The 268219-nt window shown below is 40.3% G+C and overlaps 4 protein-coding genes and 2 long non-coding RNA genes across 27 annotated transcripts; 4 read left to right on the top strand and 2 right to left on the bottom strand.

The window, feature by feature from the left end:
- Positions 1-8612: 8612 nt before the first annotated feature.
- Positions 8613-43897, top strand: CREM (cAMP responsive element modulator). 11 transcript variants are annotated; one of them, XM_063148387.1, is made up of 8 exons: positions 8613-8720; positions 14211-14328; positions 21837-21983; positions 26855-26946; positions 27089-27234; positions 32899-33042; positions 40935-41091; positions 42784-43400. In XM_063148387.1, exons 2-8 carry the CDS (start codon positions 14215-14217, stop codon positions 42926-42928), a joined length of 945 nt encoding a protein of 314 aa, XP_063004457.1. In that variant the 5' UTR covers positions 8613-8720; positions 14211-14214; the 3' UTR covers positions 42929-43400. The 11 variants fall into 11 exon arrangements, with proteins under 11 accessions (XP_063004457.1, XP_063004501.1, XP_063004472.1 ...); XM_063148402.1 differs by lacking the exons at positions 8613-8720; positions 42784-43400 and adding exons at positions 13565-13678; positions 42397-42776; XM_063148381.1 differs by lacking the exon at positions 8613-8720 and adding an exon at positions 13567-13678 and having other exon boundaries at positions 43185-43897.
- A 19156-nt stretch (positions 43898-63053) lies between these two features.
- On the bottom strand, positions 63054-69471 carry LOC134414155 (uncharacterized). Of its 4 annotated transcripts, none has more exons than XR_010026683.1 (5): positions 69373-69471; positions 68499-68597; positions 67024-67119; positions 65526-65681; positions 63054-64882 (listed from the first exon to the last, which is right to left on the bottom strand). It is a non-coding gene; the product is annotated as an uncharacterized LOC134414155 (long non-coding RNA). The 4 variants fall into 4 exon arrangements; XR_010026679.1 differs by lacking the exon at positions 69373-69471 and adding an exon at positions 69208-69294; XR_010026684.1 differs by lacking the exon at positions 69373-69471 and having other exon boundaries at positions 65522-65681; positions 68499-68993.
- Positions 69472-69931: 460 nt separating this feature from the next.
- On the top strand, positions 69932-191140 carry CCNY (cyclin Y). Of its 3 annotated transcripts, XM_063148321.1 has the most exons (10): positions 69932-70167; positions 144262-144336; positions 150007-150041; positions 160539-160639; positions 163649-163684; positions 167873-167930; positions 168035-168154; positions 178829-178995; positions 182239-182401; positions 188139-191140. In XM_063148321.1, exons 1-10 carry the CDS (start codon positions 70014-70016, stop codon positions 188253-188255), a joined length of 1026 nt encoding a protein of 341 aa, XP_063004391.1. In that variant the 5' UTR covers positions 69932-70013; the 3' UTR covers positions 188256-191140. The 3 variants fall into 3 exon arrangements, with proteins under 3 accessions (XP_063004391.1, XP_063004410.1, XP_063004400.1); XM_063148340.1 differs by lacking the exon at positions 150007-150041 and having other exon boundaries at positions 70123-70167; XM_063148330.1 differs by lacking the exons at positions 69932-70167; positions 144262-144336 and adding an exon at positions 144374-148860.
- A 12229-nt stretch (positions 191141-203369) lies between these two features.
- Positions 203370-207345, top strand: GJD4 (gap junction protein delta 4). Its single transcript, XM_063176443.1, has 2 exons — positions 203370-203433; positions 206165-207345. The coding sequence occupies exons 1-2, from the start codon at positions 203370-203372 to the stop codon at positions 207343-207345; spliced, it is 1245 nt and encodes a 414-aa protein (XP_063032513.1).
- Positions 207346-225194: 17849 nt separating this feature from the next.
- On the bottom strand, positions 225195-227858 carry FZD8 (frizzled class receptor 8). Its single transcript, XM_063148280.1, has one exon. The coding sequence runs from the start codon at positions 227841-227843 to the stop codon at positions 225834-225836; it is 2010 nt and encodes a 669-aa protein (XP_063004350.1). The 5' UTR covers positions 227844-227858; the 3' UTR covers positions 225195-225833.
- Positions 227859-229870: 2012 nt separating this feature from the next.
- On the top strand, positions 229871-250600 carry LOC134414127 (uncharacterized). 7 transcript variants are annotated; one of them, XR_010026671.1, is made up of 5 exons: positions 229871-236367; positions 237245-237320; positions 240196-240522; positions 242755-243140; positions 245054-245151. It is a non-coding gene; the product is annotated as an uncharacterized LOC134414127 (long non-coding RNA). The 7 variants fall into 7 exon arrangements; XR_010026677.1 differs by having other exon boundaries at positions 242755-243811; XR_010026676.1 differs by adding an exon at positions 236791-236869 and having other exon boundaries at positions 242755-245151.
- The last annotated feature ends 17619 nt before the right edge of the window (positions 250601-268219 follow it).

Here is a 268219-nt window from a genome sequence, read left to right as displayed (position 1 = left end):
CAGATGAGCAAGCTGAGAGCATTACTGTGTGTGTTGCTAAGGTCATCTCACCACTCCCACAGTGCTGCCTGTGCTTCCAAAAGAACAAAGGTTCTCATACAGTCTATTAAGAAATGATGATAATGTATCTGCCAAGAGCAAGGCTACAACTTGTGTGTAGTGCACCAATGTTTTTGTGAGTGGATACATGATTAATGACTCAGTGAGTTCAGTTCACTGCTAGCTCTGTGGTGGGGCTGTTCCTACCTGCTGAAGCCCAGATGTTGGTAATATGAATTAACCTGCTGTGCAGATGTGCCCAAAACAGCCAGCAATGAAAATTGCCATTTGGCAAAGCATGACCAATTAACGTGGCCCCCTCAGCTACCTCAGCCATGTCTTGATGCATTTCTAGATGACAGCAGATGCGCAGACTGCTTTAAATCCTGTTTGACCAAGGCTTAGTGTTGTCTTTCAGCAATTGTAGATAGAAAAAACACAGATAGGGGACAGATGGAAATTCTGGAAGTTTTTGCAGGATAGTCCTATGGAGAAGTCAACTTCTTCCCAGTAAATTCTTACCAGTTCTTTATATATTGTTGATAACAGTAGTGAGTGACATAAGTTATTTTCTACTACATGCATATGCCATCTTACATCTTTGCCACCAAATACACAAATTTATGTTTCTTTGATTACATCTGCTATCAAGTCTGCTCACTGTCCTAACCAGTGTTGCAGTATTTCCTGAGTTCCCCTGTTGTTTATATGCTGTTGTTTTCTCTTATCTGATACTTCTGTGTCTCTGTCTGTTTGCATTAACTTGTTTTCTTTTCTCTTATGTAATTAATTCCTTTGGAAGGAGCTGTCTATTTTGTTTATGTTGATGCTACATCTAACACTGTATTATTCTGGTACAGAACCAGGAATCCCACAGCCCTATGGTAATACAAACAGTGTATTACATGTGCCACTATAGCACCTACTGCTTTATTTAACAGCTGGTTTAGACTGCAGTCTGAACTGATACTGAGTATCCACATTCCCCACCACCACCATGTCATTTGCAAATGCCTTTCATGTTACTATCTGCTCTTCTTGTCTTTGATTTAAAATCCTACTTTTAGAGTAACATATTCATTAGCCTTTTTCAAGTAGCAAATGAGAATATTGACTGGATTATTTATGCTATATTCATGTAATATTCAATTTTTACTAGATAACTTACTCTGCATTATTGATGCAGATAATAATACCATTTTAAAAATAATATTTTGCTTCTGAAAACAAGATAAATGAAAGCAGGAATAGACCTTTATTTCATTATAGCTACTTTTAATCTAGACTTTCATTGCGGGTATTTCTCTTTCATGTGGTAACATGCAAAATATATGTATAAACGGAACAAATCTTTTGTGATTATAAAAATACGCAGTAATTAAGTATTATTCTTGTATATTTTTTTAAGTTTATGAAGAATTTAAAATGTATGATTATTTAATCTGCTTTAACCCCTGTAAATTTCATTAAGAAGCAGACGCTCACTGCACTCCTGGCCACAAGATGGCAGCACGGAATAGATACAAAATAGCAGTTCAAGACTTTCAACTTGCTCAACCTACAACAAAACTAACAAAACCCACACCTTTTTGTCCATGAAATAGGAAAAGTAACAAAAGTTGAACTCTCCCAAACAGAATTTATTAGTTTGCCATCAAGTGTTTAGTTAAATTCCCAGATTTATTCTATCCTTCCCCAGGATTCCTTGGGAAAAAAATTGCAAATGTAATTTTTTCTCCATCTGTTTTTTAAAAAAGGGCCACAATTTATTTTCATGTCATTGTAGCTAAGAAAGTAAATTATCTGTCTGAACAAATCTAGTTCGTTTTCTTTCCTTTTTTTTTTTCCAAAAAAATTGCTGAAAAAATATTCTGCAACATTATTGACAAGCAAAATTGTACATTTACAACTTGTGTTTAGAGATCAGTGAGCTGCCAAGACTTTATGATGCAGTAACTGAGCCTAAATGCTTCTACTTACAGGAATTTTCAGATATTAAACAGCTTTATATATGAAGTATCAAAAGAGTAAAAGATTTTGGAGTTTGTGTGTGTTCAGTTACAAGGTTGTAAATCCTTTTTGTTCAGTAAATGCATCCAATGCCAATGGCTCAGGTACTTGCTATGGGCTGGGTGAACCAAACAGAACAATTTCCCAACAAACAAGCAACCTGGCATATAAGAGGTTTCTGTTCATTTTTTTAATCTAAGCATTTGGGGAAAGAATGCAGAAAGCTTCTAAAGAAGCTGCTAGGTGGCTTTATTTTCTGAATTGTTAAAAATGAAGAAGTCCTGGCTGAGACACCATCTGACTGGGTTTGAGTTAATTATTGGGATTTTGCTTTCAGGTTTAATTTGAATATGAAACTACCCCTGAAATTTACTCTAGTAAATAAGTTGGTTTGTAGTTTTCATGCTTTAGCTTATATGCACAAAATCCCAAAGCTAGTACAAGTTAGGGAAGCGTGGTGACAGAGCTGAGGACATGGAACTGTTCAAACATCATCACTTACCCCTGCTGGTGGAAATGAGAGAGAGAGAGAGGGAGAGCCATGAGAGGGTGCTGCACACAAGGGAAGGGAAGCTGCAGTTCCAAGGAAGTTCTGTCACATCTACCAGGTCATGAGCCAGGAATATATTTGCTTATAGTACCAGCAGTGAACCAAGCAATTTTATTCTAAATGTCTCTCCTTCCCTTTTGATTCAGAAATTATGCAATCATTTTCAGAAAATGGTTCAAGTCCCTTTTTAGCAGTGGCTTTTTATAAAAGGCTCATAGATCATGTGCACCACTGTACAACCATTTTTAAGAATCACAGTGAAATAATCCTTTCACAGAGATGCAGCAACACAGTGCACAGACATTGCTCAATACCTCGAGTCCTGTGTCCAGTTCTGGGCCTGCCACTTCAAGGAAGACATTGAGGTGCTGGAGCTGTCTGGAGAAGGGGAATGAAGCTGGTGAAGTGCACAGAAAATGTCATATGAGGATGCAGCTGGGTGTTTAGCCTTGAGGAGTCTCAGGGGAGACCTTATTTCTCTCTACAACTCCTTGAAAGGAGGTTGTAGCCAGGTGGGGGTCAACCTCTTCTCCCAGGCAACCAGACAGGAGGAGGGGAAGTGGTCTCAGGCTGTGTTTGGAGATGTTCAGGCTGGACATCTGGAAGAATTTCTTCACTGAAAGGGTTGTCAGCCATGGGAATGGGCTGCCCACGGAGGTGGTGCAGTCACCATCCTGGGAGGTGCTCAAGAAACAATTGGATGTGGCACTTAGTGCTGTGGTTTATTCGACAAGGGGGTGCTCAGCCACAGGTTGGACTCCATCACCTTGGAGGTCTTTTCCAGCCTCAATGATTTTATAATCCTAGGATTTAATGAGCAGATACTGTGAGAGCAAGGCAGCTGCTGCTTTTTGTTTGCTAGGCACAATGTTTTGGAGAAAATAGTCGTGTAAATCTTGAGTGGTTGTACCACCAGACTAAAAATGGTAGCATACAGCTCTTTGGCATCTGTGTGCAGTACGTATAAATATACACAAAAAAGGAAGAAAACCACCTGAACTTGGTGACTGCAGAACCCCTAGTGATGATGACTCTTAGGCAACATAATGCTGAATTTGCAGAGCTGTTATTTCCAGAAAAAGAAAAAAGGGAAAAAGAGCAAATAGTATCTGTCTCTGCTAAAATGTGATAAATGGGACAAGTCTAGTGTCCATTTCTAACATGTCATTTTCCAAATTAAACTTGGCATTGTTCCATTTCCTTGGATTTTCTTGTGAAATTATTTTATAAAAGTATATCTATTTGTCTTTCAAATGATCCAGTAAAAAGCATATTTCATACTTAATGGAGATGGAAACCTCCTGTAATGTGCAAAAGTACTAGACTAATAGAATGACAAAAACCAGCTCATAAATAAACCAGCTGGCAAAATAGCATATCAAAGAGATAAATTAGTTGAGCTAGCATTTGATGAAAGATATACCCTTTTCAGAAAAATATGTTTCTTTAGCCATTTATCTGCATCACTGGTAGATTAAGAACTAACAATTCTTGACATGAAAGAAATACAGAAGCTCTCTCACATAAACACATTGCAAATAGCCTGACTATCTTCTGTTATACAGAATACTCTTCCATTTAGTTATTTTTCACTTGTACCTCTTCCCTTTATAGCTCCCAGACACCTTTACCTTGCTCCATTTATTCAGCAGCTTTTGCTTTTTATTTTATATTCTTCATTCTTGCTCTTCACTGTCATTTACAACCATTTACCACCACCAAAACAATCTGCTCCCCCATCAAAAACAACCTACAGTTGCTATAAAATCTAGTCTACAGCTACTGTGTTAACTAAATGCAAATTCTTTTTTTATATATATTTTCACTGAACATTTTTAACAATTATGAACTCCTTGTATGTGTTTGGCTTTTACTGCATTATCTGAATGTTCGATGTCATTCACCTTTGTGTGAGGTAGTTCCTTAATGTCCTGTTAGTGCTGGCCACATTCCTGCACTGCTTTACTCTTGATACCAACAGGTATTTTGGGATACCTGTTTTGTATTTATAAATTTAAATTTCTAAATTTCTATATTTATATATTTATATAAAAATATATTTATATTTTAAATTTCTAAATTTAAATTTTAAAAAGTTTTAAAAACGGCAAAATAAATGAACACAATCAAACCACATTAAAATGTTGTATTTCATCTTTGGAGTGTAAAATATCATAACATTACTGCAACTTATTATCCAAAATCAAATAATTTCAAACCCAAGAAAATCAGAGTAGTAATAATTTTAAAAATGGACCTAGAACAGTACTTGATACCCCCTTCACCAATAATAACATCCAACCCTTCCAAATAAAGAAAGCCTATTGTTTACATGACACAAGGCCATGCAGAGCTGGCTGAGGTACTGCAAAGCCTCACAGCTGTTAGGCCAGGCTTCTCCCTAAGCCAGACCTGGGCTCCTCAAGGCCATCCCTTCCTGTGCTTCTGCCTTATGCAACCCACAAAGTCAAGGCAGTGCCTTAGCACAGCACTAATTTAGACAGTATTGATTTTCAGAGGTTTCAGTGATGGCAGTAGCAAATAATAAGAATAAAAGGATCATCAATTTGCTCTTCTACTACTCGTACTACTCAGTTTTATTTCCAACTTGACACAGTTTAGAGGAGGGATTACAAAATATTTATAATTCCACAGATGTGTAACTATTAAAAAAAACTACATTAAAAATATTTACAAAGTTTTTACCTTTTACATTATCCTTCAATGTTTGCCTTTCTAAGGGTGTCCCATTTCTGTTTCAATTTGTGAGCAAATGGAAATTCATATTTTTCTTGCATTGCTAGGAATTTAGAAAAGAATAGGTAAAATAAATTATTAGTCTTATATTTTATATTCATTAAAGTGCACTTCTTGCCTGATCTGTTCTGGGTTTCAGACTGATCAGGACTCTGTTGCAGCGTGCAGATATTGGCTACTTTTGATTTTCATCACATTCACAAAATAAATTGTGAAAACAGTGGCTGTGTTGACTGCACTTTCCTGTGACATGCTGCAAGTTCTGCACTTGTCCCTCTATTTCCTTGCAGGCACTGAAAGAGTAGAGGTAGGAATATTCAACAATCAGCTGAAATTGGAGTGGTCCATGAGGAGACCTGTGGTGAAATTATTAATCAGTAAGTATCACTATTATTTCCAATAGGATACCAGTCTATTTTTCTGTCTGTTTTACCTGCATTATCTTCAGATGTCTGGATTCTAATTAAAGAGAAATAGACAACCAAGCTAGGTAGCATATCCATTTTGCTGTTGTTGTTTATGCCAAGACAAACCATGAACTTTTTTACAAGAAAACTAAATAGGTGTTTCATGAGACTAGAACTGAAATGCCCAAAATTCTTTCAATTCCCTTAAAAAATCTATTTAAAAGATAGCTGTGAGATCCATATGTAGAATCAGCTGTCTGAAAATTACAGAGACAGCACTCCTACTGATGTAGTGTGCACTGGTGAAATATTTCAGTTCTCTGCAAAGAGCACCATGTTTCTTTTTGGTTCCAAATGAAGTTGCTCCAACCCCCTGTTCATCTATTACCCTCCCTGGTTAAGGTCCTACTTCTCTCTGTGGCATGGTGCAGTGGATCAGACTTAAGAATTGATCCAGGCTGAAAGAAACTTAAAAAAACAACAATGGACATTTTGAGTTAGAGAGAAAAGGTGTCTCAGGCAGTCATTGTGACAGCAGCAAAGAGTCTGGATTTCAAGTTTATGTTCTTCCATAAATGATGAAAATCATAACAAATTCTTGTTATGAAAGACTTGTCAGGCTTTCTTATGGATTGCTTTTGGTCTCAGCATTTGAAATTAAATGGATTCACATCAGGCATTGATCCCAATTTAAGGAGAACTGTTTTTAGTCAAAGTGAGCACTTTTGTGGCACAGGTTGGTCTGGCCTCAGGTACCAAACACGGTACCCCAGCCCTGCTGCAGTAAGAGCACAACACAAGGCCCTTGTCATTCCCTTCCTCTTCCAGCCCCCCGGCATCAGAGAGCTGCATCAAGAGCCAAATCTGGTCAGTCATCTTTGTATCACCAAGGTCTAAGGCCCTCTGCCTCTTACATCTCTGATACACTTCATTATGAGAGAAGTGGTATAAATAGTAATAAATTCTTAGTTAAACATTTCAAAGCATTTATGGCTTACTTGAAAACTAATAAAAAATAACTGTTTGTCCAAATCCAGGCCCTAAGAGTTCATGGAAATTCTCAGTTTGTTTACAGGTAACACACTCCAGTGGTTTCCATTATTTAACACTCTCATTTGAAATTTCTTCCTGTTTGTACTAAGACTTCTACCTTCAAAAATATTTTTGAGGTGCTGCTAATACCCTAAGAACCATTTCTGGCTTTTTGAGTATACAAGGCAAAACTGGAATTTCTTCCAAAGGTTTCAGCAGAGTAATTCTCAGTAGTTTAACACTTGCCTGTTCATTTGATTATCTTACTATTCCAACAAATATTTTTAATTGACAAAAGAAAACATATCTTTAATGAATGAGCATAAGAATAGAGTATGTAATGGGTGAGATCTTAAAGCAGAATTAATTATGGGAAGAGAAACTCCTATTTAAAAACCCAGAACAGACACATAATATATATGCAACAAACAAAGGGAGGGAAACAGAACTCAAAACAGGAAGGGGGTGTTTGATATTTCAACAAAGGAAATGTAGAATGAAGACCGAAAACTTGCACAAGCAATAGTGATAATTGAAGATTCTGTATTTTTTCCACTAGATTGCAATTTAGATAGCTGTGTTAAGTCCTGTGAAGCAAATTAAAGAACTAAACGCTCAAAGGCAAAACCTTTGCAAATAAATATGAGTCATCTCTTATGAAGTCAGAGATAAGAGTTATTTGTTTTTTTAAAAAACACAGGAAATCAATACGCAGGTTCTCTCTATGCCATGAATAAGACTGAGCATTTGACCTGTGTGGACCTATCACCAATCCTGACACACACATCCTCCAATTCTTCAATCACAATGAGTTATGTGAAATTAACTTAGGTTTTTCATGTTTATTTAGCACACTGAGCAGATTCTCACAAGAAAAAAAAAAGGACCTAAACCATAAAAATGGGTAAATACATTACGTAACTTCAGAATACATGTGTAGCGATGTATACACATGCAATTTAAACTTTACTGCAGTATTATCCCTTGTAACACTACTTTGTAAAACACTGATCAGCAATAAGACATACGATGTTCAAACACCCATAGTAACAAAGTTTATGGCTTACGCGTTTATTGTATTTAACATTATTAACCCTGAGCCGGCGGGCCCTGCGCTTCCGGCAAAGGACGCGCTCACACCTAGAGCACAAACCCAGCATGACTCAGGGTATCTGCACGTAATCCCGTGGAAGCGAGCGGGGAAACAAGCACGTCGCTCCCGCTTGTTGCCCCCTGGCAATTTCTGATTTACTTAGCCAAATAAATGTAAAGTACTATGTCATACCATGAATGATTGATGTAAAGAACGTGCTTTTACTAAGCAGAATTACAAAACAACCTGCGGGCAGCACCTCGGCGGGGCGGCCTCCGGGCAGGTTCCGGTGTCCCTCAGGGCTCCGGCACCGCCCAGGGGACAACCGGGGGTTGTGCCGCGTCCCTTCCCTAGGTCAGTGCGGGGACAGCCGGGGCCAGACCCTGCGGGGGAGCCCAGCCAACCGCGCTTATCGGCGGGGCCCGGCCGGCACCGCCCCGCTATCGCACACCCGGAACGCGGCACAGGGAGCGCGGCGGGCCCGCGGCCGCCCCGGCTGTTACCGGCCGCCCCCGCCCCGGCAGCGCGGGGCCGCCCCGCCCGCACCGCGCCGCGTCCCGCCCCGGCCAATGGGCGGCGCCGGCGGGGGCCCCGCGGCGGCGGTTGGTCAGCGCCGCGGCCGTTGCGCCCCGCGGCCGCCCGGCACCGCCGCCCGCGCGCGGCTCCGCCTCCCGCCGCGGCCGCTGGCGCTGGGAGGCCCCACAGACGCCATTTCCTCGGCGCCCCCGCGGCGGCGCGGCTGCATCAGCGCTGACGTGAGGACGACGTGCGGCTCCGCCCGGCCCGGTCCCCCCCACCCCCTGTGACGGGGGCAGCACGTACAGGGCGGCGGGTGAGTGCGGGAGGGGGCGGGGACACGTGTGCGCGCAGCCCGACCCCCCGCGGGCCGGGAGCGGGGCAGCGCGGAGGGCAGCGGGCGGCGCGGCGGGCACGGCAGGCACGGGCAGGGACGGGCAGGGCAGGCGGGGGGCGCTGTGCCGCGCTTGGCTCAGCCCCGCCGCGGGAGCGCGCGGGAGGCGGCGGGGGCGCGTCCCCGTCGGCAGCCGGGAGCGCGCTGCGCTCGGGGACGGCCGCGCGGAGCCCGCTCGGCGCTGTGGGGCGGCCCCGAGGCGGCTGCGCATCCCGGGAATTCCGGAGGGGCTGCCGGAGCGCCGGCTTCGCTGCGGCCCGGGAGCTACGGCGTTCGCCGGGCTCCGGCAGGCGGTGGCTCCAGCGCTTGCTCGGGCCACCGGCTCGGCTTGCCCGGCGATGCGGCTCGGGCAGCGCCTGCCCGCTGCGGGCAGAGCACCCCGGACGGCCCCTCCTGGCGTCTCGCCCCGGCCGAGGGGAGCGGGGGTGCCCGGTGGCGTTTGCCCCTCAGTCCGTTACTCCCGGTTATAACCTTGCCCACAGAGCTTTCGGAGCTGGGTCAGAACAGGTGGGGAGGGATCACAGTGGGTTTTGTGAGTCCGAAGTCTTGCTTGAAACTTTTGTCTGCGTCCCCTACTGCTGTGATAGCATCAGTCTTAGGGCTGAGCGCAGCCGCATGTAGGTGATTCCACGGGGACTGATGCTGGAGTGATCTCTGGCCTGCCTGACGCTGGTTCGGCTCCTCTGGAGGGGGCCGTGTGTCCGCTCACATCAGGTTCAGTTCCTCTTCTTATCGGCTCTGCCCTGCGCTGTCAGCATGGATGGATTGGCAGGTGCCGAGGGGCCAGGTAGCATTGCCTGTGCTCACAGTAATGGCACGTTGGGGTTTGCAGAGTTTGGGGTTTCGGGTTTAGCTGAGGTGTTCAGGGAAGAAAATAGGGGAATAAGAATGTAGGAGACGCTGAAACCTTAGTGATGAAGCTTCTTGTGATGAACCTTAGTGATGATACTGAAAACTGAAAGTTTGCACTTCAAAATTGGGTCTGTTTACTGTTGCACATTTTACTTGACTGACTTCTGTGATCACCTTATCACTGGTGTCCTTCATGGCTCCAGGGTGGTAAACAGTTATAACAGTGCTGATACAAAACACAGTGTCTGAAACAAGTGTATTCTGAGAGTTTCCACACTCACTGTGGGGTCATCAATAAATGCAGAACAGGTGTTTGTAAATTCACATTCTTGCTTTCTAGTAACTCCCCTGTGAATAAAAGCCTTCAAAGAGATTTGGAACAAGGGCTGAAACATAATTTTTAGCCTCTTACGACTGATTTCCTTTGTATCAAACCACATTTGTAAGCAGTCCCTGATGTATAAAGGATGGTTGAAATAAAAAAGTTGTTTTTAAAAATGCCTCTGGGTATTTATTTAGACAGTCACACACTTCCAAAATACTTTAGCAATATGCAAATATTTTAGCAATCTGCTTTGCAGTATAATTTCACCAATAGACATTAAATATTATGTTGATATGCAGACAAACAGCAGTACTGGGAGGAGTCAAAGGATTCCTGTGCTCTTTATTGCAAAGGAATGTGTCTTGCTAGGGGTGCTATCCTTCATCTCTTACCTATGGGCAAAAATATAAAGAATTCACACCTTTAGCTGTAAATCGCTTTTAATTTTCTGGGAAAAACTTCCTGTTTTCCTCTAGCTGATTCCAGTTGTCAGATTTCTCCTGTCAGGAGTGGTTCATCTGATCACAGTTGAAGAAGCTTTTGATGTGCAATGCATGCATCACCTTAATCAGTGTTTATCTGATTAGTAATCAGTATTCTTAATCAGTATTTGTCAGTGCTACTGACCACTCACCTGCTGTCCATTAGTCTCAGTGACTACAGTAAACATGTACTTACATACATTGAAATGTTCCAAGTTTGGTGAGAGTTAAACTTCCTGCCAGATGCTGAAGATCTCTTTCCAATATTGTAGGAAGAAGCAGGTATCTTTGCTTCATTATGCAAAACCATTTTTGTCCCATTTTTATGTGTGTGCGGAGGTGTAACTTGTTGATTAATTTAAAAATCCAGACTAGTATTTAAAATTATTGTTCAGTCTTTGTAAGTAGCTAAGATAAAAAAATATAAGGAAAAATGTATTAATACTGAGTATAAGACTAAAAGGTGTATATAATGAGTCATACAATGAAGAAAAACATAATTTTACACAGGACCCAAGACCACTTACTTTAAACTATTTGCTAACTTTTCCTTTAAAAACAGAAGGAAGGTTATGTAAACTTTTAAGTGTGATATGTACTCCTACTATAGACTTTTATAAAGGATTTTAAGGGCTTGGCAGAAAATTCTGTTTTTCTTTCTTGGAAACTTAATAGCGATGAGTATGTTGGAATTTGCTTGCAATGCAGACTAGTTGAGTGTGATATGCATGGAAACTGTTTTCTGGATTGGATTAGTAACAGTTTGATGCCACAGTCTGTATTGCTGGTGTTTTAAAAAAAGCGTAGTTATAGTATTGCTCAGTATTTTTTCTTAGTATGTATTAAAAAGTTTGATGTATTCATGTTGACATGATATGTAGTACAGGAAATAAAACCCCTGTACAATTGAGGTTATAAAAGTGCTCTGAAGACAGTGACAGCCCAGTCTGAAATTCAGGAGTTCCAAGCCCACGGGCAGTGGCAGAGCTCAGAGTGGCTGTGCCACCGCTGACCCTGCAGGCTCAAATGACTGCAGCTGACCTGCTCCTGGCAGCTCAGGGATCCCATGGTTGTGTCTGTCACTCCTGATCTTGGAACACGTCTGCACTGGGATACTCATGTGCTGGTTTGTCTGAAGTCATGGTTCTCACTGAAGTGTTATGCTGAGATAGCTCGTGTATCTTTTAAAATTACTCATATACTTCATTATTTTTGTTTTGTTTTTTTTTTAGGCTGTGAGTGGATCTTTATATTTGGATGTTGTTTTAAGTCAAGTCACTATTTGGTCACAGAGGTTGTCAAAAAGAAGCAGGTTTGAGCTTATCTAGGAAAAGTATTTTACTGTGTTTCAGAGTAGTGATTGCATTTTATGGCAGTCAAATTTTCAGACTTTACTCCACCCTACTAAATATTTCAATTAAGCAATCATTTGTATTGAGAGTCAGAATATACACAATTATAGATGGAAAATCTATATAAATTCTGGAGTTTTCCAAGTATATCATAAATCTTAATTATATTTGTCACTCCACTGATATGTATCATTCTTGCTGTTGTTTTTCTAACTAAAGATAAATAATCAAAAAGTACACCCCTTTCTCTGAACTGCTTTTTGCAAAATATGAGGAATAACTTTGTTAGATTTCCTGCTGCACCGATGCTCTTTTTGTTACTTTTTGCTAACGTAGCACAGCACTGCAAATGAATGGTCTTGGGGAGAAAAATCCTGATAAAGTAGAAGTAAATACATTTTTATACTGTTCTGCAATCAGTGAGAAATTAAGCTAAAAACCAGGAACTAAATTTTTTCCAAGATGAAAACTGACACTTTCTGTGTAAAATTTCTATGAAATGCACTCAGTGGGAATAACAGTCCTTGGGTTTTTTGTTGTTTGTTTTTGGTTTTTTGTGGTTTTTTTCAGCAATAGGTTTTCTGTGACAGATGGCTCTGGATACAAAAATACTTCAGGGCCTTCATAAAGTGAATTAATTCTGGCTATATTCCCATCTTTAGGAAGAGATTACAATGAATATGTTGCCAGTACCTAGGCATTATTTATTCTTCCTTGGTGTCTGAGCTATTCTGAAGCTTATTCTTACATGAACCACATAAACCTTTCATATTTGAGACTTTATGGGTGGCCCTAGTTTACAAAGGAAGAACTTTTGTGCCCTGCTTTATTTTTGTTATTATATTGCACATGTATAAAACCAGAATATTATAATTAGGTAACATCTTATAGAAAATTATGGTGAAAAGTTTGATGAAAACATTTTCCCCAGAGCTGGTAGACTTTGGTAAATTTCAGTAGATATTTAATTAGATTGCATCTAAACAAAAAGGTAATTAGTGGTAACTAGCAAGAGAAAAATGTAGAAAAATTTTAGTTGTCAAATAGCTCCCTATGACTCTAATCTGAATTGGTACTGGCATAGGGTATGTAACTTCTCTGAGCAGAAATACTTATGTTAACCCATAAAATGTTAAATTGCTTTGCAGCTTCACTACCATTAGCTATAGTACTGTTAAATCTGGTCAGTAGAGTACCATTTGAGGCATATAAGCTAGAAATATGCTTCTCTACATCATTTGACTGGTTATCTTTTCATATTTTCATGCCTTTATTTTGGGCAAAATTTTGATTTTTATAAAACTAATAAAAATTGTTCTCTCCAAAGACTGTGGAATGTTCTATAAAATAGTGCCACAAAAGGAGTTTGGTTCACATTTAATTTGATTTAATGTAACAGAGCCTCAGAGTCAGGTGGGTAGCAGTCCTTGCCTGCCTCTTGCATCTCTCAGTCGAAGTCCTGAGAAGAAACCAGAGTAGCTATCAGAAATAATTGAACTTTGGCCTCAGGCTTGTCATCCCCTAGTTACAGAAACTGAACCTGGGGAACCAAGATTTGCTGCCTCTTAAATCTCTCACTAATATCATGTCTTCCTTTTGAGGCTGTCAGTGTTGTGTAAGTAGGGTGTAGGTGGGAGCGTGCCTGCAGGGCGCCCTGCCTGCCTCTGCCTGACCCTGTCCTGTCTCTGTTCTGTTTGTAAACTGACCTGTTGCCATGGCAATGTTTGACATCACCTGTTCAATGTTGCACCTTCAGTGCAGGGTTTGGTAGGAGAGAAAGGGAGCCGAAGAGATCCAAGCTCTTGTTTTAAAACTCACACCTTCCGTTATGACTAAGTGTGCCAAGAAATATCGAAAAGGAGCTGTCAGGTAATTGCATTTTTATATAGCAGATATGTAGCAGATTTGGAAGTTTTCTCTACAAAGTTTAAACTCTTACTTTAAAATGAGGGTCAGCAAGTTCTTAGTTTTCAATAAAATCTATCCTACTTTTAAACCTATAAAGTGAGAAGAATTGCTGTGGCTCCTGAGCCATGAGTAGTTTACAGACAATTCAAGTGTAGATGCCAGCAGGGAATAGGTTCAAGAGGGCTGTAGCAGCCCATGAGGCTCAAGGGACCTTCTGTGGGCAGCACTGCATGGGACCCTGGCACTCTGCTTGTCCCTCCCTGAGAGCCATCTCCAGAAATGCCTCTCCCTGCATCTTCCCAAAATACTTGTTTTAGAACTCCTGGGTATATGAGTGAATGTTTTAATACGGGGGAATGAAGAAAGGATTTCATTTTGACAGAAATATATTTATTTTCTGTCTGCTCCAAATATAGTTTGAAATTATTTTCCCTAGCTGCCTGATATACCTCCCTGTATTGAGTTATTTAAATATGTATGTACTTACTTTTAGACTGATGACCATGGAAATGGTTGAACAGGATGACAATGCAGTGGATTCTCTGACAGAGAGAAGTGCTGGTCACCTTCAGAATCAGCCAGGCCAGAATCAGATTTCCTCAGGATCTGAGGTAAGTTGAAGTGTAGAAAGATGAGAAGAATCAATGAAGTGATATTCAGAGCTGCTACGATTTTTAAACAATCAATTTTTATGGTATTCTCATGTTTTATAAGTCTTGGTATTAAATAGGAAAAATATAACAAAGGTATACTGGAAAATATGCCTTCAGTAGTTAACAAAGGACTAATATAACATCAGGTCTGTTAGAAAGTAACATTTTTAGGAGCCCTTTCAGACAAGAGTCATCAATAGACAAAGAGGGTTTTTTCTTTCACTTTCACAAGGCGATTGTTATAGAGATGGGATACAGTCTTAAGGAATTGAGGTGGCTACAAGATCAAACATATCTAAACCGTTTGTGTATCTTGAAGATGTGTTGTATAACAAAAATAGAAACATGAATAAAAATAGCCATGGTTCTTTCCTAGTTCCAGTTTTTGTACAGAATCTATTTAATCTAATTGCAAGTACATTTTTAATGTGTGCTTGTTTTGTTTCATCCCTGTGTATCCAATCTGGACTTCTAAAAGTATACATTACATGTTTCCTGTGGATTATTGTTTGGTTGTTAATGGATAGAAGATTATATAGTAACAATTCTCAAACATTAAAAATATGTACTGTAATACTCAACACTTGAGAGGAATAGTGTTCTGACAGTACTTAGATTTATAGCTTCAGAAAAGTGTATGGACCATTTAAAAGGATTTTCAAAAGCCCTTTGTTAAATAAAAGAAATTATTTTAAAAAACGTCTTACCAAATTGTTTTCATCATTAGAAGTTATTTACTAAAATTTGATGCCATGTATTTGTTATGTTAGATACTTGATTTACATTGTAGGTACATTTTTAAAACTGAAAGCAGCTGCTTTTTTGTCAGATCTTCTGGCACAAAGTAGACTGCAAAATGTTTATCAACCTTTTTTTGTTGGTTTTGATGCATGCAGCATTGGGAGTATTGCTTGTTCAGCTTTTTTTTTTTTTTTCTTTAAGAATTTTATTTGATTTGCTCTGTTGATGTCATCCTCTCATTTCTTCTTTAGTAGTTCTGTTCAGATTTTCATAGGATGGTTGATATGTAAAATTTATTGGCTTGTGCAGTAGTCTCTGGAGAAGACAGCTGTGAATTCTGTCACTTGGGATTTTTAGTGTTGGTCCAAAGGTGTCCCAAATGCTGCAGGAGAGTTTTTGCACTCCTATATTGTGCAGTGTATAACACTTCTATGTTTGTCTGCTTTTAATGCTTGAGTACTGTGTGTGAAGGTTCAGCTGTAGGGGGTATGGGTCTCATACCTTACAGTTAAAATGAGTAACTCTGAAATATTGATGAATCTCCTTCAATTAACATTGAACCAAAACTTGCACCTCAGTTTGAAGGCTGGGTGTAACAGTCTGGAAACAGACTGGTTTTGGTTAGATGGCTCAGAGAGCTGTCCTGGAGCTGGCAGAGCTGCTTAGCACGTGTGGCTGGAGCTGCTGTCCCTGTCAGGCTCCCAGACAGGCAGGGTTGGTGCTGCCATCCCTCTCTGAGGGTTTGGGCTCCCAGACAGGCAGGGTTGGTGCTGTTGTCCCTGTCAGGCTCCCAGACAAGCAGGGTTGGTGCTGCTGTCCCTGTCAGGCTCCCAGACAAGCAGGGTTGGTGCTGCTGTCCCTGTCAGGCTCCCAGACAAGCAGGGTTGGTGCTGCTGTCCCTGTCAGGCTCTCAGACAAGCGAGGTTGGTGCTGCTGTCCCTGTCAGACTCCCAGACAAGTGGGGTTGATGCTGCCATCCCTCTCTGAGGGTTTGGGCTCCCAGACAAGCAGGGTTGGTGCTGCCATCCCTCTCTTAAGGGTTTGGGCTCCCAGACAGGCAGGGTTGATGCTGCTGTCCCTCTGTGAGGGTTTGGGCTCCCAGACAAGCAGGGTTGGTGCTGCCATCCCTCTCTGAGGGTTTGGGCTCCCAGACAAGCAGGGTTGGTGCTGCCATCCCTCTCCTGGGCTCTGGGCCTGTGCCCATCTCCTCAGCCGCTGGCTCGCGGGGCCTGCAGCCCTCACACACCCTCAGTCCTTCAGGCTGCTGTGCCCCCAGCATTTGTTGTGGTGAAGCTGCCCAGACAGAGCACTTGCTGCTGCCAGGCCTTTTGAGACACTGCTTTGGGTTAAGATGAGTAGGATTTTCTTAGCCTGTGTTCCTACCTGGCTGGCTTGGAAGGTGAGGAGCTTTGTCATGGAGAGCTGGGCCTGGTGTTGAGGGATAAAGCCCACTGGAGGCCCCTGTATGGAACATCTGACTGGATTTGTGGTGGTCCACATGGGAAGTTTGTGTGTTTCTGAGGAATTCATGGCTGTGCCTGTGTATTTTGACTATTACAGAGGAGCAGAGAACTCTTATCCCTCTTTGTCCTGTGTAGGAGTGCAGTTAAGAGATGTCAGCTACTGCAGGTGACTGAAGCATCTTGTGCCAACTTCCAGTTTTCCCTCCTACTAATTTTGTTGCAAATATGCAGAAATAGTAGAAAAGAATGACTTGATTCTTACTGAGAGCAAAAATGCCTGGTCACTGAAACTGAGGGCTCCTTTTCAAATATCTCCAAGGGAGTGGGGAGATGGCAGCTTTGTTTGTGTTTTTCTAACAAAATATTTGCTCAACCTTGGTTTTGGTCAGTCAGAAGTAAACCATTTTAATACACTGTCTTTTAATTTGGGGTTTTCTGTGTATTATCAAAGAAATAATTGTAGAAGGGTCAAGCTTGGGAGGAACCTTTTAAGATTATCTAGTCTGACCTGCCTGTGCAAGCAGTGTCAGCCAGAACTGTGTCTGCCTGGGATGTAAATGTCTCCAAGGATGGAGTCTCTAGCACCTCTCTGGGCATCTGTCCCAGCAGGTGACTGCCCTTCCAGTAAAACAGGTGGAGTTTTTATGTCCAGATGGAATGTTGTAATGGTTTTTAATGTGCTTGATATTTAATTGAATTATGGCCTTGGCCAGGGAGTGACTAGTAAAATGCCGAGGGATACAACTACATAGGAGGTGGACATCCTTTTTTTTCTTCTTCTTGAGGGGCAGCTGACTTATTTTCCCCTCCTCTATAGGCTTTTTAAAGAAATACCTGCCATTTAGTTTTGAAAGGATGAACCAAATACTTCAGAAGATGATAATCTTTAGAGATTGTTTTGTGCTGAAGATTTTAATGTCTCCTCTGTTGGGAGAGAGAGGAGACGTTAAGAATGTGCGGGCTGGAGCACTATGGTGTGATGGGATGACCTCCAATGCTACAAAGGACCTACTGTACATTATTTGTAGATGAAAAAATAGTGTTTGGAATTTTTTTTCACTTGTGTCATAGTTACTGCTGTATTCTCCTGCGATTTTTTGCTGCTGAAAGTAGAGTTACTTTTTCTACTAAAGCAAAAATGAGTGAATTTGAAACTAGCAAAGATGAGATGCACTTTTTGTCCATTAAATGGTTGTTTTCAAAATGAAATGTTGTACTGTAGAATCAGTTTCTAGTTGCATTTCTTGCATCTGTCACTTTTAGCCAGTTGAATCATTGACATGGTAATATTTTTCTGATCCAGCTACCAGAATAAATAGGTAAGAAAGTAAAATTATTGGTGGCTGTCTTTAGAAGCTGTTGAAGATGTGCCCAACACCTGTACAAAGCTTGATGTCTTTGAGGCAAGAGCAGAGGTGTGAGATGGAAAATTTCTCAACCTGTTTTGAGATGAGCCCCATGGTTGTCTCACATGCCCAGATCATCTGTTGCTATATATAGAGGTGTACTTACAAGGAGGTAAAATTGTATTGGAATATTCTGATAGTGTTGATGGTAGTCAAACTTACATCTTGGAAGATGTAAATCTGCAATGGTATTCAGAGAGAAATTAGGTGTTCCTTTTTCAGGATTTCTAGAAGCCAGTCTGTGTTTCTGTGTGCTCAGCTACCCTAAATGTAACTATAACAATGTAAGATCAATGTACTTTAGCCCTTCTCAGGTTTGATAAAAACACTTTCAGTTGTGTTTTCTTTTTTCTTTAATCCTACATCTTGATGGGCTGCTCTTTGATTCACTTTTTGTTAACCTTGTCATGTTGTCTATCAGTAGGGCTGTCTGCTGACCTTGTCTGAGATACCATCTGTTGGCCCCTTGGTGCTGGCCCTGAATTAGACATATGTCAGGGTTTACAATGTGAGAACTGCTGTCAGTGAGCATTGGGAGAGTTTCAGGGAGGTTTTCAGAGCCTGGAGTGAGTACCTATTGCAAGCTGGGACCGTTCAAGTTTAGCACTTTGGGGGGTTGTCCTTGTGGGCTTTTGATATCAAACAGTGTTAAATTTTACTCCCTGGAGATTGAGACTATGGGGGTTTGCTAGGCTGTTGTAAGCAAGGCTCTAAACCAGCCTGCCAAATGCAAATGCTGGCCATTTAGCAAAGTTGATGTTAGAGGATTATAAACATGCAGATGTTTCATCATTTCGTGCTTCCTTGAAGCATATGGTGACCAAATGTCTGGAGTCAGCCTAACCTTATTTTCCTTGAAAGTAGGTGCTGCTGTTTTGGCTTTGGAATTGATCAAAACATCTGTCTCCAGCTTTTCCTCATAGATGGTACTCGGTGCCCAAATGTGGCAGATCCTTGGTTCTTTTGTTAAATCCAGCGTGGATTTGCCTTGGCTTTTCCTTTTCCAGAATTGCTTTTCACTTTACTTCTAGAGTCCTTGTAGTACTTGGAGTCTGCAGCAGGGGCAGAAATCAGATGGGCCTGTGTCCTGAGTTCTGCATTTGGCAGTGTTGAGGGTATGAGGGGTTGAATGTGAAGGTAACCTCTCCAGTACTTGGCAGGGGAAGGATATCTGACATTGACAGGATATCCAGGATAACTGTTCAGATGGACCATGTATCTTGAAGTGAGATGAATGGTGGGCAGCCTCTTTCTCTGCAAGAGTGTGTGCCTCAGTAGCAAGGTAGTACCTGGTCATTCTTGCTGGCTACTTTTCTCCCCCCACATAGAAGAGGGAGCACTTACATTTCCAAATACCTGAAATATGGGACCATACTGCTATTATGGTTGCATGGTTGATATTTATTGAAGCTATTGGATGTGAGTATTGCATGCCTAGGAGCACAGAACCCATAGAGGGTGTTAAGCTTCCCCTCAGCCTCTGTGTCCCTGACTTGCCTTTGTGGATTGTTTTCAGTTGCTGTGCCAGTCCTTGAAGTAACGATGTTAAAGGTAGCATTGCTCATCACTGATGTCAGAAACAAATTTCTTTGCCAGGTCTGTTTCAGTCAGGATTTATGCATGATAGCATGAAAATGTCCTAGTGTGTCAGTTCACGCAGGAAAATTCAGCTTGAAAAGTGTAAAGGGAAATCTGAATCAAAATTCTAATAATAATTTCTAATATTTATAAAAGAGATGCAGAATATGAGCCTTGAAAATTTTATAATACTACCATCTCCTCTTCCCTTAGGATTTAAACCCCTTTTTAATCTCTTATCTGAATTAATGGAAACAAAACAATTTCTCCTTTAAACTTTAGTCCAAAAGAGTATTAGCTGAATCAAGTTGTCTTTTTTTTCCCCCTGTGGGGTTGTACTGAATAAGGAGCTTTAAAATGAATGTAGTTTCTTAATCTCAAGTACTGGATTATTTCCTGATTATGTGTGACGGACCCATTGTGTACCAAAAAGAAACTTTGAAACTGTTCACCTTTTACTGTTTTATGGCTGTACTCAGAAAGTTCTTTCTGACCCGCTGAGTATTGTATCAAATGGCAATTCTCACAAAGAGAACACTAAATGGAAAGGTTTGGTGAAATTGCCTTTATAATGTTTTGGAAAGTTAGCATGCTATGTAAACATTTCCACTGCTCTGTGATCACTGCTTGAAGCTTGGCTTTAGGATGTAAGCTTTGGAAGCTTCATATCTTTGAGACTTTCTGGAGCTTAATCTCAAATATGTATTTCTGAGAAATTTCTCGTAATATTAATATTATTTGTTGAATAGATTGGGAAGAAGGTTTGTATGTCCTATTTCCCTGTTACTATTTCATGCCATTTAAGGAATAATTTAAGGAACTCATTTCAGGGTTAAAAATGCCCTCAATTGTTCTGTTTTCTGAAAAGTGGTTCAGTTTCCTACAACACTGAACAATTGCATAGTGAATGTTGACGAGATCCTGTCTTTGTTTCCGAGAAACATTATTTCTGCAAGGTAATTTGAACCAACATCATGACTTTTTGATAGCAGTGCCTCTTAATAGTAGTTAAAATTGTTTACTTTATTTAAGAAGGGAATTATTTCCTAGACAAGCAGTATCTTATGGATCAGGAATGAAAACTGCTTTTATATTTGGATTAAAAAAACCAGCTCAGTGTTAAATATGTAAAAATTACAAAAGTTTCTTTAACTTTTTTTTTTATATGCAGCATTCTTCATGTTTTTCTTCTTACTCTCATCTCATTTTATGTTTACTGCTCATAGCAGTTACCTTTGGAGCTGTGAACAAAGCTAGGAAGGGAGTAATAACAATTTTATATTTGAGTCTGATTTTATTGTTGAGTGTGCAGAATATAGAAATAAGACTTTTCAGTGCAGTTTAATTGAAAACCACAACATTTCTTTTTATTATATAGTTTATGTTTGCCATTGTTTTCCTTTTCCGAGTTTAGAGATATTTCATCACATAAATTGAGATCAATCACAGTGTTTTCCCTTTGCATCACTGCTTGTTTCTGTTAATAGATTTAACAGTAAAAGCACAAATATTGAACTATTTCTTAGCCCATAGGTGTTAAGCTGTTTCTCAGCCCATTAGTCCTCAGCACTGAGGGTTGAGAGTCACAGGCTGGGGAAAGCTGTTCTATGGCTGTGCTAGGCTTAGAGAAGATTCAGCTGTTCTTTATTTTTGTTGTTGTTTGAAGCACTGATACACTCCAGCTCTCCTTTTCTTGATACATAAAATTATATATATAACAGGAGTCCGTTAAACTAAATGAGTTTACAAATCCTTCTATGGCTTTATTTAACAGGATGGTTTTTCACTATCTGAAGAATTCTCATGTCTCTTGAGACATCCATCCAAAAAGCATAATTTCTTACCTAATAATTTTTTTCTTCCTAAGTCTGCCCTTTATGTTATTGCAGTGACATTCCACTCCAGTGAATATGTGTGGGTTTTGTTGCATTTCTGGAGGTTCTTCCTAACCTTCATGCTGGCAACAGCAGATCTGGTGTGTGATGTCTGAGGGTTGGGTTTTTTTGATTGAAAGGAAAATACAAAGTCTCTGGAGAGAAAAAACCAAATAATTGCAGTTTGTTAGGCTACAGTTTTAAGCTTTCCTGACCATTTGGAAAGATACAGGTCTTTAGTACTTTTACTAGTAAAAGAATTTATTTTTGTGTGTGATAATTATATACATCTGAGCTTTTTTAGATGTGGCAACAAAATCAGTCTGTTTTAGCTATCACTGCTAAAAGCATTTTCTGAAGTCTTAAGCCATCTTACTTAAACATGATGATTGTAATTTTTGCAGGTTTCTGTAGCTGCTTCCAGTGCTGGAAGAGGATCTCCAGCTGTAACTCTAGTGCAGTTGCCTTCTGGTCAAACTGTTCATGTCCAGGGTGTCATTCAAGCCACACAGCCCTCAGTCATTCAGTCACCACACATGCAAGCTGTTCAGGTTAGCTTTTTTATTGTTACATTTTCATGAATATTTGGTACCTCATAATTCTTTTCCCAGCCCATCTTCAGTTTCTCTTCATTCCCACCAGTGCTGCAAGATTTACTCAGATGGCACAGGAAACAGCAGGGGGAAAGGTGGCAAACATCCAACCAGGAGCAGCTCTACAAGCATTGTGTAGCAATTCCTTAATGCTTCCTGTTTATCTTATAAGAAATTGTCTTGGAACTTGGGTCTGAACTTACGCAATAGCAAATTTGTGTCATAACACGGCCTTACTTCAGTGTATCCTGCAGTTTTTAATTTCTATTAAATGCTATGAACCTAGTGTTTCTAATGAGACTCTGAACTCATAAATATTGAAGTATCTGCTATTTTATTTTTGGAAAGGGTCTGGGCCTAGTAGAAGTAAGCATATTGTATCAAGTGGTTCCTTGTTTGGAGCCCCTATCAGACCCTGTTAGAGCATCTCATATTGCTTTTTGTGGATGTGGATACCAAAAATACAGCCTCAAAACACACATTTATGTGGCAAATGTTCATGTGTTTAAAGCTACTGGAACTAGAAAACAGGGATTGGTGCAAAACATGTAAGACTTTTCAGAGTTTTTAAAAAGTAGAAAAGGCAAGAGAGAATGAATTCGCAGTGTTTTGGAAATTTCTTGGCCTCCCATTGGTGTTTTTTTTCTTTGTAGCTGGGAAGGCTTCTGCACTAGTTTTATTGAAATCTGTTTGAGAAATGTCAACTGAATTGCTTTTTGCAGATACAATAGCTATTTCTGATAAGAAAGGTGATACACCTCTCCCTGTTAGGAGAAAAGGGTTTTGCCTGTGGCCATTGCAACACATTAAGCAAAAGCCATGTGTTGTCAGTCTTGAGAAGCCATCTTTAATGGTAGAGGCTTCTTAATAAATTTCCACTATAATGACAAAAAGACATGTATAAGTAGGATTTATATTTTAGAAAAATAATAAAACTGTGATCAGATAATGAATATTTTATTGTTGAGTAGTAGGTGTAGATGATGGGACCTCAAGGTTTTGAAGTCCTAGATCACTATGGAAAGAGATGTAGTAGGTGCTAATATTTGATCAAACTTCAAGTCAGAACAGAGTATTCAAAGTAAATACTTTTTTTCATTGGAATTCTTTCTAACTGTAATTTTCCTGAGTAACCTTTTCTCAATAAGCACGTTAGCAATTCCCAGTTTCTCTTCCTTTAGTCAGTGTAGTCAGGACATACATGCAAAGATAGAGGACTTTTTTCAAAGCTCAGAAGGAGAAATTTCTCAGGGATCTCTTGCCAGCTGCTGCTGTGTTGTCTTAGGGGAGTGGAAGTCAACTGTTTGTTGTATTGAGTGAACTCTGGCCGTCCACCCTTACCCAAAGGGGTAGAAACAAGAAAGTTTTGTCCCAATTAATACTGACTAGTTAGTTCCAGGATTTTGCTTTGGTTTCATCTGGATAAGAAAGGGCCTTGAAGATGCTGTAGAAGAATCCATTACAGAGGGTGTTCCGCCCTTCTGTGATCCTTTTCAGTACACTATCCTGCCACCTGGAATTTGCTCCAGATCATTTGGCTTTAACTTCTGCCTTGTCTCTGCCAGACAGTGGGGAACTTGGGAGATTACATCAGTTTAAAAAAGAAATCAAGAAGTATGCTGAAGGTTGGTGTTGAAGCTTGCATGACCTCTCCCTCAAACATCTGCCATTTTCAACTGAAAGTGCTCAGAAGTTTTTCTCATAATGCTGTTGTTTTTTAGATGAAAAAATACGTTTATAGCATTCCTTATTGTTTTGTTAAATGTTGTTTTATTTGTAGGAAGATTTAAATTGTTGTTTGACTTATTGCTTGCTCCTCCCTGTAGTGTATCAGGTCTTGGAAAGACTTAACATGAGTTTGAAGTTAAATTTGTTCAAATGCAGATGAAGCTGAAATAGGTAAAGTCGAAATCTGAATGATGTCCAGGAAAAAGCTAAATGGTTTGTTTGTTAACAGTATGGACATGGTTGTTTGCTGTTAGAGTGATCTGAAGTGTTCATTTCTCTCTTTGTCATGATAAAAATTAAAGTTTTTGAAACTTCTTGTAGAAAATGTCCTCTTCCACATTGTAGTGGTTTGACACTGGCCAAAATTCCAGGCCCTCATTAAAGTTGTTCACACCCCCTCCCCTGCTACAGCTGGGCAGAGGAGGGAAAATTTAACAAAGGGTTTCATGAATTGAGGTAAGGACCAGGAGAGAACGCTTCGATGGCAAAACAGGCTCAACTTAAAGATACAAAGTGAATTTATAACTAAAAAATCAGAGCAGGATAATGAGAAGTAAAATAAGCCCTTGAAGACACCTTTCTTCGTCCAGCCCCCCCCTCCTTCCCACTGACAGTGCAGGGAGACAAAATGTGGGAGTTTTGGTCATTTTGTCACCCAAGGTTTTCCTCTGCTGCTCAGGGAGAGAAGTTCTTCCTCAGTGAGACTGTGGGGTCCCTCCCCTCCATGGAGACAGTTCTCCATTCATTTCTCCAGCATGGCTCCAATCTCTTGAGCAGCAGGCCTCCCAAAACTGCTGCAGTGTGAGTCCCTCCCATGGCAAACCATGCTCCCAAAACTGCTGTGGCATGGGTCACTCTTCCACGGGGTGCAGCCCTCCAAGGACAGGCTGTTCCAACTTGGGAGCAAGACCTGTCTCCTCATGCATTTCCCGCTGATCCATGGCCTCCTCCAGGCATCCACCCACTCTGGCATGGGCACCTCCCTCATGGGCTGTGGGGGATCTCCCCTGGATCCCCATGGGCTGTGGGGCACAGCTGCTTCACCGTGGTCTTACCATGGCCTGCAGAGGAATCGTGGCACCAGCATCTGGAGCACCTCCTCCTCTGCTGACCTTGGTGTCTCCATGTTGTTTCCCTCACATGTTCTCACTTCCTCCTCTTTTCTGGCTGGAATTGAAACTGTGTCCCCAACCTTTGTTTTGATTTCTTCCTAAATATGTTAACACAGAGGTGTTACCACCATCTCTAATTGGCCCGGGCTTGCCCAGTGGTGCATCATCTGCAGAGCCATTGGGATTGGCTCTACTGGACATCATGGAAGCTTCTAGCAGCTTCTCACAGAAGCCATCTCTGCATCCCCTCTGCTACCAAAAACTATGCCGTGCAAAACCAATACACACATTAAAATGCTTAAATAATCTTGTAATTATCCTTACCTTCTTCCTAAAGTATGACTGCTCTCAACTTCCTCAGCCATCTTCACAAACTGGGGGGACTGTTGGTAGCTGTTAGGGTAATGTGACAATTTAAAGACAATTGAGGTCTTGTTTTTCAACTATTTGTCCTGGGACAAATAGATAATTTATTAACCCCCAGGCCCCAGCAGAATGCAAATTCTGTTTTGAGTTAGGATGCCCAGGCTCTTTCCTGACTGTGCAATACGATCTTACTTCTGAAGGGTTATGCCGGAGGCTTGAAGACTGATCCATGAGGAGATTGCTGAAGGCACTTTGGGAGGGAAATGTCTTTCAGAATCTCTCTCTGCTGCTCAGCATTGGTCTCTCCTGCAAAGGGAGGAATACAAATTTCTTGAAGCACCTGACTCCCTACAGTCACCTGAGTTCTCTGATGTCTGGTTTGGAGCTGGGCATCTGTACACATTCAGAAGTAACTCTCACTGCCTAGGTGGCAGATGTAGAGTTGTAATGATGTTTGTTGTGTATTACCCAGCCAAATGAGACTACATTAAATATTTTTACACAGAAGTGTAATGTAGTAAAATTAACAAGTGAGGAGATAATTTTGTTCTGCAATAACCCGCAGTTCTTTCAAGGTGGAGTTCTAAAGGTTTGAGTTGAGCTGACCCAGACCTATAAATTTCCAGAACATTCCAGACAGTCATTTTCTACTGAAGTCAGGCAGATTTTGTTTCTGGTACCAAACACTGAGGATTGGCAGATGCATTAATTCCAGAGCTCTTCCTTGTATTCCCTGAGCTTCCACTGCAGCTGGTTCAAACACTTGAATTCTTCTTGTCTCTTACATCGTGTTTGTTGAGTGTTAGTTTAACAAAGTGCTTAATCTGAAACTGCAGTCTGGTCTGTCTTCATGTGAAAAGATTTTCACACTATTTCAATTTGAAAATCTCACCACAGCAATAGTTCTGAGTAGAATCCAAGAAAATAAAGTCTTTTCCTTGTTCAATAATGACTTTCAGTTCTGTGAAGTAAGATAGATGCTGGTCAAGAGTGTGATTCAGCCCAAGGCCTTAATATTGTCTGGAGTAATCTTAAAAGAAGAAGAACATATGAAAATACTAAAGGTCTGAGAAATTGAGATACTGTGCATTTCTTAGGCACTTCCAAAACTCATACAACATTGCTAAACAATGCCTTTGCATTTATGAATGTGTTAGTAAGTCTAATAAATGTGTATATTTAAATAAAGTTAATTTTTAAATAGCTTTGGTGTGGTATGAAGAAACTTTTATATTGTGTACTATCATTTAAGGCACATTAGTGCAGTATTCTGTATTTTAGATGTTTGACTTCACTTTTAAGACCTAATTAAATTGAATAATATTTTTATATTTAAAGAAATCTGTTTCCAGTGCTTTTTCTAAGTGTCATTCACAAAAAAGTAACCTGGATTTTATTGACTTACTCCTTTTTCAAATGGAAGATGTTATCTGAGTGGCTGTGTCTGGATAGCTTCAGAATTTGCAATTTGCATTGGAAAAAGTAGTCCAAAAATCACATGATTAGTGATAAATAAGTCAACAAACTTCCCATATGTAAACATGGAAGGAGTTTTAAAAAAAAAATTACTCTGCTGCTCTTTTTTTGATGAAGTTATGAATTTCAGGAACTTTGCTATTACAGGTAGCATCGATTGCAGATGAAGCTGCACAATCAGAAGTGATAATTGATTCTCAAAAACGTAGGGAAATACTTTCAAGAAGGCCTTCATACCGGTAAGGACTTTTAATTTTGGTTTTGCTGGTTTTAAAGGCAGCTTACTTATTACAGCAAAACTGTCTGATAAAAGTCAGTTCTTTGATTTTCTCAAGAGTATGGATCTTCAAGTACATAAAATTACTTACATTCTCTTTTTAGAAAAATTTTGAATGAGCTCTCCTCAGATGCACCTGCAGTAGCGAAGATTGAAGAAGAAGAGAAGTCAGAAGATGAAGGAACGCCTTCTGGTATTTCTGCAGTGGCCATGCCAACCAGCCTGTATCATACTAACACAGGGCAATACCGTATGTGTGCAATGTACTACGTGGTGATGCAGAGCATAGCATAGCTTTGTTTCTAGCACTTACTAATGCACTAGGGGTGTTTGATTTTCATGAAGAACAGTAAGAGATTCTGTATTTTTAAGTAATTATTATTAATTTTTTCTAACATGGGGATTATCGACTTTTAATCTTGTAGTATTTGTTGGCTGCTAAATTGAGTCGTCCTAGAGCTTCTATGCATTAAAATGTAGAGGTGAGGCTCAGCTGAAATGAAAAACGTTGACACCTTCATGTGAATGTTTAATGATACAAATGATTGCAGTTTCAAATTCTTGTGATTTGTTATGTATTAGCGCTATTCATTATATGAAATGGCAAGTAGAATTTTTTGAAATGTAAGGCTGGAGTATGAAATTACTTGTTAAGTTCCAATTTTCTTTCTTAAAAGAATTATGTCTTTTTGTCACCAGTTTTTAAGTATCTGCACTTTTATCACAGAACTAACCGAAATCATGGTTTCCAACATTTGATACATCATCCAAATGCAAGTTCAAAGTTATGCTCACTGTTCTGTTCTATAGATTTGCTTTTAGATATTTTTATTCCTGTATTTTTAGTAGAAGTGTTTTATAACTTGCACTCTGTGGCTTCTTTGGACATAATCAGTTATCAGTTTGGATAACTTTGTAATAACAGCTGTTCTTAAAATTCTGTATTTTATAAAGCTATACTCGTACAATTTGTAGGGGATTTTCATGTTTTTTCATAAGCAGACAGTGCAGGTGTTTTTCCTTTGAAATAATGACAGGAAGGTTGCATAAGAAATGTTGTGAAGTTTTTTTCCTGAAATGAGAAAACAGAGGAAGTCTATTAAAACACTGCAATGGCATAGAAAAGAGGATAGAATGGCTCTAGTTGTGTTCTACTCATCCTTAGAATTCTTCAGTTATTTTTAATTTATGCAACTAAACTAATCATTAATGATGCAAAGACAGAATTTCCCTATACTGCTTCTATCCGTTCAGCATAGAAAGTAATTTTGCTTGTGCCCCTAGGCTGCTTTTCTTACCCTTCATGTAAGCTCTAGACATAAATAAATGTTTGCTGTGTGATGTCCAGCATCTGAAGTATTCTTTTCTGTGGAAAAGAATACCATCATCCTAAATCACAACTATTCAGTACAGAGTCCAGCATGTATTAATGTATTCCTGTATTCTAAGAAAAATTAAATATTTTTCTTCAATTTTTGCATTGTATTTTTGATTTTGCTTAGATTTAATTAAGAATATATATATTTGCCATTTCAAGGCTTAAAAAAAAAGTGTTATAATGTCTGTGTATTACCTAGTGAGCCTGTAAACCTCTAGGATTTCTAAGAAATTTTAGAGCTTAGGTTTAATCATGGCTTCCCCTGGGAAGCCAAAGTTGTACTTTGACCATAATATCTTGCAGGAGGTGATTCTTAGGGGAATATATTTTCATTTGAACACACCATAAACAATAGTGATAGGGAGGTGTTTAAGTGAATTAAACACTTCAAGTGTTTATTCAACCTTAATTCAAAGGTTTTGGTTTCTTGTTCAATCAGACAATTATTTCTGAAAATGAAGCAACAGAGAGCATCACTGACAATGTGAGAACAGAATCCACAAAAAATTAATTAAATCTCATGTGTCTTAATTTAAATTAGGCTATAAGCCAAACTTGGGAGATTCTGTTCTTTGCTGCTTTTTCTTTGAGTAAGTTATAGTTGTAGCATAAAACATGTGCTGTATAATTAAGGTTCTCATCATAATGGGGCATTGCTTCAAAATGCAATGTCAGCCTTCATGGACTTTCTTGGTTTTGGCTCAAAAATTTTGTTTTGAGAGCTTTTTCTTTTTGGAAATAGTTTTTCTTGCTGAATTTATGAGTTCATTAATTGGATTTTTTTTTAAAGTTCAACTTTGTAAGTTAAAATACCTTTTGCCTTAGCAAATTCTGTGTATTTTAATTAGGCAGGTGGTAGCAAGGATGATCATTTCCTTTTAATAAAGAGGGTCTTAATTTGGAACTTGCTGAAGAGAGCTTGACTGTTGACCACTAGTCTTTACATATATGAAGCACAGATCTGAAGCATCTCTGAGCCTTCCTGTTGGTTCCCTGTAATCCCCAGGAACTGCTCTTAGCTAAAACCAGGAACATAGGGTGGGAATGTAGCAAATCCAGTGTTGATTTTAGACTGCATATGATGCAGAGGGTCACTCCATGTATCTCCTTCATCTTCACACCTCCTGTCAGTAGCTCTGTGCTTCTGCCTGTCATTCCTGTGCCTGAGGACTCCTCTGTCCCTGGCCAGCATGGGCTGCCCAGGTTCTGCTGTGCAGGCACCCAGTAGTTTGTGTGTTAAGCTTGTGCAGTGTCCGTGGCAATGAAGAGCTGGCCTTGTGGTGTCACCATCTGTACTGTGCCCTGGTTTAAAAGAGGTGTTTGGTTATTACATTTGCTGGTTCCTTTCTTTCTCTGCTGTTCTTTGTATTCCTGCAAAGGAAGGGCAATTTGAACAGATCATTTTGACTGTGTGTTTATGTCTGGATGTCTGGGATGACTCTTTTTGGAAGAACTTGATAAGTAAATAGTTTGGAAAACAAATGTATTTTTGTCTAATAACAGCATTGATGGCTGTTCTCTACTTAGTTTTCACCAGGCAAAATGGCATGTTGCCATGGTTTCCCAATACCTTTTTCCTTGGAGCTTCTTGGCTTGGCTTATGGAAGCAGACAGACTGACATGACCAGATAAAATGTCTTTGCCAGCTACCTCCATCAACACACATGTGACCTTTCTGCCAGACAAATGGGTAGTTTTGCACAAGATGCTCTCCGGTATAGGAGCCTTGTATTCTTATCTGACTACACACCTACTCTGTTGGCTGTAGTTCTGTCATGTTGGTTGTTTAATACTATAAAAAATTACTTCCCTCACCTGTGGTAGTGGTCTAATGTGTAAGAGTTGTTTGTTCAGTTGGAGTGTGTGAATCAGTCTCCCCATCCCCCTGCCTCCTTGTGCATATCATGATGATCTGCATGAAAAAGTGCAGGGGGAATGAAAATTATTAAATCTTTACCTATCTGTTTGAATTACTTGCTCTCTTAGAACAGACTTTTAACAATTGAAGAATTAGGAAATCTTTTGGGAAAAGATTTTAATTTTAGTTCAATTAATTTTAATTAATTTTAGTTCAATTTCCAGTTTTGGAAGGGAAAAAGATCTGGGCTTTTCCTCTGGATTAGAGCTGATGATCATACTCAGAGAGTGGTAGTAGTACTGTCCTCGCTCCTAGTTGGAAGAGAAGATGCTGCTTGCATCCATCCACCTGCATGACATTCAGCTACAGGGACTGTCCAGCAAAGTCCTGTACTCATCATAAAAGGCTCAGTTTTCAGTAGAGCTCCAGCACAACAAAGTGTCTGCAGTGGTTGAGATCAGGACAGTGAATGGGGGACAGGCAGTGTGTGTTCTGGGAATGTGGCAGGAATCAGTCCAGTAAGGGAGGCAGCTACTGGAGTAAATTCACTTTTGTGTATAAAGTACTGGGTTGGGATCTGAATGAATAATTGCTGGACAGCTGTGATATAATTGTTTACCCAGGTGCACTGTGGAGCTAAGAGCTTTTTATCAGTCTGTGCTGATGTTTTACTGCTTAGGAAGCCAAACTGACTGGGGTTTATGTGGTAGGGTTCTGTGATGGTGTAGATGTACCATTCCTGGTGCTAACTCTGAGAGGCAGAATTTGGCTCTTTTTAACTTGTCTGGGAGGTAGAGTTGACAAAAATCTTGTTGCTCTTGTCCTGGACTTTGTGAAGAGTAGGGGATACAATGCTTTACTTTTGTTGCTTCTCTCTGTTTTGTCTTGCCTTAAAATGGGGCACTTTCTGCTTTGGAGGCCAGACTGAAACATCTTGCACTCTACCCCCTGCCACACTCTTCCTCTTCTCCTCAATGCCTTCTGGAGCCTGTGTGCAGCACCCAGCCTACTGTTGCCAAAACAGAACATTTGAAATCAGCAATCTCTAAAATTCACATAGGTATCTAACAAATCCTGTATTGAGATAAGCAGTGCTGAACCTTCAGGAATGGCATCAAATACTGTAATCTGACAATGAATTCAGAGAAGTTGGCCAGCCTCAGTCTTTTTTTATGTATGACTTTTATAGCATAGTTTAAATATCTTTTGTGGGAGAAAAGATTTTTTACTCTTTGGGCATTGGGTTCTCAGCTGAAAGTTTCAGGATTGCTTTTAATTAACACAGGAGATGTGGATTTGGCTGGTGAATCACTTGGTAGATAAGGAGTTGGCTCAAAGAGCTCCAGTCAATAGCTTGATGTTCAGGTGGAGGCCAGTGATGAGTGGTGTCCTTCAGACATCTGGGACCAGTATTATTCTGTATCTTTGGTTGGAGATGTGGAATCTTTGTGGAGATGTACCTTCAGAAAGTTTGCAGGTGACACCAGGCTGAATGATGCAGTTGAGAGTCAAAGCTCAGTAGAGAGAAGGGATCCCATCCAAAGGGACTGTGACAGAGTAGAGAGGTGGACCCATGCAAACTCCATGATAAGGCCAATGCCAATCATCAATACACAACCCTGTGTATGGGTTGTGGCAATCCTAAATGTGGATATAGGCTGGGCAATGAGTGGATTGAGGACCTGGATGTGCTGGTGGCTGAAACACTGACTATGAGCTGGCAATGTGTGCTTGCAGCCTATAAAGCCAGCCAGATCTTGGGCTGCATCCAATGCAGGGTGGGCAGCAGATCAAGGGATGCAATTCTGCCCCTCCACTCTGGTGAGACCCCACCTGGAGTGCTGCATCCAGCTCTGAGTTTCCAGCACAAGGCAGACATGGACTTGCTTGAACAGATCCAGTGTTAGAATTAGATGATCTTGAAGGTCCTTTCCAACTCAAGCCATTCTGTGATTCAGTGATATTTCTGTGTTTAACAAAGGCAATGCTAATTTCAAAAGGAATATACAATTAATGATGTCTCTAGGGAATTGCATTTTTATAAATACTTGATTATGGCAAGAAGGCAGTATGATTTTTATTAATGGGGAAAGTATATTTGTTTTTTTTCATATTGCTATTTCATTGAGGGAAGAACCCTACTTTGTTCTGTTTCTTTTTTGACATGAGTATTGGGCTCCATCCAACTGTGTACAGCCTGGTTAAATGTTGTGCTAAACTTTTTCTTACACTAAGGAAAAGATTATTAGTGTTAGACATCTTTCTTTTCCTTTGTCTTGATGTCCTGGATTTTGTTTTCTGAGAGTCAATAAACAACTCTTTTAAGATTTTTTTTTAAATAACTCCTATGTTAGCATTTAAAACATCACTTTTATATGGCTAGGAGCTATGATTTTTCCCTACATATTTAAACTATTTTAGTAGAGTTAATATTTCTGGAAACATAGAGATAAAATGTGTTGAACATGGCTTTTTATCTGTTATATGTATAGCATATGCTACACAATAGACTTTATATTTGTGGAAATCAGTATTAATATTATCTAAATTTTATCATACAATTGGTCCTTAAGCAAGGAGAGGACCAGGAGTCCTGTAAGACAGTGTTTATTGCATGATTTTTAGCATGTGTTATGTCTTTCTGTTGCCTAACTTCTCTTTTTTTTTCCCCTGTTTAGTTACAATTTCTCAGGGTGGTACAATTCAGGCTGTGACAAATTCGGGAGCTCCTCAGCCAGGTGCTACCATTGTGCAATATGCAGCACAGTCATCTGATGGCACACAACAGTTTTTTGTTCCTGGAAGCCAAGTTGTTGTTCAAGGTATATTTTAATAGTCTACTTTGTTTTCATTTTTTCATATTAAACAATTTTTCTTAAAACGTTTCTTATTTCGTGTTGACATTATTGCACCGTTAAGTGAAATACTCATAGCAAGATGAAAGAGTCTTAGGAAGGGATTCAGTTTCTCTGCTTAGTAAGGCTGCTCCTGTGTTTGGTTAAAAAGGATGAAATAGCAGTATAACATCACTTTCTGCTTTGGATTGTCCTTTGCAGATTTTGAGACATGTTTAATTGGAATAAAGATACTCTTGCAGATTGAAGTGAGATGCTGAAGGTGCGCATCGTTTAATATATGAAACTAATTTGTTTTTTTCAGCAGTTAATGTTAATGAAACACAAATTTAGAAGATTCTGGGATATGTTTAGGGCAGAATTTCCTTTCAACTTATGGCTCTTGCAGTTACTAGAAAGCAGATCCTTTATTGAAGCTAGTTTTCTCACAAAGGAATGCTTTGAAGGTCCTAAAGAGTGCACACATGAAGAGATGAAAACCTTTGAAAATGGGAGATAGATAGATTTCTCTATGGAGACACTAAATTAATAGCTATGGAGAATATACAGATTTAAAAAAAAAATTTTATTGACAGAGAGAAGTAGGAGGGAGGGCTGTATGAATACTTTCTTGAGCCAAAACAGCTATCTGAAACAAGCCATGAGAAGAGCTAGGAAGTATTTAGATATGTATTCATGGAGTGGATGAGGATCATCAAATAAATGTCGAAATACATTGTTGTTCCAAGACTTTTCCAGAAGCATTTCAAGTGCTTTAAGACTATAAGATGAAAATACCTTAGTCAAATGTTAAGTTTTTATTGTTCAGAGAGTATTGTTACAACTTCCCAAAATGTTATTATGAATACATACTTAACAAAGCCTTAAGTCCCAAATTTGACTGTCCCCAAATCAATTTCCCACTCTAGTGCTGCATGTTTTTCTGAGTATGAGTCTAATATGTTTTCTGTGTGTGTGCCTACACATCCCTTAAATCAGAGGCCGCCTCCATCTCTCCAGGTTCACGGTAATATTTTATAGCTACTGCTTTGATTCTTCAGAGCTTTGGTGTCAGGGGCAGAAAGAATAACTCCTCAGCTGCTTCTTAAACTTCCCATCTGTGAAGAAGCACAGCATTTGAGGATTTTGTCTGGCAGCATTTCAGTCCTTGGGAATTCCATTTGACTGATTTTTCCTTTACAGACTCTCCATTACAGAGCTGTTCTCTGACAGGGCTGCTCAGTCTCAGCAAAGGGCTCCACAAGATGGAATATCCCTTTAAGTGTTTTGCCTGTGATGGAAACTTTCAAAATGGATTCAGAGACAGTAACTGAATGCCTTCTACATCCTATTTCTGGAAGCATCTAGATACTTTTAAGTAAATGGATTTGTTCTCTGTCTCTGCTCAGAGAAGTTTATTTCCTGGAATTCTCTGTTCCTTTGGTTTAAAGTCCAGTGCTTTAGTGAGCCTCATAGCTGTTAACATAGTCAAAAATGTGACATAACATACAGGGAAAAGTACAAAGCAAACAGTAAATGAGCATGAACTTGGAGATGATGAGAAGTTAAAGGGCTTCAACTTACTCTACATGCTATTGATATTAGAAAATCTTTAGGAAAAAACAAAACATCTACAGTGAAAAAAAAAATGTATAAAAACATTGTGAAAATGTTTACAGCAATACAATTGTATGAATGCAGCAAACTTGAGTTAATTATGATGGAGTGACACAATGGAATAAGTTGAATATACAAGTGTCTGAAATGTCCTTATTACAGCTCATCCTGCCTGTGCCAGAAAGTCTGTTGGCACACAGGTTATGAACATTTGTCATTGATGTACATTTTGTAGTTGACTGTTCACCTAATATTGTGATAACATAGATTATAATGGAAAAATTATTCTGCTTACTAATCCTACCACTTACATATGTATTTTTATAATGATTTTGGGTAGCAGCATATAATTTATTTCCTTTATCATAGAAGAAGAAAAGAATATAACAAATACCTGGAAACAGAAAAGATCTGTTTCAAAATCTTTCAGATAGCATATGTATTAATTTTTTTTCTAAAGTATTTGTTAATGAATCTCATGTAATAATGGATAAGATCACATATAAACCCTGTGTTTGGTATTTTCTGATAACCTGTGATGTGGGAAAATACTAGGATAAAAGTGCCAAATATATTGATCCAATTGAGTGACATTGTATTTGCTACAAGTTTACATTTGTAAGCAAAATAAGAGGCAGTTCTAGTGTCTGGGCAGTTTCCTAACACATTAAGGGTTAAGGATTTTTTGCTAGCTGAAGAAAGAAGTGTTTTGATGATTAGTGAAAGTGAGTGTAGAAAAGTTATATAAAAATCATTCTGTTGGGATCTATGTGTAGTTTCATTACATTGTTAGTGATATTTGAAATCTGTGGCTTGAACTTCTTGTGCTTTAGTTCTGATCTTCTGCACATCTGATCCTGAAGTGCTCCTGTAATCACAGAACACTCCTGTAAACACAGGATGTAAAACACAGAACATCAATGCAAACATTGATGCTTCCAGTGCTGCCATCCAGTACAGTTTCACAGTTGATAAATTGCCAGTCTGAATTTGTTTGGTACAAACACCTTAGAAGTTTGTTGTGCCCTACATACAAACCAGTGCTTGGACTCTTGGTCTGAAACTATTTCATTTGCATTGATGTAAATAAGGAGTAACTCTCTTAGAGCTGAGCTGTTGTTTTATTTTTTTTTTTAATTTATATTTTAAAACACAGTCAAACAGATCTCTTGGACATATTTTGAAAAAGGAGGGAAGAGGGAAGAGGTAGCCTTTACCCAGAGTTACTGTTCTGCTTGGTACAGCATCTGAAACTACTGGCTTTAGGTTGACTTACTTCGTTGGAGTGTTCCTTAATAATTTCTGAAGCTTTTAACTGAAATTAAATGAGTGGGTTGTGGGTTTTCCTGCAAAGCAAGGAGCTCTAGCCTTTCATTTACCCATTTGTTACAGCTTATTAAGCTTTCCTGTCTTGCATGTCTGTCCAACAGAGTTCTCTGCTTTTATTGGAACTCTTCCAATGAAAACAACTGCATGTCTGTTTTAAATTTCCTTATTTTCTATCCAATCATGTCTTTATCATTTGGATTCATTCATGAATGCTAGAGCCACATTTTCATTTCTGTCAGTCAGTGCTGTGAATTTTCAGGTCTTTCTTAACAGCCTGCTTTGTGGTGAGTGCTTTCTGTAGCTTTATGAATAATTCAGGGGGAAAGAACAAAGCTAGGATTTATAGCAATATGGAAGAGGAAAAAAAAACCAGGTTTACTGGAAAAGGAATTCTTTGGGCTGCAGTTTCAGGGAGCTGTTCCAGTGATGGAGCATGTTAATGACAGCGGTAAGCAAGTGAGGTCATTGTGATGTCAGTGCTCTTGCTTGTAATCCTGCACATGCTTGGTAGTTTGGAACAGTTCATGCTGAGCTCTGGTAGAGGAGCAGTAGAATCGTGTGTGCAGAAGTTGATCATGGCTGTGACAGGAGATGAAACAGGTAAAAATTTTGTTAGCCTTTGACATGGTATTTTTGTATGTCTGTGCAGTGTTTAGTTAATATTTGTGGCGTTTTCTTTTGAACCTGTTGCTGTAATTCTTTCATCTCTCTAAAGTCATGCAAATAGCTTCTAATTCTCTCTACTTAGTGTAGGATTCCAGGGCAATTTTAACAGTTTTGTTTGGGGGGGGGGGGGGGGGGAACTAAAAATCACTGTTAGTGCATGAGTTTTTGCACAGATTGATTCAGTAACTGTTCTTTATTATTTGATGGAGGATTTTGCTGAAAACAATCCACCACTCTACTTTTGCATTTTTCTTTATTGTGGTGATAGTCATATATGTTGCTGTGTTTATAATTGCTTTTTCTTTTGTAAAAATGACAACTGCCTTTTTTATTGAGCAATAGACGCTACAAATTTGATAGCCATGGGCTTCAGCATAGCGTGTAAATCAACCCTATGCTCCGAGCATTAAAACACACTGAATGGAAACAGATTGGAGGGCAATAATTGAAGTATTGTAGCGCCTGCTTGTTTTCTCCTCCACTGTTAAAATGGTCTGTTCCTCAGCTAATTGAGTTCAAAAGGCTGACGTCATTAGATTTCCTGGAATCGTGTTGCAGTAGGGAACTGGAAAAGTTAAACTCCAAACAAGATACACATTGACGTCAGCTCCAAGTCATGCTGCGATTTAGTCAGTTCCTTTCTGCCTCTCAATTGCCTCCGGCAGCTCGGTGCCATTAACTGCTTCCCTGCCGACTCCTACGTGCTGCTGCTCACTGCTGCCGCGCTTGTTTCATTAATCCAGAGATAAATATCTGCTCAGGGTCCATGTATTTAATGCTCAAAGGGATAATGATTCATGCCATTCATGCCTTGTGTAGCCTGTTTAGTGGTGAAGTTAAAAACCCCTTGGTAATCAAGTCCCACCATTATGACTCACAGAGGGGGAGAATAGGCATCCAAATGCATCGGGCGTTTTTTCTCTTGGATAGTCACTGAAAGATCAGAGTGCAGGGATGCTCTCTAGTGTTCAGCAAGTTACTTTTTCCAAGAGGTGATTGCTTTTTTATTTTATTTTTTTTAATGCATGTTTGGTTTTTTTCACTAGTTGTCTGTTGGCTTTGTTAATTTTCCTTTAGCAAGTCTCAACTAAAAGCTTCAGGTTTTCAGTGACTTTTTACTCCCCTTGCATTTTAAGGGGTAAAAAAAAAAAAAAAAAAATTACCCCGGGCAGTGTGATAGGGAAATGCACCAACTCCAGGTTTGTTGTTTTGATAACACTCTCAGTTCTGTTTCTGGTACCTTAGGAATTACATTAAACCTTGGTGAAGTGTCGTTAGAAATGGCCAAAGAAGTCTGGGAGTCTGGATGAAGTGTGTAGGACATTTATCTCAGATGCTGAAATGGAAGGTATTCTTCACTGTAATACAGAGACATAATTAGGCTTAAAATAACTTTGAAAAAAATTAAATTTATCCCACTGTGTTTAGAGCCTGTTTCATCTTTCCAAAGGTCATTTTCTGGGGAACTCAGTTACATTGTAATTTCTTGAGCTAATACACAAAACATTTTTCAATCTTCAAAATATATTTTTGCAATGATATATCGGAAAATATATATTATTGCACAGCTAAAAGATACTTTGTCAATGCTATGCTATGCTTTCTGTTTCTAAACAGTGGTGTCTGGATTGGCAAGGTCAGTACCACCAGAATAGTTGTTTATCTGTGTCCCTGTGCTGGCAGGTTTCTAAGTGAGACAACTGTCAGGCAGAGACTGGGACCTGCTCAGACTAGAACATTTACCAGTGGTGTTTGCTGATCCCAGCTGAGATAGGGACTTGCTTTTGTTAAGTCTTGCTGGAGGTACATGATCACACTGAGTCCTCTGCACAAAAGCTGCAGTAAGTCTGTTTGCTGCCATCTGAGCTTAAGTCAAACACAGACAACAAATTAGTTCGTCTTGCCAGGCTGAGGTGATCTGGTTTGTGGAGCTTTCCCACCATGACTTCATCTACAGAATGGTTTGCTTGGATTTCTAATTCATTGTAGCTATGGCAAATTAAGGTAACATCTCTTTAATATCTAGTGATGAGATAGGAAAAGATAGTTCTTACCATAGAGTCTCTAAGATGTATGTAATGTCGCCAGCATAAAGGTGAGCCTGAAGAGTTGCTAAAATTCCACTTTTATAGTTAGTGAGCTGAGGTACCATTCCATTGATGTGACTGGGACTGCTAAGAAATGTGGAGGATTTAAAGGGTTAAGCAATTCCCCTGTAGATGTACAAGATGACCAAGCCCTGTGCTCAGGGCAGCTGCCTGTCATTGCTCACAGGGCTGTTCTGAGCTGATTTCCTCCTCCCTCTCTCCCTCCCACATCCCTCGGGGATTATCCAGGTCAGTTCACTGGTCCAGTTCATCTTGTAATTCTACAAACACTTTTACCCACAGGACTGAGGAGGGGGGGAGGTGCACGGGGTTTAAGCTGATAATGATTTCAGGACATGGCTGTGGAATTGTAGTCCAAGCACAACTTGATTCCATTTTTTTTGTTTGTTTTGAACTAGTGAAGCACTTACATTAATATAGTAAGAATAATAGTATATTTTTATTAGATTTATTTTTTCTCCCCTATAGTTAACTGCTCAATCTGTCAGCCTCCCCAAGATGTTTTTGTCTACCTTTTATTTTTCCAAGTTGACCTGGTGTCAGCTGGGATAGAGTTAATTTTCTTCCTGTTAGCTGGTACAGTGCTGTTTTTTGGTTTTAGGATGAGAGAGGTGTTGATAGCTTACTCATGGTTTGGTTGTTGCTCAGCAGTAGTTGCACTAAGTCAGGGACTTTCCAGCCTCTCATAGTCTGCCAGTGAGTGGGCTGGGGGTGCACTCAGAGCTGTGGGGGATTCCACCCAGAACAGCTGACCCCAGATAGCCAGAGGGATATTCCATACCTAAGGCATCATGCTCAGCATATAAACTGGAGGGAAAGCTGGCCTGGGGCCTGCTGCTCAGCAGCAGGCTGGCCATCAGTTGGTGAGTGGTAAACAATTGCTTCTAATTTGCATTAATTATTTTTCTTGGGTTTATTTTTCTTTCTTTTGTTATTTTCCTTTTCATTATATTTATTATTTTATTCTATTTCCATCAAACTGTTCCCATCTCAACGTATGAGTTTGCTCTACCTCATCCAGCTGGGAAGCTCTGTGGGTGGAGTGAACAAGTGACTGACTGTGGTGCTTAGTTGCAGGCTGGGGTTAAACTGTGAGACATGTTTTTCCATTATTTGAATAATGCTTTGGAGAATTAAAGTATAAAATAAGTGTAACAATAGCCTCTGAAACATCAACTATATAGAGTTGCTTTAATGACACAATTTGAATTTTTGTTCTCTCATATGTAAATGTAAAATATTAATGGAAGGAAATAGGTAAATACTTGCTCAGAATGTAAAGAGGAGTATGTTTTTCGTTTGGTTTTGTTTTCTGTCAGACAAGACACAAGTACTTAGGACTTCCCCAGTGTTTTTAAGTTGAGGTACATCATGTAGGGACAAGTACATCTGAAACAAAGAAATGACGTGAGTCTGTGAGAAAGGTGTTGGTTTCCAGTCATATCAGATCAGCATTTAGCTTGGGGAGGGCACAAAACTGCTAAGCTCAGGAGCTGAATCTGAACTTTTGCCCTCTGATTTACTGTGCAGCTACACTCCTTCCTGTGCAACTGCCACTGCCTCCTGTTGCTGCTAATGCTGCAGCATCCCATGTGTGGTCCTCTTGCCCAGGGAACAAATGCCTGAACATCCTGAGCACTCGTCTGTTCCTTTTCATTGCAGCAACAGCAGCTCTCACTCCGTATCCAAGGGTTGCCAAACTGCTTTTGTAAGAGGAGGAGAAGCTGTAAAGCTGGTACTGTTGCTATCACAAGGAAGGAGGAGAAAGTTGTCTTCTGAAGCAAATTGAATCCTGTACAGGGAGAACAGGGTAGCATATAAACCTCAGTTTATATGCAGGGCCTTCCTTTTGTGGGATTATGCAAACAGGAAGTGTCACTGCCTCAACTATTTCTCAAACTGCTTTCCTCATGTTGTATGAAGAGAGCCATGTGGAAGCTTTCAGTCCAGCTGGCTGCTGGGGCCACATGCTAGAGCAATTCAGACACTTGACAATATGGAAATAAATGCTATTAAGATAAAAAATATAGTTGTGTCATTACAGACGTGTGCAATAATTTATGTATCTGGGATCCTGGATAAATCATTGTCAGAAATCTGTTATTTTCAGATATACTTCTTTTTTTTCCATACGTTTTAAAATATGTTTCTTTTTTGCAGCTGCCACTGGAGACATGCCAGCTTACCAGATCCGAACTCCCACAACCACCTTACCTCAGGGAGTGGTGATGGCAGCCTCGCCAGGGACGCTGCACAGCCCTCAGCAAATGGCAGAAGAGGCCACACGCAAGAGAGAGCTGAGACTTTTGAAAAATAGGTAAGTCTATACAATAACTCATGGTCAGTGTTGTAAACTACCTCCCCCACCCCCTCAAACATTATAACAAAGTTTTCTTCTTAAGGTCATAAGCACTGCCTGTAATTGATGAAGGGAAGGCAGGAAATTCTTTTCAGTCATCCCATGTCCTTCTAGGACAGAGTATTGGTTGTTAACTCTGGAAGATTAGAGTTGACCTTAAAGCCATGGATTTTTAGTTTGAAAATATTAGGTGATTCAGAAATCAATATCAGATAATTTTTGTGATGATCCAGAGTTACACTTTTTGTTGCATTTTAATTCCTGTCCTCTCCCACTACTGACAGTAAAATGACCAGTAGGGCCTCTTTCATTTTAAAACATCCCCACAAAGAATTGTTTAGGAAAATAGCTGAGGATCTCATTAGCAGCTGTCCATTAATGATGCTGTGAAGAGGACTTATTCAAAGATGGAATGATAATTATAGACTTTGCCAAATACTTGGCTGCTGGGATGAGATACTTTGCAGTGCCCCTGTCATTTTGTGAGGCCCATTGTGTGAAGTTGCTGTATATTTTTTAATTAGTTGTCATGGACTTGACTGAGTGTTGTAAATGTCAGTCTTTCTCTGTGCAGTCTTCTTGATATTCCTTGGGGAGTCTGTCTTTTTAAAATGTGTAGCCACTTCTGCCATTGGCAGATTAGTAGTAGAAATAGTCTGCTCTGCAGATTTCTAATACACTGCTTAGCCACTTGTCTTATAATTGAATTAATGGTATTGCTTTGCTCTCATGCCTGTCCTTTATTTTAAATTACTTACAAGGATCACTGCATTGTTGTGCCTCCTTTTTGTTTCTTCTTCCTTCAGTTTTAAAACTAATGCCTATGCTATAGCTCATAACTTGCTGGAATGTTAGCCTCTCACAATTTGGTAGTTTGTCATGTTCCAAGGTAGTAAAGGAGGACTCCCAGTACTTCTAATATTTCTTCTGGATTTGAATGCTTGTTTAGTCACATGCTTCTGAACACACTAGCCAAAGTGTTTAGCTCAAATATTAGAGACTTTTGAGCAGAACTACAAAATGGCTTCAGGCTATCATTTGCCAGCAATAAAAACTACAGACTCGTGTGGCTGAAATGTGCTCAGGCAGCCAGTTCTGAAATGCTAATAAATTGTATTTGTTTGGATTAAATTGTATTGTGTATTGTTACAAGATGCAGTAAGTTTTTATCTTCATGTAAGCTTGGCATCTAGTTTTTATCTGAAGAGAGTAGTGTTATGTTTGTGTTTTTCTGAAAGTATATTCTCTGGGTTTGGTTTTAAGATTTTGATGGCAGAAGACAATGCTCCCGATAAACAGACAAAGTAGAATGTGACTGGAAGAAGAAATGCTGCTTTCCATCCTAATGTTTAGTGCAAGTCAAGTCAATTCATCATCAATTACTCCCTGTTTTTCTCGATTCTTCTGTGTATTGGTTCCATCTTTGTATTTGGTGATGCTGGATGCGTTTCAAGTTCTAGATGTTTTGGATTATATTTTAACTATGTTACTGCTTTTGGCTGTTATCCGATGTTCTGTTTGTGCAATCCAGCAGTTGGTGGTGGTGGTTGTTGTTATTGTGGAGCCACAGGGATTTCAGGTAATTGCATTTATCCAGTCTTTGCCATATTGTGGCTGTTCCTGTAGTCATTTGCCTTGTATTGGTTCCAGGGAAGCTGCCAGAGAATGTCGCAGAAAGAAGAAAGAATATGTCAAATGTCTTGAAAATCGTGTGGCTGTGCTTGAAAACCAAAACAAGACTCTCATTGAGGAACTCAAGGCCCTCAAAGATCTTTATTGTCATAAAGCAGAATAACTGTCTTTCATTTGGACCTCCTTTATTATGAACTTTAATCAAGGCATGAGAGGAAGCAATTCTACAGATTGCCATATGAACTTGAGAAAGAGACACTTGAGGCCCTTGTGGAACCCAGTTTTGCTTAGTGTTTTCAGACTGATTTGGGAGATACTCCAAAATTTGGAATTCTGTCATAGTCTCCATACTCTGCTGAGCTTTCTAATGGCATGCAAATGGCTTTTTTGTTTGCACTTTTTACTTCTGCTTTTTGCAGGGAAGCTGCTAAAGAATGTCGACGTCGGAAGAAAGAATACATAAAATGTCTGGAGAGTCGTGTTGCAGTGCTAGAAGTTCAGAACAAGAAACTTATACAGGAGCTTGAAACCCTAAAAGACATTTGCTCTTCCAAAACAGATTAGTAAAAATATTTATTATACTGTGAACTAAGATATGTCCAGTTGCTTTGTAAGACAATACATAGCCAACATGACTTACGGCTTTCTCTTTGTGTCATTTATAATATATTCCAACTCCTAACATTCCTGAATGCTTTCCTGCTTTTTGTCAATTCATAGCTCTAATTTCAGGTTTTTCATGCACCATCCTTCTGTCTCCCAAGGAGCCAAATGTTAAAAAATATAACAAAGTAAAAAAGTGCATAATTTCTAAGAGCTGTTTCTTTGCCATGTATTTACAAATTACTTTTACATGTTACTGAGTGTCCTGCACATTAAAAATATTTTGCAATTGTTTTAGATGAATCATAAAGATAATGCATCCAGTAATACAAGAAAATCAAACAACCCAAGGTATCTCAGGAAAGAGTTTATAAAAGAATGTTATGATTATATGTATGTACTAGCATACTAGTCTACAGATGATTTTATGGCATATTTTTATATTAGTTGCTTTGTGGAAAAAAGTATTGTATTGCTGTCACTGAGTGCCATGGTTAAAGATAGTTTTTAATAGAACCATGTTGTTTAACCTGTGTAGTGTCTGATTTCCTTTAAAAACCTGGTTGAGATGCTTTAAAATCCATGAGTATCTGAAAGAAGACAAAGGGAAAAAAGCACATCTAAGCTCATGACATGATGCTAAATATATTGTAAATACCTGTAAGATGCTCTCTGTTATATGGCTGCTATTTACTTAAATTTTCTGTATTCTGCAGAATATTTGATTCACTGGAGGTCTATATATCAAAATTTAAATGTTCATCCTGAATACTTCACATTCTTGATCCTGTACACCTGTAGATAGTTGCCAGTAGTGAAGATTGATGGTGCATCACCCACAAGTCTAGGATTGATTCTTTTCACAATTTCAGCAAACAAAACAGGTGGTCAAGGTGTCCTAACGAAGGGAGCTTTCCAATCAGTAACTATTTGCTGATTCACTGAGTTCTGGAGTAGCCTACGGATGAGAGCTGAAGATTTTTAAAATAAACCCATGTTTAAACCAGATTACAGCTCTCATAAATGCAGTATGTGCCAACTTTCCATTGTGCTTTGAAAAAACTAGTGTATATGCAAAGTTGCTTTTGGGTACTTTTTAAATTCAGGAGTGATCTAATTGTTTGGCCAGTACAGTCTATGAGCAGAGTATTTGGGAACTTTGCTGGAACTAATGGCCTTACAGATGTGGTAGGAGGAGAGGCCTGTTTCCTACTTAATTGGCTTTACTGAGGGTGTGTGTGTGTGAGAGAGTGTGAGTGTATGGAAGGGGAGGAGGGATGGAATCATACTGAAGTCATTGAGACTTCCTAATTTAATTTAAACTCAATTTGCATTTAACCCTCTTCACTCTGACCCTCTTGGGGTAGGTTGGTTTATGTATATGATTTTTTTCTTCTTTCCTAAATGACTTGAAATATGTAGGATAATATTCTTGACTATTTTGAAAATCCCACTAGGTACCTAAGTGGCACCATTTGTAAGAAGAGGTATTCTCTCTCACTTCCTGCAGCCACATGAGTTGATTAAGGAGGTAACAAGATATCTCTGACCTCTAAGGCTCTGATGCAGGTTTGGAACAAAAGTAAAGTAAACATTGAAATATCTTCTTTACTGTGAAAATACATCTGAAGTGCTAAGGTCAGCAGAAGTCAAAGGTTCTGTTCAGATTGGGCAGGATGAATGCAATCTGCAGGTCCATTTTGCAGCCTCTGTAGTGCAACAAGGGAGTTTGTTGTGGCTCTGTCATTAGTCTGTTTTCTGTTTCAGGTAGGCATTGCTCCTGACTCACAAGGGATTTGGAAACTTAAATAGAGAAAAACTTGTGTGTGTGTGGTAGATATATATTCAGTAAGAAGTCCACTTTATCTTCACAATAGTGTCTGGTACTAACTACAATTAGAAATTCGATAGGAGGAATCCTTGTCTGTTCCACATCTGTGTAGTTGATACTCATTTCTTTACTAGTAGAATCATAGAATGGTTTGGGTTGGAAGGAATCTTAAAGATCATATAGTTCTAAACCCCCATGCCATGGGCAGGGATGCCACTCACTGATAAATCATGTTGTTTAGAGCTCCATCCAGCCTGGCCTTGAACACTGCCACAGATGGGGCAACCTCATCTTTACTGAGGCTCTTAATTGAGTGCTAATCTCTGAGTAAAGAATTCATTCCTAGTATCTAATGTGAATCTCTCTTCTCTTCTTTATAACCATTGCCCCTTGTCCTGTCATTGTCTACCTGTGTAAAAAATTCTCTTGCTCTCTCCTGTAAGCCTCCTGTAAGTACTGAAAAGCTCAGTGAAATCTCTATGGAGATTATCTTTTCTCCAGGATGAAATAGCCCAGCCCTCTCAGGCAGTTTTCATTGGAGAGGTGCTCCTACCCTGTGATTGTGTTTGTGGTGCTCCCCCAAGCCTGCTCTAACAGGTCCATGGCTTTCCTGTGCTGGGGCCCCCAGAGCTGGAGCAGAGTGAAGGGGCAGAATCCTCTCCCTCACCTGCTGCCCACCCTGCTTTGGGTGCAGCCAGGATGGGCTCAGCCTTGGGGGCAGCAGGCACACACTGAAGCATTGATGGATGTGGTGCAGGAAAAAGGCCTTTTCAATGCAATAGTATTCTTTATATAGAAACATCAAGTGAATCTGAGTTTATTAAAAGAAATTTGAGTACTGCCCAACTTTTGATTTGGCAGAGACAAGAATTTTGTTTTTTCTTTATCAGGAAAAAAGGCCAAACAAATGGTGTTTTTTTCCTTCCTGTTAGAAAACTGCATTTCTATGGTATGAAACTCCTTTCTTGCTGAAGCCACACAACTGCAAATTTCTTTAAGAGAGACAGCTAGAGAATTGGCTTTTGAGGCAAAGTGTGTGTACACAGACCTGCATGGATTTTAATTTTTTTTTCAAAATAGATTTTCATGTAGCTCAGGTAAAATAGTCTCTTGTAAAATGTCTTCAGCTTCCTAGACTTGTGGGTGATGAGGAATGTAATAGTCAGCTTCCTCTTAAGGTACAGCTTTGAGTCATAGCTGTTTCCCTCTTTAAGCAGATATGCAAAGACAAATCTCTATAGACTATCCAGACAGATCTCTCTTGACTCTCTAAAACAGCCTCAGCTGTTTTGGCCAGTGAAGGAAGGGATTAAAATAAATATATTGTGTGAGTAGGTGTGGATTTAGTTTCTTTGGGAGGACTTTTTGATTGTTATTCCCACAGATTTTGCTGTTTGCAAGAATAGTTGCAGATTTTTATTTTATTTTTTTTTTTTTGGCTGCACCGATAGAGTCCTGAGGAGTGCAAGTTGTCTCCTGCTTGGTTTTCCTTCTGTTCTTGTCACATGTAATTGTTGATCTGTACTGGTACCCTGCAGACATCAGTGTAATAGCTAAATTCAGTCTGATCTTTTTCTGAATTAAATATCACTTCAAAGAAAACTAAGGGGTCTGCTCAGCTTCTGGTTTGGATTGACTCATTTTGCCCACAGTTTTTTCCTGTTTCATCCCTTGGTATTTAGTGTGTGGGTGTGTACAAGGCAAGACTGTATTGAGTGCTGAGCTGTTAAGCAGCTGGCAGAAGTAACTGCCTTTTGCTTGTCAGCCTTCCTGGAGAAAATATTGTCATGTGGGGAGGGGGTCTAGTTTTTTTGGAGATTTTTGTGTGAGGCACTATGAGGCCCTTGTGGATGAGAATAACAGTGATCACATTATTTCAGCAAAAGTGTTCTAGTATTTGCTTGATTTAATAACTGAGGAAAATAATTTAGGTAAATTCTAGAGCAGTTTGATAGTCTGTCATGCCAACTTGAAATGGGGGGTAGCAAAAACCAATTTATTCTTCTTTGTCTAATGATTTTTTAGTCTATTTTCCCAGTTTTTTTTTTTTTCCTTAATTCTGAGTTAGAACTTCCTTCTTGCAACAGGCTTGTTCAGTATGAAGCAAAAGCTGTGTATATGCACAGAGTCTGAGAGTGACTAGGGTGTGAGCTGAGTGCTGCATGTAGACTAAGGAAAAAAAACTTCATTGTATTCTGTGTGACTTGAATGGAAAAAACAGTAAAGGAAGTGTCTTTGTTATGGTAACTGCTGAGCTTTTTCCTCTCTTTTAATAGCCTTTGTCAGTGAAATCAGGTGTGATTAATGCATCTTGTGAATGGAATTATGGCTATAAAAATGTCACAATTCAGAAATCTGGTTATCTAGCCAAGTCATTGTTTTTGTTTTGCGGCTTCAAAAATAGGATTTCCAAACAACCTTGAATGAGGCTGTTAATATTCTCACTTTGATGATTCTCCCCTCCAGCCCTTCCCAATGTAGTTCTACTCACACCAGGTAAAAGCTGCTGCAGAGCTGTTTAACAAGCTCAGTCTGGACCAAGGATGTTGTTTTTTCTAAAATAGTTCTCTTAAGGATTTGTTTTCCCCTAAGCAAAGTATTTATCACATTTCTAGCTTCCATTAATTCTTACAGAACTGCAAACACGTTTTTAAGTTTAATGCATACTGAGGTGTTTTGCTTGATGAAGTTGATTCTGAAGAACTAGATTCTCCAAGATCCTGGAGGTGTGAACTAAAAGCTTTCTGAAGTTTGTCAGCTGGCAAACAAACAAAACAATGCTGAAATCCTTGACAGCCCTGCATTTTTACCAGTGAAGTTGTCACTTACTTCAAAGATCCAAACATGGGCTTGGAGCTGCAGCTTTCATGACAAGTGAGTGGCCCAAATCTGTTGAGATCTTCAAAGCAGACATTGTTCTTTTTCTCTCATTTGAGGCCTGATCTAATTAGCTTTTCTGAAGTCTAGCTATTGGAAATGGTCCTTAATGAAGTACAGCCACAGAAAACCAGGAAAAGTTAGGATAGATTGAACACAGAGTTTGAAAACAGTGCTGTTACAGGGTATAACACAAGCAGGTATGGTAACTTTGGATGTGAGACTGTTTATTTTTTAATTTCTGTATTTTTTGTGCAGAAGCCCCATTGGTCTCTGTAGGGATCAGAACTCTGCAGTATTGAACACAGAATGAAAAGTGTCAATATTTCAAAATCTGTTCTACTTACTCTTGTTGTATCTTGTGTAAATTTTTACCTTCAGCTCCTTCCCTCACATTATCAGACCTATTCCATACATTTTTTGTTCTTTTTCATTGATGATTTTCATTTTCCTGAAATACTAATATGAAATACTAATATTGTTTCCTGTGAAGTGACAGTTGCTCATGTTTGTATCGCATTTCTTCTAGTATGTTTTGAACCTGGTGGTCTACAGCAATTGAAATTCATAGATGTGTCAAAGATCTCTCAGAAGTTCATGAAAAGAGGTAGTTAGCAATGAAGGAATGGACTTACTACAGGAGAAGTTGGAATGTAAGTTTTTTTAGATTCAAGAAAACTTTCTAGGAATTCTCTCTATTAGATTCCAGAGGATTCATTCACTGATTGCCCACGAACCATAGAAAATGAGGTTTTGTTGCTGACAACTATTTGTATTTTTTTGGAGGATATTTGAATGTCTGTAGATCATAATATATTTGTTTAAAAGGATAATTTGTTTATAGACAAAATGTATTTTATTAAAAAGCTTGAATACCTTGCAGACCTAAGCTGTTGGGTCTGATGTTGTTTTCTGTGTCTTCAACAAGCCAGTAGTAGTTGAATAAAGGACAGTGCAATGTATCCTGATAAAATACTTGCTGGATGCTCCCCCAAATTGAAACAGTTACTGACATACTTTTTTTCTTTTCCCCACACTTCAGCTAGGCAAATATTTTAAAAATAGACTGGTTTTGAAATACACGACTTACAAGAAAAATACCCACTACCTATACTGTTACATTATTGTAGCTCTGAGTAGAATCTGATAATTCAGGCTTAAATTTGAAATGCTGGTAATTTCTGACCTTCTGGGTAAAGTTCAAAGCAAAAAGGACACGATTTTTTTCCAGCTGTTTTAGAGTGACACCTTGTGGAGTATAAATGTCTGCACTTTATTTTCAAACTGATAAAGCAGCCAAAGGATGCTCCAAAAGTAGGGAATTTCTTGTATCCTATGGGGGAAATTTGGGGTGTGGGGTGTTCTGGAGCCGTTGAGGACAGAAACTCATTTTTCCTGCTGTTCCTGTGTTAATATGTATTTAGAAATAAATTATTTTAAATTTGATGGCCTTTCAAGAGGAAAAATACTATATTGACAGTTTTTCAATTTATAGTCTCCTTCTGACCAATAGTCCCATTTAATGAAAGACAAAATGGGAGTTATTTAATTTTGATTTATAATAATAATAGTAATAATGATAATAAGATTTATCTAAATGCTAGTGCAAATACTGCTATTGAAGCACAGCTGTTATTAGTTCTAGATCACAGAAATTAAATACAATTAGAAACCTAAGTATCTTTGGAGAGCTAAGGATGTGAAGGGAAAATGAAATAATGTGCCTTTAATCCTGGAAAATGGAAATACCATTCTGGAAATGGAAGGGAGAGGTAAAAAGGGGGAATGCAGAACACAGGAAAAGGTAAAGACAAAGTCATGAATAAAAGCATTCCTCAGGATAGGTAGATTCCACTTTTCTAATAAATTGTACAGTTCTACATTACAGCTATGACCATATAGTGTTCTGTCCCCCACAGATGCTCTGCCAGTGACCATGTGGATAGTTCATACTTGTTTTTCCACAGCACCTGTGAAGTGGGTGAACAAAACACCTAAACAGGATTTTTTTTGACTCTTTCAAGAGAATTAGCCAAATGCATGAGATGTGATGTCAAGATCTAGAGCAACAAATGCACTTGCATGTGGTAAGCTTATAGGCCTGTTCTATGAAAAATGAAAATACATGCAGTTTGGGAACTGTTGTTATTAAGAGATTAAATTAAATATTTATATAATTTCACAATTAGACCAGTTACAAATGCCATGCAATTTTTTTCTCCAGTCCAAAATATTAACTTGGTCATAGTTAAGTTTGTATTGTAACAGAGAGAGCCTGAAGAGGGTCAGTATCCTCTTTCACTGTAGTGTATGACTGCAGAGCTTATAAAGCTGATTTGCTGTCCCAGCTGGTTCAGTGTAGCTATTTTGGCCAGTGTTAGATCTGGTTGTGTATCTCCTCCCCAGACTAGAGCATTCCTGAGGTGACAAACATTATGCTCAAACAACATCTGATATTAGCTCATGCTGTTGGAGTAGATCAGTCAGTTTCACAAAGTCCTTCTTCCAGTCTTACACACCCTCACACCACCCCACTTTCAGGAGTGAAACAAATAAATGTTACATTTCTTTAGCAAGTATTTTAGCCCTGGAAATCCTTAGGTGTTCTCTTTGATCTCCCACTTTGCCATTAGCTCCCTAAGGATCAGAAATGGATTTGCTCTCATAACCCAGCTGCACACTTGTATGAACAGTATGAGCAGAGGTCTCATTGTGCATTGGAAAGGTGTGAGAGGAGAACACAAACAACTCATGCAAGTGTGCACAGCAGCAAACTTGCACTCATGCAGTAATGCACACCTGCAGGCCTCAGGTCAAGAGGCATCTCTGGAGATACATTTCTACCAGATCTCCTTTGTAAATGACTGACAACAGAACCTCTGCTTTCTACTGCTCAAATGCCCAAAGCCACATAAAAGAGAACTTGCTCAAGTTATTAGTTTTTCTGGAAGTATCACTTTTTATTGGCTCCTTTTAGTTTGTTTTTCAAAGTTTTTTTTTCTCAGAGTGATGACTCTTCTAGCAGAGCCTAGCTGCCTCTGGGTAACAAAATTCAAGTTTGAATTCTTCTCTAGCAAGATGGTCAGCTTCCACCTGTGGCAAGGGAACTTGTTATTCTTTTTGATGCACACTTAACATGAAGGCAATAGCTATAGAAATGTCCAAGAGATTTTTCAAGTGTACCAAGGAAAAATAAAGGCATATGCTCAAACTTGAAGGAAGGAAAAGCTTCCTTCAAGCAAGAAGAGGGCACTCCCACAATAAAATTATCAAAGCTTTACTCTGAAGTTCCATAACAAATTTTAGGCATTTCCTCACATACTCCTCTGCCCTCTGCAAAGGTTTTGAAACTACAAAATATAGCTGTCCTGCCAGTCTAAAGAATCTGAAAGAATCAGACTATGTAACAGATCTGATTCTGATGCCTGCCTCTGCTGAAATTTTAAGTAAATAAACCTAGTCCTCCTAGTGCTTTCATGGCTTCATTATGCACTGCAGGGAGACTATATTTAGGACAAAAGAAACCAGGATTAACAATGTCCACATAAACTTAAATTTTGGTTAGGATATGGGGTAGTCTTCTTTGTCTGAATTACTCTGGGAAAAATCTTCATAAATAAAAAAAAATAATAAAGCACAAGGATTTATGCAATTGCATGAGAAATTGTGTATAGATCAAACAGAAAATATGAGTCAATTAGTGTCACTTATGAATGGGACAATGGTTAAGTATGTAGGTCACTTTTTAGAGATTAGTTATCTGGAATCTTGGACAGATGCCCAGCAAAATGAAACACACTAAATGGAATTCCTGATATAAAATAATCCTATTAAAATATAATATTAACTTTGCAATAACGTAGAGAAGTGGTGTCAGGACAGCAGCTTTGTTTTAAAATAAAGACTTGATAAGGAAATAAGCCTGTCAAATGAATAGAATCATAAAGACAGTGGCTAAATAGATGTTAAATGTGGTTAAAGATTTTATTCCTAATGAATTCATCTGCTTTGATTTTTAGTAACATAAAGTAGGAGGAAAGATATTAAAAAACACAGGGAATGTAGCTGATATGCCATCAGGTATGCCCTTTAGGCCAGATCAGCAGATTTTGTTTGCTCAAGTCAGTCAATAATTGTAGCAGAAAGCATAGCTAGACCTTGTAGCATATAAGCTGCAAAAAAACCCCAACAAACCAACCCAGCAGAAAACAGGCAAAATGAAAAAATGAAGGAATATACTGCCACAAGGGGGCTGGAAAAAATAGTTGTGCTTATGTCTTAGCTCAGTACTCAGTAGCAGTGGTACAAAATGAGTCTGGAGTGCTGCAGCTGGTTCTCCTTCAGCATTCCTGAAGCTGTGTATGTCCAGTGATGAGAGAAGCAGACCTGCCTGAAGGCAGAGCTGGTGCACAGCCAGAACTTGGCCTGCAGATTTACCTGCGCCTCATCACTGCAGAAGTGCTACAGGGTGAGAACCTTGAAGAGCATCCCCACATTGATGGTACCCAGGAGAACTGCAATGACATTTGTGAACCTGCTATGGGAAATAGCCCTATCTTAAGGACCAGATACTGAAGGGTCCAGTAAATCGTTGCATGTCTAAACTTCAGATATCTGGTCCCAAATCTGGTAATTGGATCCCTCACTGTGTACAAGCTCTCTGCATAATACATGACTGCTTACATTTAAGTTCAGAGAAGTTAATAGGAGTAGGTATAGAAAGTCCATCTCCTTTCTTCTGGTTCCTGGATAAATTAACTCTCAATTGCTTGAAGTGATACTTGTCTTACCTAACAATGATAATCTAAACTCTAGGTATTTCTCCACAGACTAGTTCTGTATTTCAGTGGGAGGCAGGCAGTGTTTCCATAGTGCAGTCCATAACTCTGAGGGTGGAGGTATTTGCTCTTGCAGAAGTCTCATTCCTTCCACTAAACAAACAAGCAGTTCAGAGGGGAGCTAGGAACAGACAGCTGTTTTTTTGATTGCAGTTAAGCAAGATACACCCAACCCCAATGGTAACAAATTCCTGATCCTTCCCAAGAAAGATTAACTTTTATCTTGAGGAAAAAGTCCTCAGAGAAGCAACTGTGGCAAGGAAGGGGAGACAGTATTATCAGAATAATGGTGTACAGACAGCAGACCCTGAGCAGCACAGTAGCTGAAGACTTCCCAGGAGAGGTGAGATTGAAAGTTCTTTGGCAAAGGAGGAATTTGATCCATTCTACATATCTGGGACAGTGATCCTGACTCTGTGCCATAGAAGATGTACCTTGAACGTCCCAGGCATGGCTTATGTAATTTTAAAGGGTAGTAATAGTTTTGTTGGCTTCATCTGTCAGCTTGATCTGAAAGTATGAAGTAGGTTTTGCAACTTTGAAGCTAACTGAAAACCCTAATGGTATCAAGTTGTGTTAGACATTCAGGTTAGGTTGAGTGTAAGCAGCAGCTCTGTGAGCACTGGAAAAATTGTAGCTGTTAACAGGAGCAAAACTGTAGCCATGTCAGGAGCTCTTAAGACCAAGATATCCAAGTTCATTCACGTCCCATTTTAAACAGCAAAACCTTGGCATTGGCAAAATCTGGCCTTGTTGCAGTGTGCTTAGTCAAATATCATGGTCTCCTTAATATTTCTATTTTGGTGAATTTGGATATAATTAAGCTTGAAGTACAGAGATATCCACAACCATTAAATACTAGATAAGGATTATTTAGTTTCTCTTTACTCTTCCTTATCAGCTAGTATATTTTAACTTATTTAGCATTAAGTAAAAAATGATTTCTGAATAGTTCCTAACCTTTTGAATGTATTGTAGAAATATTTTATGGATATTTACAGAGCTGAACAATTGCACAAGAATACAAGAAGAGCTTAAGCTAATATGTGCCTCTGCAACTCTTAGGAATGAGTCAGCTATTCATTTGCAATTGAAAGTACACAATCCCAGGAGGATATTATAAAATGTTGTGGAGTTATTTTGTTAAAATTTGTTGGATTTTTGTCAATAGTTAATTTTCAGCATTGTTATGTAAATGAGAATTCACTGTTACCTGTGAAACAGTCTCAGATTAAAAACTCAAAACTCTTCACAAGTTTTGTTTTTTCTTTGTTAGGGAGCTTTAAATTTGAACATTGTATAAATTGTATATTCAATAAAGTTCCCTGACCCAAATTTCTAGTCTAACCTAGATAGTTATTTAGTTTATGTGGGTTCCCGATGTCAACTTCAAAAGTTATGTTATTCAGATGAACAACATAAATTAATAATGAGTGCATATCTGAAAATCTTTGAAGATATTTTTGTCTTCATTTGCAGTACCATGTGCCACTGATGCTGACAGCTTTAGGACATGTGTGATTAGTTCTCTCTGCAGACGGAAACCTTTTTTTGTCCTGTATTTATGCTTTCAGTCTTACCAGTACCTCACCAAAAAATCCTGATTTACAGAGTTGTTATGGATGTTGCTTCTCTAGTTCTCTATGCCTGACCCATTCCATCCCATCTGGAAACCAGTGGTTGCCTTAAGCTCTTGCAGTTTCTGTGCACCTCACCATTCTCTTTGTGTAAATTGATTTGCATTAGGAAGTAGGATAGCAAAGGCTTTTAATTTTAATTCAACAGATCAGCTTGTTGAAATAGGACTGTTAAAATAGTTATCCTTAAAAATATGTGGGTTTTTTGGTCCATATAGTTAAATTGCATATATGATAGGGTGCAGTAACTATAGACTTCAGGATACTCAGATCAATAGTGACTGTAACAGTGGCATAAAAAGTTGCAAAACTGAGATCCTTATTTGCCAAAAAAGAGATGGAGATTTATATTCCTTTCCCAGAAAATCCCACAGATACTGAGTTAGTCTCTTCTGGCAACCCATCAGTGTCTCAATACTTTCTTTAGCAGTGTTTTTCCCTTTATTATATAAAGGAAATTGATTAGTGATGAAGGCACTTGCCTCCTGCTATGGCTGACTAAAAAGACTTGGTTTGCACTGGAGTAATGTTTCATATCTTTTCTTATAGTAAAAAACCACAAACCCTAAACTCAAATCAAACATAAAACATCAGTGAAGGCTTCTTTCTTGACAGCCCAGGAGTGTGAAACCCCAGAAGGATTAGAACAACATTAAAGTTCCCTGTGATATGTTCCACTGGTTTCTTCTGATCTGAACAGACCAGTGGGTGTGATGAAATGCCATCTGTTTATGGCTTTTCACAAAATGAGCTCTGGAAAGTATGAAATGAGGTGAGCAAGGTACCCTTTTGTTGGAACCTGTTCTGATAGCACAAATGCCATTTAACTTACATCCATGATGCCCATAACACAAGAAGAGAAGGTGCTCCTGCATGGTAATTCCTCTACTCCCCATGGATATGTGATGAAAGAACAGGATTTAGCAATTAAAATTGATTTCAAAATAAGAGAATGAACAAAACAGAGTACCTCATGCACGCTTCTCTGTGCAACATAAATGCTTGAAGCTTCAAGTAAAGTTGTACTTGGTAATGCTTAGTTAATAGCATAATGCATCTCTCATTGTGATGTTTACTTCTGTGACTTCAGAATCTCAAATCTTTGAACTTGTGACCTAATTCCTATTTCTACTATAGCCAACTGTTGTATTTCATATTTCTAGAGTCCCATACTGCCACAATCATATTTCTAAAGTCTCTCACCCTCTCGGTGACATTTCTTGGGGGCAGTCCTTCTCCTTCTTCTGCTGCTTGCTGCTTGCTGCTTGCTGCTTGCTGCTTGCTGCTTGCTGCTTGCTGCTTGCTGCTTGCTGCTTAGTCAGGGTTCCTTCCAGGCTCTCCCTGACTGGCCAAGCCCACTCCCTTTTATCACAGTTATCTTCACTAGCTACAGCTGCAGCCCAATTACGGACATCGCAGCTGCAGCCCATCAAGAACAACCTGGGCTTATCAGGGCAAGGCCTATATACAGATATTCAAATACAATACAGATATTTTACTAGGACTCCTACTATATTTCCCCCTTTTCTTTTTCTTACAGTGACAGGTTTTACATATTCTACTTACAATTATACAATACATGTATTTTCCCAGCTCTTGACTGTATAATACAATACAACTAGGACTCCTACTATAGCCGACAAGGAATAAGGATATAGAAGAAGGTCTAACTACTACACCAGTAATAAAATCTTGATACTTCAGTCTGTTGCCTAAGCTTCCTGTCCAGTGCTTGGGGATGATAGTCTTGCAAAGGAAACTGTAAATCACATTGGAGCTCTGCTGAGTTGGGTGGTTAGTGAAGATAGCGCAGCTTTATTGTGCAGATGTTTGAGCTGAAAGCAGCATTCATTCCAGATCTTGTGTAGTGATACAATCTGAAAAAATGGAATCCCAGTTGTGCAACATTTCTGTTCCAAGCCTCATTAGAGAACTGGGTTTTGTGTTTATTCAGGCTTAGTGTTTTAATCCACTTGTTCAGATAAGGTCTTGTACCACTGGGGTCTGAGGGTTTGCATTTTATTTGTTATTTGTAAAAAGTGCATTTTTACTTTGTAGGAGTGACTTAATCTTGCTTTCTTTGACTTTGTGCTGGTTTTGCTGGGGTAGAGTTAATTTTCTTCATAGTAACTGGCATGTGGCTGTACCTCAGCCTTGTGCTGAGAGCAGTGCTGATAACACAGAGATGTTTCAGCTATTGCTGAGCAGTGCTGATACAGCACTGAGGCCTTTTCTGCTTGTTCTGAGGAGGCTGGGGTGGCACAAGAAGCTGACCCCAGCTGGCTGAAGGTGTTTCCACATGCTGATACCATGACTCCACAGGATGCCATTCTCTGCATGTAAAGCTGAGGAAGAAGGAAGGGATTCAGAGCAATGGTGTTTGTCTTTCCAAGTCACCATCACATGTGATGGAACCCTGCTGTCCTGGGGATGGCTGAAAAGCTGCCTCCCCATGGGAAGAGATGAATGAATTCCCTGTCTGCTTTGCTTGCATGCACAGCTTTGGCTTTACCTGTTAAACTATATTTATCTCAATCCATGAGGTTTTTTCCACTTTTACTCTTCCAATTTGTGCTGTATCCCAACATGAGGAGAGTGAGGTGTCGCAGACATTTTTTCACAGAAATCCTTTCTTTCAGATTTCTGTGTCTTCTGGAAGGCAGAGGCCTCAGAAGAGAACGTAAACAATTATTATCAGCTGCTGTGGAATGCAACAGGGGCACCTTGATTGGCTCATGTTCCCATGTTTATAATTGGAGGCCAATCACGGGTGCAAGCTAGGGACTGAGTCCTTGGACACAACTTTGTTATAGATTCTTTCTTTCTAGTCTGAGCCTGGCCTAGCAGCAGCTCTGCAACTTCTCTCTTTATTCTATTTAGTATAGTTATAATGTAGGATATATCATATATCAATAAATCCAGCCTTCTGATCAAGAAACAAGATTCACTGTCTCTCTCTCACCAGCAGTGACCCACTCAGGTCGCTGTAATAGTGAGGCTGCATGGAGCTGAGCTGCTGGTTGGGCTGAAACCATGACAGACTTGTTAGCTAAGTACAGAAATGAGGCAAAGTTCTTTAAGTCTGTATTCCCCAGAGATCTGCCCTAAAAACAGGATGAAGATTGGAGGTGGTGGACTCCCATGCATACAGGAGAGGATTTGGGATATGCCTGAGTTGGGATTTATGTCCCAGGGCTGTTGGTCAACCTGTGCCTTATGCAGATTCCAAGTTCTGCAGCAGAAGCCTGACAGTGTAGGTAGGAATTGTTTCTCTATTAAGTTACATTCATAGACATTCCAAAATTACACTTGCAAATGGACTTTTTTTTTTTTGAGCAGACAGGGTACAATAACCAAACCACTACTCATCACTGTATATACTGCAGGTGAGAGAAGCTTCAAAGATGTAAATGATGCTCAAATGCATAAAATAGAGGAACTAAAAAGGGCCTGTGTCCCTCCTTTGAAAATTAAAAGAGTCCCTGGAATGCCCTGACAGACAAAAGAAAGTAGGATTTCCCAGATTTCAGGAGCAAGAAAAAGCAAGAATACTTGGTATACACAGCTGTGAATATACAATGCTGTAAACTTTTCAGGAAATCTGAAAAATCAATGTACATAGAGATGACAGCCAGATGACATAGGCAATGCATTAGTCCGATGGGAACTTATCTGGGTGTAGACATCATGGACACAATCTGAAAAACTTTGGCCTTTGCCTGTAAAAATATTTCTAGCTGAAGTCCCAGATGTGTACAGCAAAAGGTAAAAGAAATATTTCTGTAAATAAAAGTATTAATGAGATAACGTGGAACAATACTCAAGTACCTTTATCTTAAAAATGCTCAGAACTAAAACTGCCCATTCTTAACCTAGACTTCAAGAAATGAAGGAATAATTTTTCTCTTATTTCAGGTACAATTCAGTGAACTTTGAGACAGTTGCAAGGAAGCTAAGATTTAATTCTTCCAGGCTATGCTTGTTCTCTAAATCTGTGAAAATTAGTTTTCTAGGACTCTCATGCCACTGCTTCACATACAAATAATACTCTATAATCACAAAGGAAGTCAGGAAGAACTGAGAGAGCCTTGCAATTCTAGGCCCCTCCTCAAAGGGTAACTCACCTCAAATTTATTATAATTTATTATACTTTGTTATATCCTGATGTAACATATTTTTGTTGGTTTTGTGATGGTAACAGCTCCTCTTATGTTCAAGTAGATTGCTAGAAGTTAAGATTAGCATGACATTACAACTTTGGAAGTAGAATCAGGGAGCTTGCAGTTTTCACATGTTGTCTAACTAATAGTAAGTTGGAGTGGGTGAGTGATTGTACAATAGCTGTTAATATTTTCTTTCTGAGAAGCTGCATGAAAAGAGATTAAGTTTCACTTGGCTATATAGCATCTCATTTCCATGAACATCGTTAATTTGTCAAAAAATATATAACTCCTCCTTTGACAGAACATTAAAATTTTAATTTTCCTTTGGCACAGCAGAAAAATTTGCATCTATTTCTAAAAAATATATTTCAAGTATTGCACCAGCAGAGATCCAGCAACTGTGCTTATGAAACGAGATATTTCAAAATTATTATTTCCAGCATGATAGAAAAATGTGGCAGAGTAATAAAAAGCCAGTGCTGGTTTTAGCATCTGTATTACATATTTCTGGTTCTTGGTCTGTGCTCAGCAATGCTGTCTGATGTTCTAGGTTCTTGAAGTGGAAGCAAATGATATAACCAAAACAAAGAGAGCAGCACAGTGGAAGATTTCAGATAAACTGCTGAAGCTGCAGATGTCTGGCACAAGTCAAATTCACATGATTAAAAATCCTCTCCTGCTTTTATTTCAGCATCTTAGAAAAAACATTGAAATGTCCTGCAAAAGCAACTGGCAGTATAGGAGTAGTGATAGGGAGGATTCATGAGAATATATTTGCTCTTGGAGCTGATTCCCAAAATTTAGGCTGCTGTCTCAGTCACTTAAGCCCCTTGAGTGAGACTGTGACCCAGAAAAACAGCCCTATCTTTCCCCAGTCACGTATTTCCACTGCTTCTCCTGAGCCAGTAATAATGTTAGCACAATTCCATGGTAAGCTGGGTTGGAGACTAGCTGAAAACTTTGCCTGATTTGCCTTCAAGCAGAACAGGCTGTTTGAGCTTCCTGTATGGCCATACAAATAATAATGTGGGCAAAGGAGAACAGACATGATTCTGCATGTGGGAGATCAGCTGGATTTATGAGTGAACACATGATTCAGAGTGAGTGTCAGTATATCTTGTGTTTTTGAGGAGATGAATATAAAAATTGGCAAACTATAATTGGGGCCAGCAAATGTTCCCAACTCATGTGCATAGAGAAGGAACTGCAGACAAGGATTTTCCCTCCTCTGGTTATGTGCTGGTCCCATGGGAAGGAAAGGGGTTTTGTGTTTTTCAGTGCTGACCATTTTGAAACACTTTGTGTACTATTAGTAGGATCTGGAAGACATTCTGCATATTGGATGCATCTGTAGTAAACTGAGATTTTCAGTGGTGCAAGTGAAAATGAGGCTGTTGGATCTTGTTTACTTTCACTGGAAAAAAGGCCTTTACCTCCAAAGCTCAGAGTGGCAAGAATCCCTTCTGAAATGATCCTCATGCATTTGTTCAAGTGTTGCAACCACTGGGCCAGAGTGATTTGACTCTCTTGGGACAGACTCTACTATGCAGTTTTTAGTGATGCACCATTCTACAGGGGTCCCTGACACATTTACTGCTTTGATGGCACCTGCAAAACTGCACATTAAGTTTAAGCACATCTAAAAGCAGGATGGATATCTGGAAGAGTGAGCACTTGCAGTGAGACAGTTAACTCAGTGGTTGTATTTCTGCTTCTCCCAGTCAATATTCTGGGAAGTTTTGCTCTGCAAAGCTGGTTTAGGTTTTTTGTTTTGTTTTTGGAACTTTTTTAACTCTTATCAATGGGATTGTGCATGATTAAGGGTATAGATTTAATTCAAAGAGTCTGTGAGCCCTAATGCTCTAGATGAATGATAGAAAATTTATTTTGCATGACATAATGTATAATTTTTTCTCCTTTTGTTTGCTACCCTGTGGCCAGCAGAATGATTTATCCTGAACCTAAACACTTTGCCAACACATATTTGATTAGAATTATTAGCCATTACCAAGACACATATTTTAGCTATGTAGGCAATCCCATACCAGCTGTAAATTCTTAAAATAACTCAGTCTGAACAATTGGGAAAATCATGAAACCAATTAACAGACTCAGACAAAATACTGTATTATGCTAATGGATAATCCACCATATTAAACAGTGAAATGTATCTTTGGCAACTTTATTTTGGACAAAGACAATTAAGGGTGAGGTTAGAGACTTTGTAAGCTTGAATACATAATTAGAGTCCAAAGATTGCATTTCACTGGTCTTCAGACTTTAAGGGGCAGCTGCAAATATCTGACCTGAATTGCCTAAGCACTCCAAATAGGGAAGTTTGCTCTGCAGTCTTGAACCAAATTTTATAATTCATGTAACTCACCCAGTATGAGAAATTATTTTAACTGAGAGATTACAGAAACAAGTATTTTTTTATGTGTTTTTGCCATTTATTGGAAAGGTTGTTCTGCAATTTTAGGAGTTTTACTTCAAAATTTGAAGAAAATGGGCATATGTTTATAGATGGATATTCTGTCCTGTGTTACACAAGATATTTTTCTGGTTTTCAAAATGAATTTGAGGAGGCCTTTCTTTTCTGTTTGGAGCTAAGCTTATCTAGAGGGCTACCATTTATAGTCATATCTTTTTATAAGCTTTTATGAATTCTTTAGACCTTAATTGTCAAATTATGTGACAGTTCAAAGTTCCTGGAATGTAAAAATCTGGTGTCTCTAAATAATTTCTAGTTAAGTAGTTTTAAAGTAAAGAGGAACTCATCACTGAATTAATTGGTGTTATAGAAGTGTCACATGCATGAGCACAACAGAAGTATGCTGCAATAAACCTGGTGATGCACTGAGCTGGACCTAAGAAAATCCCTGTTTCAATGCCCTCATTTTATTTCCTGAATAAATTTCCTTAGCACTCCCTAAGGGGCATTTTTTGAGTGACAGCAGAGGACACTTGGGTGAAGTGTTAGCTGAAGAGTTCCAGCGGTGAAGGGTAGCATTAACTTTGAATGAAAAACAGCAAGCTAGTTCCTTACTTGAGATAAAAATGTCTTCATTAATTATATTCTCTTTAATTTCAAGTGTAATTCAAATTGACTGGATTCTTCCCAATGTTAGTCAGCAGTTTCCTACAGAAATGGCTGTGCTGAGTTCCCTGTTTAACCACACACTGCCAGATGCAACTGCAGGTCATGGGGCCTGCTGGCTGCTCAGCTGCTGGAATTCCAGAGCTGCCACAAGGACTGCAGGACACTGAAACATATTATAATTATTTCCTCATTAAGAGTTTAAAAAGTATGGCCCATTTTGCCTTTTGATTATTAAGAATACTTGCACAATAGTATAATTGTATTTTTATTAGTTGCTCGTGGTTTTATTTTCATGTTTGCTAGGACACTTTATTCTTTATTTCACCATAAAGTCCTGCTTCTTTAGCTACTTTAATTCTTGTCACTTTTAACTGTGTGAAATGGATTCCCAGACAGCCAACAGGAAGTGTTTTTAGGTCAACAGCTAATTTTCCCAGGCCCATTTTGCAGACTCTTGTGATTTATACCAACTCTATTTATAGAGGAAAGACTTTTTTTAACCTATGAACTTGCTATCCTCATGTTGGCATTTTTTCTATCAGCTGATGTATCTGCTTGTTGAATGATGGTGACAGCAAAGTTAATAAGCTACACAAGTGGAAAAATGTATTGCAACAGACAAGCATTTAATAATTTAATGATGGTCTAGGCACTGCCTGCATCCTGCAGTGTTGGTGTGCATGTCAGGAGCACCATGGGAGGACAGCACATCTGTGATTACAGAGTATTCTCTTTGTTTTATTTACTTGGTCCCCTTTCCTGTAACACATGAACAACTTGCTGTTTTAAAGATTTTAATCTTAAAAAAACCCTTTCATATAGTGAGGTTCTATGATTTCCATTCACTGAAAGGGATATGAGATATGGGGGTTAAGTGGTGTTCAAAATTCCTGCAGAGTCTGCAATAGAGCAGAAAAATGAATTTGGGTTCCTTGACTGTGGGCATATCTCTGGATGGTTATTCTCAATAGTAAAACAATCATTGGTCCTGTCTCTGTGGGTTTGTAGTTCAAAATGTGATTACAAAAACCCATGAGTTTCACCTGACTAAAGGAGAAAACTTTCTTCTTCCCCTCTTTCCCCAACAGAAACTTAATCTAAGGATCATGCCAGGTTTTGCTGTATTTGAGGGGAAATTTTTAAATGTTGACATGGAAGCCTCAATTTCATTTCTGTAGGCTTGCTTATGTCCTGGATACTTTTTCATTGAGAGAGAAAGAACTCTGGAATACAAAGAAATAATGTTTTTATTACTTTTATTGATTTTGTAGCCTTTCTACTCAAAGAACATTGATATCAACGACCACTGATGGTGGACAGAATTCACAAGTAAAGCTTTTGGCCTTTTTTCATGTATCATTTTCAGTCTTACATTGTTTGTCAAAGGAAAATGTCCTGCCTAATCCCACAAAGGATTCCTCCCACATGAGGAAGTGGAACAAAATCTGTAAGAAGTACACACTCAAAATTACATAGCTGTTGATCATTCATTAAGTGCATTAATTAATTTTTGGTTCTTTACCTTTAAGATCCATATTTCTATTTTCTGTATTTTCTAGATGTATACATGGGGGTTTTTGGCCTCTCTACAGTTACAATTGAGCTCCTACAAGTATTCACAATTGTAGTACCCTGCTAAAAATCAAAAAGGCTCATGCCTGGAACTTTTCTGTTGAAAACTTGGATGCTTCAATTTAATTTTCATACTGAGAATTTTCTCACTTTTTAATTTCACCTCTTGATTTGAAAATTAACTGATGAAAGTCTATTTTCACTCAGGACAGATGTTAATACTTAGGGGAACTTAGCTTGAGAATGTGTGTCACAGGAATAATTCCTGAGATTCATCTGTACAGCTCACCATATTTAGCTTGATTCCCTGTCTCTGAAACCTATAACTTTTTCTTCAGATCTATCCTTCAAACAAAACACTTTTTTTATACTACTTTAAAAGGATGGTCTTCTGGGGAGCTGTAAGATAAAGCAATAAATTTCTATCATATTCTTCATACAGAGAGCTCAGCCTGACACATGATAGACACATGATCTTCTGGTGAGCCATGTTTCAAAAGACTTCAATCACTTGCATATTACCCTTTATTAGCTCATATTACAGGACTTGTAAGCTCATACTACACAAAAATGTTTTTAACTGTGAGCTGCCACTACTGATACTCAAAATTACGAGGTATTGACAGTTGGTAAAAGTAGGGGATGTTATTTTCTCAAGATGAATCTGAGAGAAGATGGCTTTGTATGAACATGCTGTCCCAAATTGCTGGGCCTGGTTCAGTTCTCATTCTTGGTGGAGATTAGGCACAGCTTCATTGAAACTAAAGTAGTTGTATTTGCCTAGACTTGTATGACATAAGAAGAGACTAACACGTACCCCTTTATAGAATGGGATCTTTCACAGGCAGGACAGACTGAAACACAGCAGGCTCTTATTCATACTCCATATACACTCTCTAGCTAGCAAAGTGCTTTGTGGCAGCACTGCCTGGTTTTACACATTTTGTTTTGTTTAGTTAGGCTTTTCTCTACAAGGGGTTTTATTGTTCAAGAGGGGGCACTCCCACCCTTGCTCATAGTCAAGTCATGGAGTAATTACTGCTCTTTACATGCCAAGATCTCAGAGCAAGAAAAGGCAGCCAATCCTGATACAGGAAGACACACACTGGCACAAAAAAACTAACTAGGGAGACAATGAAGAGAGGAAAACACAGAGTGAGCCTGTATGGGATTGTGCTCTATCTGCCTGTGACAGTAGCATCAGGGGCAATGTTGTTTTTCCCCAGTAGCTTTCCAATATAGTTACTCCATTCACTGATGAATTGAGAGTATGTGAAACTGTGCCAAAGCTAATCAAATCAAATTCCACCCAGCTGGTTAAATCCAATTGCCTGTGCCTTCCTCCACAATGCAAGGGCATGCATGGTACACTGTGCTGAGCTGCCTCCTCCCTCCCAAAGCTCACTGCACGTTTGTGCACTGTGGGTGATCTTCCCCCATAAGCGTAATGCGTGGGCTTCTGGCTGCTTGAGTGCAGATCTTACCTTGTTCAATCCCTGGAGAAACAATAAAATAAAAAAGAACAGTTACATGTATATGTATATATATGTGTGTGTGTGTGTGTATAATACTCTAGCACAGTTGTTCTTCAAATGTAACCCCTAAAACAATGACCAATCTTCCCCTACTTGTGGGGAAACTGCCTCTTTCTGCAGTGATTTCAAGCTGGTGAGAAGCATGGCAATAATAAAAAAGATTGTAATATAAGATAATACACACTTACCTGGGCTATGTATGTTTCAGGCAGTACTCCAACACTCGCTCTCTGGTGTATCACTTTCCTTCTTGAAGCAATTGTGTCCTCCTGTACAGTAAGTGGCAATAGGCAGAATCCTTTGGCTGCCACACTTCAGAGTAGGAGTGTGATTTAGGGCTTTGCATTGTTGCCTAGAACAGTATCCCTTCATGGGCTAGCATGAGACTAATATCCCAGTTTATGCACTTAAGTTGAATACATTAATCAAATAGCCCCAGTTTCTACCCTGATCTTCAAAATATATCTTTATTTACTCTTTCTCCTTTTCTCACTGATTCCAGTAAGGCATTTGATTCCTGAGAAACAAATGTGCCATTCACCAGAGGAATAACTCCACTGATACCATTTGGGTATTTTGAAACCCAGTCCCATCTCTTACATACTCCTTGTTAGGTCTGGGTGTCTTTCCTGTGGACAGTAGCTGCAGCTCTCTGCCATGAGCAGAACCCTCCTCCTCTCTCTGGGGGCAGCTCAGAGGTTGGGGCTGGCGCATAACTTGTGTCAGGCTGAAAGGATGTCTTCTGGCAGGCACTGCATTTCTACCTCCAAGAAAGAGAATACTGTCTTAGCCCTGGAAGAATCAAGGGGGAAATCTGCCATAGGAGTAGTCTATGTGCACAGTATACTTGAGGGAGGGAATCTAAGACATGATCCATGAATGCATTCCCTTGAGGAGCAGCACAGTAAAAGGCTTTGCCACACAGCCTGGGTCAGAGTCAAGTGTCATGCATTCTGAACTTGCCTTCAGGAAGGAAGTCTGCTAACACTACTGAATTCAGACTTGTAACAATAAATGCAAATATTAACAATAAGAATTGTCAGAGGGATAATAACATTCCTCAGATGTGTTCATGACTGACTTTAACTGATTTTTTTAACTATCGTAAAAAAAATTTAGCTATTACAATCAACAAAGTCTAGGGTATGTTTCAGTTGACCAGGCTGAACACTTTGCACATGGGAATGTTAATTTTAAGCTTTTGCTTAAACTCCAGACAATGATTATCTCTGTGAGAGAACTGACACGATGCATTTGAGAGTGACTGCACACCCAACCTGCGAGTACAACTCCGACCAAACATCAGGTGGCGGTGTGGGGAAGGCATTGTGTGACACGACTTTCTCAGGCTGCATTTGAAAGATGAGCACAACCAAAAGATCTGGTGATCACCACTCATCTATCTTATGGTTTTGAGGGTTTTTGTTGTTGTTGTTTATTTTTTTTTTTTAACTGTACTTCACAAATAATTTGGTTTGTGAGCAGGAAATACTTTTGGATTAAATAATACTTCTAATTTTTATCTGCTCAAAATAGATAAAAAGCTTATATAAGCAAAACACTGACCTATATCTGAGGGTTTGAAACACATTTTTTGACAATGTTCCAGGAACATTTCAAGCACAAAATTCAATGGGTCACATCATTAATTTTAGCCAATTAAAATCCATTGTCTTTTCTATAGTGGAGTGTTTTCTGTGCAGTGGAGATGCTACAGATTTAAAGTATTTTTTGTGCAGGAATAGGCACTTTTAAAACAAAAGTATGTCAGCACTGACCAATTGTGAAAGCCTTGGCCTTAGTTTAGGGACTTTTATGGTGTTCCTCAGCTGATGCAGTTGCTCCGGAGGGCAAACTCATTAAAATACATAAATCATAAATCTCAAGAACAGAATAATCTCTAATCAAAGAAGGACATACATTGATTTCTAAGCATGTCAGTAAGGTGCAGTGAGCTGTTCCTGCTTTACTGTATGAATATTTATCAAATAATGCAGTTACATTTGCATCATGCACTTCAGATAGCTGAAATAAATAATCATAATCAAACCCCAAATATGTTTTCATGGTATATATTTCACCTCTTCTCAGCTCTTACATACCAGCAGGAGACCATTACCCTAGAGCAGCATCCATTTTCTTTGATTTGAAATATGTATTTCAGCACCTTTGTCATTATAATGTACTTCAGCAAGCTCCTAGAGTGAAAAGAGGAGGAATAAAGGTAAAAATTTAGAATGAAAGACTGTGAGTGAGAAAATAGGTAGCTGTACAGAATAATAGAACTAGGGATAGAATACAGAATGGTTTGGGTTGGAAGGGATTTTAAAGGGCATCCATCTAGTGATCACATAGTCACATCTAGTGATTAAATCCAGTGATTACATCACAAATTTTAAATACATTAAATTACAATGTTTAGTTTTATAATATTAGTTTTAAATAAAGCTTAAATCAATCATTTCTAATAAAGAAAACACGTCTTTTTAAGCTCTACTTAAACATTTAGAGAAGCAAGCTTCACAACCCATCTCCATCATTATGTGGCCTGTTTTGTTTCAAAGCTTGTGAAAATTGCAGAATAAGTATAAACTGCAAATTTTGTCTCAGATTTTACTACAATAGATTTACAATTGTTACAAGTTTCTAAACAATTAGGGGTTATGAAATGTTTATGAAAAAATGTGGTGGGATTGATAGAGCAAGCCAAGAGTTGCCCAGTTAGCATTACCCAAAAAGAACTAAAAAGACAATGGCACTGGTGGCCTAGGAGATGTCACAGAGGTTGAAAAGGCCACAAATGAGCACATGTCCCTGAATCCTGCAGGAAGGTGGAATTTAACAGGGCAGCTCAGACAAGTCTTCTGCAGAGATGTCACTAGCTTGAGGTGCCTTTGTAAGATGTGGTAAGCCAGGCATTTCAGTAACATCTTACTGTTCTGTTGTGTATATACTGAGACGATTTAATTCTTTTAAATTTGAGATTTTCTGATTGTTGCTTATGCCCATTTCAGATTTAACCTCCCCTGCTGCCAGGTTAAGGTCAGGCCTGGTCTGAGCAGGCTCAGGCTCAGCTGGAGAGCAGGTGAGCTCCAGTGGAGGGGCTGAGGTGCCCTCAGCAAGGGATGGCATGGTGCTGCTGGAAGGCACTGGTTAGCATGACATCCTCCTAGACAGCATTTCTGAGAGCAGCCCGAGCTCAGCAAAGACTTTCCTTTTGTCTGGATGCAAACCACTGAATACACTAATACAAAAAAGATGCTAAACCTATCCCTAATTTATCTTGACTTACTCAAACACATAGGGACGATGTAACTCCAAATCTCCTGATGTAACCCTAAATCTACTGCCCATCCATGTTTGGGGAGGGCAGTGTCCCTAAACTAGTTACAGAAGACATCCCCAAAACAGTTTGATTTTGAAAAAAACTCACATTATTTTTCTTTCTTCTTGTTTCTTTGTATCCCACTAGAGTACATTTGCATCAATAAACATTCAAAAGGCAGTTGAAAATTAAAAATTTGATTTTCTTTGCAATGTGTGATGTGAAAAAAAAAAAGTAGGATAAAAAACTTACAAGCCTTTCATGTAATCATCTGACTTGAGTAGATCTTGTGAACACATCAGATATCATGAGATGCCTGGTAGATTAAGTCATGGCTCCCTGGACACAGGGCTGCAAGTCAAAGCATCTTTTATAAACACAGAAAAGTGCTTTTCTCTTGTCAAATTATCAGTGTATTCATTCAACTACCATGACTCAGACCTCCAGCAGTCAAGAGACTTGCTCAGATTACAAAGATTTAAAGGAAAAAAACCCCACACAACAAAAAAGACTAATGAAAGCCATGCACATCCCCATTACTTTGAGTAGGGCAAAACTGGATTTTTGACTGGGAAAGCTTTAAGCACAGGGAAGGTGTTACAAAGGAGCACTTAACACCCTCTCATTGCTCTGTGACCTGTTATCTTTGGGACGGTCAGTCCACAGGAGAGTTTAACAAGTTCTCAAAGAATCCGTGCAGTCCCTACAAATCTCTGGGACAGCAGTGACTCTCTCCGGCTGGATGCGGGTCCCCACGGCGGGGCAGGCGCGGGGCCAGCCGGGCCCGGGCTCCGCTCTGGATCCGAGCAGCCACGGGGTCCCCCTGCGGACAGGAGCTCGGGGGGTCCCGAGGAGCCCTCGGGGCAGCGGGGCGGCCTCGGCCCGGCCGGGCCCCTGAGGGGAGGGGAACGACCGGGACCGACGGGCAGCGCCTGCCGTGCCCGCTCCCCCCGGCACTAACGCGCTGAGCCCCGGGCTGTGGGAGAGGGTCCGTGCCCGCTCCCCCCGGCACCAGCGCGCTGAGCCCCGGGCTGTGGGAGAGGGTCCGTGCCCGCTCCCCCCGGCACCAGCGCGCTGAGCCCCGGGCTGTGGGAGAGGGTCCGTGCCCGCTCCCCCCGGTACTAACGCGCTGAGCCCCGGGCTGTGGGAGAGGGTCCGTGCCGTGTGCAGGACGCTCGAGTGAGGAGGGCCGGGGACCCAGGGGCTAGCGCGCCGGGAGCCTCGCGGCCGCGGCTCAGGGGGGCTCCGTCGGTGGCTGCCAGGGCGGCCCCTCGGCCGAGTCGAGCTCCGCCGCCTCTCCCGCAGCCCGCCCGGCGGGAGGCGTCACCGCCCGCTTGAACCGGAACCGGTTCGCGGGGGCCGCCCGGGGCGGCTGCTGCTGCCGCCGCCGCTGCTGCTGCGGTGTCGCTGCCGCGGAGGCTGCGACGCTGCCGCGTGGGTGCGTGCGCGGAGCGGGCCCGGCGGCTGCGCGGGGGCGGGGGAGGATGGGGCTGTGCCCTGGCGGACCCCGCGCTGCCCGCCCGCGGAGGAGGGCGGCTTAGCTGCCGCAGCCCACGCCGGCGGGCCGCGCTGCGGGGCCGCCTCCGCGGATGAGCCGCCGGGGGGAACCGCCGGCGAGTGCAGCCGCAGGGCGCCGCAGCCGCCGCCTCCTCCCCCGCCGCCGCTCCCTCTTGTCGCCGCTGCCGCCCATGGCTTCCCGCCACCCCCGCTGACCGGCCGCCCCTCGCCTCCTCCCGAGCCGGGCCGGGCCGGGGCCGGGCAGAGAAGATGGGGAACACCACGTCCTGCTGCGTCTCCTCCAGCCCCAAGCTGCGGCGGAATGCCCACTCTCGGCTGGAGTCCTACCGCCCCGAGGCCGAGCTGAGCCGGGAGGACACGGGCTGCAACCTGCAGCACATCAGCGACCGGGAGAACATCGACGGTGAGCGCGGGCGGGCGCCCGGGGAGCCCCCGCAGCCCTTCCCCTCCCCTCCGCTCCCTGCGGCGGGCTCGGCTCTGCCCCGGCCATTCCCCGGCGGGTGGGGCCGGGCCGGCCGGTCCCGCTGCCCCGGCGCCGCGTCCCTCGGGTGCTGGTCCCTGTGCCCGCGGGGCTCACGGGGATGCCGCGGTGCATTCCGCCTCCAGAGCTGCTCCTGTCCCCGGGGAGAGCTGTGCGGGACCCTTCCAGCGGGGGCTGGGAGCATCCTCGCACCGCGCCGCATCCTCTGGCTGGGTGCAGTTCTGCAGCCCCGGGTCTGCGCTGCCGAGACCCTGCGCCCTTCAGAGGATCGTGAGGGGACATTAGGGGCGGTCCCGGCGGGCTCGGACACCCGGGCTCGGCCGTGGCCCAGGGCAGCGGCCCTCGCCCTTGGCAGGGCTGGCTGTGCCGAACTCACGTCACCTGCCGGGATGTCACCTGCCAGGCCTCTGCAGGAGTGAGCGTTTAAAGGACAAACCCTGCCGGAGATAAAAGTGGGAGAAATGTTTCCCATGACAACCTTCTCTTCCAGTGACTTTTTCTTCCGTTGCTGTCATGATGAGGCGCAGTGCTCATCATGAATACTGCCTTGCCCTCTCTTTCTCTGCAGAGATATTAAAAAAGCCATGCTCCTGTTGGTTTAGTCGTGACTGAATGTGGTGCCATTCGGGCTGGCCAGAATACAGCTTTATTTTAAAGATGTGGGCTGAGTTAATGTATACATGTAATTTAGTTTTTGATTAGCTGAAGTATTTAGTCCTAAAACTTGCTAAAAGGTCAGCTATCTCATGGGTTTATTCAGTGAACAAACCCATGAGGCTTTTGGTAGAAAGCCAGAAAGAAGGACTTTGGTGCTCTTCAGTTTGCAGTCCACATTTTTTTCACAGCTTATTACATTGTGATTTTAGTGCGGAATTCAATGTTCTGTCACTTCTTGACACTGGTGAAGTTGTGAATCCCGTGGAAGCATATAGGTACCCTCACCAGTTTCTTTCGGTGAGGTACATTCTAGAAATAGGAATGTTTTTCAGATGTCTTTGCTACATGCAGCTGAAAAATGGAGTGTAACAGGATCAGTAGGTGGAAAAAAATACATAATGGTCTGATCTGAGAAAGCCAGGGAGATGAAAGAACCAATTGTTGATCTGTGAATGATTAATTCTTCCAGCATCAGTGGTGTGCAGTGTAGCAGGATGCAGCTCTCTCTGATGGTACGGATTTCTCCATCTATAACAACACAGGCTGCAGTAAACTTTTTGGTCAGAGATGTGTGGGTTTTGTGCCTTGTTCTCATGCTTTTTTTTTAATGGATGGGAAGAAGAGCTTTGATGGGAATAGTAAGTGCATGTGTGCTTGCTGAAATGTGCATGCAATGCAGATAAGTTCCTGCATCTTAGCAGATATTTGCAAAAAACCCCAGGAGATCTTTATTGGTTGGTGGTTTCATTTGTTGTGTCAAGGTACATGGGTGTTCTCTCTTCTCCTTTAAAGTATGGCATGTTGTAACCTGTTGTTAGAACACAGAAAACACCTCATGCATTATTTATATTTACATTTTGTTGGTTTTCATCTGGAGCCATTGTCAGTTTCAAATGGGCAAGCTGTCTTCAAATTTGTGAACAAACAGTTATGGGTTTCCTTTTTATGCTTTACTCACTCTTGGCCATTTTTATGGATAGAGTCTGAGAAGTAAGCTTTCACTGGGAAGACTGATGGGTAATAGATGTCTCTGCATTCAAAACAACTGGACAGACTGGGATAAAACAACTTTCTGAAGCGTGCTTTGTTGCAGGTCTGTTGCACTGCAGTCACGCTCACTGACGGTCTCTTGGTTAGAGGTGATGACCGAGTATTAAATGTAATAGGGTGATTCTTTGTTTCTGAAATTTTATTTTGTATTGGACTAGCTATTTTGTTTTTGTTGTTAGATTGTTTGAAGTTTTATGGCATATAGACATTTATGGATGTGACATTGGGATGGGGAAAACCCTTCACAGTAGAGACCTCTGATGATATTTTTGCCATTTTAGAATGAAGGAACAATAGTCTGGTTATCTGTGTTGTGAAGAGAGAATGCTGGATGTTTGTTCCTGAGTGTTCCTCCAAGTCATAAGGTTTCTCAAATTAGTAGTGTTGGCAAATGTGCCTTTTTTTATTAAATGAATGATGACAAAGACTAATGCACTGAAAGGAAACTTTTTTGACACTTCAAATTTATTTCTCACTGTTCTTCCAGTGAGAGCCCTTCCATCCCGCTTGGGTATGTGTGTCAGTGACAGGTCTCAAAGTGCAAATTCGTGTCTCTAACGAGCATTTACTTTGTCACTGGTGCTTTCAGGAACTGTAAAAATCATGTCATGCAGTGTCTTAGTTACTGTGTTTTGTGTGGAAGTTGTTTTCATGCTCATACTGATGGAAATTCAGGAAACATTTTATTTTTTGAAGTGGGTAAATCTACTTGAATAAATGAAGAACTTTTAGAACCTTTAAGTCAGCTGTGGGCTATTTTAAGCTTTTAAGAGATGCGTGGTTTTCACTGTTCCAGGCCCTGTTCTGGCAGTATGGGAGAGAGAAAAAAAAAAAAGAGGGAAGGATGTCAAATCTTAAAGTGTAATTTAACTGGAAATTTTAGTACTAGTGGAACTGTTTGACGTCTGCCTCTTGTATGTACTGCATAAGGAAATATTCATCAAATCTGCCTTCAAAAATCATGCTTTTGACTTCTCTAATTCAAGTTCCATACCCAGTCCAATAGTAGTTTTTCAAAGAACTGGTGGAGAAATTATTTTCCAGTAGGAATTGGTTTTATAACAAAATACTTCTACATCACTGGTACTTTGCTAGAAAAATCTCAATTTCTGTAATATTTTACAACTGCTTGTAAATTGGTAAATCTGAAGGAGAAGGGGAATTTGGAAAGAATTTTGATGAGGAGGAATTTATCAAGAGAATTATTCTGGAGAACAGTAAAGTTGAATGTACCTTTTTTTCTTCTTTTTTTCTTCCCCTCAAATTTCTCAGAAGGTAGTGGACTTCTACAAACATCCACACAAGCAAAATGCCTCTCTGAATATTGTGCAGTCACCAGAATGTTTTGGTTTTGTTTGTTTCTGAATGCTTTTTGTTTATTTTATTGTTAGTTTCCACAGGCCCGTGATAATGAAGAACAGTTAACAGAATTTTAGTGTTTTTCTCTTTTGAGGAAGAGCAAGAAGGTAACTGTAACATACAGAGATTACCTTCTGGTTTTGATGATTTATTGCTTAGGGTGAGCTTCCACATTTTTCAGTGCTTCACTTTCAGAAGTTAACTTTAAAGAAAATTGTGGCAGTGGATTCAATACTTGTAGATTCCTACATCTGTTTGCCATCAAGACCTTTTTTTACAGCAGTCAGTGGCAGCCATAAGTAAAAACGGCTGGGACCTTTGTGTGGCAGATTGTGTATCTCTCAGGGTGCAAGCTCTGGCTGTGCAAGCAGCTTGGAGTGTGCGCGGTGTCGGTGCTCGCTGCCTGGGCTGCCCAGAGCCCACGCTCCCCTTGCCCTGTGCTTCAGCAAGGCACAATCAGAGCCAGTTCAGCTTGGCAAAGGTGCTCAGGTGTGATTGCTCTGTTTGGAGCATGGTTTCTACAGTCAGCTTTTCAAGTATGGATCTCTAGTGAGGGAGTGAAAGGAAATGTCTTACTACAAATATAATGGTGTGAAGCAAAGCTGATACCGTACAATAAAACTGGCCAAAAGGCTGTTCTTGAAACAGAGACTAGATGGAGAATTCATAGGCTATTTCAAGAAAAGATGGTTCTTAATGTTCAGCTTCTCCCCTTTTTCACCCTTCATCCCACAAAACTCAGATTTATTTTTTTCCCCTCTTGATAAACTTCTGCTAGTGTCACTAGGTCATGCATTGCTAGTTCACATAATGCCTTGTGCAACTGTGCATCACTGATAAACCTTTTCAGCCCTTTTCAATCATGGGTCAATCATGTTAATTTTTTTGCTGCATAATGTACAGGCTCCTTAGAATGGACTGCTTTTAAAAAAGCTATTTATTTGTTCATTTATGGTTTTTTTTTTCCTCCAGCTTCTTGGAACTGGCATAAGAGGGTCTCTGACATGGGATTAGTTACTATTTGTGTGTTTCTTGGCTGCTAGGTTTTATAAGAGTTACAAGATTTTAGCAAAATAGAAGGAAGTTTTAAAATGTCTGCCCCATATACCTAATGGAATTTTGCTGAAAGGGAATACTGGTGTTTTCAAGAGCTAGGGCATGATGGGTTGCACATTGTGAAGGAACTGACCTACTTCACAAAAGTCAAGACATAAGCATTTCAGAAGCAAATTAAACATCCAGTGTGCTGCACACAGACATTCCTGCTAAAACACGGATTGTAAAAGGATAGGCCTTCTTTAAAAACAAAGCCTATTTGGTTTATGAAAATTCTCTTTCAAAAAATGTTCTTGTTTACCCAGAACTCCAGCACAGGGGTGATCTGTGTGTTTTTCAGTACTACTGTTTAGGTGTTTGGTGTTACCTACCTAAGCATTTGTCAGAAGTCATGTATCAAGGTACCCCTGTATTCCGATGCATGAAAAAATTAAAAATGCAGCCTGCTGTGGCCTACATTGTTGAACCTAGGCCTAAACTGCACGTTGCTAATGATGCCTCCTGCACAGCTTTCTTTTTCCTTCTGTTACCACCTCATCTGGTTATTCTGTCTGTGCCCTGCTTCTCCTCAGAGACACAATCGTGTCGTACAGAGCCTTCCTGAAACCTCATTTTTGCATTGTTCACATCAAAATAATAAATTTACACCCTGTATTTTCATATTTAGCTGGAGAAACTTTCAGAGGTACACACACTAAGGCTAGTCATATCTGAACTTACTTCTAAGAAATTTTATTAGTGCGCTGCCATCTGATTAGTATTTTCTTTGCAAGTGAGTTGTACAGTCTTGGCTGGGTAAATTGGGACTTGAAACAGAAGGAAAAACTTAAAATTATAGGTGTCAGAAAATGGAAGGGCTACTGTATTTTGAGATGTTTTGGACAAAAACCAGTCCTGGTGGGACACCATACAGCAGCTTACTGACATCATGAATACCTTTTCTAGCTGCTCTGGTGTCCTGAGGCTGGAAGGGGAATAAGTGAGCAATGTCTGGCACTACCTGATGGCTGTCCTTGTCCTTGTCCTGCCAGCCAGATGCACATCAGACACAGTCTAAAGATCTTCCTTGCTTAACATCTTTGCAAGAATATGAAACACACTTTGCAAACTGAAAGCATATGTATAGCCTGTCTCTGAGCTTTCCATGTAGAAATGAATTGACATTACTTTTGCTTCTTTTCCATTCCTTTGGACTTGGAGAAATAGAACTTCTAAAATTTATTAATTTTCTATGTGCATTCTGACATATGGAGTGATCTTTTTCACTTCATCCTGCAGAATATTTAATATATGTGCCACACCTCTCTGAAATGTATGTGAAGAGCTGGTAAGCATTAATAAATCTTTTAAATCTAGAACTATGGATGGACTAGATGGACTATTCCAAGCAGTGTGCATAGGTGGTGCCTTCACTGGAGTAGTTACTACTTCCTGTATCTTCTGTAAGGAGAACGAGCAGTTTGTAAGGGGTTTTATTCCTTACCAACCAACTTTAAAAGCAAATATTCCAGAATTGCTGAAATGGACTGTTGGGATGTTAATTTCCTTAGCTGAAGCTTTTTGCAAAATTGACCAAAGTTCAGAGATGGTTTTACTGAGCTCAACTTAAACTAGCTTTTGTTGCTGATTCTGTAGGCCGCAGTAGGAGCATCACCAACTCTTGTGCTGCTTCTGAGAGGACTGGTTTTAAATTTGGGGTGCTCAGTAGCCTGAATTGTGTTGAGAAAGAACTTAGTCTTCAGACCAAAGCTCCTGTTTCTAATCCTTAACTAGTATAGAAGCTGGCTAAAGAGCCATGGTTGGCATTAATGGAAAATTACTAATGAAAACTGGTTGGAGAATTTGCACAAAATCCTGGTTTCTCCCCCTTTAGTTTTAATTTGTTTGTTTCCTTTCTCTTCATGATTATGACATTTTGGGGCTGCAAATTGGAAAGGATTTTTTAGATCATTCAGCTAAGACAAGATTCTCAGATCATCAAGATTTGCATTTTCCATGAACTGGTGTTAGAATCATGGAACATTCTGAGTTGGAAGAGACCCACGAGGATCATTGAAGTCCAACTCCTACTTACTTACTTCTCTCTTTATTTCTTTGGAAATGAATACTGTTTCTTTTAAGTCAGGGTGATGCTGTGACCATGTTGCTGAAATTCCTTTGGTATGCCATCAATAGGTGCAGTTTGCACTGCAAAACTGTTCTCCTCCTGTAGCTTTTGGTGGTTTGAACATAATGTATCAATAAAGTCAATGTTTTTGGTACCGCAAGTGGCACTTGATTACTGTCTTTGTTTGCATGAAAATGTTGCAGAAGACTGCAATAGTTGAATGGTCAGACAAGGTTATGGAATAGAGCTAATCCCAAGATTAAAAGCGAATTTTCATCCACCTTGTGTGACATTTCCCATGCTCTTTTCTACTGTGATTCTTAGAGGGAGAATCTGCACTGTAATATCCTTCTCTCTGCAATCAGAAGAGTCAGCCTTCAACTACTGACTCCTAATTTTCTTTTAAATAAAAATCCACCCAGCCTTAGTTTAAAAAGTTCTATCTCAAACTTTTGGCTTGCTTATCTTTTTTTTGTCTGCAAAATGATTCTTAGCTATGGCTGAGATCCAGATGATATCAGATGGGAAGTGAAAGTATTTATTTTCAGCAGTATTGAAACCAATATGAGAACGTGTTGAAATTTTAAAGGATTGTTTTCTTTGCTGTGTTGGTATTTCATTAAGAGTGGGAATTGATGAATTGTTCCTTCATCTGAAAGTTGAGTTGTAAGGAGACAAAACTTACAGAAGATAGAGTACTCCAGGGCTTTGTAAAGTCAGGCTACACAAAGTGATGTGATAAAGATGCAAGACTTAATGGTACAGGGATTCTTTTCTAGATCCAGAATGTAGCATTACTGGCATGCTTAAAATTGTTTCTGTTCTGCATTTTATCCCTGCACATCAGTATTCTGGGAAGCAGTACCTTTTTGTTGCCATGTTGTTATTTGTTTTATGACATTTTAAGGGACACTTCCAACTTCAAAAGATACTTATTACCATCTTTGTTCCTGGGAAAAAGTCATTCATTTCAGATATTGAAAGTAGTACTGCATGGGAAAGAAAGCATGCTTGGTCAGCAGAGATATTTCACATTGCTATCCTACACTTTTTCACCACTGTGCAAGCTCTCTGTGCAGGGGGTAATTTAGGAATTGTCAGTAGATGAGGCTGTGTGTGTGAAATGACTGGCAGCAGTTATGCTTTTGTGCTATTTATCAATAGTTCAATTTAAAGCTAAATATATGGTTTCTTTATCCTCCTTCCTGACCTTCCTGTGGAAGGACATTGCATTAGATTAGAAGGTCCGAAGTTTGGGAATTGTAGCTGATCCTGAGCACAGCAGACCATGCTTCCCTGCTTTGACTAAAAGAAGCTTTCAGGCTGTGGTCAGTGGGCTTTACAAGCAGTAATTACATCTGTGAAGTACTTAGTGAGCTGTGTTGTGCTGTAAAGTAATGCAAGTCATCTAAAGACCTTGAAGAAGGTCTTTCAACATTTGAAATTAATTAGATCTCTTCATTCCTAGGCTCATGTTAGGAGTTTTAGATCTCATCTGTTTATCTAGCTTGAAAAAAGTTGTCTCTGTGGTATATAGGCAGTTTTCATTCAGTGAACTGTAGTCTCTACTAATTTGGTGTGGGTCTGCCCCCACTTCCTCCTCTTCAAAGAATGCTGTTAGAATAACCAGTGTGAAATACAGGTTGAAAAAGAAGAGGTTACAATTAATCCTAAAAGAAATTTTGATTTCCAGACAGTTGGTTTGCTTATTATAGAACGGCAGTTTCCCATGTGTTTGCGAGGTAGAACCACAGCTATTAGGAACTGGGATCTTCAAATCTCTTTTTATTCCTGTTTGTTTTGTTTTCTCTTTATTTTGGAGAACTTTGAAAGACTCATTTTGTTTTTATTAATTAAGTTTATGAAATACAGAACTGAAATCAACAGAGTTAAAATTAATAAGTCCAGTGGCAAAATATTTTGCCTAACAATTCATAGCATCATTCTGCTTTGTTTATAATTAGGGAAAAAACAGTTTCAGATTTTATTAGAAAGAATTTTATGTCTAGTTGCTGGCAAAGTTTCAACTGCCGCTATAGAAGCTTAAATCCGTTGGATCTCCAAACTCAGTAAAATCTGTTGAGGATGACCTATAATGTGAAATTCTCTGCTCTATTCACTATCACTTTTAAAACAAGGATTGTAATTAACCACTTGACACAGTTGTTCATAGATGTGGTTTGAAATCCTAGTATTTCCATTTTTAAATAGTAATCAGTGATTGATTTGTTTGCATTTGGAGTGAACAGTTCCTGTATCTTAACTTCAGAATTACGATACATGAGCTTTTTCTGGTTAGTGTAATGATATGTCTTGTTAAATTCACATGCAGAAGATTTCAAAGTTCAGATAGTACAATAAGCATCAAGGTAAGATCCAGTTTCACAAGGGAGCAGCAAGACCCTTTGTGTGTGCCTGTGCTGTGAGCTGTGTGCCAGTCCCACCTGGTGCTCCCTGTGAATGCTCGGCTCTCAGTGGCCCCTCCTTGGAGCTGGTTGTTGTGACTGTTCCTGCCTGGCACAAATCCACATGCAGTTATTCACTCAGCCAGTGGAGGCTGGAAGTGTGTGGAGAGTTTGCAAGTGCAATTGTGTTTTAAGCTTTCAAATCACACTTCTGCAGCTAAATGTCCTCCTTTCTTCTAGGATAATTCACTTGGGGTAAGTGTCTAGAATGCTGCATTCATAACATTCAGTCAGACATAGAAATTTGAATTGTAATTGTATGGAGGATTTTCTGTACTTTTTCATGGGATTAGGGACAGGAAGGATTCCTGTAACTGAGATGGTTTTAGAGAGCAAGTCTGTGATAAAAAGAATAAGAAGTAGGAGAGATTTAACTGTTTGTTTCATAGAGAAAAAGAAAACAATACCACCTTTGAAAGCTAAAGGAAACAAAAAAACAATTCAACGTTCCACATATAAGCAGTGATGCAAATTTTAAATCTAGAAAATAGTGTCCCCTGGGCAAAAATGGATATTTAAATGAAGGGGACAGTGCCGAGTTAAATTGGACTGGAAACGAATGTTTGTGAAAAGTAAGCTCTCAACATTAAATCGCATTTCTTTAAAAAATATTATGGTAAAGAATTATCTTTGTAACAAGTATTTGAGTCACAGTTCACACAATCCAAACGATAAGGTTTTATATTACTACATGAGAACCTGAATATTATACAACTGCTCTCATACTTTCATATACTTGGTTGTGTACAGGGGGTTAGAAGTAAGAAAATAAAGACAGTGCAGAAGGTAATCTCACCCCTGAGGAGTTGCAGCCGTGCTAATTACCAGAGATTAGGAACAGGCCTGCCCTTAACAGGCCACAGCTGTGTCCAACAAGGACTGGTGCTATAAAAGAGTGGGTTAGCTGGGTGAGGTCAGTTGGAGTTTGTTGGCTGTGCTGTGAAGAGGGTGAAGGTGTCAGTACTGTGAGGAGCTGTCCATGAGAAATCACCAAGAAGGTATGGGGGCTTTTGCAGTAAGGTGGCAACAGTTGTGGGTTGTTTTTTTTATTGCTGTTGTTTTTCTCCTTACTGCATGTTTTGATTTTGAATATAAATTTGCAGTTCAACAGCAGTGAAATTAAGTGTGATTGTGGGTAGAAAAGGAGAAGAGAACTTAAGGAACCACTTCTGTAGTTCTTTTGTCTCTGATTTTGTGTTGATTTTATCAAAATGGGTTCCCATGGATGTACCAATGTCTTTGTTACTGTAGGAGAAAGAGCAAGTGTACTCATGCTGACTGTACTGGGTGGTTATTTGAGCGAGGAGTGGTGCTGGCACTGTGGCTGCTGCAGAGCAGGAGCTGGCAGTGGCATCCCTGCCCCAGGGAAGGGTTTGTGCAGCATGGCCTGGCCATGGCCCCTGTGCCCCAGTGTCCTCCTGCCCCTGGTGGCAGGGTCAGCTCAGGGCCTGCTCTGGGGCTGGGTAACTGATGCAAACCCAGCGTGCCGTTTGTCCTTGGGGTATCTGTGAGCTGCAGGAGGCTCTGGGCTTTGGCAGAAGCAGAGCAGATTCTGCCCCCGGTTATTTTGTCTTTGTGTGTATGGTCTTGAATGGAAACTTTGGTCTTCAGGTCTTATGTTTAACAAATGTATTGGAATATAATGTTTTGAAAGTAAGAAGTTAGTTTATGGTTTTTTTTGGTGTGTTTCTAGTAAAATGGTAAAAGCAGTTTTGAGCTGAAAGATCAATATATTCCTTTTTGATCATTCTTCCAGTGATTTTTGATGATTCCTCCATCCTTGTTGCTTTACTGTGACTGTCCGATTTTTATCTCCTTTTTCTTCTTCCCCTTTGTTTTGTGTCACTCTGTCATAATCTGCCTTACTTGCCTGTGCTCAGCCCAGCCTTCTTCTACCCACACCACACAGACATCCTGTCCCTGGTCTCATCTCCTCCTACTTGCCCCCTTCTATTTTGCAGTTCTTTTGGGGTGATGAGGAGTGCACAACAGTTACAGTTTGTTCTAGAGCAGGGTCAGTGAAGATTCTAGGGTGGCAGCATGGCTGTCAGCACTGAATTCAAAGCCCTGTGTATTATCTTAGGTCATGATTTCATTTCAACATTTGCTGCACATTCCTACTTTACTCCCTCTCCTACATGTTTTGCAGACAAGCAAATAGTCCTTGTTCTCTTGGATCTGTTGATGGTTATCCATAAATTGGTAAGATTTCTGTGTTTCTGCATTGTGTCTTTGGACTTCCAAGTGCATTTTGAGATCTATAATTTTCTTAATATCTTTTTGGAGATTTGTGTTTTATAATGAGTGTATGTCCTGAAATACAGTTTGGGATAACAAATAAGCCATGGTGCATGAGCTGCAATTCTTAAACAGGCTGTGAAGCTGTGTAGGTTTTTTTCTTTTTAAAGAATGTGGAATGCATATGCACTGCTTTGTTCTCAATAAAAAGCTGAAAAGAGAATTAGTCGGTAGGAGTCTTAAGATCTGCATTTCATGGAAGAAATTTCCTGGTAATTACCATCTTTGTAATTGATGCTCTGCCCATTATTCAATGTGTCCAGCTGTATGTAAATCTTCTCTAACCATGTGTTTTTGCATTTCTTTCCTCATGGAAATGAAGAACCTTCTTGGTTTCTATCGGGGGACTCAAATCTGACTGATTTGATGTGCCCTAAGTGAAAGACAGGGTCTCTTGCTGGGAGAGGATTTCTTTCTATTGAGGGAATGGGAATGTGCTTGAGTTCACCATTGTCCAAACCAGTGGGATTGGTGGCTCTTGGTGGCCTCTTCTGGCCAGGGATACCTGGCAGACCAGGTGGCACCCAGAGGGGCTGGCAGGGCAGTTGTGCTGTCCCTGTGAGTTCCTGGAGTCCAGCCCAGTCCTGTCCTGCCAGGCAGTGATGGGACCATGTCTGGTGCTCCTCCTTCTCTTGGTTTTGTTAGTCTGGGCTCTTGGCCATATGAAGGGTTTTGTTTGTAGGTCAGAAGAGATCTCTATCCCTGCTGTCTACTTCTGGAAAAGTGTTTTGCAGAAGGCTGCTGACGTGTGCTGGTCATGTGTGCTTGCTGTACTCCCCTTGCTGGCTGTGCCATCATCTCCACCAGCAGTCCCTGGTGATGCTGTGCCAATCAAAGCTGGGGCAATGTCACATGCTGAGTCAGCACACTGTCAAATGTGGCTGTAGCTGTATAACTGGTCTTATTTATGCCATAAAAATTATATTTGATTGCAGCTAGATTTCATGAGAGTGTGCTGACTTATTTGAACCATTGCCAGTTCTTACCCAGAGGTTTTAATCCTGGTTTTCATTGAGGTAAAATAGCTTTGATGCAGATATAAAAGAGAGAAGCTGTTACAGGTAACTATCAAATGGAGGGTGGTATAATTCATGATGAACTGCTTTGGCAGGGGTGCAGCAGTATATAATGAAGTGTCAAGTGTCACTTCAGCAGTGCATATAAACTGTAAACTCCAGTGCATTGCTGGCTGTAAAACACACTTGCAATGGTACCAAAGCATCTAAGCTTGTTGCTATCAAACAGTTAACTCCTATGATAAATTTTCTAACCAAGGCCCATGTGAGAATGTCTTGTTGAAGTAATTCAGAACATGGAACTTGCTCTTGCAAGACTCTTAGTATTCAACAAGGCACTTGTTGAAAGAGGATATTGCGTCTGATTTCTAAATAGTTCTATTAGTTTCCTATTGCTTGCTGCAGATCTCTTTCCTCGAGTAACTAAGGTACTTTTTGCTTTGTATCTGATAGAAAATAATAGGGCAAGTATGCACTGAGAACTTAATTATTGATGTCTTCTAGAGAGTTGATAATATCTACTTGTAACCTGGAAAATAAATTTTACCCAGGAGCCTGACTGAAATCTGGAAAGATCTCTGTGGCATCGTTCAAGTAAGATTTGACAATATTTACTTACTGTTTGTGGAGAAACCCAAGACTTAGTTCAAAAAACCAGTTTTATGCCGCTGCTAAGTGGCATTACTTGCTGTTTGGGTCTGGTGGTCTTTTTTCATGCTCTAAATTTTTCTTGTATCTTTTTTGTCTCCTGTTTATCCCTTTTTGGCATGGTTTATTGTTTTGCCACAAGTAAGCTTTCTTACCTATTCTTATCTTATAGCAAACTGAAGGTTTTCCAGGACTCGGCCATTATAGCATTTTTTGGTGCCATAACTAAACTTGGGGTGTATTTTCTCAATGGAATTTAAAATAGATTGGGGGAAAAAGCCTGAGTTTCCTTCTGATAATATATAGCAGCTGTGTCCAGGCACATGCCTTTGTGTTTTAAATAAATAGCTGGTATTTTGGTAGTTAGCATTAATTATTTCCATTAGCTTCATTCCTTTGATTAAAAGGCATCATTGTCATCTCTGTGGTGGTACCCTGACCTAGTAAACAATGGAGAATCAGAAATTACTTGCAAATGAAGGTTGTTGTTGTGAAGAACAACACTTTGTGCTCATGCTTGTGCTTATTGGCATAATATATTAATAATGGCTAACTTATGGGTTTTTAAGCTGAGACAACAGTAAGAAATGTCCTTGGCTCTCTATTTATCAGAAATATGAAATTAACAAAAACCCAAAAGGATTTGTGATATGAACAAAGAAAGCTGAAAACTACTTGAATATTAAATAGTTTGCAAATACTATGCCTGACTCTTGGGAACAGAATTCATTTTTAAGTTAATATATGTCTTCTTCCCCTTAATGGAAATTTTTATTTCCCTGATATTAAATATTTTTAGAGACAATATCTTGATGCTGCAAGCTAGAATTAAAAATATCAGTTGGCATCTTTCAAGCAAAGCAATCTCCATGTCAACAAGTAATATTTGTGGGAGAATGAAAAGCTCTTAAAGCGTGCTAGAAGACATAGTTTTATTCACTGGAACTGCAGACTGTAGTACAAGTTGCAGCATCCCTAATTTGCTTGTTCCAATACCCTTCTCAGGGAATTTAGTAGAATTACATTTAGGAAAATTTGTCTCTTTATTTTCCAAGGTGATATATCTTGAAGTGAGATCTGAGGTTTGATGGTTTCTTCAGGGTGTGGAATTTTTCAGAAGCCTGCAAGAAAAGAAACGGAGATGTTTTCTGCCAGTTTAGACCAAAGAAAAAGTTAATCTAGTCCTTGTGGTAAAAAGAATTTCATTATTTGCTTCCTTAAAAATAAAATAATGCTGGGAGATTTGAAGTAGATTTTGTTTTAGTTATGGGGTTATTTGGTTTTTTTTGTACATGTACATATGTATACATGTGTTTATGTAAATTCATTTAAAACCCCTCATGACTACAACATTTTGGTCAAGAAAATTCAGGGTTCTGTGTGGCTGTAGAAACTCTTGGGACATGTATTCCTACCAGCAATGTGTAAATTAAATAAAACTGATAACAGCCAAAGACTCACTTTGCTAATTCCTTTACAACTCTGTACACTGTACAATTGCTCTTCTTGACTTCTATTGTTAATTCTCAAAAAAAAAAAAAAAAAAAAAGAGGGAAAAAAAAAAGAGAAATACCTTGGTTTTGACTGCAAACCAGGTTATCCTTTTGGGGTTTGGTGCTTGGTTGCTGGCTCATGTAGGAGTCCTTCATTCTCACCAGTGCTGGCTGTTGAGGTGGGCAGGGCACACACTGGGAGTTTCCCTGTGGGACCTGCAGGGCGAGCAGCATGAGGTGGGCTCACTTGGCTGGGATGTATCCAAGACAAGGTCAGCAACTTTGGTCTTCTTTGAAGATTAAGTTTGTATTGAATTATACATTTGACCTGCTTTTTTCTCTTAGACTGAAGTTCAGCAGAGTCTCTACTTGGAGTTTAATTTATAGCTGTTTTGATAATAGGATTTTTTCCATAGCTCAAGGTTGTAGCTTTCTACCTTTTCAACCACCTGGGTTTTTGCAAAGGACAAATTTTTTTACTATCTTAAATATTTTCTCTGTGAAAGTGTATTTAAAAGGTAGCTGACCAACTGGACTTCTGTCTTCAGACTAAGGGTCTATTCCTGCCTCTGTCCTTTTCTGATGAGCACTTGCAATGTGTATATTATGCTAAGAGACTCACTAAATGAGACTGACTTTTAGAAAGCCAAACCTCTTGATAACTCAATAAAGCTAAAAAACAAATGCAGAATAAGCCTTCACTAAATTTTATTTCCTTCCATGAAGTTCCTTACATACTTGTCTTCAAGTGTTGTGTTTGCATGTAGCAGAGAATTTGAGAAATCCCAGTTGGCCCAGACAATGTCTCTGCCAGCAGCAGCTGCTCAGATAAAGTGCACAGCACCATCTGCACTGTGCTGTGCCAGAAGAGCTTTACAGAACTGGAGAATACCTGTAAACATTTAAGGCAGAGGCAAGAATTACAACTGTCTTTAGATGTGACTCTTTTTCAAGGCAAGATAGCAATAGCCGTAAAAAAAATCATTCCTTGTTTATAAACCTCTGTATTAGATTTGGATTGCTTCTGGTACAGGAAAGTAAATTTGTCTGTGGGATTGTTTTGGAGTGCCTGTATTCCCAGGTAGAAGGGCACGTGCTGGAGTCCTACAGAGCTGTGCTGGTGTGTGAGCAGCAGGCATCCTTACATATTTGACACTTTAATTTTGTAAGGCCTAGGCTACATGGATGGTCTAGGAGCACACAGTGACAAGTTTCCAGAGTTGACTAGAATGCTAAAACACACTAATTATTTTTTTGTTTACTTAATTTTATTCTCAAAAAAAATATATATTTCCTAAGGACATCTATATCAAGTGAAATTTTCAGTGTGAGATATGGTTTTAGTGCTTGTGCTGCACAGCTGCATGCCCATAAAGTTTGATGTTTGATTTGGACTTGAAGGGAGGAGCAAGGGGGCATCTTTCTCAGTCAGCTATAGAAATAGGATAGGCTTTCTAAAACTCAGTAGTTAGTATATTTTAGCCTTGGCCTCGTGATTTCTGAAGGAGCTGTACACAGTCTTATGATTTAAGGTCTTAATTTTTTTTGCATAGAATGCTGGGAGTGATCTGAGTTTTGCATGTCCTGTAATTACACTTTGGTAGGAATGCTGTGGGGTCATCAGCTGTGCTTCATGGTCTGGGTTTTCCTTGCCTAAGCAGTGTGTGAAGGGGAAAAGAAACTGGAAACATCAAACTTGAGTTAACAGTTACAGTTTTGCTGCTCTGTGTATTGGGGAGCATTGTTAGCACACACTGAAAAGAAAGCTGGTTTTATATTGGGAAATACATTGCTTCTGGATAAAAGGAAGTGTTTTCTTCTAGAAAAGGTGCTTACCAGAATATACTGCCCTTGATTATATGGGCATCTTTAGTAATAGCAAGAATTACATACCTGAAAGGTAAGCAAAAGTCGGAGGCTAAACTAAAGTTGAGGACTAGCCACCAAGTTGTGTATCTCAAGTCTGATGATGCCTTAAATGCCAGCAGATTAAGGGGAAAAAATTCTATCCCCCCCCTCCCCCAAATTCCCTACTGCACTTTTTCACAGGACAGATACTGAAGGAGGAAGCAATATTGCAATTTGAAACCACAGGCAAGTGCTCATGCATTTGTGGTGTTACTGTTTCAGTTCCCCTTCATTTCAAGTGAATAGAAAAAACTCCTGAAAGATTGTATTTCACAGATTAGTGTTCAGAATATTCACTTTACAATAGTCAACAGGGGACATTCTACGCCATAATTTTTTATGGATTTTATCTAAAGCTTATCCAGAACACTGATTAAGAAAAGAATTTTACCTCGGCAATTTTGGTTCAGTTAAATACGAAAGATGTAATTTTTGTACATGTCTGTTGGCATGTCTTGTTTTGAAGCCTAATGAAGAACCTGTCAGATAAAACCTATAAAATGTAGGTATCAGTATTTTCAAACTGCCCCATATCAGTTAATTTTCTGAAGTTTGAAGTCTTGTCCATTTTTCATCTGTTCTGTCAACATTTTCAAGCTGTTTCCAGTCCTTACTAAAATTCCAAGAAAGTCTCTACATTGTCTGATGCTTGAGAAGTCTGTCTATAAAAGTAAATAGACAGAAGGTGATGTTATTCTGTGATCTGTTATTTTTTGCTGTTATCTATTTGTAGTCACTGCCTGTGACTTGACTGATTCTCAGATGCTCACTTCTGTTTGTTTCCTAAATGTAAATGTTTTAAAACATGTAATAACCAACCATTTGGCTTTTTGCCATTCCTTGTATCTAAAAATAAGAGACAACCAGCTGATCAGTACCTCCAGTGCAGGTGTGCAATGTGATATGGGGTTTTATTTGGAAAATGGGCATTTTAACAGTGTCCCTGCCCAGGGCTGTTCTCTGGATTCTCTATCTTTCATTACATGTGTGCAGCACTGGCAGCTGTGTCGGGGACAAGGTACAGCAGCACATGTTGTGTTTCTGCCTGGAAGTGGCTGTATTTAATTGATGGATGAACAGCCAGAGTCCACTATTGGCAGTAGTCCTGTTATTGTTTTTTTAACTAGAAATTGTTCAGTGATGGGCATTGAAATTCCAATGAGGCAGATGGAAAGGCAGCAGAAGGCTTTTAAATTTAACAAAATTGAAGTCTTTGCTTTGGCAAGACTCTCAGTTCTTCTCTCTGTTTTAACTTTGTCATTAAGGAGGGGAAGAAGGTTGCTCTAGTTAAAGAACTTAATTGCAAGCAGGTGTTAATCTTGTTAATTCTGGTTTGTGTTGATCCTTTCAGCTGTATCTACTAACAAAGCTATATAAGCATTTTTTTCTGTGAAGCTGCTCTTCTGTCATTTTGATGAGACTAAGTTATCTCTTTGACTGTTAGTATGTAATATCAGTTTTAATTGTATTGCCCTTGAAGTATTATTGATGTATTCATCATAGATTGTCATGCTTAAAAGAAAAGGTTCTGTTACTCATGAACACTGCTTGTTTTCTCTTTTAGCTGGACTGCCTTACCTTGTTCTGACTGCTGTGTAGAAAGCCCTATAGACTACTAAAGAATTGTCAGCTCTCTGGATGCCTGGTCTGGCTTCTACCTTGTTCTGCATAGTTAAAATATTCTGGTTTTGAAATGAATATATTTTCAGAAGCTGCTTGTTGCCATTGAAATCCTATTAATTTACTTCCAGTGTTTTCCATGTCAAGTCATCTTTTATAGTCCTCTTATGTATTTTCAGTTTGTCTTTTCTGTGTTGTGAGAAAAATGTCCTTATGCATAGGGTAATTACACTATGTGATGCTTGCTCATTCTTAGTTGTTTTTGTTTTTTTTTTTTAATTGCATAATCCTTCTAGTAACAATGACAACCCCTACATATTCCTACTTGTGTATTAATGTGAATATTCTTAAACTAATGGAGAATGGTTTGGGAGTTTGGGTCATTTATACACTGCAGGATATTGAGAACTAAAGGATACATGTAAATACAGCAAGAAGCCAAAAATATTGTTATAGGGATTCTAAGCAGATGCAGTGTCTCTGTCCCTCCCTCTCTGTTTCTGTATTACCACCGCTTGATAAATGGTTCATATAGGATGTTAACATGGATGAATATTTAGAAAATAGATGCATCACCTTGAAATGTAAATGTGCTAGGAAGTGAGACCAACAATGTTTAATTAATGTTTTAATGTTTCTTAAACTGATCCAAACTAAGAAATAGATATTTTATTGTAATTTGGATTTAGGAATTGATGCTTACTCAATTGATGCCTAATCATGCAAATTAACTTTTTTTTCACAAATATGCATCTGCTGGTTTTCTTTACCATAAATGTGATTAATTATTTGTAGACATTTTCAGATAATTATGTTTCCAAAATAAATAACTATTTATTCCAGATAAATAGTTTCAGATAATTGTGTTTCCAAAATCTCCCTGAAAGGAGTGTAACTCAGATTGCCAGCCAGAGCAATGACAGTCAGAATTGTGTACCAAAGTTAGAGAGGACCTGCTGTGCTTATTGTTCTGTTTAAGTAACTTGCTGGGACAGCACTGTGAAATCAAGATACGGGAACCCCATCTTTAAAACCTCTGTTACAGTGTTTAAATGTGTGAAAGACTTGACTGGGTTATCTTCTTGTCCCCTTTGAAGAAAGCAAATGATTAAGTAGGCTTCAAGTATATGATTGAATGGCCTTTTCCCCTGGGATTTTGAGATATGTTATTTTCAGGGAAACACCAAATCACATCTGTATGCCTTAGTATTTAAATTTTTAAAATACCAGTTTTGTATTGGTTAACAAAATTACTGTAAAACTCCTTTTTTATCACACAGGAGTAGAGCTTCTCGTTTTAAGGTTGCTTTAGCCTGTTGCTGGATGCTGTAAGGCAGATGTTGTTCCTTTCCTAGCTAAACTGAAGTCAGAACAGAATTGCAGTATGGTGAGAGCAAAACAGCTTCAGGGTTAGCCCTGCTCTCTGTGAGCACATTGATCCCTTGGAAAGGAGTGTTTGTGTGTGCTTTGTCTGGTTTTAATTTTTGCTTCTTCAGTGGAGAAACATAACTGCCAGGTAATTAATTTATTTTTTGACAGATTGTTTTCCTTCACTGGATTAATTTATTTACAGATTTAAAGCATTCGAAGTTTTCTGAAGTCCCAAATTCTGATGCTAATTCCAGCTAAACCTGTGACACCTGTGCTCATTTATCTTAACCATGCAATCCCTTTTAAGGGCTTGAATTTTCCTTTCTAATCTGCCAGCTCAGATCACAGTGTCTCCTTTCAAAGCCACTCGTGTGCTCTGAAGTTGAACACTGATATCATCTGGGACTGTGGCAGGCTGGAGCCCCATGGGTTTTATCTCTGTCTGCCATAATGTGCCTGTAGTAGGCAAAATTTCTGGTATGATCATATTTTGTTTGTATTCTGAAAAGTCTGTGTCAGTTGTTTTTTTTCTGGAACCCAGTTAACCAGCAGGTAACCAATACAAAACTATAATTTTAAAATGTTTCTTGAGCAGTTGGTACAAAGCTGCCATGTAAATACTGGACTTCAGAAATGTGTGAAGGACTTCAAATTTTATAACATTTGGGAATTTGGGAAATGACTGTGCTGTTTATCAAGCAGTGGTACTGTGGGACATAAAATGTACAGCGTGCTTTGGTTTTATCTTGAGGGAGTGCTTGCAAATTGTGTATTTGTTTCCAGAGTTTTATGATATGAATGAGTTAGTGGGCTTGGAGTCTGCAGCTCCATGAAGAATTCCATGCCCCAAAGCAGAAATGCAGCACATTTGCATCCTCTGTGTTAGTCCTGCTTCTTGGAGATTTAATTTGAGGGTTTTTCAATCCCTAGAAATATTAATTATCAGAGCTGGCTTTGAGATCTTGGCATAATTATATGGGGGTTCTGGCATGCTTTAAGAGAGAAATTGGATAGTCTTTCCTTACTTTGCAGTTGAAAGCTCCTTTATGTTTTGCCTGTGAAGTCACTGTGTCACTGTTGCAGGAAAAGGGCAATTAGGCTGGGTTTTTTACCACTACAAATTGACTTATGGCTTCTTCCCTCTGGGAATCAGTTGGGAATGAGCTTGAAATGGAGGTACTGTAAAGCTCCAACTTTAGGCTTCCCATATCTGAGTCTTTATCATAAGAGGATTGGGTAGGTTCTCAAGTCCCTGTAAAGCAAGAACAAATCCTAACCCAGTTATGTCCCTTCAGAAAGGTGAATGGATAACTACTAGAGGCTGTATTTAATTTTGTGTAACAGTGGTCTTGACAGCCGGAGGGTGAATAAGTTGTTTCAAACAGGCATACAGCTTTCAGATAGCAAGGAATTGCAGTGTTTTGTCTAGAGGCAAGAGTAGGTATTAACCATTAAAATATACACCAGATATAATAACCAATGTATTAAAAACTCTTAAAACATGATATTGGGTTTGAGTCTCTTAAACCTTGTTTGTGTTTTTTTTTTCTTTTATGGGAGTTGTGAAAACAGAAGGATTCCAAAACTTTAGTATGTTTTGCCCTTGAATCAGCAGCAGCATATGCCTTTTCTAAAGAGGAATTTGGTTTGCATTTCTTGATATATTTTTGTCTTCCATGTGTTAGAAATGCTTTCAGAGGCCTTTCCCAAAGCTGTGTAACACCTGCAATTTTTTTACCCAGAACAATCAATACATTGTTAAACATAAGCACCAGCTGAGTTCGTGGTTCCTGTAATTTCCCATCTGATTTGTGGGGCTAGCTTGTTTCATACATACTTGTTTAGTTCTGAGATATTTCAGGAACAGATACCCATGAGTGTTTCAGTTGCAACATCAATAAAATTTTTAATGGTTTGATTGACCATTCATATATTATGGTATGTCACATGCTGGGAAGGCTGAAGTATTAATAATAATAATGAAGTATTTTCCCTCATTCTGTCTGAGGACAGGAGTGCTCTGTAATTGGACTTCAGGAGTCATCTGGTGGAGGACTCTGCGTAGCTTATTCTTTAAATTTGACAAGGTTGTTGTAATTTTTAAGAATGAGCAATTTGCAGCTGGGAACTGTTTCCCATAGGATGGGAGGAAGTGGATCCAAATTCAGACTTTCTGTTGAATTTGTTTTGTACATGTTTTTATGACTGGGGAGGAATAATTTTGACTTCATTTCTCTTTGCAGAAATGCCTATCTTCTTTCTGTAAATTAGCTTCACATTTTACTCGGTGACTTTGAATAGGCTTCCTCTTTCTCTTCCTGTCCTTAAATAACCCCTCTTTCAAGTTTGGTGCATTTGAGCTTCATTTTTGCTATCAGGGCTTGTAAATAATATTATTAATTTCAGTGCTCAAGGGTCAGTGCTGTTATATTTTAACTTACTGGTCATGCTTCCCCTTGGCTGAACACTTTGTGATGGGAAAGAAAACTGTCTGGCTGATCCAATGTGGAGCCATGGCCTGAGCAAACCAATATTCTCCTTTTTCTTAGAGATGTGCTCAGTGCTGATGCAAGTCTTGGAGGCTTCTATTATGGGCTAGCATTTGGTAACATCATAAGGATGTATGGCTGGCCAGTGGCATGTTACAGACACGTGGGAGGTTGTCAATTAACTGTGTGTTGGTAGGGGATAGTGTCTTGTAAGAGAGAAGATGTTTTCTGAAGTGTTTGTCTGGAGAGCTCCCTTGCTCCTGCACGTTTGTTCAGATGTCTGACTGTTGTTGCAAATGGTCACCCTTCCTAGTGTTTGCTCTTTCGTGTGTAGAAGTTTGCTTTTCTTTTGGGTTGAAGTAAACCAAGTGTTGATTTGGCTCTGACTGTCTTTTCATTACAAGTTTTGTAAAGTTTGTTCTCTCCTGTTTTCTGTATAAAATTTCAGCAATAGTGTGATGTTGAAGGAAAAAGACAAAAATATAATGTTGCTTACATTTTTTCTCTTGTCGTTCTCTGGTTGAATTCACTGTTGATGGTGGATCAAGAACCTTTTTCTTTCTTTGTACTTGACAAAACAGAGGAATAGAAATGAATGAACTAAGATTTACCGTTTTCTAGTATGGTCAAGTTGAAAACAAAGAAGGAATACGTTTGTACTAGGAGGTGGGAGTGAAGGACTTAACCTTACATCATCTCTAAGGTTCTATTTTACTGATAAGCAATGAGGTGTGCCTGTAGCTTGAGGGCTGTATATAATATAATTCAATGGATAAGCATGTTTTATTGGATTTTAACTAGTGGAAACCTCTATCAGATGTAGAATGATGAATTCACTGTGTAATACTTTAAGCAGAGACTTCTGTTTCTTCTTGGTCATAGCTAAACCAGTCTTAGGTCTAGTTCTGGTTCAAGCCTGGCTCCACTGCATGCAGACAATCTCCCGTGAGCCAACTGCATTTTATTTTTTGTGGTTAAACCACAAAGTGTGTGGTTAACGGAACTATTTATCTTGGTTTCCTTCATACTTATGGAAATGTACTGTGAGGATTTTACTGTGTAAAAAGGAGATTGCAAATGAAGAGATGTGTGATTCTCCAAATCTTTCCTGTTCCACTCAAATGGGAAGTATTTTGTAGGGTTATGTTTAAATCCTGTCTGAAAAGTAAAGATTTCTATTAATCCATGCAAATGTCCATGTCTCCTGCCCTATCTTGAGTTGTAAAACAGAACAAATTTGAAGTCTTGTTGTTTATCATCTGTCTGAGATTGAATGAAGGACTGTTAAGAGAGAGTCACATCCCAGTAAATAGTCAGAGAGATAATTACAAGTTTTCATAGCTAGTTGAAAATAATTTTCCATTTGACAGGCGTTTTGGTATTTACTCTTAATTCCTGCTGCTTTCCCATATGCAGTTTAAGTGAAGTGGTGTTAATTATGGTGCTGGATAATGAACATCCTGCAGGCAATGGGGTGGTTGTTCTCTGTTCCTTAAACTAGCACAAACAGAGACTTCTCCAGCTTTTAGCTGTGCTGTGAAGTTGTCAATGCTTTGATTTTCCTACTGCCAGTCTTGTTCAGAGAAACACAGTTTCTTCTCACATGTCCTACTGAGAAATCAGCAGATCCAGATTACATGAGAGGCGTTTTGGTCATGTGTGGATTTGGGCTTTTGACTTGCGCCAAGACCACGCTCATTTTATTTTAGACTTCAAAGTAAACTCTCAAATACCTTCCAACCCACACAGCTCCCACCGTATGGATCAATAACGTTGTGTTTTTTGATTATTAGGTTAATTCAGAGGAGCTACTTCCAACAATTTTTCTCTTTCAAATGACTGAGCCACTGTATTTCTGTATTTAGGTTGCTAACTGAGTACTAACATACTTTAATATCACAAACTGTTCTTCAAGCTTGAAGGTACTTTCCTAACATTTACTTCAGTAAACTTAGTCTTTGGGGTTAATAACTCGAGGTTATATCAGGGGTAGATGCTCCTTAGTGACATCTTTCTTTTTGTTCCTCAGTGGCAAATACAGAGTGTTAGTAACCTAGAAGAAAGCAGAAAACATGTTACATATATATGATGAATGGTTTGATTTTGTTTTTTTCCATCAGTCTTCCATCTCTTCCTCCTGGTTTCATTCCTTCTTTTCTGCAGCTTCTGTTGTTGTCAGATCCTATATTTGCTTTTAGTATTGCTTTTGCTTGTGTATGAGGGAAGCCTGTTTGGTATTTTTTAATAGAGATTCATGCTTTCAAGGCCAGGTGCTTGAAATTAGTTGTTTAAATTAAAGGAGCTCAATTCTTAATGTCTGTGTTGAGTGCATATAATTTCTGTGAAAATTTTACATGACCAATATTCTAGCCCTCTTTGATTTAGGATACTAATCTGGAGGAAGTGTTCAACTGTGAAGCAACTTGTTATGTTTAGATTTTAATAATATTGAATGGAAAACACGTTTTTGTTCTTATTTTCAGAAGGCATAAATATGACAAAAGCTAAGCTTTTCCACTCTCTCTGTGATGAGGCTTTCAGTCAGGTCCCTTACTTTACCTAGATTTGATAAACTAATCTCTGGGTTGTTTGGTAGAATTTGCCTAAATGTTAGTGTGCAGCAGAAGCAATGTGTGTAAACTGTTAAAAATGATAATTTGCAGGCTAAGTCAGGAAAGCACAGCCCAGCTTCTGCTGAATGGGACCAGGATGTCCCCTTCTGTTCTTAGTCTCTCTTTTTGTGTGTCAGGCAGGTGGCTGGCAATGTCTTTGGTAAGTGGTCTGCCCTCAAGATTGCAACATAAATAACTCCATTAAGACAAAAGGAGGAATAGAATTACAGCATCTTCCGTCCATTCACAGTAACGTAATTTGGCTGTTACAGTTCTCTTAATGTACAGTCAGCTAGGAAAGTCTGCTAATGCCCTCTGCAGCCTGGGAATTTTATCTCCTGTCCTTTCTCATAGATTAATGGAAATGAGCTTTCCAGGAGCTGTGAAACAGATGTCAAAATTGCAGCAGAGAGCAGTGACCAACTCTGCCCTCTGTGTTTCTTGTTATCGTTGGATCTCAGCATGGTTTCAAGCCAGGATGAAAGGAGCCATATCAATATAGCAATTCCTTTTGCGTGTGGTGGATGTTTATTTGAAGTGTTGGCTTCAGAATATTTTTGATACATTCAGAAAATCTGTCGGTTAGGAGAGCAGGAGAGAATTGGTTTGAGTGTGTAGATGCAGTGTGATAGGGAGTCTTGTGCCTTACAGTTGCTAATGTGGATGGTAGTGTGTAGGAAATCAAAATACTGCCTGCAGTTCCCCAGCTTTCCTTTCTCCTTGGCTCTGGAAATAAAAAAACTTAAAAAAAAAAGTTTTGGAGACTTCTTTTTAAAGAGCTTAGTTCTTAATTAGCTTACATTTTTAACATTTATTAAAAGCTGTCATATAATTCCTGCCCTCAAAGCTGTAGAGCTCAGATCTTAAGGGATTTGTTGGACTGGGGGTTTGCAGTTTGGAAAATGTGCAAAGGTAAAGTAAGGTGCCAGTTTTCTTACTGTCAGTTCATGTTTTTTCCCTACAACTTCTGCAGTCTAGTCTGTTATTCACATATTATTCAGAAGCTGATGTTTTTAGGGCTTGGGAAAGAGGAAGATACCACCATAAGAAAGATGGTGAAATAAAAACAGGCTTAGAAAGTATTCATAAGGAGTGTGTTCTTGTGAATAGCCTGAATTTGTATAGTGCCTTGGTTCATAGGACATCTACACATATGGGGCAGTTATGGGCTAGGTTAATGAAGGGGTTTTTTATCCTCAGTGTCTATATTCGGTGTCTTATTTCTCTTAATAGTATCAGAATGGGTGAGTTACACTGAAGGTGTACCTAAATCCAGCATTCCTGCGGCTGCTCAGCTGTTTCATTATGTTCTAGCTAAAGGCAATTCCAGTGCAATTTCATTTCTATGCAGAGTCATTTCCATTACTTTGTTCATACTTAAATTTTTTTCCATTCTTTTAAATTAAGATGTGAGATTTTCTGAGCCTCTATGGCTTATTTTTTTTCCTATTTGTATCAGTCTGAGCAGGCAAGGGCTCTTAAGGGGTGTTATGTTCAATGGAGATTAGATTGACGTTAATTTACCAGGAAGAAACAAAAATTACTGAGAAAAATTTACCACCCGTGCTTGCTGTTTTGGCCTTTAACTGAAACAGAACTGTGCTACTAATATGTTTGCAAAAGTTTTCAGACAGCCTGCAGATAAATATTGGGTGATTAAACAGGTTGTTACTTGTGTCAGGGATGTCAGTGGCTGTGCCCCTGTATTGGCAGTGAGGCATGTGCCCCGTTTGTACAAATAAAATAAAACATCAATTTGGATTTACAGTATAAAGGATGGTTTATACCCATGACTTGATTTTTTTTTTTTTAAATTAGTTTCTGAATTCCTGCCTTAAGAAATGAGGTTTTGAACCATGTGGCACAGTGAAATCGGTCAGTGGCAAATACATGGGAAGAAAACTAAAAATGTCCCATTGCTGCCTTGCTGTTGTATTTCTGAAATCTTGAAGCCACCCCTGCTTGGCCTTTCCTCCAAGAGGTTTGACATGAAGATGCTTCAGTGATTCACCAATGCTGTGCAAATGGTTGAAATATTTTGAGGCACTTTTCCTTCAGGCATCCCATGCTGTGTATGTAGCAGGTTCAGATGTTTTGAGATTGTAGGAAGTCTCCCCATCAGCTGAGAGGTCAAAAAAATCTATGTTGTTCTTAGGTAGACTTCTCCAGTCTGCAGTTAAAATTATAATTCGGAAAAGTACTTCTAAATTTGCAGTGTTGGATGGAGAAAGATTTTGTGGAAACACTGTTTTGGGTGAGTCCAGAGAATTTTATATTGCTCAGATAAAATTATTTATTTCAGTACTGGACAAATCCAAGCAAGTATTCTCATACTTTTTTTTTTTTTTTTTTTTTTTTTGTATAGCCAACTTAAACCAATGCAAGTGTTTACTCTTAAAGTATCAAGGCATTCAACTTCAATTTGAAGACTGTAGTGAGTTGACCCTGGCTGGATGCCAGACACCCACCAAAGCCTCTCTGTCACTCCCCTCTGCAGCTGGACTGGGGAGAGAAAATATAACAAAGGGTTCATTGGTTGAGATAAGGACAGAGAGAGGTCACTCACCCATACTGTCATGGGCAAAACGGGCTAGAATTCGAGATATTAATTGAATGTACTATTAACAAAATCCTGGCAGGATAATGAGAAGTAAAAACAGACCTTAAGAACACTTCCCCCCTCCCCTCCCTCCTTCCCAGCTCTGCTGTCTCCCCCAGTGGCACAGGGAGATGGGAATGGGGGCTGTGTCAGCTCATCACACATTTCTCAGGCTGCTCAGGGAGAGGAGCCCTTGCTCTGCTCCAGCCTGGGGTCCCTCCCAGAGGAGAGAGCTCCCCATGAACTTTTCCAGCATGAGTCCCACAAACTGCTGCGGTGCAGTCCCTCTTGCACAGGGTGCAGTCCTTCAAGGGCAGGCTGCTCTGGCATGAATCCCCCATGGGGTCACAAGTCCCACCAGGAAACCTGCTCCAGTGTGGGCTGTGCTCTCCATGTCCTGCAGGTCCCCGCCAGGAGCTCCCCACGGGGTCAGAGCTCCTCTCAGGCATCCCCCTGCTCTGGTGTGGGTCTCCTCTGTGGGCTGCAGGTGCATCTCTGCATCCCTGTGGCCTTGTCCAGCAACATGTCCATGTTGGAGCCAGCTGGGGTTTGCTCCCTTGGATGTGGAGGAAGCTTGTAGCAACTCCTCACAGAATCCACCACTGTTGCCACACCCGCTGCCTAAACCCAGCCATACAAACCCAATACAAACACTTAGAGGAATCACCACAATAAATAAAATGTTCAAGGTTAATGATCCTCACAGGTAAATGTAAGTTTTATCTAAATGTATTTATCAGTGTTTCCTGATTAGATTTTATTATGGCTTTAATAATACATTCCACTGTATCTGTGCAATTTTCACCTAAATTTATTTTCTTAAGAGTTTAATGCTCATCAAAATACTTGTTAGTGGTTCTTGTGCTCTGAGCTTCCTCACATACTCCTCTGACTGGTAAACTTAATGATTGCCAGAGTGGTAAATGATATTTTTGTTTATAGTCTTTTTTTCCACTAAATAATCAATGATCAATTTGAAACCAAATTAGTAGTCTTCTCCATCTAGGCCTTTCATTCAACCACTGTTTTTTCCCCACTCTTCCAGAGGAGCTGGCTGTGTTCTGCTCTTTTTCTGTCCTGTTTGTTGCTGCTCTGATGATAATAGATGGGAAGTTGTGCATCATACAGCCTCTGGGACATAATTTAGCCATAGCAGGGCTTGTCTGTATTATAGCTGGTGACAGCCTGCCCTTCATGGTGGTGCATGATGTCTGCCAGGTGTGCCATCAACCAGCAGGACTTGGGAGAGCTGTGACACCAAGAAACCCCTTTGTTACTTTACAGTTTGTAAAATAAAGGTTGCTGAAGGCAGTTTTCTAGAAGGTAGCTTTTATGTGGGTTTGGAGGGCTTGTGGAGGTGTGTGTGTGGCACAAATGTGGCAGGCAGCTGGAGTGCCCAGCCCATGGGCTGCCCACTGGGCATGGCTCCTGCCCAGCCTGGCTGGGAGGGCCTGCACTGTGCTTTGGGCTCTGTTTGTCACCTGCAGAGCTCTGATCTCCCAGGAGGTGCCCGGTCATGGGCAGGCACTGCACACCTGGTGAGCCCTCAGCAGCAGGGCCCTGCCTGGGGCACAGTCGGGAAGGGAGGAGTTGTGCCTCTGCCCTCGGGGAGCCTCAGCTCTGTTCAAGCCATAAACACCAACATTTGAGATGACTTGGCAGGGCGAGCTGCCAAAGGCAGGCCAGGCTGGTTACACCCCTCAGGGCCATCCCCAGCGTGTCCCTTTGTCCCTTCCAGCAGCACTCAGGCTGTGCAGGTGGGTGGGGAGGGACGCTGCCCGGCACGTTCCACCTGCTCTGTGTGCGTGCTGCTGTCTGTCACTGACTACTTTACGAAAATCCTTTTGCTAGCATTTTTTTCTCCTAAGAAGCTGAGAGGCCTCAAAAATGACATGTAAACAATAACTATCTGATGGCTGTGCAATGTGGTCTGGAGATGGTTTACCAACTGTCAAGGTTGCATCATTGATTGGTCTCATGTGCTTGTTTTTAATTAATGACCAATCACAGGTCCAGCTGTTTTGAGGCTGTGAGCAGTTGCAAGATTTTATTATTCATTCCTTTCTTTGCTAGCTTCATGATGTCTCCTTTCTCTTTCTTTAGTATAGTTTTGGTATATAATTTTCTTTTAATATAGATAATAAAATAATAAATCAGCCTTCTGAAACATGGAGTCAAGATTCTGATCTCTTCCCTCGTCTTGGGGACCTGCAAACACAGCTGTCCTGTGGGGGAATCACAGGCAGAGGCTCTTCCTCTGGGGTTAGGCATCCACACTGTCAGGAGGAAATCCAAACACTTGGATCTGTTTTCTGGCAAATTGCCCTGCAGGGAAGTTTGGTACTTTCATGGTTTTTCTGCCTTAATTTGGAGGGAGGTTATATTTGTATCTAATTTACTGGTCAGGTGGGAATTATTGTACAATTAAATGCAGCAGTATTGAGATTATACAGCTTTTTTTAAAAAGAAGAATAAAAAAATAGAAGACATGCAGTGCTAATGTAACTTCTGTTTTCTTGGGTGTGAGGTTTTTTCTTTGTTGGGCTTTCATTCCATTTTTTTCCTAATCAACTTTGATATATGAAGAGCATGCCACATAGGCAAGCTCAAAGCTTCTTGCTTTTCCTAATCCTGTATGGGCTTCTACTATGCCTTGATAGACCTTTGGGATTAATTAGTGTTCTTCAAAAAGTAAATTAGCTATGCTTATTATACTGGGTTTGAATTTTGCACTGAGGTTTCATTTTAATAAGGTGACTGAGGTGTAGGAGGAAAACATCTGTGACATTTGTCCTAGCTATGTTTTCTGTAAATACAGTTTTTATAGGGCTAGGCTGTAGATCAATGCAGTATGCAAGTTGAATCTGCTGTATTAGCTCTATTGTTTTTTTAAAAAATAATTTCAACAAATGCTATGTCTTTCTTAAAATTTGAAGCAAGCTTCTGCCTTCTGAACATGCTTTTATTTTTCTGTTTAATTTTGTTATTTTTAAAGTGTCTTCCTTGGTTGTGTATTGATTTTGGAAGATCATGATATATAAACAAATGATACTTTACTGTTGTGTGATTCTGTGATCTCTTTAATATGATGCTAATTTGGGCCTGTGATGTTGATGCTTTTAAGATGTACATTAACTGCAAATGGTGGTTGGTAATTGTGGCTTCTCTTACTTGCCTTGGAAATGTCTTCTGAATTGGAATTTTTCCTTGTGATTTCTTAGTGTCACTGCTGTTGCACTGCAGGTGAGAAGAATGAGGAGTGCTACTTCTCTAGCACAGCAAGTTTCTGCCCTACTTTGTTGACAGCATGCCTGAGACTAAGGAAGTACTGAAGTCTTGAAAAATGTTTGCTCTTCTGAAAATATTAAGACTCTAGTACATAATGTTCTCTCAGCAGTTGCCTTTCTGATAGATTAAAAATAAGCAGTGATTCCCGAGGAGGACAAAAGCTATCATAAATTCCATTAAGATCTGAACAAATGCTTCTAAGTGTTCTTGGAAGTAATAATGCAAAAGCAAGTCCCCTGTTACTTACCATATGGCACTGCTTTAGATCTTGCTGGGAGGTCTTGACTGGTTTATTGTAGCGATTGCATAACCTCTCACTCCAGAAGCTTGTTCACATTAATAGCTGGCTGAGGGAAGCCTGGACCTTCACCTTCTTTAGAATGTATGGACTTCAGATTTTAGCTTTAAGGGGATTCACTGCAGGAACTCAAACTAGCTTTCCTTCTCAGCTTTGATCTTGGAAACAGAGGACTCTTCATCTGATTTGGTTTTTTTTTTTCCTTTCATTTTTCTTTCTCCTCCCTAATCAACGGTAGATATATTTTAAGAAAAATTCAGGGTCTGAGACTGCAATTTGGGTTTTTTTCTTAAAAGGTGGGATGGTTGACATGGGGAACAGTTGGCATGAGGAATGGTTGACTGCCTCTGAGGGCTGAATTTTATCTCAAAGGATTGAGAGATCAGAATGACGTTTGTAGAAAATATTATTACCCACTAATTTTCTACCTTGCATCTTTTTGCATTATATGATTTACAGCCTAATTATTGGTGTTTTGGCAAGAACTGCTAATAAAGGGGGTTTTGGTGTTGGGTTTTTTCTCCCAAACTTCTCCTCCAGTTCAGGTTTTTAAATCTCTCAGGCAGTGGTATGCTCCCTTTTCCTTGGGGGTTTGTTGTAATTTTGAAGCATAATCAGTATTATGTTTCTTTAAAGATTCCGCCCAACATCTTTTCTCCAGCTTTTCCTCTAGATACATCTTCTCTAATTTAAACAGTGTTAGGAGTTGCCTTCAAGAAAGATGTTTTTGTGTACAGTGTAGGAGGAGATGGACTCCAGCAAATTACTGCATCTCTGTGTGCTCTTAATTGTACTGGAAGGACTGTGAGATGTGATTTCAAAGTCTGACAAGACACCACACTAATTGTTGTTTTTTGCTTTTAGACTGATTGGTGCAGTGAAATGCAGTCAAGGTGATTGGGAGTGGGGCATTATGGGCTGCTGTCTGTGTGATTTGTTCTTGGGTGACATTTAGCATCATTTCTTTTTGTTCAGGGATGAATCCTTTGCTTCCATAACACAGATGCACATCAAAGCAGTGTCCTCAGAAGTACACTTACTGTATCTTGATTTTTTTTGTTGGATTTTTTATGTGTGTAAAATACATAGCAGTGTGGGTATGTAATGCATTTTTATTTTGCGAGGTTGGTATATCTGACACTCTGACTCTTGTTGAATAATTAACTTTCTCAGTAAGGGAACTTTTTTATTTATCTTATACAGTTCATTTGATAGTATTTTACAGTGCGAGTATTTCTTTCTGACATAATTAAACTTGCAGAAAATAAATCAAACTATTAGATGCACTATTTCTTATATGGGGAAGATACTTCCTACAGTTCCTCTCCTACTGTCACACCTGCTTCTATTATTGCAATTTATCCATTTCGTTAATGCAGTTTCATGATTGAATTTGTTGTGGAATTAGATATTATGTCAGTAGGGATCTCCACCTCAATTACTGCCAGCTATACAGGCCTTTTCCTAGATGAAAAGCACTAGCCATGGCACAAACACCAATAACAAAGCAGTTTAAAGATTTGGGTGGATGTACCATGGGCTTCTAAGGTTGCGTGACTGGAGTTTTTAGCCCAGCACTAAATCTATGCTTTCTTTTATGTCTAGTAACAAAATTATATCGAGTAACAAATTATACTGTAGTCTTCTTTGGCCACTGTCTTAGACCTAGATTTAATGCAGGAGCATGTGTAGATGGAAGATTGATTTTGAAATTAATGAACTGAGCTTCTCCACTACCGAGTGAGACCAAACAAACATGTAGTACTTGCTCATTGCTGTTTTTTAGCCCTGGGACTAAAATCTGTACTTGCTTCCCCAGGAAGCTTCATGTTTCCTGCATCATCAGGCATGAGTTATTTGAGCCTCTGGTGTACATACCATTAATGTGCCATTTTGTGTTTCTTGTGTCTCAAGAAATTATTTGCCCTGCCTGCTCTGTGGAAGAGTTGTAGCCTTGTACAGCAGCTTTGTGTTGGACCTTGGTGTCTGCTGACAAAGTCTCAGTCTGTGAATATTGACATTTTATTTGTCTTAGGCCTCCAAGTATAGTGAGTCACCTAAGTACTCCTGATGTGGACATACATCTATTTTAGCTGAGTTTCACCACATCTTCACTAAGTCTTCAGTCTAAGTAGGATGGTTTTCATTTAAAATGCTGGATTGTGAAGAAAAATCAACATGAGGCAACCACTGTGCCAGCATCCCATCTTGTAGACCGGGGGGATTCTTCAAAACATTCAGCATTCTTCTTTGAATATCCAAATACTTTTAATGATACTTTATGGCTTCCTGTGCCTCAGCATAAAGTGCAGTTAAGTATATAAACATTATATTTGTTCTTGTAAGGCAAACCTTATTCTGTGTTTTGCAATCCAATTATTTTCCCCTTCCATAAGGGTTATTCAGGTAACTAATCCTCCTTTCCTCCTCTGTGTTCAAAAATGAGTTTAATGCGGGGTGAAACAGGCTGTGTAATGGGCTGCCTGTGCATCCTGAGGCTTACTTGAACTCACTCTTCTCATCAGGTACTTAATATTATTATCTTTTTAAAGAAGAATAAGGATTGGAGAAATATATACCATATTTGGGTATGGAATCTACTACTCTAAAGAAAATGGAAGAATCTTAATAGCAAGATAACGATATTAAATTCTTGATATGTAGAAATAATAAATTACAGTGGAAACAAAATAATTAATCCTCTTTTTTACTCTCATGTAATTTTGGACAGTTAAGTTCAAGTTTATTTGTTCATTAATTTCTAACTATGTTCTAATTTTATGTTTAGTTTTCCCTGACTAAATCAGTTCATGAAGTACTGCTTTCCTCAAAATAAATGATTTTTTCCCTGACATCTATAAAGAAATGTTTTATATATTAAATAGGTAGACAGTCCCATTGGCTTTTGTGCATTAGTGGTTATTGGGCTGTAGTGTTGCCTGGGTAGTGTCACTGCACTGCTAAGGGACCACTGCCAAAAGTGAACCTGGGGGGCTCCTGAACTTGTGTAAGTTTTACTGGGAGTTGTTGTTTTCTGCCCTTCAATAAAAGTATTTATATTGCATAGAATATATAGCAAAAGAAAGAAGTGTGAGGACTCAACAGGCTTCCCAGATCTTTACTTCTGTCACTCAGTTTTCAAAAAAAGCTCTTCTTGTTAGGGGTGAAGTGGTGAGCTGGAGCAAATGTGTCCCGTGTCCCTGTGAGCACGGGTGTGTCAGAGCCAGAGTGGGCTGGCACAAACTCCTTTCTGCATCTGCCTTGGCAGCAGCGAGGAAGGAGCAGTGTTCAGTCTCCAGTAATGCACTTTGGGGGTTTGGGTGTGGGGTTTTGGTTTTTTTATAGTCCCCAGCTCCTTCCTGGATAGAGGTGTGCTTGTTGTGCGTTTGTAGCAATTGTTTCCTATAAATACTTATAAAATGTTGTGTGCAAACAGTGCCCTTTTTATAGCTACTCTTCATTCTTTGTCTGTGGCACAAACCTGCTAATCTGTTTTGCCTTTGGCTTATTGTTTGTCCCCATATCTTCTGAGTCATCTTGAGAAATTAAGTGGTGTTGATAGAATTGGGTAGGCTGTGCCTTGGGGCTATGAATCTGGGGTGTTAAGATGGTATTTATATTTCCCTTTGGCGTGGGTTCCTTGCACAAGTGTTTCTGGGGAGTTGTTGACCCAGAGGGGCTGTGTTTGGGCACTGCTGCAGGAGGCACTCACCTTCAGGGAGAGGTGAATATATACCAATATATTACCAATATACAATTTGGTAACTGACCATGCTGCTGAAATGAGCACAAAACTCAGGTTCCTTCTTGTGGCCGGTTATTTGGAAATTTTTAAGCAAACAAAGCCCAGACCAACTAAACCACCCACAGTGTTTTTGCCATTGTTTTGAGCTCTTTGAGTGTATTCATGGTCATCTCCAGCAGCAGAAGACCACAGATGCAAGTGTTCCTTCAGGGCAGCAAAAAGCCTCTGGAACATCAGTCTCCAATTGCCCATCTGTGCAGGCACCTCCCAGCAGCTTTAGAAGGGGCTTCCATGTTCCAGTCTTTATTTTCTTTTTTTTTACTGACTGATTTTTTTCCGTATATCTGTATGGCTGGGCAGTTCTTTTTGTCTCCCATTCTCTCTTTTTCCACGCGTGCTCTGTGGAGGGGAGGGCTCAGCAGAGCCTGCTGGAGAGAACAGTGTGGGTGTTGGCTCTCTGCAGCTTATTCCACAAACCCTGTTTGGAACGTTTGCTTTCCTCTGCATTCTGGGTTTCATTCCCTTGGGCGTTTTTCCATTATTAGAATGGTAATGGAAAATAGTTTCTATCCTCTCCTGGTGAAATTGGTGTATCTTGAAGCAGCTATTCATGTCTTTCCTTCTTCAGGGTTTAGTAATTAAAGGTTTCAAGTCTCTTCCATTGTGCTGCTCAGCAAAATTTTTTGTGCTGCTGTTCTCTGATTTTCTTTAGATTTCCCTTGGTACCATTCATTCATTTGTTTTGCTAAGGTACCTCCATTTTAGCTGGAAAGTGATCTCTCCTACCCATAGCCCCAGATGCTTTAATCTATGTTTATTGTTTTGAGGAAGGAACCTTGATTCTTGTGTGAAGGTTATCTGTAAAAACCACCAGATTGCTGTGGATGGATTTGTTAGATTTCTTGCTTTTGGCAGTTGATTGTACTTGAATAAAATGAGGAACATTTTGTGTTTTTGTGTTGTTCTCTTTTGTTATAATTTCAGTTGTGCAAGGCTCAATGTTTTACTTCAAAAATCAATCCAACAAACATTGTGGTTTTTTTCTGTCTTATATTTATATTGAAGGATGCTTCTTTTTTTGAGTCTTTTAGCTAGAGGAAAATTACCTTACAGATATATTTGTGACAAAGATCTGTTTGGTTTATGCCAAGTGTGGTGTCCTATGGAGTGGGCCACGGTGCTTGTCAGGTGGCAGAGACACATAGAGGATAGTGGTTCTTAAGATGGAATATATTAAGAAAATATTAAAATATATTAAATATTTTAAAAAATAAATGCCTCTGCTCCTAGAAAGGAAAATGATAAAACTAGAACAAGAAGGATTGCTGGTGGGGATAATAGATCTTTTTGCTTATCCTGCCTTATTTAAACAAGGGCTACTCCCTGGAGTTGGTCTGGTGTATAAAGTGCGTGGAATGTGCACCTTAGGTCTTGATTTGATTTTTGCCTTTTCTCTGGTCAGTATAGATCTCATAAAGTTGTGGCATCCTTCTGAAGTACTCCAGAGGGACAAGCTGGATTGATTTTAGGTATTCAGAATTTGTCATCTACTTCTGTATATCTGATGTGAAATGTTTCCTTCCTGTCTTTTAAATTTAGTATTTAATTTCTGTATAAATATGTTCCATTTTCATCTGAAAAACTTTCAAAGTCCTTTTGGGCATCGTGAAACAACTGAGCTAATTAAATTTGTTTTCATTCAACTTTAGAGGCGCTCTTAGCTCATCAGGGATATTTTTCAGGGGTTTCACATCAGTGGTTCATTTTGTTGTCTTGCTCTGTTTTAAGCAGCCAGTATACAGAGTGTGCATTTAGAATAACACTGGTTCTTACCTTTTAGAATGTAGTGTTTTGTGGTTCAATAGTCCATCTCCACAGGCTGGCACATTTGCCATTTCTAAGATAAGTGACGCTTAGTATAAGGACAAAGTTAAAGACGTAGATTAAAAGAGAAAAACCAGGTTGTTTTCTCTTGTTCAATGAGGCAATAGATGTGATTTTTAAAAAATGCTTCAGGAAGGACTTGGCTGAACTTCAGTGCACTGAAAGCTCGAGTCTCTAAAGATAGCTCTCTGAAGCAGTAAATTTGTCCTCTGTCCATGAATTTCACTACTTGGTCAACCCTGAGAGCAGGCAGCCTGGCTTTTGTAAGGAAAACACAAGATTAAAGATTGGTGACGTGCAAAGTAGTAACAGATGATGGAAAGAATTAAGTCAGAACAGTTCAAACAAGGTATTAATAGAAACTTTTTTTTTTTCAAAATATGCAAAATGCCTACTTTAAGGCTTCTGTTTTTCTGTGTTTATTTTAACTGTCTTCTTGAAGTGTTTTGTGAGATGAAGATTTTAGCTCAGTTTATGGGACACAGCTGTCACTGAAGTGTTCTGCCACCCCCAGCGGAGAGGTAACATTCCTTAATCTTAGCATGTTGAATTGCTGCTCTGAAAGGTAAAAAGTTGCATTGGAATTGTTGAAAAATGTGTTTGATGCTACAAGCTAGTATTCTGTGTCAGGTGGAAATCCTTGCACAACCAGGTAACAATTGATCGATTTATTGAAATGTCATTGGCTGCTGTTCAAGGCCAACTACAGCAATAACTGAGCTTGTTACAGCAGTGATACTGGTTTACAGCACTGCATTTTCATTTCCTTAAGGTACACTGCTGCCTTTATCTGGCATTTCCTCTTCTATTATGACCTTCATTTGCCTTGTGGAAGGTTTTCCTTGCTTTTTTCCCCTTTCATTTGTTTTTTGTGCAAATTCCCAGCTGTGGATAGGCACCCCTACTTGCTCATCTGCAGTGTGTGGGGTGGTGGAGAGCCTTTGGTTTGTCTGTGGGCTGTGTTTGTAGGGGTGCCAGCTTCTGGTTTATAGACCTCGCTAAACAGACGTGTTCTGACCCTAACCATTGTGTGATTCTGTGAAATGTCTGATTTGATTTCACTGCACAATCCCTGGCTGTTGTCCTGCAGCTGGCAGGACTTGGTTGTGGTGCCATCACTGCCACCAGGACCATCCCTCATGGCTGGGTGACAGAGCTGTGTCTGAACCTGCCTGTGTGCCTTCAGTCCTCTGCTGAACTTCCTCACTGTTGCAGGGAGTATTTACTGCAGGCCTAGTCTGCGTGTGTACTGACCCCTATTTAAGTGAAAATGAAATTTGACATTTCCTTGAGTCTTTTTTGCTGGGTTGTGACTCCCTCTAGAAGCAGACACTAAGAGTGTCTCATGGACGGGTCTCCTGGTGCTCTCGAAGGGAACAATTAAAACGACATTGTTAAGCATGAGAAGGACAGGGACATTTTCCTTGTGAGAACCTGTTAATGCATTTAATTTATTTGCCAACAGGCTGTTACACAGTGACACTTCCAGTTTTCTTAATTTCTTGAGCAATATGTGTTATGGATAAACTTGGTCCAGGTTTACTGTGCCTTGAACTGCTGTAGGTCCTTTGGATCTGAGATTTCCAGCTGTTGTTTTCTTTTTGTAGTTTTCCACTCGTGCTGCTGTCCAGGTGAGGTTAAGTGGTGAGGGCTGTTTTGGGAGTGCATCATGTGTCCTGACACACTGTTCATGTGCTTGTCAAGGGCAGTTATATAAAACCCCTAAATAAGCAGGTATGGCTTCTGACACAGCCTTTTGCAGCCCAGGAGGAAGAATGTAGAATAAGGCTGATCTTAAGCTTCTGGAACTATGTTATAAACTGCATAAATACACCTCTAGCAAAAACAGCGGAGGGACTCTGGAGCTGTCAGCTCTTTGTCACAGCCTCAGGGTCACTGTGGGCTTGCTCTGCATTTTTCCTTCTGACCCATGGTGGGTTCTGCTTCTCAGCGTAGGAGGGTACCTGTGGGACAGCACTGTCTCTCACTTGCCACCCCTGTCAGTAAACTGCTAACAGAGAAGCCACCTGGAGATTTTCAATTGATGATTTTTCCCTAGGGATACTTTATGCTTGAAATTCCTTGTGCTGCTTCATTTTAACCCACTGGCTGAGTAAACAGCCTTCTTTGCAGTATGTATGGCATAACATAGAAGTGGTCCTGCTGCTGTGGATGCTTTAGTTTCATTGGGGCTGCTGCACAGTTGATAATTGGGATTGAATGGGAATAAAAGCCATAAAAGTCTTTATTTCCCTCATAATTGGGTAAGACAAAATAAAAAAGTTTTATTTTAGAAGAAGGTCTGTAAAGGCTTTTTTTTTGAATGTTTGGTTGGTTTTCCTTGTAGCTGAAGTTGTGCCCTATTTAGTGCAAAAATGCAGTAGACACTTATGTGCTTGTAAATATATTTTTTAAACATATTATTTTGAAATGAATGGCAGGTAAATTGTCAGCTTTTATGCCTTTATCTACTCTGCATAATGTGAAACATTTCTGTTCTGTGGTCAGCAACTTTTGTCATAGGCTAAAAATGGTGTAAAACACTAATTCCTTTTGCAGGTCTTAAGCATACGTCTTTTAATATAGAGTTTAACATTGTAAGAAAGCTCTTATTATATTGCATTGAGATCAAAATTCATTACTGTCTGCTCAAAATAAATTGTGGAAAATATCCATGCAGAGAAGTCCTGAATTCATCCACCCTGATGAGGTTGCACCAAGGGCCTCCATCATCCACAGCAGCATTTATTTTTAAATGCACATCTGTCTTATTCGGAGTCTTTCTCACCTCTCTTCATTATGGCCAGCATCTGTTTCAGTCTGCAGAACCTTTGCTGTCTTTATAAATAACAAACAATTACATTGCTTCTACACACATCTCTTAAAAATTTAACTACTGATTTAATAAAGAATATTGCCTTAGGAAGATAGTTACCTTTTCTGATAAAGGTGTTGTGACCTATTTTAGTCATTTGGAGGTGTGTCAGTGTGGTTTTAAAGAGAAAATAATATTTGAACTACATATTTCTTACATATTACATTACAATTTCTATGTATTGCATTAGTTATTTCCTTGGGGATAGTAGGGTCAGTCCCCAGTAGAGCTTTAAACCTCACTAAGGTGCTTGTTCTCCTGTCTTTAAAGTGATGTTTAATAAGCTCCTGTAAATGCTTCATATTTTTTTTTCCACTAGCAAACACATTACAGAGTGGTTATGAGTTCATAGGTGGCACATGTGATGCTTAATCCCTCATGTAAAGCCTGGTTAATGCATGTGTAGCATGCAGAAGTGATAGCAAAGGCTTATCCTCAACACTTGGGTTTCCTAATTTGTTCTTCTAATTAAAGATTTTGGCCTGAAATATCTTGCCCAGGCTTAAGTTTTCATTCTGTGTGTGCTGTGTGGTGCAGAACAAAAGAGCTTCTGGAGTTTTTTAATAAACCTAGGCCTGTGGCAAATCAGGGCTGAGTGTTGCTTGCCCTACAATTAGTTTAGAACCCTTGTAGGTGTAAACCTCTGTACTGTTTTCTTTCCCAAAGCAATTAGTTGAGTATGTGCCTTTTGAATGTGCCCCTGATGAGTTCACAGGCTGTATGCATGTGGTTCTGTCTTGTTTGTACCAGTCATTTGTGCCCAGAGCAAAGAAGACATCAGTAATGTAATGTGGGACTTGAAGGAATTTTCTATGCCTACATTTATGTGACAATTTATTTTTTTCCACCTTCTGTTCAGTTTGTTCCAGCACTGAAAAGAGAAGTCTTTCAGGACTTAAATAGAGCAAAGCTTTTTTGTCAGAACGTCCTACAGTGATAAATGCCTTAGAAATGTTGGTAGGTATTCTGATAAACTGCCTATCACTCAAAAAACCATTTAGTTCTTCTTGTTCAGTGGTGTGTAAACACCCTTAATTTAGCCTGATATTTACACACATGCCTTGAATATAGGATGCTGGGAAATACTATTGCTTCAACTTAATGCTAAGAAAATTGGGAAGGTAGTTTTAATAAGATGACCAAGTTGCAGTGAGTTGAAAATGATCAGAATTTTTGACAGGAATATGGTTTTGCTGTGTGACATCAGTTTTAACTTGAGTGATGCCTGTGAAGGTGAGACCCTACATTAGCCTAGTCTTTTATTTATTTCTTCTCTTTTGTCTGCCTCTGTTCAACTTCCTCTGAAATTTTTAGCGCCAGTGTCTCCAAGATCCAAGTCTCAGTGTAAGTGGGAGTGTATCTGATGGTACATAGCAGCTACCATCCTTAGGCTCAGATGTACAGGGAGGGGACAAGCACCTGAAGTGTTTCCTAAACCATCTGTCTGAAGTGCTTGCCAAGACAGGAGACAGATAATAAAATTTATATCATCAGTTTATAGTAATTTTGATGTCTGCCTCCATTTGTGTGAGATACAGGAATTATATAAAGAATACATGCATAACAGATGCACTGTTGAATCAGATATGCAGTGTGCCATCCTAATGAGATAGCCTTCTGTCTCCTTTTTGCATGTGCTTCTGTTTGAGGTGCTGTGCAGAGCATGTGAAGGAGATGCACACGTTTGGTGGGTGTGCTCTAGCTTGCCAGGTATCCATGGTAGGAGTGCAGGCAGTGTGGGAAGACTGGGAGCTTGCTAGAGAAATCAGAGATGTCTGGAGGAGGCAAGGATCAGCCAGATCTGCTGGGAAGGGGAATGAAAGTGCTGCCAGCTGTCCAGGGGGAATTCAGCCATGTGAAGGGCAGTGACCATGGGGAGGTCAGAGAAGTTGCAGATCATGTGTGAGAGAGAGCAGAGAGAAGGATTGGAGAGCAAATCTCATTTCCAGCCTATAGCTGGAATTCTTTTTCTCCTCACCAAAAATTCAATTAAGGCAAACCCAGGGCACAACCACACGCTGTCAGTTTTCAATGTGCTTTTGCAAATTTACTCACCATCTTTCTGCTGTTTGTTTTATGAACACACCAAAATAATGTAGATGTTAATTCCCTGTTAGTGAATTTGTAAGTTTGGTTTTTTGAGGTAATTCTTCTCCAAATTGAGTAGATTTCCCTATTTTATGTTGGAATATCCCCAGAATAACACATAGGCAATAAATCTCTGTCAGTTGTGATGGGAGCCTGAGGTGACTGACCCATAATTTAAGCTTTATTTAGCAAGATGGGTTGACTGTGAGCCTAGCAAAATGATTTTGTTCTTTTTTTGGGGGGGGGGGGAAATTAGTAATATTTAACTGCAATTTAGTGTTATAGTCTGTTCTCTGGTCTAATGTAAGTTCTCACTGTTCTCATACAAACCCCTTGAATCCCTCCCTGCTTAATTCTACAGCACACTTACCCTACATAGCAGTTTTCTGTTTTAGCAACTGAATTTCTTGTATTGAAAACATAAACATAGTATGTCCTTTGCATGTGAGAAAATTGATAACTCTTCCCTTGTCCCAGCTGCAGCATCTGTGTGGCTCTCCAAAGTTCCAAATGCTGCTGGTTTTCAGTAACTCAGGGATCCTGGGTCATCTCCTCTCCTTCACACTGAACCTTTTTGGCTGCCTGAAGCCGTGTGGGCCCTGCACTGGAGCATTGCCTGTGGGCTGAGTGAGCACATGGGTGCCTCAGCAGTCATTGCCACCTCACCTCTTCATCCTGGAGCTGATTCTGTGTGTTCCACAGTGCTGGAGCCCTTGAGTGAGCCCTGCCCATTTATTTCAGACTCTGATTTTGGTACTGATGATCCAGGTAGCTCGACTGCTGTAGAGTGGGCAGCCACTGGTGCTGCTGCTTTGACTTTGTTTGGTGCTGCATGTGTTTCTGGATGGATGGATGGAAGTGGGTAAAGAAAATGTAGGAAGTAAGGGAACCTAGTGAAGAAATAGCTGAGTGCTCAGTGTTGATGTCAGGAGAGTAGAGAGAAGTGAAGTTGTCTTCATTTCTCTTCTGCTAAGGAAGAGAAAATAAAATGTAGTAAACATAAAAACCAAAGCCCCAGGGCAAAAGAAATAAATCCAAAAGAGGGAGAAGATAAATTATGTAACTTTGAAAAATATATACCCTGGGAGGAAAAAAATTGAACTCTGGGGCCATGAAGTGGAAAACCTAGGCTCAGAAAAAGAGATGTACAAATAAATAATGCTGGATGTTACTGTGGCATTGCAATTGTTTCTGAAAAAGAACATCTGGAAAGTGTAGGAAAATTCACTTTCCAAACTGATAGCACCAAGAACAGGTTAATGGACATGAGGTGGTGTGATGTCCTGGTTGGTGATACAACAGTGATTTATGCTGTGTACCAGCAGTAGGGCACTGACACAGAGGAAAACCAGATGCCATTAGTTAAGATCTCCCATGTCTTTGCTTCTCATTGCATCTGGAGGTTTTGTTAAACACAGGTCACCTTTCTACAGGATATGAGAATAACCATGAAATTGCTGTTCAGAAGGAACATTTGTATTAAATAGCCTAATGCAATTTGCCTCAATTTTTCTAATTTGATTGGAACATAATTTAGCTTTCATCATAGAATTATTAGTGCCAGGGGACATATTTTAAAGATTGTGGGGACCACTTAGGATCATTTAAATCAGATATGGATAAGTCCCATTAAACAATTGAGCTAATCTTCCTGCCAAGACAGAGCTTAGTATGCTATATGCAGATGTATGTAGTGTTTCATGAGCAGCAAGTCCAATGAAGTTTCTCTGTTAAATTTAATTTCTTTTTTCTTAATAGTTGCTTGTAACTTGTTTGCTGTGCTGCTCTGCCCTACTTCCCCCCATTTTCTTGTCTTTGAATGCGCACAAGTGCTGGAAATGGCAAGTTGCTGGCCAGCCACCACCTCTTGGGTTGAGCCATCCCTACCTCCTTCCTTTTAGCAAGGTCTTTGATGCACTGCCTTCCCTACCCAGCCTGCCAGCTTTCCCAAAAGGCAGGCAGGTTGTTCCTTTGAGGTACTGGACCTTTTCTAAATTTTGTCCAAGTAGGTTTTGTGCTCAGAAAATTTCAGGGCAGACGGCTGAGTGCTAGGGCAGTTAGATATGCCTGATTTCCTTAGGAAGTTAGCTAAAAATAGTGTTATGCTTGGGTATTTATCTACGAGCCAAAACGCTGACATCATCTATTGTCTGTGAGCCCTGTTTGTGAACAACAGAAATAAGCAAGTGTGGCGCTTCTGTTGGTGTCTCTTCAGAAAAGAGAGAGCTGAAATTTCCTAACCTAGGTAGCAAGATTCTCAGTACTTTCCTACTTAATTTTTTAGCAACCTACATCCTATGTTTTCCTGTTTTATGTTTTTTTATTTACTTTTTCCCTCTTTTTCCTTCTTTCATTTTCTTTCTTTTTAAGTACATGACAACTGTTTTGATTCAGTCAAATGCATAGGCAAATTGTTGCATTTATAAATAATCATTAATCATTGTAATGATTATTTCATTATTGTAATAATTTCAAATGTAATCATTATTTCATTTTTTGGTAGACTTCTTGGGCCTTTGGGCAAGGTAGTGTGTTCTGTGTGCCAAGAAATGCTTTGCCAGGTGACCTGAGTTTCACTGAGTTTTGATGAATGTGTCTCTTTGGAAGCCAGTTTTAGAATGATAATAACAACAACAATAACAATATTATTGCATAACAATAATAATGATGATGGAAAGTGTCTGCATATAGTTCATCCCTCTTCCTGTTTGCTTTGCCCAAATCCAGAGCCACTTTCTGTACGTATGTGCTCTATTGCCAGGATGGATAAAGGCAGTTGCTGTTTGAGCAACAGTACTTGTACAAATGCTTAGATTTCCATGTAATTAGACTTTTTATCCAATATCTTCTGTGAAATACCTGCTAGTTAACAAACAATTGAAAAAAATTTCAAGGGCAGTTAGTGTGAAATGTAGCACTTAGTGGAATAAGCTCTAATGAAATAATGTCTCAGAGACAGATGATTTGGGTGGTTATTTTTATGCCCTGAATATTACCTTCATTTGTTGTTCCGATTTTCTTGGGTTTTCTTCTTTTTTTTCTATGTGGATAAGCATGGTTTTAAGTGGAAAAAAATCTCACAGGGAAATGAGTGCTGATTGCTATTTAATGAAGGACTGGAGATTAACAAGACTAACAGCTAAGCTACTTTATTTACTTGGTAAACACACCATGGTGTAAGAGAGCACAGGTTAATGAATTTGAAGAGGCAGCATAAAAAACTGCTCGGGCAGCATCATAGGTTTTATTCTTCATGCAGACCAAATGACACTGGTCAAACACTTTCCAATCTTAGTTGATGCTACCACTTGACTTAAGTAGTATTTATTCAGAGTTTGTGTAGTTATAGCATAGTATGTTTTCCCATTTATAAACAATTTGCAACTGTTTTAAAGGACTATGTCATTTATTTTATTTTTGGGAAGCTGTCAACCAAGTAACTTTTGCTGTCAATGTGTTCTACACTTGAATTGTAAAGCAGGAACCACTCATTCTCTTGAACATCTTACTGCCCCTGACAATAAAAATGTATATTTATTAGTTCTTGACTTCTGGAGACAATGAATAGATTATCTAGAAAGAAATAAAGTTTTAGGAGTTGTTACTTATTGGGTTGCACTTGTAGTGAAGAATTTCAAATTCAGAGTAGCTATTTAAAAAGCTATTTAATTTATTAATAGTACATGCTTCATTTTTTCCCATAGTGCAGTGGGGCTTTGGTTGTTTTCATTTTTGGCTAAGCACCTTTTACTTCAGATGACTGCTTCAACAGAAGAAGTTTGCTAAACTGGAAAACCAAAAGAGAAGACCCTAGTTTTAAAATGTTATAATGGTCAGCTGTGAAGCACAGTTCCTGTTCCTTTGAATTTCTTCTGTAAAGGAAGTTCAATATAACATTTCTTGAACATGTTATGAAGCTGATGGGTAGTGGACATCCTCTGTATGAATTGTATTATAAACAATCCATTCAAAAATACTAAGAGCCAATAATTGAGCACTTTAAAAATAGGAACTATCAAGAGTTAAAGTTGCCTTTCAAGTTTAATTAATCTTGTTATTCCCCTCTTGCTATGCACAATCCAAAAGTGTGGATTTTTCTTGCCTTGTGCAGTAGCACTGGTGACCTAATGGACTGCTTTTCAGCATCTTTCTCGTTTGTCACAGACCCAGGTCTCCTACTAATCAAATCTTGTTCCAAGGTAAGTTACACAGTAGTGCTTGTGGACACAAATTTTTACTTGTCTTCCAGGAGTTTTATCAGATTTTTCCTCATACTGCAGATGGAGAGCTGATATACAGAATAATTTTGGGAAGGCCTGCTCATTTAATGTTGTTTCTAAGTGCCCAGGAGCTCAGTTTACAGGTTCTGTACATTATGTGCAGTTCATGCTCTTAGTAAAGCTGCTGTTGTTGGCTGAGAGTTTCTACTTAGGAAGAGTTGCAATCCTTTTAATCCTTTCCTTCCTAAAGAAACTTAGGAATCCTTTAGGTTGCACTAGACCTCTAAGATCATCCAGTCCAGCTGTTAACCTGATGTTGCCAAGTCCAGACATGCAGCACATGAAAACTTGCAGCTGTAGATTGCTTCTGCAAAGTTTGGGGTTTGACTGGCAGCAAACAAGCTCTGTGTGAAGGCAGAGGAACCTTTATTTCTGTCATCACTAGAGATTGGTTTCTCTTTACACAGTCCACTGCACACCTTGTTTTCTGTGACGAGAGGAAGAGATGCTTCAGCTAACTGCTATCTTCATTTGGTGCTGCAGACTTGTTCCTACAGCTGCCTCTTGTGTGTGTAGTGCTGTAGGGGGATAGAATATAAGAAAATAAAGGTAGTGTAGAAAGTAATGTTACCCTTCAGGAGCTGCAGCTGGGCCAATTAGCAAAGATTAGGGCCTGACTTTACCAGGCCACAGCTGTAAGCAGTGAGAAGCAGAGTGCTACAAAAGAGTGGGGTGGCTGGGTGAGAAGGGAGCTGGAGTCAGTGGCTGCTTTGTGAGGAAGAGTCAGTGTCGGTTTCTCGGCTGTTTAGGTGGCCTGGAAAGGCCCAGAGTGGCCTTGGGCAGCCCGGCGCTTCAAAGGACGAGGAGAGACTTCTGATCTTGTTTCGGTCTCAGTGTTTATTAATTGTTTATCTGAAAGATTTTCTTTCAGCCCGACAGAGGTCTGCACAGCAAGTCAGCCATGGGCACACTGAGAGCCCCCGGGGCGGTCACTTATCTTTATACCCGAAGTTACGTGTACAATATTTATAATTTTTCCCCAATACCTTCTACTCTTATTAACCGGTGCACTTTTAGTAAAGACCAATCCCAAAGTGCCACCATCACCACAGAAGATGGAGGCCAAGAAGAAGAAGAAGAAGGACAGGACACGCCCCAATTCCTCCATCTTACTTCTCTAGACCCCCCTGTACAGAAATCCTAAACCCTGTGTATTATACTCTAACTAGCTTATCCCTTCACCATTCACCCCAGTGAAATCCTCCCAGTCCTCATACAGATGTTATCTCCTGTGTAGGATCAAAGTCCAGCCACCAGACACTTCTGGCAACATTCCAGGACTCCCGAGCCCCCCAAGGGTGGTCTTGGTTGCTCTGCACCCTCATCCTGAGGTGCTGAGATCCCACAAGTCAGTGCTCTGAAGTGATGCCCATGAGAAACACCAAGAAGGCGTGAAACTTTTGTGATAAGGAGACAACAGTGTGGAACCCCTGCAATAAGAGGGAAACATAGTGACTCTGTAACCATGGGGGAAGGGGAGGTGTGCACCTGGGGTAAGTGAAGGCTGTCCAAGTGAAGGAAGCCTGACAAAGGCTGCACTCAGACCAGACTCCTTTGGCTGAACTTCCTGAAGTCTCAGAACTATGCTGAAAGGTTTCTGGTCACTTGTCTCAAAGTTGTAAGTAATAGGGCAAAATCTGCATATTGGAAACAAGCTTATCAGCTGAGGGTGCTGAAGAGTATTAGCCTTGCCAAGTACAATTTTGTTTTGGAATACAGTGCAATGAAATATACATTAGCATTACCTTGTGTATTTGTTTCAGTTGTGGAGTGGTGCCTTGAACAAGTGATAGGAGTTTGCTTATTCTGAGAAATAGGAAATAGCAGGATATCTCAGGATTTTTACAGGAATAATTAGGGTAATGATTCAGGTTATTTCAGAGTAATAGAAACTGGCTACACTTGGTCCTCTGTCCAGTTCTGGGCCCCTCAGTTCAGGAAGGACATTGACATACTGGAGCAAGTCCAGAGAAAGGTGACAGAGCTGGTGAAGGGTCTGGAGAAGAAGTGATATAAGAAGCAGTTGAGGGGGCTGGGAGTGTTTATCCTGGAGAAGAGAAGGCTCATGGGTGATCTTGTCACTCTCTATAACTCCCTGAAAGGAGGTTGTAGCCTGCAGGTGTGGGGGTCAGCCTTCTCCCAGGCAATCAGTGACAGGATGAGAGGATGTAGTCTTAAGCTGCTTTGGGGCAGGTTTAGGTTGGAAATTAGGAGGAATTTCTTTGCAGGAGGGGTGATTAGATGGACTGTCTGGAGAGGTGGTGGAGTCATTGTCCATGGAGGTGTTTAGGGAAGGACTGGATGTGGCACTCAGTGATACTGTCTGGATGATACAGTGGTGTTCAGGGCAAGGTTGGACTCAGTCTCAGAGCTCTATCCCAGCCTGTTTGATTCTGTGATTCTTTGATGTGTGCTTAACACCTTTCAGTGTAAATTGCATCAAAATTGTATTTTCACAAATATAATGCAAATTATTTCTAATGACATTGCTTTAGGTTTTCTTGGCTACTTTCAGAGAGAGGAGACTGTTGTGCCACATGTTCTGATACACAAGCACAGAAGAACCATATGAGAACAGCCTCAAAGAGGGTTCATGTGCAAGGGGCAGGCACTGATCTCCTCTCTCTGGTGACCAGTGAGAGGGCCCAAGGGAATGGCAGGCAGTTGTGCCAGGGAAGGTTTGAGACTGTTATTGGGAAAAGGCTCCTCACCCTTTTGAGGAGGGTGGTTGGGCACTGGAACAGGCTCCCCAGGGAGGTGATCACAGCACTGAGCCAGCCAGAATTCAAGAAGTGCTTGGACAATGTTCTCAGACACAGTTTGGTTCTTGGGGTTGTCTTGTCACTTCATTAGTGTACCGCTGGCACTCTGATTGCCACATTTATGAACACAATTTGCTGTACTTCATCATATCCTCATTCTGCCAGCTTGGGAACTCTCCTTTTGCAGTGTCCACTTGGTACTTTGGGGTTCAGAGCAGAATAACTACGTGGTCTCCATGGTAGAATATCTGACAAGTCAAGGGAAGTGCTCTCCTGGATTCATGTCCTGTACTGGGGTGCTGACATTGCCAGCATAACAATCCTAACCATAAGTGTTACCAGCCTTCAAGGTATTATATCTGCCTGAGTTGTGTGCTGCATTCATTTAATTTAAGTAGAAAATATGTCCATGTAGTGACAATGTCATACATTAGGAGGATAGATGCTGTTAGAAATTTTGTTACGGAAGCAAATATTAAATGGGATTGTAAAATGACCCTCATGGGCTGTATGAAATGACAGACAAGCTTGCTTTTTGGGTTTTACAAGGGAAATTGAAATTGGTTTAATATACTTACAAAGATCACAAAATGAATCTGGAGACCTCTCAGATAATACTGTAGGTATTTCTGCTTCTAAAGGCAAAAAGGATACAGGTTCTCTCTATACAGGAGTAGGTAAAAAATGGAATAATTTCCTTCAACCTATCAACTGTATCTCTCATTTCAGAACATTTTCTGCATTATTTTCTATTACAGGTGTAATACAGAATAAAAACAGGGGTAATCTGGGAGAAATGCAGATGGTTTGATTGAGTCTCATGTGCTCTACCAGTAACATTATTAGTTTTACTATGGAGTACAAAAACATGCAGTTTGCCCTGCTTCACGCTAAGCATCTCAAAGTATTAAAGTTATTCTTAATAAACAATTTACGTTGCCTTTATTTTAGGAATAAGGAGAACAAAAAAGTTTAAAATTGAGTTGTTATTCAAGATACTCTTAATTCAAGCTGTTAAACTTTTATGTCTCTTATGGAGTTCAGGATTACTGACACAATAGTGATGTATTGTAAATCTGTGTAATCTAGAAAGTTGTTCCAGACTATGTATTTAAGAACTATTTTCCTGGTTTGGCAGGAAGGAAAAAATGTTGTCTGCCTTACAGTTGAAAGTAGGGGGGTAGCAGCTAAAAGAAACAAAAGAACCAAGCTGCTATTAAAGGAGCCAAACCAGCTGACTGTGTATTAATTATTCATGACTAATATGTTCATGTGAAGTCCTTCATTGTCTGAAGTGTCAGGCTTCCTGATGAAATATAATAAATCTCTTGGTGAAAGGTTTCTATTTATACACCTTCAAGCTCCAGAAGGGATGTTTGTGGTAAATAAGGCCTTGCATATTTTTGAATGCCTGATTTGGGTTTTTTTTTCTGAAATCTGTTTTGTTTTCCTTGATGTTCTTTTAGGCTTTTGATCTTCCAGCTAATCAACCAAATCTGTGTAAACGTCAAATAAGTGAGTGATAAAATTCTTTAGTGTAGCATATTTTCCTAATGGCTGAAAGTTTTTTGTTCTTTTTCTTAAAAACAAACAACCCTACTGTAAGGGTGTGAAATCATGTTGCAGGTTTTTTGCGCCATGTCCATTAGTGTTAATTTTTAGTATTTTTTCTCTCGCTTTCATCATAGTTTATTTACTAGCATCTTCAATACTTTGTTTCTTTTAACATTAAAAATAATTAGGTCAAATCAGCTCTGTTACAGCTATCTATCACAATATCATGTAAAAAAAAAGATCAAGGAAGAAGATAAAGAAGGATGAGAAGGGAATGATTATGGGCTTTTAAGTTTTTACTCTTTTCCTGACTCTCCCAATTGCTGAGTTACCTCAAAATTCTATCTCCTTTTCCCCTTTTCCTTCATGTGCTTCAGTCAGTCTCTGCTCCCTGTTGCTGTTGTTCCTCCTGCTGTTTCTGTGCATTGCAGGCATCTGTCATAATTTTCCTCTTGAGCTGTCTTTGGGGAAAGCTAGACTCCTGGGAATTCAAGCAAGATGAAAAAGAGAACACCTACAGGAGGGCTGTGTTGTTTTTAATTAAAAATTTTCCTGAATTAACTCCAAGGCCTAAGGACAATCTGGTTTAAAAGAAAGGGAATCTCTTTCACAAGCACCTAAAAGTGTCTGAAATATTTTGGCAAGGGAAAAAATGAAAACAGATCAAGGTATCAAAGCTGGAAATGGAGAGAGCATGAGATTCATATTCACTTTCACTAATGCTTGGTGACATCTCCCTTTGAAGTAATAAGCATCAATTTGCTTGTGAAATAAGCAGCATATGTTTTTGTGGTTTAAAACTAGTTCTGTTTGCCAGTCTGCTGGCAGTCAGTCATGCCATTGGTCACTGTGGCTTAAAACCAGCAGCTCTTCTCCAGCCAGAGCTGGAGTGTGGCAGGATGATGGCAGAACATCCATTCATTTGATGCACAACAGGCAGTTTAACTGTGTGGTACCAGCTGTTATGCATGATAAATTCAAAGGTGCAGTACAAGAAATATGATCCTAAGTGGAAAGCCTTACTTTATATTTTCAACTATCTTGATTTTGGAGCAGTTGGGCAGCAAGATGTCCATTCCAGCAGCAGTTGTAGAATAGGCTGAATCTGTTTTGTATAGGAATGTTTTTTTATTAACCAGGGAAGAAAGATCTATGGGTTAGATAAGCAACTGTATTCAATTAAAGATTAAAATGTATACAGGCCAATACTTGTATTTCTGTTAGAAGATGGTAAATGATACCTCTTTTATTTGCATGATGATGAGGGTCCCCAAATAAATGTCTTCACTAACAATATGCAGACTGCTTCAGAATGATAAGCTGTGTGATATATAACAAGGGTAGCTTCTAGTGGCATGTTGTGCTGCCTTTCAAAGGTGTCAGTAATGATAGTTGTACCTGATAAAAGTATACACTTTGAACTGTGCAAACACATAGCTCACTTTAAATGTGTGTCAGGGTCTATTTGCTGGGATGTAGCTGCTGGTGTAAAGTACACTGAATTTGTTCCAAATAGTCACCTACTATTGTTTGGTACCCTCTGGCTGTGTTGAAAATGTTTTTTATACCAACTTGGTAACTGGTTTATTTTTCTCAAGGTTTTGCCCTAGACAGTGATGCCTGAAGTTGAGGCCTGGGGACTTTGAAAGTGCACATGTTCCACTTTTCAGAGAGTGGTAACTTCTGGCTAAGATTTTGTAGCCTATTGTGGTCTAGAGAGTATTTAGAGAGATATTATCCAAATGTTTAATTAGCCATTAGCCAAGATGTCATCAGAAGAACATTGAAAGGCTGGCAACATTGGAAATGGTTGTGAAAGGATGTGCTAGAGCATATGCTTGGATGAAATGGGACATGCATAAGAGGGGGAGCAGTCAAGTGGTGGATGATCATCACCTGCTACAAATTAGACAGACTTAGTTATACTTGGAGATGGGGAAATTGTCATATCTGTTGTAGAAGAAGTTACTTTGGATGACCTGGCTAAGATCATTCTATTTAAATTTTTTGTTTGGTTTCCTGAAGACTAGGGAAGTAATGAAATCCAGTTTGAAGGGTAATTTATCCAAAATATGTTGCAAAGGTCAATTCTGTGCTTCTGAGGGCAGAAGAGTTAGTTTTTCCAACAATGTAATCATATTTTTAGTTCCCAAAATAATATGTATATACAAATGTCTCAAGAGACTAATAATCTCAAGAGAACAGAACAGACCCTCAGATGGAAGATAACAGCTGGGTGGACACCAGGCTGCATCCAGGGAGGTGATGAGGGGAACAACTTTGCACTTGATTGTATGTGTTGAGAATGTAAATATTTGCAGGAAATATTGGAGTGACTAGAATGAAGATATTCCATAGCAAGATGTTTCTTCAACCTCTGCTTTAGGTCTGAGTGGAAATCAAATAATAACAGCACAATAGGTTCCTCTGTTAATTTAGGTTTCATCAAGGACCTTTACCAATAAACTGAATGAATCTTCATCTGCCTACAATTAACAAATGCTTGAGGTAACTGACCATAGTGGAATTCCATTCTTTGTGCACTGGTCTATCGTTTCTTAGGCCTTTACTACTCTTGCCTTTATTGAATAGAAGATAAATGAAGCTTGGGAGTTGCCAATGTAGAAGTGACAAAGTTAGAAATGGAGTGAGCCAATGAGAAAGAGGGGTTAGCTTCTGTGAGTGCACTAGAGACTAGGGCAGCCTGCATTGTGTGAAATGTCATATACATCAACTGACAGTGCTAACTGCCTTATGGCCTCTGCAGTGCATTTGCTCATGTGTTAATTTGTAAGTTTTTAAAACTTCTGCTGAGAGTTTTGTTCAGCAGAAAAGCATATGTCATAAGGGAAATTAGCACTGAATCAACCATCTGCCTGTAAGTGGTGAAATCTGTGATAATGCAGAGGTTATACATAGCTGGCAAAAACTTGCTTTCATGTGCTTTTTTTCATTTCAGGCAATATGAAGGTGGCTTTAAAAATATTCTTAGTCCTGTTAGTTTTCTTTCTTCTTTGAGAAATCCAATAAGGAAAAAAAGATGTTGGTAGAAGAAATGGAGGAAAATAAACATATTTTGAAAACTTCTGTTCTAGCAATTTTATTTTCTTTTTTCTTTATTGGTTTCAGTGAGGGATTGAAGGGAACAATTTTCCACTTGATTGTATGTATGTTACTTTGACAGTTGCAGACATACTAATTAATTACAGAATGGCTATGAAATTTTTCTAGTGATAAGAAGTGGGAGAGAGGGCAGAGAGAGATTTTTCTTACGACAGTTAAAAATAATAAGAAAAATTTTCTTGTGGGAAAAGCATTTAAACAGAAATTTCTTACAGCTATTTGGAGACCAACTTCTCTTTGTTTCAGTCATCTTGGAGTCAGGAGTGAACAAAGCTGTGTTTTTGAAAGGATGCCCTCTGTAAAAATACCGTTCTTCTGACACTGGTGTGACCAGCTTGGAACACAAAGTGAGAAAAGCTTATGGTTTACCAGAAGAAAAAGGTGTAATCCTGTCCAATTTTCTGCAAAGTATATGGTAGTTTTCTGGTTTTTCAGGTTTAAAAAAGTGGGAGTAGGCCAACGTGGATTGCCTGTACAAGGTCCTAAAGCTCGAGAGTAGCTCTTTGCATGGTTGCTTTTTGCAGTGCCAGTAAGTGGAAACTTACTCAGGAATGATGGATTCACCCAATGGCAGAAATGCAGGAATTTTGATTTGCAGTGTGCAGTCTTTTCAAGAGTGGATTTGTCTGGTCAGATTGGTGGAACTTACACTAATCAATTTGAATACTCCTCAGTCTCAGATTTTGGCAGTGCTGGGACATCTGCTGTGCTTTCTGTGTCTCAGGAAGCATTCTATTGTTTCTTTCCTGGCACATCTGAAAGATTTCCTGGTTTTAGGCCTGTTGTTACCCTGTCACAAAATAGACAGCGTAACACCCCAACTGCTTTCAGCTCTCAGATCTGTGCTAACTTCCAGGATATTTGGAACCTAAATACAGCAGCGTCCCAAATCTCCATCCATATTGATTTTCTGAGACATCTCATGCATGTATAGGTGTGTGTTATCTGTCACCCTAAACTATTTAACTGTTTTAAGACTTCATTGCTTTTTAGTTACTAGTAGAAATTACACACAGATTGGACAAAAATCTCTACCCTCTGGTCTGTCTCCATTTCTGAAACTCTGCTTTGGCTCAGGAGGAACTTCCACAGTTCTTTTGTAAATGCACCAATATTTTCTCCTTCCCCATCACAAACTTGTCCACAGCCTGCCTGTGCTAGCTCTGTCTTTTGGCTCATTTGTTATCCTCCAGTCCCCAGACTCATTTTGTTAGCCAAGAAAAGTTTTTCAACAATTCTCATCAGTTCTTCAAATCTTTGGTTCAAGTTTGGATGTTTTAGTCAGTCCTCTTAATTTGGTGGGTACATACTAAAGTCTGCTCTAGAAAGGACAGAGCAGAGCATGCCAGGTTATGGCAGCTCAGTAGCAACTTCTGAAAATCTGAAAGTTGTCATAAGCTCTGTGTAAGCTCTTCCTCTGAATCTTTACACATGGCTATTGATTTGAAATTGTCTTGTGTTGCTTTAGTGCAGACAGTACTTTGCTGACTGCTACATGAGCCTTGAGAAGCTAAATGGCATTCTTAGAGCAAGAAACAGCTGTTTTTCTGAAAGGCTTGAAAGTGCCAGTGGTTGAGCCATTAGGAATCCGTGAGAGAGCTGAATGTCCCTGAAGCTCAGGACTCCCAGCCTTTTGCCTCCACTGCGGTGCCAACCTTCCTGTTGCTGTGCTGAAGAAAGGACAGCACTGGAAATGCTGGTAGCTGATGGCCTGTGGGCCTGCAACACTCTATGTGCCTAAAGCATGAGACACGTGGCAGACTTTTGAGATGGATGTCTCAAAAATTGCTCCTGTCTCTCCAGTCATCCTGGTATTTTGAAGAACTGAAGTGCTGTGAACTTTCAGAATATGTTATCATATTCAGTTGAGCAGAATAACTTGCGGCATCTCTTGTCATTGTTGAACAGTGACTAAGATCTCAAAAAAAGATTTCAGAAATATCATCTGTTTTCCACTTATTTATATGGAAGCAAATTGGTGGCCAGTTGTGGAAGTTTCATTTGCATATATTAAAGAAGAAATGTCAGGTAAAAAAAGGTCGAAATGACAACAGTCATAAACGTTGTTCAGTATGCAGATACGATCGCATTGAGGGCAAATAGTTTTCTGCTTTTGAAGTCATACAGATTGGAGACAGCCTCAAGTTTTAAAGCCTGAGAGAGAAAACAAACATGATGCTCATGATTTTTCAAAGGCTGATACATTTCAGCTGGATTCAGCTTGCTAGTGCTTCTGCTGTAAAAATATGTCGAGTTGAACCTTGTCTCTTTTTTATGCTTTTCTTCAGTTCTGGGGGTCTTAAAACAGAATAATTGGAACTTTTCTTTAGACTGCAAATTCAATGTTGTAACTTCTTCTGTGGTATTTTTCAAAATCTTAGCCTGTCAATGAAAACAGACTGACTTTATTGAGAACTGAAAAGCTGTCATTTGCCTCAAGACCAGGGCACAGGCACACAGAAGAGTGATAGATAAAGGGAACAGAAGACCTGTCTAACACTTCTGTCACTGGGACTACTGGTGTGGTACATGCCTGAGTGCTTATTGACAAAAGGCTAAGGTTCAGCTGGTCTACAGATTTCAGAAAAAGCTGCCAGCAGCAGTGACGTCAATGTCAGTTCTGGTGACTGTATTTTACAATGGCTGATCTGCTGGTATTTGGACTGAAACCACTGAAGTTATTGGATAGTATAAATTGGTGTAAATCCATTAACTTTTTTTTGCTTTGTTCTTACTTATGGCAGCACCCAGCTCAGACTGTTGTATAATGTCATACATGTTGTCATTTTTTTTAAATTTTACCCACCTGCCTTTTTGGCCTTTGGTTTTTTGGTAGCTTTTTTGATGCTGTGGAGTGAAAGAACTCAATTGTGATTTCACCTACATGGATGTGTACTTTGGAGAAACATGCTGTCGAGCTTTTGAATGTGAAAGAAGTGGCAGGTTTTCAGGCAAGCCTCCAAATCCCTCCCACATATCTGGAGATTATATAATCAAATTGTGTGTTTCATGTTGCTAGGACAAAGTAGAAACAGCAAGTTGAAATTCTCATTTTTTATAAGAAGGCTGTGAGGTGCCAGATTTGGCAGCATTATTACAGCAAAAGTAGAAGGGAATTTTTTGAGGGGATGACAGGGATGAAGTACAGATTGGATCCAGACTGGTCACAGGCAGTAGGTAAAGCTGGTCAGTCAAGCCATTTTTCTTCACAACTCAGATGTGACTGAGGGGCAGGCAGAGAAAGACAACTCTATTGCTTTCTAGACAAGAGAGTTTTCTTATGCAAGTTCAGAGCCCAGTTGTGTCATTCAAATCATAATACAGCACTGTAAGGCAGTGAGGGAGCATTTAAACATCATGGCTTGAGGATTTTTTGTTTGTTTTGTTATGTTCCATTTCTAATTTGCCTCTCTAGCTGGCAATGATCATGATTTACAAAGTGTGGGAAAACTCTTTTTAAAAATGTGTGTCAGAGTGCAAACCTTACTTTGAACATTTTTCTGTATCTAGTTTTTAGAAACATGAACTTGTGGTATTTTGAAAAACATTGACAAATTATTTCACCAGGGTCTTGGTATGTTTGAAAAAGAGTAGTGGTTTTGATCTGCATTTACTGGAGTGTTAAAAGTTTATCTGTGTCTCACTGAGCAGTGCTGTTCTTTAGGTGTGTCAGGCAGCCTGGTGTAGGCACCTGGTGAAGTCAGGATCCAGTCCCTCCATGCAGCCAAAGCTTTGTTGAAACTTCACTTCCTTGTGTAGATGCATTATAAGCTGTACATTGAATAACATGTGAAATAAATATCAGTAAAAGTGTTCACCAAGAGCTTCTAGATACTAACTGGAGTTAGCCTGTGGTTTGGCACCTCCCCTGCCCATTGCTGGGTGAGCTTTCACATGATAGTAACCCAGATGGAAACTGAAATCTTGTGTTTCTTGTGTTCTTTCATCGAAGTGCCTACAAAATGCTGTGCATTTAATCCATGTTCAAGAAGAAAAAAGAAAGCAACTCAAAATAGACAGGGTAACACTGCAAAACCTAAAGCCTGCCTTCCTTTCTACCCAAAAGTAATTTTATCTGCAGAACTTAAAAAATCTTGTCATTATTTTACAAATGTTTAATCTGTGGCTTTAGGGTAAACCTATACCAGTAGGAAAAAGAAGGTTCATTAATTCCTGTTGGGCTTGTCCAGATCCTAAGGCAATCTGCAGTGGATGAACATGTATTTAGTTTGAAATGGTGTGTAAGCATTGTTCCAACCAGCAGAACTGCAGCATGGCAGTGCACTGACCTCAGAGCTAACTGGGGCAGTAACGTGGCCTGTAGCAGATCAATAATTGAGCCCTGACTGAACATTTGGTTTGGACTTGTTTCACTTCGGACTGTTTTGATTCCTGCAGCTGATGTACAAGACATGCAGTACTTCCCTTTTCTGCTGCTTTCCAGAACTGCCAGAAGGACAAATGCTTCTGAGGAGGAAGAGCACAAAGGTGCTCTCTGAGGGTGGAAGTCCATATGCTGCCATAAATCTGATGCTGGCTGGACAAGCAGTCTGATTCAGTGGAGACAAGTTAATTAGTGTTAAACTGCAAGGCAGTGACAGCTTTGCTCCTTGCTTAAAAACTACATGCTTGCCTAGAAAATTCCCAGCTTTGGGTTTAGGTAATTTAGATGTTTTGGTAGCTCTCAACAATAAAGGAACTATTTAGTTTAATTTGTTTATTTTATTGGTTTATCACATTGCAGTGTACCAGGAATTTTATGTGACTGGTGCCTGAAGTTCTGTCAGGCCTTCTTGCCTGTCTCCTCCGTGAGCCAGTGGCAGAGTAATAAAACAGGAACATAACAATATTTGCCTTAAGTCTCCACCCTGGGAATTCCCTGAGCTGTTACTATGCACTTTCCAAATATTAATGAATTTGTCTTCTAGGAACTTCTCTAATCCCTTTTGAACCCATTGGTGCTGTAAGAACTTCAGTGGTGTGTGGAAAGTTGTTATACAGCATTCATGCTGCTAAGGAACCTCCTCCTGTTGTGCCATTTGAGTATGCCCCTATCTGATTGCTTTTTTCCCCAATTCCTGCAATACATTTCCTCAGAAGGAATATTCAAAGCTTATAACATTGAAGAGGAATTTTGAACGTTTTTTCCTGTCTGCCCCAATTTTTGCATTTATCTGCATCTACCATTTTATCAACCAGTAACTAAGATATTTTTCACAGTTGATGCCATTTGTGATGTTATGTCCTGTCATCTGCAGACTTTGCCATCTTAATGAAATCCCTTCATGGTTTTGAATGTGCTGAAAAATGACAGAACAGTTGTTGAAAAGTGACCATTTCATCCTGTGCTTCTTTTCCCAGCATTTTTGCAATTTGTTCCTGGCTTTTCTGAGCTCTCAGTGTTTGCTTCGTTTTAGAAGCAGGTGGCCTCGTTAAAGCCTTTTGGTAGTCTTAAGCTGTACCAGAGGAGGTTTAGGTTGGACATTAGAAGGAATTTTTTTGCAGAAAGGATGATTAGACATTGGAATGGGCTGCCTGGGGATAGGTGCAGTGTTTAAGGAAAGAATGGACGTGGCACTCAGTGCTGTGGTCTAGACATGGTGGGGGTCGGTCGTGACTTGGACTTTATTATCTCGGAGGTCTTTTCCAACCTGATTGGTTCTGTGATTCTGTGTATCTGCCAGATCTCCGTTACCTAAGTGTTTTTTATCCCATTAAGGATAGGACTTAAAGTCTGAGAGATGTAAGCTTCCATTACAGAAGCCTGCTCAATTTTCCCACTCTGTATCTGGATCCTTTCAGTATCAGGACACCATGGTTCTTCAGAAGGGTAGGACCTCCAGGTCTTCCTATGACATGTTATCTTTTCAAGTGACTCCTGCATATATGAAATTGTATTTTTTTTCACTTTTAAAGAGCAGTCAGAGTTGAATTTGGTACATGCTTCTGTACATACAACACATGCCAGTTAAACCTCTCCTATGATGTGAACTGACACATTTTAATGAAGAAAACTTCTGATAATATTTGAGATGAGAAACTGCTGTCCTGAGTAAAATGGCTCACTGTATTTAATTTTCTTATTGTCAGATTAGAGATAGGCCTTTGAATTGGAAAGATTTCATGTCTGCTTAGCAATTGCTTAAACATTTAATCTCTGGTGTGACTAGATGCATTTCTGGCAGCTGTACAAATCACTAATGATGTGGTTATTCTTCCCTGTCAGTAGATTCCCTCAGTAGATTGTCTTGGAGGAGACTTGATGAAATCAGTCTGATTAGCATGCTGCATTAGGTATTCTCTGTTCTGATTTAATACATTGTCTTTCTGATGCTCTTTCCTCATAGCAACTCTTAAAGTGTTCTAGGCTCACGTGTGGTGGTTTGAGCTGTTCTGTGGTAGCAATTCACCTTTGCTGCTTTTGATGTGTCTAATGGGTTGAGCATAGGTCTGAATCTGGCAATGAACATTTGAACACATTGAGCTATTAAAGGCAAAAAAAGCTCAGAAGAATTGAACTTGGTGAATTAAATTAGCATGTCCCTGGTAGGCAATATTAGGAAGTTTTTGTTCAAAAATGTTACATTGCATATGGCCTGACATTTGGATGTATCTTTCCAGTAGCCTTGGTACCTGGAACAGTTCCTGTGATCTGGAAATAAGATACTGCCTAATAAGTAAGCAACAACACATAGTGTCAATGTGCGTAGTTAGAAGCATGGCTGGGTTAGTGTAGTGTGTTATTTTATATATTTTTAATTAATTTCCTGGTAAGGTTGTCAATAAATGTATCAGGAAAGATGAGGGATGTCTGACTGTGTCCGTCTCTGCACCTGAGGGAGAACAGAGACCAAATTGTTTGATGACATTACTTGACATTTCAGTAGGTCCTCTCCTGAATCTGGAAGGCTTCTAGGGGCAACAGGTATTTCTGAAAAATGGATCCAGATGTTCAAACTTCATGTGTACTCATGGGTTTGAGGAAAGGCTTAAAAGATTAATGAAGAGAAACTGATTCTGAAATTTTCAAGATTAAACAGAATCAAAACTTTATTCTGTCTTTCCCAGATTTCTTATATGCCCATGTGTTGTTTTTCAACAGGATTCCTGTCCTGCCTCATCCTGTACTGGGAATGGACTGTAAGTAATGCATCAGTCAGTGCAGAGAAGGAGAGCTTGTTTGTAGGAATCCAGTGGGATTTGTTGCTGAAATAAAGATGTTATATGGAGGACATCAAGAGAGAGTGGGATGTGAAGACAGAGTCCTGCTTCGTTCATAATTCATAGTGAGCAGTCAGCAGCCTGTCCTGGGTGACTCAGTCAAATCAGAAATCTCTGGGTTTATAACCAAGAGAAGAGTAATTTGTGTCAACCTTAGCTGACTGCGCCTTGCTTTAGACTGAGTTTGTCACCACTGGATCCAGGTATAGACAGTGGAAATGGGTCAGTATGTCCAGGGTATGATGCGTCTGTTCTATCCCAAATATTTGTTTTACGATTTTGTGAAATAGCTGCTAAACAAATTCACTTTTAGAAGTGCTTACTTTGTTTATTGAGGGGCTGAGTTAGACATCTAAAAAGCAACTATGAAGTTTGAGCAAGATAGTCCTGTGACACCCTAAGTATGTGCTCTTCTTTTTCTGGCTGCTTAGATTGATGCTTGGAGTCAGTTCTACAGAGCTGTGGGCTAAGTGCAGAATGGCTCTGGGATTTAAATGGGACATTGCTTTTATTCCCTTACCTCAGTTCCCTGCACAGGTATCCCTGTTCTGGGTTTGGTTTGTAAGGTTTTATCTGCCTGGATTTAGAATGGCTGCATTACGTGATCAGGTCAGCCTCAAGACCTGAGTACTAAATGTGATGGCACCTGACTTGGAGGAAAAAAAACAAGAAATAGGAAATTGCTTTTATCCTTTTTTCAGTTGTCCAGGGCTTTTATCAAGAGCTGGAAAGCTGTAAAATATTGAATCTGAAACTAGTTGCTGCACTGTGACTGGGTGTTGCTAGTCTTGGGCATTGAGCCAGCGTAATCTCGGAAATAATTTTGTGTTTGGGACAAGGACAGAACATTTCTGTAGGATTTAGATTTAAAAGTAAATTTAAGACTTTTCCATGGTTGTTTAGAGCTATTCAGATATTCAGTTTAATATGTTAAATCACGATGAAGATAGATGGCAATGTTTGAGATGGCTATAAATTTTCAGCAAATAAAATATCAGTGTACTGCTTTTTATCTCACTGGGAATGGTAGCTCCTATAGTGAGAATTCATAACATATTCAGTTGTTGTAAGGGGCTTCCTCAAGGTCAGCACTTAATGACCCTGAGCTGACTCTTCTGAGAGCAGATGTTTATTGAAGAACTGAAAGACTTAAAATAACTGTCAATTAAAGATCTCTGTCTCTTTTCTTCAAAGTTCAATTATCAATTTCCTTCTTCTTACTCTTTTTAGTGTGCCTGGTGTATGGGATGCATGAGTGTGGAAGTTGCATGTTTCAGGTTTTGGAGGGTGTAGTGTCTGGAGTCTGGGTAATAATGACATGGCAGCATCTGAAGTGGATGCATGTTCAGGAATCAGGGAGGTTCCTGTTCTGCCATCAGCCTTCAATGGGACTGAGCCTTCTGGGCACACACAGGGCAGCATGACAGCTGAGTAATGCACCTGTGCATGGGCTTTAGCTGGGTGTGTTTATGGGCTTCTGCATATATTGACAGATGTAGAGATTTACTGATAAGAGGTTTGTAATATCAGTTGACTTTCAGTTTTAGGTTATAATTTTTATGTATGATTTTGACACTGTATCTTGGTAGCTTGGTGATTTGGTTGCCATGTGAATACAAATCTGCAGGGGAAAAATTGAAAGCCTGTTATCAAATATCCTCCTCAGAAAATACTACAAGTTATATTTTTTGCATCTTAAGAAAGCAGCTCCTGTCTCTGAAGTCAGAAATGTACCTTTGCAAGTGTAGTATAATACACTTGCACTAAATTTTCCGAGAAGCCAGGGTCGATATTTTTTTCTTTGTATTTCACGGATTACCTACTTGCTTTAACTTTGGGTCACACAGCTCAGTAGGGAAGCAAAGAAAAGAAGAGAGCCTGGAAAGATGCTATTTTCACTGGCACTTTTAAAAATCATTTCTGTAAGGGAATGAGGAAGGGTAAACTCGTCCTACCCTGCTGGGCTGGTGAGAGCTCCTCAGAGCTTCAATCAATATCATAAGATGCCTTTTTCCAGATGTAGAGTTGAGCTGCAGCTCAGGCTCCTGTGCCCTGGTTTGCAGAATATAATGACTCTTAAGTCATGCATTTTCTTACTGATTTGTATGGCAATAATGTCTGTGTTTTGAGGAATGGCGAAATGCATGGACCTCGATGCAAAGCTGCAGGTAATGCTTCAATCTAAGATTCAAACTCATAATGTCAGCTGTGAAATGGTGATGATTATGCTGCTGAGCTTGTATTGATCTGTGTCTTTAAGTAAAATTGCTTCACTTTGCTGTAGGTTAACCCAGCACTTCTGCTGACTGGTATTGTGTATTTGGCTCAGTGACAAAAATCCCCTACCAGCTGCTAACCAACCTCTAGGTTAAATTTGTGGCAAGAGCAGCTGGGTTCTCAGCCAGCCTCTCTTGGGGCATGGATGGCTTGGTGTCTCTTGGTGGGAGAGCATGGTAATACTGTTTCAAACAAGTGATGTCATTTAGTGCGGCATCAGCTGGTATAATTTGTTTAGGTCTGTAATGATACTGTGTTTAAAAGATTTTTACATTTGTCAAGTAAAGTTGGTATCATAATGGGTGGTGACTGAATCATAATTTTTTTTCTGATACATATATGTGAAGAAAAATAACTTGGTATTTTTTTAATTAATAATTTTTAAAAATCTTTCACAATGCTTTATGTTCCCTTCTGTCTGCCTTTGAATGTGATAGGGCAGAATGAATTAATTTTGAATTGGTGGATAACTTAAGTAGAAGTTTGTTAGGGAGAAACACTAAGCACTATAAATGCTAACAAGGACGTTAGAGAAATGCATGAATTTCAGTTCGGGGTTAATAGGACATGGCTTAGTTCCTTTCATTGCTACATTTGCTTAAGGGGAGCACAAGTGATGTTGACAAAGCAGGCAATAGTTAAGGTGTTGATAAATCCTGCTGGAGACAGGTGATGTAGCAGTTCAGGTGGTGATGTTCTGCTGCTTTATGTAGAAATGCACTTGGAGACCCCAGCCTGAATTCCTGAAGTGGGCACAGTGATAGGATCACCTCCAGTGTGCTCTAGCTGGCATTTAATCAAGGAGGGTTAGTAAGAGAGAAGGTGGAACTGGGAACTTGGGTACTGTGTTCTCAAGTGCCCGCAAGTGTGGTCTAGTAACAAAATGAACAGATTATCAGTGAGAAAATGAGCAGTGATGGGCAATGTGTGCAGCAAAAGCCCAGGAGTGCAAAGCAAGATGCTTTAAAATGGGCACTGGAGTTTCTGTCCCCAGCCTACATTACTTGAAGGCAGCTATATCATATATGATTATTGGGGGGAAAAAAGGTTTTGTGGAAGTGTTCTTATCTATATTACTTGTAATATTTAGAGTGGACCATGCTTCTGAAAAAATGAGAGCAAGCCTTACCCCGTGTTTGTATTCCAACAGCAGAGCTGGAATGCCACACACATTCCTTGCCTGTTGGTGAGAAGTGTTCAGAGCAGTTTTGCTTGGCTTCATCTGTGTGTCTGTGGCCATGTGCTCACCCAGATGAACTGAGGCAGGTGGCTGTGTGTGAGTTCTGGGACCTTTGAGGGAGGCTGCTGCATCTGCTGGGTCTGGCTCAGGCCACCCCTGTCTGCTGGGCTGAAACCTGCTCAGTGCCAAGGAGTCAGAAGCTATGGGAGCTCTTGTGTGTGATGAACTCGCAGGACTCCACTTCTGTCCAGTGCAAGCTTTTCATTCCCAAAGTCACGTTACGCAACCTCAGTATGATGAAAATGGTGTTTCAGAGTGAATTTTTGTCCATGAAAGCCTGTGATGTCCTAGGGAGTGTTCTTCCTCAGCTCTGGAGTCAGTTTGTGTGTATTTCAGCATGTCTGCTCGACATCCCTGCATATCCTGCATATAAACAAGATTTGGGCCCAGTTGTGATTCTTGGGCTAGGTTCTGTTGAACTCTTCCTTAAAAAAAAAAACCAAAAAACCAAAAAAACCAACAAACCCAAAAATTAATTATTTTTACAAGACTGGTGGGAGGCTCTCTGTGAGGACAGTGTTCAATTAAAGGGTTATCAGTGTCCTTTACCCTGTAATATGCCTTGGGCCTGCTGTCAGGAGGAAAGGGGGACATGCTCACACATGTGCTTGTCACTGTTCTTATTAATTTTAACAGGAAACTGAAAATCTTAAAGGTGCCATATTTGAGAAGTTGTTTCACTTTGCTGGCCTTAGGTTTTTAGTCAGATAAGCAAAGGGAAATTGACATTCTTGTATGTCAAGATTTTTTGATCTAAAGAAGTGGCTTTTAGAATAGACATTGTTCTACATTCCATTATTGTATTTTATTTTTCTTACACTTCAGATGTTTTAGGGTAATGTAAAATGAATCATGCTTCATGACATTGAGGTGCTGGAGTGTGTCCAAAGGGCAGTGAATCTTCTGAAAGGACTAGAATGCAAGTGTTGGGAGAAAGGGGCTGAGGGAGCTGGAGGTGTTTGTCCTGGAGGAAAGGAGGCTCAGGGGAAGATTCTCATTGCCCTCTACAACTGCCTGAGAGGCGGCTGTAGCCAGGTGGGAATTGGCCTCTTCTCCAAGGCAGCCAGTGAGAGGACAAGAAGAAATGGCCTCAAGTTGCACCAGGGGAGGTTTAGATTGGATATTAAAAATCAGTTTTTTACTGGGAGGGTTGTCAGGCATTGGCACAGGCTGCCCAGGGAAGTGGTTGTGTCACTGTGGAATCACAGAATATTGAGAGGTGGAAAGGACCCTAAAGATGATCCAAAAGCAGCCCCCTGCTATGAGCAAGGACATCTTCCACTGGAGCGGTTTGCTCAAGTCCTTACCTGGCCTGGCCTTCAGCACTGCCAGGGCTGGGGCATGCCCATCCTCCCTGGGAAATCACAGTCAGGTGCTCCTTGGAGCTGTAGACTTGAAGACAAGGTCAACCTGTTAGCCTGACTCCAGCCTGCTTCATGTCCTCAGTTATCTCCATGTGTAGGTCCTAGAAGGAAATGACCCTCACTGGGATAGGTCTTTAATTTCTGCGGTGTGCACACCTTGAAACATGTTCCAAAGATTGGAACAGTGCAAAAGGAAAAACTTGCAAGTTTTGAGCATTTTTTCCCCCTTTCAATCCTTGGTTCTCTAGGGCTGCTTAAATATTTGCATTCCATTATTCATATAGCTTACTTTCTAAAATAATGGAATAACTTTCAGTGTTTTTTAAGTAAGTCTGTTTTGACTACCAGTTCTTCTTTGGTACAATAAGAAGAAAAAAAGGACTGAGTAATGCACTTAAATTTCTCTTTTGCCTTTTCATTGCTAATTCCTACGGTTACCCAGTCTAAATTTTTCTTGACCAAATTTACTGCTAGGGTATTAGTACAGGCTGAAAGACTTAAAAAATGAACTTTAAAAGCATACACTGAAATCTTACAAAGCAGAAGCATATATTCTTCCAGCTGGTATTTGTGTTCACATCAGTATTAATCTCAGAATACTTTTTACTTGGGTTTTCTCTATGATTTTAACTTCAACAAGAATAGTATTTAATGTCTCCATCTTGAGGCATTGCTATTCAAGAAATGTTTTTATTCTCTTGGGTCTTTGCTGTGGAACCTGGGTTACCTGAAGGTCATGCAGCTGTATTTGAAGCCCTGTCTTTGTAGGCTTCACTGAACTGTGTAGCCTGTCAGTGACAATACTGTCCCTGGAGGGATCTTAAAGATTGTGCTTGTGGCACTTGGGGACATGGCTGGGCCATCCAAGTGGTGGACTTGGCAGTGCTGGGTTGACAATCTTGAAAGTTTTTTCCAACCTAAGTAATTCTATGATTCAATGATTCTGTGTTGGACTCAAAAGCCAGAGGAACAGTATTTGAGTATGATGGAAATACATGTATGCACAGTCATGTGTGTTGTGTGAAGCACTTTTTACAGTGGACAGTTGTATTTAAATAAGGGGAATGCTCTGGATTTAATAATAGCACAGAATTGTTGCTCTCTTCATGCTGAATTCTGCATATAATGGGGAGAAATAGTTTTTCCTCTCTATTTTCCTGTGGGGAAGGGAATGAAGAAGTGTTTGCATTAGTAATTTTTTTTCTTGTCTTCTTGTATCTTACATATCAATAAAACTTTTTAAACTAATTTTGGTTATAGTTAAAAAAAACTAATAAGTGCAGTACTGAAATGTCTGAAAAACTTCCGTGAGATGAGCTTGAGAGGGAAAATATGTATTTATTTCTATCTTTCATGTTCTAAATGCAAGGAGACATTAAACAAGAGACTTATGAATCATGTAATGTCAGATCATTTAATTTGCTCTTGAAATGTGTCTAGTTAGTTTGGAGAGACTGCTGTGTAAGGGAAAGCAAATCCTGATAAGTGATACAAAACTAACAATTCTGGGTACAAACCTTGTATTTCACCATGTGGAAAGTTATATCTGTGATTTGCTTCTAGAAGAGAAAATAAATGTAGCCGTGCCCAAAAGAACTGCTCTGGGCTGTCACTTGGCTGACTGGTCAGGCATAACTGTACAGAAATGAGCATTATTTGCCACAGAGGGTTTCTTTTATTGACGAACACTCTCAGCCTCCCTTGAAAGCTGAGATCAGAGCAGAGCCTGGAACAGAGTCACCATGTAATTGGAACTTGCTGAGAAATGTCGTGCCCCTCGTTTGCTTGGAATGGTAGGCTGAGAATGCCATAGCTCCAGGGTAGCAAAGATCACATCCAAGTTTTTCCAGCAATCTAGCCAAATCTGAAGGAGTTTATGCTTCCAGCCAATTGGCTCTTGAAAGCCTTCCAAATTCCAACTTTCTTTTCTTTTAATTATTCTCGTTAAAGTCTACTGGAACACGATCACAAACATTTGTTCTTGCAGGAATACTGCATGCAGCTGACAGCCATCTTCATTTGTGGTGGGTTAGTTGCTGCTTAGATTAGATTTGAAGTATTGTAAAAAGTTGCTGCTGGATCTTGTAGTCTGATAGTGCTGAATCTTTATGCTGTGATTGTGTGGTGTTTGAATGACGTGAGCTGAAATTTGTAGTAATGGATCTCACATCTTGGTGTTTTTACACATTTTAGTGTGTTTTTACACATTTTAGTGTAAAAACAGGTGCAGTTACAGTGAAATCAGCCTATACAATTCAGTCTTGTTTTGGCTTGAAAGTTTTGAAAACCTCTGAACAGAAAGCACCCAGTGCTTTATTTATTTATCCTAGTGTATTATTTTAGTCACAGTGTTTTATGCATCCCACATTTTGGAGACATTGATGTACAGAAATCTCAAATGGAAACTTTACTGCTAGATTTAGTCATAGGGCTTTCCAAATGTAAAGTTTTATCATACCTCTTTTGCCTAAATTATGGTGCTTTAAAATAAAGTCAAAGAATATGGATAATAATGGTGAGAGATAGAAACAAGATTGAAAAAGGCTTTGCTCTCTATTTTAGTCTTTGTTTTTAGTCTTCATTTGACTAGAGACAGATGAGGGGCATCCTCTTAGCTGAGGTGTCCTTTTAACTCTCACCAGCTCCTCAGGGAGTGCTAATAACATAACAATGTTTAAGGGTGTATTTTCATTATTGTACTCATGGCTAATTGCTGTTAATTGAGGAGAGCAGCCCACTAGAGTTAGAAAGTAGCAGAAAGGAAAAAGGTGTAATGAGACTTTGGGAATTTATTTCAGCATTTTTTTCTAGGTTCAGTGTTGGGAAGCTTATCTCCCTATCTGTGCTTGTAGAATACAGATTTGTTTCTCTTCCCACAGATGGCATCAGCTCATTCCTATGGGCTGGTACAGTGAGAGCAGGAGCACCAAGCTCCCTCTCCCTGCCAGCTGGACAAATTACCCCTCAGGTGCTGCTGGTGCAGAGGTGGGCCATGGGCTGGGGAGTCAGAGCCGTGCTGGTGCCCACCCACGTCAGGGCACATGGGAAGCTCTGCCTTGGACATCCCTGTGAACATTGTCCCCTTAGCTCAGGTCACCTGTGCTTCCCTTTCCCTTTGCCTCTGTGGTGATTGTTTCTCTTCTCTTCTGACACGCTTCCTTCCTGAAAGAGTGTAGGGCTTAGATGTTACTCATGGATTGTATTCTTGTAATTGCTCAGTAAGAGCCCTTGTGGTGTTTTTGTTGTTTTCCACCCACTGCAAGCAGTCACTGTAGTGTCAGGCTGTGGGTGGAGAAAAGATGGCAAAGAAGTAAAGTAATTTGTGTAGTGCCTGGTCAGCTCAATTTCCTGTGCAGTACGCCCTGGACAGGTTTGTTCTTACCTCAAGTGCCTTTAAATAATTTTAAAAAATGAAGCATACTCACTTGGAGTATTGTATCCAGTTCTGGGCCCCTCACTTTAGGAGGGACATCGAGTTACTTGAGCATGTCCAGAGGAGGGCAACGAGACTAATAAGGGGCTTGCAGCACAAGCCATACGAAGAGCGACTGAGGGAGCTGGGGTTGTTTAGCCTGGAGAAAAGGAGACTTAAGGGGTGACCTCATCACTCTCTACAACTTCCTAAAGGGTGGCTGTGGTGAGCTGGGGGTCAGCCTCTTTCTCTGGGCGACAACGGATAGAACAAGAGGATACAGTCTCAAGTTGCCTTGAGCTAAATGTAAGTTAGAAGTAAGAAGGAAATACTTCACAGAAAGAGTGGTCAGATACTGGAATCATTTACCCAGCGAGGTGGTAGAGGCATCATCCCTTGAAGTCAAAAAAAGACTGGATGTGGCACTTGCTGCCATGATCTAGTTGAACAGTTAGAACATCGGCTGGACTAGATGATCTTATAGGTCTCTTCCAGTCTTGAAATTCTGTGATTCTGTGATATGATAAGCCATTAATATGGGACGCTATTTATTTCCCAAATGGTAATGGTGGCTGTGCAGCGGCAGTGATAGGCTCTGGTGCCAGGGGCAAAGGGAAGGAAGGAGAGGATTTCACCAGGTTATTTCAGAGTTGAGTAAGACTAAAACCAGTGGTTTACTCAGCTTAGACTTTATTCTGTTATCAAATCAGCATCAGAGCTTTGGTGGTGCAGACTTACCTGACTTTCATTGTTCAAAAGGAAGGAAATAACATCTTGTTTTTCTAACAGAATAAACACATTCTCAGACCTGCTCCCTGTGCTGCAGCCCACGTGCACTGTTAGAAAAGCAGTGACTGTGTTGGTTTTTCCTGTTTGTCATGCAGAAGCTTTGATGTGTATTGCTCTGAAGTTAGTTGCTACAGCACCCATCCTTCATTCTCTTGTCGTGCCCTCTCCTATCACGGTAAGATTCATGAGGTGAAGAAGCAGTTGGGTGTTTTGTTAAAGTTTTGCCACAAAAGATTTAGTCTCATCCTTTACTGTTTTTTTTTTATCTTGTATAATATATTCTAACCACAAGTTTGAAAATGTACCTTTTTCTGAAGAATTGCAGCAGAGCTTGGTGCAGTTTTAGAGAGTTTACAGATGTGCCACTGGGATTTGCTGAGCTTTTGTGCTTAATAATTTAAATATTGCTATTTCTGAAGATTTTATAGACCTTAGGCTTGAGGCCCCTGGGATCATCTGATCTGACCTGCATATGAATCATAAGCAAGTAACTTGCATAAGTTATTCTTAAATTGAGCCCAAATACTCATTCTGGACTAAAGCCCAAAGATGTTTGGCTAGGGCAATCTTCTCAAAAAGGAAAACATCAAGATAAATTGAGTGCATGTTCCTTGGGTGTGGAGCTTCACTGCCTAATTGTCCTCCCTTTTTTATCATCCAAGGTCCTAATTAAAATCTTTCTTTTGGCTTTCATTTTCCACTGTTTTTGTTATGTTGTGTGCTAGATTGGAGAGAGCGTTCAGTAGTTATCAAGTTTTATGTGAAAAGCAGACACCTCACAGTTTTCCTTTTCCTTCAGCTACAGTATCAAGACTCTTAATTGAAGGAATTTTCAGCAGTCTGTCACTCTTGTAGCTCACCTCTACATTCATCTAAATTTTTTTCTTACTCTTTGCTCTGTTCTTTCTGCTTTAAAAAGTGGAAGCTGAGGCTGTGTTCAGTTTTTTTTTTTTTTGTTGTTTTTTGTTTTTTTTTTTTTTGTTTTTTTTTGTCTCAGTAATGCATTTTAAGATCTAGATCTTGTTTTTAGATTTAAAATCTTGCCTGGGCTTTAGCCCAAGTCTGAAGCCAAACTGTTTTACAGTTCGCTTCTTTTTATGGCCATATTTGAATGCAGCTGCTGTAGCTTAAGGAATTAAGCTTCTCATAGTGTACAGGGTGAATCTTGTTGCGTTCTTCTGGTGGTGTCTGTTTAGTATAGTTATGTACTAAATTAAGTTATATGCACAATCTATTCTTTTTTTCCTCAGAGTGATTTTATTTTGATGTGATGCATCAAAATGGCCAGTTATAAAAGTTGTTAATATGGCTGCTGCTAAGCAAATAAGAGAATGCAGTCTTAAGTATATTTGCCTGCATTTGTAGCTGTTTTTGTCCAAATCCTCCAAAATTGTGTGAGTTCTGTTAGACACATGATCTCTTATTTGAAGTGTGCATGAGTCTGACTTTGCCTTGGCTAACCAAAAATTAGGTTTCATTTAAATATGCAGCTATCAACTAATCTATAGATATAGATATGTGCCTGTGTATATGTATTTAAAGACACAAACCTTTGGTTCCTAATCTTTAGAAGACAAAAGCCCTGAAATTTTCATGGGGTACCAGACTGTTGAGGTGTTTACCGGATGTGGATTATATTTTGCCTAATTTAACAGTTTTTTTCATTTAGTTATGATAAAAAAACCCTAAAACTTGGAAACGATAGAAAAATATTCTAATTCTCTTGAACAGAAAAGAAAGCTACAGTGAAAGATTTGGACTAGCCATGAGACCATGGTTTTTTCTTTTTTGCAATGCTGGATAACTGTTGGAAGAAGTACCCACTGTTATTCTTTCATTTGAAGGCTGTGATGAGTTGCAGAGCAGGCTGATAGTAATGAAGAACATTTTTGTGCAGTTTTTGAGACTTAAAATTCTGGCTCTCATTTTCCTTTCTTCTGAATAACAGATTATTGCTTGTATGAGTTTAAATCTCTTTTTTTATCTTTGACCGTTTCATAACAAATGGGCGAACCTTTCCTATTATGACTGGTTTTCATGGTACTTTTCAAATACTAGAGAAAGAACTAGTAATAACTAAATAACTAAAGAAACAACTAGTAATAACACAAAAGCAGTATGAGTAATCTATTTTCTTTAGGAAGGAGTTAACCTTTTTATGGATAATGCCCTTTGTGATGAGTTACTGGCTTTAGATATTTGTGTATCATTTGATCTTTCTTCTGTAATGTGTTTTGTAGTGACAAATCTGTCAGGATTTGTTGTCACATTCAAAAAGAAAATTGTTTTAAATGTGTACAATGAATTAAGACCTGTAAGAACCACCAGAGACTGAAATCTTTCATGTTGTGAATCCATTCTAATGCTCCAGCGTGCCAGCAGTGGTGCTCTGGAGTGGTGTGGTGCCACAAGTGCGATGCTTGGGTTTGCCTGACCCTTTTTCCTGGAGGAAAAGGGATTGGCCCAGTTGCAGGTGCACACCAAGCAGTGCCTCTGCCTGCAATCCCTGTGCTGTTCCTCAGAGGGGTGTGGGGAGCCAGCCTCTGTCAGCAGCACCTGTCCCTTCTGCCACGCTGTGCTGGTAAATCAGGCTTTGCCTTTGCCCATTGCAGTGTTCTCCTGCTCTGAGTTCTGTGCAGGCAGTTTGGGAAGGACAGATGGATGTGTCTGGTCGTTGCTGTTGCTGGGGAGGATGTGAGAGAAGGGCTGTGGAGAGAGGAGGATGTGTGCTGCTCTGTGGGGCTCAGTGGTGGGAAGGAGCCACAGTTGCTCCCTGGCTGTGGACCATTGGCTCTGCCAAGACAATTAAAAATCCCTGGCCTGTTCTCTGCAGCTGCTGAGATGGGGTTTTGCTGGCCTTCTTTCAGCTCCTGTCAGAAGAGTAACAGTTTATCAAAGAGACAGTGCTTTTTGGTAGTTCATGCATTTTCCAGACAGACTTTTAAGTCCTGTGTTGGTTTACTGCTTCTGCAAAATAGCACCTTGTAACACAGGTGTTTTTGGGAGATGCTACTTGACTGTAAGATGTGGCAATTGGTTTTTCTTTCTTTTCAGACCTGCAAACAAACTGTGAGCCTGTAGCAGGTTGTTATTTTTGCTCAAGCAGATGATTTTCTAGGCTTGAAGGAAAGAAGTGTTTTTTCTGTGTTTTGCAAGCTGGATTCAGTTTTGTGTTCCTGAACCTATTTTATTGACTGAATTTGCACTTCTGTACTTTGAAATGGTTGCAGAAAAAAATATCTGTAGTGTTTTAAAAGAGCAAGAACTCTTTTTTTCTGGTGATGTATTGTGCTGATAAAAGATGAAGAGGTTGACAAAAGATAATATTGCATTTTTGCTATTTTGCGTTTTTAAGTGGTGATTACCCTTCATGTAAGGAGAAGCATCTTGGATTCAGCTTAACAGAAAAACCATCCTGAAATGGAACACAGTCTATACCAGCATTGTCAATGTATGGTTATTTTTTTCTTCTATATGTCTAAATAAGATGCACAGAGTAACATGAAAACATTCTAGCTCATAGTCCCTTGAAGTCAGAACTCCTAACATAAGGTGACATTCTTAGGATATTCTCCAAACTTGTCTGATTTCTGGGACAATCAAAATAGCTTTCCCTTGAAATGCCTAGATTCCCTTTCCTTTGTGGCATGGATGATAATGATAATAGAGAAGAAGATGAGAAGACCATTTGCAGCTGACAAGTTGCACTTGTGCATTCTCAGGTCTTCCTTGTAGAAAGATCAAATATTTTCCAGAAGTTGTGCTCAGGTTTCCAGCAGCATGTCAGGCTGCTCATCTCATGGGCTACAGAGTGCAGGGAGGTGAAAAGGAAACCAAGAGAGCATAAAATGGAAAAATACAAATAGAAGGCACATTTGTAAAGAGGTGTGGTAAGGAGAAAAATGCAGGCAAGTGGAAGACCTGGTAAATTATTAAATAGAAGGGCAAGGAGAGCAGGGAAAGGGAAAGCTACAGGGAAAGCTGTAGACAGAAGAACTTGACCCTGGGGCAAAATGACTGTTTTCTTTTCCTAAGACCTGGGGCTTAATTTACAGTTTTACTGAGTTTTCACAAGGATATGAAAGGGGAATGAGAGCTGGGATAATCACAGAAGATAAAAATATCAGTACTCCTATGTAATCTCACATAAATGCCTGCTTAAAATACAAGAGAATGTACATTTGGAGATAGAATGTAAGAGAGCTGAGGTTGAGAAAGCCACCCTGGGAGAGCAAGGAAATGCTAAAAAAATATGTACTATTTTAGTAACATGTTTTCCAGTGGATACAGGCCTGTAAGCTTTAGCAAATGGGTAGTAGAGTGCAATTTGGGGACAAATAAATTCAATGGATATTAAAGTTGATGAGGAAAATAATTCATAGGAGTTTTCATTATGTATGATAGATTTGAATTTGTAACTGGTAAATATCTTTTAGGACTGGTTGGGTTTTTTGGGGGTTTTTGAGATCTTTATTGTAGTTGTGGGGGTTTTTTGTTTCTTTTTTACGAATTGTTACAGCAAAGAGTGTTAATCTGTGGAAGTGCCATGTTTTTCTAATCTTGATCCCATAAAACACTGTAGCCTAGAGTTTACTTGTTCACATTGAGTATCAATAACTTTTTTTTTTAAATCATGTCTAATCTTGGAAACCTGTCTATATGTAGAGGGTTGTGCATTTCTTTGTAATATTTAATTCTTCAATAAGTGCATATAACAAGCTGTTTTCCTGTGCCAAGCTGTGGCTTTGGGGCACGGTGGGAAGAAAGGGATGGTAAATGGGAAATTCCTGACTTCTTGTATACCAGCTTCTCAAGCTGCTTTATCTGTTTTAATCCAAAAGCAGCCCTTAGAACTGAAGTCTAATCCCAAAGCTGTGTTGATGCAAATGATTTGTGTGCCAAAAAGAGCCACTTGTGCAAAGAAGGATAAAAAAGTGGGCCTCAAGATGGATTCTGTTTTACAGTAGCTGCTTAAGTATGTAAACTTGGTCTTACTAAAAAGAATGAGAAAATCTGTGTCTGCCATTGAATAATCATAAATAGTTTTTGTGCTGTGCTTTCTTTCCAGATTTGAACATGGAATTCAACCCATCAGATCATCCACGGGCCAGTACGATATTTCTCAGTAAATCACAAACAGATGGTAGGTTACTGAATTTATTACAGTAGTTATCTCTATACCCTCTGTTAGAATGCATGTGATAGTCCTTTAATATGCAATGGCCCCCTCTCCCCCAAAAAGAGGCATTTAGAGGCATCATGTTAGAGTTTTAAGTAGTCACACCTTTAGTTAATTGTCTTGTCAGATCGGTAGTACAAATATGGATGGAGCTCAATATAATTATATTTTAAGAAATATTTTCTCTAAATTGAAAATATTTTGTCTGTTTTTTAAATTTTTTAGCACTCTGAACATTAGGCTTCTGAAAAAGGTGTAGAAAATATTTTTTTAAAAAAATGCTAGCTTATATTAGCTAAAAAGACATTCTGGGGTTTCTCTGATATAGATTATATTGTAAATAAGTTCAGTACTAGATTTTCTTAACAAAATAATTCTCATCCTACCCCATCATTCCTTTTGCTTCTCTTGCTATGGATTTTATATAATCATGTTTTTCTGGAGTTTAGTTGATTTTTTTTTATACATAGACAAAATGATCTCTAAAATTAATATTTGTTAAACAAGCCTCCTGATAGAGTTAGTAGAATAGAAGCCATTTACTGTGGCTCTTTTGTTCCCTGTTGGACGTGTATGATATGTTGGTTTAGAAATAAATGAATAATGGATACAAAACACATTATTTTCTAGCAGGACTTTCAAAGCAGTTCCTGCATTTTAATTCTGACTGTTCAGCATGAATTCTTTGTCCTCCTTTCTGCTGCCTATAAATGCTGCTTTTGATTTACATAGTAAATTGCAGTGTCAAACACATCACTTGAAAAATAATGTAGTTTTCACTTACTGTATATTTTTTGCTAGTTTTTGAGCATGACTAGAACAAAGAGGATATACATTTAGACCCTAATTGAAGAGTTGATTATGTGAGTACCTCCTTTGACCTTGAGACTCTCCTTCTAAATTCAGCCCTGATTGTTTCAATGCCTCATTATTTGGGTTTGGATGCCATTTACCATACTAATCTGGTTTGGTAGTCTGGCAAATGAATATGGCAATATTTCTATAGTTGTACTATGAGGATTGATGTCTGTTTTATAGTGAATTTGCTGTGTTTTGAAACTGTCTAATCCCATATGGATGCTACTTGTTTCTTGTTACAGCTTGTTGAAAGAAAGGACAAAATAGACCCAAGTTCAACAACTAAGTTTTTGACCAGACTGGATGATTATTCTTACTTGTAATAGGAGCAGTTAATTTATGGCAATATCAAGCTAATTTTAAGCATTTTACAAAAATCTTTACACCTATGTTAGAGTTGGTCTATGAAACTTTGTTCTAGTTTAAGTAATGTGAAGAACATGTTTTTGAGTAAGGGCAATGAATTCAGTGAAACATTATAGAGGTGTTATCAATGGGAGTGTAAGATCAGTTCAGCTGTCCTTGATACCTTGGAAAAAATACAGAGCCTATTTGTTTGTATAAAAATAAAAGGATTCTACAAACATTTATCTCTTGATGTGTTGCCAAGAGCCATTGTGTTCTGGTGGGACAGCTCCCAGTACTAAGGATTTTGCTTGGCTGTACTTTGAGCCCCTTGTTGAACCAAGTGAGGTGTAGGAGTTAGCACACTGTTCAAGGGTGCTGCCTAACCAAAATGCAATAAAGTGCTTGTTAAGAGGAAAATAGAGGGATTTTTCAGGACAGGTAGTGTTGTAATCTGACAGGTTAGGTTACTGTGCCATCTAGGGGACCCCCAAGACTACTTCAGATGATGTAGAAGAGGAGAGCTGAGCTAGCTGTGCTGAAAACACCTAACTTGGGCAAATAAATGCTCCATTACTTGAATAGTATTGGGCTGGAAAATCTTCCTGTTGACTGTAAGCTAAAATATTTCTATAGATAAGACCCATGGACATTAAAAATGCACATTTTACAATACACAGAGCGTCAAGTGACATCAGGATTCAGGGTTTCATCCAGGCTCTGGCTCTGGCTGTGAGTGTACATCTCATGGTTTTACGAAGGGAAATGGCCAAGTCCATCACTAGGTGCTAGAGTGACTTGCCAGTTACCTTAGGCAGTTCCATGTTTGGCTCTCTGGTAGCCCTGTGCTCTTTGAGCCTCACTGGTAGTGTTATAGCATTCTTCTGGCAAAGCTGTGCTTGACCTGCTTGTGATCAGCATGTGAGCAAAGAGCAACAAATAGAATGAGACAGGATGTGGCATCTGGTTTTATTAAGTGGTTTCTAATTGTCTTTGTTCTGTGAAGCCTGGATGCTGTGCTAAGCATGTAAGTTGTCCTGCCCCTCTTAGTCAGTAGTCTGAATGGATCTTTAATTACCTGAGCATTCAATGAATCTAGGGAAAAGTTAAAGTGACATAAGTATTAATTTGGTTCCTAGCTAGATGAGCTTTTCTAAATGTTTCCATCACTCTTGGGGATTTTTAGGTATTGAATCATATGTGTGGAATTCTTCCTATTTAGGGAGCTGGTACAGAATCTTGCATGTTATGTTTTTAACTTCTGTGAGTGCTTTATGCAAGATCTCCTTAATCTGCTGAGCTTGGCCAGTGAGCTGTGGGTGACTGTAAACCCATTATTTAGTGGGTTTTATTATTTAGTACTATTTAGTGTGTGGGGGTGAATAACCCAGGGTTTCCAAACAGCAGTTCAACAATGGAACTACCTTTTCTTCATGCAAGAAGGCAGTGTTTGCTCCTCCAGGGTGCTGGTAATGGTGTTTCCTGTCAGTGGGCTCCAGCTGCACCCCTCTAAGATTGGGCTTTACACATTCAATATACTGATTAAATTTTGCAGTATCAGTGCAACAATGGGCTTCAGACAAAAAGACTTTCAAATTGTATTTATATAGGCAGGTAGAAGTGGAGTAAGCTGCTTTTGGTCTTTAGTGTTAGCTGGGACCAGTCTTCTCAATTAAAACAAAATTGGATGAGCTGCCAGTTATTGGGAATTCCACTTCCAAAACACAAGATGTTCCTATAATTGTAATCATAAAGAATTTTGATTTTGATCCTGATATGATTGACATTAAAATAAATGTATAGAAATGGCACTGTGAGAGTTCTTATTACAGCACAATGAAAAATACATATATACATACAAATACACACAGATGCCTCTGTGTGTATTTCCTCATTCCCTTTAAATTTCAGGGTAAATTCCTCCTATTGCAAAAGCTCAACAGTAAAAGTTGAAAGTTTCTGCAGCAACAGGAGTAGGTCCAGTAGCAACTGCAGAATGAGGAAAACTGAGATAATTTGGCACCATCTCAGGCTCCACTTGAAGAGTATAACTTTGAATTTTATAATATTTAAAGAAAGTAGTAGTTGAATTGTTTAAACTCACTCCAAATCTGTTTGACTTCACGTCATCAAAACCCCATGCCTGAAACCCAAAATCCTGGAGTTGCAGTTAGGAGTTTATGCTGCAAAATGCTGGTTCATTCTAACACGATGGTTTGGCTTGCTGCAGACCACACTGATTTGTGTGAGCAGCAAAGCATTTTTTATCTGACTGAAGGCAAGTGATGGAATTACCTCTTTATAGTCATTTAGCCTTGTGCAATAGTTGGCTTCCCCTTGTTTAAAATGGGGATTGTGATTATAAAAGAATGGTTGTGACAGAATGTGTTTCTGCTCTGCCTGGCTCCCCACTGGTACGTGTTCTGGAGAGAGCTGAGCCTTGCACTGTGGCAGAGTGAGCCAGAAGCACGGAAAGGAGCAGCTGCCTTCCTGGAATGCCTCACCTGAGAGGCCAGGCTAACTGAATTTCTGCTGTATGGGGAGACAGGGAAAGGAGGTCAGCATGGTGCTTGCAAGATGTGCACAAGAAGTGCTTCAGAGGCAAAAGGGAGGGGTTTGTATAAATATTTTTACGTGTTCTTCTGGAGACTGGCAATAGCAAATGGGATTGAGCTGTGAGTGATGTTCTTGCTTTGGGTAGTAGAGGATTGTACCTTTATGGGGAATTGAGTAAGGGATACAAATACAGAAGAAAAAAATCTAAGGGGTATAAAGGTCATGAAAATGGAATTTGGAGTATATGTGCCAGCTGGCTTTGTAGGATTTGAAGAACTTAGAATGTGGTATAATTATTTGTGATTAAAACTGTTAAATACTTAACTGTGTTCAAAATTTCACTGTTAATAGGTATGAACTTTGAGTTAAGCACTATATTAGGTTTGCACACAGCTTATCAGAATTGTTTACTGCCTGTACATTGCAGTATGTGATACTGGACAAATACTTTAGCTGTTCTTAGAATTACCTACCATCATTTTATGTTCCCCTGTAGATGTCTTATGTGTGGTGATAAATGCAGTGTGTGGAACTTAAGTGTAGTGCAGTGTTTTAGCAGGATTTCAAGCAGTTTAACAATTTACTAGATCATCAGAACTTTTTTGCTGTTCGTGTTTAATTCTATTTTTTATACAATGTCCATAATTGTGGATTTGAGCATATTCTAAGTGACATGGCTAACATCTGTCATGTGTGATTCTCCTTTCTGCTCCCTGGGAGGAAAATTATGTAAGGATTTTTCAAAGTTTTTTCTTATTTTTTTATTTTCATTTTATGTCTGCATTAAACACAATTATTTCACAGTATTCACACGTATAGCCTTGTTTATGTGAGATTGCTTGCTTATAATAAATCACAGAAAATGGCTTCTCATCCAACAGGGAATGGACAGGCTATCCCACCATTGTGAACACTCTTATTTTGCTAAGTGCATTGGTTTGCATAGCTTTCAAATCATGATGCACCAAAGTGCATTTAATCACCTACAGCATGAAACCATTATTATTTTAATCCTGCAGCTTGATTTATGTGTTACTTGCCTCCAGAGTTGTATCCTAAATGCTGTGGTATTTTCACTGGAACAGAGCTCCGCAGGCTCTCTATGTTAATTGGGGAAGTGCTTTAAAAAAATGAAATAGAGTATGTATAATCAGCTGTAATAAGCATTTTCCTGACAATTAAGACTTTATACATCTATCTCCTTTTTTGTTGCTATTTACTATCTGACTGTTTTGGCTAATTGTGGCTTTGACTTGCAACCATTGCTTGTGGCGACTGGTTCATACTCACCAAGGAAATAGATTTTCATTGTTACATCCAACATGAATAATAGCTTCAGGCTTGTGCCTGATCATTATTGGGGGCAGTGGTGTAATCCATACAGTTTTAAGGCTTCTCTGTGGGAGTTAGTGCCCAGTAAGCTGTGATGAGAATTTGCTAACTCCGTGGTGTGGCTGTTTAGGTGCTTTCATACCTGCAAAGTAGTGTAGGCCACTTTGCAGCAAGGTGCCTTGGATGAAGGCACTGGTGGCTCAGGAGTGCCCACACAGAGAGCTGGGCAAGAATGGCCAAGCCACTGCTACCTTGGATTGCAGCTTACTGCTATTAGCTTGCCCATGTGGGCCAGCACCTGGTGAAGTATCCCAATGGATGAGAATTTTAACCCATCACCACGCTAGTGAACATAAATGCCTTTATGCATACAGATATGTGTTTCTTCTGTGTTTGCTATATAAATATACTTGGTTAGTGCAAAAGCAATTATAATGTTGCACGTAAATAGCCTCCTGTTCTTTTTATTATAAATGGTGTATAAGAAGCTTAATCAGGAAAAATAGTCATGTAATATTTCTATCATATTTTGTGTTTTTGCAGTGAGAGAAAAACGCAAGAGTCTCTATATAAACCACGTAAGTGAAAATGCCTCGCTATGCAGCTTTCTCCTTGTTGTCTATATTATAAATGAGAGTTATCACTCGTGATTTCCACATTGCTGAGAGGGTGCTGATGCTTCACATGTTTGTTGTGCATCAGGATCCTGAAGTGTAGGCCTTGACTATTGAGTTAGTGGAACAAATCTGTTGATTTTAAGACAGTATTATGCACACAAAGCAGTTTACATAGGTAACTGGTATCTGGGAAAAAGAGCTGCACACGTTGCTATGATTTTTAAAATTACTACAGAAGCTCTTGAAACTTTAGATTACATTTGTATCTAAGTTTGCATTGGCAGACAACTACAGCATTGGATATTTACACGGTTGTTCTGAAGTGTTGATGCAAGGTAAATGTGAATTGACATGTGCTACATGCTGAGTATGAAGACAGGGGGTTGATATGCTTATATACCGTGGGCATTTTTCAATTCAGTTCTCTTCTGTATGAATCAAATTCTCAGTGAAGCTGAGAGCAAATGCCCTGTAGCCTGCTTTGGTACAGGAACAGGTTCTTCACCTCAGTTAGAATTGTTTGTACTGCTGAAGCACCTGGAACCAATGTGTGAAGCTTTGTGCTGAAATATGCGGAGTCATGGCTTAGTAAAATTGAGAAGGGAAAGAACTCATTTTCTACCAAATGCTGTGTTTGCATTTAAGGTGAATGGGGAGAAGCTCTCAAGTTTTTCTCTATTTCATTTTTATGACATGACAGCTGCTGAAACAAACATATGCTTTATACCCACTTCATCTCTTTGTCCTGAAGTGGACACTTGTCTAGGTCCAGGTAAACTGGATCAGGGCACAAATGCAGGTGGTTTCAGCTGAATGCTAAAGTGGGACTCCTAATTGTGATTCACTCCAGAGCTCACACCTGCAGAAAGGGAGGGAGCCACGAGGGCAGGAATGAACTGCTGTGTGGGGTGAGAGGGCAGGGCTGCTTCACTTGTTGATAGAACTGGTTGGTGTTGAGTATTTCTGAAACTGCTGCATGGCTGTCAAAGCAAGCTGAGATTTTCAGTTTCCCAAGAGTTAAGATTCTGAGAAGTCATGGGATACTGTGAGGCTTACAAAACCCTTAATGTTGCCCTCACTAGGTTAGCAGATGTTCTTGGTCCTCATCTTCTAATCCCCTATAAAACATTCCCATTGTTTATAGTGCATATGAGGGTAATTTGCAGAGCTGTTGTCTTGTTATAAAATTACTTGGAAAGCCAGTGTAGTGGCTTCCTGTAAACTTTATAATGTGTACTCAGTACCAACAATTTCATATGTACAAATTGTGTTGTGAGTTCTGATTCTTCCAGCAGATTAACAAAGATGATTATTACAGATGCTGCTGGAAGCACCCTAGTGCAAACTCTGGTATAAAGTGGTTTTAGGTGAGGCTGGACGTACCACAAGAAAGAGAAGGGTGATCATATCACTGAGGAGTTGTGTTGTTGGGAGCTCGGTGTAGCAGCATATGCAGTTGATGTGCTAAGTGCTGTACCTCTTCTTAATTTGTTTTGTTTTTCCCCTCCCAAGTCCCATTCAAAATATTGGCTGAGGTTGCAGTAGTGTAAACTTCCCTCAGTGGTTTACTGCTACCTTAAGTCTTTGTACTTAAAAAGTACTTCTTCTGAATTACAAAGCTAAAAATAACCTTTATGAGGCTGAAGTCCTTACCATGTCTCTGTCTTTACAGGTCAGTTAAGCTTTTTAGGCAATACTCATAGATAAAAGCTGTACTTTAAAACATGTCCTGTAATATTTTAGGTTGTTCCTTCAGCACACCTGTGAGTATTTATTCAGCACCTCCTAAATCTTAAATGCTGAACCTGGTGTACAAACTGGGTAATCCTTTTTGAAGGGGTAGCTGTGACTTGCAACTGGAAACTGTCTTTACATTTTCAGACTACAGGGAACCATCATGGTTTTTATATCACCTTGTTGGAAGAAATTGAAGAAATTAGTTAGGTTTAACAGTTGTATGTGACAAATGATGGGTTTTATTTACATGGTACAATGGTTTATGACATACTCTATAGATTGATCCATTCTTTTCCGCTGTTTCTCAGTGTATGCTAACAGGAGCTTTTGCTACTCATCTGTTTGTTTCCCTGTTGATGTGAAGTGCTGGGTCCCCACATCTTCTCTGGTGGAAACATTCCAGAGGACACAAATTCTGTACTGTTATTATTTTGTCTTTTTTTTTTTTTTTAAAGAACTCCTCACCATAATGCAGCACATTTTTCTTTTGTGGTTTTTCAATGATGTCATCTTTTTTGTTGTTGTTTTTTCATGCTTATTCTCCTTTTGTGATAAATTACCAAGATAAGCAACAAAGTATTTTTATCTTTTTGTGCAATATCTGCATAATTGGTTATTTTGCAGGCAGAATTGAATTTTTCCCAAGTGATATGGGGGGCTGGTTAGAAAGAGAAGTGTCAAGAAAAGCTGGGTGGGTTTTTTTTAACTGCTTGCCAAATTCTGTGTAGTAACAGATTAGTGATTTATACAAATGTAGTTTTGAGATATTACTTATGAAAAAAATTAATATTGACTCTTCCTCATTTAAAAATGCGCTTTCTTAGCATGATCATACCACTCTTCTTTTCCCTTCTCACTTGCTTTTGTTTGTAGGATATGTTATTTGCCTGAATAGTTTCCTGTGATCCCCAAACACAAGTGGTGGGCTCCTGCTTTGATTTGTTACACTTTGTCAAGAGCTGACAGTTGCCATGTTTCAGATTCACCTTGTCAGTAGGTGTGATGGAAGCAGCCAGCAGCTGCTCTTGTTTTTTGGGGTGGGGAAAGAATGAAAGGAGGGAGTGACAGAGTGCTATGGAGGAGCTGCCATCTCTGTGTTCCCACAGGGCCCAAGGAGACACATGACAGGCTGGGAATGATGCTGAAAGTTCCCTCCCTCCAATGTACCTGACCTGTTTGCTTTCTTCCAGCCTGTTTTAATTCCTGAGCAGTTGCAGCAGACTCTGCTTCTCTTTCCATTGCACTGGCAGTCAGTGTTTTTTGTTATTTTATGGCTTTTTTTATGCTGCCTTGGTGTGCACATGTCTTTTAATCTGCTTAGTCAAGCTGCTGAGAGGGATCAAGATGCAGACTGAGATAGGGGTGTTTCCTTTCTCAGAGAGGAGAGATTGCATCAGTGTCTCTGCCTGTACAAGGAAAGCAAACAGGAAGACAGCCATGCTTTGTGTTTTTAGAGGAGGTGGTGGAGAAAGAGTGAATCTTTTATTGTTGTTGCAGTAGGCAGTTCTTTTTTTACTGTGTTTTTTGTAAAGGAAAGGAGCAGGGTGAGGGGAGAAAAAAGGTTGTTTTCTCTTTCAAGTTTTTCTAGAAATGTTCCCTTTCAGACAAGGAGAAACTGCTCTGTTAGCCCAAGTAATTACTTCTCTTCTAGGTGAGATACACTCATAAAATGAATCTATGTTTATGAGTAGTAATACCCCTTGAAAATAAGGGGTATTTTTCACATATGTTTCTGTATTTCTGAAGGAAGATAAAGGGTAGGAAAAGGGAAAGAAAATAAAAGGAAATAATGTCTCACCTTTGCATATTTTTTATTCTGGAGACTTCTTGCCAGCCTTGTAGCAACAGCATCCTTTCATCGTTGTCTTTTTTAGGGATCTGGACATGGCTTCCACTGTCTGCTACCTGGCAACTGGATGTTAAATTCCAGCAAACTAATACTATTTTTATCGTTCCAGGTAGAAAAGTTAACATCTATGTATAAACCAGAATTTTCATCATCTTGGGGAAAAGTTACTGGGCAACACTCATGTCACAGTCCTGGTCTTTGTAAGTGACCCTGTAGTGATTCACATCAGGGGAAGTTTCTCCCCAGACACAGTACTGGGGACTTGCAGAGAGCAGTTGGGTCTTTTGCTGTACATGTTGAGGCAAGAACAATTTCCATGAGCCTTTTTGCATGCTTCCTATGTAGCTCCCAAATTTTCTTGTCAGATTGAATCAAGAGGCTGCTCTGCTTCCCTGTTGTAAAACTACTGGACATGTGACTGATAATCCAACACTGTCAACTAGTGATTAATGAGTAAATAAGATACATGCTGAAATGGGAGCATAGTCTGAAAAGTAGTTTAACCTGTGAAAGCAAAACATAACATAAAACATGAAATGTTGTTTTCAAGTGGACTGCCTGAGGCTGGCTGTTGTAAAGGCTTATAATTGCTGTCCAAATTCCTTAAGATATTTTAATTCCTTACTTGAAGAGAAGAACAAAATAAACTGAAAAATAGGTTAGAGGCTTCTCAGGTGCTCTTGAAGTTCTTCTAGAGATTGCTTAATGTGGCCTTTGCTCCTTTCCATTGCACAGTCACACAAAAAGCAGGTCTAGAGGGGGCCTTTATAGGCCACCTGGTCCATTTAGCAGATTCCCTACACTGATGCCATTCCTAATAGATGCTGCTTAAGATTCTTTCCAGGCATCTAGTAAGTTAATTTTAACAGGCTTTTTTAAATGGCTTACCTAAATTTACTGTTTGAAATGTGTTTTTCTAAAGTCTTCTAGTTAGCTTCTTTTCCTGTCTTCTAGGGTGAAGAATTTTACCTGTCTTGTCAGCCTCAAGGCACTAGGTTATGTGAAGTGATAAACTTTTTAATGGGAAGAAACAAAAGGTGACCTTGGAGTTGCAATGAGAACATGCAGGACAGCTCTTTTACAAGGGGCTGTGTAATACTTGCTTTGCTGGGGATGTAATAAAGTCCCTCTGGTGAAATTGCACAACAGTAGCAATTACATGCTTTGTAAATATAAGCCTTTGAGCTGATTTTAACAGTCAAAGAAATATTTAATCTTTCATGTTTGTAAAGCAGGGTGCTTTATCAGTGGTTAAATAGGGCCTGCATGTGCTGCAGAGGAGTTTACTGGTGGTTGCTGAGCCCCTCAGGAGCTCAGTGGTCTACTGACATCATTTTCTATAGTTGGCATGAGTAAGGATGAGCTTTGAGAGCCAAAAACTTGCAAGTACAGATCTAGTCCAAGCTAAGCTAGTTTTGGGCATTATCAACATTGGTGAAACTTCAGCTGAGGGCAAAGTTGAATCATGAGGAACAAGAGGTATTACTTAAGAGTAGTTGGACTGGATTTTTTTTAAATTGTAGTTGTTGGCAGAGGAAGATGAACATACAATGGTGCAGTTTCCTATTACTTTTGTTCTGGTAGATGTACCAAAGGTAGACAATTTTGCTGTATTGGCATTATGCAAGATGAAAATTAGTGCAGAGCTTTGCAGAGCCATGCAGAGAATTGTGTTGCAGGGTTTGCTTGATTTGGGAAGTAATTTGTTGACTTGTAAAATCATGTTTCTTCTTTGAAAAATGTTGTCAAAAGGAAATGATGTCCTGAAGCAACAGAAGATCCTCAAGATAGGAACCTCCCTTTTCCAAGTCAGAAGCAGTCCTGGTATTTTTGCTTACTGTTGTAATTTGGCTTTATGTGCACTTTTATGTGCCAGTTTTGCCTTTTAACATCTTGGCCAGCCTCTACTGCCTGGAAGCTAATGGGCATGTCTGCACAGACGGGTGCAAGCAAGCCTCAGTTTTTCCGGGGGGGAAAATATTATTTAATAGGACTCTTTAAAATCATGCACCAACTTACACCTGGTTTGCAGGAAGCAGAGAAATTACTGTCATTATGTAGTACAGGAGCTCCAAATCATCTTTTGATGGACAAGTGCGAAAGAACACTGGAAAAGGCTGAAAGCTGTTTTGCCAAACTGGAAGCTGGCTGGCTGAGGACCAGCGCTGGTACAAAAGCTTCATTAGGGGAGTGTTGTGCCCCAACAAATGAATCCTGCTGAGTTTCAGAGCAGAGAGCCACCCTAGTACTGCTGGAGAGGCCAGAGCTGGCCCTTCAGGTCAATTCTGAGTGTGGGTTTTGGGCAATGTGCACCATCCATTAGATGTTACTACACAAAACCCCTCTGAAGTGCCTACTTTAACAAAAGAAATAGTAACATTTCTTCTTTGCCCACAAATTAAATCTAATTTCTAAGTGATGCTTCCTGAGGGAAATTAACTCTCTTGTACGTTCTCATTGTGAAAAAGTTAGGAATTCATTGTGATCCCTTTCAGAGCAGGTACCCAGAAGCAATTCTGCAGTGTTTGTATGATTTTGATGGCAAACCAAGCCATTAAATTTCTCATAAAATGTTTTTATGTAATCTTCAAGTAAAAACCTGTAGTCCAAACATCTTAAAGCACACAGGATTTGGAAAATTGGAACATGTCAGGATGAAGCTGGAAGAAAATTAAGTGGTGATATTTGCTTAGTACTTTCTGTGCAAAGGAAAAACAACTGCTAGTCTCAAGAGCCAGGAGCACCTGCATTATTGGAAGCTGAATCTTGATCTGTTAGGGCTTTTTCTGTAACACATTTAAAGACTTAGCAAGTTATAAAGCAGAGTTTTCTGTTCTATATCTTTTCCTGTTAAGAAATTCCACAAAGCACCTTTTTCATATTCATTGTGAATAATGAATGTCAGCATTTCTTGGTGGATGTCTTTGGTTCAAATGAGAAAAATAGCAGCTGTTTCTGGAGTAAAGAACTACAAATCCTCTCCACCAAATGTTAGAAGACTGGTCCAGAATTCATCTCAAGAGCTTGTTCAGTCTAGTTTCTTGTCGAGAAGCAGAAGCCTGTGTCTAAGCTGTGCCTGGCCTATGTTTTTTTCTCTCTTCTTAACAACTTTCAGTGATGGAGATTCTATCGCTGCTCAAGTAATTTAAGGTATCCCTGCTATTAGAAAAAGGTGGTGGCTTAAGAGATGATGGCAAAAACACTTCTCACACTTTCATGTACAATCTTAATTTTCCATAGTTTAATATAAGCCTGCTCTTTCTTATCCCACCCACAAGGGTCATGGACAACAATGTCCTTTTCTTTGTAGCTTCCTTCAACATGAATTAAGGCCATTATTTTTGCTTTGTTCCTGGAGAAAGCCTTTCCAGCCTGCCAGCTGTCCCTTGTAAATCAGGTTTTTTGAATCTCTGACTGATGTTGCTTCTCTGTCCTCCAGACTCTCTGAAATAAATTCATTATGCTTGAATTCTTGAAATAGTGTCAAAAACTGGACATAAAATTCCAGGGGCAGAGTGGATGGGTGCTCTACTCTGTTGCATATATGGTAACTCTATAAATTCTATTGATATATTGCATTTTTTAAAGAAAAAAGTCCTCTGCAGGTTAATGTCAGCAGCAAATTCGATAAAAAATACTTTGGTACTGTGATCCAAGTTTTTGGTCAGTATTTTATGTGGAGTTGACTGGTAGCTCTGTAGGATTTCCCTTACTTCAACCTTCCTATTTCAAGTGTTCTCTAGCTGACCAGAATATAATTTTCCAAGTAGTTTTTACCTGCCATGTTTTCCTTGGTTTGCCCTTTGGGAGTTTTATGTGAGATGAAGTTGAGAGGCATGACATCTAAGGAATGTCTTGGCTACAGCAATAGTACTGTAGCTACTGAAAATACATATCAAGTGAGTCTCCCTTCATATCAGTGAGTGTTTTGAATTAGTAAATGTTTGGAATAGCAGAGGTTGTCAAAGCTTCACACGTGTCCTATGCTCATTTTTGCATATGAAAATTTACAAAAGGAGGTGTCCCAGTCTGTCCTTTTCCCTGTGCCAGTCTTATGGTGGGATAGAACCGTAGAAAGATCTTGTTAGATGATTTGGCTAATTTCTCCAAATGCTCTGTAGTCATTCTCAGCTCTTTTGGTTTTTTTTCTTAATTAGAGCCTCTCTGACTTGTCTAAATGGGAGCATTTTTGTGGTGAGCTGTGATGGATTTGAAATACAAAGGTGTGAAGCTCTTGTACAATTTTGGTCATAGACCTATCCCATTGAAATGGCCATGGGAGTTTGTAGGACAGTGCTGAATGCTGAGCTGATGCACAGTAACCCCTTTGGTCCTGTGCAAGGATGCAGAAGGTTCCTGTGCAGCATTTTCTGGGGGCTCAGAAAGGTCTCTGACTGAACTGTGGCACTTCAGACATCTCCCAGCTTGGTCAAGATGAAGTATGAAACGAAGGGTGTTTTCCAGCAATTGGCAAAGGCAGAAAATGTTACCTGCTGCTGCATCATATGGCTGCAGTTGGGCATCAGAGTAGGAGCTGGGGATGCTGATCTCCTGACAGGTCAGTTATTCACGTGGCACAGGTGTGTGTATATTTACCCAAGGATGCATAATTTGTAATTGGCTTTATAATTGGCACCATTCTTCTGACTGGCAGAGGTGCTTCTTCCTGCCAAGTTGTTGTGAACAGAAAGTGAGGCATGAGACACCACATATTTTCCTGAGGTGTGAAAAGTTCCAAGCCTAACCAAGTGAGATGTGGGCTGAAAACCCAAGAAGAATTCTGTTATGTGGTGGTTTCAGAAATAAGGTGCATTGCTCTAATTATTGACGTGTCAAATGTTAGAGTGCTGTTTACATAGGAAAATTTAAATCTGATAGTGATGTTGCTATAGAGTTATTTTCTATTTTTTAGTTGTTTGCCCTGAATGAATCCAGTATATTTATCTTAAATTTTATCTAAACCTTTAAAGCGTGTTGACACTTATTATGCAGAAAAAACTTTCCACGTGTTGGGTTTTTTAAATAACAATGCTGAGATGTGTGTATATCTCCCTTTTTTCCCCCTAGCCGCTAGAGTCTCATTTTTGTTGTTTTTAAGTAGTTTTGCCTTTATCATGCCTGTGGAAGGTACTCAACAGACTAAGGCAGATATTTAAACTCAGCTATGGTAGAATAAGAGCTATGAATCACCAGCCCCCTAGTAGTTCTCTCTGTGTGCATCAGTGCTAGATAATAAATTTTATGGCATTAATATTCACAGTATTTCTAGTTTTTCTCTTTCTTGCCTAACATACAATAGCTTGGAAGGTAGATGGATTGTCAGCTTTCACAGTGTTACAAAGTACCTTTCCAAAGTCTTGAAGGATTTTTGAAAAGGGGTGTTTTTCATTTTCTTGGTGAACTTTTTCACTCCCAAGAAAAGCAGTTCAGCCAACAATTTTATTGGTCAAGTGAAGGACCTTGCTAGAATTTGTTGGTAAGCTTTCAGATAATTTGAACATAATGTTTCTATAATTGTGGTAGCTTCAGAAAATGTTGGGTTTTTTTCAATTAACAGGAGACTGGTTTTTCACTCATAGATGTGAAATACAGAAATATGGCTTAGATGTGTGTAGGTTTTGCTAGGAGTCTGTCTGTGTAGTGAATGCTGTTAAGAAGTCAGCTGCCTATGGAAAGTGGAGCATTGGTGAGCTGATGGATGCTGGCACTTGTAATAATATCTGTTTTAGAAAGTGGGCAGGGGAAGATGTGCTGAGGTAGGAGTCACAGGACTGTATCCTGGATACTCAGTTGCTCTGAGCTGGTAAATACCTCTGAATTCTGCTGATGGGATTGACATTGGTCCCTCCACTGAAACACTGGAAACTACTTTAATTGTAAGATGAATTAAAATTTCCGTGTTGATGTGCCAACTGAATTTTAAACCTATTCTGTAGTGAGTTAAATGTGTAATTTGAGTGATCTTCACTTTACTGACGTAGGTTCTTGGTCAAATTATTTGCTAGTGTAGATGGGATAAGCAAAGATAGAATCCAAAAGGATTAAGAACTGTGAGAGCTATTAGCTGATGTGATTGAAACTGTTCTCTTCAGCCTGGTGGAGTCCTGCCTACTCTAAACAGCTGATGGAGAAACTCTCTCAGCAAAAAATGTTTAGAAATAACCAGAGTTCTCAAATGCCAGTTTTTTGGCTGGATTTTTCAGTGTTTTTCTATGGTAGTGCAGCAAAAGGATTGAAATATATTGAAAACCTGTTGTGTTAGGATACGGGGTATTTTTATTTGCTTATACTCTTTTCTTCTGTTCTTTGATCAGTTTTCTTCCTTTCTGCTAACAATCTATTATTGATAAATTATTTTTAATGAATTCTCCTTATTAATTTTGTATTTATAGTCTAAAGACCTCTTTCCCTTGCTTCATTCTGTTAGGAGCTTTTTTGAGGGTTTTAGGGTTTTTTTTTCTGCAAGCATAGTTTTATATTTGTTGCTGAACTAGTCTTTGCTAACACAATTTCTTTTTCACTCTTCCATTTACTGTTTTGGAATAAGGACAAAAATATAGGCCTTATTCATCTTTGCTTTCCAAGTGTATGTATGTATTTGAGTAAGCCTGCAGAAAAAATTTTGCATGTTTTTGGGGAAGGAGAGACACAAGGGATTTGGGACTTGAAAGCATTAGCAAGTCTCAGGCAGGGATTTTTGTGACTTTTGCACTGTTAATTATTCCTCAACTTTCTGAACTGCTTCCAAACGTGATCACATTACTGTGTGCATCATGTGAGAGAGAAATTTGTCTTTTTAAAATTCTTACATTTCCTCTAAAAATGCTTTGGTATTACATATTTGCTATTGTTCTTTTGCATGTTTTTGATAGCATCCTCCTGGGCAGTTGAGAAGGAAGTACAGTTCCTGCTCCACTATTTTCCTGGATGACAGCACGGTCAGTCAACCAAACCTCAAGTATACCATCAAATGGTGGGTTTTACAATTTATTTGTTTTTGCTAGCACTTACATTTTATGTGTGTATTTATGTATACCTATTTATGAACCACTCCTAAGCAAGCTTCAAAGGTTTTAGTTTTTTTATAAGTAATAAAATTGTTTAATGAGTCATGCTGCAGAGTTACTGGGTGATGTCTCAGATGAGTGTTTTAAATTTCACTGGTGTCCTTTTACTGTTGGAGAGAAATGAAGTTGATATTTGTAGAGTATTGTTCTTTCCATTTTGTACAGTAAGGGGAAAACAGAGACCAAATGCTCAGGCATTTTGTGCTCTTTGTTAGTGATTGCTGATAGCCTCTCTTGAGTTGGCTGTAGGTTGGTTACTTGGTGTACACAAATGCAAAAATTTAAGACAATATCTCTGCTGCAGAGGTGTTACATGAGAGACAAATCTATTTAGACTAGCACATCCAAAGGAGTTTGTAATGTGGTCACTAAGACAGTCCTTAATTTTTCTGTTAAAGGAAAAACAGGGGAGAGGAGAGAGGTTTTGTAGTTGAACTGATGCCTGATTCCTCATCAGTTCTTTCTGCCTGGAATATAGTCTTGCTTTTCTTCATGTTTCTGTCACTAGTAACTTAAAAATAGTTCTGATTAACACTTGAAAAAGGTTTTCCCTTTCTGAGGTGTTTGGGCTTTTTTTCTCCTTGAATCTCATACTCTTCTGCTCTAAAAACCTTTGTACACAGCAGAAGTGCAGCCTTTTGGGTGGGTTTTGGGATTCTTTTTGCATTATACCTGCCATGACTCGTGGGAAGAAGAGATGAGTTCAGGTGCAGCAGCCAAGAAGCATTTTCAGGTCACAGAAGGACGAGCTGATAGTGGGGAGAAGGTTGGTGTGTTTGGGAGGGACTCAGGTGCATGGTGGGGACAGAAGAGCTGGAGGAGCCCGTGCTGGGATGGGGCAGGGTTCTGCAGGGCTCAGGCCAGGCTGCCAGCATGGGGAGGGTTGGAAGCTGCAAGGGCTCAGAGGGCTTGAGAAGGGACCACAGAGGGTGAGAAACTGAACTCTGGCACACAAACTCTTTGCATCTGCTGTCCAGCTGCACATTTGGCAGGTTGAAGGGTAAGGAGACAGTAGGATTATTGCTTCTGTAGGACAACTTCATTTTTTCCTCCACACCTTGCAGTCTCTGCAGGAAAATAACTATTGCAGATAGATAAATCTATGAGGGAGGCATTTTGCTCATCTCTTCTAGGTCATGTTATGCACTGGTGTGTTTAAAATATTGCTGTATCCACTGCAGCATCTGCAGCAGTCAGGGTGGCTGGGGTAGAGTGATGGAAAGCTCCATAATCATCATTTCTGCACTGTTAGTGCCAGCTGAACCAGTGTATGAAAGGTAGAATGAAACTTGGGTGAGTTACTCTCTTGCAGCCCTGAGAGACTGTCAGATTCTGATACAGATTTCTAAATAGTAAATATTTTCTAAACTTAATTTGACATTTTGTTACAAAGGCAACCATATGGGCAGCAAGCAGAGCTGTGCACATGGATTCTTGCATCTGCTTTCATTAAGTGAACTGGAGATGCAAGTGTGTTCCTAGGGGCATAATTTAAAATTAAATTTTAAGATTAATTCATCTTGTGAATATCTTTCTGTCAAATCAAATTCATTCATAAATGTGGGTTTTTCTTGTGTTGAGTAACAGCTGTGGTCTTTAAATGTCTGTGGTACATCCTGAGTCCTTAAATATGTGCTTGTAGAAAAAAGCCAAATTTAAAAAGCATGTATGATCTAAAAACGTGTAATACAGGTAGTAAAAGCTCATAAAAATTTAGTAAAATATATTTGCTTTTAATGGAGAAAAATGTTTTCTACTGTATGGCTGTTCAAAAACACCTCCAGTCAAACCTGAAATAGTATAAAATTCTGCTGGAGTTTTAGCTCAAACATTTTTTTTCCTAACATGCAGTATCTCAGTTTTCATATAAAAATTCTGAAATAAAATCAGAGAGCAACTGCTTGACCCTTAAAAGGTGTTTTAAGGAAAAGGGGGGAATTTTGCATCAGTATAAGACATAAACATCTTGCAGTGAATCACTGATGAAACAAACTGTCCACAAAGAGAATCAGTGAATTCCCTCCTCCATCCTCTTTCCCCTTTAGCTTAAATTGGTTTTATGCTGCTGCAGTAAGTAAGGGAAGAGTGCTGGCTCGGCTTCATTCTTCAATAAAAATATGTTGTGAGTAAAGCATGAGCTGGGAGTTGGGAACTGTAGGATAATCATAAGGATCCATGCTTTAATTTTGTTCCATCTCATGAGAACAAAATGAGATCTGTTAGTTGTGTATGTAATCAAAACCTTAACTTTCTATGAATATAAGGACACTTTTTGTCTGTGTGCAGAACATAAGCAGGGGTGCTTTGATGTGTGGCTGAGAGTAGGGGAAATGCATAATGCAGTTAGTTATTCAGGGAGTTGTCTTTCCTGAGTTAAAATAAGTAAGTTGATGCTATAAAACTGTAGGAGAGTGGTGTTTGAGTCTGCTGTTTGAGCAGCTATATAAAGACAGACACAAGCAATGGATTTAAATATGCAATCATAAGCCAATGGTGATTAAAACATTTTGTGTTAACCTGGCAGCAAAACTAAAGAGAATGTCCAATGCCTGTGGTGCTTTGTCTTCAGCATTGCAAGTCAGGAGTTTAATCATTGGCTTTAGTGGAGTAGGGCATTAAATGGGAAGTATGTGCAACTTGATACATGAAATAAGAAGATAATATGAATATGATAATAACATGAAGTAAATTTCTTAATTACTAGTAAAAAGGATATAGTGGGAGTGTACAAAACAAACATTATAAAATTGTCTGTTTATAGCAGTTTTCCTGATATCTAAGAGTGAACAAAAGAAAATTGACTGTTGACCATATACTGTTTGTCATGCTTTGTGCTGGGTTTTAAATTGCATGCAATATGGCAGAAAATATAATATGCCAGTCCTGAGATATTAACTCTGTGTTTTTCTTTACAGTGTAGCTCTTGCAATATATTACCACATCAAAAACAGGTATGTGAATAGTTACTGAAAATATCTTTTATTGAAACAAGTGAACTGCTCAAACCCTAAAAATCCATGCTTAGTTTCTTTCAAAATGTTTTTGGGTACTCATTTTCTTAACTTACAGGCTAGCAATAAAAAACACACACATTTTAGATAGGTATTATTTTACATAGAAAAATTAAAATTGGAGGATTAAGTACCATAAAATTGGAACTACAGCTCAACATTGAAAAGCTCTGATCATCCAGTGTTTGGTTTTATATGGGGCACTTCTGCATTGTTGCATATGTTGCACTTACATGTAGAAAAATCTGAACAGTATCTTTCAGTTTTGTATTTTTAGCTGCACCTTTGTAAAGGTAACTGTGTTTATAAGTGACCAGTTAGGATTTTGAAATAAAACCCTTGAATTTTACAGTAAGAGTGGCATTGTGAATAGATGTCATTCAAGATGCCTCAGAAACAGAGCAGGTCCTGGCTTATCTCTCCTGGTGTAGTATGTTTTAGATCTCTGCTCAGTCAAGTTGATGGAAAATTAATAGAAAAAAGGTTCTCTAAAAAGCGACTTGGCACATACGTGAGTTTTCTTCATGTTGAATTGTGCTTTTGTATCTTAAATTCCCTGTCCTCATGATACGTCACAGTATCCTAAAATAATATTTCCTGACATTTCTAAGGAGAGGTTGTATAAATAATTCAAGTTACTTTTGTGTCCATGGTTTTTCAATTGGCCTTTTCAGAGAACTTGGCTTAGATCTTGATTTATCAAGCCACTTAGACTTTTTTTCTTCTGGACTATCAGAAGTCCAACTAGAACAAAAGGAATTACTCATGAGTTTAAAGTTCAGCTGGTACGTCATTCAGGACCATGGTTCAGGTCACTGGAACCCATCACACTTCTTAACAAGGCTGACATCTCAAGAGAATCCTTTATATGTGCAGAAGGGCTTAGGGCTTGATTCCCTCTCTAAGCTCTTGGAAGTCTTTCTAAGACATCAGTGGGCCTTGGCCTGAAACATGGCAGTGTATAAAGCAAAAGTTGGAGTGAAATCTTCTCTCGAACTTTTAATCTCATTTACCAGGAAATAAGGCATGAGTGGTCATGCTTGGATTACTTGTTTATCCATCTGTGGTTCCTTTTCCCCCTTTTTTCCATAGTCCCTGGATTAGTTAGCTAGTCAGTTTTTGCTATGCTTGACTAAATAATAGAGATCTCAAAGATAATCAGACTCCAAAGTTTTGTGGAAATAAATTAAGTGTTCTCCGAAGTATCATGGCAGCTGAGTAGTAAAAGGCTTGAGAGAGTTGGACACATCAGAGACTACAAGAGGTAAGAGACCTCTGTAAGGATTCTCAAGTGAGCAGGAAGAATCCAGAGCCACAGTGTGCCAGACATGGCCATCTATGCTGTTTGCCATGGAGCTGATCCCTGTCTGCAGTAAATTATGCCCATTTGTTGGCTTGCAAGGCCTGATGCAAATGTGACCTACAGCTGGTAGACAGAGACCAGACCTTTATAAAATAAAGACTACTGTGTCAGCATATTGAAAACAAATGCATTCTGACTGTTACTTTCTTGGGAAAGTTGCTGTCTGTCCTTTCACTTTTGGGATGGAGAGGTGATTGATTCAGGAAACTGCTTGCTGCTGCTTTCCCTGGAATGTGCCTGGGGTGGGGAAGTGCTGTGCCTGCCCTTGGGACAGTCCCAGCAGTGATGCTGGAGCCAGGCTCATGTGTGTCAGTGAGAAACTGTGGAATGAGGGATGTGAAACAACTGCTCACTCTTGGGTTCTCTCTGATTTGGGAATGGAGGGACAATGTGATAACAGCACTCAGTTGTGCTTGCTGCTGAAACAGCAAGAGCAAAACATATGTTCTGTTTTGTGCTGTTATAGGAGAAAAGGAAGTTGTTGACGTATGTGGGAGATTTTGGTTCATTAAGGGGGATGGGGAGTATGAAACCACTGTGACTCTTTGACTCAGGGTTCATTTTGATAGAAAATGAGTCAAGCATCTCCTTTTCCAGAGAATAATTCATTTTAGACAGTATTTAGTTGGTCCTGTTCTCCTGCATAGGAGACTTAAACCAAAATTACTTCCTAATGTTTTAAACCCTCACCAATCTACATTTTTTTGAGAAGCTATGCATGAAATATCATATTTCTTCACATGTTTCTCACAATTCATTTGATTGTAGCATTCCAGTTATCATTCCTCCCTTTCCCAGTGTCTCCTATCATGGTTATACTGATCGGTGTTCTTCATGTTTTGTTGTCTTGGCTACTCAACAAGTAATTAAAAAACTACACTCATCTTGTTTTTGAAGGAATGCATAAGCATTGGTGAATTTGCTAAAGAAATAAAATAAACCCCAGCAAGCTGACCATAAAGAATGCTTGAGTAATCAGTAGATGGTCCATTTTTGAAAGAGTACAGTCTAAGTTTTAGTCAAGACAAAAACCTCTCAAGTTTTTTAAATAGATTTTTGAGGACAGTCAGGTGTGACTTCATAGCATACAGCAGCTACAACCTGAAGAAATAAAATGGGAAATTATTTGCATTGTGAAGTGCCATAATTCACTGTAGCACACCACCTTTTCAGGGAGACTACTTCTGCATTAAGATACTGCTTTTTTAGGTAGGGTTAAAAGAGTCTGGCCTAGACTCCTTGCTGGTAGGAATTTTCTAGTAATTACCCCAGTCACCCCAGTCCAGGTTTTGGTTTTATTTTTTATTTTGTTTATTGTTTTGTTGGTTGTTTGTTTTAATTTAGATCTTCTTTTTTTATATTAAAAATGTGTTTCTTTCCAGTGTTAGCCTCCATTTTAGTAGGAAGAAAAGTCACCTTCAGCTGTTGAGTTAATAAATGTATTTTGCAGACATGAGTCCACTGTAAAACTTGTGGTTTGCATGCTCTGAGAGACACGTGCTGCTAAGCAAAGATAGAAAATATATTCAGTGGTTTGTTTGTTAAGAACTGTATGATCAGAGTACCAGGGATGCTAAAAATAAAGATGGGACTGTAATAAGTAGGTCACAGGGATGCACCTGTCCAGAAAGTGCCAGTTCTGGTACAGTTATACTTGGTTTTGTTTGTTAGTGTCCTTGCCAAAGTTACATACAGCAAAAATCTTATGTTGCATCCTGGATGTTAGGCTTGTGAAGTTGCATCAATGTGCTTGCTGCTATTGATTTACAGGCATTTCAGAGAAACATCTTATGAAACCAGTGAATGAGAATATTATTTTGTCTGAATTTTTGTTTGTATGTGCTTCTTTTGGCTTTCAGAAATCATTAGTACAATAGGGTTTTTTAGATAAATGAAAAGTGAACTATGTATGTATTAACTAAAAGATGACTGTAAAAATAACATTGCCTCGTAGTAAGCTATTGTAAATGCAGGTCCACTGATGAGGGGAGAGAATGATGTATGTGACTCCATCTTATCAGAAGGCTAATTTATTAATTTATTATACTATATTATATTGAAGAATACTATACTAAAGAATACAGAAAGGATACTTACTGAATGCTAAAATGATGATAATGAAAACTTGTGACTCCTCTCTTTGTCCTGACGCAACTTGGCCTTGATTGGCCAAAGAGTCAAAACAACTCACACCAGAATCCAATGAAACAATCCCCAAACACATTCCACATGAGCACAACACAGGAGAAGCAAATGAGATAAGAATTGTTTTCTTTTTCTCTGAGGCCTCTCTTGCTGCCTTTCAGCTTCCCAGGAGAAAAACCCTGGGCAAAGGAATTTTTTCAGAGAATGTGAATGCCACAGTAAACGTTTACAGTGTTGGTAATGAAGAAGGAAGAGGAGTTGAGAGATTGCAGGGGTGGACATGAAAAAGTTAAAAAAAAGAGAAAAGGAGAGTAAGCTGGCCAGATTTTATCAAGTTTGTAGTAGTGCTTTTTAAGCCTCATAGTAAAGAGCACAACAGTTTTGTATCTTGGGCACTGAAAGCTGAGTGTTTTAGCATGTTTTGTAGTATGAATTTCATGTTACACGAGGAGCTTATGCCAAAGTAGGTCTAACCTCTATTTGAAAATCACATTTCATCAGTGTTTCTAAGCACCCCACAGCATGGGGAGTGTTGGAGTTTGAATGGTGCACTTGTGTCTGTGAGGGTTGTGTGCTGTTGTGTTCAGATAATGACAGTGCTTTGGTTTTAATACTTTTAGGGACACAGATGGAAGAATGCTCTTAGATATTTTTGATGAAAACCTTCATCCCCTTTCGGTAAGTTCATCTGCCTCTCCTTCCCTTTCATGTGAACTGTCTTTTTTTTTTTCTGTCTGCTTCGTTTTGTTTCAGTCACCTATTTGGAAGTATTTCTTCCTTAGAAATCCGAAGTGCCACCAGACTATGACAAACATGACCCGGAGCAGAAACAGATTTACCGCTTTGTCCGGACGTTGTTCAGTGCTGCTCAACTGACTGCTGAATGTGCCATTGTCACCCTGGTGAGTGTCTGAAGGATGACATCAGCCAGCTGACAGACCCAGTTTTGTTCTCAAAAGTCGTGTTTGTATGATTTCATAGATCTGGGTGCTGCCAGGGAAATTTTTTCTCACTATGGAGACCAAGGAGATTTCTTGATGGGAAGAGATGCCACAGTTCATTTCATGGGTTGAGTAAGTGAGGAAGAAGAGATTGGGTAACATGTGACACAAAACCTGGGGTCCTGCCTCACAAAATGAGTGTTCCAGGCCACCAAGGTGACTCATAGAAAATGTAGGTGGACGGGGTGGTCTGAACATGAGAGAATGTTAAAAGCAGAAAGTCTTCAACTTTCAGAGGGTTTGCTGTGTCTCACTGCAGCTCCCAGGAGAGACTTGGGAACAGCTGTAGGTGATTTGATAGCACTAATAAGAATTGACTGGCACATGAAGTATTCAGTGAGTGACTGGGACATGTTGGCTCTCTTCCACTTCCACTATTCTTGTTGTGGGATTGAACAATTGTACTCAAGTCTGAAGTTTAGCTGCTTTAAAATAGCACAACACAAAAGAAGGTTCAAATTTTCAGCTGGTATGGATCAGCATAGCAATGTGGATTAAAAGAGCTAAAGCGATCTCTACCAGCTGGGAGTTTCTTAATTTTCTTGAAATTTATATCCTGCCAATTCTGACAAGTCTCTTCAGCTTTCAGTCACAATTTTGGCCATGTTCTTCTCTCAGAGGTTTTAAAATAACAAAATGGTTTTTTACTACTACAACATGTGGTTTCATGACAGCTTAGTTGTGCATTTTAGATGGAGGAAGGAGAAATTGGAGAAGGTGAATTTTGAAGCCCAGGCCTACTCATTTCCTCTGTTAATCTATTTTCCTTGGCTTCGAAGATTAGTTGGCAGGCTTTTCTTCTTCAGACAGAATGAGTTGTACTAGCCAGTAAAGAACAGGAATATGGGAGAAATGGGGCAAGAAACACCCCCCAGCGCTCCACCCTTCCATTTTGTAGTTTTACTCTACCTAGTTGCTTGACAGCCAATATTTGTTTTCTGAAATGACATTTTGCCTATTTTATATAATTGTACTAAGTGTTTGTCCTTCTTCCTTTTCTTCCTAAGTGTTTTCTGCTGGAGACAAGATATGTTGTGTGAATCACTATGTTCTTTTGTAATTTAATTAACCCACTGTCAAATACATTTTATTTGTCTGTTATTCAATCTTAAGTTATGTGATCAGTGAGTGCACTGTTTAGTAGAAGACAGGGGGCTTTTTTCCCCTTTTTTTAGTAGCATTACCTTTCTGTTACTGCAATGCATGAGAAGTGCTTTCCCGCAAGTCTTATATAACTACTTCCTTGCCTCTTCTGGTTCTTGTGTGGTTTCCTTGCAAGTAACTCTTTTGAAGCATAAATTTTTTTAGTTCATTTGGTTATATTGCAGAAGCTGTTTCCATAGTTGTTAGTGCTTGAAAACTTAGGTGACTTGGGGTTTTTTAACTCATTACCATGTGAACAGGAAAATGTATTATAGCCTAGTTCTTACAGAAGCCATGCAGATGTTTATGGATGAATTTGGTGCAGCTGATCAGTGTTTACCATTCTGCTCTTCTTGCCTGTGTTGTCAGGATAATAACACATGCCTGACCCCGCTTTCCACAAATCTTCAGAGGTTATACATAGTGTTTTGCAAGTGTGAATTCTACTGCTGCTGTTCTCAGTTTCCTCTGTGCTTCTAGATCCCATTTCTTTATTCCTTTGTGTCATCGGGAGGGGCCCCAGACACAGATTGTGTTGTTTTTGAAATACTCATGCATGGAAACTAATCTGTGAAAAAGCAAGCAGCCCTTTCCCCCTTCCCACACTCCTGAAATCTTAATAATGTTGATCCTGCTGTTTATGAACCTTGCAAGCGCTTTCAGTTTTGATATCCTGTCTGGAGAAGGAGGGATCAGCATTCCCTGCTGTGTTTTGCCATAGTCTGGCTGTCCGTCAGCAATCTGATAGCCCTGTCTGCCGCTTGCTCCTCCTGGGAGGGCTGCCAGAAGGCTAGAAGTGTGGGGATCTGGGACATTTTGAACAAGATGCTACAGTTGTATCGTTCTTTCACTCACTCTAATTATTTTTAAACAGTTCTAAGGACCCTTTTTTACTGCCCACATTATGAACGTGGTCTGACGTGCGTGGTTGAATGCACCCACTGTTTGTCTTGGTACGTGCATTAACCAGGTAAAAGCAGCAGCGACAATTAGTTCTACAGCAGGCTGTGTGCATGCAGGAGCTGAGTAAATGTGAAACTCCAGACTCTGAGATAAGCTATTCTGCTGCAAAAAGCCAGCATTGTGTGGCTTCAAGCACTTAATTAAAATATTTCAATTAAAGCCTCCGCTATTGCAGCAAAACCGATTTATAATTAAAGTAAAAAAATTAATTTTCACATAGCCTCCAGAGCTGCCAAGAGATTTCCCATACTGATAGGTGGAAAATTAAAACCTCAGGTTGAAACAATTAAATACTAATTCACATTATTTATTTATAAAATAGTACCGTAAGAATAAAATTAGTTTTAAGAATTGTTTTGCTAATTTAAAGCTTGTGACTAGTGGTTCTAACCCCAGTGATCAGCATAACTGTGTTCTGTGACCTGACTTATTGAAAAAAGTGTCTCACCCCAGAGTATTCCCACCTTTGCTAAAACTGAGGAATGCCTGTCTCCTCTTTAGCATCTCCCTCAGTGCAGAGGTGGGAAGTTGTACTTGTGTTAATCTACTAATTGGATGGCAAATAAAAATGAGAACAGGAAAACAATAGTGTTTGCATGTCAGGAGAATTAAATATTTATGCTTTGTTCTTTTGTTCTGTGAAAACAATCCTATGAACTAGACCCGAAATGCAGAATGGTCCAAGTTTTCTGCTTTGCCTTGGCATGACTTACTGAGTTTTTTGCAAACAGGCCAAATTTAAGGCACTTTTAATATACATCTGTGTCCCTAGTGGTTTCATTTTGCATTTGCAAGTGTGCTGGGTCTGCATGCTGTAGACAGATCAGATACAGTGATATGTAAATACATACAGTACACAGGCTGAATTATTCTGACAAGTTCAGAGGAGCATGCTTTTGGAATACCTTAAAGAGCTCATACTGTGACTGAGGGGATTTGATATTAGCAAATTTGAAATTTGAAGTATGTAGGAATAAATTCTCCTTATGAAAAATAGGGATTTAATTAATCCAGCCAGATGTTCCTGAGTTCTCACTGTGTTCTTCAGTCACATTTTCAGCACTTAGGTCAAGAGACAATACTGCTGAACTGTATCGTAAAAATTATTGTATTTGCAGATAATTTTGTTTTGTTTTCTGTGTATTTGGAGGAATGGTGAAAGTTTATTTGTTTCCTTTCACTGGGATGTTTTTACTTCTGATTGCTGATAAAATACTTTATTTAAAAAGTGTATTTCAGTTGATGTAAAAAAGTCTGATACTTGTTTAAAAGGAAAGGAAAACACAAAAGGGTGTCCAGAGTCCATAGACACTTGATCTGCAGAGGTCCTTTTCTGCTGGAGTGTAACCTCCAACCTTTCCACAGCTGGTGGAAGGTGCAGGTTTCCCTGAAGACCTTGGAGTGCCATCCAAAGCAGTGCTTGTTGCCTGGTGTGACTGAGGCAGCCTGAGTGTGGCTGGGTGAGAGCCAGGGCAGGCCGTGAACCTGGGCGCTGTGGTAGGAACCCGTGAGGAGAGCTGTGTGTATCCCCTGGTGCTGGTGCCCTCCTTTGCATTCCGGGGAGGTGCCAAAGCCCAGCACTTGGGCACGTCAGAAGAAGGTCTCCAGGGTGTAGAGAGAAGGTCCCTTGACCTGTGCTGTTGATCCTGAGCTCCCTAGAAGGAGGAGGAACCTGTGCTCTGGGTACTGTGGGACAAGAGATTCTGGCTCCTGCTTTTAGGTTATTCTTATCTTTTCACTGCACTCCAATGTCTGACACATGAGTGATTATCAGTTAATACTTACAAATCTACTTAGTCAATTCTTGCCTTAGAGTTGCTGGGATATGCAAAGATGAAAAGAGAACAATAGAGGTGGGCACTGAGGGGGAATTCTCTTTAAATTGAAAGGGAAGGGGACATTCAAAGAGCCTGTATGTGCTGATGCCTCTTGGGCTTCTGTGTGGGCAAAGAATGAATGCTGATCCCAGTTTTAGACTGCAAAGTCAATGTTGCCTAACAGTTCAAGTGCATTTGACATGGATTATAGGTATTTGTCTTAAAAAGAGTAATTTTGGGGGCAAACCTGGAGATGTGTGACTTTTCTCTCGGTTCCATTTGTGCTTTCTATAAATATCTGTAATGGTGCTTTGCAGTTGTTCACCTTTTTTCATAGTTCTATGCTTTTGTTACTTCTTTTCACCATTTGTTCTCAGAAATAAAAATGGGATGAATTTGCAAGGACCACAATGAGTTTATGTCCTTTTCCACCAAATGGGTGGCACCAAACCTTTTTGGAATATTTTAAATGCCCAGCTGGGCAATTGCAAACCACGGTTATTTCTGGAGAGTTGTGGTGAGGAACTGGCTGATGGCTTAGAACAGAGCATATGGCAGTTTAGTGATTGGATTAGAGCCTGATTTGGCTGTGTGAGACCCGCTACCAATTATAATCTTTTCCATAAAGATATCATTTCAGTTTCAAGGCATTGTGACACACTGAAGTTTTCTCATTAGAGAGAGATGACTCTGTATTTTTCCATAACATGTTGGGATGGAAATGTCTTTGTTAGCTACTCTGTGCTCCTGCAATTTACAGTGTGGGTTACCTGATGAGGAAAGGAATGAGGTGTTTGCAAATAAAGGTTAATTTGTAGATTCTCAATTGTAGTAATTAAAATAGCAAAGCCATTGTCTCCTTTTTGTCCATGTTAATCAAGTGATAAATAACTTAAGCTACTAGAGTTTTATTGGTAAAATAGAGGTAGAATTTTACATAAAGCCATATAAAAACCACATGGGAGAAGATCATGTTTTGCTCCTGCTGCTGCCTCAAAATTCAGAATTATTCTAGTCATGACAGTGACATTCCTTGGAGATTGCCCATTGCTGAGTGTGCTGAGACTCCCAGTCAACTTCCTTGGGGGCACCACACAATTCCTGACCTCTTACTGTGGCACCACAGGAAATTCTAGTACTGCATACAAATATAATTGCATAATAATTTCAGTTGGAAGGGACTTTTGGGGTTGTGTCTGGTTTGGCCTTTTCTTAAAGCACAACCAGGCTAATCAGGGCCTGACCAGTTGAGTTCTGACTTTCTCTGAAGATGAAAATTTCATAACCTCCACAGAAAACCTTCTCCATTGCTTTAGGGAAGCCTAAAAAAAGAACTACTGTATTTTTAGTGTTTAGACTGCAACTCCAATGTGATAAAGAGGTATCAGTGGAGTATTGGAAGATAATGTTGAACAGCTTCAACATGAAGTTACAAAAAGAAGTGAAACTTTTATAGGAGCCCTGTTGTATTTTAAAGAATGAGTGGGTTTTGTGATTGTGAAATACTGAAATGAAATTATTTCACATTTTAATATTAGGTATATATCCTTCTGAAGAGGGGAAGAAAGGGAAAGATGTATTATCCAGTATTTTAACTTTTCTTTCTACTTGAATGTATTATATCATGTCCAAAGCATGCTAAAATATCCTCTGAGATGGGAAACACAAGATGCTGTTTCACACTAATTAAAAATGAACTCTTCAATGCTATCTTTAGTTTTCAGTTTCTTCAAACGATTTGTGTTCTGATGATTGGGATGTTGTGTAACCAACACTCTGCTATCCAGGATCATGGGGAGCCTGACATCTTAGATAACTGGGACAGCACGGGATACTGTGGATAGTTACTGTTAAACACTTGGGGAGAGCAGGATGGATTCACCCACCTGCAGATAAACACCCTGGGAATTAGTTCAGGCTCAGCAGCAGCCCTGCTGGAGCAGCACTGCTGGGCCTTGGATGCTGTTGCTGATGCTGATAGTTTGTGCCATGTTACAGTTCTGTGTTTGGATAAAAAAGCCCCCCAGGACCAGTGGTTATAGTGGATGGCCTTGTGCCATTTAGCATGCCACTGCAAGTCCAGGGCCTGGGAGTCAAGATCAGAGACATCCAAACTAGGTCAGCATGGAGTTGTTTCAGGTCTGGCAGATTTAACAGCTGAAGATATGTGCTGAAACAAATCAGTTCTGTACTTCTGCTAGACCTGAAATGGCTTTGCAAGCCATTTAACTGCATTCCTGTGGTGCTACATCTAAGCTAATGAATCTCTCCAGAGTTCATTGAACTTCCAGCCAATTTGGGATTATCTATACACATGGAGTGGTAATTTTATTTAATTAGTATAAAGAAAGTCTCTTTCATTCAGATAAATGAATTTTTAACAGAGGCAAATCACCAAATTGGTTTCACTTATGATTAAATAATAATTTGCTAATACTCCAAGTATAAAGGTCAGTCATTGTGAAAGCCTGGTGTTAGTCTGTGGGAAGAGATGGAAAATAATGCAGTATTGTTCCTTTGAAATCTTAACTCTGTGCAGTGTGCATTCTGACTTGTGCTTAGTTATTAAAACATCTCCAATGAGGTGCAGCTGTTGTCCATCAAAGCTTGTTAGCCTGACACATGTGAAATCATGTGATTCATTCCCAAATGCAGAATGTAGGCTAATCATGATAGTACCAGACTCTGAGGTGTTTAATCTGTACATAAAAATGTATGGACAGACCAGGCCACTGGCATTTTCCCAAGCAGAATTGTATTTTCATTTCAGCTAGGATGTGAATTATGGTACAAATGAGTTTTCAATATTGTAGTGTTGTTGTTACTGAGTTCTATTGGTTCTTTGCAAGCTGGAAAGAGTTCAGAAGTGTGTTAGACTGAAACCACTGAAAGTTTTTGCTTGTGTCACATTTGGTAACTTTAATCTGTATAAGTAGTCTTGTTATCATTCTGTAAAAAATATCTATACATACAATCATAGAACTAAGTGGGCAATGAGAAATGTGATGAAGATGACTCTTGGATGCTATGAAAATGCTTGAGCAGAACTAGGTGTTAAATTAATGCAGAATAAACTTGAGTCTTTTGAGAATTCAGCTTTTCAATGTTTAGTAGAGAAGTACTGAAAAGTTCTGCCTCAAAAGCTTACATTCAGGATGAAGCAAATTTGGAAAAAAAAAACAATGGTGCAACAGCTTCAATTTGTTTTAAGCTTTAGTTCCATTCTTGAGCGTGGATACAGCTGTTAAAAGTTGGTGGAGGCAAATAATATTTTAACCTCTGGACACTTAAAGCTCTTTAGTTCTAGTTCCATAGAGGAACACCTGTCAAAATAATCAAAAAGACAGATAGTTCTTAGACTTATGCTTTAAAAAAGAGGGAGAAAGAAAAATAGCATTTCTTACATTGTTTCTTTTGCATTTTTTGGTTTTTGCCATATAAACCAATTTTTTCCAGCATTCTGAGATGGAAATTGTAATATTCTTTTCTATCGTGACCTTTTAAAATTCAATTTTATTATATTGCTTCATAGCAACTAGTTGTAAAGTAGATGTTGAAAGTGTTTTGCTTTTGAAAATTAGGCCAGTGAAATTCATTGCAAGAGAAAAGTCCACTGAACCACATAGTACACTCAAAATCCCAGTCTGTTTGATACAAAACCCATATTTAGGAAAATGACCCTTGTGTTTAATACACTGTTTAATGTTTAGACATAATTGCATACAAATGGTATTTCCATATCTCACATTTACCATTCCAGGGCAAACATTTTCAGTGATTTTTTTTTTAAATGAGGTGGAGCATGCCTCCCTGTGTGTGTGGGAACACTCACTGGCTTTTGCCAGCAGAAGCAGGTGGTGTTCTCCCACCAGCAATGCATTTGTTTGGGATGAGTAGTATAGTGATTAACCACCCCACCAGCCTTCCTCTTCAAACAGGCTGGGAGCCACCTGGCCATTCTCCAGAAGTCTCTCCTGATTCAGCACATCTTTGCAGCAGCCAGAAGCACCCCCTGCAGTAGTGAGAGCATGGCAGACTCTGCCTGTCCTGCTCTGATGTCCCATCGTGGGACATTGTGGGCTTGTACTGTGTCCCACTAGGCCATTGAAATGCTCTGAAATGAAACCAGCTCCATTTATCAGAAACAATTAATTTTGGGCACATTTACATTGGAAACTGCTCTATGTGTATTGCTGTTATGAGGTTGCTCTACATCAGCAGGGCAAGAGCTCAAGTATGTACCAGCCTGAATTTCCCAATCTGCAGTCAGTGGGTTCTCTCTGGGAGAGAGACACAGGGAGAGCTGGAAGAAAGACTGTTTATGTGGCTGGGTGAACTTGATTAAAAGTTGAATACTTACACTAATGTCTCCCAAAGGTACACTGATGATGTCACAAGTCCTGGATTACTGTGAGTTCTCACACTGACTGAGGACCTTATTAAACTTTAACAAGTGTTTGCTGCAAGTAGTCTTGTTCTTCTTCTGTCTTCTCTTACTTAAAACCCAAGACTGAGTAAAGGAGGCCACAGCAAGTGAACAAAATAAATGCTCATTTAAGGCATGTTCAAGAAAAGAGTTGAAAGCTACACTAAGTGCCTTTCTAATGGAGAGCTGTTTATCATCCTCAGTTTTAGTGGAGTATGATAAAGAGCTTTGTTCCAGCAAGCAGTGTATCTGGAGTCAAGCCCAAATTATCACCAGGGAAGCAAGAGTGATTTTTCACAGCCCTCAACATGCTATTGGAAGATGCATCAATATGGTAATGAAGTAGGTGTAGGAATAGAGTCTCATCAAACTCCTATTTAAATTTTAATTCTGATTTCTCAAGTATGTGCCGGTGGGAAAATAGTGGCAAGTTTATGCTGCCTTTTTACTGAGGTGTAATTTCATCTGCTGTGCAGATGGACCCTGACAGGCTTGAGAGGCTGGCCTGTGCAATACTCATGAAGGTCACCAAGGCCAGCTGAAAGGTCCTGCACGTGGGTCAGGGCAGTCCCAAGCACAAAATGTAGACTTGAGAGCAGCCCTGCCAAGGAGAACTTGGATGTGTTGGCTGGGGAGGGGCTGCATGTGTGCAGTGTGCTCTCATAACTCAGAAAGCCAAACGTGTCCTGGGCTGCATCCAAAGCACTGTGGGCAGCAGGTGGAGGGAGTCTGTCCTTCTGCTCTGTTCAGCTGAGTGCTGCATCCAGCCTTGGGCTCTCTGACATTAGAAGGGCATGGATCAGCTGGAGCAAGTCCAGAGGAGGGTGATGAAGCTGGTCAGAGGGCTGAAGCACATCTCCCATGACAGGCTGAGAGAGTTGGGGCTGTTCAGCCTGAAGAAGAGAAGGCTCTGGGGATGCCTTGCAGCGGCCTTCCAGTACTTGAAGAAGGCTCACAGAAAAGCTGCAGAGGAACATTTTATGAGGGTTTTTAGTAATAGAACAAGGGCTATAAATGGCTTTAGCCTGCAGGAGGTTAGATTACATGTTAGGAAGAAATTCTTTACTATGAAAGACACTGAAACACGTTGCCCAGAGAAATAGATACCCCATCCCTGGAAGTGTTCAAGGCCAGGCTGGATGGGACTCTGAGAACCTGTCTAGTGAAAGATGTTCCTGCCCATGACAGGAAAGTTGAAACTACATGGCTTTTGAAGGTCCTTCCAAGCCAAACCAATCTATGATTCTATGTCTTTCCTTGCAATATAATTCTTACCTGTTTACATTTTCTTCTCTAAGTGCCTTTGAATTTCAGCCCCCACAAAATCCTTACTTAATTGTTTTTCTCTTTATCTTTCTAAGCTATAAAGTTCTCTCTCTTTATAAGCTAGAGTTGTACATTAGAAAAGATAGATTTTTCTGATTTTGTATGCTCTATCTACTATAAATATGGAGTATTCATTCTAAATCTGCTAAAACTGGATATGAAAAGTTGGAATTTAAAAGGTTTGCATTAACAGTAGAGAGTCAAATTCTGCATTGGTGTGAAGCAAGTTATCTGCTAATTTGAGTGGTATAATATTACAACTTCCATATGTTCTCTGCTTATGGAACTCCTAGTGCTAGTGTATTGCTTTAAAGAAGTTTTCTGCTTCCCAGGGATGACTCCAGGGAATGCTGTATTTTCATTATTTGAGGAGCAGTTTTGCTTGCAAAGTTGATAAATTGCCTTGTGTGATATAGAGTGTGAGGAGCTTGTTTACACAGGCTGTCTGGAAAAGACTGTTTTGCACCGAACCCCCTAGTAGTGCAGACATCAGGGAGAGCCATGTGCCACCTTCATACTGAGCTTTGTGTTTCTGCAGTCTCAACATAACAGATTTTGTACATCAAAGTCTTTTCAGAATGATCTGCTAAGTAAAAAGTCAAACTTCCTTCTTCACTAATGGGCTTGACACATAATTTGGAATTTTGTTCTTAAATAACAGTGATTTGCCTTCCTTAAGAAGGAAAATATTTTATAATATTTTATATTTCATTTTTAATAAATAAAATAAATATATAAATATAAAATATTTATATTTAATTATTTTACAATAAAATAATCTTCTTGAAAGCATTTTTGACAGCATAGTGTTTCAGAATTGCTGGAATGTGAATAATTTTCTTTTTCATTTCTATTTAGTAGCAAAATAGATCAAGTCTTAATTTTGATGTGTTTCCACAGGTATATCTTGAAAGACTCTTAACTTATGCAGAGATAGATATCTGTCCAGCAAACTGGAAGCGAATAGTACTGGGGGCAATTCTGCTGGCATCGAAAGTGTGGGACGACCAGGCAGTGTGGAACGTGGATTACTGCCAGATCCTGAAGGATATCACAGTGGAAGACATGTGAGTGAAGGTTGTTTATCTTTGTCAATGAATGCCAACATCTGTGTCTGTGAGGGGGGTGGGAGGTTCTTTCATAAATTGTGTGAAATTTGTGTTGTATCTAAACATGGTGAATGCTGATAGATGGCATGAGGTCGGCTTGACAGCTGCTTACATGGAAGACATGAATTATTTTTGTTTTCTGGTTGAAGTGTATTTTACCACTGGATATTCAGGCACAATAATGAAAACAGATCTACAGAATATTTAAATGTATGATTTGATAAAATTCCCCACATCCAGTGAGCCTGCATATATTGACTTCAGCATCTTTTCCTGTCGTGCTACTTCTCCATGCACAGAATGGACATGTAAGGCAGGAAAGGAAGTTATCTTAATGACCTTTAGACCATCACCCAGTTATTTATTGCCATTATTTAACATGGATGCTTTTGGGTTTTGACATTTCCCCCCTGCACCCCCCCCCCCCGGTGTTCTGCTGTATTAGTTTTCAAGATGTTAAAAATCCAAACAGAATGAGGTTTCCAAAATAAAAGAGAGATATAAGATGGACAAGACCCAAAATCAGGCCCTTCACATTTCTGTGTGCAATATTCCGTGCAGAAGAATTTGCTAATGGTTCCTTAACAGATTGAGTGGAATTTGAGTAATTTAACAAGGTACTTTTCCCCTTGATCCTTTTCTTATGCATTTTGAGCATTCAGTAGCAGTGGGGGTCTCCCTCCATTCGCTTCTCTTGGGTGCTTTTAAAGTGTTCCTGAAGCTGGGACATGAGCTGAAGTGCTGAACAGCTTGAAGCAGTCACAGGTTTGACTGTGCCATATGACAGTATTAATCAGGAATGGTTATAAAAGTTAGGTTTGAAATGGATAATTCTCAGTGCTTTTCTTGAAGGCGGTGTGAAAGGAAACAAAAAAAGAAGTTATTGTTTCTGACAAATACATGTGATGGTGCTGCTGTTAGAAGCTGCACTTGAGCTGTGTAACACCCATACTCACATGGCAGACCTGTGCTCACATCAGCCCTTTTCTGCACTGCTTATTCCCTAAGCCAAACTGTGATGAGTCCTTGTCCCCAAGGATTTTTAGCTTCTTACCCTTTCCTTGAAAGATTTTAGGATTCTCACAAACTGGAAACCCTGAAGCCTCTGAGGAGCCTGTGTTTTCTCTGTGTACTTGGTGATCTTCATGGGCTTTGTGTGTAGGGCTCTGTGTGAATTCCCCAGCAAAGATTCTGGTGCTAATATTCCTGCTTTCAGTTTTCCAATTTTTGTTTTCATCCTATCTGCAATGGATTTTTTTGTGGATTTTTTTTTTTCCTTCTTATTTTTTAGTTAGCCGGGACAGTACAGTATGATGATTTTGAAGTCTCTGGCTCTAAGCAAGACAGGGCCTTTCATTGTACTACTAAGGCAGAAGATCTAGGTCAAATCTTCAATTTGTGTGAATCACTCAGCATAAGTGTATTTTGCAAAACATCAGACAGACCTTTCAGGGTTTTATAAATCAGTATCAGTGCAGTGAACTGTGCCTAAAAGTGAGTGGAGAACTTGGGAGTAGTGAAGTGCACTGGGTCCCTGTAGTCTTGTATGTGGCATTACATTGAATTTCTGACGAGTGGCCCAGGAAAGCACAGACTTAAAGCAGTCTGAAGGAGATGTATGGGGTAAGAAGGGTATGGTGGTTAGTTAAATTATATAAGTTCAGTAAGAAATATTTGTGTGGTTTTGTCCTTTCTGATCTGTAGCTAGTCTACTGATCCAACTTTGAGATCCTGGAGATGGGGATAATAAGAAACTAAGGCTGTGTATTTGAGATTTTTGAGGGTACTCTTCAAATGGGGTACAGCCAATGTCTTCTGCTAGTAAAGTAGGCTTTATATTATCAATTAACATAACTTTAGGCTTATCTTGCAGAATGTACAACCTTGGCAGTATAAAAGCACATGTAAGGGTAGTATTTTGTTTCTATTTATGGACATTTTTTACTTGGATTTTTAAGTTGGAATCTTCAACAATGTGAATTTAAGCCAAAGACTTCATATATCCAGCTTTCAGTTATTAATTGGTGTTTATCATTAAATAAACAGAATTTTGACACAGAGAGTGAGGATAAGGAAGGACAATGCTTATGATGTAAGAATTATATAAGGGTAAAGAGTGAGAAGGAGAAAAAAAATTCAGTGTTAAAAAACTACTGCACCAGTACTTTTTATCTTCAGATCCTTCCTCTTCTACTGCCAACCGTGCAACTTCTCTTTCATATTTCTTGCGCGTTTGTACAGCAGTCAAAATGTGAAAAGTTGAAGACAATTCCCACTGGTAGCACAGCAGTGCAGTCTCTGGGCTCTTTAGGAAACATTGATGGCTTTCACCACCCATTTATTTTTTTATTTCTCATATCTTGAAATCATTGTTTTGAATGTATCATATATCCCTGCATAAGTATTAAGTAGGATATCCAAACAATTTATGGAAATATCCAGTCTTTCATTTTGTTAGTTGGCTTATTTCTCAATGTACTTTTTAATGTATTGGTGTAGGTAATAATGTTTTTGTATACCAAAGTTTTACAGGGTAGGAGCCCAAACAGGAGCTCAGTTCCTATCAGATATTTTGACAAATATTTTCCTTTAGATGCTGGAAAACATGTGATCACCACTGTGAATTTTGGTGCCACGTCTAAGGGAAAAATTGCTTTATTCTGTTCATAAAGAGAGTATGATGAAAAATTCAGGTTTCCCATGACTAATTCTAAATGATTGATTATGAAGAGCTGCAGGGAGTAAATATGTTCTTCAGTAATTTATGTGTTAGACTAATTTGCAGCGTTTATGAGAGGAGCCTGACAAATTTAGGACAAATTTGTGTGTGTGTTGTTGTGGCGTAGCTGTGTGTGCAGACCCACCTAGTGGAGGTAAAGCAGAAACTACGAGAAATTTTTTTCCCTGCTAGGTTTTCTTTCCAAAATCATGTTAGGTAAACTGATAAAGGTGCCCTTTCACTAGCAAAACTTTGTGTCTGGATTTGATTGGCATTGCAGTGGCAGCTGCAAGGTGCAGCATCTCTCATATTCCTCATTGGCGTGATAGAACTTGGTAGAGGAGGTCAAACCTTAGGCTGGGATAATTGCAGATAGCAAGAATAAAAAATGAACTTGGTTTGTACCATTTGCAATTTAAAGTAAAATTACATTCAGAATGCACAGTCTGAAGTATGCTTCCATGTTTATCTTCTTTCCACAGGAATGAGCTGGAACGCCAGTTTCTTGAGCTGTTACAGTTCAATATTAATGTTCCCTCCAGTGTTTATGCCAAGTATTATTTTGATTTGCGTTCCCTGGCAGAAGCGAATAACCTGAGTTTTCCCTTGGAGCCCCTCAGCAGGGACAGGGCATATAAACTTGAGGTAAGGCTTTATAGATTGCTCAGTGTTAAATGTATAGGGGGAGTGGGAATTTCTGTGCCGTTTCTCCCTTCTCCCATCTCTTCCCAGATACTCCCATGAGATATTAGAATATCATAAGCCTGATTTTCATAATGGTTTTGTTTATGTTTTGAGTATTCATGACTGTGGGGACAGCTTTTAGACCCAGTTTGCTTCATACCTTACCTTCCTTTCCATTTCTTTTCAGTTGCAGTTGTCTGTATTGGCCTTGTGGAAGTACCCAGAAGTTTTATAATTATTGTATTCACAGTCTAGTGTTGTTTGTTCATTTGGTTTCTTAAAACTGATTATCCACCTTAAATGACACAATATTAACAACCATTGCTGATAATAGCTGTTCCATGTTCTTCTTCTGTAAGTGCTCAGTTTCATGTGGATCCAAGTTTATCTCCCATGATGTTTTTCTCAGTAAAGAGAGAACAGAAATGAGCACATGCCTTCAGTGAATAAGTCATGGATGCTTATGAGATGTGGCTATCCCATATGCCAGAAGCACTGTTGGATGGTGTGGGCACCTGTGAAATGCTGGGCACTGTGAATACCACAGACAAAGGAGGAATTGAAATTATCAGCTAATTGTGGGCCCTTTGCAAGACTGCAACATATTTTTCCTCATTTTTTGGATATGATTTTTGACATATGGGCATTATTGCACTGGGTGTGCATTTTGTTACTGATTTTGAAATTTTTCGTTAGAGCCTGGCTGTTTTTAACAGTACACATCTTTAATTACATAACGTCTCTGCACTGGAGGTTGTTTGCCTGTGGGTTAGACTGAGCTTTGCATGTTCTGAAATTCCTAGTGCTCCTGTGGAGCAGGCAGGCAGTTCTGTGCACGTTTTTGTGGGGGGAAATGGTGCGTGGGAGAGTTAATTGACTTGTTTGTGACTCTAATGGGAGCTAAAAGTGGTGGAGAAAGAATCAAAGAAAATTTCACTTAAGTTTTATTTCCCATTCTTTCTAAATATTCTTCCTAAATTGCACAGGTAGCTTCAATAAGAATGTCATTCTCTCTATGGAGTGTGATCTAAATCTGCATCAGATTTTGTTTCTATTAAAGAGAATATTAAAATAAAAATCATTTGGATTGTAATCTTACTTTAAAAGAGGTGTTTTACTGAGTTAGGGGAGTCTTGATAGTAAGTGCTATTACATGTATCAAAATTAAATGAATTGCTTTTTGATTTAGCCCACAGTTTCTTAAAACTGTCCATCTATATCACACACAATGTATAACAGCATGTTACAAATGAATGCAACAATGATGCTCCTAAAACCTTAGAAGGGGAAAAAAAATGGGAAATTATGGTAAATAGATAAAGAATACTGGTAATTCTTCTGTACTAGCTAAAGAAAGGGCATATTTAAAAAGAACTAATGGAATATTTTTTCAATAAATCTGTATTATTAAAAACTTCCCCATTGGGCATGCTTTGAGCTGCCAGCAGAAGTTGGCTGTAAATAACCCTGCCAGCCAGGGGATGTCTTCAGGGTAGAGGAGGAGTATCTGCTGTGAACCAGCTTGGTCTGCCACCTCCTTGCCTCTCTGTTCTGTGGCCAGAAGGAAGGGAACTGCCTTGTTCCCTGGCAGTACATGGTTGTCATTAGTGTGCCCTTGAAACTACTTGACAGCATAATTTATAACCCAGTTCCCTGAGCACAGTGAAGCATTTCGCTTGCCAAGAGTCATCAAAATGCGTTTGCAGCACTTCTGTAGTCTCTCGTGTGCTGTTCAGACCAGAGTTCTGTTTTAAAACAGTTGCCTGGATTGTCAGGTGGAGTAGATGAAGTACCACACAGGCTGTGATATTTTTGATACTGAGAGAAGAGCTGCAGTCTGTGATGAAAGACAACAGCCTCACAGCAAATGTATTCATGCAGGGGAAGGATTTGCCTTGTATGATAAACTAGAGAGACCTTGCTCAGTCCTAAGATTAAAGCAACTTATGGCATTTGAGATGACAAAAGGTGTTGTGTGGAGAAATAGCTGTATTATAAAATGTTTTTGCTATTTTTGCATTTTAAATTTATTTTTTGTATCTGAAGTAGAAGCATTAGATCTGACATGGCAGAATCTGCATTGTGATTTCTGCAAACATCATGGAGTTGACATAACCATGATGATGAAAAAAGACCCTAAAATGACCTGAAAGGATGAGGCTAGTAAGAAATGTACCTCATCACAGGGAAATGCTGGACAAGATGCATCAGCATAGAGGTGTTACGAGAGATTGCAGTACTTGTTAAGCATTACATCACTTTCTCCAGCATCTGCAGTGGATGTTTTATCTTACGTCATGTTCTCAGAATTGACACTTAAAAAGCGGCTATGTCTTTTAAATGACAAAATGAAAGTAATTTTTTTTTTTTACTTTTTAATTATCTGTGGACTGAAGTGTCCTGGTTTTGTTATACCAGTCCACCTAGTAGCCAGAAACCATTTTTATGAACTCTCTTGGTTTTTTCTCCTGTTCTGTGGAATCAGGCAGGTTAAAAATGGCAAATAAACTCTCATTAGATCATCCACTCTGTCCACCTGCCAATGCTGTTTGTTCCAAACAGCATATGTTATAGTGTGTTTTGTTCTTCCTTTTAATTATGTCAAATGTTTAGGCTTTCTTTGCTTTTCCTGAGACCTGTTTTCTAATATGGGAGAATTTTTTCTGCCAAGAAGGTTGTTGAGTGTCCAGCCTTAATCTGTTATTTCATCATTTCCTACTCTTGCACCTAGTTTTTCTGCCATCTACTGAGCTAAATATGAGTCAGATTCTGCTCTTTAGGTTAAGTAGACAAAATGTGTCTGTCCTATTGCTGCTTGTGATCTGTGCTTGTTCCAAGGTTAGATTTTCTAAGAGCATTCATTAGTGCACTCCCAGTTTAACTGATGCTGTCTGAGATCTTTATTGTTAGGATGGTACTTGAGCACATAGTTCAAACCCTTTGAAATATGTGCTGTTTTCTTGACCCTAAAGAGATACAGTCCCATAGATCAAACAGACAAAACCAGGAGAAAAATATCTAAGTTACAGAGAAGTGTCTGTATATCTCTTCAGCTTTCCACTGTCACAGTAAGTTGATTGTAGTTGTATGATCAGAACCCTCAAAGCCAGGAGGAAAAGGAAGAGCAAAACAGCGCAAAACTCACCTTTTTGAGTCTTAGGAGTAACCAGTTGTGCTTTTCTTGTGCTTTATAAATTAAGGAGAACTACATGCTGTTTGTCCCTGCTCAGTTTCCTCCGGTTTGTCAGTTTTTGGAGGGTGTGCAGCACTCACAGTCTGTGCCTTTGTACATTCCTGAGAGTGAGCCCATAACCAGCTGTGCTGCTTTCCTGCCCTGCACAAATGTGCATGCAGCCAAAATTTGTACTGCTTCTACCACTACTGCTGCTGCTACTACAGCCATTCTCCAGCCTTCTTTCTCCTTACTTGTCCCCTCTTCCAGTGATAGAATCTCTGGCAGAGTCATATAACTCAGCAGAGGAACTGACTTGAGTTCTGTATGCATGGGTATAATGGAAGAATAGATATGTGTATGCATTCTAGCTGAATACATACATTACAGCCAAGTCCAAAAAAATTCTCAGGATGAATTAGTGTTGCTGGTTTTTAAGAATGTTTTGATTTGAGATGAAAAATAGTCCCTTGCAACTGTCAAAATTGGTTTCTTTTTCTAGCGATAAAAGCAACAGAATTATCAGATGGTAGGTGATTATAGCTATTTTGATTTATTTTAACTGAAGGACAATAATAAATATTTACCATTTTCTGCTTTTTTTGTTTCTCCATATGTTATACTAAAGTTGACTAACTACCTTGCCAAGTATGCTCCAAATGTTGATTTTATAACTTACTTGCAGATGAAGAGGCATCTTTAGATACTGAGCTGCTTTAAATGGCAGTGTGTTTCTTATCCATATGATTCATCAGCATAGCCTAGAAATGCCAAATATTAAGTGCCACTTCCAAGCAACAATTCATTTTGTCTGACCAAGTGCCAGAACAGAAATTTTCCTGTGTCACACAGGCAATTTTGAAGTGATTACCTTCTCTGACTGTTTGATGCCTAAGGTAATAGTCTGATTTGGCAGCTGAAAGAGGCTGAGCTCACCTAAGTACACCTCTTTGTCATGCCATGCCTTGGCACATGATTTCATGGATAAATGTTTTTAACCCATTGAATTGCCTCAACTCTCTTAGTCCATTAAGTTCCTGGTAAATTAAATAAGGTTTTATTAAGCAGTTGTAAGTGAATGAAGTTACAGTCTAAGAAGCAATATGAATACCTTTATTATTTTATTCTGTTGTTCTCTTTGTGTGCACCATGAAGGAAAAACGCATTCAAGAGTAGTCTTAACAAAAACGTAGTTTTCAGCTAAAAAGTAGCATCTGTTCTCTTGGTGGTGGTAGGTTTTATGTTGTTTTGGGGTTTGGGTTTGTGTTTTGTTTTTCTAATTTAATGTTTTGTGGCTGGCTTGGCCAGAGCATTAGGTGAATGTGCTCTCAGATGTATGAGCAGTGTGTTTCTGCCATACCTGCCCCTGGTCTTTGCAGGACTATTCAAATTAAAGGACTCTTCACTGCTACAACTTGCAGTGCTATAGAAGTAAAGATGAAGAGTGAAAATGATGTTCCATGGAGTCAGGATGTTTAATTATTTGTAATGCCTTGTGTTATAATCAAACATTCTACTGGGTTTGTTTGTACAGTGGTCTTTATTAAACATCTTAAGGCATAACTTGAAAGCATTCCTGAGTAAATAAAAAATGCTGCGTTAGTTTGTCGTATTTTTGAATTTGACCTTGAGTACTCCTTGCAGTGAGCTTTCTCTGCAGCTCTGCAGTTTGATTGCCAGAGTTAACATCCCTACTGATGCCAACCACCGCTTGTCCCAGCCATATGAACTCTAATAGACAGGCTATTTTAGGGAACAGTAAATTCATGCATGTGAGGTCCATAATAAATACTATTTTTAAACTTGGCTAAAAACAATAGAAGAAACATCAAACATTAACTCCAGTATAGCATAAAAGGAGTTGACATTTGAATAATGTTTGTCTCTCTCTTCAAAAGGTTTAAAAATGACTATGTATTTATAACATGAATTAAATTATTCTGAATATGAGTTTCATTTCCCTATATATATGGAATTATATAAGATAGCCTGGTCACTTAAAAATTATCATCTGCTTCTGAAAGGTGAGTTAACATCAGCTTGGGAGGCAAAGCAGAGTGAGTGTTCTGCAAGACCATTTCTCAAAAGAGAAAAATATAATACAAGAGTTTTAGGAAATAAAAAATTTAAGGGCCATTCGATTTTTGAATTCTCCAAATACACTTACAGTTTCTATAGTTGTTAAGTTTTCCACGATTTTTGATTTATGAAGAATTATACATCAGTTACTTTGTAGAAATGGATAAGCATTGTCAGCTGCCTCAGTGAGGTTTGTGATGGTTCACCTGCAGAGACAAGGCTTGGGGTATGCTGAGTCCTTCTGAAGCTGCCATGTGGGGCAATGCAAGCCTTTCTTCCAAGACAAATGAGATGAAAACTAGGATTTGAGGAGAATGTCTTCATGTGTTTTGCTTAATGATGCAACTTTTGTAATTTCACCTGTATGAAGAAATCTGCATCTAGTCTTGCTGTACCTGTACAGCTGTGGGCATTGCCATTGAGGGTTTTTCATCTTGTGTCTTGCAGGCCATTTCTCGCCTGTGTGAAGATAAATACAAGGACTTCAGGAAAGCTGCAAAGAAGCGGTCGGTCAGCGCTGACAATCTGACTGTGGTTAGATGGTCCCCTGCAATTATCTCCTAACAGAGGAGACTGGAATATTCCTACGGACCTACTGTTTCATCCATCCATTTTTTTCAGAGTGGGCTGGGGGCGGGGCGATAAAGAAAAAAAGACTTTTGATTTTTTTATTTTTAAATCTGTCGAGCTGCCTTTACAGTGCCTCCCCATTGTGTAGCACACGAGTGAAATGCCTAACGGAAGGAGAAATGCAGAAATCGGTGTTCGGGAGAGAAGATCGGCAACAATTATTTTCTCACTTCCACTAACAGCTTTACACTTTTATGAGGAAACAGCAAATCAGGTGCTTGGAAGAAGAAACAAAAAAAATGAAGTAGAGGCAGAAAAATATTTAAGAACTCTGCCATTTTCTATTATATTGTACTCATGAAGGGAAATGGCAGCATGAATAAAAACCCATGTAGTCAGGTGACTGTGCACTAGAGGAATGACATTGGGAGAGTTCCGTCTTCAAGGTTTCTCTTAATATCTTTTTGTTGGTTTTTTTTGCATTCCTCATTGCTGCTTCCCAGGATAAATTCTTCCCCTTGCACAGCAGGAAATACAAAATCTGTATTTACAGTAGCACAAGCCCCTGAATAAATAGTGTTGGGTTTTTTCACTGCACTTTTCTCTGTAACCTGTCTTATTAGCATTATTCTTCTTAATTATTATGCATATGTTACATATGTTTCTTGTATGCCTTTTATTGTATTTCAAAAGAGAGAACTTGACCATAGTGCTGAACCAAAAGTGTGTACAGGGATCAGAAGATCTTTGTAATTTCATGATGTGTTTTATTTATAGTATACTTGGGTGCGTGTGCCTTCCTGAGTTCTTGGAATCATTTATTTTTTCCTTAATATAAAGATACAGTTGTTAAAGTCTTGAGATGATGATGATAAGACTTGGGCCAAATCTCTGAAATTTGCAACAGATCTTGTGATCCTTTTCGCAGATTTTCATAGCATTAGAAGTTTAGCAAAATTCATCCATTTTGAAGGAGATTTTTTTTTTTCTTTGTGGACTGACAAGTTCATTCCTTCACTTCCAGGTCCATTGTTGCAAGCAATATTCTCAATTTTTATATGTTTACTTTAAATCAAAGTGAGTCTGTTTGTATAAAATAAAAAATAATAAAAAAAATTGTTCCAATGAGAAGGCCTCTAGAAGAGCAGAATGGAAATCTTAATAAGGTATCTGTCACAAGGAGATTTGATTTCGAAGCTAAATACAAACCCTCATGTTTTTCAGTGTAGGTGCTTATAGAAATTAAAAGTAACTGAACTGTGAATATAATTTCCAACTCAGTTTATTGAACTTCTCTGTTGTTATTATTATTTTGCTCTTACTGTGGCTGTTCCCCCCTTGGCAATTGTAAGAACCTTTATACAAAATAACTTGTCAGTATAAGGATATTTGCTTCATACCACCACAGGGTGATTTTTTCCCCCAGTTGTTTTTTTGTTTGTTTGTTTGTTTTTTTGGGGTTTTTTTTTTGCACAGTTTAGAAAGATACAGCTGAAAGCTCTCAGTTCCCTGCAATGTGTCCTTGTGACTGTCGCTGAAGGGAATGGCAGCAGATGTCCCTGATTTGTGCACTACTGTTGTAACCCACAAAGATTCCATGTTTGTTTTGTTAAGCCCTATGGGCTTGTAGCTTCCTGGGGGCCCAGAGATGCACACCTGGCTCCCAGAGCGATGCTGATCCAGGGCCTCCGGGCCAGGAGGCACCCACAGGATCACAGCAGAGAAACCAAACAGCTTCCTGTCAGCTTTCCAATGGGATTTGTTTAGTTTGAGACATGAAGGCTTTGTCCATAAATTCTCCTGATGTTCTTTGGGCCTTTAAAATAATCTAATTCTCATCACTTCTTGTTGTGCCAATGCATCAGAACTGTGAGTATCCAAGCCCATTTTTCCCTTGAACATGGAATGTAAGGCAAGTGTTTATAACAAATTACAGCATTTGAAACCTCTTTACAGATAGTATCAAAAGGAACATTTTCAGAACATTTGAAATTTATCCTTTATAAACATAAATTTAGGCTTTAAAATATGTAAAATATTTTGATTTATCAACACTTTGCTAAACTATTTTCCATTTAACTTGATATCAGGAATATTGGTTTTATCCATTTCTGGGTGATAGAGATATGAACTTTGGATTATGTAAAGATATCAATGCATCTACTATAATTTTTGTGAAGTTTATTAAACTACTTTAAAGATTGTATAGTCTATTTATTGTATGTATGTACATACAGTCTGATACTTTAAAAAGTGGATTCCGTAAAACCTGGCTCAGTCTTGTTTAGACTATTGAATATCGTTTTAGCCTTGTGCACTGGACTCTACCTCTGTATAGGAGAATTTTCCATATTCTTAATTAGTACTGATTCTGTGATTAACTTGGTTATGTTTCTTGCACTAAGAATTAAAAAAAAAATCTGCTGTAAGTGTGGATTTTTTCTTTAGTTTTACCATATGAATCCTCTACATTTAGATGGATGTTTGATTCCGTCATGGTTATAGAGTAATTCTTCTTTGCTTTTTCTTCTGGTTTGTTCCAGGGTTGCCAAAAAATACAGTACCTGTCAGTAAATCTGAAAAGTGTCTTTTGTTTGCAAGGTATTCTATACCAGGTAATTAAAAATTAATTATTATTTAGGCTTATGTTGTGTTTAGTGCAGTTTTTCAGCATTACTGTATGGAAAATACCATTGCAAAGTTAGAGCATCACTGGAGATGTAAGAAGGGAGGAGAACCATATGACATTTTGATTAACAGCACAAAGACATTGTGTTTTGCTGTAAATGTTTTCTGGATTAAGGTTTTCATTATTGCTTTGGTCACCGGCTCAGAACTGAAAAGGTGTAGGAGATATAATAAACCTGTCCCTTCAAGTATCATTGTCTTAATGAATTATTTTTATTTGTTGAGCCAGTGGGCCGCTTGTTTGGTCATTTATGTGTTGATAATTGGATCATTATTTGAAAAAGGCATCTTGTAGGGCTTTTAATCATTCATCCGTATGCAGCCCAGAGTTGTTACCATAACTCCTCTTTCCACCTGCAGACCTCTTTATATTTTATTTGCTGTTTGTATTTCATTGTTTGTCAGTGAAATATATCATTCTGACAGTGTCATGTGGGACTGAGAGCACTGGAGTCATGGGATGAAGTGCAAAAACAAAATGATCAAATCACCTTTTTCCACCTTTCACAAACCCAGTCAGCTCTTCAAATGATGCATGTTTTCTATTGCTAAAAATATGCAAAATCCTATCCTATAGCAGGGTAATGGATTTGTTTGTTAAGGATTTGGGGATTTTTCTTAGAGAGAGAGAAATTAGCATATATTGCATAATTGCTGGTTACATTTATGGAGTCTGAACTAATACTTGGCGTTTTAACACCTTTCTCTCCAGCTCCCCTAATGCCAGAAACCTTAGCTATAATATAAAGATTAGAAGTAACAAAAACCTCATCAGAAAAAGGCAATGGTGGCAGATGACAAAATGACATCTGTTAGTGTTGGCTGTATAAAAATAACAGTATGTGGGAGGGAATAGAGGAACTGAAAGAGCAGAAAAAACCCCCAAAATCTTAACACCTGAAGCAACAAATTATTTACAGTCATCCTTAGTTGGTAATGAGCATTTCATTTCCCAGTGATGTGTTTAAACTCCTAATTGAAGTGCTGCACATCCCCTGCAGGCTCGTGTTTCTCTCTGCTTCTTCATGGTCTTCATGTGGAATGCACTCAGCTTAGCTTTTAGCACTTTCCTCACTTCTGTGTAAAACACATTTTTCTGTAATCAGAACCTTTTTTTTTTTACTTGAATTGGCACTTGTTGATAACATTTGCCTACTCTGCAGTGAGGTTCCCACTTAGTGTCTCTAATGGGTTCTGAGAAATCGGGTAACTATAAACACAAACATACCTGTGTGAGTTCACTGAGATGTACGTGGAAATCTACTACACCTGAAGTGCAATATGTGTTTTTCTGTTGGTTTTGTCTGTCTTCTCATCAACTGAACTCCATCTTGAGGAAACCACAGAACTGGTGAGACTGAGCTGCATGAACTAAAGGTAATGATGGCAGATGTGTAGTGACCACTGCTCTGTGAAAATGCTTTAAAAAGGGAAACAAGATTTAGAAGAAAAGCTGCTGCTTATAAGGAAAACAATAGTGATAGCAGACGTAGATTATGGTGTTGAAAAGGATTGTTTCACAGTGTGGGAACCTGCTTTCCTGGATCTTATGAGAATCAACAAAAAGTAACTGCCGAGTTGCAGAACCACAGCTTGAAAAGGACTGAATGCATTGAGGGCATTGAGGCACTGTAACAGGTTGCTGAGACAAGCTGGAGATGCCCCTTCCCTGGAAGGGTTCATGGCTGGAGAATTTGAACTAAATTATCTTTGAAGTCCCTTCCTAATCAAGTTTTTCTATGATTACAGCTAAAAAAGCCAGGCTCGAGTTTATTTCTTGTCTGGCCTGGATCACTGTGCTCTTCCCACTGAAGAAAGAAGCAGCAGGATGGCAAATTGAAGAAAGGCAGGTGACAGAGCAGGACAACTAGACTACTTCTTGTGTTCCTTCTAGAATAGTTGGCCTGATGCAATTTGGTGTGAAAAAGAGTTGTTGTTTCATGCCCTTTACACCATGTTTAATGTATTTCAGTATTATTAGCAGAGGCTTTCAGCTGTTACACCTGGAGATATTGTTTGGTGAAGATCTGCTAAGCAAGCTTCTTGGTGTGGTGAAATGGGGCTGTACACCCATGAGTTGTCCAGAACCTCTACTAAGAGTTTGTAAAGCTGAAGATGTCAATGGTCTCTACAGATGGAGAACAGCAAATAACAACAAAATGTCAGAAATTGTATTTTGTAAAATACAATTTCCCAATGTACTAAGGTCATTTACCTAATGTACCTGATTTAGTTTCAGACCTTTTTTCCTTGCATCTCTGACACATAAACTGAGGTGCTGTGGTAACTAATGCAGTAAAACTTTGAAGCTGGAAAATCTCTGGAACTATCACTGCCACCCCTTTGAATTCACTGGCAGTGAAGTGAATCCTCAAAAAGCAGATGAATTTTTACTCATGTGGCATGAGGGCTTCTCTAAACGAGTAAGACATCACCTTCATGTAAGAGATTCCACAGCACACTTAAATATAGAGCTAATTCTTCTCTTAGCTGTAGGTTTCCTTGCTTCCCTGCTCTGGGTTTTCATGCCCCTGTAGTTTAGATGTTAATATAAATTATTCTCCATGGAAACAGTATCTTGGGAACTGGCAGCTGTGAATACCCTTGCTGTCTTATATTTAAACAATACAGATCATCCTGTGGCCATATCCTTCTCTTTCATGTATTTCAGGCAAGTGAAGAAATCTGCTGTAGAAAAAGGAGAGGCCAAAACGATGGGGATTGGTGTGCTAGAAGGGCTGTGAGGCACAATTCAGTGTATATATTTTTAAAATAATCCAGGAAATAAAGATGGAGAAATGTATTTGTACTTTCTATGCTGTCAATACCAAAAGGCATTGATGATACTTTGAGAAGTGTGATGGTGTTGAAGCTCTTGGGCAAAGAGTTTAAGGGATTATTCAATGGGACAGGATATGCAGAATGTTTTTCATTGATCTGGGGAGGAGGAGGACCAGGCTGTACTGAGCAAAATGGTACAGAAGAACATGTAAAATATATACACCAGATAATCTTGAACATCAAGCATTAGAATGGCACAACTAGCTTGATGTTGGTACATTATTTCAGTGTTTGCAAAGTATTGGTGGTCCCCTTACTTCCATAGTAACATCCTTTTTCTTTTATGGCATTCCAGTACAAGGTGGTCCTGTGTAGGCAAAAGCTTAGTACACATTGTTAATTATTAGAATATAATCAGTAATACTTGAAAGTAGACTTTACAAAAAAAGCTAAAATAAAGTAATAAGAGTTCCTGTTAAGAACAAAAGGTGCAGAGGGTAACCTGATGCTGCTGTAGAGCTTCATCAGTATGAGCATTAAATAATAAGAGTCTCCTGCTTGTGACAGCTCTCAGTACATGACAGTCCCACTTCTGAAGTCACAGGTTGGGAAGGTGAGAAGAATTGTGGAGAACAACCTCCTACCCCTGTCCCCTGGTAATGACAACCCAACTCCAACTACTGTAGTTACAGTAGTTAAGCACAGCAGAGTTTTGAACAGAGATGGAAAATTATTCTTCCAAATTGCATCATTGCTTTGTACAAAAGTAGGAATTGTTTAAATGTGTAAATTACCCCCAGCATTTGTAATATTAAATATTTAACTTATTACTGCCAGCAGATGCATACCTTACACCCTGCCATGGGAATGAGTCCACAGTCTGAATGTGTTCTCTGGCAGTGCTTTGTAGGGCACCTGTTCTAAGTCTGTCCTCTGGAGGAATGATTCTTTTAACCCCGGAAAATAGTTGGGTGTATGTTGATAATTTTGAATGTCAGGTAAGGTGATCTTCCAGATCTGCCTGATTCAAGGCTTTGGATCAATGGTTCCTTCAGCTGAACAGAAATAAATGCTTCAAAGCATGAAGTGACAGTACTGACTTCATCTAGAGAAATTGTGGTCATGTCACCCTGACACTGAGCTTCAGTGATAGAAGGGCTGGCCTGGTTCTTCTGCTTGCCCATTTAATCATGAGTCTCAGTGAGAGCATCATTCGTGTTTCTGACCTGGGAGAAATCTGGCCTATGAAATTGTTGCTTTTCTGTGGTGGCCTGTCATTGTAGTACATCAGAAAGGGTTTTTTGTTCTGCTCTGTTTTGCTGGCATGTGGCAGAACAAAGTTGTTCTGTCCTTCAAAGTGTGCAATAGCTGAACCATGTGTTAGCTGAAATTGTGTGCTCAGACATCTGATTCCAAGCTGTGACATTTTCCCTTAACCTTTTCTAAAATAATTTTCTCTTAGAAAAAGGAACCAAGGCAAGCAATAAGTTTTCTCCAAAATATATGGCAAATCAGCATCTTAATTTTTCTATTTCAGATTTTTCTTTATAATTTCAGACTTGAGCTTTTCCTTAACAACTCAGTACGTGTGAACATTTATTTTTGGTTCTAATTGCATTAGATAAGGAATTTCTATGGCAGTTGCTAATAGAAAAGGCAATTATTTAAAATGTTATTTGAACCTGTTGTTTGCCCCCTGAGGAATGCATTTATCTTTGACTTACTAAGAATAGGTAAATCCAGTGATACAAGATTGCAGATTTTTGCCCTATCCACTTCATCCTATTACATGAACAATGAACTTTTAACCATTTTTCAGTATTTGTAAGAAATTTTACAAATTTCTAATACTTTCAGTATAAACTGAGAGCTTCAGAGGACCAGAAGTACAGAGAACAAAAGAAATCTGTAGCTTTGATTTCTAACAATTAGAGAAAAAGAAATTAGAGCAGACTAGTATCTATCTCCCTCCGCTTTATTTCTTAATAAAGTGTCCCTAGAAACAGCTTCAGCATCTGTTTCCAAATGTCCTGTGTTCTCCTGAATTTCTCAGGATTTGAACAGAAAGTCACAACCTCATCAACTGTTTTAAACCTGAGGTGTGTTTCTGGGGAAATTGAGCTGAAATGCAATGTGAAATGGTGGGTGACACAGGAGGGTGGGGGAAGGTCTCTTGGGGCAGTGGAAAAGTCCCTTGAGCTGAGTCAGCACCAGACTGAGGAAACAGGTGAGGAGCTCAGGCTTCCCACCCCACAGGTTCCTTATCCTCATCCTTGTTGTGCAGCCTGAGCTGCCACTCTGGGCTTTGAAGTGATTGAATTCTGTGGGTCTGCACTGGTTTGTGCTATCAGGTGTATGTGTTTAGGGCACAGGTAAGTGAAATTGGGTCTGTATGACTGGGCAGCCCCGGTGCAGCTCTCACCTAACACAGATCTGCAGCTGTTTTTCCCTGCATGGATCTCATGCATCAGCCTCTGCATCTTCCTGGCCTCCCCCTGTGCTGTCCCTGTCACTGCGGGCTGTGCCAGTGTCTGGGACCTGGCAGTTCACCTGGCTGGGCCTCCTCCCTGCTCCAATATGTGATATTTGTATGAGCAGCAATGCCTCTCTTGTGTTAGGTTACACAGATGATTGGTGGCCATCCTAGAATGGGTTGGGTCAAAGGCAACCTCAAAGATTACCTCACTCCGAGCCCCCTGCCATGGGCAGGGACACCTCCCACTAGCCCAGGGACACCTTCCACCAGCCCTGATTGCTCAGGGTCCCTTCCAACCTGGTTTTGTTGCTTTATCTGCACATTCTTCAGCAGTGTCCTTAGTGAGATTTGTGCGTGAAATCAGTGGCAAGATGGAAAACCCATCATTTATATTTGTGTAACAACACCTGCCCTGAGAGCAGGGCACTCACCTGAGTGACTTTGGGTTGCTTTATCAACATGAGAAGAGTTGAAGCCTCTAAACCTGAGGGATGAATCATATAATTGCTGAAGGTAGGAAGGGGCAGTAGGGGACCACATTACTTGAACTTAAAATTGCTTTTGCCTATCTGAGCATCACAACCTGGGACAGGAATCCCTGCAGATTAGAAAAGGGTCTGGGGGATTCTGACACAAACCTCTAAAGGGAGAATTGGTCCATACATGAGTAGCTGTAACATTAAAGAGAAAAACTTTATCCTTCTGATTCTTTCGGTGTGAGAAACCACATTATTACTGTGGGGGAATGCATTTTAAGCATGTCCTGAAGCACTCATGCTAAACTTCAAAAGATGTAAGACCTTCTAAAGCCTACTTTTTTGCATATAAATGAATATGGCCATTGAAAGAAAGGTCAATTAAATATACATAAATACAAAATAACTTCCTTTGTCATGTACATAAAATAATACAATTTATTCAGGAATGCAGGTATGTCACATACTATGATTCTGTTTGGTGATTTATTGGATTGATTCTCCAGAAATGAAAACATCATTGGCAAATTGTGTGGATTAATGTACTTAAACAACTGCTTTTTGAGGTGTTTCCTATGAGTTTTTTGATGGCCTAAATATTTTTTCCCCAGGAAGGGAAGGCAGTCAAAAGAGAAAGCAGCAAAATGTAAAATATGTGGGGGGAGAAAAGAGGAGAAACTGAAATAGTAACAGCAGTTAGGAGGCACAATACAGGTCACAGGGGATTATATCCATAAATACCTGTGGCCAGTTCTCCCGGGTTTGCCAGTGCTCAGCCCACACCAGTTCAAAGAACTAATGCAATTTTTAATAGTGTCAGGAACACAGTAATTGGTAGCAGTTTTGTAGATTAGATTTAAATGGCAAAGTATCTGTCATAATGCAGAGGAGGCAGAAAGATTGAGCTAATGGCCCTGTTTTGTCTTCTTGTGCTATGTTTGTGCCTTGCTGTAGTAGTAAAATTTCATTTCTGTTACTGGTACTGAAAGAATTTTCAGTGGAAGCTATTTGCTATCTTGGAGTGACAAAATCACTTTGCTCAGGTGCTCTGAAAGGTTTTGCTGAGGCAAAGGGGGTTGGCTGGAGATATTTCTCAGTTCTGGGGGGGAACCACCTTTGGAAAAAAGCTTTGGGAGAGCAAATGTAGAAATGGGAGGTGGTTTATTCTGTGTTTGTGCAGGACACAGTAAACTGAGAGGCTGAGTTGCTGCTCAAGGGATGGGTAAGTAAATGGGGCATAATCAGTAACCCCTGCTCCTTCATGGAAAATAGACTGTCAGACTATCATTGAAAAACAGGACATAAATTGGTGTTCTTCCCTCTAGGCACACAGTTTGTGGTGATTGGGAGCGGGGCTGTGGCTGAGCCCCATCCCCAGTGGGCACAGCTGTGAGAAGCAGCAGGTGAGCAGCACTGACAGCAAGGAGCCAGGGAGTGCCCAGGGGCACTGACCGACCACCAAAGAACAGAGGGCACACAGGTGCCATGCACCAACATGGGGGATGGAAAAGATTGGGCCAAAGAACAAGAAGAGCAGATGCTTGCAGCCTTCTGATGTGGTGTGGTATTACTCTCTATGGGCAGACACCTGAAGCCCTCTGAAGTGGTGAGGTGTTACTGTGTGTGGGTTGGAGCTTTCTGGAGTTGTATGGTGACACTCTGTGACCTGTGGCTGCCTTGACTGCGACACGTGCTGTGGCTTGTGCTGTGACACTTGCCCATTTCTGCTGTGTTTACCTTCCTAGCAAAATCTTGCTGCTCTCTGCTTTGGCCCCAGCAGGATGTTTGCCAGTGCATTTATCCATCGTGTGAGATTTCCTTGCCTCTGGACAGCACTGGGAGCTGCTCCAAGGTAGGGAGCAGTGCTGTGTGTCCCCAGCCTGCCTTGGGCATGGGTCCTGTGGGGAAATCCACTCTTCATCATTCCTGTCTGTTTTCCTTTGCTCTCTAAGACATTGGAATAAATCCTTCAGGCTCCTTGTTACCCTTTTGATATTGTGGTAAGAATTTTCAAAGGAATGAATGACAGTTGAGTATTGAACTCCTATCAATGGACTGAGCCATCGAGCTGAATTTTATGATGCTTTTCTCTTTAAAACAAAAAATCCTGGTTGATAGAATACATAGAATGTAAATACTCTTGCAGTTTAATTAGGGAATTCCTTGTGTACTGCCCAGTATGTGTTGAGTACACTAGCAATGATTATTAAAAATGGCTTTTGGAAGAAAACAAAGCAGAAACCATGGAAACTGTAGGCAACTGGCATGGTAGGACTGTATTATGAAGCAAAAGTTTAGGGCTGAGGGCAAATTCAAATCCTGGAATAAAAATCTGGGGTGATTTTTCCTAATGCTGTGGAGGTTGACCTATCTGAATTTTGTTTAAATGACTTTTTACAAGGCCACACTAAACCTAGACTATTAGCAGGTCACAGTTTAAGGTCAAAACAAACCTCATAAAACCATAAGGTGATGTGGGTGCAGAAACTCAGTTTCGTGTTGTCCTTTAAATGCCCAGATGTACATACATAAATTGTACATCCTGATATCGACACAAGAAATCCAATCGTTCTTTTGTCTAGTAAGCTGTGAATAGCCATTATGGGCACTATTAGATTTTTCCCTTCATTGTTCATTAAACAGGGCTAAATATCAAAATTTCTCATTCTGAAGCAGTGTGATAGATGTACCCATTCTTTTTAGACAGAAGTACTCTTCTGGATAAGGATTTTATTATGCACAGGATACAGCTTTTATTTATTTAAAGCCATATTTTTAAGACAAAGACGAGATTTAATACAATGTACTTTTTGACATCTGCATAGGAATGAATTTGACTTGAAAATGACATTTCTTCACGTGTTAGAAGAAATCCACAGTTGGTACTGGCTGCAGAGATTCCTGAAGTTTAAGTTGTATGTAAATTAGAGGGGGGAAATCCCTTTTCTCTTTTCAGCTTCCTTCTTTCATTCAGCCTTTTCCCCTGTGCTTGGTTTAATGACCACAGGGTTCCAGTGCATCTGTCCATGGTGAAAGAAAAAGCAGTGTCAGTGTTCAATAACAGAGACAACAGTAAAGGGTTTGTTCCTTAAAATGATCAGCCATGAAATACAAGAAGGTGTAAAGAACTCTTACTGTAAATGCACAGTGGCTGCCTGTATGTTAAATCTAAGATGACAGATTTATTTACTGAAATCCACAACCAGCACAGTAACCTCTTTTGTTGTGCATGGTGCAAACAGGGATATTTGCCCTCCACAGGTCTAGCAATATTCACACTTAGAAACCAAGTATTAAATTTAAAACATGGTGACCCAAAGATTTCTTGCAGTTTTCTGTTTATTATAAAATCTGTTTTCCTATTACCTAGGGCCTTTTCCTTATTTAAACAATTTCCATGGTATCAGCTCACCATGCTTTTGCCTGCCTGACCATTGCTAGGACCTGCTTGAGGGAAGAACTCCTTAGTGCTGGATGTTGGGCACTAATAAAACATGAAATCACCTGCTTCATCATAAAATACAGGATCCTTAAACATTCCAACCTTCAGTTCTGTCTTTGGCACTGTAAAGAAAGGTAACTGTAAAACTCAGTGGTAAATGTGAAGTGCAGAACTTAAAGAGGAGCTAGAATCTCTCTTACACAAGATTTTTTTTTTTGGTGTGTTACAGCAGAGCAAATTTCACTAATAATGTCATGTGCTCATGTAGCTACCAATTTCAGTGGGAGTTAAGCAGGTACTAATAATGTGCTTTTGAAAATCCAGTGGACTCATTTTGTACTTTTACTACTTACTAAATTAACTACTTTTGCAGAAATTGGCCTTGAGCTCCTGAATGAGAATCTATTTTCCATTACTTAATTTTCCTTCATCTCTGTCTTGAAGTGTTCAAAATTCTTGGCTGAGTAGCTGTGAAGTTTCTGAACCAAAGTCTGAAGAAGAGCTGCTTTTTCCATTTGTCATCCTCTTAAAAGCAGGTTCTCTTTAGAAATACGAATTCTGAATATTCAAACGTTTAGAATAAGGGATTCTGTTTGAGACAATGTGGGATAATGGTCTAAATCCTTAAGAGCATGCAGTAGAACACAGTCTGTTTTTAGGTGCATTGGCATTTCTGTACATTTGAGCATGTGTGCACGCAGCTCCTCCCTGGGAATGGAAGGCTGGAAGGGATGGGGAAGAGGGAGGAGCAATGTGGGTCTGTGGAGACCAAACATTTTATAACAACCACCAGAGACTGGAGCCAGTGGGGACTGAGGCAGAGGCTTGGGAAGAGGGCACACCACAGAAAGGAGAGGCACTGGATTCAAGTGAGATATGAGCTGTTAGAAAAGCTAAAATTAAAAAAAGCTAAAGTTGTCTCAAAAAGCTTAAATGTAATTCAAGCTTTCTGACCTAAGCTAAGCTGCACTGTGACAGGAGGGTGCCTGCTTTCTTTTGGAAAAAAAAGGGCCATCCTATCTCAGTGCATCCATGCTGAGGGATCAGATGTTGTTGCCTGGTATAGTTCCTCAGGCAACAATCTGGGGGCTTAAATTCCTAGCTGTTATCCCTCTTCCACAAATGGTAGAGGTCTCACAGCAACCACAAGCAAGGATATTTTAACCAACAATATTGACAGAGACAATTTATAGCCTATTGTGTGGATGCAGCTGCTGAGCATTCATATCCTGCCACCGTCTTGGCATTCCTGACTTTATTTTTGACAAAGGGTGTTTAACCAGGAATACCTTCAGACCTCAGCATAATTCATATCTTGGCTATTTGCATCTTTTCTCTATTGACTTTCTCCAGCTTTCCTTCCTTCCCTTACTTCTCACACATACACACATCTCTGGTTGAAAAAAAAAAAAAAGAGAAAGAAAATCTGTGTATGTGTAAGTAAATGAAACTAAAATCATCATCACAAACCATAAATAAAACTTGGTACAGGAGAAATGGCAGTTTGGCAAATATTTTACATAAATAAATTCTGAAACCAATAACATTTCTGTGTTTTCTACTGCAATTAAAAATCTTTTTACACAGATAACAGACAAAGGGTTTTGAAGGACAGTCTTTTCAAACCCCACTTTTAGGGTTTCCTTAGGATGGTGCTTACTGCAGAGAGGGTGCTCAGTGTGTTCTGCCAAGGCATTGCAAAGCCTGTGAGCAGGGAGCTGGGGAGAAAGTCTTTGTGCAGGTACTTTTTACTTGATGAAACTATCAGTTTTACCTTTTACCCAGGTAAGATGTGCTCAGTCACAGGGCCCAGCCCTGCTGCAGTGCCCCCAGGTCATGGAGTATCTCCATGCAGCTCCCTCTGAGCTCCCCAGAGCAGTCCTGGGTCGAAGCACACAAGCAGAGCTGCAGTGCCCAGCTGTGCCTGGGCTGTTGGCACCCCACAGGAGTCAGGAAATCGCTTTTCTCCCTGCTATATCACACACAGACTCCTTCAGCTGCCTTTGTAGGGATTGTTCCTATTTCCTGACTAAGTTTTCACAGTATGTTCATCCTTGCCACAGCCCAGGTTAAAAAGGACAGAGCAACATCCCAAATCTGGTGGAACAGTGGCTGGAAGATGATGGTAAATTATTTTCCCCAAGGTAACCTGGATGAAGAGTGAGGCAAGGAACAAAAAGCTGAGAGTCTGATTTTCACCCCTGCTTTTTGCTGGTGTGCAGCACAGTGGCACAATGTCCAGGACACGCTGTGCAGTTGCATCTTGCTGAGCCCATGGGTGTTCTGCTGCAAGTGGGAGCTCCCTCCACCACTGCTGAGAGGCTGCTGGGTGTGAGAATGATGGTCAATCACCCTTAAGATCTTTGAGTGATCTCCAAGCAGTTTGAGTGAAGTACCAAGCAGTTTCAGCCAAAAGCATTGATATAAATTAAAAATTAGTGACTTGCAGCATCTTGAAAAGCAGCCTCACGCTTAGGATTTTTATTTTTTAAAGCTTCCCCTGTTTTTCCTCTTGCCTGCAGGGAGGCTCAGCCTGCTGGCTGGCTCAGCACACAGAGGAGAGTTTGGGGTGGCTGTGATTGACAGGGCCATGGTGTTCTGTCAAGGAGATTTTGATTTAAAAACCAAGTGCTTTTGGGAAATTTCAATGGAATAGCTTCCAGTGACCTGAACTAAAGCTGCCTTTCAAAAACCAGGGATGCTTGTCCTTTTCTATCCCCTTTCCTTCTCTAATCCATCTGCAATTCTTGTGGGGAGACAGAGAGGTCTCTGTTATTTCCTGCTCTATGCTATTTTCTCCTCTCCCCCTGTCTTTCAGCACTGAAGTATCTCAGCAATGCCAGGAGGCTGGTATGCCTGGGAGGGTAAGAATAGTCTACAATGGCAGAGATCACTCCTGTTGTTGCTTGTCCACTTGCAGTTGCCTGGACAGAGGATCCACACAGAGGTGGGAGCAACAGGATCTGACAAGCTAGAGCTTTTGTAAGGCAATGTGTTAAAGCCTGAAGAAGATCAACATTCAAAACCAACAGTCCTGTTCAAATCATCAAAATAATCCTTCATCAACCCATTGTTTTGGCTGAGTTCCTGATTTCTGCCTTTGACCCTCAGCAAAAATGTCTTCCTTTTTTACTTTTTCTTCCTTTTTTCTACCCCCTTTTTTCTCTGTCTAGGTCTAATCTCCTTTGGAAATGACAAAACTGTTAGGACATCAGGAGCTGGAAGTGTTTTGAGCCTGTTCAAACATGGAGCACTGGGACTCACTGGGATTTTTGATAGTCACACTCAACTATAATGTGACTATTGTAGGTAAGTATTTTAAAAGAGGTCTCCTCTTTCTTTGGCTGCTTCAAATCCTGAAGCCACCCAAGTGCCCTACTGATGATCAATTTTAATTTCAGGCTGTGGTTCTGTGATCTGTACAGTGAGTTCTTTCCTTGATACCTGATAGAATAGATTAATGTATTTATTTTCTTGTTAACAGATTGCTTCTCTTTCTTTGATAGGTTTTTCCTGAACATTGCATAAAATATTCTTGCAAAGTTTTCACATTTGGGTCTTGATGACAGGGCTCCCTGTCAGCTGAGAGAAGGGATCATGGTAAAAACACACAGAAGTAATGCTGATTGCTTCTTGTACCACCTAAAGTGAATGGTAGAATGCATGCAATAGTTTAGTAACAAATTAAAAAACTTAAAGAAGAGGACAGAAGAACCACTCTCTTTTAAGGAGGAAGTTTGTGGTTACTACCATTGGGGTTAATTATTTCTTTTCATTCTTTATTTTTGTAAACAAATAAGGATCATGCATTAAAAAAAAATCAAAAAAAAGCAAATCCAAGAAAAAAAAGCAAATCCAAGAAAAATTGTCTTTTCCTTAGCTGTTTGCTGTTTATTTTTCACCTGTGTAATTTAAAGAAGATTCTGTTCCTCTTTCATGGGCTACTTTGAACAAAGTGTGAGCCAGAGGAAAACTTTCAATGGCCCTTTAAAGATCTTTGCCTGCAGCAGTTGCTGTGGTTTATGCTGTGCACTGCAGGGAGCATCCAGCTGAGCCCCAGCAGGGCTGCTGGAGAGGTTTGTTCTTGTGTGTTAAATCAGGATTGGGTCTTTAGGGACAGGGATGCATGGAGGGGTTATCTCTCAAATGTATGTCACACTAAACTACTTCCTAAGGAGCCATTGATTTTTCTGAAGCAGTACTCCCCATTGTACATGTTCAAATTAAAAATTGATAGTGAAATAGCATGTAGTGTTTTGAGCCTAATTAACTAATGAGCTTCAAACACTTTGAGGTCCTCACAGGGAAAGAAATGCTACCAAAGGATGAAACATGGTTTGCTAAAGATGACAGATTCTGTAGAGCTGGTGTTTCCTATTGACCCACTGTCAAAAAGTGAGTAACAGCACAGGCTGCCAGCAAACACAGGCAGCTGGAAACAGCAAAACCACCACCACAACCCAGGTGGTTAAAGATAAAATGGAAAAGCCTCAATTTATTTATGGTTGGATAATATATTATTTTGCCAGGAGCAGCAGTTTCTCTGATGATCTCTCATCAGCCTTAGATATTCTTCAGGTTTTTCACTTCAGAGTGCAGTTTTACTGTTCCAACCCATAATCTGTCTGCTGGCTGGCCACAAATGGTTTTCAGAGGGCACTTGAAGTGTATATTCAGTACAATAATACGTATCACACAATGTTATGGAAATATTTGAATATTTCAAATTCATACCAACTACTGGGAAATAGCTTTATGGGAAATATAGAAGAAAAATCTCCAAGGCACTGCCCGTAAATAGTTTTATAGTTTACAGAAAAATCCTTTGTGACATTTTTTAAAGCCTTTACAGTGTGTATTGGTGCTATTTCACAGATTGCACACAAAACCTTGTGTGCATATAAGATGTGCATTCACTATTAATGACCTGAGCTTTTCAGTACACTTCTCAGCCATTAATTCTGTATAATATACTTCTTTAGTCACTGAATCTTGCTCTCTCTCTGCCTGTGTTTACAATTCCTGTCTTAGCAATAATTAAAACAGAATTAATCTTATAATTCTTTAATGTTTTTTCTCCCCCCTCTTTTTGTTTTCAAACAGGCTTTTTCCTCTTTTTTTTTTTTTTTCGGTAGGGGATTATTAAATTAAATTACTTTTCCAAAACTATATAGGGAATTGGTGACGGGATTCAAAAGGAAATGTGAGAAATTCAAATGTTAAACTGAACTTCAGATGTTGAATATGTGTTTGTACAGAATGCTTTTTTAACTTTTGACAACAGAATGTTATATCTTCAAGCCTTCCTATCCTGCCCAGGAAAAAGTTTTAGAATTTCATAGAATCATAGAGTGGTTTGAGGGAAGGGAACTTTGTCTGATTGGAGAAAATCTGCTCACAGAGGTGAGCAAAGGTCAGAAATCTTGGCCAAGATGGGGCAACCAAAGAGGCAGCAGAGAGAAATGTCTGGGATGCACAAATGTACTTTTATAGAACACTTTGCATAAATTTGCTAATAATAATAATAATATCTAATTAATAGCTTGCTAGTAAATACCATTCTAAACACAGCAGAGATTTTGTTGGCCAAAGTAAACTTGACATGCAATGTCATGGCCAAGACCAAGAACAAATATTATGTCATGGAGCAATGTTTTTTGTCTAGATGAGTCTCATACTGTGTTACCTGAACTGGATTGTTGAAATAGGACAAAATTCAGGTGCAGGAGCTCAACAAGGAAGAACTGTGAATGAAATGGATTGTTTAGTCAGTTTTGATTTCTTTTATTGGAGTGTTTTCATTAAGTTTCTGTTGGCATGGCTTTTTGTATGTTTAACTCCAACACTGTAAAATCTACATGCAGATTATGGAATATGTCAGAAAATACACATTTTCACTGGATTTTCTGTCCCAGTCAAAAAAAAGAAAAAAAAAAGGAGAGATTATTTCCTCAAATGCCTCATGTATAGAAAGAGCACCACTGCATGACCTGTCCTCCTTCTCAGGATCTGACCCTTTCTTACCTTTCCTTCTCCTTAGGGAAGCTCTGGCTGGTGCTGATGGTCCTGCTGCGCCTGGCAGTGGTGGTGTTAGCAGGGTACCCCCTGTACCAGGATGAGCAGGAGCGCTTTGTGTGCAACACCCTGCAGCCAGGGTGCTCCAACGTTTGCTACGACTTGTTCTCCCCCGTGTCTCACTTCAGGTTCTGGCTCGTTCAGACTGTGTCTGTCCTGCTGCCCTATGCTGCGTTCAGCATTTATGTGCTGCACAAGGTGGCTGTGCACATTGTCAGCAGGCACTGTCTGCTGCATGGGTGCCAGAGCAACAAGGGTTTGTCAAGCCCCAAAGATGTGAAGCAGCTCTGTAGGAGTGCAGTTGTCAATAGAGCAGATTGTGGTGCAGACAACCTAAGTGTCCTTAATTTTTCAGGGGCGTATACTGTTCATCTTTTTGTCAGGACCCTACTTGAGGTTGCCTTTGCTGCTGTGCAATATTTCCTTTTTGGATTTTTTGTTCCTGACCGCTTTTCGTGCCACCACTCACCTTGCACGAGCACAGTTGACTGCTACATCTCCAGGCCCACCGAGAAATCCATCATGATGATTTTCATCTGGGGGGTCAGCAGTCTGTCCTTCCTGCTCAGCCTTGCTGATCTCATCTGTGCCCTCCGGAGAACGACAGCAAAGAACCAGGAGAACAAGCAGCTGGCAAACCTCTGCACAGAGCAGGAGTGCAGGATACACCTTCCCCCAGCCCAGCACAGCAGCTCCTCTCCACCTCAAAGCAGGGATGGCCCAGCAGCAAACAGCTGCCACCCCAGTGATGGCTCCTGCTCACCTCTCCCCGAGGAGGAAGAGGAGGCTGTTCTTCATCCTGGAGGTGTCCCCCAGCAAAGTGCCAGCACTAACCTCAGCAGCAATAATTTCTGTGTGCCAGGAGACCTTGCTGCTGAGCAGCAGAGCACTGAAGAGCCCTTGTGTGCCAGTGACCACCAAGGAACTCCCTGCAGCCAAGTGAGACCCAGACTGCAGCAAGACTTCATTAAAGATTCTGCCCTGGCTTTGAGACCTCAGATGGAGTCTCCCCTTGGGGTTTCTTCCTCTGTTGTTCAGGGCAAGCTTTTAGGGTTCTACCCTTCAGCTGAGCTAAAAAGCCCTGATGAGCAATCGAATTACAGCAGCTCTAGCTGCCTGAGGTCAAAAAAGTCTGAATGGGTATAGAAGCCAGCGTGAGCACTGTGCTGTGACCTTGACAGGCAAATCATTGCGTCACTGAAGAGGCTTCAGGGAGTTTCAGCTGAGTCCCTTGGCTGTGGTCATGCTGCAGAGACACTCGACTCCATTAGAGAAGAAGAAAAACTTTGAATAAGAGTGTGAAGGGTTTGAACATTAAGGGACATGTTCTTTAGAAAATGGGACATTTTTATGGTTTTCTGCATGTAGATGGTTTAAAAAGGCTGTGAACTGTCACTGATGTGACTGACCTGGTTTTCCAGGAGTATGTGTGAACACTTGTTTACTCTAACCTAGTTTTATGACAAAAGATTGAGCTTAGCAAAAATGGGTTGTCTACTCTCAGAAGCCTAATTTATCTCCTCATACTAAATTCTCAAAGCCCACTTAAAAACAGGATATTTAAGAAGACGACTAGACAGTGAATAAAACAAAAACAATTGTTTTGTAGCAAAGTGTTAATTTGTTAAAACCCCTGGATCCGATTGCTTGAAGGCAATACCCCTCTCCCAGCTAGCAGTGCTGGGGTAGTTCCTTTCTCTGACACTGATACCAGCTGCAGTCTGACCACGCTATATATTTTCAACTATAACACCTTCCAGTACCTAGACGAGCCCAAAGAAAAGCCAGAGAAGGACTTTCTACAAGTGCCTGTAGTGATAGGACAAGGAGAAATTGCTTCAAACTGAAGTAGGGTAGGTTTAGATTAGATGCAAAGAAAATTTTTTTTTGCTTGATGGCGGTGAGGCAGTGGAAGAATTTGCCCAGAGAAGCTGTGGATGTCCTGGATGTCCCACACCTGGAGGTGTTCAAGGTCAGCTTGGATGCAGCTTGGAGCACTCTGGTTTCGTGGAAAGTGTCTCTGCCTATGGCAGGGGTGGTAGAACTAAATGACCTTTAATGTCCCTTCTAACCCAAACCATTCTATGAGCTACATCAAAACAGAGCTACATCAACCTCTAAAACAGAGTGGCTGCATCCACATCAGCTGCTGGGCATGGTTCTGTGCTTGGGAATTTCCCAGCAGCTGACAGGGACTGAGCAGCAATGCTCCTGCTCTGCTGCACTGACACCTCTGCAGGTGTTACATCTCAGCCTCAAATAGGCACACAGGCTCTCAGTTTCAGGAGGTGGGAATGAGTCACCTGACCTGCTTTAGGGGTCTCTAAAGGTAAGATGAGTCACTTTCTAGATACACCTGTTTCTCCCACAATGTGATTATCTCAGACCTGGGTTTAGGGAAAATGGTTTCTACCCTGAAAGAAGGATACAGTGGCAATGTCTATATCAAAGTGCTCACCCTCTTTGTCTGACAGACTCATAATGCTAATGGTTTGAAAACATGTCTAAATTGAGTGAATCACAGAAGATTTTATTACAATTACACTTTGTGCCCTCCTTCAGTGTTAATTCTGTTGCATTTGCATAAGCGTGGTCCAGCACCAGAGCACAGCAGTGTGTGAGATGAATTTTCCTTTAGCTACAAGTCAGTGGGGTTTGGAGGTTGCACTTACCTGCAGATCACCAGTGGGAGTGGATGTGGAGGAGCATGTACCCAGAGAAACGTGCTGCTGGTCATGTCTTATAAAACAAATTATTCTGAGGGTGTCAGGAACTGGTGTTTGTAGATCCTGCTTGGTGCTTTGATGCAGTTTGGAGCAGGCACAGGTCCAGCCTTGCTCCTGGGCTGCCAAGTAACAAATTTCTGTAATAACTCAAGGGCTGGCTCCCATGTGCAGGGCATGAAGGGACAACAGCTTTCACAGTCTACCTTTTCTCTCCTATGAGTGCGTAGGAGTCTGCAAGACAGGCTCATCTCACCTGTGTATTATTTCTCACACGTACAAGGTAAAGACTAGCAATTATCCCTTCTCTTCTGCATTGCCCCAAAATCAGGTGGCTTGATAGGTAGACAGAGCTGCTCTTTGGGTCAGGAACAGAGTACTTTGGGATCCTGAGGTAGGCTGTGGGCATTTTTAATCACTACCTTCTAAGTAAGGTTTTCCTCTCCATTAGCTCTGTTTGTTTCTGTTACTGTGCATGCTTGTTGTGTGATTTGTCATTTCCAGGGTAGAAGCAGCATTAATTATTAAACTTATCATAGGCAGAAAAACATTAAATATTTAAACTTCTCGTCCTCCAAAGCCTCTTTAATGGGGTCTGTGCTGATTACACGTGCCATGACAAACCATTGCAACAATGAAACCTTTTATGATTCATTGCTTCTTCTGAGATGTGAAAAGGAATGCAAGGAGCAAATGTGGATTCAGCCTATTGCATACATCCCACAGCGTGAGAAATAATAAATGAGGTAGGAAAAATAATAAATGCATTATGGCTGGACACACTTTGGGTTTTTTTCTCTCTGGTTAGATATTTTTTAATGACTGAAGAGTCTCATTTGAAATTGGAAAGATCCTCTTTGTGTTTGAAATGGAAAGTGAAATTAGTGGATGTCATTGTTTGTCTGCAGAGACTGTGGCCTTTGGGTTGTGCTGCACCTCTGCAAACCTGGCTGATTTTGGGACTTGTGGCTCCATTGAAACATAATTCAGTCAGTGTAACAAGCACTTAATGTGTTTATAAAAACTGCATATTAAAAGAGAAAGATTTGGTGTGGAATTTTCCCTGGGGAGTGAATAGAAACCTCTGGCATCAACAACCTGCTCCTAGGGCAATGACTCAGGACCTTTTACTGCTCTTTCTCCAAGTCACATACAGCAAGGTCAGCTGATTTGTCAGCAAGGGAAGAAGTGTAAAGGAAGTTTCAACTGTTGTGAACTTCTAGACCTCGATGAAATTAAAAGTGATGGTTGGGAGGGACATCCACAGTGGGGAGGAGAAAACAGCAAAAAAAAAAATCTGCTTGAAAAAACAGAGATCAGCTGTAATTTCCCCTTGTATTCAATATCACTGAATGTGGAGGTGCTGTAGACATGCCTGGATGTCTTAGAGTGCTAAAAGAACTGATAGATGCGAACCAAGGAAGCAGCAAGGCTTTCTGCTCTTAAAACAAATATTTAGTGTTTTAAACTCATGTATTGGTGTTGTAAGTCCTTCCAGAAAATATTGCATACTCAGAAAAAAACATTACAAACGATTCTTATTATGTTTAATGATGTATCTTAAATAATTTCTTAACCTATCTGCTTCAGAAAAGCATTTCAAAGATGGGTTGGAAGCACAATTCTCCTCAAACTGCCCTCAGGGACCTTTGGCTTGTGCTCAGAGTGCAGGTGTCACTTGCACCCTGAGGTGGCTTTATGGAAAAATACAGAAGAGATAGATATTTCTTCTCATCCAGCCTCATGTGGTGCTGACCATGAGATTATACAGATAGAATTGAGCTCCCTGGAAATAAGAGTTGGAACTGATCAGAAAATCTAGGATAAAATAATTTTCACGTAAGAAATAAAATTTTTATTGGAAAATTATCAAATTAGTATCTTCAATTGCATTTCAATAGCAATTCTCTTGCTAAATAAGTATGTAGTAGGCTTTGGAGGCACAGAATTTTCATGTTTTCTATGCTGCAAAATCAAGTATCACTGGAAGTTTCTGCAGTATGGACATGATTGAAAGAAAAAAAGCATCAATTTTGTTGCCTCTAACTAAAATACATTTACATTTTTCTCTAAGCAAATATTTTTTCAATTGTTTTGTTTTGTTTTGTTTTGTAATATATTTTTGAATACCATAGTCAAAGCCAAACTAGTTTAGAAGCCAAGTTTCAGTCAGTTATAATCACTTTATCCTCTTCTTGCACTTTTTAGGTTGGGTCACTTTGATTTACTCTCAGCAACATAACAGAAAGCTGTGACTCTCTCTTGTCTTGTGAAAGACACTGTAGACAGGTGTCTAGGGAATGTATAATTTCCTGTCAGCAGCAGTTGTTCTCCATGAATATCTCAGTTCAGCCCAGAATAAGTATTGAATCTGAAGTTAGCAGTGTAGAGACATCCTCAATGCATTCTTTCAAGTTATTATCTGCCCTTAAATGATACATCATTATTTCAATTAGCTTTCTGAAATAAATCCTTGAAGAGCATATTAATTGGGCATTATATTATTGTAATGTCCTGATTACAATGGAGAACAGATAAATTGTTACTGCTTGTAGTATTTTAGGACCATAAAGAAATATATCTCAAAAAATAGGACAGTGGAGTAGTTCAAAAGGCTGTTCTTTAATTTCTGTCTTTTGATCTGCTTTTAATAGCCTGATGTACTCCACTGACAGAGAAGTAATTTTACAGCACAATGTCTGACATTGTAATTGAGTTGCTGAAATGTTCTGCAGATTAGATGGTCCCTGCTCACTCCTAGCATGAACTCTTGGCCTGTGGTACCCAGCAATGGCAGCTCTGAAAGATGAGTTCACCAAGGCAGAAATCTGATCAGAATGTACCAACTGCATCTCTATGTTAAAATTATCCAGCGTCCCTGTGGATAGATTGCAATCACAATCTGCTTCACTGGCTGCTGATTCCTCCCACTGTACTGTCTGTTTCCTTCCATTTGGTTTGGCAGGCAGGAGGTCCCAGGCACCTCCACAGCTGGAATTTATTCATGGCAGTGCACACCCAGTGCTAATCTGAGAACACTTTCATAATCCTGAGCTGCTCCCACTGCTGTGGGAATGCCAGAGGTGGAGAGCTGTCTCCAGTTCAGTGTCTGCAGGTGACACTTTGTGCTGAGCACTGGATTAGCTCTGAAAAGCTTTCACTGATGGACAATTTACTGAGTGAGGATGATGGGGCATTTGAGCTTGTTGTTAGAAACTGAGGTTTATATATGGTGCTCTCAAGAACGATGGGGGATTTGGGCTCAGCAATCAGAAGTAATTTCCTTCCTTTCTGGCTTTCCTATGTGAGTAACATCTATTTTGCCAGTGAGACTTTAGGCACCACAGCATTTTCTGGCACTGAAAATGTTACCTTTAGAAAAGAAATAACAACAATGGAAATAAATAGGAGATTTTGACCTAGCAGAATAGAATTCTGCATTTTCCCCTGTGATGACTTGCCTTTTCCTTGCACTGAAGATAGGCAATTTTATTTTCTTTTTAAGAGAAGCCAGGATAAGATGCTTTCAGAACCCCACTTGTCCTGACAAATTAAACACCCACTTAGACACCCACTCCTCCTGCTCACTTCTCTGAGTCAGTGTGAGTGATTCTTGCTTCTGACAGACAATATACAGTGCAATGAGCTCCTTCTTTCTGGCACAAACTTTAAAGCTCTGTGCTATCTTTGGAGGTCTAGTGGAGATATTCAAAGGTAGGCAGATGAACATCTTGTGTGCACTGGCTAAGAAATCCAAGCTGTTTTCTTCTTCAGCAAGCCTCTTTCTGAAGCATTTCTCTGAAACATAAATTAGGAATATCTGTAACACAGTTTACCAGTTGTGATGCACTGACAGACACCTGTTTGTCCAGGTTCACCAGAGACTTTCATGTACATCTCGGTATCTTGATGGGATCTAATCTTGGAATGACTGATAAAAGCTCAGGATTTGCATTGCAGCCCCACTTTGGTCTCCCAGCAATCACTCAGAACTGATCCCATGGACTGCCAACCTCTGTGAAATTCACAAGGTGACCTGATTTTAAGGAATGGTACAAATGTAGACCTTTTTTTTTGTGATATAGACAGACAGACGTGGTAGCAATCCACCTCATGGGCTGGAGTTACATGAAACACAGAGCTACTTCAATTTAGAATAAATCAATCCTAATTTTCAGAGCTTATGGCAATAGATTTTAGAATGTGCAGATAAATAGGAAATATTTTTTTCCAAATTACCTTTATCTGAGAAATATATTCCATGACTTTTACACAGAAATATTGACAACCCCTTAGAACAACAGTCTTGCATTCCCTATTTACTCAGCCCTTTGTACTTCAGCAAAAATCCTAAAAATAGTATGGGGGAGAAGGAGTCAGGGGTTGATTAAAACATCCAAAGAGTTGCTTTATTTTTACATGAAGTTCCTGAAATATTCCTACAAGGATCATTTCCAGAAACAACTTGGCTCAGCACACTTTATCTTCTGAGAAGCTTTGCTGCAAATTGAAAGCAAAGGCTTAAGCAAAACATTTAGGTTGTTTATTTCTGTTGACATGCTCACTGTTATCCATCAGTAATATTCTTGTTGTGTAGGACCTGGGATTCAGCCCACCTGAGCCTGGACACCAGGTCAGCTGAAACATAGTCCCACAGTGCTTCTGACACAAATTCTACACAAATTCTGCCCTGATTTTGGAGTATGCGCAGGCATCGTAAGAATAGTCCAGCTGGGGCACCAAAATACAACTTTCAGTGTCTCCAGTCCCTACAGAGCTGCTCTCTGCATCCCTCAGGCAGCCTGCAGGCCCTGCCAATACAGACTGAGCACCCTGAACTCTGAGGACTTCTGCTGATAAATGAGAATTCAGTAGATCACTTGAAGCTGACCCTGTGCTGCATTGAGAAATTGTGGCAAAGCTAAGGCCAGACAGGGCAGCTGTTTATTGCAATTGTGAGCACAAGTCTGTGGCTGCAAAGTTAGCTACAGATAAATTTATTTGGATTGGAGAATCATCAGGATCTTCCTCAAAAATGGGCTATACAAAGCATATAATGAGGGTAATGGTGCCTCAGTCAGCACCTGACAAGAGCTCACCCCCATCTCAGGGAGCACTGAGCTCCCCTGGTGGAGTGTTCCCTGGAATTCCCATGTTAGTGTTGGCAGGAATTAGTTTGTAAACAGGAAGTGCTGGTAAGTGTCAGCTAATTCCCATTTTGCCAGTGCCTTTAAATTCTTTCTGCCCTGATTCCAGACTGGCTCTTGTGGCGCAGAATGCTGTGTTTGTCCAGTGCCCCAGCTGCCAGCACACACCTCAAAAAGCAGCAAGGTGCATTCTCCACCATCCACCCAGGAGCACCTCTTCCATAGTTTCCAGGATCTTTGGCATTGTGTTTCCAAAAGGTGAGGAGGGACTTGGTTGGCAGGTTGTCTGCATTGCTGTATCTGACAGATCCAGCCCACCAGCAGCAGCCGTGCAGCTCCTGAAGAGGCAGAGGCCTGGTATGAAGGGTGACACAGGAAAGGGGAAAATGGGATAAACATTGTCTTCAGCTGCATATAAAGCATTCCTTGCTGGTTTTCCCCTCTTTGCCTGACTGGATCAATCTCCTCCTCCATGTTATGCTGGTATGATGGGGTGAGCTGAGCATCCTTGAGGCAATGGAAAATGCCAGCTCATGGCAAATCCATTTTCCAGAAAGGATTTCCTTGCTTCATTGTGGCCTTGGCAGTCACCCTTACACTGGTGATGGTTTCTGTCTGTCCAGAATTGTCTCTCAGCATTCTCTGTGTCCAACAGAGGCCGGGTGGTAACTTTGGGGAAGGTGGTTCCCATTTGTACCTGGGTACCTGGCAATTTGAAGGGAATGCCACCAGCACAGGTGGTAGTGGTGATGACATGAGGAACAGCTGCTCTGCTTGCAGCCATGGGCTTTTTGCAGCTCTGGAGTTGGATTAATTGATCAGGCTTTTAACTGAGAGAAAAACCTTTCCAAAAGTTGCTTTTAGACAGTCAATACAGACCTGTAGCCATGATATTTTATGGAAAATCCATTCCTTAGGATTTTTCCTCCTGAGAAGGTGAGGGGCCTCAGGAACAAAATGTAAACAATGATTATCTGCTGCTGTGGAATGCAACAGGTGCATCTGTGATTGGTCTCATGTGGTTGTTTCTAATTAATGGCCAATCACAGTCAGCTGGCTCAGACTCTCTGTCTGAGCCACAAACCTTTGTTATTAATTCCTTTTCTTTTCTTAGCTAGCCTTCTGATTAAATCCTTTCTTCTATTCTTTTAGTATAGTTTTAATTTAATATATATCGTAAAATAATAAATCAAGCCTTCTGAAACATGGAGTCAGATCCTCATCTCTTCCCTCATCCTAAGGCCCCTGTGAACACGGTCACACAGACCAAGGAGATTTACTGCCAGAAAACCTTACCAGAGACAGGTCTGTGAACATGAGCATGTTTTTTGAAGCTCTGTTATATTGGTTTCCCCATTAGAATGGGTTTGCATTGTTAGGACTGTGCCAGCTGTGTGAGCTCTGGGGCAGGCAGCTGTCAGTTGTGCTGGGAGGCTGCTCTCGAAGAACACAGGGACCTTTGTCCTCCTCTTGAAGATTTATGTAGCATTTAGGTCCAAACTCCTGGTGGCATTAGCCTGAAGATGTCTGTAGCTAGAAAGGTTTTATATTACCTTGGCAATTTTTCTTAACAAATAAAAGAATTGTGGCTCCCTGTCAGTTCCCCAAGCCCCAGTTAGTGCACGCCAGGAGCCAGAGTCCCATCTGCCAAACGCCCACTGATGGACACGAGGATGGAGAACTTGTGGGTGTTTTTCTGAGAGTGAGTGCTTCCTCTTGGCTGCCAGTGCCGTGTAAAGATGGAAGATTCACAGCCCACAGATCTGGTGTGCATCCAAGTCTGGTCCCTGGCCCAGGCTGAACCCCTGTTGCTTCCTTCTCGCCTCTGCCATCAGATATTGGAGAGCTGGTGCTGGCTTTTGGAGAGCGTAGGAGGGTCCACACTAAATATCAGGGCTAGGACAGTTCTCAGACAATGCCAGAAAATGCCAGGCTCAGGTATAAGACCTTCATCCCTCATAGTTTTTTGCTCTTTAGCAGTACTTAGCAAGTTGAGTTACTAAAGACTTTGTTTCAAGAAACATTAGGTTGAAGCATGCTACTATTTTATTTGAACATATTTGCTGCTCTCTAGAGGAGATCATGGAACTTGCATGATTTAAGGATATGTGGTTATGTACTTTAAGTGGTCCTAAAATTTGGATAAATGAAGAAAATTTTAAAAAGAGGAAAACCAAAGTAAAAAAATAGCCTCTCTAAAATTTTGTCAGGAAATGAAGCAACAGCAAAATAAAACTTAAAGAATAGAGAAGTTAATATACCACAAAGAGGCAGAAGAAAGCAAAAAGAGGCGATACTAAAAAGAGGTAATTCTAAAAGTATTACCAAAAGAGGTGATACTAAAATAACACCTCTTCAATAAATTATTATACTGTATAAATTAATATTATACCAATCAAAGGCCTTGTCAAGAATAACACCCCCCCCTTCAAATCCTTAGCAGACAAGGTGCAGAATGCTTTTAAGGGGTCAAAGAGGTCAGAGCAGTGGCTAAGAAGAAACCTCTCTACACAACAATCAAAACTATACATTGTGCCAGCTTGTAAAATGACATGAGAGGGCCCAGCAAATATTGTAAAACTTAAGCAAACAGCAATTAAAGAACCCATCAGCAAGAAAATACTGAAATCTTGCAACAGAGATGATAGAAATAATCAGCAGCCTCTCTTGGGAGGGTTCAGCTCAAGGTTAAGACACCAACACTCTGTCACAGAGCTGTGAGGTCGGGGTCAATAGTCCCACGGCCCTTTGAGGAGATCTGGTCAAATCCAGACCTGGGCTGCAATAAGCTGCCCACAAAAGTAACCCCTGGTATTAGAGCTGCCAGAGGGTAACTGAGATATTCACCTGTGTCTTTCAGACATGCCAGAAAGTTACAGGACACCCATGTCTCCTGTTTGGGGAGGCAGGGAGAGACTGGATGGGAATCTCCAGGATCACCTGGAGCCTCTGTCTGAGCAGCTGGGCTGAGGCCCACAAGTAACTTAGAGTCCAGATTCTGCTTCCATGACCTACTGACGGCATTCCTAACACTCTATTGACTGCAATAAGAGTTCATACAATGCCTTACCTAAAAAAAACCCCTATACTGAGACACCTACCTGCATTTGCACATCCTAGTCTTGAGCTGAACCTCAGCCTTCACCTAAACGTGGCCCTTGGAGGGAGGAGGGAAAAAGAAAAGTATGAAAATGTTGAGAAATATTTAGGCAGTGATAACAGCTGGAGAAACATTACTATAGAGGATGTTACCTTTCAAAAAACATGATACTGGTTTTTATTCAACAAGGGAGACACAGAAAGCTAATTTGGGAGAACAGTATTGCTGCTGACCTGCAATAGCATATGATGCCAAACATTTTCACAGTAGAATTATTTAGAAAGAGAGCACAAAAGGCAAAAATTACACTGGTCACACCATTTATATGTTTCAAAAAGACACCTTGCAAGCCAGCACCACAACACTCAAAAATCTTCTAAAATGCAAAAAGAAAAATTGACACTAGAGTCTGGCTTCACAAGTACAGTCAATATGGCCACATGGTCATGGCACTGAGCTCTTTGAATTCTCATGTGAGCTGTTGCTAAAGACATATTTGGGAGAAGTGCATAAAAGAAGTGTTGTATTTCCAGAGGAATATGGTAGGAAATGTAAATACACAGCTGGAGCAATGCTTCTATAGAAACAAAAAAATTATCCAGTGTTGACAGAGACAGATGATCTCTTGGTATCAGGAAAACACAGTTGCATCAGAATCTGCCACTTCAGCTATTACTTCAAAAGAAAAGACATTTAGAGGTAGACACATTTTATTTTAGGAGACATTACATAAAAAAGTTTGTTCTGCCCACTGTTATTGACCACTGACTGGAAACAAAAAATGGCAGGTGTTTCTTAAAAACAGTGTTCTTTTATCAAAGACCAAATATAATATCACTTAATGTAGAACAACTTATCACTTTCCTTCCAAGAGACTGAAATTATCTATGTAACACCTTATATTCAAAAGCTTCCATAATTTAGTTGAGATGAAGTGAACAGATAGTCTATAAAAGTTGCTGTATGCACATTATTTACTTTCAGCTTTCACAGATTGTTCACTGTTCATTTTGGACCTTACAGAACATTCTAACCAGAATAATTTTCCATTAACTTCTTCTAAGACAAGCAGAAATATACAATTTAAAAAAATATTTTATCTACTCTATTTTCCCAGAAGGAATTATATTTGAAAGCACTGTGTAAATTCATGGGTAAAACACTAATTCAGAAAAGCACTCTTGTTCAGAAAAACATTTATGCACATGCTTACTTTAAGTATCTTATAAAATCTCACTGAAATCAATGGGACTTTGGCATGCACTTAAATAGCCCTTACCACCCTACATGCTTATGATCCACTTCTATTCAAGAAAGCAATCAAGCACAAGTTTCTGAATCAGGATCTAAAGGTATTCTGTGAAAACCATTTCTATTCCAAGCTCTACTAATAAATTAGGTTTTTTGTGATTTTGCTTTTTTTTTCCATTAAGAATGTATAACGTGAATGTGCTTTGCTTCATTTTAAGCTGCAAAGGCCCATTTTATGTACTGCTTGTTAAATCAGATTCTAATGATTCTTTCCCTCATGCAAATCTTTCCTCTCATTCATGGATTGTATTTAAATTCTGCTCAGCTTGTATTCATGATGCCTTGTCAGTGATTTGCATTGCTCTGATGCGTTTGCCCTGGTTGCACCCCTCACTCACTTTGGCTTGAGAACATAGAAGCCACAAATAACTCTTTAGCTGCTAAAAACAACACACACAATTCTTGTACACTAATGAGCTCGAGGATGGCAGCAATGAAGCTCCGTGTGGGTCTCCGTGGTTTCCTGATGTGGCTATTCCAAATGCCCTGCTCTGTGTCCTGGAAACTAAGATCTTACAACTTGTTATAACAAAATATTCCCTCCTTAGAGTTTTACGAAAAAGTAACTTCAGTTTAAAACCCACAATGATAAACGTGCTTTCCACCCCGCAGGTTTGGAGAGAGAAAGTCGTGCAGCTCCCTGCAGAGAGGCTGCAGCGAGTACAGAACACACAGTGCCCAAAGCTGCACGGTCTGCACGGGAAACATTGCCCCTTCCTTTCCTGAAAGATTTAATTCTGTTCCCTCCCTACATCTGGACAGAAAGGCAAAGCAAGTAATTTGTTTCCTAAGCCAGATGGCTACATTTTCTGATTTACATTGAAAGAGAGCATTTAGATTTCAACCACTGAGAAATGATGAAGGTATCATGTCTCAAACACATTTATGAACAAGTCTCTTCATAGCATGAAAACCATTCTTTTTTATTTCAGAAGATGTGAAAATTGGACATTCTGGTTGTAAGTTTATTTTTGGAAAAAAATCAAGAAGAAAAAAATAGTTTGAGACTAACGTTTCTTTGTGAAGAATGTCACATACAATTATCAATGACAGAAGTTTGGAGGAAAGAACTTCTAACTAATGCTTTTAAAGTATCCGAAAGCATCAGATATACCTGAAAGTATCAGGTATACAAGTCATAGGTAAGGCAAGACTGATGGGATAACAGCCCTTTTTAATGCAACATATTAAAGAAGTTCGATAGCGTCCAAGAGAAATGGCCCAGCTTTCTCCTTTATAATATATTAGACGTCTACAGCAATGTGGCCACATCTTTCCGACTAAATTTCTCTTTTCTTGCAAAGCTGGATTTTAGGGAAGAGCATCTTAGTTCTGCGCTCTCCCCTGTTCATTGCAGCGGGGGTGAGCCCCGTCCCGAGGGTGTCCGCAGTGCTGGGCAGGGTCAGGCAGGGAGCGGCATCTCCCATCTCCCATCTCCCATCGCCCATCGCCCATCGCCCTTCTGCGCTCCGCGGAGAGGAGAAGCTGCGGGAAGGGCGGGAACGCCGCGGGAGCAGAGCGGGGAAGGCGCTGGAATTCCGGGCGTGCCCGGGGGAAGGCGCTGGAATGCCCGGCGTGCCCGGGGGAAGGCGCTGGGATTCCCGGCGTGCCCGGGGGAAGGCGCTGGAATGCCCGGCGTGCCCGGGGGAAGGCGCTGGAATGCCCGGCGTGCCCGGGGGAAGGCGCTGGGATTCCCGGCGTGCCCGGGGGAAGGCGCTGGGATTCCCGGTGTGCCCAGCGGAGGGCGCTGCGGGATGGCGAGCGCTGGAGCCCCGGCCCCGCCGCGTCCCGCTCGCCTCAGCCACCGCAGCCCCTGCCCGGTGCAGCTCCAGAACTGCTGAAAACCTTCTTTTCCCTACCTGCCTGCCGTAGGCAATGGGAGGAGTGAGTGATTTTCCCCCAGTACAAGCCATTCCAGCCCCAGCCCTGGGGCATCCAGGGCCCGGTGGGGTCGGGAGCGCGCCGGGCAGAGCCGCGCTCGGGGCCGCGGGGGCTCTGCGGGGACACTGCGAGAAACTGTGCGAGAAACTGCTCTGAAAATGGAGCTGGACTGAGGACACAGCACAGGCAGGAAATCCAGGTGTTCCTCCTGGATCCAGGTTTCATTAGCCTGGCACTGCAATTTCTACTCTCTACTGCAATTTCTGCCTCGCAAGAAGAAATTTGACTATTAATTCACAAGTGAATGTAAAGTGTTTTGAGATGACAGATAGGAGACTGGTAGGAGTGAAGAAGTGTTATCTCAGCCTTCAAAAAGCTTGGTTCAGCATTTGACCGTAGGTACTAGTTTCTGAGGTGCTTTGACTGTCCTTAGTCACCTCAGGTTATTGCTCCACATTTTAATACCAGACACTAGTTATTTCCATGCCACCATAGCATTTATTATGTGTGATCCTTTCTGCTGAACTAGTGAAACTCATATACCTGATTACAGTAATGATGGGCAGCTGTAAAACTTAAATAAATAGAGCTGCCTGAAGATTTCTAATTGAGTTCTCTCAAAGGCTGCCTAGAGCTCATCATGACCACATGCAGGGAGCCTGCCTTGTTTAATGTTTTTTCTTTGGACTGACATTTTCAGATCTCTTTATTCTTTTCAGTCTCATCCTATTGTTTCCAGGGTGCCCTTTGTTGCCCAGCCTCTTTAATTCCAGGCACAGATGTGCTGTCCTTCCATACCATCCAGTTTTGGTGTGCAGGAAAAAAAAGAGGGAACATGGCCAGGAAGGGGAGAGATTGCTCCTCACTCCCTTTGCTGCTGGGCCAGCAGCTGCCCTGGCCATGCTGTGTGGGGGTGGAAGTGTGTGCCTGCAGAAGCACAGGCTGTGTGCCTCTGGAATGGGGTGCAGGAGCAGGGCACGCTGCAGGCAGGTTGGAACAGGCACTCTGGAGACTGGCTGTGATTCCACAAGCTGGTTTGACTGGTCCACACTGAGCCTTCCTCCAGCATGATCTGGCTCCTGGTGAGTTTTCACTCCAGGAGCATCTTTTGTAATTTTTCAACGCACATTATCACTCGTTCTCTCTCTTCCCTCACATTAGGTGGCCTGTCTATCCCATGTAAAATGTCATGTTTTTGTTGCTTAAGAGGGTTGCCTTACTGTGCAGGCTAGGTCTGGCTTTTGCACTGCATCTAGTGCTTGTGACATAAGTGTGTTGTGGGATCAAGAAGTGGTCTTGTATTGAATTCTCTATTTCAAAGTAGAGCTGGGTTTCTCCCAAGGCCTTTCTTTCTCAGCTAGTGATTCCTTTTTAAATTTGGGCATTCTGCCTTATCTCCCAGTACCAGTTTCCTCTTGTAAAAAACTGTCATTGCTTTCTTCTATAAGCCACTTTCAGGTGTCTGGAGATGTGTCCACCTGAGGGAACCTGGAAAAAGCCCAGGCTCTGAAGCTGTGGTGAAAACTGTGGGTAGGGTGTGCACAGAGGCACCTCTGCCTCTAGATTTCCTACCCCACCTGGGACAGCTTTGAGCACCCCAATACATTAAATATTGTGTAAGAAAGGAGAAACACTTATTTTGTGCCAGTCTAAGCCTTCCCAGAAAGCCTGGTCACGTCTGTATTATTACAATATAAAAGAAGTTCCTAATTCCTTCTTTTCTTGAAGCCCCTTCCCAACTGAAAGATTGATTACCAAAGCTTCAGGGACTTCTCCTGCACAGGGAAAACTTTGGAGCACACTTCCAGCTAGCTCCCAGGGACTGTGCTGTGCAGCAGGGCCCAGGGGGTGCCCTGTGTCCCTGCTGAGGCTCTGCAGCTCACCTGCACTGCTGTGCCTCCTCCATGAGGCCCACCAGAAGCTAGGCCAGCTCTCTGGGAGGCTGCAGGGTTTTTTACTTTTTGCAGCAGCAGAAGAAAGATCTGTAAGATTTCCTTTCTGAAGCAGGAGCACGTAAAGTAAGGAGGGGTCCTGGGGTAAAACAAAAAAAAAAAAAAGGAGGGAGAATAAAAAAATAAGAGAGCTCCCCAAAGGTATTTTGCTTATTAGAGAAGAAAAAAAATGCCAAACAATGTTTTTGTGCTACCTTGGTCACCCACCTGAGCAGAGCAGTTTGGCCTTTCTGTGGGAGGCTCTCAGCTGCCTTTATCCAGCCCCCAGATGCTGCCATACAGCTTGTGCTCTGGGCCACACCAGTGACAGCAAAACTTTCCCTTGGCTCTCCAGAGCCAGTGTGTGTGGGTGCTGCCCCTGGCCATGGATGAGCCTCTGGCACAGGGATGCTGTGGGCACTCCTGCTCTGCAGGGCAGGGACCATGGCTCTCCTTGGGCTGTTTTCAGTGGCTTTCTGGCAGATTTACAGAGAAGGCAGTTTATCATCAGATCTTGAAAATTAACATGTCATTTCTATCACCTGACCAATACCTTTTGGATCTTCATAGCAAATTTAACTTTTAATTTTGATAAAGGGCATCCTAATAATGTGAAGTTCATTGCAGCTGTGAATTTTTATTTTTCATGTACCTAAATGCCTTGCTTTTGGTGTTTCTGTTTTTTCCTATCTACAAATTTTATGCTGATTCACAAAAATCTGCACTTCTAATGGAGCTTCTTTAGCTCCATTTCCCCAGGTCTGTGTTTCTAGTGGTTTTAATTTTACCTGATTTTAATTTGTTTAACCTTTGCATTATTACTCAGTCACTTCCAAAGCAGGCATCTTGTTTACCTGGCTAGCTCTGAGGCCCCTTTTTTTAGTTCCCTGTAGCCCCTCTTGGCTCATTCTGGAGGTTAAACCAAAGGGCTACTTCTTTCTTTTACCATAAATGCTTTTATCTCAGTGCTAGCAACCTGCACCAGCAGCCTGTGGGTGAGAGACCTCTCTAAACAAATTCTCAGAGAGGAGTTGTGCCTGTACCTCTCCTCTGTCTTCCTTGCTGGAACCTGGTGGAGGGGAAGGAACTCAGATTTTTATCTGCAGAACTGATTGTGCTGTGTGGGTCTTCCCCAGCAGGAAAGGAAAGCTGACAGCTGGGAAAAGTGCCACGTTGATTTAGCAACAACCTTGAAAAGAATGTTTCCAGCAATATAGAAAAATAATGTGGCCTTTTTAACTTACAGCTATGTCAATATTCTGATGCTGGTCAGTTGGTGCATAAATAGGTACCATGTGTAAATCCCAGGGGATTTTCCTTTGCATTTAAGAAGTTAAAATTATTTTTCCCATCAAGTAGTTAGTTAGCATTTTAAATTACTCCTTTTCATGTTCCTGGCAACTTTGTAGAAGTGGGGTCTATTAAGTCAGGAGATCTTTGAAAGGGACACCAATAATCAAGTCAGTGCTCAATGAAACAAGGTTTTTCCCACAAATCATGACTGATATCTGTGTCATTAGTAGGGTAGCTGCCCATCTCTTATCATGATTGGCAGGTTAATAAGGGACCTGGGGCTTTTTCACTGCTAGCACACAACCTAACCAATTGCTTTTAAATGACTGCTAATTTGACAGAATATAAGCAGAATATGTAAAAATATCTGGAGTAATGTCTAACGCAGTTTTTACTCATGGTATTCTGAGATCCCTCATTTTAGAAAACAGATTAGAATGTTAGTTAATAGATTTTAAATTTTTTTGGACACAGTTTTTAAAGAAAATCTTGTAGTTGTTCTTTGGTTCAATTAGGACCAAAAGAGAAGGGAGTTTTGTAATGCAATTGTCCTGTAAAGGAAAATGTTTTAAATTGGGGAGATTATGTGAGCAGACCACCTGTAGGGCATTCATAGCTCTTTTCTATAATGCTCCAAGCCATGCCTTGCTGCCTGCAGTCTGGCTAACAATGCAGGGAAAAGCTGTTTAAAAGGCTGTTCTCCCTTTTCCCTCTGGTGTTCACTAACTGTTACAAGTCTTCCTCTTAAAATAAAAAAAAAAAAAAGTCCCATGTCCCTTTAATTGAAGAACTTTAAGGCTCCATGGTGGCCAATTGGTCTGCAACAAGAGGAACCAGGCAGCAGGGAAAGAAACTTCAGACTATACATCACGTTTGGTGAAGAGAAAAGATCAAAGTTTTCCCAAACTCAAAAGAAACCAAGTTCCCTACAGATTAACCCTATTCATTTAGCTCCTCTTAAAGGAATGATGTTCTGAGCCACTGGGCAGACAGGTAAAAAGTTCAACAATTGCCAAAGCATTCTTCTGTTAATTCAACAGCCTTCTGCTCAAATAAATTAGCTTACTCCTGACAGAAGAACAATACCTTTTCTCTTGAAAAAGGATCATATTTGATATACAAAAGTTAAGATGTTAGTTTAATCTGTTAAGAAGAGATTGATCTAACAAATCTCAACTCACTGTTCCACCACAGTACATGAGCTATGAATTTAAAACATTAACCTTTTACACTTCAGTATGCATCCCAGGAAAGGCAGGTGCTTACAGAAGTGTAGACAACAGACATGAGAGGCGGGTGTGCACATTCCTAAAATAACACCCGTTTTAAAAGGATACTTAACATGCCACGGGAGATGACTCTTTTGTAAAGGCTCAAAGACATCATCATCTTTCAAAAAAGGAAAGAAGTATGGTAAAGCACCTCCCAGTTTTGGCAAACACTTTTTCAGAACAGCTTGTTGAATGACTTGTTTTCTTGTGTCTACATATCTCACTTCTTTAACAGATAATGACTGGAGCATGAATGTAGTTCATAGTTTATGGAACTACCTAAGATACAGCAGCTGGAATAACCAGGGCAGGAGGAGAGGAAAATCATGAAAAAGTCATTTATCAAAAGTCATTTTATTGACAAAATAGAATACTCATATTTGCTCTTACAGGGGTAGCCTCTAAATTTTTACAAAAAAATTTACAGACTGTATAGCTTTGGATATATACATATTTTACACATCTGTACAAGGTAACAAATAATTATATAAATACATCCTTTAATGTAGGAAACCCGTATTTAGCTGGGGTGTATAATTAAGACATTTTTTGATTCAGTCAATATTGTAAGGCATTTGCCTGGTCATCCACATCCCAAAAACCTGCAGTCCCCAGCAGACTCCCACCTCAGGACGGGGGGAGGAAGACCCTCTCTCCCATAAAGAGTAAAGAGCTGCTGTTAGTCCAGAGTGATTCAGAAGCTGCTGTGCCTTGCCCTCTGCAAGACACGGGTGAGCCTCTACCCTCCTCTGCCAGCAAAATAATAAGCTGGCTCCTTGAAGTACATGCTCCCTGCATATGAATGGAGGGGAAGGAGGAGGGGGCTGGAGCCTGGGGCCTCTGCCAGCTGCATTGTTCTATACAAGCTGTGGCTAATAAGGACCATTAGGGGTTCATTAATGGCACCAAACAGTGAGGAGGCATTTTAGGCAGGCCAGTGTCCCTCATTCCCTAACCTTTGGCCTCTTTCCCCCTCCTCACACTTGAGACAGGGGCATCTGCTTGGGATAGGAGACAGAGCTGGCGGTGCCTGATCTCCAAGTCAGGCCGGTGCTGACATCGCTGTAGAGCGAGCCGCCACCTCCGGCCCCGAGCCCTCCTGCCGCGGTGATCACCGCCTGTCCCCCTGCCCCCGGCCCCGCGCTCCCGGCCACGGCAGCGCCTTTGCTGGCCCAGCAGCAGCGGGTGCACAGGGCCCTCCAGGACTCCAGGGTCTTGCCGGACCAGACCCAGACACCCGAGGTGATGCCCACCACCAGGCACATGAAGTACTTGAGCATGAAGACGGCGTAGTCGGGGCGGCGGGCCTGGTCGGGCTGCTGGTCCCGCAGGCAGGGGCAGTTGTGCGTGGCCTCCCAGCGGGGCCGGTTGTGCTGCTCGTAGAACAGGCAGGCCACCACGCTGGCGGCCGGCACGGTGTAGAGCACGGTGAAGAGGCCCAGGCGGATCATCAGCTTCTCCAGCTTGTGGGTCTTGGTGGGGCCACCCTGCTGCTTGATGACGCTGCGGATACGGAAGAGCGAGACGAAGCCGGCGAGCAGGAACATGGAGCCGATGGCCAAGTAGATGAGCAGAGGCGCCAGCACGAAGCCCCGTAGGTTCTCCAGGCTCTGGTTGCCCACGTAGCAGATGCCGGCCACGGGGTCCCCGTCCACGGAACTGAGCGCCAGCACAGCGATGGACTTGACGCTGGGGAGCAGCCAGGCGGCCAGGTGGAAATACTGCGCGTAGCCGGCGATGGCCTCGTTGCCCCACTTCATGCCCGCCGCCAGGAACCAGGTGAGGGAGAGAATGACCCACCAGATGGAGCTGGCCATACCGAAGAAGTAGACGAGCAGGAAGACCACGGTGCACAGCGCCGGGCCGGTGCTCTCGTACCGCACGTGCTCGGCCACCGCCAGCTCCGGCTGCAGCTCGGCCGCGCCGCCCGCCGCGCCGCGCCCCCCCGCCGCCGCCGCCCCCGCCGCCGCGCCGCCGCCGGCCCCCGCCGCCCCGGCCCCCGCGCCGCCCGCGCCCGCGCCGCCGCTGCACGCCACCTTCTCGTGGCCCGCCACCAGCCGCACCAGGTAGCCCAGGGACACGAAGAGGTAGCAGGCGGCCAGGAAGATGATGGGGCGCTCGGGGTACTTGAAGCGCTCCATGTCGATGAGGAAGGTGGAGACGGTGGCGAAGGTGGAGAGGAAGCAGAGCACGGACCAGAGTCCGATCCAGAAGGCGGTGAAGGCGCGCTCGTCGGGGCTGAAGTAGGGGTTGTGGCAGGGCAGGGCGCAGTTGGCGATCTGCCCCGTCTTGACGCGGTTGTAGAGCGGGTGCCGCTCGCTGGACACCGACACCATGGGCGCCCGGCACTGGCAGCCCGGCTCGCAGGGCGGCGGCGGCCGCGGCTTGCGCGGAGCCTCGGCCGGCGGGGCGGCGGGGGGCGCCTTAGCGGCGGTGCCGGGCTTGGAGCCGCGGAGCGGGGGCTTGGCGGGCGGCGGCGCGGCCGTGGTGAGGTCCGTGCGGTTGTAGTCCATACAGAGCGTGTCCGGGCTGCCCTGCTCGGGGAGGCGGTCGCAGCGCATCCTGTCGGGCCAGGCGAAGCCGTACTGGCGCATGAGCGGGGCGCAGCCGGCCTTGGCCCGCTCGCAGACGCTGCGGCAGGGCGGCAGCGGCTTCTTGTAGTCCTCCAGGCAGATGGGGGTGTACATGCTGCAGAGGAAGAAGCGCAGGTCGCTGGAGCACTGGATCTCCACCAGCGGCCAGAACTGGTGCACCTCCAGCCCGGCCTCGTCCTGCGTGTCGTGGTTGAACTGGTTGGGCATGTAGGTGTAGTTGTAGCCGATGCCCTTGCAGAGGGGCACGGTGATCTCCTGGCACGACAGCTCCTTCGCCGAGGAGGAGGACGAGGACGCGGCGGCTGCGGCCGAGGCGGCGGCGCAGCCGGCGCGCTGCAGCAGGGACAGGGCGGCGAGCAGCGAGGTGATTTCCAACAGGTAACTCCACTCCATGCTCGGCGGCGCGCGGGCGGCGGCCCCGGCTCCTCTCCCGTCCCGCTCAGCAGCCGCGGGGAGCGCGGCGCCACAGCACCCCCCCGCCCCGGCTACCCCCGGGGGGGCGGAGGGCGGCCCCCTCCGTGCCGGTCGCAGGTGAGAGGTCTCGCAGCTCCCGCCGGACTCCGTCGTCCGCGGGCACCCGGTGAGGGGGAGCCCCCACTCGGTGCCGGAGGATGGGGGGCGGCTCACGGGAGACCCCTCAGCCGCCGTCGCATCGCTCCCCGCGGGGTCGCTTTCGCAGGGGGAAGCGCGGCTCCTCTCGCCGCTGCTCCAGCGCCGGCCGGGCACGGGGCGGCGGCGGCGGAGAAGTTTCGCCGTCAGCCCCCGGGCGGCGCGGTGAAGAAGGCTGAGGCGTCCCGGGAACCAGGCGGTGCCGGGCTCCCACCGCCCCGAGCGGGCGGGCAGCGGCGGGGCCGGAGCTGGGGCGGCCGGAGCGGCTCACTTCTGCCGCCCGCCCGAGCGCAGGGCCCCACGGGTGACCGCTAGCCGGCCGCTCCTCGCCCTGCGCTGGGTCCCTCTCCGGCTGCCGGGCGCCCCGGCCGCGATCGCGCCACCTGAGCCGCCGGTCGAGCGCGGCAGCGCCTCCGCCAACTTCTCGCTCTCCGGCCCCGGCAGCGGCGCTCCGGCCACCGCGCTCTCATGAATATTTATAGCGAGCGCCGCCAGACCCCGCCCCCGCCGCCTCGTCCGCCAATCAGCCGCGCTCGGGCGGGACGCGGGGGGCGGGCCCCGGGGCTCCTTAAGGTGGCGCCGGTGCCGGACTGTGGGTGTTGCTGGGTCGCGGTGGCTGCGGGGACGTGGCGGTGCTTGCTCGGCCCCTGCCCGTGCGGAGACGCGCGGCAGCCACGCACCGGCACGGGCTGTGCAGGGATCTCCGTCTCCCTGCACGGGATCCCGGCCAAGTCACAGTCACCGTAGCCGCAGTTTAAGTAGGGCTCGGGGCTGTTTCGGAAGGGGTTTCCTATCACCTCGTTCTGCCCGCGGGATCGCCGCCCGTGCGGGTGTGTGCGTTGCCGCATCCCCTTGCACGTGTTGGTGATGGGGTCCCGGCAGCACCGCAACCCCAGCCCCGCCGCCCCGGCTGCCCGCGGCCCCGGCCCCAGCGCGGAGCTCCGAACCACTGGAGGCTGTGCCTGGGGTCGGGGTCGCGGCGTGTGACGGGTGACACGGGGACCCCCGAGGCGCGGGCAGCCGCGGTCACGGCGCTCGCCGGGGCGCGCTCAGGCGGTGCCGTGTGTGCGCCCCGGCCGGCGCCGGGAGCTCCCGGTGGGACGGCGAGGAGCAGCCCCGCGCCCCGGCAGGTGGACACTCGGTTCCCAGCCGGGCAGGACGAGGTGATAGGAAACGCTGGGCGTACACTGCCCGCGGAACATGAGCCCTCACCGCGGCCGCCTTCGGCCACTGCCCCGCAGCCCAGGGGCAGCGCCGGGAGCCGGTCCTGGCACGGCCGCGGCTCCGAGCGCCCGCGCCAGCCCGGCGCCGCGGCGGTGACTCGCTGAGGAGCCGCCTGCAGGCTCCCGGGGCGGCGTGTCCCGCCCGGGCCGGCGGAGCAGCCATCCGCGGCTGGATAGCCCCGCGCTGCGGAGCCCCCCCCGCTTTCCACTCCCGGGGCCGCGAGAGGAGCCGCTGCTTTTCCTCCGCCCGCGGCAGGGAGGGGGCGGGCGGGAATTCCGGCGGCCCCGCCGTAGCCAGACCACCTTAAGGGGAGCGGCGGCGGCGGGCGCGGGCTGCGGGCGCGGCGGGGCCGTCCCGGGGGGTTGTCGCGCTCCCGGGACGCGGCGTTTGTTTGTTAATTGAGGCGCTGCTGCGCCTGGCGCTCGCGCGGCGCTCCCGCTGCGGCCCTAATGACTGGAACGGCGGGAACGCGGCGGGGCCCGTCTGCCGGCGGCGGGAATCGTGTGATTCGCGGGGAGGCGCACCGAGAGCAGCGGGGCCGGGGGGGAGCGAGCCCGCCCCGGGGGGCGGTGCGGGGCGCCCGGGGAGGAAATGGAACGCGTGAGGCCAAACAAGGAACAATCCCCGGGTTGTTGGCTGAGCCAACAGGCTGCTGTCGCCGTGTGAGCGAACGCGCGGATTACCCCGTTAGGAGGAAATGGGCGATGATGGGGCGATAAACGCGCCCGCTGTGTGACCACAATTGATTTGCAATTGACCGAGCGCCGCTCCCGACCCCGCGCCCGCCCCGGTCTCTCGGGCTGGGAAGCTCCCGGGGGCCGAGGCCGCGCTCCTCCGCCTGCTCGGACTGGGCGGTCGGTCCCGCTGTTACCCGCGCGGTGATGGTTGTGACCGCAATCAGAACTTTCCCAAAAGTAGCAGGTGGTTATTTTAGCGCTAATTTAGTTAACGCCATTGAGAAAAGTCTTAGGGGATCGAACAATGCCCGGTGAAGAAAACGTCTGGCACAGGACTCAGTGAGGATAGAGGTTTAAAAAGTCTCCAGTCTTGGATGCGATGCTCCATTTTAAGAAGTGACTTTTTTTTTGTGTGGTGGCTGCTTGAAGCGCACCTTATTTAAAAATCCCTACAGAATGTAAAACTGAGTGAGTCTAGTCGGGGGAGCCGGGCGAGTCTGTAAATTACCGCTCTGTCAGGATTCCTCTTGCCTCTTACAAAGTACCTTTTTATGCTGAACTTAAACTTTACACTACAGAGACAGCAGATGTGAGGTGATGGCTTCCAAAAGCAACACAGATGCTGTAAAATTTCCATTGCTGTATTTCAGCGAGGAAGCTCAGGAGACATGCTGAATGCTGCAGTTTAGAATTACACTGTAACTCTCCTAGAAATAAGAGAATACTAAGTTTCTCAACAGTACATTTGGCTTCATTTTGGCTGTCATTCATGTGCTCTTGTTTTCTTACAGCGAGAAGAGATGAAGCACAAAGATACTGTGTGTCTTGAAGCTGTTCAGTAATGACAGAATTGGTAATATGGAACTTTATGGTAATTTAGTAATGACTGCATATCCAAATTCCCCAGTAAGACCATGATAATTTTCAAAATTGTCTTTCAGGTATATAAAACAGCACAGCTGTGAGGAGGCTGCTTTGCTTTATGTGACTGAAAAGCAGCTTGGTTAGCTCAACACTGTGGAATCAGAGCCCATTGTGTGTTCCTCATACTTGGAGACTTCCCTGAAGTCCCTAGAAGTTCTGTGATGAAGGAATCAAGGGTCAAGTCTTTAAAATGGTTTGTGTGTTTATTCCAGAAAATTCAGCAGCTGCTTTTTCTGAAAAGCAGAACTTTGCTATAGCAATGCAGAATACTTTAGAGCACTTTTTCCCCCTGGGATTTCAAAACAGATGTCCAGTCATCAAATCCTGCAAAAATATGAAGCTGGCAAGGATGTTACAGATATTATAACTTTTTACAAAGTTACAGATTTGACTTGTTGTCAAATCTAGTCACTTTCCGACTGGTCTTTGTCACTACAGGTCTTTGCTGCCACAGATACTCACCCTCTTTTAGTCAAATAATTCGGTTTGGTACTGGCCCCTCTAACATAAGCTTCATTTTTCTGTGTATCTGAGGCTTTGCATTTGGGATTATATGGATCCCAGGTAATGGTAACCACAGGACATTTTAGTTCAAAATAAGTAAATTTGCCTTTTTTTTTTTTAACTGGAAGTAAAAATGCCGCATGAAATCTTGGTTTTAACATGCTATTTTGTTTATGTAAAAATAGAGACGTTTAGTTTATAAGATTGAAGAAAAATTGCTTTTTAATTCCCACTGAATGTTCTCCAGTAAATTTTAGTGTGGCATTGTCTGCACTGGATAGGTCACTGAATGGTGCTTTTATAAAAGTGTTTGAAAAGAAGAACTTGGTCCATGGAAATTGTTCAAATAATCTTGTTAGAATGAAGCCTTGACTGAAGGCAGTAATTTCATGGATTAAACCCAGAAGGGCTGGCTGGGCTGATCTCCTTCCTATCACAGGCCACAGAGCTTTGTGCAGAGACTGTCTAAGCAAATGCTGGTTAGCTGCAAGACATGGGGGATTTTGCATGGACAATACATTGAACAACACCATGAAACTGCAAACTGGAACTTTGTGAGGACAGGATAAATAGGAGCTGGAAGAAAGAGTATTTTTACAGGCCGTTTAGTAAACACAGTGAGGTAGAGTTGTTGCATCTAACTATGTTCAGATTTCCCTTAAAAAGTTCCAATTAAAATTAAGAGAGACTGTTTCCCTTCCCCCCCCCCAGTCAATCCTTTTCTCTCACATGCCACATGTGGTCCAGAACTGAGCAACATGATGGCACAACCAAGGAATTGCCTGGTTTGTACTTCTGCAAGTCCGAAAAGCACAAATTATGAGCAAAAATCCAGTGCTGTGAAAGCTGAAGAGAAATAGAGATAGAAGAATACAGTGTGCATCTGTCTTACAGTCCAATATTTTTCCATTTATAAAAATAAATAAATAAATGGCATTCATACATCTTCTGAGTCAGCCTGTACTTTATTGTGATTCATGAGAACTTTTTGTAGGCAAGAACAATGTTCTGCTTGCATTTCTTCAGGCATGTCAGATCTGATTGGGGATGGGCACAGTACCATGGTGGTGCTGCTGTTGTTCAGTGAGATACAAGAGAGACTTCAGGAAACCAGAAAATTGGCTGACTACAATGTGCTGCCACAGCTACTCCTGGAGTGCAGTGAGCAGGTGACAGAGGAGGAAGAGGAGAAACTTCTGGAAGAGTACTTTGTTATTGCTTTGTCATAAAGGATGATCACAAAGGGTTTGATCACTGCTGTGGTCTGAGTATTGCTCTGACACTGAAGCTGCGAGTTGTGGCCCTGAATGTGGCTGGAGGATTTTCTGCTGACCATGTTTAAATTTCTTCCTGAGGCTGCTTTGAGTGCATGGGCTGCACTAGAGAAGGAGTATGAGCTGCAGAATGAGTGTAAGGACTTTGGGAACAGTTTAGCATGAGGGCAGTATAAGATGAGCTCCTATTGAAGGGCTTTAGCCCTGCTCTCCCACACTGTGCAGTTGGTGATTGGGCTGCAAAGTATTGGCACTCTCAGTGTAATTGTATATTGCTTCCATTCTCATTAGTGAAACAATGCAGGAGGAAGGAATACAAAAAAATACAGATTATAAAGATTGTGAAGGAAAATCAGTGTTCTTGAGGTTTTTTTCTAAAATGCTGTATTTTTCTTTTCCCACCACTAGTTAGCAAGCTGCATTTATAATCCACCTGTGCTGCCGATTGTAATACCTCATGGTGTGGTGTTTCACACATGATAAATCACAGGACTTGTGAAGACAAATTGCACTGAATTAAACAGTCTGTTGATCCACTGTCACTGGATGTCAGCTGTCTGTTGCTCCATTGTCATTGTCTCTATTTGGAGAACAACACAAACTCCATACAGTTGAATTGCTGACCATAATGTATGTGAGGTTGTAAGGACAGAGTGAGTAGTGCTGTCTTCCTCTGATCACCCAGGTAACCATGAATTTACTCTTGGGCTACTGCTAGAACATTAGTATGTAAATGCACTCCTGAATCTCAGGATGGTTATGTGCATTCAGGTTGGTAAGGTATTAACCACCAGTCTGGTTTCTGGGGGTTAATATGAGAGTATAAACTTGCCCCACTCTGAGAATAAACATGCGCCATTCTCTTCTCAAAGTGGAAGCATGTCCAGGCCTCTGGCACACCAGTGACTCCTGCAGTTATGTTTGTGGTTCTGTGTCCATGCTCCACCAAAATGTAATTAGTGCTCATACATGCTGGAATGGCACATTCACCATCACTACTCCCAGCATGGGCTGGGAAGTCCATTTGGTCTTCAGTTTTGGAGACCTCACTTTTAATGACTTGTGTACAAACCCCTGCAAATCTTCTGGTAAATACCCACTGCTGTTCCATTGCCCCCTGCCTTGCCTGTCTGGGATGTGGCCCTCTGGGATGGGCAGCTTCCAAATTCCAACTCCCACCTGGCCTTAAGATGGCATGACCCGCAGGTACCTGGACTTTGATGTCACAGCTTTGGGGGAATTAAGGGACTCCATCATTAACTTGACCTCCTTGACTTTGTTGCTCAGTCCATGCTTGGGTGGTAGGAGATGAGTGAATAGCACATTTAACTCTGAGTGTTGGTTCTGACAGGGTGAAAGGAAGGGCCCCAGCAGAGGGGATGGGGAGTGCAGGGTGTCTCTCATGAGGGGTTAGTCACGTTTGGGGTGGCTCAGCTGCCACACTCACACAGCTGTGGGGGCACTCCTGGCAGGAAACCCTGCCCAGCCTGTGTGCAGCTCTGTGCCAGCTCACCCAGCCTGGTGGGAGAAGGTTGGTGCAGGGACAAGATCAAGCAGTGTAGTCCTCCTTGAGCCAAGAACTTCTGCATAAACTGCACGGAGACATTAGCTTGCACATATACCTCTCACATGCTGTGTGTAAATTACATGAGAAACTAAAGAGGTGGTGTGCTTATGAGTAAGAAGTGAACTGATGGAAAAATGATGCTTTGTTTTGAAAGGCATGCAAAAGAATAAAAACCAGATATAAGAAAGCAAAACTTTGTATGATTGATTTGAAGAGAAACATGTCATTAAATCCTTGAACAATGTGAAGTTGGTCATCAATTCTGATACTATATTTTGCACCTTGGAGGTCAGTGAAACTGTAAGTTAAGGGAATAATGTTTTGCATATGTTTGAAGTAGACATTTTTTTAAGTTTCACTGTTTCCAATCCCAATTTTTGATGGATGCCCAGTAGTAATTTTTAAAATACTGAATGACAAAATCACATTTTATCCAGGAGATAAAATTGAAATAACAGACGTATCTTTCATCACTACTTTTGAATATTTATTCTTTGCATTTCATTTATCCTAAACATTTTTTTTATTTCTATAGTTAGACCCTGACTAATTTTTCACTGTATTGGTTTTGCTGGGACAACAGTGGCTGGTTATTCCAAATATGAGTAAGGACAGCAAGCTTGGGCTTGTACTAATTTTGATTAATAAATTTGCCTTGAGAATGACAAATTGTGTTAGTACTTTTCACTTTATAACATTAGACAGTCAGAGATGTTAACACTTTGTAGGGAATGAGCATTAGGCAGTGTTTGGAACTGCTTATAGGGAGCTTTCAGGTGCCTGGTCTCAGGAGAAACTGCTAAAAACCTTTCTCTATTTTTATTTTAGTGAAAGAACGGTGTGATTGAAAAGCAAGGTGTTGAAAGGAATTTCACTGTAATAGCAAAATGTCCTTCCTTTCATTTTACTCCCTGAGTTCTAAAATAAGGATATTTCTTTGCCAGTTCCTTTGAATTTTCTTGATTCTGAGTTGGCATAATGATGGCAGGAATAGTCCATAGAGGAATAATCCTCTCTGTGTATGGTGAGGGGAAAGAAAGAAGTACCCCACTGGCATGAGATTTTCTGCAGTTGTCTTTTGTAGGTTCACAACAGTGTTACAGAAAGTGCAGTCTTGATTGATTTCTTGTTTTTTATTTATTTTCTTTATACATTTATTTTGCAGTTGGGGTGAGGGGATGCAATTGTATGTCAGGAAGCAGCCACAAGGGGAGAGAAATACTAGAAATTTAGTTGTAACATTTTTCCTGGTAGTATTAGTTGGGTGTTTCTCTGTCTTGGTCTGGTCAGGGCTTGGTTTTGGATGAAAGGCTTTCAGTTCTTCCAGGGGATTGTGGGGTTCCAAGAAAAGGGATGATAATAGCCGTGTAGGGATAGCTGATGCTTTTTATTGTATTAGTCTTATTGGATTTATTCCTTCTGGTTTACTTTACTGAAAAGAGAACCCTGGAAGGGAATAATAACTGGAGTGTCTTATTTTCTTGCCACTTTGTTAATTTTGCTATACATATTTTTGTATTATAGATTTCTTACTCAGTAAGTGTAGCCATTGTATGAATCTTATCTTCATCCTTTGCTTTTGTAAGGTAGGCTGGTTGGTCTTTTATACGTTAGGGCTCATACATGAAGTTATCACACCATTCAGCTCTGTTTTTGTTTGGGTTTAGCTCCTTGGCTTTTGAACAGTCCTGCTCACAGAACTGTGATGGAAAACTAGAACCATTTTACTGCTGTTTAATTTGTTTCTGATTTGTGGGTGGGTGGGTCCAGGTGATATCTTTGAATCTGCAGGTTAGTGAGAAAGAAAGACCTTTCTTGACCCATGAAATTTCCTGCATGAATTTTTGATAAAAAAATAAAAATCTTTTTCTGTTTCTTTTTTGTCTTAATTTTCCAGGAAACACAACATGCTTTGACAGAACTCAGAGGACTTTGGAAGACTTTGTCTGGAAACAAAAACTTGTGCATTTGAAATGTGTTACTGTAGTCCTCCTGTGACATTACAGCCTGGATGCCTGCTGGCCCTGCTCTGCAAGGCTGAGGCTGCCTTCCACCTTTGACATTGTGCCATGATCTTCCTCCCTGAAGGGATGGGGAATCCCTCAAAATGATCTGTCCTCAGAATTCTCATTTAAATGGTAAGTCTGGTTGATAGAGATCTGCCGCATAAAGCAGATAAGCTGGAGATACAATGAAATGCTACACTAGCATTTCTTGCTAACATACTGTGTTTTCAATCAAAATATTTTTGTTGATAAGTTTGGCTTTTTGGTAAGGAAAGTATACTTGCAGAAGCACATATTTAGACATGCCAAAAACCCCCAAACAATCCAACCAGAAAGTGTTTAGCTGAAAGCCTCATTTCCCATCAAAAATAGATGCAGTGGAAAATTTTCAAGCAGCCCTATATTTAACCTCCTTGGATCAGAATTTGGTTGTTGGACTGAGGGAGGCTTACAGAGGTTTTTGGCTGCTTTTCTTAGGGTGTCTGTTTTTTCACTCATGACATCTGCCTGCTTTTCAAGCTGTATTCAACCTTGTTATAACTCTTGCTATTGCAGCATTTTACTGTGTTCAGAATGCTAATTCCCACTGGACTCCACTCACTCGAGTATGTGCAAACTCAGTTTCTTTCAAGGGGTGCGTCAATCTTGCTCCTTTTTTTATTTATTTATTTTTTAAATTTTGTGTTTTACTAAGAAAATGTGAGTGCTGTGTACTGACTGTGCACAAAACAGTTATCACTACAATGCAGCTCCTAGTTCTTTGCCCAGGGTAGCCTTGCTTTGGCACGTTGTGGATACAAAAGTTTATATAATTTCAAGGGATAATCGGATAAGTGAAAGAGAAGGTCCATTGGGCAAAATAAATAGATAAATCACTAATCAGTCTCAGGAATTCTTGAGACTGGAATATGGTTGAAATGCTAGAGAGTTATTCTGGGAAAAATGTGTTTGATTTCTTTGCTCACGCTCTCTTCTCTTCACTCTGACTTATGTCTGCTTTTGGAAGCAGGATACTGACCTAAGTGGACCTTTGATCTGAATTGTCATAGCTATCCTTGGATGAGGAGAAGTACACTGACAAATGAGTAAGTGTGGGCTTTGGCCATCTGGATTTCAGCAAAATTTATCGAAGATTATTTTATTTTTCACCAAGAAAAGTACAAGCAAATCACTAAATATATGAGCATAGGAATAGAGAATTTTGTCTGAATAGATTGTGATTCTGGAGTCAAGCACTCTGTTGATTTATTTTTTTTAAGTAGGTTTTGCAGCTTCATTTCTTCTTTGTTGCTTTTTGTAGAGGTAAAAATATGCAACAACTATGTCTCAAATACAACCGTGAACCTTTTTTGTGTTCTTCCAAAGTTGGTGGGTGCAACATTAGTGAAAGAATCCTGCAAAATCCATTGGACATTGTATTATGACAAGAAGAGAAAACAAAGCAGATATTAAAAATCAGGGAGGAACATTGTTAGTATGATCTGCATTAGTTTCAGCATGAGTTATATTCTGTCATTAGCTCAGTGTCAGAATGCAGTTTGTAGCCAGAAGCTACCACCAACTGGCAACATGCGGCATTTCTTGAGCAAAAGTTGATTTTTATTCTTTATTGCTTGTTTTGTATTCTAACAGCTTCACAGAAATATCTTTCCAGATATTCTTAACTTTGTTTCCATGGTAGTTTAACTTAGTTCATGACTGCTAAGTAATACTTTGCTGTTAAAGTCTTCACAGATATTAATGGTAAAATCTGTAAATGAGAATACTCTTGGTAAAACAGCAGGGGTTTCTTTTCTATATTTTTAATAAACTCTTCAGAATTTTTATGATTTCCTGAAAATAGATATATTTAGTTTTACTCCCGTGTGCTTAAATTTACCTGGGTGTTATATTGGCCAAAATAGGTGGGACCTCTTTTATTTCTTTTCCTGACATGGCAGACACTTTTTATTCAGATTTCTGTCAGCACAAATTTATTATAGTACCTTGTCAGTACTCAAAGTTCCCTTTTATTATTTTAGAACTATTTAAAATAAATATTTGTAAGAAAATACAATAGCCAGACAACATTTAGAAGGAAGAAAGAGTTTGAGTATTGTTGAGAAATAGATTCATCAACCCAAAGTGTGGCAGGAAGGACAACAGAGAAAGGAAAGCACAATATTGAAGCATAAGAGTGAGCTCATATGGTGCCAGCTGGTCATGTGTGGAATCTAAACACTTTCTGAAGCATAGTGCTCCACAGTCAATTAGCATTAATCCAAAGAATCATTGCAAAAGGAAGAAATTTTAGTGCATTAGAATTCATGAGTTGAAAAAAGAAAACAAAAATGTTCATGCTTTCCCCAAAAAAAGCAGTAAAAAATATGTAAATGCTATTAAAATTAATTTAGAAATTCTGTGAAGTGAAAGAAGATATTGTAATCCTGTCTATAGTGTGTCAAGAATGGCAGAATAGTGCAACTTCTCTCACATAATTTGTATGGCTTAATCAGAATTTTTATGTTAATGTCAAGAACTGCGAAGCAAATAGAGTTGCAAAATCTGTCCACTCTTGAAATTGAAGAATTGAGGGGAGTAATTGGGTGCAAAATAAACATGTGTTCACAGGTAATTGGACTGACACTATTAAATTTCTTTCATTTCAGTACTAGGTACTAATTACTTTAACTTCAAGGAAAAGAGAAGATTACCTCATGTAAACTTTCTCATAAAAAATAATCTGTCCTCCTGTGATGCTGGTTACTTGAAAATGTCTGTTTGCTTGAGAAAAGGTTTGTCAAATCAGGTGGTTAAATGGGAGACAGGAAAACAAAACTGTTTTCTAATGGGAGTTAACTTTTGGAGGTGTGGGGTAGAGAATGGACAATGAATATCACCATCTTTTAAGTGTTCAGTACTATTAAAACTGTTTTCCTTATGGAGAGTACTTCATTGGCAGAAAATTTGTGAAATAGTGAGAGCAAATAGACAGTGAAGGTTGTAGTAAAATATATATAAAGAATCAAATATCAAACCCCAGAGTTAAGGCATACATCTACAGACTTAGGAAATTGTGAGGATAAACTGAAAAAGTGTTTCTATGCTTAGACAGCTTAATTGTAATTGTATATATCAATCTCTTGTCTGTTTTGTAGACATGTTTGTGCTATTTAACTAGCATTTTTGAAGCAAATAATATTTTTACAAGAGCCACTAATTTAGTTTGGGATATAAGAAATAGTTGTTAGCTTTATGGGTGTTGTTAACTTTATGGGTAGTAAATGTGAATGTAATAATTTTCAATTTTGAATAAGCTGCTTCATTCTGTATGTAAAACGAAATAGCTTCGAGGTGCTTGGTTTTGTAATTAACAAATGTCTAGTCGATCAAAAATATCCTCTCTAGGATGAGGCATGGAGCTTAGGCTAGACTGTGTTACAGAATAATGTGATTATAATGATTTCCTTAAGAGAGCACAAAGCAGCATCTAAGTTTCAGCTGACGTTTATTGACACACAGCATCTGTTGGGAGCCCCATCAAACTTTCTATTCTTTTCTGTTTACCACCTCCTGCTTTTATTTACAGTCAGCATATCTGTTAATTAGCCTCTGGTAGAGCCAGTTCTTCTAAGAAGATCTCTTGTCTTCCTGGTGATGGCCCCATGAGGTGACCATGTACTCACAGTCTGGGAGTGAATTAATCTTTAACTCCTTAATTTCAGTGCCTGATTCTGCAGTGTTTAACTGCTGGCTTGGGTTCCTGCTCAGCAATTTGTATTTGGGGAATTGTGATCCTTGACTTCTGCCAACCTCAATGTCATGAACACGTCCCATGAGCTCTCAGCTTTTCATGGGTGACCTCACTGAAAGTCATATCTTCCTGTAGGTTTTTGGTTTCCTGTGGCTGGAAATGCAGAATGCACAGACTTCCTATGTGTCACTGAGGTTATTGACCTAGTTTTTATTGCATATTTGCAGAATAAAATTACTCCTGCACTTCCTCATATCCGAATGCAGCATTTTGCAAAAAAACCCCTAAGTGATGTTGCAACACGTGGATCTCACAAGAGGATGCTCTGGAAGGTGCCGCACTGTTTCACAGAGCCTCGGTGAGACCCTGTGCTGATGTGAAGCTGTTTATAGCCACAGGCTGGGTGCTAGAGGTGCTTGGGGTGCACTTCTCCCCCAGCTCGGCTCGTTGGTTAGGAAAGAAAAGCCTTGTGGCTGTACTCGAAGGAAGAACTCAGGAGAGGATTCAGGGATCTCCTGCCAGGCCTGCAGTGTGTGCTAGAAGTGCTCTGAGAGGTGAGAGCTGATGTGTGCATCTCCCCGGGGTGTTAATGGTTGTTTGTTTCACCTGGAAGCTGAGAAAGGAGTGACTGGGCCGCTCATTTGCACGGTCAGCTGCGGGCAATGCCTTCAGTGATGACCGAGTTCCTCGCTTTTGCCCTCTCCCTCCTCCAGCTGAGGAGCAGCCAAGCTCTGAAGGGTTAAGCAAAGGTTAAAGGTGTCCTTGAAATCCTGCCCAGTGCAAGTGCAAGTATTAAAAGCCATAAAGTACATGCTGTGGCAATGTGAACGTTTTTTCATAATTTAATGAGAGCTATACTGTTAAAAATTCACAGTTTCAGTTATAAAAAAAAAAAAAGAAAAAAAAAAAAAAACCCAACAAAACAAACCCAAACCATCCAACCAACAGCATAATCCCTGGAATACATCCAGCTTTTGTACTGGAAAAGTACCTCAAAGGAGTATGATCTTCTCTCTTTAGTGGGAAAGTTTTTTTGCTTATCTAAAAGGTTTTATGCTGGCAGAACTGCATTTCATTGTCTACTTTTTGTGGCTAGACAGATCCAGGTAAAGTAACTTAGTTTTAAAGGAACTACAAACCTTAATTCCTTTAAATTAAATTCCTAACACATCCACATGTCCAGGATGCTGTGAAAAAATACAAAATAATTAAAAATAGAAGCTGGATATTTGCTACTGATAGTTCATGGCTTTGGAGGCCCAGTGGTGGTGCAGTGTTGTGATAAAAAAAATCAATGTAAAAGTATCAGTTAAAGTTTCCTTTCACAGCTTTAATTGTAAGAAGTCAGTGCTGACTGATCTGTTAATGTTTCATGGGAAAGTTGACACTGAGGGGAAGGGATGGGTGACGTTTCTTCAAAACGTGGTAACTGCATTTACTTATTTTGTGGTTGAAGGACAGAGAAATAAGAGATGCTGAAAATGTTTTCTAAAATTATGTGGCACTTCATCAGTGTTTTATAGGTATTATTTAAGCCATCTTTGCTAAGGAGAAGTTCCTTTGCTATTAATATGCTGTCATCTTTCAAATCTCATCAAGGCAGCACCAGGATTTTTTTACACAGATTTCTTTTGACGTACAGCCTCAATAAATATGGAAATTACAACTTAAATCTCATTTTTTTTCCTTGCAAAGCAGTGCAGTGCCCAAATTCATTGAATTTCCACTTTTATTTTTTCTTAATGTTGAAAGACAATATGCAAATTTTATTAACAATATGCATAGTTAAATTTAGCTGTAAATTCCAGTCAGGGATTTTTGCTTTGTTTATTGTCCAAGTCAATATGTCTGTGGAGAAAACCTCCTGCTGTGCAGGAATACATAGTCAGCTACTTGGAAAAGTAGAAAGCTTAATTATGAGAGTTTATTCTGGAAAAAGGTAAAGCAAGCACTGGTTTTTGAGTTAGGTTTTTTTAAATTATGACTTCAGCTAACAGAAATTCAACATACACAGTTTGTTTTGACACTAACTGTTATCAGACAAACCACTTGATTTTTCTTTAGCCTGGTCTTCTGTGTAACTGAGAGGTTCTGAAAAAGTAGAGGTCATGAATAAATGATGCATTTCTTAAACTTGCAAGGTAGATTATGACATAAATGAAATAAAATCCAAGTGTGAAGGGAAAAAAGAAGCATAAACACATGTATTGCTGACAATATCTTCATTAAAATATACTTTATCCTATGAAGATATTAGTGTCAGATGCAAATTTCCTTTGTTGCTCTCTCTGAAGTTATTCTGATTTTTTGTGTGGTAGCAGTGAAGTACCATTATACAAGGTTTTTGAGTGGAAGGGTAATTTATTGCCAGGGAGTATGTGTTATAAATGATATCCAAACATATTCTTGTGTTTGTAACAGAAAGCCCTCCAAGACTGTAGTTACTGAAGTGGTTCCCATGTGTTCAGTTTTTGTAAGTCATTTTCATGGAATACATTTTATCTAGCTGTGTAAAAAACTCCATTGCTTTCAAAGAAGGTGTTTCTCCTGTCTACGCAGAGTTTATGTAATAATCTGTATTTCTCCTTGTGGTTCAATTAATATTTTTCCTTTCTGAACCTGTTCAAATGTAGTATGAAGAATGTTTTAATGATAATTCTACTATGGATGTATTAATTAACTTTAAGGGAATAAAATTTTTAAAAATTATGTTATGGATACTGTTTGGGTTGCATGACTCACATCAGGTGTGTAAGCATGTCCTTTATTTCTTTTCATCTGTGTAGGACTGATCCATAGCCTGGACTTACAGGTTCTACAGTGACACAAATGGCACATGATAATTGTGTGTGGAGAAGGGCTGGCAGCTTTACAGAGGAAATTTCTGGACCTGTGCATAAGTTCAGAATAAGCAACTGCCTGTAGCTTCCCTTCCCCCAGACAACTGAATCTTTTTACTGAGTGTCATTAAATGGTCCTACGTGTGGGACATGAAATGTATTTATGGTAGAGTGAGAGTTTTGTTCTGAGTCACTGGTGCATCAAGAGTTTCTTCACAATGTTCTTGTGGCTGCCTGACCAGTGAGACAGAACCATGAGAGACACAGACCCCGTGGGAACGGTCCCTGAACCCCACCTGGCTGAGATGTGGAGGTGCCTAGTTCCTGTAGAAGTGAGTGGGACTTTATGTTCTTAAATAGAATTCAGCAACCTAAATACCTTGTAATTCTCCATGTATAAATCTTAGTTGTAATATAGCCTCCTAACTCCCCACACATCCCTGCATTCTTTCATACATGTTTCTCTCTTTGGCAGTTTGGATGCTTAATTATGTTTCTGTTTTGGGAGCTGTTTCTTGCTAATCTTATCCTGTATTTCTCTGGGATCTCTGTTCCTCTTCAGCTCTTTCCAATCTTACAATTTCTCTACATAATAAACACACTTAATTTCCAGTGACTGGCTTCCCTCTTACCATGGCAGGTGTGAGCCATAGGACTGCTGGTATTTTTAGAGCACCTTGTAAAGATGCTATAAAAGGAATCATTAGGGCTCAAAATTGACAGGGATTTGATGATTTTGTCCAATCTACTTTTTGACCAACTGTAGGAGGATAGAATATAAGTAAATAAAGGTAGTATAAAAAGTAATCTTACTCCCTAAAGAGTTGCAGCTGAGCCAATTATTAAAGATTAGGAGCAGGCCTGATTTTTACAGGCCACAGCTGTAGCCAATAAGAAGAGTGTTATGAAAGAGTGGATTGGTAGGGACTGGTGTCAGTTGGCTGCTGTGAGGACACGGAAGAGTCAGTGCCTGGAGGAGATGCCTACAAGAAGCATCAAGGAGGTATGGAACTCTTGCAATATAGAACTCTTGCAATGTAATGATAACAACCAACCCATATTCAAGTTGCATGTTAGCCAAATTCTACTTCATTTGAGTGCCAAAAAGGGCATGGTGGGGGTGTGTGTTACAGGTAGTTCAAGGATGCAGAACCTTGTACCAGCCTAATGTTTTTGTCATAGGAACTACTCTCTGCTCTGCTGTTTGCTCTTCTGAAACCAGCAATAGTAAACCAGGGCATAAATCAACATAACACTTTCTTCCCATGCTAAGCTTTATCTTAGTTTTAGGAGTAGGATGTAGTTTGGGTAGGGATTTAAGTGCTTAGATATTGCAGATTCCTTTGCATTCCTGAAATGTTTTCCTTCTTTCTGGCCAATAAAGTAACATGAATTAATTAATTAAAGAAATTAATGTGATTGACTGTTTCTTGTGGCTCAGGGATTCATGCTGTTTGGCTAATTGATGGCTATGAGTGTTGCATGTGTAAGTAGTTATAAACACTTTGTTTTATTCATGCTGACTTTATCACAGAGCATCTTAGTTTGTACTGAGGAGCACTCCAGGTAGACCATGGCCTGTGCATTCCACCCCAGTGAGGGGTGCTCTCAAAGGGCTTTTTGTTGCTCTGTCAGCTCTATCAGCCAAAACATATTCCATAAACCATCTCATAGGATCGGAGAGTGACTGAACTGGAGATGGACAGAATATGGTAAATTATGTTAGGAACAGGCTGGTGATCCTTGAGGGACCCTCTGCAATATGGCCTGTGGCAACATATCTTCTTCCAATCATCTCTTCAGCTCTGGAGTTCTTGCCATGTAATAGATTTATATGTTTAATTGTCTTTTCTTTAAAGCTATCCAAATGCTTTCAAACCAATATTGTTAACTTTCTACCTAACGAGGCTGATAAAAATGAAAGATGTTTGTACTTGGTTGGCTTCTTCCATGATCTGGGATTCATCTGGGAATTCGATCTATAGAATCTCTTAGAATTATCCAAGTATTTCTGAGTGCCAAATATAACCAACTGAAATATCCAGAGATTAGTAGTTTTCAAACAATTTTTAGACTAAATCTCAAAGTCACAGCAATTTTTTAAAATAGAACTGTTGGTGCTTCCTATTCACAGGATTTTTTGTGACATTAATGTAGTGTAAATAGATAATTTTTACATGGACATGCAGAATATAAATGGTTGGCTACTGATACATTTTCTTCTACTCTATATGTGTTAATACAGTACCATACCAGTGCTATGGTCATGAGAGATTCTGCTGGTGGAAAACATGATCATGGGATTTGACCTCCTTGGAAGCAAGGACTTCTCCAGGTCATGAAAGGGCAAGTATTCAGCTCATGACTAGTGTAGAAGTCTTTTTCTGTCATAACAGAAATACTGACACCTGGTTTGCACTTGAAAGTGTTCTCAAGGAGGCCTGTCAGGGAGGGATATGAATTTTTTTGCTGACATAGCTATACCAGCAAAAACCCCAGTGCAGAAGCTGCATAAGGAATTCTTTTACATTTTACTTCTCTTGAGGGATAGGTGTGGATTGCTCGAGAAGAAGAGTCTTGTTAGTGTAATTTCTATATTAACTTTTCTAGTGTAAACCAGCTGTAAGCCTCATCCTGCAGGGACTTGTGTGCTAGTTTATCACTGCACACAGAGATGATACATTATAGCTTGTGCTTACCTTGCTCCCAAGGATGACCTCCAGAGCAGCTCTAAGAGCAGTGTCACTGTCTTCTGTTCATCTGCTGCCTTCAGGCTTGTCTTACACCTGCAAGTTCCTGACAATGCCTGAATGTTCATTTTTGGCATCTGTCCTGTTGATGTTCTAGTCTTGGGGATACCTTTGGGCCACACTTAGGAGATGGTACTGACAAAACCATTGCTTAGCTGAACTACTTTCAGGAAAAAGAGGGCAGGCGGTAGATATTGTAAGGTGATAGAACAAAAGTAAATAAAGGTAGTATAGAATGTAGTCTTACCACCTAAAGAGTTGCAGCTGGGTTAATTATTAGTGGTTTGGACAGGCATGATTTTAACAGGCCATAGCTGTAGCCAATAAGAAGAGTGTTATAAAAGAGTGGATTGGTTGGTTGAGGGAGAACTGGAGTCAGGTGCCTGCTGTGAGGACGAGGAAGAGTCAGTGCCTGGAGGAGCTGCCTATGAGAAACATCAAGGAGGCGTGAAACTCTAGCAATATGGAACCCTTGAGATATAATGACAACAAGATATAACAATGAAAAGGAGAGAAAGGAGCTCCCTAGTAGTGAAGCTTTTGATGTGCAGCATACAAACTAAGGGATGAGAAGTACAAAAGTGGAATTTTCCTTAAGTGAATCAGTTCTAGCATAAATAAGCATGTGGGAACACTTGGTGGATCATGATTGTCCTTTGCTAGTGCTACATGCCCTACCATAAGTAACAAGTAGTTCTAAAGAAATTGGTAGTGGAACAGGGGAGTAGAAATGGTTTGAGTGAGCTCAGGTTATGACTTGAAACCTACCCTTGTCTCTTACCATGCTCTTCCTGTAAAATAATTGTTCATTTAGAAATTCTACCTTAGAATTGATGCCCTAAAGTGTGGGCTCATAATGTTTGTTGCAGGAAGGACTCCTTTTTCTTTATGGAGAGACAACTCAACTAGAAATTGCGGCTAACCTCCAGTGTGTAGATATTTTGTATTGGTGAAGTTACTTCATAACATCTGAAGTGAAGGCTGGACCAGATACCAGAATACATTATTTGCACTAGTAGAAATAATTTCACATCATACTCTGCAGGAATTCAGACTTGTTCTATTTTTGGGCTTGAAACAGGAACAGCTTGAACAAGCTAGGTGATGTTTTATTTGAGACAAAGGTTTCTTTTTTCCTCAAAGGTTTTTTCAAGACATGAGGAATGCCCATTTCAAATAATACTGCCAGGGTTAGATCTGCAAATGTAAGCTCTGTGCCTGTGCACTGAGGTTGATTAATCAGCCAAGGTTAATTGAAATTGGTATTTTCATGTCAAGTCCTAGAGACTCACTTTGGAAATGCATGAATCTGCAGGTCTGCAGTCTCCCTGACAGATGAATCTAGTCTTGAGGATTGCAAATTCGATCCCTGCTGTTACCAGTCCAACCACAGGGGCCATTTAACAAAAGATCCCCGAGTTAATGATTGCTGTTCTATGACAGGGATATTGGACTTATTATACACTGAACACAAAGGTCTCTGATCCATATTTGTGCCTTGTTTCCTGCTTGGGATTCAGCACCACATGGTGGTAACTGTCTGCTTCATGCAGGAAAGAGTTCTGCTGTGATATCAGTGAGTGATAATATCAGAAGAACATCCATTTCCCATGAATTTAAACTATTACTGCAGTTAGGTGCAATTATTGAGAATTCCTGTAGAGACGTACAAAAAATGTTGTCTCTGCCCAAAGATGTTGATTCTGGAATGTAGCAGTGCCAGTCTGACATGCTTAGTTTGGGGTCTCAGTGGCTGCTACAAATTGTACCCTGGAAAATGGTTACTAGGGCTATAAAGTACAGTGCTGCATTTCAACCTCTATTTTAAGTATCAGTGGCTTTGTCAAACTATACATGTAATTTAAATCGAATTTATATGGTGAAAAGAAGTTGAAGAGGAACCAATGGAATAAGATGACTTCATAACAAAGAATATTGACTTTGCATATTAACTTCATTAACTTAATGCAGTCTCTTGTGTATTGGGAAATTGTTCAAGTGAGAATAATAGCTTTTGAACTACTTACAGGCTAATAGGTAGTGATTGTAGTCACTAAGACTTTGAATAGCTGTGGCTGTTGATTACACAGATTAAATGTGAGTGCAGTTTTCAATATGGGTGATTTTCAAAAAACTCATTTTCTGTCCTTCATTTTGACTTTCATGGCTAATGACACTGACTTCTAATGCATATTAAATTCTGAGAGTGGGAAATTAAATTCCTCTTCTGTCTCAGAGACATGACTGCAGAAGCTCCCATATGCTTATTTTAAGTTGTTCAAGATTGAAGCTGTCAAATAGAAGGTTGCATTAGTGGAAATTCTCATACAGTGGGACATGCTCTGTTGAAACAGCTACAGCTGATTGGTTATAGATGATTGTAGTGTTCATAGCACTCATTTTTAATGCACTCCTTCCTTATGTGTTTTTCTCTTCGTATCTGAACTGTGTGCTCGTCTCTGCATCCGCTGTGATTTCTCACTGAATGCTGGTTCCCAAGTTCTTTCTCTATTCTCCCCTTTTTTTTTTCCTTTTTTTTTTTTTTTTTTTTTCTCCAGGGCCTAATTATGAAACAGCTTCAAATAAATACAATTTTTTAACAAAAAACATTCTGCTTCCTGTGAACAATGGGCTGAATTTTTCTCTTTATTCTTGGGGAGTTCTTATTCAGTTGGAGTGCTTTGCAGTTGGCTAGGCCTGAGATTTCTGGGAGCTGTAATTGTGTCTCATTAATTCTTACAGTAATGTAGGGTAACTATAAGGAGCATGCAATTAGTGGTCTGGTCAATGAATAGAGCAGTTAATCAGCAGACAAAGGATGGGGCTCAGGACCTATTAGGCTGAAAGGAAGTGTTACTATTGTCACAGGCAGTAGGAATGCATGCAGACATGCCTTAAAGTTGAACTGTTTAAGGGAACTGTGTATGTGTTTTGATAAACCAGTTTTCCTACCTATTCCACTACTTGAGAGAGATTCATTTAAGCTTGCCTGCTAGAAGTCAGAGACCATAGCAGGGGTTTCCAGCAGGCTGAATGGGCTTAGTGTGTTCTCTCACCTTAACAGAGGCAACCCCAGGGTTTATCAAAAATAAAAAGCGGCTGAAGGGATGCAAGGCATCCTTAGCTGTTCCTCCTCCTGCTCAGAAAAATGGTTGGTGAATGTAAAGTTTAAATCAGCCATTGTGTGGATTGTCAGTCAGTCATACTCAGCATGTTTGTCTTCATAATGAACCTTGTTTGTTCTGAATGGCTGTGCTTTCAGTGCATGTAAATGTATGCAAATACTCATAACAGTTTAAAAACGGTGGCTCTTATGGTAACAAATAACCTCTCCTACTTTTATGAAGACCTGACTTTTACTATATCTAGGGTTTAAAATGCAAAAATGACTCCAACTTTTGACAATGCTTCAGGGTATTTTGTTAGCTTCAGATCAGAACTTCCAGTTGTTTCTGCCTTTGAAAAAATATGAACCTCATGAATCCTGTGAAATGTTATGACATATGATGATTATTAAGAAAAAAGCTTTATCAATAAAACACTGCCCTTGAGTAACTCTTATTTCTAGTAGGCAATGCTTCAAATAAAGTCATTTCTTCTCCTAAGTTAAGCAGACACTTGGCATAAAAAAGCAGTAATTAAAATAACTTTTTTTGGGGGGAAAAAAGGGAATCAAACTTTAATTATTAAACTTATATTCAGAGCCTAGTGTTTTTCTCAAAACTGAAAGTAATTTTCAACTGTCTTCTTTGTATTAACAGGTCTGTGGTTTTATCTCTTCTCATGGTATTCACATCAGCAGCAAGTAATGTTAGAAGAATAAAGTCTCTCAAGCTTTATATTAAGGATTCAATTATTCTGTATAATTAGCCCTGATTTGTTAAATATTTGAAACATTTTCTACTCTGAGGTATGGAACAGTGTACTGGAGTGATCAAAACCATAAATAACTTGTACCTTTACTCAGAAAATGCTTTTTTATCAAATAATAAGAAAGATTAAGCCTAAATCTCTCTCTTTTTCTGTTTGGATTTTATTCCTACAAGAAATATCACTTTTGTCCACAATCTCTCGTGTATTTCTATTCCCTTGAAATACAAAGAGGCAATGGATTCTGGTATAAATTAGGTAGATTTAATGAAATTTATGAGTTGTAACTTGTGCCTTGAATATAAAATACTTGAGTGAGGCATAAGGTATTTTGCTGATGCCATTGTTGTCACCTGTCTGTTTTGTTCATTCTTCTGTGCATGTTTTTTGAAACACTTAGGAGATGTGGTGTCTTGGGAATAACAGTTTCTATATGCCATACATAGCAAATCTTTCCAAGGTCATAATTTTGTGTCTTCTTTTAAAGAAGCAGGGCAGACCTACCCTGAAAAATGAGAAAATGGTATTACTTCCCTACTCAGAAGCTGTCTGTTACCTCATATACATGCTACTTTCCCATTTAATTAGAAAGTGATTTCTCATCTGGTATCAGAGAGCAATAAAATGTTGCTGCTCAGTGCCACTGTCAAGGATTACAGGTTTAGTGGAAGTCACCTCCCCACTGCCAACCTCATAAAGTTTTTCCTTTTGAAACACAGATTCAATCATGAGGGACAATTGATCTAAAAGCTCTTAAACCAAAGTCACTGAAATATTATTTAGAGAGGTAGCAGATTAATTGTGATTTTCCATTTGTTGTAAGTTATGACTGGGATGTGCATTATGATAGAAATTATAAGCACTCCTTAATATATTATTGATTAAAATCTTTACCCTTTTTGTAATAACAGAATATTCATCTCTGTATTTCTCTTTACATAGGCACATGTATATTTTTTATGTAGTAATAAGAGCTTGTGTTACTCTGATAGAGAGTGTAGAGTAAGGTAAATTAAACAACTCTATTGCTGTTCTGAAAACTTCTCTTTTTCTTAATATAGTGTGAATCTAATCTGGTGTACCTGGCTTGTTGTGCAAGTCTGCAGTCTGCAAGAGTCCCAAAACAGAGAAAGTTTATACCTGTTAACTAAATGTATACCAGTGTAATTAAAGTGCATTATCTTTAAAGAAATCCTTCTGCATGTGTATTATTTCTTCTGGTGCAAGGTAACATTGATTATTATAATATAAACACATGGATCTTGCTCTCTAATTTAAGCTACCTGTCTATATTTCTTCATCTGTTATAAGAACAGAGATAAAATATTGCTTTCTGGCCAGTTGCCCCACCTGTTTTAAACTTTGTTCATGAATATTTTTAAGTGTTGGCTCCGACCTTGTTGAAGCTGTTGCTTAACCTGGTACTGTCACCAAATCACCTCCCCATTATGAAAGAGATGCTGGTTTTAAAAGATGGCTGAAGTGAAATGAGAGGATTGCCTCCACAGTGAAAATCATTCCATTCTAATTATTTCACATATTATCTACCTATCCTGAAGAATCATCTTGGGGATCAGGCTATGGTGCACACAACCAGTAAGTAATTTTCTACGTCAGCTGAACAATATATTTGTGGAGTGTGTGATACTGCTGAGAGAAACCACTGAACATGCCTTTTTTAACCTGAGATTTGGAATAATAAGCTCTTTAAGTCCAAAATGGTGACTCTAAGGGTGCCTCCTTAACTGCAGTTCAGCCCAGGTGACACCTAAATCCCATGAGCAGCTTTCCTGTTCCATGGTGGGTGCAGCCAAGGTCCAAACCAGCTCCATGGGAGCAGAGCTTGTTCCCTGCTCTGGCAGCTTGACCGGGATGCAGGAAGAAGATGCTATGGGATCAGAATTACCTGGGACAGCTGATCTGTTCCCAGAGCACACAATATCCTTGAACAGCTTCATCTCCTCCCGAAATGCAGTGACAGCAGCTGCTGCTGCCAGAAAAATGGAGCAGCTCCCTTTTACATAACATTTTAGTAGCTAGATATTCACCCAAGAGATGTCTGGATGGGCTTGTATCCATGCTGTGTATTGCCTTGCAGGCCACCCTAGCTCCTAGAGTAAAGGCTAGACTGAGCTAGAGCTAAAAGAAAATAGTGCTGGTCCTTGAATGTCTTCACAGATGAAATGGTTTGTCAGGAATTTGAACCAGAATCAATTCAGTGACCCAGAAGAGTATATGGAGTATTGGTGTGCAGCATGCTCTGTGCAATTTGTCACAGCAAATAAGCTGCTCTATAGGCTACTTGCTGCAATTGTTGTATAACATTTTCTAGATACAGTTTCTTTAGCAAACTTGCCTGAAAGAGCATGAATTAAAATGACCAGGAGCAAGAACAGGTAGTCTTTCTGATGGCTGTGCTGAAAGAAAATTTCTTGTGACTGTTGTTACTTATTTCACTCCAGTCTATTTCACTCCAGTCTATAGTAAAGAAAGAAGTAAAACTCTTCCTGACTAGGAGTTGTTCCAGCTGTATTTGAACTGCGATGGTTTGGGCCATCTGTGTGCAACTTAGAAATGATGGTTGACATCGTGGCATTGTCACTATGTTGCAGAATTTCTCTGCATATCTGCTTTAGTTCCCAAATACTTGATGGCAGGAAAATGAATGCTGTACTTTGAGAGTAAGTTTTGACTTGTGTATCAGAGAGACTGGTGTCATTGGAAAGACTTGTTTTCTTGCAGAGACCTAAAGAAAGCAATGCAGAAAATGTCCACATTGGAACAGCATGATGCCAGCTAATAATTTACAGAAAGATAAACTTTTTTTTTAAGAATGAAATATGTAATTGAAAGACCAGAGGAGGATAGGGGAGATGATTTGACTCCAAAGATGCCCTTAGACTAATCCTGAAATCTATGAGAAGGATTTTTGGATAGTACGAACTTCTCCCAGGGGGAAAGGCCATTGTGATCAGAATCTGCCCAGAGCTGACACATCTTGGTTTGAATCTTTGCACTGTCAGCTGCTGTGCTTGCATCAACTCCAAGTTTCATGTGATCCCTGAGTTGCACATAACTTTCTTCCTATCCACATTTATGTCTTACTACTATCACAAAGGAGGAACAGCCATGCAGGATCAGACTAAACATCTGTCTAGCTGGGTATCCTGTTTCTGACAGCAGCCTGGGGTAGAGTATAAGAAAATGTCAAGCACATAATGATCCCTTCTTGGTGTACTCTCCTACCTTCTACTGAATCATGATTTTGGGACTTCCTGAGCCAGAAATAATGCTGACATTTTTCATCCCTCCTCACAGTTCCATTAGTGGTGCTACCCTTGAGACTTACCTTTTTTTTTTTTTTAACAAGTCTTTTGCCTTTTGTATAAGAACTTTTATTTTTTTAGTGTGGTGTCTTACACAAGCACTCTTTCTTACAATGAACTGCTAAGCTCATGTATCTTTTTCCCCTGTTTAAATTCCTCTTTGGAATTCTTTTCTTCCTTGACATCTATCAGAATAAGTTTGTTGCTAATTTATTTCCATTTACTTTGTTAGTTAGCTGCTCGTTAATGTGAGGGGAAGGGTGTGGGGGATCCCTAGGGAGGCTGCTGGCTGTACAGGCTCCAGCAGGATGGCTCCATTTTAGCTGCTGTGCTAGAGAACAGGGAGGAGTTAAGGTGCTCCGTCCAAGACAAAATTTTTGAAAACTAACAGTTGCAGGAGCCTTCAATTCCAGAAACCTCACATTTCTCTGTGAGACAAGCTTGTTGTGCAACCCAGGTCCCAACATGACAGGAAGCAAGCCAATTGCCTCTGACACAGGTTTTGAATGATGTGGATAATCAAACAGTAAAATAATTTATTTGGCTTCTTGTTCCCAGCAAGTTGTGACTGGTCCTTTTCTAAATCAAGCCTTGTCTGCAGAGGATAAATGGTGCTGCACTGCACGCTGCCTTCCCTCCCCCTTCCTTGCAGCAGGAAGTAAAAGCGTCTGTGGAAGAACTTTGGTGTGAGCAAACACAATCTTGAGCCAGGAAATGTTTATGCAAGAGCATGTGAGGACCTGAAGGAAAATGTAGATCTAAAAAATCCTGTACCTAACAACAGCTTCCCTCGCCTCATCAAATGTAAAGGAATTTAAAATTTCTCAGTGTTTTAGTGCATGCGGTCTTTAAGAAAAAGAACAAAATCTTCTATGACTCTTATAATTTTGAGTTAGATCAGTTCTTTTTCACTTCAGTGTTTACTATGTCTGTTGGAGAACTTGATAAACCAGTGTTGGTTTCAGGAGGAGTGGATCCCTATCCTTTGTGGCTGTAGGTGTACAAGTCCCTGGGCTCCTACATTGAAAAAATAGCTTATTTAACATATCTTACCACCAAACTGTTACAACTGTAACAATTCTGACTACACAAATTCTTATCTAGATGTAAATGAATAAGAAGGGAGGAGTGCTCTCTAAAAGCTTCATACATGGGAAAGAAAGAAGAAATATTACTGAGTCATTCTTTGTCACTTAGTTGCCAAAGCCAGCTATGACAAAGAGTTTATAGTTTTTTCTGTTGCCACTTTTGCATGCTGATAGGTTTAAGTGGAGTGATTAAACCCCTGGAACACGAGATGCAGTTTGTGTCAGCTAATCCAGTGCTGACCCCAACTTTCTCATCTCTGTGGGAAGGTTCTCTTCTGCTCCAGCATCTTGTCAGCTACTTTGACTGCACTTAATCCTACTCATATTTTGTGGTATAGGCCAGGCCAAAAATATGTTCTCATAATTTGGGCCAGGCAAATTAGAAAGGCTTTGCCTGCTAGGCACGCTCATTATTTTATTGCTCAAATGTTTCACTGTGAAATCAATGTATTTTTCCTTCTCTGTGTCACAACAAAAATAGTCTAGAATCACCTGCTTTTCCATTGTTGTCCCCTTCATGTCCAGTTCTCAATTTTGATGCTATGCAGGACTCTTTATGCACCTCTGTTTTTCAGATTTTTCTCCCCCATCCATCAACTGACCCTCAGATTTAGAATCCTCCTTTGTTGCCACATGGCATCCCTATTGCCAATCATCTCTCAGGGTCAGCCAAATATTGCTGTTCTTGTTATTGACAAACAGATAAAAGAATCTGGTGAGTGACCTGCTATAATAAACTAAAAAATAACTTTCTGTCATGAGTAAGTTGTGTCCTGTTTTTGAATTCTGTTCCTGAAGTCTTGCTTGTTGAGGTCAGTTTTCAATGGATTGACAGTAGGTTAATGTTATGTTTTCAGGATCTGTACTGCTTTTGAGCACAGGAGGTTGGAGGGCACTTGGAGGACTAGCAGCAATGCTAACCTCTTCTTTTTTGAGGTTTTCAGTCACTCAGAGTGATATAGTCCTTAAAAAAGTGTGCTTAAAATTTCAAAGATGTGATTTTTTGCTTATGCTAAGGAACCCTTCCCATCCTTTGGAATAAAAAACCTGGTAATAAACTGGGACTTGGAGGTTACAACTTTGTATATGTAAAAAGTTTTGTTTATTATCCTCATGGATTGGACTAATATCTATCAACAAAGCAGACTATGCTGTTGGTGGGGAATGAGCTTTATGCGCAATTTTATGAGTTTTGGGGAATAAAACCATGCACATTCTATCTTTTACATGAATGTCTCTGACTTAAAAACCGCCAGCTTACTGCACTCAGATGGAGTATAGTACTCCTTTTCATCCACTTGTTTTTATTTTGATTTATTGAATGAAGGTAGATGATGAGCTAGAGGATACCAAGAGAATGCATGTATACCAGAACCTCAGTCAGGATTATAGGCTAAAATTAAAATAAAAATTATAAGTACATACAGCTCTGGTTACATGAGGGTTTGTGTGTTTTCTTTGCTGGTTTGTCATGAAAGCTTTTTTGTTTGTTTTTTAATTGTATTTTTTTGATTTTACTTTTTTAAAATTTTTTAAATTATGACAAATGTTGTATTGGTCTCTAAATGTTGAATCTTTTGCTGCATTTGTGATTTGGAAAACTTGCACTGTGCTTCCCTCTCATACTACTACTTCTATTAACAATTATAGCTGAGTAATGTTTAAGGCATGCTAACTACAACAAGAATACACAAGAGAGTTGTCTCTCATTTTGGGGAACTCCTTCTGACAAAGAGACAAACCAAAGTGCACGAATGGAAACTGTATTCAGTAGCACAGGTTATGGGAACTGAGTGTATTAGCAGCAGTATTGTTACTGAGGTTTTTGAAGGCTTCAAGGAAAGGAGAGGATGAAAGTGGACTTGAAGAATAATGAAGTTGCCATCTTGTTATTTCTGGGGATTTCAGGGAGACAGCACTGCAGAGAGCACCAACAAGGTTGCTTAGGGGCTTATCTGGGCTGCTTGATACACAAAGCACAGGAGTCTGAAAAATGGGCTGCATATGAAAGTAAAAAATTAAGTATCTTATGTTTTAAGTAGAAGAGCATGCTGTATGAAAAGTGATACCCTAATTACAGTGAAGGAAGGGCATGGATCCAGTGAGTCATGGATGAACTCTCAGTCTCCAAGGCCAGGCAGCTCTTGGGCACTGCCTGTCTGTGCTGATGGTCTGGACAGGTGGGGCTGGGTCTTACAGACACCCAGAGTCTGAATCCACTCCTCCACTCCTGCTTTATCTTCATGAGGTGGAGTGGCTGTTGAAATCTGACTTTGCATGTGTGTTAATCATCACCTGGTTCATTATGAAACTATTTCTAACGTTTTAGTAGCCCTGTCTCCCATCCCTGACACATTGCCAAGACCCCATCGTTTGTATCCAGCCTCACATTAGCTGTTGTTTTGTGCAATGTCATATTGCAGCTGCTCCTAAAGTTGTGCTTGCAAATCCATATTCTGCAGTTGTAGGATGATGCTCATGTGCCCCTTTATGGATGCTGCTGATACTCTGAATTGTAAAGTTGTTGATATTCTGCTGTACTGAACACAGAAACTGAGGAGGCTTTGAGTAAATATGAGCAGGATGCACAGTTCACCAGAGCAGCTTTTAATGAAAGTGGAGGCAGGCTGTTGGCACGGTGTCATACAGGAATGGCTGAAACTTACCTGACAGGTTCTACACAAAATTTAAGAGATTTAAATAATTTTTTTGAATAGTCAATTTATCTTGTGTGCTGAGTATTCACTGCAGCCTCTCCATCCATTCCTCTCCCAGATTTATCGTGCTGCAACTCTTTTACTCACCACATTTTCTGCCTTTAAAATCAAGACTTTCATCCTGATTGCCTCCTCTTTCTCACCCTTCTGCGTGAGGCTTCCCCTGCCCGGGACGTGCATTCCAAAGAATTAGGGGCAAGTGTCTTTTGTGTTGAATAAGAATGGTGATAATGCAAGATTGAGTGATACAGCCCCTTTGCTGTCCTTTTCACTTATGAATTTTAAATAATATTTATTCCCCGAAATTCACAGAATAAAATTCAGCTATGAATTTTAAGTAACTATTCCCTGAAATTATGTCAATGTTTTACTGACATGTAGCTTACCATTGGGTTTATTAATGGTATTTTTAAAACCTAATGCCTGCTATCTTATCCATTGTTTTATAGATGTGTAAAGGGCTCTGAAAGCAGCTACATGGTGGAATTTAGCAGTGCATGATACATTTTATTAGGATTAAGAGCTTGTAAATTAATATAGAATTTCTGAGAGCTTCAGAATATACCTGCCTGAAAAAATAGCAGTAGTGACTTGATATGATATTTGTATGTTTGCTTTTAGTTTGCAGAATGTCTCTGAGAGACAAGCTTCCTGCTAGCCAATTTATTTTTCAGATAACAGGGACTGTCAAGAAGTACATTCAGAAGGAAAACACAGTAATTAATTTGTCACTGAAACCTGAGGGGTCCTCTTCCTCATATAGGTGATAATGAAGGTTTTGCATGTAATTAGCAGGAATAATTAGCACATTTCTGGTAACAAATAGACTGAGTGGTTCTCTGCAAATAAATTAATTGTTGTGCTAACACAGGCAATTGTCTCTTTATTGTCTGACAATGCCCCTTGTTTGCACTAAAGCCTATTTCCGACCTTAGCAGCTTTTCACAAATAGGAAAGAGAATCTATAAAGTTGTACCTCATCCATCTGCTTTTAAGAAACTTCAGGACCACCAAGGGACTTGTTTGTTGAGACTTGTTAAACAATTTATAATCGTGAATGTTTTTTTCACTATATTAACAAATGGATTGTTCAAATCAGCTTAGTGGGTAAACCAGAAAACCAACACTAATCAATCAAACGCTTTTCTGAGCATCTAGGAGAAGAAATGCCTCTGAAAAATAATACAGCAGTAAATTCACAGTGAAGACGAACAAATCCCAGAATTCCACACATAATCACACAATGAAGCAGTACAGGTTTTATGTGGTAGATGTTCCTCATAATGCAGAATCACACTGTGATGTGTGCACCCTCTGCCTCACGGCTGTAAAAAGTGAAGGTGTCACAGGTCTGCTAAAACTCATCCTCTGAGCAGCCTTAGTCTAGGCAAGGCTTACTTTGCCCATACTGTCTTCATTTGCTCTTTTCAGAAGATCTAAAAAGCTACAATTGAGCTAGGCTTTCTACTTCAGTTGTTTTGTTTCATCATTTTTCTTTCTCTTTCCTTTCCCTCCCCGTGTTTCCTCTGCTTAGGCACAACTGTCATCTCAGCAATAAGCTTACATTAGCTTCTGGGTCTTCATAAATATTGAAACTGTTGGTTATGGTGAAGCCTGCAGATATATTTCATCCCTCCCATGTGCCTGTGGAGAAGATAGAAGAGGAAATAGAGAATATTTAGTTGGAAGATGGGGTGTTGCATATATATGATTGGATAAAATAACAAACTTTGTTCAGAGGAGGTATTGCTGCTTCTATGTTTTCCTAGAGTAGTAATTTTTCAGTCTTCCACTGAAATGGAAACAGTGAGAATATAACTGATAGGTGTCCCTTTTCCTTTGAGGGTAGGGTTATTGTGCTTTGCCAAAATAACAATTCATTATTTCACTGCCAAATGAGTATTTATATTGATGTGTGTTTTGATTTTTATGTTTTCATTTTCCCTTGCTTTTCTCTAGCCATGGAACTGTGCAGGACAGTTAAATCTTGAAACATAATGTCAGCAATTATTGGAATTAATGTATCAAACTGTAACAGAAACCAGTCCTGCATTTTTCAGTGAAAGTGTTGTTTAATAGCAATGGTTTCCTAAAAATAAATAAAAAAAAAATTAAAAAGAGGCAATCTTCAGCTTCCCAAATGGGTGTTGTCTGGCATTATACATCAGTGGAAATTTAACCATTGGATCTACACTTCCCATTTTCCTGCCTTGTTGGGGAAATGCTACTCATTGTAGCTATATTCCATTGTTCTTGTCACTGTTGACTAGGATGGGTACAAGAATATGGAAACCACCATCAAAAAAACCCTCACAGCCAAACAGTGCTTTTGCAAGTGTCTGTACCATTGTGAAATTTAACACTTGCCCGAACATGTGGCTGGTTGACTTCAATGCCTTCTCACCAGTGCATTGCATGTCAGCCAGACAACTTCTGTTGTGCATCGTGTCAGGTGCTGAGTTGTCGTCTATGCTGAGTGAAACTTTGTAAGTATAAAAATAATGCTTACTAAGAACACATAAAAACTTGCATCTATCAGATTTTCCCAGGGATATCCTGCAAAAAAATTTGGACTTCCTCTACTGTTTGCTTCTGTGACCATCATTGGTTGTCATGCCAAGGTATCTTCTGTCTAGAAATGATCCTGTGGAGAGGGATGTAAGCCTTGGATATTGTGCAATCAAGCCTTTTACTTTTTGCAGGAAATTTCTCAGTCCTGAACTAAAATTTCAGTCCTGAATTAAGATTTGGACTTTATTGTCCACATAGGAGAAGACTTATTAACCATGTTAGTATTAATTGATGGTTTATGTGGAAGTGGAGGCACAAGTGGTTGATGAAAGCTGGCTCAGACTGGGGAAGAGGGATTCTGCATGGGCTGACTCAATATCAGGGTAGGACTTCTGAATTGTTTGGAAAATGTGGCTTCCATGAGATGTAGAGGAGTGTCCTTCAAGCCTTGTTACCTCTTTCTGTCTGGTGGATCTTTAGGATGCCACTGTTCTGTTGCTTTATCCAGAGTGAATTTTCTATCCTATTTTTCTTCCCTGTACATATCCAAGTGCACAGCCAGCACTTTCACTTGTTGTGTTGCGCTTGGTGCTGGCTGCTCTCTGCCTCTCTTTAGCTACTCTCAAAAACCCCCACTGACCAAGATGGTGGCCCTGCATGAATTAAGTAATAGAAAGCTTGAAGGAAAGCCAGTTTTATGCTAGCAGCAGAGGCAGAAAAGCATTCCAGTTTTTCTGATTCAGTCTTCCATCAGTGTCTTCTTTGTTGAGCCATGGGGCTTATGAGGTAACTTGGCCAAGTCATACAGCATTCTTCTCAAAGAAGAGAAATATTTTATGATAATTTTAAAATATCATAACATTTTCCTTTTTTGTTACTGCAAAATTGTGTTCCTTTTGTATGTTGCTGATTGTCAACAGCTAGAAAAGTGAAATTGAGCAAAGGATTATTCATATCACATGGAGGTGGCAGTAGAAGCCCTGGTACAGACTGGCAGAATAATTGACACAATCTGTGACCCACTGTGTGCTCCCTGTGCTCTCCAGGGTCCCCTCAGCTTTGGATGCCGGCGCATAACCTGTCCCCAGTGCCTGCAGCTCCTCCTTGCTGCCCTCCCAGGACAGCCCTGTCCTTGTGTGGGGTGCACAATGAACCCCAGGGTGGGTGGGCAGGCCAGCTGTGTGATTCTGTGATGAGCCAAGATGTGCCCATGCCCAGGGGCTGTCCCTGAGGGGTGCAAGGTCAATGTTGGCAGCACAGCTGGCTCCAGACAGCTCCAGGCCTCGGTGTGTGTGCAGCCACAGGGCTGGGCATCACCAGACAGTGTGGTAAGTGACTGTGTAATTTGTACTGGTGACAAATGTTGACAGAAGAAAGATAAAATCTAGGATTAATATTGTCCTCATTAAAATGTTTCCTTTGGTGCTAATTCTGCCTGCTGAGATATGCTACTCGAACTGCTGCTGTACACAAAATTTGGTAGGATGAACCAAGTTTAATTCCTCAGCTTTTAAATGAAGCATGTGTTTTCTTTTTAAATAAAGTCAAGATTTTTTACTTCTGTTGTTTTATAAATTTTTATATGTGATGACAGCCTTGTGGTGGTGAAATAAATGTCTTCTCCCTTTGTGTTCCACTTGTAACAATGTGCTAAATTCAATGTTCTTTATATTTCGCTCTATGAAGCCACTTGCAGAATGGTCATCCAAACCAAAATAAAATGTCAGTTGCTCATCCTGCACCTCAGGGCTTTATCTATGTTTTCCCAAAATTGAAAAAAATCGGTGTGATAGATCTTAGCAAATTTCTGCTGTGGCTTTATAACAATCTAATAACACCAGAACCTCTGGGAATCACACATAATGTCATGGTACGTGACAGTGGGGGATGCAGACATAAGATTTTGTAATGTTTGCCCCAATCATGTTCTAGAAAGTTTTCTAATATTGTCCCAAATCCAGTACAGAAGGAGAGAACTTAAGCAAACAGGTAGTTTAACTTTCCATGCTCCTTCTCTCTGAAGACTAAAGAGTACTGATAACTTTCAAAGGAATAACTTTCTGGAATTTGCTTTTAGCATTGCTGGTAGCCTGACTTTACATAGTAGGATTAACTGAGGACATTTACAAGAGCTGGAAAAGGTTTTCTTTGACTGTTGTTTAGATTTTTTATTTTGCTCTTGATTTAATTTTAATCTAATCTCTTCTGGGCACCAAGCAGAGCTGAAAAGTGAGTGACTTTTTATCTAAATTGAAGTGATAGCAATTGATCAGGTTTTCATCATCTGTCTTTGCTGTCATTGGTGCTTCCTCTGTGATCTGCAATTGACTGAGAGAAATGAAAACTTAATTGAATTCTTTAGTTCTCTAGTTGTTTATTTATGGATAGGTATGTTGAAGCATGGTGATGTAGGACAAAGTTCTCTTTCTTGCTATGAATAAAAGGTTTTATTGATTTCATTAAAAGCAGGGACATATTTGACTTTCATGAAAAAGCAGGATGAAATTTAGCTTGGTATCATGACTTGGGAGTTTGTCATGGTGACTGATGATAGAACAGAGAGCTGGTCACCTTGGTGAGGTTTCAGGTAATGCTTATCTCCCCATTTTTAATTTGTTACTGACAAAAGAACTGAGAAGGTTTTTAGAAAATGCATTTTGCAAAAATATGCTGGTAGCACCACCTTTGTGGAATTTGAGAAATACCTGGTAGAGTCTTCAAAAAATATCCCCAAAAATATTTTGTTTTCCCTTCTGCTTTAGTTTCCCTCATTAAAAAATGACATTGATTTGGATATTGTGCTTTATGGATTTTGCACCATTAGAACAGTAGTGTTACTGTGCATTAAGTAGTCAAGAAGAAAAGCAAAATTCAGCCTTGTCAAAGGAAAATTAACCTCATAAATGTTTGTGAGGAATAAAAAGCATGTAATTATTAGTTTTTTTTTTTTCAGATGCTAGAAGTATTATCTTAAACTTGGAAAGGCAGATATTTTAATTGTCTTATGGCACATGGTCACTATAAGACTTTTCAGAGGTATTTTTCCAGATAGATATATTGTCAATGCCAACTCCTGTAATCATTGTGCATTGATTCCACCAACACATGGGGAATTCTAGTCCAAGTTAAATATTAATAGAGTTTCCTGCTTGCAAACTCTCTGCTGCTTTTCTGCTTAGCAAATAAGCTCCTTGCCCAAGGATTTGGTCAAGTGACAGAGGAAAAAGCCCAAATCACCAAAACAATACCTTAAACTTTAGTTTGTTTGATTTTCTTTAGACTGGACCAGGACATAATTTTAACCTTTTTTCCTTGAGTAATTATATTTCCAAATGTCATGACATTGAATAAAATTCAGGGCTTTGAGGGGTATATATGATATTTACTGTGATAAATGCCCTTGAATTCTTATCGCAAATTCTCCCTACATTGGCTGAACTGATGTAAGACTTACAGCAAACATTGACAGCTCATGTTATTAGGAAGCACAGAAGAAAGATCTAAGAATTACCAAAGACTGGTGTGTACAGTGAAGGTAAAGCCTTTCATTTTATTTTATTTCCCATGTGTTGGTGGCTTTTCTCCTGTATTAGAAGCCAAAATAAATGTTGTCTCAGAGCAACAGCCTTTTTTTTTGGTTCAGATCTTTATGCATTGCTACATCATAATGATGCTCACTGAAGTTCACCAACAAAACACCTTGCAACATTTATGCTCTCACAATCTGCAAATTGAGGATAGCAGCTAAGCTTTTGTTGGGTATTTTTACCACTCTGGAGGGGTAAAAATGGTTTCTACAAGCATTAGAATTAAAACATTCCTAACACTAATCCAATATTTCTAGCAGTCTAGTAAACAACTCTTATTAAAATTATAGGTAATACTGGAAAATATTTCATCATAGGAAAAGAGGTTCTTGGGGTAGTTTCTTCTTCTGCCTCCTGAAAGTATTATTATTTTAAATTGCTCATCAATTGTAGCCTGATTTAATCTGAATGAATGGTCTTGGTGTGAAAGTTGCTGTGGGTGGCCCTGTCCCTTTCTTGTCTGAGGAGTGTTTATTGCTTTGATAGTAGGAAATGAAATCATATGCAGGGGGCTAATAACGTGCTGTAGATGTCACTGCATGCTGGAATCTAAAGATATGAAAATATATTTGGTGGCAAAGTGGCAAAGTTTGGGGGTGGCTCCTGTGAGAAGCCACCAGAATCTTCCCCTGTGCCTGACAGAGCCAGAGCAGAACCAAAGCCAGCTGGCCATGGCTGAGCCCATCAGCAGCAGTGGTGGATCCTCTGAGCTAACACTCTTAAGGAGGGAGAAAATTCACTGATCAAGAGAAATCTGCAGCTGCAGACAGAATATGAGAGTGAGAGAGCTCTGCAGACACCAAGGCCAATGGAAAAGGAGGGGGGAGAAGGTGCTGCAGGTGTAGAGATTCCCTTGGTGGCTCTGGCGAGGACCACGGTGAAGCAGCTGTGCCTCTGCAGCCCGTGGAGGCCCATGGAGGAGCAGAGATCCACCTGGAGGCCCATGGAGGAGCAGAGATCCACCTGCAGCCCATGGAGGCCCATGGGGGAGCAGAGATCCACCTGCAGCCCATGGGACTCCACACTGGAGCAAGGGAGGCTGTGACCCCATGGAAAGGCCACGCTGGAGCAGACTCCTGGCAGAACTCCATGTGGATCCATGGAGAAACACTGGAGGAGGTTTGCTGGCAGGATTTTTAGTGGAGGACTGTCTCTGTGGGAGTGACTCCTCATGAGAACAGGAGAAGACTGTGAGGGGTCGTTGCCCGGGGGAGGAAGAACTAACAAGAGACAGCATGGGATGGACTGACCACAGCTCTGTGAAAATGAGCTTGAGGAAAAAGGGAGGGATGAGGGACAAGCTGTTTCAAGATTTGGCTTTAATTCTCATTCTCCTACTCTGATTTGATTGGTAATAACTTGATTTTTTTCCTCAAGTGGACAGCAATTGATGAGTGGTCTCTCCCTGTCCTTATCTCTACCCTGGAGCGTTTTGTTATATTTTCTTTCCCCTGTCCAGCTGATGAGAACAATGATAGAGCAGCTTTGGTGGGAATCCAGCCAGGGCCAACCCACCACAAGGAGATACCAGAACAGATGTGGTAATGTCTGTGAGCATTCAAAGGGATACCTGTGGATTATTGTCGTTAATTATTCCTACGGCTTAACAAGAAAACAGCAATAATGACAAATCTTAAATGTCATCAGGAGAGAGAAAACCCTTATTTTAAGAATAATCAAATTTGTCCGTTTCTAATTTGTAATGTTTAAAATTTGTAATTTTAAATTCTTTATCAAGTTGAGGGTTCAGCCACTGACTCTGATTTTATACAGATGATCAATGAAGGGAGGACTTGAGTAGAAAAGAACTAATACTGACTTTCTTTCAGAAATAAAGTAGAAGAACATAGCAACTTCATAGCAAAAATCTTCCATGTGCTCAAAATATTAAGCACCACCATAATGTAGCCTAGGTTTTTCATGGCTGTTTAGAAACAGCTGTAACAAAATGGATCCCAAACTTAGATTTTTTTTTTTTGACTCCTCAAAATAGAGGCCATTTGCCAAGTTTTGAGCTCTATAATATAAAGCCAACTCAGTCATCATAGGAGTAATTATGCAATAGAAGGGGCTGCCAAGGGCTGTTTCCTAACCAGTATCACTGGAATATGCAAGACTCAACAAGATACTTATCTGTCAGGGATGCTGTAGGAGGCTTGGATTTAGGTACTCCTTGAAATCCTATTGACAGAAATCTTTCCTAACCCAAATGATTCTAGGAATACTGCTATGTAGGGGGATTAGCTTTAAAAAGAAAATGTACATATTTTTCAAAATATTCTTAATATTTTAATTTTTATTATTTCTTGCAAAAGAGGTTAATTTCAGACAGCATGAATTTATCTTCTATAGTGTCTGATATCAAAAGTAAAAAAAGAGCAGAATTATATAATTATATGTGTGTACACACTTTTATTGTGGTTGACCTTTCATAATGAGCATAGCTGTTTTCATGTAGCAGAAACTCTCCATAACCACTTTTCCTTGAGAAGAATAGGTGACCTGGAACCCCTTTTTGCATCAAAACAGAATACTGCACCTTCCCATGAAGGATGGCCTGGCATTATTATTCACAAAATTATGTGAAACATAATTTTCACAAACACTTCTGTCCCTGAAACAAATCCTTTAGGTAGGAAGTTCCACACTGTATTGGATTCCCCATGTTCCAAGGGTTTTTCCTGTCACAGCCATGGTTAACATCCTTATGGGTCTGGTTGCTCCTTCTGGGAATGGATGTGTGACTTTCCTTGGGGAGGACATTGGGCTACTTGGGGCAGTGCATTACATTAACCCAGCAGAGAACCTGGTCCAAGGAGCATTTAGTGTCTGGGACAGCAAGATAAACGCCCCAACCTAATAAATTGGTGAAATTTTAAGTCTTAAAATCATTCTAGAATAATGCAATAATTTAGGATTTATTGGCATTAATCTAGTACAAACCCCTGCTGAAAGCAGGGTGAATATCACAGTTACACCTTGTAGTGAAGAATGAAAAAACACCAGGGTAGCTCAAACCTGAAATGTCAGAGGAAACTTATGACCAATCAAAATCCCCAGGGAGTCCTAAAAATAATTTCTGCAAAATTATTTTTGTGCATGCTGAAGGGATGAAGGCTCCTCAAATGTACTGAACGCTGATCATGTTATCCATTTTTATTGGGCTCACATGTAGTAATAATGCTTAATTTTCCCACTTTTATCTGGAAATTAATGCTTCTGTTTACAATGCTGTATTTTCCTTACCTTTCCAATTTTTTAAAAATCAGGTTTTGTCTGACTTTCTTTGTTCATAATCTATTGATAGATCATCTGGAACAATACTTCCAGTTCTGTCTTTTTTCAGACGTCCTGTGTAGATTTTGTAAGTGTCAAGGAAACTTCCTCTCATGACCACATGCTCTTTCTCATTCTTGAATGAGTTGTCCATACGAGTTTTGGAGTGGGCTGGCAAATAGAGGTTGAATTACATGTGGAGGAACTGCTTTTTCTGATGAAGGGAGGTATTCCATGGAGGATAGTTTAACTTTGAGATTGTCTCAAGTAATTAAACTTACTAATTTATACTTTTTTTCCTGTTCTGAATTAACTAGACTTTTATAAGATTGATATGACCATAATTTATTTCACATAACTTTATAAATTTTGCCAAAGCATACCAGGTGAGAGTGTAGGTAACTCCTAATGACAGATGAGCACCTGCACAGGGTGAGTCAGCAGACCAAGGCTGATATTGGCAATACAGGATTTCTCTGTTACAAACCATCTCTAAGTCACCCTGACCTGGGAAAACATCTTGACTGAGGGCTTGACTATACATTGAGCTAGTCAAGAACAGCCATTCCAGAATCCTTTCTGAATATTGTGTGTGCCTATATGTTTATTCCAGTTGTATCTCCCTGTACTCTTGGTTATTCCTAGTTGTTTGTAATAGACACTGAAATTTTATATGCTGTTTCCATCCCAGTTGAAGCATAAATAGGCTCCAAGGAAGTCAATAATGTTAATGTTAAGCTTTTCCTCAAGTTACATCGTTTGTAATGTAGGAAAAGGCTTTAGGAAAAATGCTGTAACTTGGGTTAGTCACAGCTAATTCCAGCACTAGACTGAGGTATTGCTGATAAGGATATTCTCTTTACTCCTCCCTCTGCAATTAGACACCTGTGGATCAGGATTACACAGAAAACCATCCAGCATGTCTAATGTATGTCTGTGACTCTCTGTGATAGCAGAAGAATCCTGAGATGAGCGGCTGCTGGGGGGTGAATCAGGACCAGGGTCACCAAGACCTCTACCTGCACAGAGGGTGGTATTCAGACTTGTGTTCGCATTGATATATTTTTGTAGCCTCTAGGACACCACAAAATTACCCAGATCTGGAAAAATATTATTGTGTAGTTTGAATATCACCCAAGCCCTGATTTCTGCCCTGCTTTCAATTTTATTGTAGTGTGGACTCCAACATTCCAGGAATTTTCAGCTCCACCTAAACTTTTTCCAAGTATGTGGTATCTCAAATGGGACAAGTGAGTGTGTGTAAGGAGAATGAAGGTACATGTGAAGGAAAGTTCTTACAGATAAAGAAATGCAGGACCTAAGACTGATTAGAGAAAACCAAAAGAGTTGATTCATGAGAGTAAAGAAGCAAAAGACAAAGGCAGTGCCCTGAAGCTGGCAGCAGTTTTACACAGATATGCTGAATAGTGAGTTGTGGTATCTCAGTAAACTCATGAAACTTCTGTTTCTGCTATAGGTGGGATGGAAGTTGAGGCAATGATGTCTTGATTTCATACCTAAATCTGATAGAATGTACAAGCTGAAGACCTCATTCAAACACAATGGTCTAACTTGGTGTGAAGAGTGAGTGACTGTCACCTGGGGACTGCATGGTGCAAGGTAGCAGTGAATTACATCTTCTGGGGAAATCTGTTGTCCTTTTGTAAAAAAATATGGTTTTTTCTCTGTGAGGATATACATCGAAGTGATAGATTTCAAAGACAATCCCTGTGCAAGCTCCCCATCTCCCCATTAAATAGGGACATGGCTTTCAGCAGCACAACCAATACATTTCAAAACCACACTTAAATTCAATGATCTGTTGTTTTTCATCTTTGAGAGTCAAGGAGTGGGCACCTTCATTACAAAGCCTCTGAATCTAACCTAAATTATCTATTGACCTTCTACAACCAACCCAGAAGGTGATAGCCATTAATTTCTACTCATAAAGGGAGAAGATGGGTGTGAACCAGAAGGAAAGTGAACTTTCTTAGAATGTTTCCTACATTTATAAGAACCATTTGTTAAGCAATTTCAGACAGGCACATTTGCAGCTGATGCAGCTGACTGTGGTTAATTTACAGGAAGTAAATTATTAAATTAGTCAAGTAAATTCATCAGGTTAAATTTACCCACTTTCCTGTTGCATCAGACTTTATCACTTACCCATGTGACATTTACTTTGCTTACCTAGAACCAATAATGTCACACATTTCTGGTAAAATCTTGTTGAAATTAGTGGTGAAACTCCTCTAGATGTCCATGAGGATTTCTCTCTTACAGAAG

Source organism: Melospiza melodia, chromosome 1 (assembly GCF_035770615.1).
Source record: "Melospiza melodia melodia isolate bMelMel2 chromosome 1, bMelMel2.pri, whole genome shotgun sequence".
In the NCBI taxonomy this organism is placed as follows: domain Eukaryota; kingdom Metazoa; phylum Chordata; class Aves; order Passeriformes; family Passerellidae; genus Melospiza; species Melospiza melodia.
Note: the sequence above shows the minus strand (reverse complement) of the source record. Positions and strands in the feature narration are given on the sequence as shown.

Bases quoted from the DNA above. Each gene is read 5' to 3' on its own strand.
- FZD8 (XM_063148280.1), bottom strand. From the start codon at position 227,843: ATGGAGTGGAGTTACCTGTTGGAAATCACCTCGCTGCTCGCCGCCCTG.
- CCNY (XM_063148321.1), top strand. From the start codon at position 70,014: ATGGGGAACACCACGTCCTGCTGCGTCTCCTCCAGCCCCAAGCTGCGG. The intron at 163,685-167,872 runs GTATGTGAATAG...TAATACTTTTAG, and splicing joins TATTACCACATCAAAAACAG to GGACACAGATGGAAGAATGC. The intron at 167,931-168,034 runs GTAAGTTCATCT...TTTCTTCCTTAG, and splicing joins AAAACCTTCATCCCCTTTCG to AAATCCGAAGTGCCACCAGA.
- GJD4 (XM_063176443.1), top strand. From the start codon at position 203,370: ATGGAGCACTGGGACTCACTGGGATTTTTGATAGTCACACTCAACTAT. The intron at 203,434-206,164 runs GTAAGTATTTTA...CCTTCTCCTTAG, and splicing joins CTATAATGTGACTATTGTAG to GGAAGCTCTGGCTGGTGCTG.
- CREM (XM_063148381.1), top strand. From the start codon at position 13,638: ATGACTAAGTGTGCCAAGAAATATCGAAAAGGAGCTGTCAG. The intron at 27,235-32,898 runs GTATGTGTGCAA...TCCCCTGTTTAG, and splicing joins TACTAACACAGGGCAATACC to TTACAATTTCTCAGGGTGGT. The intron at 33,043-40,934 runs GTATATTTTAAT...TCTTTTTTGCAG, and splicing joins AAGCCAAGTTGTTGTTCAAG to CTGCCACTGGAGACATGCCA.